This window comes from Xiphophorus couchianus, chromosome 4 (assembly GCF_001444195.1).
Source record: "Xiphophorus couchianus chromosome 4, X_couchianus-1.0, whole genome shotgun sequence".
NCBI lineage: Eukaryota > Metazoa > Chordata > Actinopteri > Cyprinodontiformes > Poeciliidae > Xiphophorus > Xiphophorus couchianus.
In genome coordinates this window covers 18583025-18826817 of record NC_040231.1, presented here as the reverse complement: position 1 = coordinate 18826817, position 243793 = coordinate 18583025, and the positions used below count along the sequence as shown (strand labels likewise).

General features: G+C 37.7%; 7 protein-coding genes across 9 annotated transcripts; 4 read left to right on the top strand and 3 right to left on the bottom strand.

Annotated features, from left to right (window-relative positions):
• The first annotated feature begins 973 nt into the window (after positions 1-973).
• cyp2r1 (cytochrome P450, family 2, subfamily R, polypeptide 1) lies at positions 974-6487 on the top strand. Of its 2 annotated transcripts, none has more exons than XM_028015842.1 (5): positions 974-1113; positions 3303-3444; positions 3550-4182; positions 4274-4603; positions 5508-6487. In XM_028015842.1, the coding sequence occupies exons 2-5, from the start codon at positions 3330-3332 to the stop codon at positions 5723-5725; spliced, it is 1296 nt and encodes a 431-aa protein (XP_027871643.1). In that variant the 5' UTR covers positions 974-1113; positions 3303-3329; the 3' UTR covers positions 5726-6487. The 2 variants fall into 2 exon arrangements, with proteins under 2 accessions (XP_027871643.1, XP_027871641.1); XM_028015840.1 differs by lacking the exon at positions 974-1113 and adding an exon at positions 2369-2874.
• A 5162-nt stretch (positions 6488-11649) lies between these two features.
• On the bottom strand, positions 11650-60816 carry pde3b (phosphodiesterase 3B). Its single transcript, XM_028015351.1, has 16 exons — positions 57536-60816; positions 25551-25601; positions 23943-24188; positions 23447-23598; positions 21685-21785; positions 21360-21582; positions 21156-21247; positions 20714-20868; positions 20323-20457; positions 20007-20118; positions 19332-19445; positions 18881-19080; positions 15334-15537; positions 15064-15225; positions 13032-13284; positions 11650-12532 (listed from the first exon to the last, which is right to left on the bottom strand). Exons 1-16 carry the CDS (start codon positions 58421-58423, stop codon positions 12330-12332), a joined length of 3291 nt encoding a protein of 1096 aa, XP_027871152.1. The 5' UTR covers positions 58424-60816; the 3' UTR covers positions 11650-12329.
• Positions 60817-61166: 350 nt separating this feature from the next.
• On the top strand, positions 61167-71736 carry copb1 (COPI coat complex subunit beta 1). The gene is made up of 22 exons (XM_028014716.1): positions 61167-61296; positions 63858-64011; positions 64274-64503; positions 64827-64996; positions 65085-65199; positions 65283-65375; positions 65482-65619; positions 65714-65833; positions 66159-66266; positions 66381-66527; positions 66649-66794; positions 67736-67832; positions 67935-68095; positions 68202-68322; positions 68422-68649; positions 69600-69779; positions 70093-70237; positions 70335-70454; positions 70529-70674; positions 70798-70887; positions 71100-71255; positions 71497-71736. Exons 2-22 carry the CDS (start codon positions 63921-63923, stop codon positions 71554-71556), a joined length of 2862 nt encoding a protein of 953 aa, XP_027870517.1. The 5' UTR covers positions 61167-61296; positions 63858-63920; the 3' UTR covers positions 71557-71736.
• A 1532-nt stretch (positions 71737-73268) lies between these two features.
• rras2 (RAS related 2) lies at positions 73269-117067 on the top strand. The gene is made up of 6 exons (XM_028014723.1): positions 73269-73760; positions 108784-108871; positions 109037-109139; positions 111055-111163; positions 111830-111948; positions 113954-117067. Exons 1-6 carry the CDS (start codon positions 73659-73661, stop codon positions 114039-114041), a joined length of 609 nt encoding a protein of 202 aa, XP_027870524.1. The 5' UTR covers positions 73269-73658; the 3' UTR covers positions 114042-117067.
• Positions 117068-119380: 2313 nt separating this feature from the next.
• On the top strand, positions 119381-163090 carry tub (TUB bipartite transcription factor). Of its 2 annotated transcripts, none has more exons than XM_028014717.1 (12): positions 119381-119568; positions 146630-146681; positions 149004-149166; positions 150607-150744; positions 151314-151466; positions 153357-153478; positions 155983-156174; positions 156371-156483; positions 158473-158587; positions 159125-159223; positions 159339-159510; positions 161073-163090. In XM_028014717.1, the coding sequence occupies exons 1-12, from the start codon at positions 119513-119515 to the stop codon at positions 161204-161206; spliced, it is 1509 nt and encodes a 502-aa protein (XP_027870518.1). In that variant the 5' UTR covers positions 119381-119512; the 3' UTR covers positions 161207-163090. The 2 variants fall into 2 exon arrangements, with proteins under 2 accessions (XP_027870518.1, XP_027870519.1); XM_028014718.1 differs by lacking the exon at positions 119381-119568 and adding an exon at positions 139116-139706.
• A 2527-nt stretch (positions 163091-165617) lies between these two features.
• Positions 165618-170698, bottom strand: ric3a (RIC3 acetylcholine receptor chaperone a). Its single transcript, XM_028014725.1, has 6 exons — positions 170553-170698; positions 168410-168627; positions 167948-168023; positions 167542-167638; positions 166915-167072; positions 165618-166777 (listed from the first exon to the last, which is right to left on the bottom strand). Exons 1-6 carry the CDS (start codon positions 170668-170670, stop codon positions 166002-166004), a joined length of 1443 nt encoding a protein of 480 aa, XP_027870526.1. The 5' UTR covers positions 170671-170698; the 3' UTR covers positions 165618-166001.
• Positions 170699-206649: 35951 nt separating this feature from the next.
• Positions 206650-236279, bottom strand: lmo1 (LIM domain only 1). Its single transcript, XM_028014724.1, has 4 exons — positions 235477-236279; positions 219995-220208; positions 208544-208669; positions 206650-207195 (listed from the first exon to the last, which is right to left on the bottom strand). Exons 1-4 carry the CDS (start codon positions 235496-235498, stop codon positions 207090-207092), a joined length of 468 nt encoding a protein of 155 aa, XP_027870525.1. The 5' UTR covers positions 235499-236279; the 3' UTR covers positions 206650-207089.
• Between the last annotated feature and the right edge of the window lie 7514 nt (positions 236280-243793).

Here is a 243793-nt window from a genome sequence, read left to right as displayed (position 1 = left end):
ATCCCCTTCAGTAAAGATAGAAGTGAACGAACAAGATGGCTGTTAATGTTAATTAAATATTTGGCCAATGCGGATTGAACGTCTTTGTTTACCTACTCCACTGCTGTTGCTCAAACCATTCTAAACCATACAGATTACCCTTCTAAAATGGCGCAGAAAATCAGCGTTACAACATTACAACTTCTCCTTCTGTTTGGTGGACAGAAGAATTAGAAATGGGAGAAAACCCAGACTGTCTGTGAAGTGCGATTTTAATTGAGTGGAATTGCACAGAAAGGTGATTTATACTTCCCGGTTAATTCCTTCAAGAACTCCTGTCTCTTCAATTGCAACCTATAGATTCACCAACATAAATCTGTGAACTGGAGCTTTTGCTTTTCTGGTAAAAGTGAGCATTCTCACTTGCCTCTCAGACGTTTCACCAAATACCTTCTCCACCATAATAATCGCTGACTCTTCTCTTTCCTCCACAATGAGATCTCCACTCGTAGCTTGAAGAGAGTTAGACTCTGTTCTGTCATATCCTTGTCTCAGAGTCTTGTTTCAGCATTTGGCTCTGGTTATTGGCTCCACATTATGACAACCAGATGTTATTCCAGAGAGCTGGCAGAAACCTAAGTCATCTGAGAGAATATGCTAAATAAGTATCCTTACAAATCCGAATGACTGAGAGGTCTTCAGAAGCCTTTGGGTTATCTGAAAAGATGGAAAAAGAGAAATGTACCACCTGCCTGAGCACAGAAAGATGCAACTTCGACTAATAAGAAATTAATCATAATGAACCACAGTGCATGGCAGATGTTTGGTGTGAGACCTTTCAAGCACTTTCAGTTTAAATCGTCTGCTTAAAAAAAATGCAATTTTCAAATATCACCATGTTTTTGTTTGATTTTTTGCTAAGGCAGCACCAACCTGTCCTCACATTTCTGCAGAGTTGCTGGCCTTAAGCATACTCATGTAAGTCTGGAATGCAGCACATGCCTTCACCTTTCACCTCTGCATGTATAGCTTGATCTTACCTAACCTCTATTGTGTTGGGGTGAAACAACCTGCAGCAGAATACTGGGCTAATCTTTGCAAAAATCCTGGCAACATTTAACCAGACTTACTCAGGTAGAGTTACATACCATTTTTATTCTTTTTTCTCAGTTATAGATTAAATATTTTCCGAAATGCTGTTAACTTTCAAAATGATTTCAAATAATGAATCTAATTTACATAAAGACTCACCTAAGAAAGAAAACATATCTGTACTATCATTTAATTTAAGTGATTAGTTAAAATCTTGCAAAAATATTTATGTGTTACCAGACTGTGATGAGCACAACATGAGTACATGATGTTCAAAAAATTATTTTAGGACAAATGTGTGTCACTTGTCTTTGGTTTTATTGTAGTCACTGACATCAAAGCTTTTTTGCAACTTTTTTTTCCAACAAAAATCATGTCGACTTTAAAATGTTGACTTCTCTCCTAAAGTCCAGTCACAATTGTGATGTTTATTTTTGCTTTTCCAAAGAACTCTTGCTAAATCTCTTCTTTCGTCAATACCTTGTTGTGTTTTGCCAAGGGATGTTTAGTTTAGCCAAAACACGTCTACCTCTACTTCCTAGAAATAGCAGTTCAGCTAGATATTTGGTCACTAAAGAAAAGTGTTGCTCATATTTTTATTTTTTAGCAATTATTGGTAATTTAATTTGTTCAACTTCAATGTAATGATAAACAACAACTGCTTTTGAAGTTCAGATTAAATTCATATTAGGAAACTGGAGTTTACACAATTGCTTTCCTGTAAGCAACCTAAAACCTGCATTTTTCTCTGTTCATTACCAGTTAATTTAAGTTTTATGCACTGACAAGTACAAAACATTTAAACAATTCAGTCATGAAAAGTTTACAAAGTTATTTATTGCTTTTGAGGTTTTTTTGTTTTGTTTTGCTGTATTTATTGTGATTTTAGGAAGGTAGCAAACATATCAATAATGTGGGTGTAAAACCAGTCTATTGCTTACTTTAAAACAACTTTAAAGCAGCAAGAACCTTTTAAATTCACTTTTATGTCACCTTTTCTTCTGACACAGGCATTTTTCGCTCAAGCAAGCTGCGCCCAAAGTCCTTGCAAAATCCTTTGCTCTTATTGTATCCCAAAAACAGGGATTGCTTAACATGCACATGAGGTTAATTCTTTTTTCTTTCTCAGTAATAGATTTAAATGTGCAATTAATTGTCTGATGTGTATTATGTCATGTGCCATTGATAATCTTTGAACATGCACTGTTGCCTGCATGTTTATCTAAGTCATACTAATTTATAGATATATGACAGCTTTTGAGATCTAAAATATTTTTATTATCAATAACAGTTTGCATAGGGGGGTGGCTGTATAGACTGCAAGAGTTGTTAGTAATTTTAAATGACCTTTAAAAAGTACACTTCATAACCATCTAACTGAGGGAGATTATTGATCAAGAGCAGAACAAAGTTCATCAACAGTTGACTCTAACTTTCTGGCCAATCTTGGGCTTAGAGGCGGGGGATAGAATAAATGCAAGATGATACATATGCGCTTCAGTTCCTCGGAGGAGAAACCGAGGTCGGTTCGGAGTGTTTTAGCAGGCAGGAGAGCATTTCGCAAAAATGGTTTCCCTAAAATCTCCGTCCCTGATGCCGGTGACCCGCGCGGAGGCGCTGCTCGCTCTGAGCTGCCTGGCTGTCGTTCTCCTCGCATTCCTGCTGGTGCGCCAGCTCGTCAAGCAGAGGAGACCCCCTGGGTTTCCTCCCGGTCCATCTCCCATTCCAATCATAGGAAACATTTTTTCTCTCGCCACTGAGCCGCACGTCTTTCTCAAGAGGCAAAGCGAAGTTCACGGGCAGGTAAGACTCAAACTCCCTGGAGCGCATTGCGCGGCGCGGCGCGCCGCTTGTAAACCGTGCAGGGCATGACCCTCCTCCGCACTTTCGAGCGTGCACAGTCTTGGGATTAGCTATGAAACGAACAAAGGAGACTCGCCCTAACATTTGGCAGACTGGAGAATTTGATTGGAGCAGGACAGCTGACAAATCAGAGAGTTCCGAGAAATGAAAATCTCCTCCCAAGAAGCCACATAGACATCCTTTTAGCCATGCAGGTTTTTTATATTATTTGAAATATATAATATATACATATATAGTTATATGTATGAATAACAACTTACAAAAAACAAAAGAAAACAAACTTGCATTTAGTTAATTTAGCCCTATTTTTAAATATGTGTGACTGAATGAAAAAAAAAACTGACTTCATGTTCCTGTTTCTTTTTCAGATTTTCAGTCTTGACCTGGGAGGCATAATGACCGTGGTATTAAATGGTTATGATTGTGTAAAAGAATGCCTTTATCACCAGAGTGAGGTTTTTGCTGATCGCCCTTCTCTGCCACTATTTCATAAAATGACCAAAATGGGTGGTAAGCTGCTGATTTATGTTTCTCATACACAAGTTCATAGAATGAGACAGTGGTTGGATTTTGGCTAATTCAACTTCTTTTGTTTTTATTTCTCACTTTACAAAGGTCTTCTAAACTGTAAGTACGGGAAAGGCTGGATTGATCATCGCAAGCTGGCCTGCAACTCTTTCCGTTACTATGGCAGCAGCCAGAAACTGTTTGAGCGAAGAATCACAGAAGAGTGCATGTTCTTAGTTGATTCTATTGACAAATACAAGGGAAAACCCTTCAACCCAAAACACCTTGTAACCAACGCCGTGTCAAACATCACCAATCTGATCATCTTTGGCCAGCGTTTCACCTACGATGACAGCAACTTCCAGCATATGATTGAGATCTTCAGTGAGAACGTGGAGCTGGCTGTCAGCGGCTGGGCTCTCCTCTACAACGCCTTTCCTTGGATTGAATATCTGCCCTTTGGAAAACACCAGAAGCTGTTCCACAATGCTGCTGAAGTGTACGACTTCCTGCAAAAGGTTATAATAGGATTTTCCCAAGGCAGGGTGCCCCATGCACCACGGCACTATGTTGATGCCTATTTGGACGAGTTGGAGCAGAACGCAGGAGATCCCAGGAGTTCTTTTACTTATGAGAACCTCATCTATTCCGTGGGGGAGCTCATTATAGCCGGCACAGAGACCACAACCAACACCCTGCGTTGGGCTATGCTGTACATGGCCCTCTACCCCAACATACAAGGTAAGTGTAAGATGTACCATCATTAAAACAAGAAGTTTTGATCAAAATGTTTTGAACAAATGAGTAATTTTTCCTGTTTTGTCATGCAAAGAGAGGGTGCACAGAGAGATCGACAGTGTGCTGACCAATGGGAGGCCACCTTCTCTCGAGGACAAGCACAGGATGCCCTACGTGGAGGCTGTTCTGCATGAGATCCTTCGCTTCTGCAACATTGTGCCTCTTGGTATCTTCCGAGCCACCTCCCAAGATGCAAAAGTCAATGGGTACACGATTCCTAAAGGAACCATGGTGATCACAAACCTCTACTCAGTGCACTTTGATGAGAAGTACTGGAGCGAACCAGGAGTCTTCTTACCAGAAAGGTTTCTGGACAACAGTGGCAATTTCATAAGGCGTGAGGCCTTCCTTCCGTTCTCGTTAGGTCAGTATTCTTGTGCTCCTCCTATGAAATAAAAACTGAGATTTTGTTCAAGAAACATTCACTTTCTATAGAAAATGTGCCTTTTTCTCTAGGCATTTTATAAATTCTGCTATAAAATATTTTACTAACTACCTGAAACTATTAAACAGTAAATTACACCTAAAACATTGTCACTATTTACAATGTGGGGAAAATACTTAAGTGCCTTTTGTGAAATTTCCTCTGCTTATTAGCTTAACACCAGGTAAAGCAAAAATGACTGAATGGAATGCAGCTTTTAGGTTAGTTCTTACCTTCAATTTACTGTAGTTGCCAGGTGCATGTTATACCTGGCAACCTACAATTTTTAGATTTATATCACACTTTTTACTTAAGTTTCTCTTTTCTCCCCTGTTTCTCTAAAACAACTCTTTATTTCACTTGAAAGTCAGAATACTATTTTTATAAAACAATCATTCTGATTTTTTTTTTTTACTTTTATACTATTTTGATTAGGCTTTAAAATTTGTCTAAATCACAGTATTTCTTTGTAATTTGGGGTTCAGTGGGGTTATAATTTAACAATTGTTGGCTCAACAAAATTAAAAATTTATCTTCCACTACAAATCTGCAGTATTCTGCTCATCCTTCAGTCTTGTTAGTGAATACTGCAATAGTAAATGCTGCCTACTTCACGTGAACTTGTGCAGCCAGCATGTATTATCATATAAGTTTATGTCCACATGTGGAGAACTTTTCTTTTTACACATGTTGCACTCATTCATTCTCTCTGAAAACCCACATGATTCCCTTCTGTAATGTTTTTATGAACTTTCACTTGTTTGGACTTAAGGACATAGTAGCCACATGTTCCAGTTATTTCTACATGAGCATGAGTTTAAATGAGCACATTTTGTATTTTCAGGGAGGCGTCACTGTGTGGGTGAGCAGCTGGCCCGAATGGAAATGTTCCTATTTTTCACCACATTGCTGCAGAGGTTTCATCTTCAGTTCCCTCCACGAACCGTTCCAACTGTAACTCCCAAACTTGGAATGACCCTACAGCCCAAACCTTACTCCATTTGTGCTATCCGCAGGCAGCAGAGGTTTCAATGCTCTGAAGGCACTCCTTACCACAAGTAGGTTCGTCAGCTGCAGTGCACAGAATCACCTGTGCATACTCATCTTCTAAAAGGACTTTTGGTGATCCATATGCCCACTGACATCTTAACACAACAATCGGTTTATTCAAGTGATATATATATATTTTTATAAGCATATATGCATGTTTGCACAGTACTTTTGACCAGCCGGGGAGGCACTACGAGTTGAATGGACATCCTGGGAGCACGGATGGGCTATTGATTTAATTCCCTGAGCTCCTGCAACCAGAAACGAAATGCCTGTGAACCTTGGCGCAGCGGCGATGGTTTAGGTCAATGATTTATATTATGTACACCAATGATGGGTCATATCACTGATGTTGTAGGACAGCTTTGGAGAAATTAATGACACCAGCTATTCATACAGCATTTGTCTGGCCAAATGGGACTAACGGACTTTCCAAGAAAGTTCTGAACTGTGTATTGGAATTGGCTTTAGACCAAGATTTACGTCATCTGGACTGACTCTGAACCTTTCTCCAGGGATAGTGCTATGTGGAAAATCTTTCTCTTAGAAAGCAAATGCAACCCTGATGGATTTCTAGAAACTGACTTTGCAATACTGGTTTTTGATAAATGGTGCTTATCAGTACTAATAATGTACTGTGTTTATATGTAACATGTTTGTTGTATTTTTGGAATCCTGGTAGTATACATGTTTATTTTTTTGTGTGTATTCATAAACTTGCCCTTCCTTTTCTTTCAAAAATGTTATTCTTAAATGCTATTTTTTCCCAAATGAGCCTTTGTGTTATTCATAATTCTATGTTATTATTAATTTAACAACTCCAACTATTCTGATGTGTCACTAGCAGAAATATTTCACAGAATGTAACCTGAAGAAAACTCAATAATCTTCGGGCTCACGTTGTCTGAGAAAAAAAAAAAAATCTTCTTTTAACTTGAAGTGAGAAAGTCACTGTTCAGTGCAAACTGTTTCTAGAATCTAATACTTAATAGATGTGTTGCTTGAAATATATACTGGGACACCTAAATACAGTTTGACTAGGAATGTTAATAACTTAATAGAATGAAAAGACATAAAAGACTACAACTGGAATTCATAAGCATCAAAAGGCCAACTTCAAATTGCTTCTTAGATTTTTCTCCAATCAGAGGTAGACAGGCAAGATGCAAAGCATTGTATAATTACCTGAATCACAGATGCAAATTACAGATGTTTGCAGACAGTATGTTATGATCCTTGTTACCAAACTACCGTAAGTATGCCTGACACACAAGTCAGGGTTCATACATCAGACAACACAGGCTCAGGTTTGACTACGGTAGTCATCCGCTGTACTAATATGAAGCTAAGGAAACATGACCTCTGTTGAACTTTTCAATTTTACCTAAAAGCTAATGTTTGGCTGTGACATGTAATGCAGCAGTCAACAAAATGAAGCTTACCAGAAATTGCCTAAAAAATAAATAAAATTTTCTATGATTTGTCTTAAGGATCAGAATAATAATTTTCCTGTGATTAGCATTGTTTATCTTAGCTTTGCAGCACAGTTAGGTACTGCAGGATGTTAGAAAAGCAGACTTTTAAAATTCTGGTTACTGCTTGCAAAGCTGTGGAGTAGCCTGTGATCTGTTTGTACATTGCCATGTGAATACCAGTTAGAAAAATATTGTTGAGAGAGTGAGCTGTAGTTGTCAATATTAGCGTTTTTAAGGACGTTGGTTAACATTGGTGGTTCTTAGCCACCATAATAACAGTATTATATGCTGGCAGTGTTCACTGTATAAAGAATCAGCACAACACAACTGATGACCTATAAATATGAAGTATTTTAAAGTAGTACTTAATGAAATATTTCCAAACAGACTTCCTGGAGCTGGTTCTGATATCCTTTGATTCATGTTCCACCTTTTATAACCACATTATGCACCAAAGTGGTGATAAAGAATATTTAACACATCTTTTTCAAACATCTTATTTTGGATGCCTTTTTTTTTTTTTTACTACAAAAATGAAGTCATTCCACAAAACAACTCCAAAAGTCAATTTTTTTAGCTGCCTTAAGAACTGACTCTGTCATTTCATTAATGCTCAGTTGAAAAAAATCAAGTTAACATGAATGTGTTTTTCTCAATTTACATAAAACACAATTACAAATGTCAAGTACTAAAGAAATGTATCATCAGGAAATTGAAAGAAAGCAGCAAACCACAGAACATGTTTGGCAGAGTGTGGAGGTGAAAGAGCCTGTAATGAAAATTAGTGACAGATGTGTCTAAAGACCCTACAACATCTGCCAAGACAGAAATGAATGACTTAACCTCAATGAAAACTATTACTAAAGCTTTGCACAGAAATGAACTGCAGTCCAGGAAGAATTCCACCTTTGTAGGAAAAACACCTTCAAATCAAACTGCATCTTCCTAAGAACAAAGAGAAAGATTATCCATTCCTGAAAAAAGTCCTTAAGGATATGACAAAACCAGAGCTCTTTGGCTACAGAGACACTGCTTGTTCGGAGAAAGAAGGAAGAGCTCTACACACCAAAAAGCACTGGCCCAAATGTAAAATCTGGTTGTTGCAACTGGGAATCATGTCGAGTTAAAATCAATCAAAGAAAGATATTTGAAAATTTTACAAGAAAAGGTATTATCAAAACTGAGTCTAGTCTTTGCTAGACCCAGTTTTGGGTCTAGCAACATGACATTAACTCAAAATATTATCTGCTGCTGGTGATAGAAATACATCATGAAGACCAAAGTTAATGCTATTAACAGACCTGGTCAAAACCCTGACTTAACGTGACTGTGGGGGTGACCTGAAGATAAAGGTCAAACGTAAGAGAGTTATTAAATATGAAGGAGCTTGGAACATTTTCCCAAAGAGGAGTGGGCTGGGATTCTTTAAGAGGCGTGTCAGAAACCTGTTGAAAACTACAAACAACAATCCTCTTTCTACTTCTGTATCCAGCAATAGGATCCACAAAAGACCAATAGCATGAGGAGTGTCAGAATTTCAACCCCGGCAGCTTTGAGTGCAAAACAAAACTAATAAAATTATCGAAAACAAACTTGAAATAATTTTAAAACAATGCATTTCTTGAACTCTTTTATCCTTTTTTTCTTCCTTTCTTTTTCTTTATAATAGAAAGAAAATTGGTTGTGAACACACTTGCGTATACTGTTCCTTTTATCGTTTATTTTATTACCTTTAAACTTTGTAAATTTGTGTATAATTTCTATATGCTTTAAGGACAAGAAACTGGAATCAGATTCCTTATTTTTGTGCACACAATCTTTGCCATTAACGTTGATTCTGAATTTTAATGCTGGCTACACGTTTGTAGTCTCTGTTACTTTTTAGGTCAGACCCTAAAAAGTTTGAATGTCTCTTTCATGTGCAGTCTTCTTCCAGAAACTGGAAATTTTACATTCAGTGTTTTGCTTACTTTGCAGCAGCGGCAGCTCCTAATTGTCTGACATTCTGCATAACTACTGAATGGGAAAACATGGAATGGAAGTAAGAGACGAAAAAGGACAATTTGGGTCTTGTTCAGTCTGATAAACTGAAGGTAAGATTCGCACAACTTCTTGAAACAAATGATGCTATGTGAAACCCCATATGTGGCTGTGGTTTTTGATTGCTTATTAGCTTCTTCTTTTTTTTGAGGTGGTGTGGAATAAAAATAACAAAACAATGTATAGTTTGGACCCACAGACACACAAATACCCATAAGACCCCAAATAAAATAATACAATAAAATCAATGAGGACAGCTGATACTTTAGGGATGGTTGTTTTATGGCATCTATAAATAACAAAAATCGGCTGTCCCACATTAAAGATACGGGTGAATGGTTACATTAGACAAACGCACGTATACGGATGCTACATAAGGGTAACAACTGTTCATAGATGTATTTATGGCACAATCACAGATGACTCTGTGGCTTGGGAATCTGCACAGTGAGAAGTCAACAACCATTTACAACGCAATGAGCTAGAATGTCAGGTCAGGAGCTACCACGGCTTTCTGATCCGGCTCGGTTCCAAGTGAGAGAACTGGGCTCGTCAGAACTCTCGCCTCCGTCACTATGTGTTGCTCTTGCACAAACAACAATGGAGCCGAGAGAAACGTCTAAGATCAGCACGTCACAGCCAACACATGACAAGATGCGGGGAAAGTTTGGCACTAGTTGGATCAAGCGATACAACAGTGTGAGAGTGAATAGAGGAGACAAGAGTGGTTATGGTACAAAAAAATTGGAGGGAGGCGTGAGGCTGGAGCAGAGAAGAAAAGAAAACCTTGCTCCCTACACAAGTTTCACATTTGGAAAAAGATGAACACTCTGAAAACACAAAAAGGTCATAATTACAGGATGTACACGATGTCAGCTGCGTGTAGAAAACAGATGCATTCATTTGATTATTTCAAAAATATATATTTATATGCACATACTCTTTTTGTACAGTGGCTAAACACTTGTTTGGTATTAAAATGTGCACAAAGGTATTTATTTTCCGTCATTAAATATTACTCAGCTTGCTTAACATTTTCTGCAGGGATTATGAGTTAATAAGGTGATAAAAGACCTAAGTAACAATTCTGCCTTCCCTTTGATAAAATATCATATTAAGTGGAATGCCAAGAGTTTAGACAGAAATTGAAAAACAGATTGAGAATTACTATGTTTTTAACCTGCCTTGTGACACTACATGTTCTATATATATATATTTGTGTATATAAACAAAACCAAAGAGACATTAAAACAGGGCATCTTTTTTTTACACACTGGCTAAATTGTGGGTTTGGATACAAGTCTTTAAAAAAAGGATAATTTATGTGAAGTAGTTGAAAAAAAAACTGCTAGCCTGTGTGATGTCGAAACAAAAACCTACTATATTATTCAAGAACTGCAAGACTGATTGTTATGTTGCTGCAGAAAAGACATTTGTAGTCTGGTGACAATCATGATTATTTTCTTCTCCAGTGAGGTTGTAAAACAATTTTGCAAACAGTGTATGAATTAAACCAAGAGACAGCACATTCTGCCTGCAACTCTACCACAGAGGACTTCATCATCTTGAATCTGTTTGTAGTAAAGTTCATTAAGAGATTACAAACTACTTCAATCACCCCCATTTTTTAAAATTTCTTTAGTTTTTAAAGTGTATTTCATATGAATGACATAAATTCTTGCAAAATAATTAATCAACTTTGCATGAATCCTGAGTAACCTTTAAAAAAATACTTGTAATCAAAAAACCAAAAGGAACATAAAGAATCCGTTCATTGAATCAGCACTCCTGATCTGAATGCAACACGTCAAACGCCAGAGGACATTTTACTGATTTGAAATCAAACAATGCTAAAATGACACACAAAGACACGCAAAATACACACTAACATGTTTAAAGATGTGCTCTCGTTCTCCCTGCTCATTCTCTCTGTCACATTCCGGTCAGAAATAGTCACACTCAAACTCAACAAAGAACAGAGAGTTAAGGTGGGTTTGGGGGAAGTATGGTGGTACACATGAATAAAAGCATCAAAAACGATGCAGATATAATGCTATTAATCAGTCAACATTTCAATAAAGTCTCTGTGACTGAGTCTGATACAGTGTTTCGTGTCACCAGCAAGGAGAGGAAACTTCTCAAGCCAAAACTCTGGGCCAAAATGGACTTAGTAAAGTTTCAGACAGGCACATCAGCTTATGTATATACTCAAAAAATAAATATATTTTTTGATTCTTCTTTATTTATATATATATATATATATGTCTATATAGACATATATCTATATAGATATAGATCTATATAGACATATATCTATATAGATATACAGTATATCTATATATATATATATCTATATATCTAGATATATCTATATCTATCTATATCTATATATATATATATATATATATATATATATATATATATATATATATATATATATCTATATCTATATATATATATAGATATATATACTAGATAGATAGATATAGATATAGATATATTTCTTGACACTGAGGCTGAAGCAGTTTCAGTCTCTTGTCTTCCGGACTGTTCACTTTGGTAAGGGCTAAGGATACCACCTGCTTCAGTACTTTTCCTCTACCTTTCGTTTAATTATTTTAAATAAACAGGAACTACTTTGTACCTAAAGGAGGTGTTAAGTGTTAAGCGCTTTGCATTCAAGGCAGCATCACAGCCAATTCACCATGGAGGAAAAGTTAATGCTGGACCCCCTTCCACAGTCCTCTTCTGCACCTTTACCCTTGGTTCTGGTGCTTTTATGTCTGTTTGCACTTGACTCTCCATGGGATGAAAGTGCATAGGGGTTGGGCCCCTACCGTTGCAGTAAGGATCCGCTCACAGTAGTAAGGCCTTTTTGTTTCTCTGAAAAACGACGTGACTGTTTTAACATTTGAGTGTCTGCACAGTGAATCATTTAATGTGTGTGTTCAGGATAGAGCGGGAACAAAGTATGTTTTATGTGCATCTATTGACTCTCTGTCTCTGTGTCAGTAAAAGGCAGATGGTTGAAGAACTTCAGTACTTCCACAACTTCTCCTTTGCTTTTTCGTGCAGCTTTGCACATTCACTTTGTCCTCCTGCTACTGACGCTCCTCCCCCTCCTCCTCCTCCTGGATGACCTGGATGTCATCTGACGGGGAGGTGGGCAAGCTGTCCGGCTGCTGCTGTTTGCCAAGTTCTTTGTTCTTGTCCTCCTCCTCAATGATCTTCTTCCAAACCTTGTGGTTCTCTGTCAGGTGCTGCATGATGCAGCTGAACAACCTGCGACGACCTTTCGTCCTTCCTACAAGTGAGTAACGGAAACAAACATCTTAAAGGAAATACATGCTGGTGTGAAGAACTGAAAAAAATCTCCCAATGCAAAAATGAACAAACATAAAACAAAATGGATTAAATGTCAGACTCTTGTCAGTGTCATGACATTAGATTCATATGGAATGACTAGGACTGAACACCAGGTGGCGCTTTTAAAATACATGGTAACAACAATCACGAAAAGTCCTCCTATTTTTCTCGCCAATCAGAAAAAAGCATGTAGGCCTTTAAGTTCCTGGATATCATAGACTAAAGATTTTGCATTCCTTTGGCGTGGAGCGCTTTAGATGGAATCTTCATTTACTCCGTTTTAGCGGTGTTACCAAAAAACAAGAGAAGTAGCCATACATATTAAAATATTCTTTAAAAGCATGAATGAAGCAAAAGCCACATCGCTGCTTTTAAAATTAAGTTGCCCCTCAAATCAAATGAGAATCAATAAAAGAGCTGTGACTGTTAAATCTAACCTGTTCCAAGATCAACTTCTAACTCATCTTCCTCATCTTCTTCTTCATCTGTGTCCTCCTGTGCTTCATCATCTTCTTCATCTGATTCCGATTCATTTACCCAGTGACCAGGAAGGAGACCGGCAGCATCGTAGGAGTTACAGAGAGGTCCCACAATATGGGTGATGAAGGACTCCTGTAGCTTGGCCAGCTGCGGTGCAGAGCGGTCCATGAAGGGGCTGATGGGTAATCCTAACCTTGCTTCTTCATCGCCCTGCAGATAACAAAAGCTTACGTTAGAAGCTGCTTTAATGAGACACATGATGAGAAATTCAAACTGGTGTTCAAGATCTGCTCAATCTGACTCGAGGTTTCTCTTAAGGTGTTATTTAACTAATAGTCAGGGTAGGGATGGGCTTTTATACGTCCATCCATTATTGATCATAAGGGAGTGTCCTGGGAAACTATCAAAACATAGTACTTAACTATTGTGAATTAGAGTAGATTATTTTGTTTTTTTTAATTGAAATAAAACAAATACGTGTTCTACAGGTTCTTGTGCTTTCATTATGGAGTACAGAGAAACCTGATTAAAAGGTAGCTCAGTCCATCAAGACTGAAATCAAACAGAGGGGAACAAACATGGCAGATTTAAAATGACTTCTATCTGTGAGAGGAATTAAGAGATGTCAATTAACTTTCTCCATTAAGTTTTTCTTTTTTGAATTGTGTGCTTGCTCCAGTTCGTTGTAGTAACATTGACGTTTAGATAATGACGAGGTTTCTCAAAGGGTTGATTCAGAAAAAATGTTAGTTGTAATGGGATGGGGGTGGGTGTACGCTCATGGATCAAAACAATAAATATTACCGCAATTCACCAAAACTTCAAATGGTAAGCACAGTGCAAAGGTAAAAGATAAAAAAGAAGCAATTTTCCGCTACTTTTTCTCTATTGCAGAGAACGGTGAGATCCAAGTATATCATGTCTATTAATATGCATTCATTCCTATAATTCAGGAATGAAATATAGAAAAAAAAGGTCTAAAATTAAAGAAAAACTAATTCAGTCCAACAGTTCTTCATAAACAATTCCTAAAGTTTCATTGTGCAGAACAGAAACTATTTTGGAAAAGGTCAAACATTCCCAAAGTTATAGGCAAACGCATCATTATCTTCATAGTATTGTCATTACAAAGTTTAACGGAAGCATATATGAAACAGAGATAACCGCAACATAATGTAGAAAATCGATTTTATAATTCTTCTGCATGATCCAGTCCATTCTGAGGGCCTTCTGAGCCTTTAATTTTTTCACATCCATCCATCCACTTTGAAAATGGCACAAAACTAATGGGTTGGTCTGCTGATCGATCTCCTTGGTTTATAGAAAAAACCCAATAAAAACCCACAACAAGCTGAATCTTGAAACAGATTATCTAAAGGAGCAGGAGACCACAATGGGTGCCACTCCCATCAGCTAATAAGAGGAAACTGATTTTAGAATTAGCAAATCCTCCAAAATTGGACCGTGACAGATTGCAAATTTGTTGCCTTGTCTTAGGAGTTTCGAATTCAGCTGCAACATTAATACAGAAGGGTCTGAATTTGGAGAAAATAACATGAAAGCATGAAACAATCCCGCCTTGCATCAACGGTTCAGGTTTCTGCTGGTGGTGTTCTAATGCTGTGAGAGATATGTTCTAGCTACATCTACCTAAACAGTTTACAAAAGTCTACTTATTGTTGCAGACCACTGTGTAACCGATGGTGACTTTGACTCAAAACATCTCAAACCGATTTTCTTGAACATGAGTTCAAGAAATGAGTTCATTGTAATCCTACAGTCAGCTTTGGGATGTGGTGGAACAAGAGATTCCAATATTGGATCTACAGTCAATGAAAGAGTGATGTCATTATGTTGATATGTAAAAGAAAACCTCTGAGGAATGTTTCTGTTACTTTGTTGAATGACAAAGTAACATTCAACAAAGTAACACATGAATAATAAAATGGCCAGTGAGTAAACTTTGCTCTATTATTGTACAGACTGTACCTGCTCATAAAACTCATTAACAATGCCTTCTGTCCACTTGAGGTGCAGGTCTCGGACTTTGGCCGGTCCATTGATGTCTGCCAGCTTGATACAAACTTGGCACACCAGAAGTCTGTCGTTCTCATTGGTCCAATCAATTCCTGGACTGTTTACATCGTTTACCTTTTAACAAACAAACACACATGGATGCCTTTTTTTCTTTTACCACAACAGATTCCAGAAATGAGGAGATCAATGATGATGTGATTTATGACTGGTGTGACAGTGCACCTTGGCATTGAACTCAGCCAGAAAGTCAAAGTGCTTCTTGAGGTCTGTGGCCAGTATTGCCTCGATGACAAGGAAGCGGAAACGCTTGAATTCAACATGATCTAAGTTGGCCAGGAAGTTGTACTCGGGCTGGGACAGGTAGAGGCTCCAGGCAGATGCAGCATGATGGTTCTCTAGGACTGAGCGATCATTGTACAGCACTGCCTATAATTGACAGGAGAAACAAAACAAACAAGTGACGAACTGCAGAGTAAGGTGGTTCCTAATGCTTAGTTAAGAAGCTTCACTAATGCATTTTTTAGATAATGTATCTGCAAAGACATAGCCATTTGTGAAGGATTTAAAAATAGCAACAAAAAAATCCATAAAAGAGATAAAAACGCACAAAGATAAATGGTTATGAAAGACATATTAGGCATATTTTAGTGTAATGACTGTAATGATTAAAGGCAAACACAATGACAAATGTAGCAGTCTTTTGATGCAGACGGTAGTTCACCACACCGTCAGCAATTAACCAGTTCAAGGTCCATCTCCTTTCTTTTGACCCTTTTTTTTTTTTTTGACTAAACGGAGACAGTGAGAGTCCTATCACTGGTTGTGAAAACACATCAAAACTGGAAGAAGTGGTTACTTTTTCCTGCTCTCGTGTGCATTATAGAGAACAATGGGATGAACCTTTTACGTGAGCAGTAGCTAGTCTTGCATGTGATCTACATTTGTATTACATTTGCTTGATGACATAAAAGCAGTTGAACAGAAAGTAACTAAGGAAAAGGGGTGCAAGGAAAAACACTCAAGTTAAATATTAACCTGTAAAACTAAAGGAAAAATACACCCTAAAGAAAATAAGACACAGTTGAACAAACACTGCTGTCTTTTACAGACATCTGCATACATTATTTATCAAATTATAAGAATAAGTACATAGAGAAAAATGGATTATTGACAATATGAGGCCTTGTGAAATGTTAAACCTTGTGTTTTACACATTAAATTCAGAAAAATGTGGCATTTGTGAGCATTCAGACTCAATAAAAGCAGTTCTTGAAGAACAAGAATGCAATTAGAGGTGTAGAGTCTGATGTTTTTCCCAATTTATCATTGTTAAACACAATTTCAATCAGATTGGATGAAGAGAATTTATAAATGGAAGCTTGTAAATATGTTAGTGTTAAATGGATACAGATCTGAATACATTGTTATTGCACATGGTGCTGCTCACATCCTCCTTTCCCACTGCTAGGCTACAGCTAGTTCCCCACAACGGAGCCTGCCACGAATGCTCAGGCTAGTTAGTATGGCCACCGATGATGGATAAAAAGTTTCCCTGTAGTGGTAATTTGATTCTCCACCAGTAGCACATTTTGAAGTGCATACAGAAGCGATTGACAGCGCTAAGACCTTCCTCCTGGCTCTGATTGGTTGTTTCTGACCAGGAGCAAGTATGTAAAAACCATTTTTAATGCAAAAGTTACATGCGGCAACTTTAATGTTGTAAGTACAGATATGTACTTAAACATGTTCAAAGACTATCAGCTATGTAAAGTATACAAAATACCACAAAAGCAAAATGAAAAGAAAGAAACTTTTATTTCTCTCCATATAATCTTTTCTTTTTTCCACAGCATTACTAAGGAATAATTTTGTAACTGTAACTGCCAGCTTGACACAAACACACCAGAAGTCTGTCGTTCTCATTGGTCCAATCAATTCATGAAATATGTTTTAAAAGCTAACCATTCCTGTTTATGGCTGTAAAACCAGGATTCTTTTTTCTCCTTACTGGGCTCTGTTTGTTTCCAGGTGCCTCTTCAAGCTTGTAGTTAAGTTTATTGCATCTGAAGCAGACATTTCAACATCCGGGCATTTTACATTTTAGTGTGACATTGTGCTGATCTTCAGCCACCACATATTCAAATTAATTTGAATTTGTTTTACACCTAACATAACTATAGGATCTGTGTGCAAGGAGAGACAGAGAAACTGGGGAAGCTAAAGAGAAACGTTTTGCTAATTTTATAATAATAGTATAAGTGAACATTTTGTACAATCTTGGCAGTGACACATTGGCACACTTTAAAGAGCATTCGTTCAAATTAAGAGTAATTGATGAACCCATCCACTGATTTTGGTTAAGAACACAGCAGAGAGCCAGACATGTGATTATCTCACTCACAGGGTTTGCCTCGAGCCCAGACGCCAAAGTTGATATTTGCTTTACGATTGATGGTTTTCAGAAAAGAAAAATCCTTTTAAAGGTCAGGTTGAAAGCTTAGCAAACAATGACCCTCTGTGCTCAGTGGATGGCAGACAGAGATAATGGATGAGGTTGCATTATGTGCTTCATGCAGGACAGAAACATTGGAAAACTGTTGTTGCAAGTCAGGTGACTTGAGTTAAATAAAAGAGGAAGGTGGGAGTAAAACCTCCAGGATATATTTCTACCTATTTAAAAAGACAAAAATTACAGATTTTAGGACTATATCACCCTCTGCATTTATTAACATTGCTGCTGAATATGTCAAGAAAGCCTAGAAAATATACATTTTATTGCAACAAAATCTTACACTGAAATATAAAAAAAATCCAACATTTAATTTGAATGCATTTATTTGTGAAATATATGTGGGGGGGGGGAAAAAAACTTATTCATGTATTTATTTTTTGGTGACACCATTAGTGGTGACACTAACAATTTCTACAAAATGGTCTCACTTGATTGGTGTCATATAAATTTTCATTTGTAATGCATAACTTTCTGCTTCACTGGGGTATTACACATGACCAAGAGGCCAAGTTATTCTAACCACCCCTCAAAACAGGAAGGATTACCGATTACCTGTCCTTAAAAAGTCTGACCTGCCAATTCCATTTTTGGCTGGTAAATGGTAAATGGACAGAACTTCTATAGCGCTTTTCCAATCATTACGACCACTCAAGGCGCTTTATACTCACAAATGCACACGCATTTATACACTGATATGTAGATCAGTAGGCAGTTTGGGGTTAAGTGCCTTGCCAGGGGCACATCAACATGTGGCAGGAGAAAGCTGGAATCGAACCTACAACTACTCTGCCCATAGAGCCACAGTCGCCCAAAGTAACTTGGTATCAAATTGATGACATGGTATCAAATTGGAAATGTTGATAAATATATCAAGTAAGTCGCTGAGTTGGCAACAGAGGGATGACTATTGTTAACTACAAATGTGCAGACATGACCCATGGCCTGGTCTGTCAGTTAAACCTGTTTCTCTCTGCACAGCAGAAGAGGACACTTGTTTGTTTTTTTTAAGACCTTTTCTGAAGTAGATAAGATCGGCTTCACCTGTAAGTATCGGCCAATCACCAATCTCTCAAAATATACTACTGCAATAAAAGAACTTATTTGAAAAGTATACATTTTCACAAGAGAGCCAAGTAAATGCTTACACTATATTGTCAAGAACCTCTGGGGTGTGCAAAACTTTAAAAGGAAAATGTTCGTCAGTAAATGCATTCATTATTTATAGTAACATTTAAATATACTAGACCAACAGGTTACCTGAGGTGCATTAGTGGCTATTAGAAAGGCGTTTGTACGACCAGGATGGTCGTAGTCGTGCATTGCAGCTGCTACATAAAGGGCCATGAGCTCCAGGGCAGGTATGTTCCAGGCCAGGCAGCCGTAGCTGTCATCTGAAATGGAGGAGCTCTTGGAGGTGGCGTATGATATCCTGCCTGGGGAAATTCCACTATCTGAATCTGGGAAAAAATAAAACAGTTTGACATCTTATTAAGGACAGACACAAAAAAGTACAAACTAAAAAAATATATATTATCAAAGATAAGGAAGAAAACTTATAATGTAAAATAAACATTGTGCTACATGACAGAAATCTTACATCAGAAGGTGAGAGGAGATAGTGCTCAATGGATTTTTATTCAAACGTGATGCATATAACCATGCTGGATAATTATGATGTTTCTTTTTTTGATGACTCGGTAGTATTTACCTGTGTCACTTCCTGTCACATGCTCACTGTGGATCTGTTGAAACCCAGGGATTGGTCGAGTGGTTAAGTACCAAACAGCATGGAGGACATCTGTAGCATGGACCCGGTTATGATCTGTTTTAATGCAGAACAGTGCAAATGAAATTTATCCCTGTGGAACAATATAATAAATACTTGAGTGCAGGTTTTATCAGCACAAACATCGTTATCGACCAGTTTCTTTAAATTATGTATCAGTCCGATATTAATCACCAATAGTCATTTTCATCTTGTTGCCTTTTTTTTATGTGTTTCAGGAAGTGGAGGGGAGGAGGGTGGTCATGTGATAATAGCTTGGGTTTATTTTTAGTGACAGTAAAGATATGTACTGACAGTAATGCAGCGCAGGATTATAGGCTTTTACTTGAAGCAAGTAAGCAAAGACAGTGACATGGTAATTTTTTCATGGTTTCAACAAGGGTATGGAAATGAATTATGAATATATGACAGGTAAATATCTGTTATTGGTCATAACGGCAATATTAATCCCAATCAATCAATCAAAATGGTCAGATCGGTGCATCCCTAAAAGGTCTATCCCACTGAAATCAATCAAAAGGTACACATAGAGATCAGTTTGACAAAAAAAAAAAAAGTATGTCAAATGTTTTGGTCTCAGCACAGTTTGACACTTACAGGGAATGTCTCTATAGCCACTTTCAAGAGCACAGAAGTAGGACATGAACTCCTTCACAGGGATCTTGAAGATCTCAAATAGACACATATCCTGGAAAAGCGTGTATGTCACCTGGGAAGACATGAACTTGAGCTTAAATAAAAACGGGAAACTGTATTACAGCATGCATCTTTGGTATAATTTAAGTTGCTCTCTTTGGTTACGAACAACCTCTTTCCTTTGCAAGTCCATACATGTATATTCATAAGGTCATTAACTTTAAATAATCAAAGGAAATAGAACTGTAAATGTTGAGTTTATCGCTTTGGTACTAACGTAGCTGAGGATCCTTCCTGTCTTCCCTCCTGTTGTGTCCACCAGTTCAAAGATCTGGAAGTTCCAGGTGTCCATCTTCTCCATGAGACCCTCATGGTCCTCCAGCATGGAATCAAGTCTGAACTCCTGTTCCCCCTGAAGACAACCACAAAGCAAACACATAAAAAGAAGGAATAACTACAATAATAATTTTAAGACAAAATAAGAAGAAGAAATAACAAAATATGTCATGCATGTCCACCATAAGTTAAGAAGCTGTAGGTTGATGAAAGTCAACATACAAGTCTTTAAAACACATTAGGTCAGAGGGGCAAATATTAAAAGTACCCACTCCTCTGATCTTAATACCCAGGTGACTCATGTCGAGCAGAAGCAGTCTGATCAAGCTCACCTCTGCTTTCTGAGTCTGCAGCTCAGTGATGGGCCTCTTCTCCTTCTCCTCCTCTACTACACCCAGGTCTCCTTTAGCGTCTGGCTTCCCATCTCCCGTCACGTCTTGCTCTTCCTTTATAAAATCCCCCCCAGCATACTCCAGCCCTTCAACCACTGTGAACACAAATAAAACACAAGGAGAATGTAATGTTAACACTAGTCTGAAAGAATAAAAGAGTGCAGTTGCTGGTTATTATATTACGTCGTTATATAGCTTTTGTCTAAAATGTAAGTCTATTCTCAACAATTGCAGTATTTTTAATGAGTCCAGCAGAGGGCAGCATTAGTATATGAAACTACTCAAAGAGGAGTTTCTCTTTAACTATACTGGGTCACCAAACGAGATTGTCTGCATAACTGGATTCCACTCTGTGGCGTGCAGTAGGCATGACAGTTTGTACCTGAGCGCCTGCGTTGAGCCTCGCTGTTCAACAGCTGATGAGAGTCCCCCGACTCACTGCTGGAAATTCCCTTGAGCATCTGACGACCACAGCTTTAGTAGACAACGACAGATCATATTGGCATGTGTACTGCAAATTTATTGATACAAGACTGGGATAAAGTGAGACAAAGGTCACATGGGACTTCCGCAGTACATGTCTCACCTGGTGCACAGAGAGAAGGTAGAGCTACGAAAGGCCTGCTGGAAATCAGTGGAGCTGACTAAAGGCTTGTGGAGGTTCAGATTAACGCTCGGCTTTGTCAGGAAGTCCGCAGTGTCGGGGAACTCCACGGGCAGCCGAGGGGTGAGGGATGATGAGGAGCCTGTATTTAGTGTGGGGGGGCTATAGCTTGGTGAGGTGACTGGGCTGAGGCTGGGAGACGTGCCTAGAAAGGAGCATAAGAATATGGGGATAGATAAAGGGGTAACACTGAAGCAGAGCCATAGCAGTTTAATAACATATGCAAGTTTGGGTAGTTAAGCCTCACCTGTTCTTCTGGGGACTGCGTGGTATGTTAGGGTGACAGAGGAAGACCTCTGTTTGGGAATGGTGAGCAGGTTTGCATTGGGACCGTTGGTCAGGCTTGAGCTGTTACAAAAAGTCACAAACTCAGATGTTTTTGCTCATCAGGACAGCAAAGCTCATCTATCCTTCAACACTGAAGTGCTCTCCTGCCATCTAGTGGAATCATTCTATAGAGACCCACGGCAGTTTCTGTGAGAACTCTCAAAGTTTTGTAAAAGTAAGAAGCCAAAGTTTTATTTCTACATGCTTCTGAACAGCAAGAAGCTCTATGCTGTAGTAAAAGTCGTACATCAATTTTTCTTTTCTAAGGTGTGATTTGTGAAACATTTCAGGTTAAAGAAAAAAAGAAATTACAGCACCAATTGATCCCTGTTTCTCAATTTCAAAATGTCAGACTGCTAAATAAAACCAGACCTAGAAAGTAATTAGTTTTTTATATGTAATCACCGAAGTTTGGCAGGGAATAGAACAGAGCTTTGTGGATAATTTTGTAGCTCCTATTGTCTCAATCTTTTTTTTTCTCTTTTTTTTTCTCCGAAGAGTTTTTGCGGCGCTAGTGGCTCGTATTTTTGCGACAGTAGGCAGACAGGAAGGAGGGCGAGGAGAGAGGGGAAGACATGCGGCAAAGGTCGTCGGGACCAGGAGTCGAACCCGTGTCGAGGACTAAGGCCTCTAAACGTGGGACGTGCTAACCCCCTGCGCAACCACAGCACGCCCCGTCTCAATCTTTGACTTACACAAAATGTTTTAGTTTATAATAAAGAAGACTGAAAGTGCAAGTCATTTTTAGTTATCAAAAAGTTCAAACAATCTCATCTCCTATGACATTTGATGAAGCATTATGCATATCACAGCAACTCACATCAGCCATGTTTTCTTTTTTTTTTACTCCAACTCAATTAAAACAAAACGTGAAAACCAGAGACGACTATGCCTATAGTTGAGGTAGCCATTGTCTAGCTATCTATGTCTTGCTATTCAGACATAAGATAGTCAATAGAAATTGATCGCTATACGTTCACCTTCAGGATTTTCTACAACAAAGAGCAGCAGACCATCACACTGCCACCACCATGCTTTACTGTAGTTTTTTTAATGTTGTTAGTTTATACCAGGCATAATGGAATATGCATATTTTGGAAAGTTCCACTTTTTCTGTCTTTTTGTGAAATATTTTGAATCTTTCACAAGATTCAAAATCTTGTAAAAGATTTTCAAAGAGAAAGAGACTTTTGTCTCAAACATATCAGGTCTTAGAACTGAATCATGAAAAGAGAGCTAAACTGGGGATTGCGTGACCTGAAGTTATTTAGATGGTGTTATGGGTTCTTTTTATATGACCTTGTTGAGTTGTCAGGGGACATTTTTGTAAGATATTCATTTCTGGGAAGGTTCACCACAGTTCCATGTTTTCCATTTGTGCATAATGGGTCCCACTGTGGTTTGCTGGCGTCATAAAGCTTTAGAAATCGATTTGTAACCCCTTCCAGACAGATAAATTTCAATTACTTTGTTTCTGTTTTTTAATTCAATTTCTTAAGATCAGGGGATTTTATATATAAATATACTGTATATATATATATATATATATATATATATATATATATATATTTAGATGAAGCTAAAAACAACTAACTACAAACATCCTTTTAGGGAGGAAATAACTGATATAACTGGATTTTATCAACATTATGTAAGCCTGCTATAAATCTGCGTCGTGCTACCTGGTCAGACTGAGGTCACAGAGAGGTCTCTTTCCATTGTTACGCTCCCAGCGAGAAGAGGCAGAGTCTAGCGGAGGGAGTGCAGACGGTGTGGAGGAGGTTGAACTCCGCCTGGGCTGAGGGGTAGGGAGGCTGTTTCTGCTACTCAAACCCTGGCAGGCACAGGAAGGTTGCATTAGAGATAAGTATCTGGCAAACAATGTCTGATGAGGCAAAATAAACATAGACACAACAGAAGGTTTCAGACATGGGAGAGATTCTTACTGAATACATTGCAGAATTGCAAAGTGCCTCGTAAGAGAAAGTCTTCCCCCAAACTATCAAACACATGATTGGAGTTCCAGTTGTACTTTGTTCCACAATTTCCTTAATATCATTATCAGTGCTATGCATCATAATAATGCCTGAAAGCCAAAACTAAATAAATAAATCATCAATATGGACAGTTTAAAGAGATAGGAGGTAGGTTTATAGCTGTGGCGAAACCTTTGCTCACCTTCATGCCTTTCCTGTCGCTCCTCTCTGCAGAGTCCTCTGCCTCTACAGAGTAGAAACCTGGGAAGGGCGTAAAGGGGTTGACCCTGGGGCGACAAGAGCCTGAAAACGTCCCCATCAGGCTGGAGATGCTTCGCAGAGTCGCGGCGGTGTTTGGTGACAGTGACGAGTCCATCAGCAGCTCTGACACAAGGTTCCTGGCCTCGTTGATGACTGAGAGATCCACGCCATTTCCACTCACTGCACCCTGCCACACGAACCCAAACAAAACCCCCAGTTAGGAACGAGAGGCCCAGTTAAGACGGGGGGCATCTTTAATGATGTGCATTATTTGTTGCCATATGTGGTCCTATTGTTGAGAGAAAGGCTTTGCTTCCCCTAACCCAGTCAGAGGTTGATGGTGACAATTTGACTTCTGTTCACTAGTGCAGAAGGGAAAAAATGGCCTTCATACCTACTCACTGAACCAGACTCCACTGCTGAAGAAAATTCATGTTCAAGCCCATTTAAAAATTGCTAGAGATCATTTGGTTAAGCCAATGCAGTGCTAGAATTATATAGACTGGGATAAAAGTTTAACTCTTTGAAACTCAGTGTTAAAACATAGTTCAGTAAAGTTCGCACATAAAAACATCATGGTGTAGAGCTATTTCTCAGCAAATACAACTCCATATAACTGGGAGGATAAATGTAAAGTATGCACTGTGAAGTCAGTAACGAAATGAGAAATGTTTAATAAGAATCTGGAGCTAAAACAATTCTTTTCAGCAAGATAATGTTACCAAGAAATCTCTACATATGTTAAAAAACGATCCTAGAATGGCCCAGTCAATTACCAGACTTAAAGCCAAATCAAAGTCAACCCCTCTCCACATAGGAAAGTTTGGGATGTATTTCATACATTTCATTTATAATAAATATTCCCTTTGCTGTTCAAATTTATTGCATACATTTCTGCTCCACTTGGTTTCTTTGTATGTGTGACTAACTTACGTTGTTAGCAACATGTGGTGAGAATTTTAGGGCAAAAGCCATAGGAAAATATTTACTGAGAAAAATACTGAAGAGTTCATTATTTATTATCATTGTTAACTTCCTCTCTAAGTTCATTCCCCTCATTCCTTCTCTTCCTCTGGCCTCTTACAAAATAAGACAAAAGTGATAAAAAAAAAAGATGTGGGGGGAAAAAAACATCTATATTCCATTTTGAAAGTAGGGAGCTTTGCATAAATCAAAAGTCAACTCTCATAAATTGTAAGAGAAATCCACCACAGTGTAATCCTTCATTTTTAGACAGCTCTCATAACAGAAAATGTTCCTACTGGATCAACTTTGTCAAGAACACAAGCAAACAATGACTTTTGGCCTCTGGCAGCTGAATTCTTTGACAGATTACACAAATAGTTTAAACGGTACACAGAAATGTCTGAGTGAGATAAAAAAAAAAAAAAAGTGCCATGATTCAAGGGTCATTGTATGGAAGGTTTTATACAATGTGGAGTAAAAATGTGAGGAAGTGCTAAAGGTGAGTTCAGCTCTTTGAAAAGAAGAATATTTCCTGATTGACCTTTAAACTCAAAAACTGAGCAGAAGGAAATGCAGTACTGACCTGATACTGTGGCTTGTACCAGTGTTTAAGATCCCAGTCCCACAAGATCATCTGAAAAACACAAGTACAGCTGTCAGTCAAACATCAACATATACATGCTTATAAGTTACAGAAAATATGACAAATATCCACAGGCCTCGACCTGTGCTCCACTTTGAGCCTCCTCCAAAGGGGGCATAGGCAGGTCAGGAGCAGAGCTGCACAGCCTCTGCTAGTTTATTCTGCCTGTTATCTAAACACACAGTGTAGTAAAAGTTCACATTAAGGATTTCCTGCACCACTTCATGCACTCTCTCCTCTCCAGGTACGGTGTGGCTGCGCACTGCACACAGAGGCCTTTCACTGAGAGCAGAAAGCAGAAAAGCAAACCACTAAAACCACCATGGTGCGTCTACAATGGAGTTATGAGATCTTATCAAGCACCAACTACGTCAATCGGCAGCATTTCCATGCTATCTGTTGGTACCCATGCAAGAGCTCTCACACTTTACAGCACAGCACGGTCAAAGCTGGCACAGGTTGTGTAACACTACACTGGTGATCCTGAAATAACCTGATCTCCAGTGTCAAGTATGATTGTGATATAAATCAAGCAGATATTAATTGCTCAAGATAGCATTTAAGCAGGGTTTGTACATGTTTTTATTATTTTCTTTGCCATACATACAATGGAAAAGGGGGGAAAAGGCTTTAAATTTAGCTCCTTTTTACTTTCTCTTTGATTAAAGGGGAAACGTTGTGATGCATTGGCTGTTATTATGGTTCACCACCCTGGGCACAAGGACATCATAGGGTGGAAAAATAAGACAAAAAAGAGTTAATTGCGTCTCAAAAGAGCTTTTTCATTGCCTGTATGCATATCTAATAATGAGAAGTATGTTGTTAAAGCTTAAGCACTATACAGAAGCATAGCTGTTCAAAGCGGCTGGCTAATAATGCCAGATTGGTTCCATATTTAGAATTTAAATATCAGAAGTAATCCATTGCTATCAGGTACCAAAGCTTAGTTTCACTTTTTCTAAGCAAATATCATTTAGTCTTTTCTAATTTAAAATATCCTGCTTAGACCTGAACTTAATTATTCTGCTATGTTCAATCTTTTTCACAGCTTTAGTTTTGCCTTAGATTGATACAAGCATGAAAGGGACAAACAAATGGACAAAGAAACCAGACTGGTCCTAATTTGACATTGTTGACATTGTTCTAAAAAAAATACATATTTAATTTGTGAATCTATAAATACAAAGGTGTAAGATACAGATACAGTTTGCTCATTTGTTCAAAGTATGCAAGAACTTCCAATACTGCAACAGTGGATTAAGCCATCACGTAATCTCCATTTCTGCCACAAGGGGGACAGGACAGATTTTTTTAAAATAAAAAGCTCTTTCACACAGCACCAGCCTAATTCCAAAATGTAAACATACAGTCATGGGTAAACAAGGCAGACAGTGTCATGTTAAAAGTATATATATATATATATATAAATATAAATCACATCTCTTATAGGTAGAACTTAAACATCTCACAAAGAGGGCAAGTCAAATCTATGACTACATTTGTTAAATAGATCAGTGGGTCCACTCCTTCTAATCAGTACCTGCTTCATTGATCAAAGTGGGATGTTGGGTGTTTGTCATCAGCATCTGTACAATGCTGCCAAACATTTAATATGGCAAATAAGCCCTGCCATGGCAACCCGACATAGAGGCCAACAAACAATGGTCCGCACACCATGGCAACCAGATGGCGGGAGAAGGCCGTAGGACAGAGTTGCTGGCCTTCTGCTTGTTTACAGAGAGAGACGGAAGAGCTGAAACAGAGGCGGACGCTAAAGAAGGCACAAGAATAGAAGACATAGAGAAGAAGAAAGTGAGATACAGGTAGATATTAGATTCCACATAAGATCTTGAGGCAGCTAGACACTCTCAAATGTCGCTGTCGCACAATAGAGCGCACCAACTGCACAATCTGCACAGCCATCCTAGCATGCATTTCATTTAACCTCAATCGCTACACAAGACACACACACGCACGCACACATACCAAACAGAAAACTTTTATAACTTGCCCTGACACAGGAAGAGGTGGCTGAAACAGTGGAACAGCCACAAGTGTCCCCACAATTGTAGTCGAGACTCAAATTTTAGGTTTGATGCTTTTGCAAACGGTGACATAAAAACTTATAATTAACAGATGTTTTTTTTTAGAGATCGCATAAAAACTCAACAAAGAAATATGTGACTCAGGAGACTCGGACACCTGTGCTCATGAATCTTCATAAACACAACATCATGCGGTTTCCTTTATAATGTAAAGCAGCCGTGAAACAGACAGCAGGTTTAACATCAACACTTTGACATCTTTTTATTCACGTAGTTCCATAATTTTCCCAATTTAATGTTAAACAAAACAACCAGTTGAGTGTTGAATCTCTTTTCTCATTTTAAAACATAAAAGTGTGTTTGATGGCTCCCTTTCATCCTACAAAATATCTACATGGCTCCGAAGGAAATAAAGTTGTTTTTATATTAATTTTTCTATTTTAAAATATTTACAACCAGTCATATCTCATGCCTCTGTGACTCTGTGTGACACTATGGGCAAACTTGCTTGAGGATGTACATAAAGGTAATTTATAGATCATATCTTTTCAGACAGAAAAAATCCCCACCATTTATTTATGCACACTTTTCTAATATGTAGCAGACAAACTCAGAAGGTGCATGCATAAAAAAATATAAGGCAAATATTTAAGAACCAAATTAAAAAAATTTAAAATACACACACATGCATATAAACAAACACAGGTATGCATTATAAAACTCGCACAATATTTCAATCTGAAATGGATCGTAAATATTTCCTAACTGGAGTCAATAAACCTGTGCAAGCTATTAGACGGCCAGTTAGTTACACCCCTGTGTCATATTAGCCTGCGCCTGCAGTGTGAGAGGTGCGAGAACTGATAAAAACATGCTAATAAGACAGTGTCGGGGGTGGGGGATGGTGGGGAGACCTATCAATGCTACGTAGGCAGGCAGCTCATTTGTATGGAGAGAAGCACAGCAATGCTGACGTCAATCTGCAGCGACATACAGCGTCAGCAGCAGCCCACCACACATGCACACGCTGATGATGAGGTCTAGGCTCCTGGCTGTCAAGACACCCAGTGAAAATAAGATGATGTACTGTACTGTACAGACAGAGAGAGACGGAGGGAAAGGACATCTTTACACACGTGATATTCACGAAGAAGAGCAAAGCAGAGGAGACGTCTGGAGACTATGTTTAGTTATGAAAGCAGTATAGCTCTGTGGCTGCCAAGGTTTTCAAGAGAAAAAAAAACAAGCACACTCTTTAAATGTGTCAGTTTAAAGATGCAAACACACAAAACAATTAATATATACCCTTCTGGAAGTTGAAATATTTTTCTAAAAATTTTACTTTCTGTGTCTGCAGGGGAAGGGCAATATAGACCCAAACACAGATGATGTTTTTATTGCAATCATAATATAAGTGACAATAAAACCCATTACATAACTGAACACAGTGTTCTATTCTTTACAGCACCAATTTGGTAGAGCACTTGTTATTAATGATTGCACTTAATTATATTTTAAGACAGAAATGCAGTATTGATGCTTTCATTGTGGAAAAATAGATAGTTTTAACACCAAAGGTAGCAATTCTATTGTACCATCAATTTCTTGGATTTTCAAACACGTCAGGTGTAAGTTGTCATCATGGCAGGATGAACATTCGCTGCCATGGTAATTATTTCCTCGTTATAATGCCCAATAAAGTTTCCCCTAAGAGTTTTTTTTTTTTTTTTACTAAAAGGCAAATGGGATACATTTAAAAATCTGCTTGTTTGCAGTACATTTGTTAGCTGATATAACTAGAGGACCAGGGTTGCCGTTTTACATGTTGAAGAAAACCACTCTTCCTCGGTGAAATCAGGCAGACAATCAAGAGGTCCCAAGTCTTGTAAAAATATTTTTGCAACAGCGCTACTTGGCACAGCAGCCATTCACAGATTAACAGGCCCAGTTGGGTAATTACAAGAGAATAGGGCCCTTGAAGCTATCCGAGTGTCTTCAGGGCAAACTGACAAGAATATGGAAATATTCTTTAACAAAACAGTCTGCCCAAAAGTCTGTCCAACCACTGACTGGCTGTACCCCAAAGAGAGGAGATAAGAAAGACTGTAAATGTTAGCTTCTATGACAGGTAGACCGCTACAGCTTCCACTGTGTGTGTTCATGCATAATATGGTGTATATGGCATTTGAACAATTAAAATAGGCAGTTATTGACGTTTAGAGAAGTTCTTAAGTATTCAAGGAGTTTATCTATTCACGAGTGGTGCTGGTCCCTAGCTCTTGTAAGTACCTGAGGTAAATACCTGCAGTATATGTATATAGATATAAAGCTGCACAATGTCACAGTTTGTAGCACTGTTGCCTTTTCAAGCAAGAAAGCCCTTGGTTCAAATTTCATGTTTTCCCAATGCACACCTGAATCAAATGACTGAAATACCTTCTAAGTATTGTCTCACGTTCTCCAGAGTACAGCTAATGACCTGATCATTTGACTTGTGTGCTGAAGCAGAGACACATCTAAATGAAGCAGGGCACTGTCTCTTGAGGACTGGAGTTGCATACCCCAAGGTATGAGTGTGTGTATGGTTCTATGTCCTGTGTATCTCTTGTGTTGCCCTGTGATAGATTGTTGACCTGTCCAGGGTGTACCTTCCAGGTTACCCAATGACCACTGGAGACAGGCACCAGGACTCCTGCGGCCCCGCAAAGATAAGTGGGTATAGGCAATGGATGAATATGTGGATATAGATGTAAGAAAAGGAATATTTTTCACATCCAAAGACTCTAAAAGCAGCTGGTGAACAATGGTAGACCAGCAGTTTAATGGGGAGATCACTATGCCCCAAAAGACCTCACCATGACCCTGCAAGGACCATTCACGCTCTGACAAGAGTTGTAACAATTTTCTGAAGCAGTAAGTCTTCTCCGGTGCAAATGGGAACTTAAGAAGTCATTTAAAGATAGTAGGTTAACTGTTAGTCAAGAAAATAACTCTTACTTTGCATTTCAATGTTTTTTAGAACAGCAGGTCTACAGCACTTCTAAATCTCTTCAACACTGCAACAATTCACCCCAGTCTATTGTTAATATATAGCAACAGACTGTTTAAAGACAATGGACAAGTTTTTCAAGAGAAAATGTCCAATTTCAGCTCTAAAGAAGTACTTAGTGACTGCAGCCAACTCGGGTTTGCAAGCATGTCTGAAAATGTACACTATTCAGAATGTTTTGAGACTTATTGCTGTCCATCCTTGACAGACAACAAGAAAAAATATGAGCACAAGTGATTAGATGGAGCAGTTCATTTGAGTTGATGAGTATGAGTAATTACGTTATGGTCTTTATGTTTTTATTTTTAGTACTAAAAAACGGAGAAAACCCATTTCGGCCGCTTGTATCCGCGATCTCGTTCTTTCGGTCATGACCCAAAGCTCATGACCATAGATGAGGGTGGGAACGTAGATCGACCGGTAAATCGAGAGCTTCGCTTTTTGGCTCAGCTCTCTCTTCACCACGACGGACCGGTACAGCGCCCGCTTGACAGCAGACGCTGCGCCAATCCGCCTGTCGATCTCCCGCTCCCTTCTTCCCCCATTCGTGAACAAGATCCCGAGATACTTAAACTCCTCCACTTGGGGCAGGACACCCCCCCTGACCCGGAGAAGGCACTCTACCCTTTTCCGGCTCAAGACCATGGCCTCGGATTTGGAGGCACTGATCCCCATCCCGGCCGCTTCACACTCGGCTGCGAACCGATCCAGCGAGAGCTGCAGATCACGATCTGATGAAGCCAAAAGGACCACATCGTCTGCGAAAAGCAGAGATGAGATCCTGAGGCCACCAAATCGGATCCCCTCAACACCTTGGCTGCGCCTAGAAATTCTGTCCATGAAAGTGATGAACAGAATCGGTGACAAAGGGCAGCCCTGGCGGAGTCCAACTCTCACCGGAAACGAGCCCGACTTACTGCCGGCAATGCGGACCAGACTCTGACACCGGTCATACAGGGACCTGACAGCCCGTATCAAAGGGCCCGGTACCCCATACTCCCGGAGAACCCCCCACAGGGCTCCCCGAGGGACACGGTCGAACGCCTTCTCCAAGTCCACAAAACACATGTAGACTGGTTGGGCGAACTCCCATGCACCCTCCAGGACCCTGCTGAGGGTGTAGAGCTGGTCCAGTGTTCCACGACCAGGACGAAAACCACACTGCTCTTCCTGAATCCGAGGTTCGACTATCCGACGGACCCTCCTCTCCAGGACCCCTGAATAGACCTTGCCAGGGAGGCTTAAGAGTGTGACCCCTCTATAATTGGAGCACACCCTCCGGTCCCCCTTTTTGAACAGGGTTTTCTCCGTAGGGTGGCTGGGCTCTCCCTTAGAGATAGGGTGAGAAGCTCAGTCATCCGGGAGGGACTCAGAGTAGAGCCGCTGCTCCTTCACATCGAGAGGAGCCAGTTGAGGTGGCTTGGGCATCTGGTCAGGATGCCTCCTGGACGCCTCCCTGGTGAGGTGTTCCGGGCACGTCCCACCGGGAGGAGGCCCCGGGGAAGACCCAGGACACGCTGGAGGGACTATGTCTCTCGGCTGGCCTGGGAACGCCTCGGGATTCCCCCGGAGGAGCTGGAAGAAGTGGCTGGGGAGAGGGAAGTCTGGGCCTCCCTTCTGAAGCTGCTACCCCCGCGACCCGACCTCGGATAAGCGGAAGAAGATGGATGGATGGATGGATACTAAAAAACAATCCTCCTAAATATAAGCCTACAGTATTTTAACCTAGAGGCACAGATATTCCACATTAAATGTGAACCTGAAAAAACATGTTACAATGTGAACAGAGGAGCCTTTCTGTAGCGCAGAAACGCATTGTGCTTTTCACTTCATCAAGCTATCCAGGTGTTGCATGTCTAAATGTCTTATTCAACTTGTTGCTGAGTTTTTGTCATTTGACACGCCTGCAGTGACTCACTGTTACACCGTGTGAAAGCAGTTTCCAAGAAAAATCACTTGCTTCCTCTACACAGCTTCGCATCTAAACTATAATGCATGAGGGCAGTATGCTTACCAACATGTAGGCTGGACCAATAATCGAAGACTGCTAAATTATAACACATTAAACTTTGAATGCTGACTTGACCCTTGTCACAATGTAGAGTTTGTATCTCCAATAAACAGATTCTCAATATATTTTAATTCCAATAAGCTTCATAGCATTGAACTGATGTATTGAAAATGTCATGGATAAACATTAGCAATAGGGTAAATTTTAAAACTTAACAGGGTCCACACCTCCAGCAAGCAATTGTTCCTCAGGGTCCAGACACAAGCAATGCATAAAACAAGGGACTGGTTTTTACCAGACTAGTGCAGTTATCCTAGAAGTCGTCTAAGAAGAACCCTGTCCTCAATAAAAACAAAACAAAGCCCCAGTCACCTATTTAACAACAACTAACAAGAAAATAGGTTGCATCTTAATTTGTTTGCCAATTTTGTTTGAGAGTTGTAATGAGGTTAATGGACCAAAGCCTCTGAATTTCTGAACTGTCATGTATGTTCATAATGATAGCTCAGTTTCTTCATGTCGTTTTTATTTTCCTGGATTAAATATGAAGCCACTTGTGACTCATCAGGAACTCTGGTTCGCGTCTGGTCTCAGCCATGTTAAGATTTACATAACTTCATTTGCAAATGAGGCCCACTCTGTTAGGGGAAAAGTTCCGCTTCTCAGCGTGGACTTTGTTAGCAACATTATGTTGGCATATTACATTAAAAATCCCACCAAGTGAATTTATTGTGGAGCATTTTAAAGTAAACTTTGGAACTCTTTGTCCTCTGTGTTGTCCAAGAATGTGAATTTTTATGAAGTTAACTAAATCTAACTGAAACCTCATCTAAAAATAGCACCAGAAATAACAGGAAGCTAAAGGAATTTGGATAGGACTAAATGACTGATCAGCTGCCGGAGTGATCCAACATCCAACCCTGTCTGGCCTATATCAACAATGCTTTCTTTCCACAAAGAAGAAGTGTAAACTTGTAGTCAGTTAAAGTTTACTGCTACAAAAACAGCAGTGCTTGCAGCTCTCTCATCTTCTGTCTCACAGGCACAGCATGTGGTTTTACTAGGGCACTTTGTTTACATGATTTAGTAGAAGAACTGCACGCAGCCTTTAGACACACACCTGCATGATACTGGTTGCTATCGGTACAATCAGAAAGCGCTGCTTTTGTCTGATAAATTATGGTATGTCCCTTAAAAGTCCTGCTCTGCTTTTACAGTGATAGGGGAGCAAAATCCTTGCTGGCAAAAAGACCAATTTGCAGGACCGTGTCTTTCTCCATTGTCTCTGCTTTGAGAAACAATGGAGAAAGACACTTAAAGACTCAAGCAGGCTTTCCTCTATGTTGGGTTTATTAGGTCTCCAACCAAAACTACAACTATTTGTGCTTCCTGTAGCGATAACTCTGAGCTCCTGCTGCCTTTACTGTCTCTAACGTAAAGACATATAAGATCAAAATTATTTGTGGCCCTTGCAGGTTCAGATCTAAATAATTTTCATTGAACTGAGAAATTTGTTTTGGTTAAGAAATGACAAGTATTTTCTTTTTTTATTATTTTAAGGTTTTTCTTTTGGCTCTAGTGGCCTTTATTTGAAAGTGCTATGGCAGGAAAATAGGGTAATGAGAGAGAGAGAAGACATGCGGCAAAGGTAACCAGGCAGAGAATCAAACCTGTGACGGCCACGTCAAGGACTAAGGCCTCCTTATGTGGGCTGCGCTTAACCCCTGCACCACCACAGCACCCATGACACAAGTATTTTCTAAAGAAAATATGTTTTTTTTTATTTTTTTTATTTCTTGAAAAATGGTCTGAAGAAAATGCATACCCTTCTCAATAATCATGGTATTAAAGCCATCAAATCTTTTGTAATGTTTACTGTTATATAAATATACTTTTGTATAAAATTTAGCCAAAGAAAAATTTTAAAATTTAAATTCAGATTTATATCTTTTCTTTATTTTTCAAAGAATATTTTGACTATTCCAATAAAAAGTATCAAAGTGGGGCACATATCAATAAACAGCCATGCACCTGACCTGCTGTAGTTACTTTCAGTTTTACCAATGCTGTATGGTAGCTGTTTTACTGCAGGAATGTAGTTCTGCACTAAATATTTCAAAGAGCAACATTTAGATCAACTGAATCTAAATTAAAGAAAACGAGCTGGTGTAGAACAGGAGTCCCTGCTCTGTTACAGCTGTAAAAGAGTCAGTCAGAAGGTTAAAAGGAAGGACAATGTCGACAAGTCAATAAATCCAGGTAAACATTTCATGAGTAGAAAGATGGTTATCAGGGAAGCTGCTTGAAAAAATTTTTGAGATCATGCTGCACTGATCTGAGATCTGTCAGCAACACATTTTTATTGTCAATGATGAGTCTCTAGAGAAAAAATGCATCACCAGTGAATTTAGTTAAAAAAAAAAAATTCTGCATAAAGTAATTCACATGTACCGATGAGGAAACAGCCACAAAATACAGCCAAAATTTATACCTTATTTAAGTGTGATATTTAGAAAATTCTGAGTTTGCTTTAAGGTTTATCTTATTATATCAAACTGTATTATTTTAACTTTGATTATTTCACAATTCAACAAAATGAATGAATTTGTAATATTGCATGTATGATTTTCAGCTTGAGGAAACATGAACACAAATAAGACTAAAATCCATCACCATTAAACTTCAAAATCAAGGTTAAGAGGTTTTAGAGGGTGTTTTTTACTTGTGTGATTGTCCTACATTATGTCCAAATTACAATGTGGAAGTAAAAAACAAATAAAAAAAACTAGCCTCCTAATGCTGGGGATACCAAATAGACAGCATCGGAGGATAATGGGTCATGGTACAAGAACATGTTCTTGACCTATGATGTACTACATAATACAAACAACACCATCAACTGGATATTCAAATAAATTGTTTCTCACATTTTTCTTAAAAATAAATTACATCAAACAACATGAAATAGTTTTCGAAACTGAAGAGTTAGAGATAGAGGACAGAATTATATGTAAAAATTTAAACCTAAAGAATAAGACAAACTGTGAAGTGTTATCTTATTAATGAAAATATCTGTGCATGACTATTAGCTTTGGCTCATATGGTGCATTTCTGTAGGCTTGCTGCTGCTGCTGATCACACAAAGTGGAGATTTCACAACGAGAAAAAACAACATGCAGGAACAACAAAAATGCCACAATATGAGTAAGGTCAACCCCAGTGCGTCACTGATGAACTTTTTCCCACAATGGTATGTTTCATGCTCAAACAGGCTGAAACTTTTTTTTTTACTGTTCGAGACACCCAAACTCAGCAGGAAGCTACCAAATGCTGGCAAAATACAGTCTGCATACCACATAAGAAGAAAAACAAATGAAGTTCTATTTGAATGTGAGTGACAACGTGGCTGTTTCTGCTTCCCTTTCCTTTTTGTTATAAAGACTGTGCTAAAATAAAAGTCAAAAAATGTTAACCACATGTATAAACTGTTAAAAGATAGGAAACAGTTGCTGAAGATTTGTTTGGACGTACTGTTTAAAAGGGTGCCTGTTAAAGTCGCAGTCGCTTGTCAGGTAGACTCTGGTGTCTTGGCTGTGTCACCATTTCTATTCTAAACCTCTGTGTTTTGAAGAAAAGGATTTTAAAAATAACCGCAAAGAGGGCTTTGCAGATGGGAGCCAGATTTACTTTAAGATGTTTTAAAAACTTTTAAGCAAGAAAAAAAAATATGCCACTTCATATAACACACATAAAGGGTTTTCATCCAGGCATGACTTTGGCCCCATATTTACTAGAAACCACTGAGCAGTGTCGGCCATGAAGGCAGGTTACATTTTATCTGGGTCCACATTTTCTGATGACCTGAAATGCAGCAATTCATCACTATCGCACAAGATAGGGTGACCTTTGGAGATCAGTGGCTTCCAGCAGCATACTACGAATGCTACTACGAAGTAGCATACTACGAATGCTGCTTCTCAAAAGTTCTTTCTGCTGACGCTAATTTGCAAGGTCATAAAAAAAATATTACATTTTTACCAAGTACTAAAACTACAAATTTAATAAAATGGGTGCTCACTTTGTGACCCAATCTTAGTGTTGTTTCAAGATATGAAAAGAGGAAAACAAAATGAGTTTTATTTTATTGGTACAGCATGTACCTGGAGCCTGTTTTTCTTTTCTTAAAGCTGTACTTCCTGCTGTTGATGTCAATCCAAGGTTTTGTTTACACTAAAGCACTGAAGGTTAGCAATATTAAAGTCTGAGTATGTGCCAAGGGACAAAGGTCATCTCAATCCAAGAGTTTTCTTTTAAACCGTCTCCAAGCTGTCATGTTCCAAGTAAAAATCATAAACCCAGTTAAGCTTTATACCGAGATGTTTGTTCACATTAATTATTTAAGTCTATTTGACACAGACGCCTACAACAGACATGGTGATTCCATCAGAAGTTAAGGTTGTCTGTTCATTAAGCTGTACAGTTTTGCTCTCCTTTCTCTTTGAAACCTTCTAAAATACTAATGTTGTTAAGTTTTACAATCAAGTCGTACAATGACACAATAAACTTTGCCAACCAAACCTGAGCCAGCTAAAATAAAACGATAAGATCCGATTACATTCATACCATGGATTTGCTGCATCACACTTTACTATAGCGTGTTGATTGAAAATGTCCGACTGCAACTTCTTTTATGGAGAGGTTTGGGTTACCGGGGGTACACATAACTGATTGACATAACTCATTCATTTATAAATATTTATGAACTTAAACATTTTTATCTTAACACATAAAATTACACTATTTATATTAATAAATAAGAAAAATGCTAGAACTGGTGTCTTTATGTCAATCACAGAAGGTTTGAATTACCGGCATAGAGCACCCTATATATCTCCTTGAGCAAAAATATGCAAAACAAAAAATAGCACAACAATTCTGAAGCAACACTTACTTACAGTTAAGCCCAAATTCTTTAAGACCCCTGACAAATTTAGATTATTAATTATTTAAATTTGTTCCTGGCAGAAAATGAAATGGGTATTTATAAAAAGATAAACAAATGGAGAAAAATTTGGGGGTGGGGAGGGAAATAATGATTGGTATCTTTTCATTTTTATTTTTTAAATGGCATGTTCGAAATCTTCTATAGCCTTAGTCTATAACCTTTGGAAGGCCTCCCCACCACTACCCTATTCTTTAGTTCCCCACTTAGATTCTTTAGCAGATTTGGGACTCTGGCCAGGCCATTTCAATACTAATATTATTCCAGTCAAGAGGAAACAAACATGCTATTAATTTTAAAAGATTACTAGTTTAAGTCTCAATCTGTGAGAAAATGAATAATTTTGGGCTTTATATGCTGATTCAGAGTGTTTTTGAAATTTTTATTATTAATTAATGGCTTTTTTTATTATTATTTTGAGGTATTATTTTTATTATTTTGGGCCTCTGTGTAATAAAACACGAAGGCCCATTTCTCTTAGCTCCTCTCCAAAATGAGAAACACAAAAGAGCATTCCATTCAGTTACACAGGACATGTGTTGACGTTCATAGAACAACAAACAGCCAAAAGAAAATAGCCACTAGTTTAAACGTGCCTATGGTAACAGTCGTAAAAGCAATTACAGATTGCAAAAGAACTGGATCGGTGACGAACAAGGCTGGACAAGGACCCAATGTTATCTTCTCATTACACATACTGAAGAGGATGTGAAAGGAGAAAAAATAAGCTCAATATCACTCTATGCAACTGCAATAAAAGATGACTTTTTGTACTGGGTCAGCACACTTGACATGCTTCATGCCCTCTGCACAAACTTTTTTTGACCACTAAGGAGTTTCAGAGTAACATATACTTCAGCAGCTGGTAGATCTGAGAACAACAGGAAGGTTATACCTGATATGGACATGAGAGCTCGACGAGGAAAGGCTCGAAGCCTTGTAAGGGAACATCTGGTTTTATCATGGAATCAGTGCAGGCTCCTCTCATAAACACAACCTAACGCCTGAGCCCTGGAGCTCTGGCCAATAACAAGCATGTGAACACAAACCCCATCCATCAGGGCCGAGCACCAGCAGGAGGAGTTCACGGGGAAGTGGAGAGAGAAAGAGAGAGGGAGAGAGGGAAACGGAGGGGAACAGCGAGAGAAGAGACCACAACAGAGGTGAGGTAAATCATTTACAAGCCAGTGAGCGACACAGGCTGCAGACAGCTTCTTGTTCTGCCTTCTCAGATGTCGCAATCCTCAAAGTTGCTACAAAAGTAGTATTAGGGAGCCTCACATTAGACACTTGCAGCATTAAAGGTTAAACTCAATAGAGAATGGGACGCTCTAATTCATCTCAAAGTCAATCAGCCGGATAATTCAAGTTAAATCAAAACAAATAATCCGACAAGGAGAAAATATGATAATCGTTTCACCAAATTCGGCGCATTAGTCTGGATAAGTTTTCAGTGAGAAGCTGGTTGGCTGTTCTATAGTAACTGCAGACATGTTTCCGCTTGTTCTTCTTTGCTCTGTTGATCTTTATGCGAAGGTCTGGGTAGGATCACAGAAATAAAGGTCAGGATCACGGATGTCCTTCTCAAAGACGTCTCACAGGAAACAATTTATTGTCGCGGGGTACATGTCTACATAGAGTCGGTAGGAATTTTAGACGTAGTGCAAAAAATTTACTACCACAAATAAAAAGCAATGAGATTAGATAATCAAGATAGATTGTTTTGGCAAATCCATTTGTTTTACAGTATTTTAACTCTCGGGTTCACTTTTTTTTAGTATGTCTGCCGATATGCAAATGTGAAATTCCTGAAGACAGACCACATGAAACCCTATGTAATAATATGCTTACATATATCAGTTTGCAAGAACAATGGCTAATCACCCAAAAAAAAGCATCCACATATCTAGTTTTCCAGCATAACCAAACAACCAAATCCTTTTCCTTCTCCATGAAGACAACACTCTACATCTGTTTTGTTCAGACATCCAAAAAGATAAAAACTGTCTCCTCCGGCCTGGAATATGGGTGGGGTATTTTGGCATTTCACATTATGGAGCCCATGTGTTTTGGTGCACACAACATGAAGCGGGACTATCATCATGCCATGAGGACAGTATGCTCACAGAACAACCATAAAGAACATGCTGCTTTACTGACATAAAATAAAAAAAGAGTCCAAACTATTAACTTACAAGTCTTATGACAAAAAATGAGGAGGAAAAGTCCAAATTAAACATGGCCAAAGAGAAATAAATCTCTTATACACTTGGCGATATTCAGGATTTTACCAGTTTGATCAAAACTGATAAAAGTAGCAAGTATTAATGTCTTGCAAAGGTTATAAGTTGAGCTTCAAATTGAAAAAAAGAGAACAAACAGGAGTGAGAGACAAAACAAAGTTTATAATTTATTTCAAACTATGTTTTGACTCAGACAGGCTGTTTGTTAGCTCTTTAAAGGTTTACCATAATTAGGTATCAAAAAACCCAAAACAGAACTACAAGAGTCTAAAACAGGATTAAGTAGCGAGCAGCTGCACTGCTTTTGTTGATTACTTAGAAAATTTGTTCAGGCACAGTTGATGCGAGTGTTTCTATGAGGCTGGTGGGAATGTTGCTCTAAAATGATTTCATAAAATACTTTAGTTTGGAACAGACCACTGTTTTTGTAAACTTCCATTGCCATCATCCCCAAATGTTTTTAGTGGGACTTAGATCAGGGGTATATGCAAGATGGTCCAGAAGAGGGACATTATTCTCCTAGATCTAGACTGTTAGAAGAGTCATGATGAATTGCAGTATTGTGCTGTTGAAAGACCCAGTCTGGCCTACAAAGTAGAGGGCCCTCAAACAAGACCGACATCTTCAAAAAGCCACTGGCAGTTAGATGTCTCTTCAGCCATCAGGACTGTCCACACCATTTTTCTCTCAGAAAAAACTTCTTTCCCATTACAATGTCCCATCTTTGATGCTAACTTGCAAAGTCCAAACAGGAAGGTTTGTGGTGGTGTTGTGGTGATGAGGTTTCCGATGGAACCTTTTGCCCATTAAGTCCTTTTCTCACACATACCATCTTAAGGTTGTTGGACAGTAGTTGGTATCACATTAAGACCTTAATTTTGGTCAAGGATCAACCTTTGTCTTCATGGACACTTTATTGGATCATCTAATTCAACACAGGTACAATTATTTTTGTTCTACCACTAGAGATTTTCTGTCCCATAACTACGGAGGTCTTCAAAGAATCTGTAGTAATGGACTACTTTATGAAGCCTTACCTGTGCAGTTCAGTAATCCAGTCTCTTTTACAAAAAACTTATTGCCCTTGCAGTCAGGGGTTCAAGACTGTTTAAGAGCCAGACAAAAAAAAATTACAAGGAAGCCATTTTTGCAAATTTTGACTTTTTGAGGTTATTAAATGTAAATATATGATTAGCTGATGAGCAGGCTCTTTGAGTTTAACTGCAGTTTTCAATAACACCTGCCTACTCTTGTTTCTCCTTGTTTGCTCCTCTTTCATCTTTCTGATTTTTAAGCTCGTATGACATAGTTATGGTATGAAACAAACTACAACCCTAGATCACAGCAAGTGAAAACACACTTTCCTTTTGGGCATTCAAATTATTTAATCTACAATGACATATTTTAAACTAGGTTATATAATTGTTATTCAAAACATTTAAGCTAAAATAAAATCCATATTTCAGACTTTTGGCACAAGAGGTATTCGAAGGCTATTCTAGGACAACCTTCATCACCAGACGCATCACTCACATGATTCCTCTTGCAACAACTGAGCACAGGATATTTCATTTATTTGCAGATATTAATCTTCGGCTATTGTTGCGTTCAACAAACACAAATCCCCACCCAGCCTCGTCCATTTGATTAAATGAGCATAGTGCATTTCAAATGACTGCTATAAACTGTTACATGACAGGAAATGGAGGAAAATCCTCCATCAAAGTTAAATCAAGATATTGTACTGCACTTGTCTTCATTTTAGTAAACAAAGCTACTCTTCCTGACGTACAGATGGCAAGTTTAAACACAGAGTCACCTGCCACTAACAGCAGCTTTAATTGCTATTCCCTCAATATCCCATCTTAGGAAGGAACAGCATCAGCGAGTTGTCCTGACACCATTTGGGTCAGTTCCTCGGAACCACCAGGGATCAGCATTTTAAACCTGAAAGGAGACGCTCAGCGGGTGCTGCCCTACATCACCTGAAATGCATAAATACTGGAAGTGACTGTCCAGTGAGTGACACAAACAAATTTTAAGTGGGTTTACTAAACAGACTTAAAGAGAAAAAAAAAGTTACCTGTCCACATTTGCCTTGGATTTCTAGGCAAATGTTTCTGCAAGAAATGTTTTTGTTTTTTTCTTTATCATAACAACTTTCTAGGTATTTTAGTGTTATGGCTATATAGTTGTACATTAGTACCATGATAGCTTTGCATATATCAAACATGTTTATTGAAGAAAAAACTATTGAGGATTCACTGCAGTTCCCATTGTTCACTTTCATGTATGTAAAATGTCATAGTGCTTACATCAGTGACATTTTAATCTCTAGAGATGAAAGCATTTTATATGACGTACTTAATTAGATTACCATTTTGAGGACAATAACAAATAAAACAGAAATGAGCTGCAGGCTTTTTGATAGAGGAGGTCATTTTAAACCCAATAGAAAATTAAGGAATTACTAACATGTCCGTAAGTTTAAGCAACCGAGCATTTTTACTTTATCAGATTGTTTTTATTAAACTCAATAAAAGTTGCAAAGTACATTGGTTGATAAATTAATAAACTAGAGGTAGTCATTTGTTTACAAACATTTAATGAATAAGAGGAAACAATTCTTATCTAATCTTATCTTCCCTTTGTCAATCAGAGGTGATAAAGGGAAAACCGTCTGATTCCACTTTCTGATCGGGGCATAAAGCAAAGTATGGTGTAAAAATGATTCTGGAAGATCAAATACGCTACAAAACATGTCATAATGACAACTGGCACTGAGCTCTAGCTATATGCAAAACGTTTATTTGCAGCAGCAACACTTTACCTGCAAAAACACTTCGAATATGTCTGCAAATGCAGAAAATAGCACATTAAGTAACTGTCAAAAGTCAGCTTGAATGATCCACTTTATGCATTTTGTGCCAAAATAAGTAGGATAACTGAAATAACTTCGAATTCCCTCAAGCTTTGTGTTCTTTTTTTTACTTGCAAGCATTTGACAAATAAAGGGCTGTCTCTCAGCAATCGCAACACAAAACTTTCTGTATGATCATTTTGTGCGTTGACCATATGACACACATACTGCATCTTTAATCCGTGTTAACAAAACCCCAATCCCAGTAAACGAAAGCCCAATGCCTATGGTGCCATGCCAGCATGCCTGCTGTCAGTATGTGGCAGCAAAGCCACTGTTGACTCAGCTGATCCTTGGATGCAGGGTTGCGATAGGTGAGGACAAAGAGGGTCAAACTGCAGCTGGCAACAGAGTTTCAGGATTAACTGCTGAAATAAGAATATTGTTTGAGCATTTCTGATGCCTTAATTAAATGTCTCAATCCTATTTCGTTTACTTTTATATTTAACCAAACAACAATTATTGTATGTTTATATTTACAAATAAATTGTAACTGAGGAGGTGCTTATAGGTTAATAAACGTCCCCTGATATGTGTGATACTTGAAAACCTTAGCTAAGGAGAAAATATGTACCTTTAGGTTCATTTTTCTGATATATAAGATAAAAACAGATTCTATAAAAAAAAATACAGTATTTTACACTTCAATGTAGTAAGTTCAATAACTTATACTTACTCCATTGCAGTGTATAATTTATGTATATTTTTTTAAAAGCAAACTTAAATAAAAATGTATTATTCTAAATCTCTTAAAACATAATTAAGTGCACGTTGACTTTGTTTTGTTTTATATAAAGAATACTAAGGCTGTTTTCTAATAGACAACATCGTATTTAAATTAGCATAAACCCTGAAAGTGAAATCAGCGTACTACTGTACATAATAAAAACTTCAAACAACAATAAGTAAAAATTAGCATAATCTTTACCCTTTTTTCAGTGATATTATATATAGTGTTGGGACTAGTGATGCAGAAACTAGTACAAAGGGATTCAGAAATCCTTCAGTGGTGGCATCTGTGATAATATGCTAATTAGCCATGTGCTTTGTTGAACTTATCCACTGTAACTGACGTAATGCAACACAGACAGTTCACAGCTTAATCTCAAGTAAACCATCTTCACGTTCGTAGTATAAACATATAAAATCTAAATAAGCATATTTATTTCCATCTGTAATGCTGACATTCCTTTTCTAAGAATCCCCAATATTTGTATTCTTACAACGTTATAACTATCCTGGATAAAACTGCTGCTTTTTATTTTGCTTTTTTTTATTTTGTGTATTTAATATAATTGATGTAAGTGCTTACCAAGAAAACATACTACTTTTAAATTTTGCAATAACAATTTTGTTAACATTTAATCCAAATTTTTCATAGTTTTTCCTTTCTTTTCCACCATCACAATAACTCCATCGACTAAGATCAATGTTAAGGTTTGAACATAAAACACAATAAAAAGCCCATCCAATACACAATTTGCAAAAAGAATTTAAATACATGATGCCATAAAAATATTAGTTTACCAAACATTGAATCCAAGATGTGCAATATCGTGGCTGGTATTCAATATGCTGTGCAGGTATAGATTTTACTTTTCTTATTTTCATCTGTTAATCTATTCCATAACTTCTCTCCTGAAAATAGAACACACAAGTTATGAAAAGTGCGAGCCTTGTTCCCCTTCAATGCAGCATCTTTTGTGACCGGAAATATTTCCAAACAACTGCATTTGGTCTTTCTTGAAAGCAACAGAAAAGTGTAGCAGCTATCTTTTAGTCAGCCGACTTGCTTTACTGAACAACAGGTGATGGAGGGGCAGGACTCCGGCCACTTCAACAGTTTTCTGGCATATCATTAAGGACTTTAAGGTGTGAAAAAGGTATGACTTAAAATTCAGGGTATACCAAGGTTGTAGGGAGATTGGAAGCATCATAATGACAGCAAAGAAATGCAGAATTAGGAAAACGCTAATTTATCACAACTGGTCAGGGCAGTGCATTACACTGCATTAGAAAAAAAAGACATATAGGAGGCATGCAAAGCTCCTCATCAATGCATGCATTTCTAATACAGCAATTACATAGTTCACTGTCATCATGCAGCTCCTGTATGGAGTGACTATACATAGACTTCAACTTCCTGCTTGTTTTTACTAAGTCACCATTACTGAAAACATGCAGATATCTTAAACTCTATGTGAATCACATTACTGTTTCTTTTTCATTTCCAACAGCTATACTTCTAATGCGTATAGCACTGAGTAAGTCATGCAACCTGACTTACTCAATGCAGCAGCTCTCATGCTGACTGTACTTTAGAAGTGCTGAAAAAAAGAGCTGAAGTTTTATTTTAATCTATTTAGTATACTTTAACAGGCCAAATGTAAGCAGCACAGTCACAAAAGAGAAGAAGAGGAGCGGCGGCATACAAGGCATATTTCCTGGTAAGTGATTATCTCAAACAATGTCAATCATGCCGAGAACAACCTGCTATGCAGATATCTCACTGACAGGCAAAGTTAGACACCTCTGTCAGACAAAAGAAATCACCAGCATAGGAAATGTGTGTGTGCGTGTGTGTGTATGTGTATGGGGGGGTATCTCAGTGCATGTGTGTTGGGGGAGGGGTTAAGAAGAGAAAAAAGGGAGACAGACTAAAGAAAAAGTGAAGAAAAAGGGGTGGGAATTGGCAGAGAGCAGTTTCTCCAATAATTAAAAAAAAAAAAAAAAAAAACTTTCCCCTTTAAAAGATTTACATTAGCCATAAGTCCAACCAAACAAATTGTGCACAGTTATTGGAAATGGCGATCCTGTTCGGCCAGGTTTGGGTCTTCATTGCAGTGACTAATAGTGCTTCACAGTTTTGCCCTTTTCAGTGGGATCTGCCCTCAGCTGCTAAACACACACAAACCCTCCTCTGTAGCTGCGGCTGACGTCAACCGTCACTTAGCAACAGCCTTTTGGTGTAAAAGCAGCAGCGCTGACACCGTTTTCAAAAGAGGCGCACAGAGAAAGACAGAAACTCAGAAGGAGATAGACACAGAGACTCAAATGACCAAAGGGGAAAGAAACTAAAGAGTGAAAGAGTAAAATTTTCAGAGATCTACAGTAACTCAGTCATGATTTGGTGAGAAACCCGGGAAAGGATTATGTCATTTCCATAAAGTTTTCTGGAAACAATTAACAGTCTGTAAACGCTATGGTATGTCGTAATTTAAATACAAGTTAAATTTACTACATCCTCCGTTGCTATCTACTTAAATTCCCACAGAGGCTATTTAACCAAGGTTCTCCCACCTATGTCATAGCAGTCGGATTTAGCCACTTATTCCACTGGTCTAAGAAAACAGTCCGCACATCCTAAGTCTGGAAGTTATCCTGTCTGAAATGTTGGTGGCCTTTAGTGGAAAAAAAAAATCTCCACTACTAGGTGGAAAGAGACAGAATACAAGCAGCTTTGGGACCATTGCGACTACTTATTTAACTTTAATTCACCTGGTTTAATGTGTCAAAAAAAATATGTGTGTCTAATTGGTTCAAACTTAGCTGACGGCGAAGGGTCAGCGTCTCTGACCTAGATTACAGAGAGGAAAAAAATCCAGAAAAAATTTAAATAGTCATATAAGCAAAGACAATGTCAGGGCAGTGCATTACACCGCATCAGAAAAAAAAAATAACATACAGGAGGCATGCAAAACTATTTTGTTTTCAATTTTAAAATTATCATAGCTCTAAATGTGTGACCAAATATGATTAACTTTTTAGCTATATTGCAAACAAAAGGTAAAAAAAAAAAAAAAAAAAAAAAAAAGGAAAGATAAGAGGAAGCAAAGTCCTCCGCTGATATTCCATGAGGCCATTTCTTAAAGATGTCCCTTCTGACACCGGAGTCATTAGGCTAAGCTCTGCTAGACCTATCATGAAAACTAAAGAGCTGCAAGCTAATTGCTGGTGATCGTGACGCAAAACGTTTCCAGGGCAACCCGAGTTTTGGAGTACCCGCTCCAGCATTTCCTCATCTGTTTGCACTCACACCAGCAGGCTGACAATGCAGTCGCTGCATCCTGTTTCACTCTGCAGTCAGCCAAACGCAGAGTCTCGCTCGCTCAGCTTAACCCTTTCTCCTGGCCCCGCCGCGGCAATGAAACATTTAAAGCACCTATGCAAAAGTACTCCTGGCATTAAAAGGCCAACAGAAACTGCCACCAACTGGGCGAAGTAACAGGAGCCAAGTTTTAACCAGCATAAGTCGCCACAAGATGAAAACATAAACATTTTAAATATTTGGGTTTTTTTTTAAATTAGATATTGATCTAAAATTTAGAAGATATTCACAGCTACTATGCAAGCAGCCTGAGGTTTCGAGGAGGTGTTGCTAAGCAATAAATTGGGACATCTTCGTCTCAACATCGCGACTGTTACACAAGCTTACAAAACACGGAGGTTAACTTCAGGGAATATCAGTTAAACAGCTCAGCTCAAGCCACATTTCATCAGTCGTAAAAAGAAAAAAAACTCTCAAATCCTTGTTTAGAAGAACACACTAACCACTTTATTTTATTAATTTTATTTATTAATTTATCCCTAAGTATTTGAGATAAAAATAACAATGAAATTGTGACTAACACCGAATTAATGCTGAGCAGAACAGAAATTTAAAATTCCAGTTTTATGGTTTCTGCAATAAAAAAAAAAAATCTACAGAAATGAACAAACAATAATGTTAGTTTTTTCCTTCACTCAGAATAATTTCTATTTTGTGAAAATGACTGTTTTAAGAAAATACAATTCAAATATAAATTAAAGCAAATAAAAATATGAGTCAGTATTTTAGGTTCCTTAGTTATTCAAAAATAAACACAAACATACACCCACACAAATGCCACATTTACAAAAGGTTCGTAAGACGCAACCTCCATGTGTCAGAAACATAGTTATAATTTAAAAATGGGGGAATGTTTGTAATACACTTCAGAAACATAATTACTGAAATTAAGCTAGTTTCACTTTAAGTTGAAGACATACACTAACCAGAATGAGGAGAACTGCCTGCACTGGAAAATAAAACTGCTCAATGCAAACACACACACACACCCCTCTTGAAATTTATACACACTGTTCACACGGTGTTTCAGCTCTGATTAAAAGGCAAAAAAACCCATCAAATTAAAACATGTGGAAAACAAATATAAATACCATAGACACACCTTACATGTCATGCTAAGATTTTATCTCATATAAAATGTCAAATTACTGTCACTGTTAGAAGTTGGGTTACAGATGATTAGTTACTGATGCTGCAACACCCACACCCCAACTCAGCTAAAAGTTTCACTAAAATCCTCATGAGATAAGAGTTGTTACAGGTTACATAAGCGGTTTGCTATACTTACGCATCTGTGCTCATATAACGACAATCAGAAAATGGAGGAGACCTCCAGCAAAATATAAGCAATTTATAAAACAGTCAAATGCAGGATTCTGGCACACAAACTAAGAAAAGCCTGTCCGTTACGTTCTATTTATTATTTTCAGGATGCATAAACCGACCTGAAGTCCAATTATCTGTTCTCCCTATTCCATCTCAACATTTCCTTTTGTACACCATCTTTTCAGCCCGTCTCATCATCGCTCAAGGCAGGCACTATTTTCTGCTGGGCAATTAATAAGACTCCTAATTTTTTTTTCCCTCCTCTTTGCAATCACCCCGTAGTACGTCACTCGGTTGTGACGTCAATGTTATATCATTCCACATGGCTTAACAGCGAGCTAACGTGACAGCTGAGAGCTGCCCTGTGCTTTCACCGCTCTCCCTGCAGCCTCCCCCTCCACAGTCTGCTCCTCGGTTCTTGTCTGCATTTTGGAGGGAGGGAAAAGATGGGGGGGGGATTAAGTGTTTTATTTACCCCTGCCTGCCCCCGTAGAGTGGAGCCACACAAAAACAGTGTACGATCTTTGAATTTGCGTAGCGCTAACAGCATGGCCTCTGAGGTCTTCCGTGTGAATCCAATAGAACATTTCTACCCTGGAAGTGTGAACACAAAATGTTCTTAAAAAAATAAATATATATATTTAGCTGACTCTTTCTAATTATACACAATTTGGAGAGTGTATTTCAGGTGTGAAAGTCTTTATTCTGGTATTTTACATAAATAATTTGTCTCATTTATCAACATCTTAGAGAAGCATAATGTTTTAATTGCAACAATTTAGCAGTATATTTAAGTTGATATATTTTATAAATGCACACTTAATTCATCCCTTCATGTTGATGCTAGGAATTCACTAATCAACAAGAGACTGAAATTGGCCAATTGTCTCTTTATCAGCTCTTTTGGTAATCATCAGGTGAAATAAAACATTTTATCTGATGATTGTTTAATGAATACATATTCATTAAATGCACCAGAACACAGAGCTCCCTCCATTTTCACTTTGTAATTTAAATAAGCAGTAGAGAATGTACTTTGATGCATTTTGCTGGTGCATTCAGTAGAAATCGGATAAGGACAAATATGTTGATGTATAAACTTGAAATTTCATCATATTTAATTGGATTATAAAACAATTTTTGCAGGTGAAACGTCAAGGAGAACCGGTATATAAATAGAAAAGACTGATTGGTGCAACCCTAGTGAATATTCTTGACAATGTTAAAAAATAAAAATAAAGGAAACCTGATTGAAACATATTCTGATATCACACTATTAACTGTGATACCATAATGGAAAAAGAAAGGAAAAGAACAGAAACAACTATGGGTGTTGTTTCCCAGGCAGTTTAAACTTTACACACACTGTACATATAAATATACAAGCTTATGAGCTCAGACTGGTGCAGCGACTTTTTGTTTATCTAGAATTAAAACAATAAAATCTTCTGACAAAAAAAAACAAAAAACGAGTGACTGGTACAAGCTGAGCTTCTTTCCTTTTCTGTGACATATCATCATTTGCATACAGGGTTGTTTTTGTTAAAGATTTATATAATACATGCAACAGACAGAAAATTAACTATTGATATATTTTTGATTAGTCTTTTTACACAGTACATAATTAACCTTTTTTTCATCATCTGCATGTAAAAAATATATACTTGCTTGCTTGATTTTAATATTATACTCATGTAAAGCTCAGTTTTAAAAATAAATATTTGAAAAAACAAAATCAACAAAATTAAATAAAGACATTAAATTAAAAAGAAGACTATGAAACTGATTTTTTTTTCTCTAAAATATATGCTGATCAGGGCTTGTCAAGGTGAGTTTTAGTGAAATTCTCTGTGAGGTTCAGAAAAAAAATCTATTTTCAAATTTCCATTTAATTCCTATTGATATTTGCATGTGCTTTGCAAGCTTGTTTACATAGTTTTTTCTACTGAAATGTGCTGGGCAAAAAAAATGAAAGTATTATTTTCATTAGAGGTTGATGGGTTTCATGCAGGAAAATAAAAACAAAAACAAACATCTCTTGCTGAAGCATAGGTATTCCACGGTAGTCTGACGGATAACAATTCCCCTGATAGAGTTTATCACTTTGTGCATATTAGGCAACGAGTAGCGGCACACGAAGTATAGAAATTATTTTCAGATGACTATACCAAATTATACCTGTTGGTGACACAGGTTTCTGTGAGCTGTAACCCATGGTGGGTGAAAGTTATGTCTGTATGACCACTCTCAAACAGTTTTTCTTTTTTCACAACCAAGCCAGTAAGACAATCCTGTCATCGGACCCTGTAACATGCACGCATTGCTGGGGGCACAAGTCTGAACTACTGCAGCCACATTAATCAATCGGCACACAAGGTATCCATTAATCTGAAATGTAACAAAAAGTTAGCCGCTTTGTTGAAGAGTCAGATTTATATTTAAATAAATTAACAAAATTGTCTTTCACATTCTTCTACTTTATGGTTTTCTCCCAAATAATTAGCTGCAGCAATAAACAAACTAGAAGAAGCTAAGTTTAAAGTTTAAACAGCACCTGGATACTACAGTGTGATAAATCCCAGACAGAATTATTTTAGGGCATAAGCTTAAATGTAAGGGGAAGGATACACACAGCTGATCCTAGCTGCCGCCTGTTTGCTCCACACACACACAGCATGCTTGAAACATTAAGTGAACAGTGAAGGTATGTGGTATGAACTGTAAAATGACTTCAGTATTGCATTTTGTTTAATGTACTGGCTAGAGTGAACCTATTTCTGTCAGTCCAAATAAAACTAGAAACATTCATGTAATCTCCATTTTCACAGAAGACTGTTAAGCTTGTCGACGTTAGGTTAGTTGAGGCTGCTGGCTTTATCAACCCATCTCATGAGCTGGAGTTAGTTAAAGTATGGAGGAAGAAATTTGGGATTTTCCATCAGGCATCAAAAATGGCACATTCCTATGCTTTTCCAGGTCGTGTAGTTGTTTGGAAATTGATTGGACAGACTTCACTGAAATAAAAGCACCAAACTCAACAAGAGTCTTGTGTGTGTGCAACCAAACACAACACAATAATGGCATTTAAACTAAATTTTAAATATACTGATATATGAAACCAACAGTTAGGGTTTATTTTGATGAAGATACATTACAATCATATGATAAGAGTTTACCAATAATGATGTGATAACTGCTCATCCCTAAGAAGAACCTAATTTAAGCGAATACTGGTTTATCTTATTTTCAATTGTAGCCGTTTTAAATTGATAAAATAAGCTAAAATTGTTTTATGTTAGCCTCCCACTGCTCTGAGGATTCTTTTAGTTTCCACACAATTTAATTTAATCTGAACTTTCTCTCTCATATTCTGTGCATCTTCAGTTTGACCATTTATCAGTCTCAGGGCACAACAGCATGGTCTTAATGTCAAATCGCACAGTTAAGGGATGTTCTCATCCAGTTCCAGGTACCAACTCAGGGCCCCAATTCAGACATTTTTAAACGATTTAAACAAAACTGAACTCTTGGTAACCATTTTAGGTTACCAAAAACCAAAATGCTTATGATGATAAAAACATACGCAGCTGCACAGCCAATTTTCAACTATAAAGGCTGGGTTATATGTGATAAAAGAAATGTATTTTATTTCGATGGTATTGCTGAAAATTTTGATGACAATATAAATACAATCAAACAGCATTTTTCAAACTTTTTTTACACATTACGACACAGTGTTTCTCCACTACTGTCTGTGAGCTCCAGCCATAAAAAATATATCCCCTGTGTGAGAAGAAAAGGAAGTTTAAAGTCCCTCCACCTGTCCAAATATTTTAGAGATATGCACAGTGTTTTGCATATTATATTTTACTAAATGCTATGTCCAAGAAGTCCTTTATGACTTAAGTTTTGCATATACCTTATTTTCCGGACTATAAGTCGCAGGTTTTTTTCATAGTTTAGCAGGGGGTGCGTCTTATACTGTGGAGCGACTTATGCGTGAAATTATTATCACATGTTATTTTCACACTAAACCGCAAGAGGGCACTCTAGGCCTGTGCTGATAATTTCAACATTGGCGATAACTTATAAAAACAACTGAGAAGGACTTAATAAAAATGGCACCAAAAAGAAAATCATATTCTGCAGATTACAAGCTGCAAGTAGTAAAATATGCAGCCGAAAACGGTAATCGAGCAGCAGAAAGAAAGTTTGGAGTTAGCGAGAAACTTGTAAGGGACTGGCGAAAAGCGGAGGTTACTCTTACTGAAATGAAGAAAACAAAAAAAGCCAATCGCGGGCTAAAAGCTAGGTGGCCACAGCTAGAGGAACGAGTTCGCACATGGGTGCTTCAACAACGTGCTGCCGGGAGAGGCTGGTCAACAGTGCAGTTGGGTCTCTACGCCCATGTATTTGCCAAGGAGATGAATATAAATGACTTTGCAGAAGGAACCTTCTTGGTGTTATCGCTTCATGCAACGCAATCGCCTCTCTATCAGAGCAAGGACAACGATGTCCCAAAAACTGCCAGCAGACTTCCAAGTCAAGGTCGACAGTTTCCTTGAGTTTAAACCAAAAATGCGACTTATACTCCAGTGCGACTTATATATGTCTTTTCCTTCTTTGTGATGCATTTTATGGCTCGTGTGACTTGTACTCCGGAGCGACTTATAATCCAGAAAATACGGTACTAATACAGTAATGGCAATTGCTATTGAAAATAATGTGCAGTTCTAACTTTGAATAGCTTGTATACTCTATGTACATTATTTTGTTTATTCAATTTGTGTTTTCCAAGTAGCTATCGCATATCAACAACAAACAATAGAAAGAAACCATATTCATAATGTTTTGCATCATTCAAAGCAAAGCACTAAGTTTAGGAAGCAGGAGAATCATTTCTAATTTGTGTCAACACGCAATTTCCTACAAGTGCAGTGAAATATGCTATGAGTCAAATCATCAGCAATTCCTAATAAAGCCCAACATGACAGACCACTAAAATAATCTATGACATCTGCAAGCAGTACGTCACCAAGAGAAGCACATTAATTTATTGAATCTGTATGTGTTGCATGAACACGTACAGATTCAATCTTTCAGAAAAATTAATGAATGGAAAAAGTTGGACACAGTTTATGTGATGTATTGTCAGCAGCTGTCTTGAATAAAGTAATCCATGTTGGAGAACATATTAACACTAAGTGAGATCTACTATTGATAAAATGTTATTTTCAAGCAAGTGCATGGCACTAAATATAATAAACATTATAAATCATCAGAAAGTGACTCTCTTGCCTATTTATAACAAATTCAGATCTGTCTCAGAAGGGAAACTTCCTGATTGGGACATCCCTACGTCAGAAACTTCTGAAATGATCCAGAAATGTTCTTATACTGATGTCAGGTCTATGAATCATGAGGTCTATTTGTGTTTGTAGAAGAAGTCCATTATAACCTTTTGCGTCACATCGGTGAGGTTCCCCACCAGGACAATGTCGGCCTCCACGTACATTCATTACACATGTCCTCCATTGTTTATTATAACCATAATACTCGTCTGTAACAAGTGTCTGGGAACCATCATTTGGCAGTTCTAGAGAACTCTACGCCTTCTCTGAAGTTTGCTTTCACTATAGACAAGACGTGCAGGTGATCACTCTTTAAAAAAAAAAAGCCAATCTACGTGCTAGACATGGTCAATCCCTTCCTTTTGTGGGAACACATTGTTTATGCTTCTGGCACAGAGGTTCTCCGAGGAGAGCGTGTTGTCCACAGAGGTTAGAAGGTTCACAATGGTGTCAATGTGCTAAGAACAGGAGTGGCTGTTTCCATCTACCACACTGAAACTGAGAGAAGGGGACATTATCAATCATGTCACAGACTATGAGTGATAAAACTTTGCAGACAACTCATTGAACATCATTTAATATATTTAAATTGTGACAATATATCTCAAAATTAAACAGTTTAGCAAGTTATCTTCACAACCAAGGGTCAAGACAAGATTTTTCAAAAAAGACGGTTAGGATTCTAAAATTATGAGTGCTTTCCAATATGGTCCATATTTACGTGCTATCCTGAACAAATATTTTACTCTTGTATGAATATGATGCTAAAACAATGCCTACCACACTGATGAACTCAGTGCCTGAAAAACCACGTGCTGCTGTTAATGGACGAACAATTCTCCTGTATTTGTGAGCGAAAGACAGAAACCAGTGACCCTGTCAAACAAGAGGGGGGCAGAGGGTGCACGGACTGCTTTGTGTGCAGAACGTGTGTGAAGATGAAGAACATGTACAACATTACCAGTGAACCCAGAGTGACTCCTTTCAAAATGATTCTTTGTACTTGCTTTTTGCCTGCCTCTGACGCAAAGGCTGTCCATTTTTGTGCAATATCGCAATTGAATCACACAATATAACAAAGAGTTGTTATTCTACTGAAGATACTTTCTTGTGCAAAGTTTGCAATCTTTCCCAGTGGAGTAATTCTGTGTCCAACAGAGGAGACAAACAGATACAAAAGAGCGGTAGATAAAAAAAAAAAAAACAACTATGACGAACATCTACAAGTGTTCTGCAGGATTATATATAAGCAATCAATATGCAGGATCAGAAAGCTAGCATTTACATATCTTTTTCTTTTTTTTTTACTGATGTACATATAAGAATTCAGTTCAAGTGGAAACCATTGGAGGAGATTCATACAAACCCATTTTTTGAAAAGCTCTTCTATTGGTTTCTAAGAAAAACTTTAACTAAAATACAGAAAAGCCAGGAAAATGTCAAAGCACAGCTGATGATAACTTCCCACAAGTTTAGATTATTTTGATTACCAGCTAATACGTGTTGTTACGACTGGCTCAAATAATTTGTCAAATCTGATGTCCGGTCTCAGCTTTGAGGAGATAAACAAAACAAAAAGGACTTTCTGGCCATTGACTGTTTTAAATGTATACCTGGTAAATTAGAGGCTAATTACTATGAGGTGAAGAATTAAAAAGCAGCATCACAAAAGCTAATGATAAAACATAACAGCAACTGCCTCTGTGTATTTAGTTTATGCCTCTAGTTTATGTTAGTTTCTTTTTCTTTGCTTAGTAATATGCTTAAATTTGTCTGATCTGAGGTTTTTTTTGCTTTGCATAAAGTTCCCTTTTGCAAAGCAAAAGGGAACTTTTGCTTTGGATCTAAAATGTTTGCATTTGGTTGGATAAAACTTTTTCTATAGAATTTTAGGGACTATTATAGTATGCCATGCTATTCTACAAATAGAATGAAACACAATGTGGTAAACGGAGAAAAAAATATGCTGAAACGGGAAACAGAACAACCGAGACAATCTGGACATGCAATTTTAGTTCTCTTATCATTCCTCCCAAAGCTCGAAGGACACAAAAACAATGTGCGTGACCTGATGGCCTGGCATCTACTTCAGAATAGCCTGCTTTGTTTTTAAAATACGTTGTTGACAGTTATATCTATGTGGTTTACGTATAGATGAAGGCAACAGTTGTGTACAGAAAGCTTTTAAGTCGACGCATGATGCATGTAATATGAAACTCCCGACATCACAATGGAAAGTGTCCCCATTATCTTATGAATGTACACAACTTGGCTTTTCACAGATTGTACAAGTTTATGTTCGCCAGCAGGACGGGCAGGGACTGATTAAGCTGCTCCCCATCAATATGTGTTGTCGACAGTCATGTGAAACTACAGCCCACATCACTGGCTCTACTGTTGACTGTGTTGCTATTCTGCCGACAAGCTTTAGATTTCTTCATTTTTAACTGATACAAACCTTACGAAATGTAAGAAGATGGAAAAAGACTGTGTGAAGCAGACCTTATAGACTTAGATAACGCAATATAGCTTCTGCCAAGCTAAAAATGGGCAATGCATCTTTTCTATTCAGACAAAGTGATATTCTTCTCATACACGGAGCTGACTGCAATTGTAACACAAAAACTATGAAAAGTTACTACGGAAGCAAGCATAGGGATTTTTAAGGTATACCAAAGTTTTAAAATGTTAGTTTCAAAAATGCTAGCTTTGAAACATGCAGTTTTTATGGTTTTAAGTGCTTTTAATGAGATGTCAGAGAAAGAAGAGCATGGTACACAGTGCTGCATACTGCCAGTCAGCTGGCTGAAACAAAGTTCTGACCCTTCTCGCTGTCTTTACGCAAGAAAGGAAAACTTTCTGTTTGCAAATATTTTGAAAACCACAATCACTGATGAAATGTGTAGTAGAACTATAATGTATGTAGTTATTAGTCACGTCTTTCAAGCAGTAATCAAACCAGATAACACTGATTAACCAGTGAATATCTGCTTATTGTAACCGTGTTAAGGCCTCAAGAATATTAGAAAGTTATCCTAAGGTGATATTATTGGTAAATGTTGACACAATGACTTCGGATCTAATAAATTCACACACTGTCCTCCCTCCTGTCTTTCTCATGTGTGTTTCCAAAACATTCTGTGATCTAGCATCTCTGGCACTATGACTTCAAGTCAAATCATTTATGTGCATCTTCTGAAAGCAAGACTTCATTTATCAGGCTAAGCATCTCACTGACATGCAAAGTTTTAATATTGCTGGACAATTTCTAATACTTGGAGTATATTAGCTAACAATCACTGCATTCCAAGCAGCTCTTTTCAACATTAATATTGCATACAGTAATACAGTGATGACAGTTACCATAATATATTATTGAGCTGCTGTGCTCAATAATATAAAAGTTATATTATTGAAACCTATAAGAAAAAATATAGATTTAATTTTCTACACGTAAAGCACTTGCAAACTTTTTTATGGTACATGTTTTGCATAAATGAATGGTCTAATAAAAATCTAAATTAATGTAAATAAAGTTACATAGAAACAGAGATAGCCCTCCTACGTCACTCTTTAGAAATTGCAATGCTGTTTTCAGTCATTTTAGACAACAAATTCAGTGACGCTGATATCAATCGGTAACATGACACTGACTCATGACTGAAGTTGTCTAACAATTTGCTTATCGTAGTGGCAAACTGATCATTTTCTTCTGTTGAGCCCGAACTGCTTTCTGTCATGACATGGGTGCTTTCCACTCGCGTGCACGGTGAGCAGTTGTGGATTATCTGTGGGCCTATTTTTGCAACTACAACAACAGACCATGGTCCTGCAGAGGGCGGGAGGTGGAGGGGGGGTGAGGTGACCTACCTGCTCTCTAGATATGCAGGGCAACGAGGGTCTGCGGGGCATTTTACAGCTGCCATAATAGCTGGTCGACGTTTCCCCGAGTGAAACACAACTGGACCGTCTCCTCGGTTTGATCACCGGGACCTTTTCTTCCGCGCTGGAAATCCCACACGGCGCTTCCCTCGTCTGGTAAAAGCGGTCGAAACAGATTCCCAACAGGGAGCCAGAAACCCCCGCAAAGCAGGCCAGCAGCGGTCTGAGCAGTGCGGGCAGACCGCTCAAACTTGTGAGGGAGAGCAGCCACACCACGCTGGCGAACACCAGGACGAGGACGCTGTGCTTGAGTTTGAGCGTCGGGATCAGCGTGAGCAGACCCACGCATCCCAACACGAACAACAACCTGCCCACCATTTGCATCTGGTGCTGGTCCTCTCCCCATTGCAAGAAGCGCAGAACCAGAAAATCCCCGAGGTAGCACGAAGCTGGCAGTGACAGGAGCCACGATCTGCTGCTCTGCTTCTTCTTCCTCCTCAGGTAAAAGGTGAGGAAGAAGAACGCACATCCTATGCTGAACAGAGGACTGACGGACTGGGAGAAGCCCAGCAAAAAAGTCCGCAAATCCCACACCGAGTCACTTTGCAAGCTCCTGGAAATGAGGAAAGAGACGGCGAAAACAACAAAGGCGCCCACGTACAGGGCAGACACCTTTAACAGTTTGGAGTTGAGGACGTCTTCGTTACAAAACCTGCACACGCTGAACAAAAATCCTCTCTGATGGTCCTGTTTAAGGGGGGTGACGCAGCTCTTCACATAGCCGTTCCTGAAGCCCTCTGAGCTGTTTACACTTCCAGTCCCGTCGTGGTGCCTTAGTTTGCCGTGCAAAACCTCTCCTTCCTCCCGTGCGGCCATAGCTTCGAGTCCTGCTCCTCGTATCCTCTCAAAGGTCCCCTGTTTCCAACTATTCACGGCGTATTAACGCTGAACTACTTGACAGCAAACGCGCTCCATGGTCACTCAAACGTGTTCCAGCACTTGGACTAAAGAAAGAAGGTGAGATGTTGTTTTTACAGAAATTGGGCTCTCCGTCGCCCCCTACAGCCCACAACTGAGAACTTCATGACTTGAGTGTGTGAAGTGTGATCTGTATGGGAATCTGAGACAGCAATGTCACCAACGTGCTCTCCAGGCTGGGAAAACTTGGAAAACTGCTAGCCTTGGTTTGGATCAAAAGCACAATCAGTTTCTTTAAACAAGATTTAGGGACTAAGGCAGAAAATACCTCTGAATGATAACTAAAAACATATCAAGTGAGTTTACTTTTAAAGCAAAAAAAAAAAAAAAAAACTTGGTTCAGCAAACTATAAAACTGATCAAATGATAAAATCTTAATCTTCAAATATCGCAGGAAATTTTCAGTGCAGATACAGACCAATTTTGTGTATAAAACTGCATGTACAAAACATCACCAACAAATGAGGAAATAATAATAATACCGCAATGCTGCATCAATGAACAGATGGATTTTGCATATCTTTGCATATTCATAAAGCTATCTTGATGGCAGATAGCTTTCCAAATTTACTTTATGGCTGTTTTGGGGGCTTATCGATTTGTCAAAGTTTGAAATATTGCTTCAACCTTTTATCTCCACATTCTCATTCTATGTTTTTATTTTGGGGATGGTGTAACTGTTCAGAACACCAGGCCACACTCACTGCAGACCATAGAACTGTTTCACAAAGACAGAGTTACATAATCTAGCATAAGGAAATAAATATGAGCATGGCCAAAACTTCTGGAACCATCCTGGCTTTACTTTCAAATATCCGAGCTTAAACTCTAAACTCTACCTCTAAGAATTATGTCACGCTAAAAGTAGCTCACAGAAAACTTGTTTTTAAAGTTAGTACTTTCGGTTTTTGACAAGGCTACTGGAGGACAATAATCAGTAGCGAATTTGGTGTTTTGCATATATTTCAAGATGTTTTAAAAATCACACAACATTTTGCAGTAAAGACATAATTTACTCAGCAAAACATTTGGCACTATACCCTTGCTAATACATCAGCTTAGAACAACATAAGTTGTGGGTCCTTCTCACTAATTAAAAAGAGCTACCTCTGATGTCATTAGTTGCACATGCTCTTACAACAAATGTCGGCTAAAAGGTAAGTGAAATAGAAAAGTAAAGCATTGTGTTGAGTATAGGCTATATTGCTCTCCACTGTAACCCCAGAGGGTTTTTACATGTGCCGGTTCATTGGATGAAACTGTGAATCTAAAACAAATCAATACAAGACACACTAACAACCTTTACCATGAATACAAAGAAATTTGGTAAGGGTTTATGGGGTTGTGGGTGTGATTGCTTATTTGGAAATTACCACAACTGGTTGATGCTTTGAAGCAAGTAAGAAACTCGCAGCTTGTTTGTGTGTATTTTAATCATGCATTAATAATGTGTTCTATTTTCTGACATTTTCTATAACAGAGTTTTAATGCCAAGTCTGAGAATCACTGGAATATTACAGACACTGTGATCTTGTGAGGAAATGGCAAACATTTTGAAGTAGTTCATGTAGGATTTTTAACTGTTATTTTTTTAATAACCTTTATTTAAGCAGTTACAGTGCAATAACTTTAAGCAATAACGTACAATTAAAATTTGGTTAAAATACTGTTTTTCACTGTAACATCTGACCCTGGTCCTGTTTTGTGGAAGCCTTTTATATAACAAAAAACTTAAACTTTTGAATGAGACAATTTCAGACATTTTCAGTTCGGAGTACAATCTTAGCAGCTAGAGCACAGCAACTAATAGTATGCTTTCTACCTCTGTCCACACGGGAGAAACATGCAGGTAGATATATTCACATATTTTTGCATCTACTGTGGCACTAAGGTTAGTTTCCACTAGAGGATGCTACAAACTACTTTAATCTGTTGTAATAAAAATAAAACAATTCTGGAAATTGAAATTACAAGGTTATAGCAATTTATGTTTTTGCCTTATGGTGAAAAACTATTCTGTTTATCCCATTGGTCCAATTAAAGTGTCATATTTCAGCTTTGTGCATCCTGTGAGCTGTTTCAATAAGATAATATTTTCCGAGTAAATAAAAAGGAAGATTAAAACAGCATAAGCAATCTTGTACAGTTGACCAGTGTTTGTTAACACCAGTGTTCTAAAAACAGGCAATTCTTGTAACATACAAAAACTGTGATATTTATTTCTACATTGATTCATGAGTTCGGATTTTTGTTCAGTGTGTTGCAACTTAACATTTATTTTTACTTTTCTGTATCTCTGTAAAATTTTATTTTTATTCTAAGTGTTGTATTTCTATTACTTTTGTATTCTTTTATGCATTTGAATAAAATGAATTGATTTTGGCTGAACTAAGCATAGTAAAAATTTAACTGGTTCTACTTCGATCTTTAAGTGTCTTAAGATTACTTTTGTTGTGACTTCTGTCACAACAAAAGCATTGAATGAAATAGTAAAATTTTTCTTCCTTTGTTCTGTCTATTTATTTCCCTTTTAGATGTTGCAATATTCATTCAGAGAATAGAAGAACGGAAAAATTAAAAATGAAGTGCAACCTTCTGATATATTTTTAAAATTCAGCTATTTAAAATTTTAGTTAGATTTTCCTTGCGCATTTGAGCCTTCCAGGGCACGGTAGCAGTGATGTGGCTCAGGAAGCTGTCTTCCACGTCAGAAGGAAGAAGCAGAGCCTATAGACAGCTCACCACTGGGGGCTCTTCGGGCTATTACACAGGTAAATAACTAAAGTTAGATATTGATAGCCACCTTTAATAACTAGATATATGTTATAGCTGTTACACAGCTTATATTTCATAAACATGCGTGATATTGTTTGTTTTGCATATCTTAACATATAAGACAGCAAGCTAATGTCACCGTCCTCCATTTCATTACAAACCTGGACGACAGCTAAGCTACTGCTAGCTAACAGTGGTTACGGATTCGTGTATTTCGTATAATACCAAAGCTCTGTTAGCTGTGTAACTAGCTAACTATATAGTTTACGGTTGTTTGTCAGCATTTCCCCTCACCCAGCTGTTTGTGTTTGACGCAAACAACTCTTATTTGTCGCAAAGACGGCAAATCGCACTTGTGTAACTTTAGCTGCTTTAGCTAGCAGCTGCTTAGCTGGTTTGCACCGCCTTATATTGTTATCAGAGCAACCGTAAAATTATTGTTTATGAAAAATTAAAGACAATTTAATGAAATTGTGCCAGAATTCGTGGTGCTATCGATCTTTAATGCACAACTCCCGGCCAACTGGACATGTGTAAGACGGTAGCAAAACGTATTGGTACAGATGCATATAAAAAAAGTAAAGGAATTAAAACATTAGTATATACACTGAGATTAGTTGAGATATTCCATCTAGTACTGTTTTAATTTCAGCCTTAGTGTAATATATAGACACATCCTAAATCAATGGAAATTTTAATTAACTGACCACATAGTTTGTCTATGTGGCACCTGAGTCACCTTACAGTGGTCCTGGTACCAGTGCCACGTCCAGTTATTCCGCAGGTACTTAAAGGAGAAGTTTATGTTAAATATTATAATTGTACCGTAAAAAATAAAGTTTCAAGAATTTATAGACCTTTTTGCAAAATATGTGTCATATGTTGGTGACCTAAGTTTGGTCAACTAAAGCTATAAGCTGTAATGCACACAGCTATGTATCCATCCCATTGTCATGCAAATTTTAAGAAACGTTTGTATTAAAAGATGAAAACAAAAAGGAATATCTGAATTAGGCGTGTTTCCATCTGATGATTTGGAGCAAATCAACCATCTTCCCTTTTGTGCATTAACCTTTTTTGGAAATACCTAAACCTCCTCAAACAAGCATAAAACACTTTCCCCCCCCTTTTAATTATTATTCTGCTGTCTCCATCAACTGCTTCTAATGCAATACTTCAAAACTCACATCTAAAAACTCTGGTAACACAGTTACTGGCTCTGTTTTTTTTTTCATCACTTTAAAAACCCTTAGCTGCATGTCACAAAAGGCAGTTTATGATTTTATATGTGTGTGGTTCTCCAGAGTTACTACTAGAAGTTGCCTTGGATAAACTAGACGAGTATCCATTCATCTTTAACTTTCACTGATCCGTTTTCAACACAGAAGCATCATATGAAGCAACAGTTACCAAAGCTTAAGTAAAAGTAATGCACTTCAAACTTGTATTTTAGATTACATTTTTAAACCGAGGGCCTTATTTTAAGCAGCTTACAGGTTAGTAGTAGATTGTAGTTTGATGCTTGGTGCAGCATCTGGGCCAAGGTCAAGTTGACCTGTCAGATAGGAACGTTTGGGATCACATAAGCAATCTCAGATAAAGAGAACTCTCATTGTCCTAAGTACAAAAACTCAAACAAATCCTTCTTTAGAAGGATATCCAAGTTTGACCTCAGATGTCTTGTAGGCTTGTGAATGTTTTGGTATTACAAACCAAAAATCGGATTAAATTCAGATTCTTAATTATGCTGTTCAATTTCATATTGGTTGTTGTTTAAAAGTTATTAGATTAAAAATTTTTCTAATACATTTTTTCTGCTCTATAGTGAATAAATCACTGATTATAAGAGTTAAGTTAGCCTTAGCAGCAACCCAGTGCCTCCTAAACAACCTAACAGCATAATCAGGACCAGACCTTAAATAGATGCACAACAAAGTAACACTACTAAGCTTAAAAAGGAAACTTAATAAAAATATATATTTATTGTTAAATTTAGATCTAATGCTTTTCATACTTTTAGATGTACGTGTATATGCAAATATATTTCTATACCCAACCCGGGAATAGAGCTGTGCTGTTGGTTTGATTTTTATTTTTTCAGTTTGACAGCCCTTTTCACTGGAATGTTTTTATTTTCGTTTCTTGAAATTTAACACAAACTCTTAAAGAGAATACAAATATCTAGAAAAAGGGTTACTATTTAACTATAAATGATTCTTTGAAATGTTAGCTGTATAATATGTAATCTTTCACAGGAACCATGTATAATTCCAAGAATGTGGTTGTGGGAATGTATTTTGTGTTAATTCCATTGCCACTGAATTAATAGTTCTTCACATTATTGATTTTTCCATTCCTTACATTTCCAAGCTGCTGCTGCGTAAGACTACACAGTGCTTCACTCTGTTTAATTATCAACCTTTTGTATTTGTTTTATTTCCTTGTTCAGACTTTGATCGGTTAATGTTGATGCTTTCTTTTGCAATATTTAGATCATTGGCACTGGCATTTTCTCTGCCCTTTGCTGACCTTTTTAATTTTTTTCTGGTTCATATAGGTATCTACCAGACAGCTTTTTCCACTGGGTTTCTTCTAAAAACTCTACAAACCCAGCAGCAAAATGACAGCTGCAGAAAATGTTTGTTACACTCTGATAAATGTTGCCTCTGACTCAGAGCCCCCTTCTGAAGTCAGCTTAAAAACAGATCTAGGTAAGATCTTAATATGACCTCCAGTTCCCTAACTTTTGCTGTGGTTCATAGATGAAATGAAATGAAACTTTGTTTCAAACATGATAGTAGTATAAAATCATGCACAAGAACAAGGAATGCAAAAGACATATTTTTGTACCACAGTAATCTTAACATTCCTTACATTCTAATTTACTTGTAGTAAAAATACAGACATATAAACCTGTGTATTTATTTCTCTTTTAGTAGTTGATAGTTTAATATGAACACAATTTCTCTTCAGAAAAGGGTGAGATCAAAGCAAAAACTGAAGCCCTGAAGAAGGTCATCATCATGATCCTAAATGGCGAGAAATTGCCAGGACTTCTGATGACCATTATTCGCTTCGTGCTGCCACTTCAAGACCACACCATAAAAAAGCTTCTGCTGGTTTTCTGGGAGATTGTTCCCAAAACAACTCCAGATGGCAAACTGCTGCAGGAGATGATCCTGGTCTGTGATGCCTACAGGAAGGTGAGCTAACTGGGACCTCAATACTTCAAACAAACAGAAAAATATGTAAAGATTCAGTCAGATAATATCCAGATTTTAGTAGTTTGTCATTTTTGTGACTTATAAAATTCATAAACTGTTCTTTGTTTAAATTTGTCTTTAAAAAAACCAAGAATTTTAAGATACTGCATCAATTGTAGCTTTGGGAAATATGTTTATATTTTATTTGTTAAAATTAACATTTGAGTTGAAAAAATTCTTATATTTTTTTTACAATGTTCTAAGAACAGTTTGCTTTTGTTCTCTGCACATTTAGTTATTGCACATGTTTCTATTAATTTCAGGACCTGCAGCATCCCAACGAGTTCATCCGTGGCTCTACTCTCCGTTTCCTGTGCAAGCTGAAGGAATCTGAGCTACTTGAGCCTCTGATGCCGGCTATCCGGGCTTGCCTGGAGCACCGCCACAGCTACGTCCGCCGAAATGCTGTCCTGGCCATTTATACCATCTATAGGTACCAACAGGGGAATATCTTCTTACCCATCCACATTATGCAGTTTGTCATTTTTTTGTGAGTAATGAGCTACTTTATATATTTTTAGGAACTTTGAACATCTCATCCCAGATGCTCCAGAGTTGATCCATGATTTTCTTGTCAATGAAAAAGATGCCAGCTGTAAGAGAAATGCCTTCATGATGCTGATTCATGCAGATCAGGTTTGTTGCATTCCAGCATATAGTCTGTTTGTAGCAGGCTGTGATGTTTATGCAGACATAAGCAACATCATCTGTTCCTGCAGGATCGAGCTCTGGATTACCTCAGCACATGTATCGATCAGGTTCATACTTTCGGTGACATCCTGCAGCTGGTCATTGTGGAGCTGATATACAAGGTAGGAAATAGGCCGATTTATATAATTCAGGTTCTGAGTTAAACAAGCATGCAATAAAAAAACCCAATGATTTTTTTTTATTTTTTATTGCTGTTCTCTGTGTTAGGTTTGCCATGCAAATCCATCGGAGCGCGCCCGCTTTATCCGTTGCATCTACAATCTGCTGCAGTCTTCCAGTCCAGCGGTTAAGTATGAAGCTGCTGGGACTCTTGTTACTCTCTCCAGTGCTCCCACAGCCATCAAGGTACGTATTTTACCCTATTGTTGTTTTACACCAGATACGTTGTTGAATTAGACTGGTATGTTTTCTGACTATCATGTAATTTTCTGGACCCCAGGCTGCTGCGCAGTGCTACATTGATTTGATCATCAAGGAGAGCGACAACAACGTCAAGCTGATCGTTCTCGATCGTCTGATTGAACTGAAGGACCATCCAACTCATGAGCGCGTACTTCAAGTAGGTTGATTCATGGCTGCTTTATCTTTTATGTTTTTAACATTCAATTTATTCTTAGTTATGCGAGACTGTTGGGATGTAATCAGTTTAATGAACTATTTATTTATTTATTTATTTATTTATTTATTTATGTATGTATGTATGTATGTATGTATGTATGTATGTATGTATGTATGTATGTATGTATGTATGTATGTATGTATGTATGTATGTATGTATTTATTTATTTATTTATTTATTTATTTATTTTTATATATATATTTATATATATATATATATATATATATATATATATATATATATATATATATATATATATATCCAGGACCTAGTGATGGACATCCTGCGCGTCCTCAGCACCCCAGACCTGGAAGTCAGAAAGAAGACCTTGCAGCTGGCCCTGGACCTCGTCTCCTCTCGTAACGTGGAGGAGGTCGGTTTTAAATGAAGTGTTATTGTTTTTCAGGTGTTTTTATTTTTTGGGTGTTTTTTCTCTGACAGAAGCTGGACCGCTTTGCAAATATTGTGACTTCTGTCTGCTTTCTAGTTGGTGATTGTTCTGAAGAAGGAGGTGATTAAAACAAACAATGTAACAGAGCATGAAGACACTGATAAGTACAGACAGCTGCTGGTTCGCACTCTCCACTCATGCAGCGTGCGCTTCCCTGACATGGCAGCTAATGTCATACCTGTGGTGAGTTTTTTTTATGTTAACATCATGAGAAAATCTTCTCTAAACTGTTTTCCATTTGTATAATTAGCTTAACAGAGGCTCAAATGAATATATATGTTTTTTTGACGGTTTTCAATCCCAGCTGATGGAATTCCTGAGTGACACTAATGAGGCAGCTGCTGCTGATGTGCTGGAGTTTGTGAGGGAGGCCATCCAGAGGTTTGACAACTTAAGACCTTTGATCATCGAGAAGATGCTGGAGGTTTTTCATGCCATTAAAACAGTCAAGTAAGCTTTCAGAAACACTTTTATTTATTACTCTCTGGAACCTTAAATATTTTTTTAAATAATGGGATTGTTATAAAGGATGTGTCAGATATTGTTTGTATAGAAATTCCTTACAGAATATTTCAAGCATTTTACTTGTTAATTTTGATCATTATATCTTGCATCTAATGAAATTTCCAAGTTTATCAGCTCTTTGAATATTAAAGGACCAATAAAAAATGTATACAGAAATGTTGGCATGACTTACACAATCTTGAGAAAGACTGCTCAAGTGGAGTGTCATTGATACCCTCCACTTGGAGCGTAAACCCAGAAAAGGCTGAGTGTTGAAAGTGCTTTATCAAAGCTTAATAATGGAAAGTTGAAAATGGAATAAATGTGATGTGGAAAAAAGGCTCACATGCCATAGAGATAACAGAAGCCCTGAGATGATTGTGTGAATCTGTGGCCTTTCGGTAGTTTAAGGGAGATTGACTGTTGCTCAGTGGTTCAAAGCACTCTTCAGAAGAAAGTGAATTTTGCATTTTATTTAAACATCAAAGTCTGAGTCTGGTGCAAGAGTGGAGAACCACAGAATCCAGGCTGCTTTAGGACCACTGTGAAGTTTCCACAGCCACTGATGGTTTAGAAAGTCATGTACCTGCTGGTGTTGGTCCACTGTGTTTTAATCAAGTGCAGCAGTCAATCAGAAAATTTTACAGCATTTTATTCTTTGAATTCTGTTGAAATGCTGTGTGAATATGCTGATTTCATTTTCTTTTGTGATGTTCCACCTATATGTGTATGTTAAGCACAGTTGCACTGCTTGTGCAATGCATTTGAGTTTTTACCTTTGAGTTGTTAGTACACACTTGTTGTCTAACAAGTGTTAGACTAAGTACAGCTTCGTTCACAACATCTAAGCTTCACTGTACATGTTTGTCACAATTGCTTTATCCCAGGATCTACAGGGGAGCACTTTGGATTTTAGGAGAATACTGCAGCACTAAGGAGGACATCCAGAGTGTGATGACTGAAGTACGCAGGTCTCTAGGAGAGGTGTGTGTGCTTAGTAATGTCTCTTAAGTTGTTACTGATAGGCTATGGTAAATTGTAGTCTTATTAAAATGGGCTTAAATCTCTTACCTGTGTACTGGACAGATCCCAATAGTGGAGAATGAGATTAAAAAAGAGACGGGTGAGTTGAAACCAGAGGATGAAGTAAGTGCAGCTCCAGCTCAGAAGCTGGTAACGGAGATGGGGACCTATGTGACACAGAGTGCCCTGAGCTCCTCCAGGCCTTCAAAAAAAGAAGAGGACAGGTAAAATTTGCACATTGGAGTTGGATTACAAGTCCACAATTTTGAACTGATTGTTTTTCTTGAGTTTCCTTATGTCTCAGTCTATATATATATATATTTTTTCCAGACCACCACTCCGAGGATTCCTAATGGATGGAGACTTCTTTGTGGCGGCTTCCTTGGCCACAACACTCACCAAATTGGCCCTGCGTTACGTTTCAATTGTTCAAGACAAAAGGAAACAAAATGTAAGTTATTCTGCATATAAAGTCACTTATACAACCCTTCATTTGTTTAAGGCCATCTGCTTATTTCTCTAATCCCTCCCCCTCTCTGTGAATCTTCAGTCATTTGTAGCTGAAGCCATGCTGATTATGGTCACAGTGCTTCACCTGGGCAAGTCCTCTCTGCCTAAGAAACCAATTACAGATGATGATGTGGAGCGCATCTCGTTGTGCCTGAAGGTTCTGTCAGAGTGCTCACCACTTATGAATGACATTTTCAACAAGGAGTGCCGCAGATCCCTGTCGCATATGCTCACCGTCAGGCTGGAGGAGGAGAAGCTGTCACAGAAGGTAATGGCGGTTGAGTCACTGGGCTGAACTCTGTATTTAACCTCCTCAGAATCATAGGCTCAGGAAGAAATCACATTTTCCTGTTCTTGTTTTTTTTTTCTTTTTTATGTGAAGTCAACTTAATTTGTCATGCACTTTTAATAAAAGCAAGTACAGACCAAAGTGCTGAACTTTAAAGAGTTGCAATAATAAAAACATGTGTTAGAAAAATAAATGTCTAAAACTAGATTTAGAAGAGGAGCTTGGTCTTAGTTGTAGATTTAAAGGGAAATTTATGTTGAACATTTTTGCTTTTTCAGGGATGTGCTTTATTTTTGCTGAATAATCTCTTTTGAAATAATGTATTTCTAGATAGTTTTATGAGAATAATAAAAAAAGATGGGTATTAACATACAAATTTGATCAACATTTTGATAAGACTGCCAAAATCTGGTTGAACATTCAACTTTTTCAACTGTGTGTCCTATTTTATTACATTAATAAAGATGCCACTAGAGCCCTTTAACAGTTCTGGTCACAATATGAGAATTTACAATCATTTTGGGACATGTTTTAATTGTAAATCATTTGTATTCATTTCTCAGTGATATGACAGGAAGATGATCACTGGAAATTCTTCTGTTTTTAACAAAAGCAATATTTGTAGCCAGTTTGTTTTGACACCACTATTCTTGCTCTTAGATCATGTTGTTAACTACAACATAGAATTATAGTCACAGATGGTAGTATTGATTTCTAGAAAGTGATAACAGCAATATTTCACCTAGAATCACCCAAGTATCTTCTGCATCATTCTAAAGTTTGAACACATACTTTGTCATTTACCTAAAATGAGCAAGTGTCTGCAGATATTTTTGAATTATGCTCTAGTAGTACACAACACATTTCAAAGCTATGATCATGAAACAGATAAAGGCTGATCCTTAATGCGTTTCCAATCCTGATCACAGAAAGAATCTGAGAAACGAAACGTGACTGTGCAAGCAGACGACCCGATCTCCTTCATGCAACTCACAGCCAAAAATGAGACGACCTCTAAGGAGGACCAGTTTCAGCTGAGCTTGCTGGCTGCTATGGGTAACACTCAGAGGAAGGAGGCTGCTGACCCACTTGCATCAAAACTCAATAAGGTAAGCCACAAAGCCCTGCTGAGCAGCATGCAGAGGACAACACTTTGGCAATAGAGATTGAGTTGTTTGAAAAGCTCACCTATCTATTCATTAACCACAGAGGGCGCTGTAGTTTTTGGACATTAGGAAAAATTACACAACTATTGAGACATGGTTATATTTTTCAAGTTATAGGTTACGCTATGAAATATATAATGAATTGCTCCTGTATATGTTGTTGTGCTGTTAGTAAAATCTGCTCAAAATGAATGTTAGAAGGATATTTCAGTAATTGCATCAAACATGATGATTAAATCCATTTTTGTCTAACTAGGTGACCCAGCTGACTGGCTTCTCAGACCCAGTGTACGCTGAAGCCTATGTCCATGTTAACCAGTATGACATTGTGCTGGATGTGCTGGTGGTCAACCAAACAAGTGACACTCTTCAGAACTGCACTCTTGAGTTGGCCACTTTAGGTTTGTTTTATTAACTCCCTTCTCACCTGGAGAAACTGGTTTTGTTTCCTTTTTCTGTATTCTTCTTCTAAATTGAGCGTTTTATTTTACTCCTCAGGGGATCTCAAGTTGGTTGAAAAACCTTCCCCTCTAACTCTGGCCCCTCATGATTTTGCAAACATAAAGGCTAATGTCAAGGTAGCTTCTACCGAGAATGGGATTATATTTGGCAACATTGGTAAGAGAGGAATGTCAGGAAGTTAGATTATATTTTTGCTGGTGTGTGTTTTTAATTAGATTCTTTTTCCGCAGTCTATGATGTGTCTGGAGCTGCTAGCGACAGAAACTGTGTTGTCCTCAGCGACATTCATATTGACATCATGGATTACATCCAGCCAGCCTCCTGCACAGATGCAGAGTTCAGACAGATGTGGGCAGAGTTTGAATGGGAAAACAAGGTAAACTTTGCCTTTCTAATAGATCAACAGCATCTGGGAATTTCAGGTGTTCCCCCCCCCTTATTTAAAGAAATTCTGTTTCCATTTAACAACAAGTAATTTCAAAACCTGTCTTGATTGTAGGTGACAGTAAACACCAACATCACTGATCTGAATGAATATCTTCAGCATATCCTTAAGTCCACTAACATGAAGTGTTTGACTCCTGAAAAGGTGAGTTACTATAAACAAAAAATTAAACTTTTTTTCGTCTGCTTGATTTTAAAAAAACATAATACTTTTTGGGATGTTTGTGTATTTGCTTGCTTGTAATTTCTTGTATTTGTCATCCCTGAGCTATTCATTTTAGGTAGTTCTATCAATTCATTGTTGCCGAAGAGTTTTTCTTCACATTCTCTTTTCTTTTGTTTTCTGAAATAAATCAGGCACTCTCTGGTTTTTGTGGCTTCATGGCCGCCAACCTGTATGCTCGCTCCATCTTTGGGGAAGATGCCCTGGCTAATGTCAGCATCGAGAAGCCCATTCACCTGGGGCCTGACGCACCGGTCACCGGACACATACGCATTAGGGCCAAAAGTCAGGTGGGTCACAGCTGCTGTGCACTGACTTGGTATTAATCTGGGAACTAAAAGCTTGACTGAATTTATTGACTCTGAATTCAAGTCATATGGATGCATTGTATTATAGCTTAATATTAAAGTAATAATTCATTGTAGAAATGGGTACAAATAAGGAATGTGAGAATGTCTTACCTATTTTTACATTATTTTTCATGCTTCTGTTTTTTATCTGTGTGTTGTAATAAATCTTTTCTTTCCACAGGGAATGGCACTGAGCCTCGGCGATAAGATCAACCTCTCTCAAAAAAAGGCTAATATCTGATATGTCTACTTTTCTGTTGACATCTGTCTTGCCACCCTTGCATCTCCCTAAGAAGTCAGTACTGTTAATACTTAGCTGCTTTTGTCCCCCCATTTTCCTTTTTTACATTTCTCTAAATGCTACATCTGTTTTCTTTTTTTCCTGTCCTTGTTAATTTTCAATAAATATATATTGAAGTTACAATTGCCTCTAATTAAATAAATGTTTATAACGGATTCCAGAGAATGGTTTCAGTTGCGTAAAGGTGGTTGTGCCCTTGAAGAAAGAGGACTCTGTGTCCAGCTTCATATCTCCAGGTACTAATTAGAATTCCTCACATTCCTCTCATGATATCTTGCACAGTGTGAAACCAGTTGGTATTTGTCCTGTCAGTACCCCCATAGGGACTAAAACACCAATCCAAGGCATACATGTGGTTCACGTAGAATATGATTCAGTTGTTTAGAATATAATCAGCAATTTGCAAGTTTTGATACTGTTGTGTTAATGAGATGGCGACGGCTTTTGCGCAGATGTCAATGTTCCATTTGCCCTCCTGTTTATAATTCATGAGTAAAGGTATATTTCTGGGAATTGGCCACAGGGTCACAGCCCTGCTCATACAGTTAAGGTATCTGGAGAATCTGTCCCTCCAGGGGGTTAGATAAAGGCAGCAAGGTTGCTTTGAGGTCAGAACTTCAGCTGTGAAAATAAACAGTGGGCCGTTTGGCAGCTCTGCAGCTTTCCAGCTACTGTGTTCAAAGTGGGGCCTCTATTTTTATTTATTTAGTATGCATATCAATCTTAGGGTGAGTGTCGCTACCAAAATGGAAGAGCAAACTAATTTGGTCTGTTTGAACAAAAACTTCTGTTTTTCAGAAATATTTTACACTTTAAACCAGATAATTAACATCCTACACAAGAAATACTGCATTTTATTGCAAAAGCAATAAAATGCATTAATAAAATGCAATAACAGCATTGGCTCACATTGGCTTCTGTGGCCCAGAATTGAAGCTAAAATGTAAGTTAATTTATACCTACATTGGTAATGCTTATATAAATCACATGAATTTACTAAAAAATTAACCAAATTCCTAAACTTGCCACTAAGCGTCTGTACAGCAGAGTTTCTCCCTTCCTTCTTGACACTGGGTGGCGCTACAGCAGACACGAGTTAGGACCTGCCACATGATTTGTCATAACTTAGCACATGATTCTTTTTATGACATACAAACTGCTTTTGCACACTGTAAAGTTAGTCTTGCATAAGAATTTCAATCTAATTTTCGAGTTCAATATAAATCGCTGAAAATGAAATGAAACGCTTGTTTTGCAGTGATACCAGATACCTAGAATAAACTAAGAGGTATGGTTTTTAATTATTTGGATGAACGCAAGAGATGTCTGAAAATATACTTTTTTTATTACATAACATTTAGAGAAAAGCAACTTATAAAACCTTAGTTATTTTTTTTAGCTTTAACATTTCGGGAGGATTAATGATTATCTGTTGACTGCACTGTTAGGCATTTCCTCCATTGTGACGCAGAGTTAAACTATTCTGCCTTAAATTTGTTCATCCTAGTTTTTTAAACGTCGACCCCACCCGGACGCTTGTCTCACTTCACACTCTGCTCAAACGTTGACTAGTCTGCTTTAGATTTAAATTATGAATGCAGAGTATATGAGTAAGAAAACATGTCTTTGGGGACAAGAATGTGATGGATGGGTGCATGATATTTGGGAGGGCTGTAGTGAGCGTGAAAGTGTGCCTGGGGGAGTCTCCATTGCCCCTAGCGGTAGACGGTAGTATTGGCCTGTTTGATTACTCCTAGTATCGGACCCACATCTTGAGCAGCGCAGTGTTGTCGAGCCTGGAAAGCGGTCAGGCGTATGGACAGGCGGCCGTCGCTCCTTCATCCTTCTCCGACCACCACCCGAACAGTGGACGGACTACACTGACGAGTCATTCCAGCGCATACACGGGCCTGCCCCCTCTTCTGCGCTCTGGTGCCTCCACTGCAGGGCCTCGTCTCCTTCAGCTTACTAAGGGGAAAGTGGGTGTTTGCTGCTCACTGGTGTTTCGGCAGCAGCGGCGGCGGCGGCGCGAAGTGTCCTCGATGGCTGGCTGGAAGGACGGCTCGGTGCAGGAGAAGTACCGTCTGGTCGTGGTCGGAGGCGGTGGCGTCGGGAAATCAGCCTTGACTATCCAGTTTATTCAGGTGAGTGGCGTCAAAAGCTTAAACAATAACAGCATTGGCTCACATTTTGATGGGGTTTTTTTACCCGGAAAAAAAAACAAAAAAAACCCCCACGGTGAAATAACGGGGACGGAGAGTGGAGGAGGCCAGGCACGGGAAAGCAGTGCAAAGATCCCGGGTCTGTTCTCCTCAATACTTTACCGAGGCCTGATGCGGGTCAACGCGAAGATATTAAGACCAGTGGGTAAGACTAAAACAGGGGGAGACGGCTGTCATTTGTGATTTCCGAGAGCACTACTTCCAGTTTGCAGTTCACACAGGCTTCAGTGGGAACAGAAAGAAAACGGGTCTGCATGGCTCGGTAGATGTCCTATTTCTTTTCATTTTTTATGTAGTTTACACAAAGAAGCAGATTCTGAGTTCATCCCGAACTGTTCAAACTAGCCGATAGCTTACAGTATGAAAGGACATAAAAATAAGCAAGAACCATTAAAGTTTCTAAAATGCTTTTTTTTTTTTTTTTTTTACAAATTAAGTAGGATAAAACAGTATTATACCGGCGCTGTTCTTTCTGGTAATTTTTTGATTCAAGAAATTACAGTAAATTCGTCCAGCTGACGCCAAGTGCCGGCATGCTTGGCTGCGGTCTGGCTTAACTTCACTGCTGATATCCCAGGTTTGCTCTGATTCAGCGGGTTTAGCCAGATTTGGTCAATATGTTTTGGGTGTATTTTTATGGAGGACAGATTGAGCTGAGAAACGGAGCAGAAATCCACGTTGGGACCGAGAACAGAACAGCGTGTGGTAGATCTGAAGATAAGCAGTTCGTGTCCAGCTTCATCACCTGAGCCTGGACATGGATCACTGTATCTTCGCTGTTGTTCATGCCATTCGTGGACAGAGTTGTCCTCCCTCCTCTGTGGTCTGTTGGATTTGGGCCAGTGAGAGGCCCAAGCTATGCTGCCAACCAGGAACGACACTGATTTGGGTTGAATGAGTAAAAGAGTCAGTACAAAGTGCCTACTTAAGGATGATTAACTTTTATTATAGTTAAAAGTTTTATCAGCTACTGACTGACTTGTTTTCAAGCACCTCCAGTAAGCAAAAATAGTAAAGCATGGACAAATTAAAGCTTACCTTGCCTCCTAAAAATAGGTATTGATCAATTACAAAAATTTGCATAGTCAAATCTGCTTAAATCATTCATCATACATTTCCTGCAGTTTAAAGTTCTTTTAACGAGCCGCCAGAATAAGTGCCGAGTTTTCTCTGGCTTTATAGAGGAGAGTCTGTCTATTCCTCACAAACCTGTTGCTGTGCACTTCCAACCAGCTGGCTGAATGAAGGTTTTTCGTTCCATACAAGACAGGCAAATTCAGCTATTTGGAAGTACTTCCAAAAAACGAGAGAAAACAAAACATGAACCGTCATGGTTTGGAAACTAGAGGAGCCCCAACCATCACTCATATTAAGGTAACACATTTCTAAAACTAGAACTGTCAAAGCCATGGGTGGCATCTCTGCTATGCCGTGAAGTCCAGAACCTCCTTAAGCAGACAAGCCTGACAGAGATCATAATCAATCAATCAATGTCGTCTGAATTGGCCATTGCCCATGCCTACCTGAACCACAATAACTTCATCAATTATAACCCAGATTAGAACTTATAGATGCCAAACAGAGGAGGGATGTAAACTCTTCACCTCCCTCTACCTCTGGTTAAATCCCAGCACACTCCAAACACAGCCTGACTCACTTTGACTTTCCAGGTCTCCATAACACTTAGGAGTGGACTTCTTTATGACTGGTCCATGCCTTTGACTTGTTTGTCTCCATCACCCCCATGCACCACTAACCCCTGTTTCGTGTGTCAGTGTGTCACTGATTCTCTTTCTGGCTTTCAGGAGACTAGACAGCAGGCAGCTGCATGTCTCCACATTGTCAGACAATAGTGGGCTGGCACACGTTTCAGAGTTGGAGAAGGGGGGCGAAAAGCTCATGAAAGTGTGTGAGTTTAGGGGTGGGAGTAGGTAGGGTGTGGATTCTAATGAGTGTTCAAAAAGCTCATTAAGTGCATACCAAGTCAAAAGCAATAACTGTGGTACTGATTTATTTCTGTGTTTACTGTACTGAACTGAACTAGGGGGTCACGTAAAGCTACACACAAGAAATTTCCGTTGATGTAACATTCTACAGTGGTAACACCAGGATAACATATTTTAATTTGTGTAAAATCACACACTTCATGTCTATTATAAATGTCGCATAACAAGCAATTCTGTGGTGAAATTCTCTGTCAACTCAAATTTCACATAAAAGCTCAGGAATCCTTTCAGGTTGACAGCCACAGACATCAAGTTAAAATCTCATTCTCGAATGGTGTACGCCTGCTGAGTGAACGAGTTCAACATGACCTGTCCCATTTTCCTTGATGATATTATAAAATGTTTAAAATGTCACTATTGTGATGAATTTAAGTGGGGAAGTAATGCTAAACAACCAATTTCATTTTAGTTCAGTATATATACCCCTCGTATTAGTTTTGCTCTTTCTTTGCACATCTTTTGAATCTAAAAGAAAAATTCACATATCCCTGGCAGAAACGGAGTCAGCGTCTGATGTTTCTAGAAGTCTCCTGGCAGTTACACAGACCTAGCACATGGTTGTGAAGTCAAGACTTTCACTCTATGCAGAGTGCATTGTTGTTGTGAAGCGAAGGGGATGTGGGGGGTCTGAGTCACCCTGGGTGGGTTAATGGTCATGGACCATGTGGAATTTGGCCCTTTGGCAAAGGAAGTCCCTGCTCTCAGGACCTCCTAGGCTTGTATGGAAAAACATGACCTGCTTCCTGAATCACCCAAATGAGTGTGTGTATAATTTAGTGGCAGTTTTGACAAAATTGACTGTTATGTGCCATTACATCCTTTGTCATTTGTACATAAAGACACTTCATAAAATTTCATTAAATGAATTTTTGTTGCATGACTATTGATCATTTCAGAATTGATCATTTGGTGTTTACCTAATCAATACAGTCTTGGTACTGGTGACTAAGACCATTTGCTACAACTGCTTTCTTTCACCTGAAACAGCTATATTAAAATGGCACAAAAGTTTTTCTTTATTTTAGTCAAAACATTTTTTTTGTAATTCCATCATTTTACATTTTATCCCATGTTGGCATTTTGTGTTAGAGGACAGATAATATATATTTGCAAATTAATAAATAAATTCAATGTAGTTAAAACATTGTCCAGAAATACCTGTAAATTACCTCCATATCAAAGTACTAATGATTCAAAAATCAGCTGGTCAACATTTCTCTGGGACCCTTGCTCTTCCAAAACAGTAACAGCAGAACACAAACTGCAAAAGTTACATGGTATACAAAAAGTAATCAAAAATGGAATGTTCTGCATGAAATTCTCTATGGCTATTGTATATGATTTATTAATTATATTTATGCTAATAACTAACATTTATTCATAATAATCATGATGCAGAATTTACATACTGTTATATCTTAACGTAACAGGAGTGTTGCCATCACTTACCTGGAGCTATAATGCTGTTTTTAAGTTGGGCAAAAGAAATTAACACAGGGTGTAATTCGAGTCCTTACAGAATGTCAGCAATTCTTGTCATAATTTGTCAAACTTCCGCAAAGTTTGACAAAAAAGTGAACATTTCAAATATCTTAATTTCTGGCCAATTGAGTGCACCTAAATGTAAGCTGCACACACTAACTTTGAAACAGAAAAAAAGTGTACATAGGCTGCACTTGTCTGTAAGCTGCAGGTGTTCATGTTGTAGCATGAGATATTTACACAGAAATATGTTTTTCTTTACTTTTAATGAAATATGTATTGATGACTGTACCTTAAATACTTTTTCTCAACAATGCCTGTAACATGGCTGCTTAAGAAAATACAGTGGCCTACCAGAAAAAGTCATTGATCGCTGTCTTCATCCTCCTCTTGCACACTTAAACCACTAAAGTATTTGTCTGCAGTGTTGGAATAAAGTAGCCTCACACTTCCTCTGTCTCTCTTTCGCTGTCACTCTCAATGTCACTTTTGAGTCTTTAGGCAATTCCACTCTTGAGTATGTGCTGTACTTTTCAATAAGTAAAAAGTCTAGTGAAAAAAGCAGTGACTTATAGTCAAGAAGTTACAGTATGTTTTTTCTACTGTAAGACATTTTTCTCTAAGACATTTTAGTTTACTTTGGAAAATTGTAACAGGATTGAGATTGTGATGTCATTTAATTTGAGTTGAGTAGAGAAAAACATATGGTGAACGATAGCTTTGGTAGAGTTATTGGTAAAGTCTATTGATTAGCTAGATAAACATGAGTTAATAACTCATAGGCATAGTTCATAGGCACTTTATGCTTGATCATAAATTGTCAAAGTAGCTGGTGAAATTGCTGCATCATCAGCTGATTTATCTGATGCCAACTCTCAGTATTTTTTGTTTCTTAGGTCACATTTTAGTCACTTGAGTGTCCTGAGGCGTACAATGCCCTACTGATTTTAAGGCTTCTGAGTAGAGTTTGAGACAGCCAAAAATGGACTGTTTTCTTGGAGTCAGAGGGTAAAAGATGCTAGCAATAACAGAGTGGCAGGTCCATCAAACCTCTGTTGCCAGGCGGTTGACTCAAGATGAAAAGCATCTAGATGACATGGCATTGAGTCATATGACAAAGTTGCCGAAAGCAGTGGCTAACTTGTATGATTTGACTTCTGTGAGGGAGGAAGCATCCCAAGTGGGGGGAAAACATGACTCATGGTGACCATGTGAAGACATGTGGGGTGTACTTTTTTAATATATATATATATATATATATATATATATATATATATACCGGCAAAGATGGCAAATCAAATAAGTGTCTCAGTCCACTCAGAGTAACCAGAGAAGCTGCTGACATGAGACGGCTCTATTATGAGACATCTCTTATGATCCCACTGCTGAGTAACAGCAGGATGTTTGTGTGCTCACAGGCTTGCCGCTATTTGTGCAGTGTCAGCCTTCGGCAGTGAGGATTAGAGCGAAACATCCTGGCTGATCAAGTCTAGACAGATTAGAGTATTTTTTTTGAAAAATGTAGGCTGGAGTTGGAGCAAAAGCATAAAGTGGATTTCTCTCTTCTCAGCGATTTTACACACATCTCTTTTATTTGGTGAACAAAGTTTCAATTAATAAAAAATAGGTTACGATGACGGCTCTTCTGGCTACATGTGGAGGTAGTGACATTAACTTCTGGACAAAATTGTAAAAGATGTCTGGGGTGTTGCAATGTGTTAGTAGCATTCTTTTGTTAACCCGCTTTGATTCTGACTAGTGTAGCTCATCCTCTGATGTCTTTCTTTTCTTTTAAACACCGGAGCGACGCTTGTGATGTCTAAACTTTACAGTGTGCGTGGGTGTGTTTGTGTGAGAGTAGGTGATGAGAGGCCACTGTTTGTCTAGCTCTGTAGGAGGCTCACCTGTTGATTTCTCACAGAGCAGAGGCAGAGTTTGAACAAATAAGCCCTTGAGTTGTTTTCACAACAAGCTTTAGAACCGCAAAGTGAACTGTATGTGTTAATATATTAAGATGTTTGAGTAGATTGAGACTTATAAAATGGGCTTGCAGCTGGCTACCGACAGCGCTATATCCAAACATAACGATCAAAAGTTGAGTGGAAGGAAAATGTGCAGTAGAAAAAAGGTGAACATGCAACATGAGTAACAGCAGCCCTGACAAGTCTTTCTGTTGAGCTGTTCCTTAACTAAGTAGTAGTAGTACTGGACTGTTGCTAAGCTGTCCAATATTCTCTTTTCAGATCCTGTTTCATTTCATCCCAAAATCCAGGATCTGGATTATATTTGTTGTTACTTTTGACATATAGCCTGAGTTATTAACCTACAGTGTCTGTTAGTCACTTTGCAGTAAGGGAGAGTCAAACAGTGATCACAACATAAGGAACACCTGTAGCCTTCCTACAGGGAAGATGGAGTTTACAAAGCTAGGTCTTTAGTGGCTTATTGTTCCATTGGCTATTAAACACATTGCTGGCAATGCAAAAGGTGTTTCTGCAGGCTGCGACTTATACAGAATGCAAAATACTAAAACGGGGTCATAAACTCTTGTACCTCACATAAACATATTCACATGGGTCAGATAACTGCATGAACTGCTTTCAGTTTTACGACTGTTTAAACAAAATATAAGCTATACGAGTATGGCATCTTCCCCATGCGGGTGTCTAAAGTCATACCTGTTTTTTGCATTGTATTTAAATGTGAGAAACTGTAAAATGTTTGATAATAGAGAAGATTTATTCTTCTTGTATAGCTTGTGTTTTTTTTTTTTCTAAAGTTATAGTAAGAAGTGGCTCTTGGTCAGTTTTCCTCTGCCAATTCCTACCCCGGTATTTTATACTCATATACTCTCATGGCATTATATGTAAAATGTTTCTTTTGTAGTTTCATTGTGGTTAACAGATGCTTTACTTTTCTTTTGCCATGACTTTACTCTGAGTGGGTTCAGGTCTTGTTTGCTGGGTCCATCCCTCCCCCCTCTTCACTGCAATTCTAGTCTGCTTACAGATAAGTGCTGTCCTATTACTGAAGCAGATCAATTGAATCTGGCAAACTGTCCCGCAGCCCGCCATAGGAATGTCCATGCAAAAGGGAGTTTCAGGTCCACAAAGAGAATTCTGCCTGTGTTGGATAATTCATTACATTATAGCAGGTCATTCCTTCTGCTCGAGGCCGATGAGTAACAAATAACTTTCCTGGGAGGAAGACTACTTCTTATCAGCGAGAGCAAATCATCAAGGATGGTTCACGGAGTAAGGATCATAACATCCATCCCAACATTCTCTTGTATTTAAGTGATTTGTTGTGCCAGGCCTTCATTGTGAAGTGGTCAAATTAAAAACATTTGGAGTCAGTGTTGTAGTACTCGAGACTGGTCTTGGTCTAGAGATCATTATTTGATTGTCTCAGTCTCGGGCGCTGAGGACTCTGGATTTTATTTCAAGACCAATCAAGACCGCACCTGTGGAAATATCACTAAACTTACAGCATACTGTCCAGTTTATTTGTTAGCATGTTTGTTTTCACTGGATGCAAAATGCACCGATTAAACTCCAAGCAATAACGTGACTTACCAATTCCGTGTTTCTGTTACTCTCCCCAGTGCTGCACAGTCTTGCAGTTGGTAGCACTGTTGCCTTGCAGCAGGAGGCAGAGCCTCACCTGTCATCATGAAAAAATAATATAATGATAAGTTATATTGCCATTTTCACCCTGTGTTTTGTACTATAAAGTATTTATTTTTTATTTAGCTTATCCAATTTTGATAATTTTCTCTTCAAAATAGCTGAATTTTCGCATTTTCCCATTCAAATGCTCGGAAGCTCAGCTGGTGAGGCAGCAGCGAACTGAGCCTCACCTGGGATTGATCAACCTCTCGCTAACTGCACTGGCTGCCATTCTGAGAGCATGTTCCTCCTGTCTGTACGTCGCCAATAAAATGGTTAAAAAACACTTAATATATAAACTGATTTTCCATATTTTAGGTTATGTATATAATGTACAGTGTTTTTTTTGTCACCATCTGTGTGTGTAACCTGTTTCGTGTGCTGAGGAGCGATCAGAAACGGCAGAGAACAGATTCGAGGTGAGGCAGGCAGTTCTCTTGCCACATGGCAGGGGGCGCTCATGATCCCAGACATTGTGACTCCACAACTGCAGAGTAAGAGACAGTAACAGAGAACTAGCCTTACAGTAAAGTCAAGTGCAGCGATATATTTATAGTTTTCTCCTCTTACCACATCAATCACGTATTAATAATCGCAAAATAAACATTAAGCCTAAAACCATACTACTGCAACAGACTGAATGTTCTGCTCTTTGCGTTTTTTTTGTGTGGCATTGTCAGTTGCTATGGCAACGAGTCTGCGCATAGCTGCTCTGATACAGAGAGTGAGAAGTGAGTGGTTTTGAGTTGTACTTTAGCAGATTTCCCCTTTGCTGCGGAGCACAGCACGAAATTAATAATATCTACATGTCCAAGTTTGATTAAGTTAACGGAATTATTCTATGGCGGCAGCGTGACTATGGATGACATTTAAAAGAATAGTCTTTTTGCCCTCCAGCGTTGCGCGCATTGGGGGAATTTCCTCAGGTAAACAACATGCAGGGGGTCTATATCTCTAAATCTGATTATGATTAAGTCAGCGCCTCACCAGCTATGAACCTCACCGCACGTCACGCCAAGAAGATAGGACTGGAGCCTCACTGAGAGCCGTTCTTTGTTCTTGTAATGCTCTGCGTGCACTGCAGTAGCTATCATTATTTTTATTTAATTATATACATTGATATTTATTTAATTAGGAAATACATAAAACACAAGAACGAAAGAGCATGCGCGTTGCTCTTTGATTGTTTTCGTTCAAAGTGGCAGCTGTAATGTCTGCCATGATGCTCTTGTTGCTCTTTAGTCAATGTTCATAGTTGAGTGTTGTTTACCATATTTCAAATTTTTTTGTGCCATGCAGCACGGGGCGCTGGTCTTGGTCTCGACTCGGTCTCGACTTCCCTTGGTCTTGGTCTTGACTTGGTCTCGGACCCTAAAAGTCTTGCTCTTGTCTTGGTCTTGACTTGGTCTCGGACCCTAAAAGTATTGGTCTTGTCTCGGTCTCGATACACTCTGGTCTTGGTGTTGTCTTGGTCTTGGTCTTGACTACAACACTGTTTGGTGTCTATGAACATGAAGTGAATAATGGAGAGGTCCTGTCCATTAGGTGCTGGGGCTCTTCTGACATTACTTCTGGAATCAGTACAGTTCAGGTGGAAGGGAGATTCTTATGGTATCACAAATATGTAAATTTAACAATGTAGTTAAAGTTTTAGAACAAAAATAATTTAATTCCCTTTCTCAGGCTCTTTTTGGGTATCCTGTGTTTTCACAGTGATTTTTATCCTTCATCTTCAAATTGAACTTATTTGTCAGTCTGGATTTCTGCCATCTTTACATCTTCAGTTTATGAAACCACTAAAGTTTTCAAGATGTTTGGTACATCAAGATTATCATCTTTGATTGTGGTAAAATTGTGTCAATTTTTTCCTTCGATCAGTTCTGAAGAAACTGAGAAACTGTCTTTATTTAAGATATATATATGTTTCCTGGAATAGATGGGGGAGGAACCTCTGTTAGATTACTTTTGAATTACAGAATCAATAATAGAAAATGAATAGACAGTTCTTGTTCCTCTGTAACATCTGGTTGTTGTGATATTTTGTGGCCCTTACTTGATGACTGACATCGGCTTGCCTAACAATGGGCACTGCGTGGTTCCTCATCCAGCGGTCTTCTTCTGTATTCTTGCAGTTAAAAACTAGTTCTTTATTTGTTTTTCTGTAATAACTCCATCAGTTTCACCACAGCATAAAGATGAGTATTGGATCAGACCCCTTTTTGCACACTTGTATCGATAATGATGAAATCTCAGGGGTAACGTAAGGCAGTTTAAACCTGCAAATCAAGAGGAAAGGTTTAAAGAACGCATTTAAAACCACTTTGACTCATTTGCAGCCTTCAAGAGAACAGACATGACTCATATCAGAACTGTCAATGCCAGATGTTTGTAAAGTTAATCAAACTTATTTTAGATACAGTTTTCCAATTTCAGAGCATATCATGGTTAGTTTTCCTATTTGTTTTGTTTTAAATATTTTTATTTGAATCAATTCTACCTGCAGGATTCTCCGCAAACATGCCTTACTAACTTCCCATAAGTTATAAAACAAATTATCAGTTATTTTTCATATACTGTTAAAAGTCTGTTGTCTTTTTAAAACACAAATACACGTGCACAATATGAGCAATTTGTTTAAAAAGTGATTCTACGCAGTTGGACATTGCTTGGATCGGAGTACGCCGTTTTTCATAACTGCTGAATTTCCCCCACTGTGGGACAATAAGGATATTTCTATTCTTCTATCTTCAAAAAAAGAAGAAGAAAAAAGAAAACTTGTATTCTGCACAAGCGTTGCTAAACATTTGAGCTGTATGTGAGAGCTTTGCATGTCATTAAGAAAAATTTGGTACCATTAAAAAACACAGCGCCAGTTTGTGAAGGATATCAGTACAGTATAAAATGGTCAGATATTTTTATTAAAGATGCTTAGTGATCATAGAAGTGGCGAATATGTGGAAAAACTAATCGATAAAAAAAAATTCACAAATTTTTTGTTTCCCTGGCAACGTAAACACAATTCCGTGGCAACCGTCATGTCTTGGCTCTCATCAGTCAATATCTGCCAAAAACATGTGAATTTGATCATCTTGCAACTGAAATACAGTAGGGCTTCAGAGTTTATGTTGAAATCCATCAAACAGCGATGGCCAGGCTTTATCGCACAGTTTTCAAATATTTCAGCGGACATATTTTTCATCTAGTTCTTGGACATTTTTTGACTATTCACAGCATCAAGACTTAGATATGGGTCATTCTTTGCTTTTGCTATATTTGGCACAGTTCAGTGAAAAGATGTGCCCATTTTTATTTATTTATTTTTTATTAGCCGCATGGAATTGTTACTATAAATTCAGAATGAAAGCAAAAAAAAAAAACAAAACAAAACTGTGGCCTAGGTTCTGACATTGCCAGTGAAATGTTTTTCATAATATTTACTATGGCATATTTATTTACATAATATGCCAGCTGAACAATCCTGTTCTAGAGCCTTTTGTGATGTCATCAAATCAACCCAAACACACATAGTAGGATCTTTTTTTTTTTCTTTTTTTTTGAAGTCTGCCTTGAAAAATAATTATATTTCTGAAATCCTGCAGTGGAAATCCACACTTAATTTCCTAACTGTATTGTTTGTGCAGATTTATTAGTGGACAGAAAATATACTTTTACAGAGCACCTTTAACATTTTCTAAAATATACAATGCTTTCCAGAGAATTCTCACCTTTAAAATACATGCACAAAAACCTAATAATTGACCTAGAAGATAAAATAAGCGGGCTGCACAGTGGCGCAGTTGGTAGCACTGTTGCCTTGCAGCAAGAAGGTCCTGGGTTCGATTCCCGGCCGGGGTCTTTCTGCATGGAGTTTGCATGTTCTCCCTGTGTATGCGTGGGTTCTCTCCGGGTACTCCGGCTTCCTCCCACAGTCCAAAAACATGACTGTTAGGTTAATTGGTCTATCTAAATTCTCCCTAGGTGTGTGTGTGTGTGTGAATGGTTGTTTGCCCTGTATGTCTTTGTGTTGCCCTGCGACAGACTGGCGACCTGTCCAGGGTGTACCCCGCCTCCCGCCTGGAACGTAGCTGGAGATGGGCACCAGCAACCCTCCCGACCCCATTAGGGACAAGGGTGAACAGACAATGGATGGATGGATGGATGGATAAAATAAGCACTGTTTACTTTATTGTTCCTCCTTTTCTCTTTTATCAGCTGAGTAACATGTTGCTTTTGTTGCATAACTGTCCCAGCTACAGTTAACCTAAACCTTCACTGTAAATGACTTTTCTAATATTTTGTGTCTCCTCATGTCATGTATTTGTTGACATGATAGTCGATGCTTTTATTTTGAAAGGGCTTGGAACGGTAAGGTGACTGACGCAAAACGGTAGAAGTAGCGCGGCCGTTGGGGCAGAGAAAGTTGACATGAACGAGTCGGAGTGAAGGGGAGATAGTTGGGGTGTGATTCAGGGTGACAATCGGTTGGTTGGCGCTTGGTTGATGAGGGAACAAGCTCTTACGGTGAGTTCACAATAAAAGGACTGTGAACCATCAGTTTAAGAGACCATCTTATTCAACCGGGACGCTACACTAAGAGCTTGACCCAAGCTGAGAAGAGCTTCACCCCGAGCTAAGAAGAAGTTCAATCATTCTCAGCACCAAGGTCCCAGTGAAAGCCACATTAAGGTTCCAGCTTCACGGCTCCAAGCAAGGTCTTCTGGGATTTGATGGTCAACGGTATAGCCCTGTCCTCAGCATGAAAGCATCTGAAAAGGAAACAGAGTACACAGAGGACCTACCTGTCAACGAGGAAGAGGAGCCTCCATGCTCTGTTCGCCAAAAGAAGCCCACAGAAAAAATGCGAGCATATCAGGAGGAGGAGGCCCACAAAAAGGAAAAACGTCTAATCAAAGTTTATGATCAATGGAAAAGGCAAGTACGTATGGCACGAGAGCAATTAAAAGGAGACATAACAAACAGTCAAATTGCTTCACTCATGGACATCTTAGAAAAAGAAAGAGATGGCGTCATAAACTTATATACAGAAATAAGGGAAATCATTACTCCCTGTAGTGACACAAGGCGACTTATAGATGCATGCGAAGCAGTCACCAATGACATTATCAGAGTTGCATATGAAAGACTCTCGGGCATAGATGACTATGACAGTGGGAAAGTGAAGGCTCGTCTACGTGAACTTCTTAATCCAGACTATGCTCAATCCATTTACAGTTCTTCTATCACATACTCAAGTAAACGCTCAGACGCCAGTAATTCAAACTCTGCAAGGTCAGTAGTAGCTTTAAAGAGAGCAGAGGCTGCAGCTGAGTTGGCAGCCAAGGAGGCAGAGTATGAAGTGTTATTAGAAGAAGGAAAACAAAGAGAAAGGATTCAACTTTTGGAGGAAAGACAGAGAAAGGAGCTAGAATCTCAAAAACGTGAGTTAGAGAGATTAAAAGCTGAAAAAGAGTTAAAGGCTGCTCGAGCTAGATTAATAACTTATGACCATGAGATAAAGAGTGAGAGCAGTGTTCATGTTGACAGTACCAGAGCAGCTCAGAAGGCTTCCATAGTTTCTGCTCCCATTCAAGTCCCTAAAAGCAACATTGTGTCCACCTCACCTCCACAAGCAGATGTTCTTTATTTAGCCCAAGCATTACAGGACAGTGTTACCATGAACAGACTGCCAATGCCCGAGCCTTCCACTTTCACAGGTGACCCAATAGAGTTCATCGAGTGGAAAGCTTCATTTGCTGCACTCATTGATAAAAGGAACATATCACCTGCAGACAAGCTGTACTACTTAAAGAAATATGTAGGGGGTTCAGCTCGACAAACACTTGATGGCATCTTCTACAGAAATGACAGTGATGCTTACCAGGATGCATGGGAACGCCTCAACCAAAGGTATGGACATCCATTTATTGTACAAAAAGCGTACAGAGAAAGACTGGCAAAATGGCCAAAGATACAAACGAATGACTCTGCAGGATTCAGAGCATTTGCTGACTTCATTCAAACATGTCATGAAGCTATGCCACACATAGAAGGTTTAAGCATTCTCAATGATTGTGAGGAGAACCAAAAACTTGTTCAAAAATTACCTAACTGGGCAGCTGCAAGGTGGAATCGTCAGGCCACTCAGTACATGAAAGAAAATGGGAAGTTTCCAAGTTTAAGGCACTTTACTGAGTTCATGTCTTCTGAAGCTGAGATTGTGTGCAATCCCATCACGTCATTTCAGGCTCTCCACTCAACAGACGTCACCAAAACCACCAGTAAAGTTTACCAGAAAGAAAAAAGGCCCACCTCCAGTGTTCTCCATACGCAGGTGGTAACAGAAACGGAAAGCACAAAACAAAGGTCAAATATTAAACCACCATGCATGCTCTGTCAAGACAACGGACACAAGCTTCACAGTTGTCCTCAGTTCAAAGGCAAATCACTTGAGGAACGAAGAAAATACATAAAAGATAAAAGACTTTGTTACGGTTGTCTCAAACCCGGACACAGCGCAAAGGACTGTCGTTACCGACTTGCATGTGAAATGTGCAAGAAAAAACACCCTACCTGTCTGCACGATTTTAACTATGACAGCAACAAATCACAGACAAACCAAATTCAAACGAATACAGAACAGGCTGCAACAACCCTGTCTCTCAATGCAGAAACCAATGAACAATGTGTAAGCACTTCTATGATTGTACCAGTATGGGTTTCTTCAGAGCAACAACCAGATGAAGAAAGGCTTGTTTATGCACTCTTGGACACCCAAAGTGATACAGTATTCATTAACCAAGACGTATCTAACAATCTCAAAGCTAAGTCAACCCCAATAAGATTAAGACTCACCACAATGCTTGGTAAAAATGCAGTTGTGCCAAGCGAGCGTGTCTCAGGTCTCAAAGTGAGAGGCTACAACTCCTCAGAAATAATTGAACTCCCTCCTGCTTACACTAAAGACTGTATACCAGTCAACCGCTCTCACATTCCTTCCTGTGAAACGGCAAGGCAATGGGATCATCTAAAGGTAATAGTGAATGAGATTCCACCACAGCTAGAATGTGAAGTTGGGCTTTTAATTGGCTACAACTGTTCCAAGGCATTAGCACCAAGGCAGGTCATCTTAGGAGGAGAAGGTGAACCCTATGCTGTCTGCACAGCATTGGGCTGGAGTATTGTAGGCCCCACATCATCTCACAATGACTCTTTCAGCATATCTACTGTGTGCCACAGAGTTACAGTCAAAGAACTCCCTTTAATGACTCCCACTGATGCACTCAAGATTCTCGAGTCTGACTTTAAGGATGATAGCAAGGATAACAAATCAGTGTCTCAAGATGATATTCTCTTTCTGAATACACTTAAGGAAGGAATTTATAAAAACAATGAAGGACATTATGAAATGCCACTTCCATTTAAGGAGAGACCTCTGTTACCAGACAATAAGCAAATGGCCACTGTGCGACTTCAAAGCCTCAAAAACAAACTGTCAAAAGACCAAAGGTACAAGGAGCAATATGTAAAGTTTATGGGCGAAGTCATAGAGAAGGGTGATGCAGAGGAAGTTCAAAACGAAGCAAAAGAAGGAGAAAGGTGGTATATTCCCCACCACGGAATATATCATCCCCAAAAACCAGACAAACTCAGAGTAGTCTTTGACGCCTCAGCAAAATATAAAGGTAACAGTCTCAATGATCACTTGCTGTCAGGCCCAGATTTGCTGAACAATCTAAATGGTGTTCTAATCAGATTCAGACGGCATCAAGTTGCATTATTATGTGACATTGAAAAAATGTTCCATCAATTTCATGTGTATGAAGGAGATAGAGACTATTTAAGATTTTTGTGGTGGAAAAATGGCAACCTGAATACTGAGCCTCAAGAGTTTCGAATGAAAGTCCATCTTTTCGGTGCCACATCCTCACCAGGATGTGCCAATTATGGATTAAAACATCTTGCAAAAGAAAACGAGACACAGTTTCCCCTTGCATCTCAGTTCATAATGAAAGATTTCTATGTCGACGATGGTGTAACAAGTACTGCAAGCGTCAAGGAAGCTATTCAGCTCGCCCAGGAGGCTCAAACACTTTGTGCTTCAGGTGGCCTCAGACTACACAAGTTTGTAAGTAATGACAAAACAGTGTTAGAAAGCATTCCATCATCTGAACGTGCCTCTCCACTGCAAGCATGTGACCTAGCATTTAATGACTCCAAACTTGAAAGAGCGCTAGGCATTCACTGGCACATTGACTCAGACACACTGAGGTTTCGCTTTCAATCCAATGACCAACCTGCTACAAGGCGTGGCATTCTATCTATGGTTGCATCTTTGTACGACCCATTGGGATTCATCTCCCCCTTTGTACTCACAGGCAAAAGAGTGCTTCAAGAGACATGCAAACAAGGCACAGGCTGGGATGATCCCCTTCCCAGTGAACTAAAGCCAGTATGGGATAACTGGAAAGATGACTTGAAGAACTTGGAGAAAATTACAATGTCACGCTGTTATGTTCCTAAAGACTTTGGCCAAATAGTAAAAACCGAGCTTCATCATTTTTCTGATGCAAGTTCATATGGTTATGGTCAGTGTTCGTATTTAAGATATGTAAACAAAGATGATAAGGTGTATTGTGCTTTAGTTACAGCAAAGACCAGAGTTGCTCCTATTAAGGTAACAACAATACCAAGACTTGAACTAACAGCCGCTGTTGTTTCCATTACTGTAAGCAACATGTTAAAGGATGAGCTTGGGTTGACACAGATTGATGAGTATTTCTGGACGGACTCTAAGGTAGTTTTAGGCTACATTAATAATGAAGCGCGCCGTTTTCACACATTTGTCTCCAATCGAGTTCAAAAAATAAGGCTCAACAGCACCCCTCAGCAGTGGAGATACATTTCCTCTGAGCAAAATCCAGCAGATATTGCCTCCAGAGGTTCAAGCGCAGGTGAACTCATCTCATCAGACTGGTTCAAAGGGCCACAGTTTCTGTGGGACAAAGAAATCCCTCCAGCTGCAAAGATCAACATGGACTTACCACTTGGAGATCCAGAAGTTAAAAGGGCACATGCGCTGAACACTTTCAAAACAGAGAAGAAAGGTTTGGCAGACAAGTCAACAAAGTTTTCTTCTTGGTACAAATCCACTCAAGCTGTTGCTCGACTGATTCGCTGTGCCAAGAGAGATAAAACAACAGGTCACAGCACAGCACAAGAAAGACAAAACGCTGAATGTGTTATTCTAAAAGATGTTCAAGCAAATGAATATCCAGAGGAGATAAAGATGCTTAAACATGGAAAGGCACTTCCTCACAAAAGCATGCTGTTTCAGATGGACACTTTTCTTGATAGTGATGGACTCCTTAAGGTGGGAGGAAGGCTAAAGGATGCTTCTTTCTCTTCCTCACTGAAACATCCAGTATTAGTTCCAAAGGGTCACCATGTCACTCAGCTATTAATTGCTCATTTCCACAGTAAGGTGCAACACCAAGGGAAAGGAATGACAATCAATGAGATCAGGTCAAATGGAATTTGGATTCCTGGCATCAACAGAGCTGTAACAAAATTTATACACCAATGTGTAAAGTGTTGCAGACTCAGAAGAGGAACAGAGGAACAAAGAATGTCTGATCTACCAAAGGTGCGCTTAGAGCCATTGCCACCATTCACATTTTGTGGAATGGACTGTTTTGGTCCCTTTCTAACCAAACAAGCTCGAAAGGTGCACAAGCGTTATGGACTTCTTTTCACTTGTCTTTGTTGCAGAGCAGTGCACATAGAAATGTTAGATGATATGATGATATTATCAATGCGCTCCATTGTTTTATAGCCATAAGAGGAGCAGTCAGCGAGATAAAGTGTGATCAAGGAAGCAACTTTGTCGGAGCTAAAAATGAGCTGCAGGAAGCTTTACAACAAGTGGACACTAACCACATTATCACATTTCTGGCTGAGAAGCAGTGTGACTTCAACATGCACACGCCTCATTCAAGCCATACAGGAGGTGTGTGGGAAAGGCAAATCAGGACGGTTCGAAACATCCTGCGCTCGACGGCTTCACTTTCGTCAGGCAGGATGGATGACTCATCTTTAAGGACATTCTTTTATGAGGCAATGTCGATCGTGAACAGCAGACCTCTTACAGTGGATAACCTCAGTGATCCAAACAGCCCAGAGCCATTGACCCCAAATCATCTGCTCACCATGAAATCAAAAGCAGCCCTGCCCCCTCCAGGTAACTTCATCAAGGAAGACATTTATGCACGGAAAAGATGGCGGCAAGTGCAGTACCTATCAGAGCAGTTTTGGTCACGTTGGAAAAGGGAGTATCTATCTAACATCGCAACAAGGCAGAAATGGCATACTCCGAAGAGAAATCTGAAGGTTGGAGATGTTGTCATGGAGAAGATGGATGATTTACCTCGCAATGAATGGAGATTAGCACGCGTAATGGACGTAGTAACAGATAAAGATGGACTTGTAAGAAAAGTAAAGATTCGTTTTGGAGAACGGAAGATGGAGAATGGACAGAGTTTCTGTAAACTTTCTATAGTGGAACGCCCAGTGCAGAAACTGATTCTATTATTAGAAACTGTTTAACTATAGTCTTAAGTTTAAGTTGCATTCTTTCTTATGTCTCGTGTTTTCATAGAGGTTAAAGGTTACAGGTCATTTTTTCTGAAGGAAATCATTATCGCTCTATTTGTTTAGTTAAGCTCTAATGATTTGGTGGGAGTGTAAATGACTTTTCTAATATTTTGTGTCTCCTCATGTCATGTATTTGTTGACATGATAGTCGATGCTTTTATTTTGAAAGGGCTTGGAACGGTAAGGTGACTGACGCAAAACGGTAGAAGTAGCGCGGCCGTTGGGGCAGAGAAAGTTGACATGAACGAGTCGGAGTGAAGGGGAGATAGTTGGGGTGTGATTCAGGGTGACAATCGGTTGGTTGGCGCTTGGTTGATGAGGGAACAAGCTCTTACGGTGAGTTCACAATAAAAGGCTGTTCAATAAAGGACTGTGAACCATCAGTTTAAGAGACCATCTTATTCAACCGGGACGCTACATTCACCACTACGTTTTAATAAAGATCTAACTTTTTCCATGTCTAGACCAAGTGTTTGGGTTTCAGATTTGACTCTCTGCTCTTATAAAAGAAAGCGCTATGAGGAAGAACTTGTCCTAATTTTCAGAGAGAAAGTTACTAATTAGTTCTTAAACAAATACCAGGAAGAACACTGTGAGTCTTCACACAGTGATTATGAACTAGCAGCTTATCTGTTTAGTGAAACATTCTTAAATCTCCTCAGTTATCAGCAAGATAATAGGAATTCTTAACATTGATTGAATACACGACAAAACTGAAGACAGATGTGTCTGTCTTAAGCTTTTTAATTATTCTTTTATCAATGATTTAAAGAAAATCAGTGTTTTATAGTTTTTCGTGTTTTTCTTTATAAATAAATCATTCTTATTTCTTCTATTAAAATTTTTAATGATTTTGTTTAAAAGATGAATAAATGTGGATGCCTGTCAGCAGTTCCTAAATGAGACTTGGCTTATCAGTGACCGTCTAAACTTGTTCACATTGGAGTCAAAAGAAAATGGCTCTTGTAATTTTCTAAAGCAGATGTAAACTTTTTTGCATTTTTATGGAGCAGACATGCACACTGCTTTTCCCTCTTAGTTTCTGCTTTAACACAAAATCTCTGATTGCTTCTTCTAAATGTAATGTTTTAGCCACATTTGCATGACGACGCTGCTGGTATTATTTTTTTCTGACTGTGCAAATTATGTCTCTACCTAAGCCAGAAAAGGAACAGTTAACCAAATTAACAGTAGTTACTTAGCCTGCAATTTTAACTGTTTTCATCAACAATGCAGCGGGAAGAAAATATTTTCTAAGAATCTTTTGTCAAGAAGTTTGAAAGTTGCACTCGGTGCTAGTTGGTGGAATTCATTTGTATCAAACTATGGCAAAAATGTTCACTTCAGTGTTTCTGTAATCAAAATGTGATGCACATGCATGCATGCAGTTGATCAATGTGCAGAGCTGAACCATGCACAAACAGCCATTCACACCTCTTCACTGTTAGCGACAAGAGCGAAAGATGGTAGTTTGACTAGCGTTGGCATCCATGGACTTAATTTCTTTATGACTTGTCACAGCTTTCTGCTTTGCCTCAGGGTTTCACCTCCAAGCCACATTTCCTCTTCGTACTATTATGCTGTTTACATAAAAAAAACACAGGGGAATCCATACAGTGCCTGCTGGGTGCCTTGTAACAGGTTTGTATTGATGACAAAAAGCTGTGTGGGTGCCGAGTTTTTTTTCTTGTGACAAAATTTTTGTTTAATTTTCATGTAACACCTTCTGTGTTTCGTATTTATGGCATAAACTCTTTGTCTTTATACTAATTTCGGTATATTTTTTTTAATAAGCTATCTTGCCATTTTGAAAAGAATATTCTCTCTGTTTGTGATGTCAGATGAATTTGGTTGTGAGTTTTATAAAAATTGGGGGTATGTGTTTTGACACATAATTGCCAATGACTTTGTAATTCCCATTCAGTTGGATTCCAAAATGTAGTTTGTGGCAAACATCCTAATGGGTAAAATGAAAAATATGTGGCTCTGAGTATAAAGAAAACTTGAAGTCAGAATCTATCAAAAAAGTTGTGCAAGAATGTGAAAGGCTTAAGAAGCTGAACTTCACCCTGAATTAAGGCTGCAAGTGCATATGGCATGTTTGGCACAAAAATAAAAAGAACTGCTTACTCACATGTTGGTGGCAGCACTATGCTGAAGGGTTTTCTTTAGTGGTCAAAACCTTCAGTTTTGCAACAGATCCAAATCAACTAAAAATCACCTTGTGATGGGAAAACTAAAGTTCTGGAATCTGATAGATTTGGGGAATTTTTTGCACAAATTTTTGTCAAGATAGACAAAAAATTAATGGTACAGTTGAGTCAAAATTATCTTCAAAAAGTATTATTTTAAGGTTGAGTGACCAGATAATTCCAACTTTTAGTTTTTTATGTTTTTCATTGAAAAAAATTGAAGTTTTCTTGCACATTACAGGTGAAAAGTGTTTGAAATAACTTTCCTAGGTCACATTTTTTATTCCATTAAAACTCTTACGCTATAAAGGGTGTTGACACTTTTGAGAACCACTGTATGCTTCCTCATACATCTCCAATGCCCTGCGCCGCTCCAGACTCACATCACAGTCAGCTCAGACTGTAGACGGCGAGTTCCTCCATGTTGTTTTTGGCTATTGTTCTGTGTTCATACATCGGTCTGTCGCAGAATTACTGGTGACAGCATCGGGTCTCACATCTAAGTCACTTAACAACACCAACAACTCTACCTCTGGGAAACTGAAATACTGGCGGCTTGTTTTAGCAACACATGCCCACCTACTGCTCACACTTGGTATTAGTAAAGCGGCAGTCATCCAGTTTAGATCACCTCTCAGAGCTCTTTCCATATATCTGTTCCTGCTGCTGATGCTGAGGGCTGCCGGGCAGCTGGTGGGCATTTGGCTCGGCTCATGCAGACATCGTCCAGAAGCCTGCAGGGCACCTGCTGTCTGTCGGGGGAGGAGATGAGGCTTGAAACGAGACGGTTCCCCCTTCAACAGGTGACGGCAGATCTTTGCTTTGCTGGCCAAATGTGAGCATGAAAGTGGGCCCAACAGCCATGCTTTTGACACTCTCTCCCTGTGTTGATCACATCAAGAGAAGCCGTTCAGCCAACATAGAGCACGTGTTTACATACACGGCGCAGTGATATTCGGTTGAGTCAGTGGCCCAGCTGCTGTGCGACTGTTGCAGCAGCGATTCAAAACCAACTGCACGCGACCCCGTCCGCAGCACCAGCTGGTGTCCCTTAGCCTAAACTCTAAGGCGGCACACGAGTTGACGATCAGCAGCTGACCTAAAGAGTGTTTATGTTTCTTCCAAACCAAAACATCGTCCTCTCACAGACACGCCTCTCTGGATGTTAGGAAATACATGCAGAGCTCAGTCCTCCATGCAAAGGCGGAACTCACTTTAACGACTACAAGGCAAAGAATTTGTCCTGAAGTTAAAATTTAATTTAAATACTAGTGCTAAGTATGCAGCAGTTTCTCTCCATAGCCTAGAAAGCAAGTTTAACCACGTAGACCTAGAAGCTTTTTATTTTTCTCTTTTAATGTGACTGTAGATTGAATAGGGCTGCGATATTGTCATTTTATTGGTATATATTGCTATGATGCTGTCAGTTGCAATAAAATCCAGATTTCTCCCACCTGTCTTCCTCTCTTAACCATGTTTACAACAATTGGCAACCTTTAGTCTTTTGGCCACCGTCTTCTGTGTCAGATGTCGGCATCTGCTAATGTGTGACTAAAATCCAACTGGCTGAATATTAAGTTTGCATGCAATGTGAAACGTTCTGGAATATTTTAATCAATGATTATTGCATTCCAAGCTTATTACTATTACACTTGCTGATATAATTGCAATGACCATATATTCAGCCATATTAGGGTTAGAAAGATGTAAGCCGTTTATGAATCTGTGAGGCATTTAAGAATCAAATCTGAGAAAACAGAAAAGTCAAGGTATATCTACTGTGCTGCTTGTTATTATGTCACATATAAATCCAAACAATTCTATATGCATAAAGTTAAAATAAAATGAATAATTATTCAGATTTAACAGACTTGGGAGTTAATGGCAATTTCTACCCAGTTGCAATTTTATTTTATATCGAGAGCTTGTCGAAAATGTTTGTTCTTTGGTCTGACAGTTTTAAAACTTGAGATGTGGTGACAAAATTAATAACATTTTATTAATCTCAGCAATTTTACATCACATGTGCAGTAAGTTGCAAACTTCTAGGTCAAATTGCAGAAATTTTAAAAGGATAAAGGATCTGCAGCAATTTGTTTGACTTGCGGGTAGCGTTAGGGTAGGGCTTTTGTTTTTTTTTTTTGCAGAGGTTTAAGAGGGGTTTAAAAAAAGAAAGCAGAAAATACCAAACAAGGACAGACAAAATGGTAAACAAAAAATGGTGCCAGCCTTTATCACTTGTGCAAATATTTGTTTATGTAACTAGAATAGTTGAATTTTAGATTTACTCGTAGTCGTTCAAAGTAAAATTTTCATTAGAAATGATTTTCTTTGTTCAAAATGGTGCCTTTAGAAATTGAATCTAAAACAGCCAAAATCTCCAAATAACCAGTTCCAGCTCTAATTGTACAACAAGAAAGTGACAGGCACAGCCTGTTAGTGTTAATTATATGTTGGTCGACGGTTACCAGACAGATCTGAAAGGAGTGAAGATGGTGTCCATTAGGTCTGTTTACAAGGAACTGCCTGCTAAACTAATAAAATTTTTGCTGCCTGTATTGTACAGACGCTGACTTGTAAAGCGCTTGCCAGTAATGCTGTCCTGTCTGATATGTTGTCACTGAGTGGCCATATTTCCTCAAAAACATATCACGCCATATTAAAGTTTTGTTCTGCAGCAAAAAAAAAGGGTTCAACAGTTTCACCAGAGGAGACCTGAAGGGGAAAAACATGGATTAATCATTATAACTGCTGTATGGTTAATTTTATTTTAGAAATTGATCTTTGTGATGAGCTCTGCGAAAGAAACTTGTTGGTTTTTGCTTCATTCGTATTGTTTGGTTTTAAATATAACACATTTAACCAAGAAACAACTTCTGCATTCACTGACTGCTTTGTTGTTCAGAGCCGATCAGCATCCCATTATGCGGTCAGTCATACGGTCTTCCTGAAAACCAGAGGCTGCCAGTCACACTTCTCTGAATGACTTTATATGGGTTTTAAAAGTCACACAGTAGTTTCTCTGTCCACTCGGCCACTGCAGTAGTTTGTGTCCTCCCAGTCGGCTGTCATCACAGTGCCGCTTTGTTATTGAGAGCGTGTGCAACGGCACTTCTGCACAAAGATGAGCAGAGGAAGGAGAACTGAATAAAGCTCCAAATGGACCAAAAACACAACAAAGCACAATACTGTCTAACACCACAGTTTTGTTTGCGAGTGTTAGCATAATGAGGGGCTTTCTCTGTTCGCTGTTTCTTGTACTGCATCTAGTCTGAAGGATCATGACGTGGCTATTCTAGCATAACAACTTGTTTGTATTCATTTGTAGATTTTATAATCATGCGACTTTGGTCTTGGTTTGGATTTGATTTTTAACAAGCAGTTACTAAAGAGCAAAACATCGGGAAATTCCCACTGTTGGTTAGGGAGTAACTGTTCATTCTCTTGTGGTTGTAATATAGATTTCACATCTGCTCCACAAAAACTAATACAGATATTATATACAACGAGAACAAGATGTCTGAAATAGCCGACAGAGTATGAATACTTTAACTGTTAAATAGGACTTCAACTTAATAATCTGTTACAAATCTGGTCATTCTAACTGCATAGTAACAATAACCTGAGTGTATTTTTTTTCTTTAATTTGAATGTAAATTGCCCTGTTGATGGAACAATTAACATGACAGAAATAACAGAATCCAAGGCTGTCTAAACAATTGCTCAGTGAACACAATGAATTTGGTCTAAGTACAAACTTTCTAAAGGAATAAAGACTCACTGGCAGCAATTACACCCCTGATTAAGTTGTCTATCAGCCACAATATTTGTGCCAACAACAGAGAGACTGGTTGTGCTTATTTTCAAACCTGGTAGGAAAACTGATATGAGTACAGAAAAATCCATATTCTACCAGTCATTTCTAAATAAATAGAAATGGGGATAGCTAAGCATATTTAAGATTATCCAAACAAAGATCAGTCACATTTCCATCCACTTTGGCTGCAGTATTCCTGGAAAAAACAGAAAGCTATGTGGATAAGGAGTATGTAGAAATTGCATTCATCAATTTTGGGAAAAAAAGGGGTGTTACTCTTGGCCACAAGATTTTAACAACCATTTTTTTGAGCCATTTTCATTTTTCAGTGCAAGGAAGAAATTGGATGGATTAATATCTGTCAAATAGAAAATGCTGTGTAAAAGTCAATAGAGCTTTAGAAAATACAGTGAGGTTCCCTTGAGGTTTTGTACTTGGACCCACATTGTTCTCCTTATATAGCTGTAGATTCAATCTGGCCAGTTGAAAATGTAAACCATGCAGTGATATTTGTACTAGCCAAAAATGTCAGAAGCTGCTCAACCATGACAATGAGTCAAATCCTGATCTAGCATACAAAATCCTTTCTTCTTTTGAACACAATACATTTCTATTCAGAATATTGATACTTTGCCTGTGAATAAATAAAATTGATAGCCAATCAGAGTTTGAGCCTTTAGAGAAGGAATTATCTGTGAAGTAACATCAGCAACTTTCAGGTTTTATGTTTTTGTCAATGTAGCCTTTTTGATACCCTGTGAGAGAAGCATTTCCTTTATCCTCTACCCGTAATTTAACAAAACCTGCTCATGAAAATGAGATAAAGATACTGTTTGTTGTGTGACTCGTATGGTGCAAGTAGACCGCTTTAAGCCCAGTGATCTGTTGGAAGAAAGGCCTTTAAATGGCACTTCTTTGATTCTGAGCCTTTGAGCGGGTTCAGAAGTGTTCAGAGTCCAGCATGCATTGATATTTAGCAGCGTGATTGAAGTTTTAATGCCAAAGAAGTTAGAAGAGAGCAGGGGGTTGATGGTGCCAAGAGCTGGCCTGGTTGCTGGGACATTTAGCCCATGCTTTATTCTCCACATGAGTGCTATCACCAGTTTTACTGGTGTCTGTGCTTACTGGGCCATCCGGCAGCATACTGATTTACTATAATGCAACAGTATTTTGCTTATGGTTCTACCACAGCGAAATGCTGCTCCCTTGTGCATGACTGGAAGGACGTTGTTCATATTTGTAATTCAATAAACAACGTTGTTTTCTATAATCAAATAACAAACATATATTATTTTTAATAACAAATAATTTAAAAAGCCTCTTACCTATTTTTGTTTCTTTGAACCTCATGCTACAATACATTGTCAGTGCTTTGGAAGTGAGAAGTCCAGATAGAAGTAAGCATTGTTGTTTTGAAAAATTTCTAATCCTAAGAATTTAGATTAATCATAAAAACATATAAATGCCAAGGAATGATGTTAGAAAACCCAGAGAACTGAACTGATTAAATTTTATTGCTATGTCTAGATAGATGTTGACCATTTGTGTTGCTGCTTGCTAATTTAGGTCTGGACATTGATTTTTCAGGTCTTCTAACTTGTTGATTTGGCACAGAAATTTAAATAATTCATGAAATATATCTCTTGCAATGCACTGGTCCTATTGAAAAGGGACAACCCTGAGCTTTCAGTTCTTCTGTTTGAAAGAAGAAGACGCTGAAGAATAACAAAGCGGCCACATTGTATGTGCCTTGAACTCAAAATGAATTATTTACATTCCAGGGGAAATCTAATGGGTTTGTAGAATCAGTTGTGACTGCTTTACTGCTAATGCAGCTGGAATACCATGTGTACAGATAGCTACTGTCAGAAATTCAGTATTTAAGGTCGACGCACACTTAATATAAGCACTCGTCGCCCTTTTTTTTTTTCTGTTGCAACTGAATGTGTGTTCTTGCCAACTCCTAAAAAACATGTAACAGGCTTGTTCCTCATTGATATCCAAGACAAAATACATTTGCAATCTGTTTAACACATTTTAAAAATATTTTTACAGAAAAATTAAACTGTCCCCTTACTTGACAGTGCCAGGATTTAAATGTGTAGTAAGGTAATTGGTGCTGGATGGATGTGAGCTTTATGCCAAGGGTCTGTCTGCAGGGGCAGTTTCACTAGGCTGCTGGCATCTAAGGACACGGCCGTGATTAAAGGAAAAGCCTATTGATCTGTTGCACATTAGGAGGAAGCAATCTTATAGGAGTTATGGCCTCATTTAATTCGGCATCAGGCCAAATTATGGTGCTATACACAAACTGCATTGTAGCTGTAGCCATTCTGTGAGAATGTTATTACCGCTGATGCATAGCTCAGCTTTACAGTAATGGTTTGAGGGATTTGAAAATGATTTTTTTTGATGATTTTGTGTTAAGTCTTAAATCTTTCACAGCTACAACTAAATGCTCCCCGGTGGCTCTTCAAGGCGGCGGACACATTTTGCTCTCCCTTTCTTTCCATGTGTATTAGGTATTGAATATGTGACCTTTCTAGTTTCTATGAGCTCATGGGAAAAGTGGGTGTTTCCACAGGAAGTTAATGCTTTTCCCTCCCCCTCTTTTTTCTTTTGCTCTCCTTCTCCATGGAGCCTACAGTCTCACTCCCCCTCAAACCTTTCATTCTGCCTTATTTTTTCCCCCCTATTTCTCACTTCAAGTACTCCTCGGTACTCAGCGAAACAATGCTCCTTGCGCCTGTTCCTGCATCACCCGTGTGAAACTTCATGAAGCAATAGGAGGAGAACTGTAAAGAATACAAAGGGATTGGTCATTATTTTCATCTGTTTAGCATTAGACCCTGATGGTGACTGTTTGATTACAGACAGCTGCTCCAAAAAGCCCCCAAAAAGTTAAAGCTAATCACATTTAGAAACAGGAAGTGATACACGGCTGATTCTGGCCAGATTTCTCTTTTCATAACCTCCTACTTTACCAGTTGATGTATAGTGCACTGCTAAAACAGCAGATATTTCTGCTGTTTTGCACTGATAAAGCTTGATCAAGAATGTGGACTTGCTTGGCCCACGATGTGCTATCAGCGCAGTCTTCCACTCCTTTTCAGTCTGGCCCATAGAGCGACTTGGAAGGCTCCAGTCTGTCTGGCATGCACTTTGGGTCCTTAATTGAAATTGCCGCACTTGGCTCTGGCCCCCTGAACTTGTCTTACATATGGCACGTTTCACCTGTCAGTATGGGGGCAGCCCCACCAGCCCCAGCCTTGTGTAGCTGCCCCCACCACTCTGCCTTTTGGTGCTGATGCCTTAGTATGTAGCACTTTGTAATTGCTCTGTCAGCAGAACCAACACCAAGGGCCCCGTTTGGTGACAGAAGCAGAGCAATCAGTGTTACAGAATATTACTTCTAACCACATTGTAACATTTTTGGGTACTGCGGCATAAAGAACTCACTAAAATCAAAAATTGGAGCAACACTTACTTCTAGGACTGGCGCATAAATCAGTAGAAATCGCGAGAGTGTGCATGAGACTTGACGCTCATCTTTAATTCATTTATTTGATTCATTTATTTAATGCACTTCTCCACATTAGATCTACACAGGATATTGATTATTTTAAGAAACCTTTAAAGACCTAGTTTTATTCACTGGCATTTGAGTCTGTTTAAAATGCATTTAGTGATGCTGTTGTTGAGTTGGGCTTATGGTTTGATGTTCTTATAGTTCCGTATTTCGTATTTACACTTCCATCCTGTGTACTTGCTCTTCAGTAGGAAAGCTGATAGATGGAAATGCACCATATGTACAAGCTGGTTATGTTGGAGAAATTAGATGTGTATGACTGAAACAAGTGAGGAGTATGATACAACTTTCCTTTAAATGTTGTCAGAGGTGATTATAAGAAGTACCTGACTGAAATTATTTTAGCCAGAATACATAAGGCATGCTGTTAGGGAACAAGGTATGCCAACTAAGAGAATATTTCTTAAATAATTAAATATTACTAGTTTTCTTAGAGTTTTAAAAAGTTGCCCCTGCACCTAATTCTAATACCCAACATTAATTTTGGTATTAAGAGTTTCAACTTCCTCAACTTGATTGGTCAGCTTCTCACATCAGGACCATTAAGAATAAAACTAAAAGATGTCTTACTTAAGTCAGACAGACTTGTTAATTACCTCAGAATCAGCTACATTATTGCTGCATCATTCTGCGACTTGCATGTTTCAGTTAGTGGAAAGGACAGTCTGGTTTTCTGCTCCAACAATGTTTCAGTCTGTTACAAGGCAGCATCAAATGGCATCCTCTTGGACTCTCCTAATTGGATGTGGAACCAGTTACTACTAAATTACTACTGACAGTGAGCATGTCCAAGGCCTGGAGGAAAATAATGTTTAAAAGAATCGAATACAGACATTTTATAAAATTAGCAAACAAAATATTTACTGCCTCATTTAACACAACTGAATCTCAACAAATCTCAAAACCTATTGCTAGTTCTCTTTTATTTTTCTTGTGGTGTCTAATGACTGTCTGAAGGAATCACAGTGAGATGCTGATCGACCAATCACTCGTGTCCATGTGCAGACCGCTCTAAATTATACTTTAGTGATTCTTGGAAAAAAATTCTTCTTTTTTTCTGTTTGGTATGTTGTTTTTGTTATTTAATTAACCAATAATGGCTTGTGTTGAAGAATTTAGTAATTAGCAACATAAGATTATTTATATTATAGAAACTAGTTAGGCTATCTACATACATTCAGACAAGATTTGTGAGAATAATATTTTGAGGTCATTGAAACAATATTTTGAAGATTCAGGACAGTATGAGTATAAGATAGAAAGTTGTTGGCTACATCTTAGAGGTGCATTAATTGTATATCTAAGAGCATTGAGGAAAACTGTTAAAGTCGACAAGCTGCTATGTTCACCAGTAAAAAAAAACAACTAAAATATGTAAATTAGTAAGCAGAAAGAAAGCTGTAAGGAAGTCGGGAAGTGTTTAGATTTATTTTAATCTGCAGATACTCGTAGATACACTTTGCTCTATAACTGATGCATTTTAATACATCCTTCTTATTTAGCCTTTAAATATCAATTAAATATGATTATTTATAAGTGAAGTTTTCTGAGTTTTCATGCAGCATTTGAACATGTGTAACTCGCAACTGTGTCCACGGCCACTTATTTTAGCTGAGTATTCCTGCTAATTACGAAGGCCTCGTAGGCAGACTCCACTGTCTACCATAGGGGTGTGTTTCAGTTGTGTCTGTGATAAATCTGAGATTTAGACTTCTTTGAAGGTAAGGTTGTTATTGGGTTAAAGTCAAAGCGCTGGTTTTAACTAAGTGGGATAACTGACAGGGATGGAAAACGATCTATATTTTGTGCTAGTGAAGCTGTTTGTGCAGGGAGGAAGTGGGTGCACACGAGTGCAAGCGTGATGTTGATTACACGCCTACATATGTCACTCATTCTTGCTTTCCTCATGGCTGGCAAGCAGAAGTTTTATTTAGTTACAATAACTAGTTTTGTGAAACCTGATCTCCCAATCCTGATATTTGATTTGAGTTTAATCAACCTATACACAAACACAATGGTTTGATGCCAATTTTGGTTGTTAAGCTGCTAAAGCATTCTCTAAATCTTGCTAATCTTTAAATGAGTTATTGTTTAGAAAATCTTTTATTTGAACCATTGTTAAATAAATGTGCTAATGACATCTTGCATTTAGTTTTTACGTTTTGTTTATATAAATGAAAGAAAACTACCATAAACTGTAATACAACTTTGTAATCCCCCTTCATTCAATTGACATTTAATAAATCCAGCATAAAAGAGTAACAACCTTTTTATAAAAAAGAAAATGGACTTGTAGAAATATATGTGTGCTCTTCTATTGGTATTTTATGAACAGTAGAAGATGAGAAATATATTTAAAATAACAAAGTATCTAGTGTAATGATTACAAAAAAGACTAACAACTAAGTGATCCATAGGCTATGTATTTAGGAAAAAATTGGGAGTATGTGATATAAAAGTACCATGTTCTGATTTCCGTTGGTGGGTGGGGTCGGAGAACATGTCATCTGTGACATCATGTGCTACCCGAGGGCTCAGCCGGACCAGCAGTCGGCTCCAGAGGTGGAGTTTCCTTCCTGCAAAGCAGACCGGGACCCAAGTGTAGCCTGACCCACCTTCCCACTGACATCTAAACTGTAACATGGTTTGCTGCAACTATTTTTTCCCCCCCAACTCTTATTTTTTGTGTGCCCTTGTTGCTTTTTTGTTCTTGCTCATACATTTGTGATTGTACTAAGGTGATTGATTGTACTTTACCTTGATTTTGCTGCTGCTACCAAGAGGAGAAATCTCAAAGATAATAATTATAGATTTACAAAAGCACATACAATCCTGTTCATCCTTGCTCTGGGCTGGTTCGAGCCTAATTATTCAGTTACAGTGAAACAAACAATGGTTTGTTTCACTGTTGGCAGTGTTTCAAGTAGATGTGTTTAACTGTGATTGCTTCCTCAGTTTGAATGACAGTTAAATGTATCTATGTATTTATTGTTGGTTGATTGTTCCTTTTTCCTCAACAAGAGGGAATTTGGTTCTGTGAATTTTTAATCTCATCACACTGTCCAGTGTATTCCTGAAAATGTGTTGATAAATATGTCTGCTTCACTGGTATGTGCATGTGATACATTCTTACAGATTACTAAGAGAACTCTAATGTCATCTGGTTCAGTTGCAAGTACTGTATGTGAAACAGAAAAAAAAAAACTTTTTCAATTGTGTTTTTATTAGATCTAGATGCTCCACCAGAAGAATGAACTTAAGTAGGCGTTGGTCTTTATCAGATTTTCATTGATAACATCAAGTAAAAGCGTCATGATGACACAGTATTATGGTATTACCACAAAAAAAAAGCAATTTAACTGCTGTTATTTAAAGCCAACAAAGCAAAAGCTATTTCAACTGCTGCAACAGCAAATAATTACAACTTTAAAATAGTTCTAGAACATCCTCCTTATTTATTTCATTTTGTCATACGTTTTGTCAACTAAGTTGGCTGGGACTGAAATGGAAACACAAATTTAGTTATTTGCACATCACTTCATTCAGTATCAACATTTTGTTTTCTTTCTGTTTGAACATGTCGATGTCTAAAACTTGCTTCTTTTTTTATACCAGGTTAGATTTGTAGCCAAATGAGACTTTATAGGTCAAATTACTGGATTTGATTCAAACTGGCATTTCTCACTCAGTTATTGGTAGTCTTCTCGAGTCATGTTTGCCTCTCCAAGCCCATCGCTGCCCAGCTGAAACCCAGCCAGGCTGGACTCCGGCCCTCGATATCGCTAGCGCCAATGCAGGCAGCGATGCAGAAACGGTGTCATCTATTAGGAGAAAAGAAACAATCGCTTTGGTTAGAGCAGGAAGCTGCAGCTAAGCTACCCAAACACAAAGAGGTGTGGGGAAGGGAGGACTGAGGAGGCCAGAGAAATGTTCAGCTCCACCCAGGGAGAAAAATATGATCAAGAGGTTAACAGAAGACCATAAGAGGTCAGACACTAATATTACAGGTAGCAGAGTTGTATAGATAATGATATACTGTATGTGAATGTGTGGGGAAAAAAATTTCATGGATTTTTTTTTTTCTTTTTGTCTCTGACCTGTCAGCTCCGAAGGCACGGTAGCAGTGCAGTACAGTGCATTTAAGGATGCAAAGTAATACTGCTGAATTATTGAACAGCAATGAATGGATGTGAGGCAGGCAAGCGTATTTACAGGCAGCAGAGATGCCAGGAGAATGTGATGAAGAGAATCTCTGCACCTCATGCAACAACAGAGTAGCAAATAGTGGGGGAGAAGGAAACAATATGTAGTTGTTGCTAGCAACTACAAATAAATAAAAACAACCCAGTAATTAAATTATAATTTAACTAAGATATTAATACACCTGTAATTATTGTGAAACTTCCTCAATTTAGTTAATTCCTCAATTTAGCTAAAGAGTTGTGATTTAAAACGTTGCAATAATAGCTTTTATTTCTCTGACTTTATTTCAAATTTGCAATCAACATTGAGGTCAACACAAACTCTTCTTGAAGCAAATAACAGTGTTAGAAGAGTTCGCAAATATTAGAGCTCACTGGTTCTCTTATGTCACTTAGAATATTTAAAGTCTTTCGTGTTTAATGTTAGCTCAGTGAACCATTATGTGCCGTTAGGCTTCAAGAAAGAAACCACCACTTTCTTAATTTGCTGCTTGCTGAAGACCACAAACTAATACACTGATGGCTAAAAATATTTAGTCAACAAAGTATTCAAAATCAATCTATTTCTATAAATGAACAGCGTGAGGTTAGAAGAATCCTAAAAATGCATTTGATATTAAATATCTGTGATATATGGAGCACAGTAGTGGTAGTATTATGCTTTGGCTGTCCTTCGCTGCGAGGTCTGCATCAGAACATCTGGTCATTTATTGCCTCAACAAATTCAAATGGGCAGGTATGCAGGGACATCTGTCTGAGAACGAAATCTCCACAGAAAGTAGGTCATACAGTGAGACAACCACAACGTTCGCTACTGTATAATGGGGGTTTAAAATGGAGTCATTGTACAAGACGTCTCAGGCGAGGAGAATTGTTTTGGAAGGACTCGTAATTACCAGTGTAAACTTGCCAACAGCTTAGAGCTGAAGTTGTTCTGCACCAGCTCTTTCAAGTTCAATTGCATTTGATATCTAATATTATAACTTATGCCTTTTCCTCTTGCCACACCAAAAATTCACCTAAATGGAATCTCTGACAACATGAAGTAGACTAAACGATCTCAAAAAGTAGATGCATCGAACTCTGACGTAAAGAAATTCAAGAACACATCAGAAACAAATTCATTCTCAAGTCTTTGGACTTAAGTTAAGCACAACTGGAGCAAATTATCGACAAATGGGGAGAAAACAGGTGAACCTTCTGATGAAGTTGACCTAGTAACTCACTCCTCATTAGCATGTACAGCTCTGAATTAAAAAGAAAAACTGAAGGTCCTATTCAAAGTGACTTAAATCTGATTGGTTTAAGTGGCACGACCTTAAGCAGGTTGTTCAGGGTTGAAAACTCTCCAACAGTACTGCAGAGAGGAGTGGGCCACAATTCAGACTCGCTGCTAGTTACTGCAAAATCACTTATTTGGTTTGGGAGCGATTACGTTTTCGCATAATGCCATGTTGGTGTGGATAGTCATTTAAATAAGCATTTAAGAACTATATTTTATATTAGCTCATCTTATCTTTGTCTCCAGTTAAAATGAGTTTGTTCTGAAACATTTGTCTGGGAAAATTCTAATAGCAGATATATTCAAGGAGGTAAACTTTGACACTATATTTTCTATGAAAATATAAAGTTGATTTACTGCTAAATTTAGGCATGTTGCTTTTTTCCCCCTGTTTCAATCTGCCTCACCCATTTTCAGGATCATCAAAGATTTGTTGCCCTGCAAACACAGGGCAGGCTGTTTCTTGTCTCCTCGGCTTCTGAATAACACCAAATAAGCATCCTGCTGCCTCTGTTGTAAAACATCACACAGTTTCTATACACAGACAACTGGAGTGTGACTGGGGAAAGTTTAATTTGACTCCTCTTTGGACCCAAGTGTGAATTGTGTCTGGATTTCTTTTTACGTTGCACTGATTGCTCCCCGTGTCTTCGGGTGTTGGTTTGACATTCCCTGAGCACTCCCTTCAGCTGTCACCACTTAACAAGTCCCCGAGGGGAGCGAGAACAACAAAACATGGGAAAAATGTAAAAAATGCATGACTCCTCCTTCTTCTTCATGTCCTCGTCCCTGCTGTCCGGCCCCACCCTTTCAGCTGAGGTTACTACAAGACCAGATACTGGCCCCAAATTGGAAGAATCAGGCAGGCTGTGTGGCTCTTGAAGCTCGGCAAACCATTTTGTAAATGTGTTATTTGCTTAAAACCAGCCTGGGGGGGAAGCAGAGCATGTGGTTGTTGTGTAGCAGAATATTTAGTTCGCATTTTTTTTTCTGCAGGTGGCTGCAGACAGTATGTTTGCCTTCTGCCTGGAGAGATCCAGGAAAGGTAGAGGTCAGTGAGGCTGTCTGTGCTGTTTTAACCCAAAACACAAGCATAGAGTGGCTGTTTATTCCCACGTCTGCCCATTCTGAAGCCATCCATGCAGACATCCATGTGGATAGTCATTCTAAGCTGCATTAGTTGAAATAACAAAATTATGTCTGCTTGGAGCAGAAGAATAAAAGCTCAGAACAAAGATCTACTGATCTGATAACTATAACTGTATGCTGGTGGGAACAAACCCAGTGGACTCCTCAGAAATCAGACGTTTAGGTTCCAAAAGTATATAACTATAGAGAAGGTCAGTTGAAACATGGTGAAATTACATCAGAATATGATCAGAAAATGTATTTAGTTAAGTGATCCAGTTCTCAAAAAGCAAATCTCTGATGCTATACAGATTCATTTCGCACAGATTAAATTAGGTAATAAAGCCCTACAGCTAATGACAACCCATGATTCAGTTTCTCCATATCTTTATTACATTTGAGTATCATTCAGATCGCTGACTTGACTATTGTAAAGCAGTGATTGATATCATCTGCGATATCGGCCAGTTTCTCATCAATGCTTCAGAAGCTGGTTGTTCAGTGTGCTGTATGGGAGCATGTTATTGGAATGTTGATTGGAAGAAAAAAGTGAGGTAGAGATAAAGGTGCACAATCAACATGGATAACTGGAGGCTTAGGAGGATTGTAAATATTTAAGGATTTTGGGGGAGAGTCACCAGTGTGGGCTGTGACTCACAAATTACTGATGCAGTAATTTCTGCAAAAAGAGTTCTGTATTGAATATTTGTTTTTATTGGACCTATGCAAAATTTTTGAGAAAATTATATTTTTTTATTAGCTGTAAGCAAAAGCCATAAAAAATGAACTGGAATAAATCAAAATCAATAATATCGATTTGCTGAAAAAACTAAACATTCTGATGTTGTAATTTGAGAATCGTCTGCGATGTAAACTGCATTTAAATAATCATGTGTTCTGTTTTGTCCTCTCTTCTCTCTCTCACGCAGTCATACTTTGTCACTGACTATGATCCTACGATCGAAGACTCTTACACCAAGCAGTGCGTGATTGATGAAAGGCCGGCCAGGCTGGACAGTAAGTGCAGAACAAACACAGCCAGAGTAAATGCAAAGACGCACATTCGACCATTTGCTTGTTTCTGTTTTGTTTTACCTCTTCTAATGAGGCGCTGGTTCTGAGCGGTTTGTTTCTGCTGCAAGTTATTCTGCTAATGTGTGTGCACGTGTTGCTGCTGTGCAGTCCTCGACACGGCTGGACAGGAAGAGTTCGGAGCCATGAGAGAACAATACATGAGGACAGGGGAGGGCTTCCTGCTCGTCTTCTCAGTCACTGACAGAGGAAGGTAGGTGACAGTTTTCACTTTGAGCAAGCACACGCACACTCTTATTGGTGTTTTTTTTTTTTCTTCTTCTTTTTGTAAAGCTCTGTGAGCTTTTCACAGCTGCACACTCTTTCCACTACAAGAACCATAAATTTGACATTGACACCAACTTTTGCTGCTCGTGCTTCCGGACCTCGCTGTTGTTCTTGTTGTCATTTGCTTTTGTTCTCAACACTTCCTGCCCTCGTCCTGCTCTCGTTTAATTCTCCTACACACTTACCTTAGATTTCTATTAAAAGCCTGCCTACTGCTTAAACAATAGCATGTGTGCACATGTATGGAAACAAATTCAGGTACAGGGAAAGACTCAGGAGTCAGTTTGCACATTCATGAAGTTGTGAAAAAAACCTTAGAATCAATTATTTTAAAAATGTAAAAATTTTACTTGAATATATTTACTTGAAGGGAGAGTCGCATCAGAATTTCTTATTTTATTTTTACCAAATCAAATGAAGTCAAATTTTATCTTTATTAAATATACCCCAGAAAAACAGGAAGTCAGAGAATCCTTATTAAGTTGTAGAAATGCTTAATTTACATGGATTAAGATGTTTTTAGGGGTACCAATAAATGTACCATGTGTGATTTTGTCAAAAATAAATATTTCTTAATGTTGGGATTTTCTGTCCCTGTAAATAATTATATTCAAATTAAATCTTGTAGTTCTCCAGATAGGTCTATTGGATCTGACTCCACTTCAATAAAAGTATAAACATACAATTTGGGTTTTTACATGTCTATTGTACCAGGGGTCCTAATAAATTTGGCCGGCACTGTATGTACTCAAAACATGTATGGATGTATATACTGACAACACTGTCAGGCACAAACAGTCCCCTTAAAAGCCTCATGCGGTTGTTGCTAAACTTTGTTTCAGGCGCCTTCATTTTAAGCTGCTTTGAAATCAGGTCGCCGAAGATACAAAACGCATCATGTTGAAACTGTCATTCTCACCCCTTGCCTGGTTTGGCAACAGCAGGTGGGTTTGAAACGAAAGCACAACTTATTCCACCTGCTGCTTTGTTGCACATGTGACAGCTGTGACACCGATGTGTATGTTTACGCTGCCACCGCACGAGCTCGGGCAGCATTAATGAGGCGAAAGGAGGAAGCAGGCTGCCGTCAGCTGCAAAACCTACATGGCCAAACTGTTTTCAGGTGAATCCTTCATGCACGACATGCTCTGTTTGAGGGCTTTAATTACTGTCGAGACTAGATCAGGTAAAAAAATAAAATAAAAAGTTTCTACTTGTTCAGGATTTGGGTTTAAATATTTTTTTTATTTATTTCTTTTATTTTCTTGCTCCCCATCCCTTGTGTCATGTCTCTGCACAGCAGCACAGTAAAGCTGCATTCCCTTGTTCCCACCCTAAACCCCCTGCCAATGTTTATGTTGTAAACAGTCTTTCCTTCCTCCATTTATATTAGTCAAGTCTTACCAGATTTACTATGTGCTCAACACGACTGGAATGCCGTCTCAGCTTTGTGGTTACATTCTGCCTCTTTGCTCTTCTTTTTTTCCCCTCCCAGACTGACATTTTTATTTGCTGTAAAGTTGAAAGCCCGCCATCACATGCCATCTGTATTATAGTGGGGCAACAGTCAGGTCAGGCAGAGGGAGGCAGAGCCTTGGATAAAAATAGTTTACGCTGCTGTAATAGTCAGGCAGACTTCTTTTCCCCTCTAGACTGGCATGTTTAACCCTGCACAGACAACCTCACACTCATGTTCGACTGTTTTGTTCGAGCGTGTACATATGTGTACACGCTCGAACGCTCGGGATGCTTCTTCTTTTCTTTTTTTACTGTTGCATTGTTAGGAGATGAATGTATGCCTTTACACACATATGTAACAGACCTTGTCATCTGATTTACAGCTTTGAAGAAATCTACAAATTCCAAAGACAGATTCTGCGAGTCAAAGACAGAGATGAATTCCCCATGATCCTCGTAGGCAACAAGGCAGATCTGGAGCTGCAGAGACAAGTAAGTCCAACAGGTTGGAGAGATCTGAACCCACCTACGGACGAAACTTGCACGTGCTTTTATCATCCGAGGAGATGTGGCTTGAGGGATTCGGATTTGCAGGCTTTCAAGCACAAGTGTTGCAGCTGCAAGCTTGTTTTAGAGATGCAACAGGATGTTGAGAGATTTTGTTGACACGCTGGTGTCAGGAAGGGAGGACTGATGAAGAAGGGAGTGTGATGAAATGATGAATCTTCTCCCTGTTGGTATTCAGTCAATCATAATTTCTTCTGGTGAATCCACACCACCCCCTATTGGTTAAAAAGAGCATTGCTGCCAGACTTTCATCCATTTCTAAATACTGGAACTGCACCAATTACTGCTGCCATCTAATAACCTGGGTCCCATTTATATACATATATAATACACATCTGTAATAAAAACCTTACATAAATATCTGTTTTTTGGACATTAAAATATAAAGGTGGCTCTAAAGAATGCTCACGTACATGTTAGTCAGGTTAATAGTTTAACAATTGGCAAAACTAACTAAAATCTGCTTTTTATTAACATTTGTAGATGTTTTGTTGAACTATTTACTTGTCTGAGGAGTCTGTAATATTTATTTTGAGGATTTTTGGACTGTTTTCTTGTAGATTCAATTTTCTGTTCTACCTCTCACCCCAGGTAACCCAGGAAGAGGGCCAGCAGCTGGCCAGACAGTTAAAAGTCACATATATGGAGGCTTCAGCTAAAATTCGTATGAACGTAGACCAGGCTTTTCACGAGCTGGTTAGGGTAATCAGGTAAGTTGACCCTTCTTCTTCCAGTACTATTGATGCAGAGGTCTGTGAAGGTTTAGTTCACTGTCCTCTAGTGGTCAGTCAAATTTACAGGGCTCTCCAAGCTTATTTATACCCTTTGTAAAGGCCTACATAAAGGACGAAAATTCATCTTCGACTGTAAAATCTAAGAAAAATCCTATTTTTCATTTATACTTCATCTCAGGCACCTTATGACCTCCATGGTGGAGAGTCTTTGAAGCTTTTTGAGGAACCAGGAAATATTTAATAAAAACCAGCAGATCTGTTTTTTTTATCAGCTCTTTCAGCTGAATAATTGTGTAAAACAAGTGACCAAAACTTGGTCACAACATCAACCAAATCCTGATATTTATCCAACTAGACGGCCTCTGGGTGCCCACACCTGATGCATATTTTAAATGCTGAGTCTTCTAGGCATTGGTGGGTACATTGTGAGAGATAAAAGTGGGGCAAATTATGATGATGATGATGATAAATTACAACGAATATTATCATTCATTACAGTTTTCAGCAACAGTATTGCAATCAAGTCATTTCCTGGTATTGTGCAGCTCTAGTTAATTGCATAACTTTGTGCCTTTTTATGTTATTACCCTGATTACAGCCGACAGAAAACTGGCTGATTTAAGCTGGCTGTAATTAGTAGCTGTATTTTTAGCAAATTTTCCAACACCACTGATTACATGTCAGCAGTGAAGGTGTTACAGCCAGACTCCTCGTGACAAACGCATTCTTCTTGTGGATTTTTTATTTTTTTATTTTTTTGATGCTACTTGCCCAGTGGAAAGTATTGAGCTCTTTTACAATAGGGCTGTATCTTGCTTCTATGAGAGCACACAGGGTCCTCTGGGGTCTTCATGACTTTAACAGAGGGTGTGTAGGAGGCTCTCTGTGGATCACTGCGTACCGAATCATCTGACATGTTTTGTCCAGTGATTAGATTCATTTTACGTGTGCATGAAATATGTCTTTCTGGTGACATCTGGAACACAGTCTTCTAACATGAGACAAGATCTGATAGTAGAAAAACTTACAGTGGCTGTAATGCCCAACATAGCTTTAATATGAGAGGCAGCTAAGCTTAAATTTGGGTCAGATGACTGATTACAGTTTCAGAACTGGATTGTAAGCATTGTTTTTCAGCTGGTCTGACCTCCTTAGAGGTCACTCTGAAGCTGGGAGTGCAAAGGCAAATCAAATGTTAGGAATATTGAAGTAAACAAAAACACAGCCCAATTTTAAAATCAATTAGACCAACTTTGATGATGATGATGATGATGATGATTCAGTTGGGCTTCTTGGTTCAGGATCTGGGTTTCTCTGAATCGGTCTTCTCTCTTGTCGTCTTCTGTCTTGCATACAATGATGTCATTGGGTATGAGCCACAGAGAAGTGTTTGCAGTGTTTCAGGAGCTGCTTGGAAATATATTCTAGTAATTTTAGTTTGATGAGATTTCAATAACGATGAAGCTGTCTGGGAGTAGTGTTTAACTTGAGGTCCTAGAAGGGAAACGAGCACATTCAGCTCAAAACTCACTGAGGTTTACCTCAAACAGCATTATGTGACTGGTATGGATGTATATACTGCTTAATGTAAGATTTTGATGAAGGCCTCTTGCACAGTCTTGGTCAGAGTGTGATTATAGTTGCATCAAGTTCAGATTTCTTCAACATTTGTGATGCTACAAGTGTAAGGAAGTTTCACGTTCTGTAACCTCTGCGTAAAAGCAATAGCCTTCTTGCATGACACAATCAAAAAGCATTAACTTAGATTGACCCAGTTATAACTTATTTGCTTGAGTTAAGTTAAATACTAATGTTAAGTTTAGTCACCATGTTATTTTTTGTTATTTATGCTTAGTTGGTTACACATTTTTAAGACGATCTCAAACATTCTTCAGTGAGTGAAGCATCAATGCCATTTCATCTTCTAAATGAAACAATCCAAAAGTTCTCAGTCCAGTTTTCACCTTTTTTTTCCTAACAGGAAATTCCAAGAACAAGAATGTCCACCGTCGCCGGAGCCTACGAGAAAAGAGAAAGACAAAACCGGCTGTCATTGTGTGATCGTCTGAGTCTGCCTTATCACTGTTAACTCATGCAGCTAATCAACCTCCCCCCGCCCCCCACTCTGCCTGACATTACATCCTAAGTGGATGAGTGACCTCTGCCTTCTCCATGTGCATGACTTCAGACAGCCTTTTCTGGGTTAACTTGGACCAGGAACTGCTGTTTCCAGGACATCGCTATGGGATAACTGACAATGCCAAATTTTTAACACCACTCTACCTTCAGCTGCGATCTAATCCACACGAGAGAGTACCAACACTAAACATTGCCTTCTTAAATCAGCCTGACAAATTAAATGTTTTGTACTCTGAAGGACTCCTCTTGCCTTGTAGTGACATTTGTACTTGCTACCGAGTTTGAATGAAATCTATATCCAGAATGTTAATGACAATTCTTTAGTTTCCAGGGTCTGAACAGAGCAGAGAGATTCTCTTACGAAGCTTTGTGTATGTTGTGCCATATCCACCTTTACTCCCCATGTGCTAATCTGCTACTGTACATATGTGACATTTGTTGTGGTTTTCAAAGTGTATTTCTAATGATCTATTAAATCACCACAGTGCAGTGTGTGAGGTTGAGTTTGGTTTTACATATAAGAAACTGAATATGTATGTATATAAATGTAATTCCTAGACATCCTTTAATGATATATTGAGACATATTTCTGGCATTCTGCAGTGGATAACTTTCCCCTTTTTATGCTTTCAGTTCAATTGCCAAATATGGATTGTCTGCTGTATTAGAATCCCCCCCCCCCCCCCCCCCCCAAGTCTTATAGATTGAATGATTGTAATCATATTCTTGACATACACAACGCGTCATGTTCGCCTCAGTTTCCTCCCAAAAGGTGTAACCTCACTCGGTAAACTTGAAAATCTCCGAAGGTGATTATGAACATCTGGCTTCAACTCTGTTAAAACCAGACATTTCCACACCTGCATAAAAAGATACATAACAATTTTGTCTCAGTGTCTGACATTATAGAAATTAAGTCTATTTTAGATTTAGGATTACCAAAGTTATTTCTGTTTGCTAAATATCATAATTATGGAACTTCAAAAAATTCTTCTGTCTTTAAATTGAGAAGTTTGCACAGTTTAGTGTTAGTGTTTAGATGGAATTGCCTTTTAAACTTGATGATTTGGGTGAGAATCTTTGACATTTTTGCATTTTACATTTTACACAACTGGAGTAACTGTGTCAGGTTTATAGACCACGTTAGTTGCACCAACCTTTTCAACTTTGCACACAACCTTTCTACTAAGAACTTTGCAGTGGGTACTCTGGTTATCGAGTTTGTTTGGCCTTTTCTCAGAAATGTAATGATGATCTTTATAGAGAAAAACCTAAATTTTTGTCTAATCGGACTACACAGTCTCAAAAAACTAAGGTCTTTGTCACCCTGTTCTTGCATATTCAAATTATTTATTTTTTTTGATAATAGCTTCTTCCTTGAGGGCAGCCTTTCAACTCATTTTTGGTACAGTTTTCTTTCAACCAGCATCTTTTGTCAGATCATTTTTCTGTTTGATACACATTTTCTTCATCAAAGCTAATTTATCTAAGGAAAACGGAAAATGTCTCCTTCCTGAGCAAGATAGTGGTTGAACAATCCCTTGGTGTTTATACTTGCATAGGATTTTTTTTAACCATATAATGAGACCTTCAGGCATCTGAATATTGTATTCACGGATGAACCAAATTTTGTGGAGCTCTACAATTTCATCCTAATGTTGTGGATAATTTCTTTAAAAATTTATAAGGTGTCACAAGGAGAGAACTTGCCTCTTTTTAATCAAAATGTTGTGCATTGATGTGTTAGAAGCTTACAAAGCTATGACGTCAAGCTGGACCTTCTCATTCAAAAGGTAATATGTGCATATCAAAGCTTCTGAATTTAAAGAAAGTAATACATTATTTAATTATTCTGTCATTTAGGAGGCAGAATGATAAAATAAAATGACAAGATTTTGACTATAATACCAGACACTGAGAGGAAAAAATGGTAAGTCTTTTTGTACACTGTATGTCTGGTTTCAACTATCAGCGGCAAACTGTGTAGCCTCAAACTGGGATGGTTTCAGACAAAAGTGAAACTATGTGCTCTGTACTTAACTTTTCGCTGGTAAATCAATGTAAAAATCAGCATGTTGTAAACCAAGAAAGGCTTTCAGAGCTCTGCTCAGCTCATCATTCCAATCATTCTCATCAGTTCTGATTGCGCTCACATTGCTGTTGCACCTCTAACACCATGGCGATGTATTTGCTTGTGCCCTCGAGTCAGTTTGTTGCTTTGATTTTTGTCCCAATTTGGTTTGCTGGTTGTAAAACCAGGACAAGCAGAGGTTTCGAGGTGCATTTCGTAGGACCGGCCGTCTGCAGCAGGATCTGGAATCACTGAAGACACGCAACAGCGATCCGCCTTCTCCTTTCCGCTGCTGTTCGGGCGCTCAGACGAAGTGCTGCTGTTTGTTTCACATACCTTCATCTTGTATTATAACAAGAAAATCAGATGGTGGGATTAATGAACTTGATTAAATATTTCTACTCTACTTTTATACATTATTTTCTTATCAAACCGGTTGATGAGTATTTTTATATGTTTATAAGTAAATACATGTTCACAGCTCAGGCTGTGTCTATATGTAAAGAAGAATATCTAACTCCCTTGGTTATTTTTAACGTGAAAATGATTGCTGGCCCAAATCTGAACAATTGGATGTTTCACCTAAATGTAACCAAGGTTGGGGGTTTTTTTGCATTTTGGGTCACAAAATAAGTATATATTTATCTTGAGGTGTTCACCACCACTTCTGATTGTGAAATGTCAGGTTAAATTTGGAGGTCATAGAAATGATTGTTTAGATCATGCAACCTAATGGCATTAAGATTTAAATGCCCACATCTCATCTTGTCGCTATTCTTAAGTGTGCATTTGCATCATTCTGTTTGATTTCACTTTCACATTGGTGTCTTTTGCCCTGTGTCTAGCTTCTGTTGCAAAAATAAAATCTGTTATTGAGCCAGAAAAGGTAGAAAATTGTTTCTAGAGCCGATTGTGATTCCGTAAACCATATACGAGCTCTTACTGTTCAGAAAACATTAAGCTTGAATCTGGAAGCAATCTCATTTTATATGTATGTTTTTGCAATTGCTCTATTTGCAACACATCTACTTTATCTTTGCTTTTTTTTTTTTTTTTTTTTTTTACCCCAAAACAGTCCGTTTTATTTCATATCTTGTGAGGTACAATAACACGTTTATGAGGTTTTGCACAAATACCAGTTTATTTTTTAAAAAATGTATTTAATACGGTAGTGCAATAGATTAGTTTACTGCACACAAAGATTGCAAGCCACAAAACGTAGTTGCTGATGTAGCTTCCTCTTCATAGAATGCATTATCCAAACATAATCATGGAAAGTTGAGTGAAAGAAAAAAAGTATAGTAGGGAAAGGCCCAAGAAATACAGCCTTGAGAAGATTTTGAAGCAAAGTCTATTGAACAGTTTGATGGAGGTTTATGCAGTGTGGACTGTGGCTGCAGTCAGTCCTTAAAAAGCCTTTTCACATAGATGTATCCAGAACATGGGCTACTGCTACGCATTAAGCTACTCTTTAACCAGACACAATGTCAGTAGCAACTTTCCTAGGCTTAAGATAAAAAAAAGACCTATTTGTAGATGAATGTGTGTTTTGTATTTCATTTTTGAATCATGTGTCTGAGTCTGGAGAAAGATTGCAGAGACCAAACATAAGTTCACTAAGTTAATTTTCCACAGTGAAGTAGGATTTTAGGAACTGTGTCTTCTGCTGGTTTAGGTTCAATGTATTTATATAACTCTAATCTAAAATTCTGATTTTCCAAGAAATGCAATAGAAGACTTTAAGTACCTACTACAGTCATCAAAATAAACAGAAATAGAAACGTCAAATATATTACTCTGTACCTAATGCATCCATGTAGCATATTAGTTACACTGTTAAGTTTAATTACTGAATACATTTTCTTTGTTATTTTTTATTGAGACACACCTTGTCTACAACCTTTTCAAAATGTCTGCCTTTTCAGGTTGTTCCATCAAAAAAACTAGAATATATGGCGATATTGAAAGCATCATTAAGGATTCTCCAAAGTAATAATCCACATAGCCAAACACACTTCTAAAGCTATGGTAACCCGTTTAAAGTAAAACAAATAACCTACAAAAGGACATTTAATGTCTCCATTTGGAGGGTTTATAGAGAAGCAGACGGCTGTCAGACCACACGCAGAGATGAAAACAACTATTAGGCAATATTGTGCCTAATAGTTGGCATAATATGCCAACTACAGTATATTATAATAATATTATTATATTATATAATATATTATATAATATGCTAACATCCAACTGGTCTACTGGATGTTTATTGGCATAGTTTATGTTCAAAAGTTTAGATTAAAGGAATGCACTCCTTTTTTAATTCATTATTATAGCCTATTTTATGATTTTATGCTTTGATTATTTTAGAGTGTAAATGATTGTTTTAATGAGAACAAACCTAAACGTTTCCAATGTTCATATATATATATGTATAAATTGAATTTGTTGAGGCAAGTATTTATTCTATTTACAAAGATAGGTTTATTGTACATAAAATTCATTTATTTCAAGTTATTAAAATCCTCAAACTTTTGCTTGTTAGTCACATAACTTTTGTTAATTTGATACAGAGGGCTCCAGCATCACTCAAAGAGGCTTCTCTGACAGATTTCCTTTTGTTGTAAATAAGAAAAAATCTTTCTCACTTGAAGATAAAGGAGTACGACCTGTTCTTACAAATGTAAATATTTTCACCACAGTTTTGCTGGCTTAATATTACAATTAGCTGCTTTTGAAGTATTCACTTCTATTGCATCTAATATTTTAATTGTTAAGTAGTTTACCAATTACAAATTTAGCTTTGTATTTCCCAATTAGGACTGCACAGTGGCGCAGTAGGTAGCACTGTTGCCTCACAGCAAAAAGGTCCTGGGTTTGATTCAAGCCTGGGGTCTTTCTGCATGGAGTTATATCGATTAAATATCAATAATAAAACAATTAAGTATTTTTATTTCACTTAATGTGATTTCATTTTAACCGTGCAGTTAATTTTTTGGAAAAGTAAATATCTGAAACAGCCTTTTAACTTGCCTTTAAAGTGACCCCCACTTGGTATAGGACGACCCACTGTGGGGTCCCGACCCCAACATTAGGAACCACCTGTTTATTCAGCTCCATCAGTCTGTCTGTTTCAGGTTTCCGACACGTTCAGCTGCGCTCCCCTCTCTGTGGTGGTATAGTCCACAGAAGAAGGTCTAGCTGCGCTCAGCCTCCCTGCCATTCACTTACAGGCGCTTCCAGATATACACCGACCCTCCACGGCTTGAAGGCTTTGATTTTATTTACCGTCTCATCGTCGGCTCCGACCGCTCCACGTCCCCGCGGGCTGTAATGGAGGGAGTCAGCAGCAACAGGAGCATGTCTTACAGTAGATGGAGTTATGACAGGTAAGCGGCATCTTTTATTATTGGTTTGGGCTGTCTACGCTTTTAAAGCCGTTGTCAGGTCTGGTGCGTTTCGCTTTCATGGTCCAGGAAGGCCGACTCTTCTTCTTCTTCTTCTTTTTTTTTTTTTTTTTTTTAAAGATGAAGCTACATTTCTTAGTGGGAATTCCTCCCCCCAGTATTTACTAGTGGGCTGGGAAATGGGAGGTTTCAGCATCACATCGTATCGCTGGTAAATGAAAGGCTCAGGGTCTGCATGTGTGTTATTTGAGAACTGACAGATCTCCATTCCCAACCTACAATATATATATATCTATCTATCTATCTATCTATCTATCTATCTATCTATCTATCTATCTATCTATCTATCTATCTATCTATCTATCTATCTATCTATCTATCTATCTATCTATCTATCTATTAGAAAGTTCTCAGAACATCTACAGACGTTAATAATACTTGATTTGTCAATAATATAAAATGCAACTGCTTATGATAAATTAAATGCGAATTTAAAAGCAATGTTCATTTTGTATGCATAGTGTCAGCCAAACCTTGGCAGTCAGCCAGTTGATTGTGTCTGTGACTTCAGCTTCTCGACTAGGGAAGGCTACACATTCAAGTGAAGGTTGATTGCTCTGAGTTCACTCAGCGGCTAATGGCACATTTCTTTAAACATTTTTTTAAAGAAGGGAACGCTCCTCGCCTTTCATTGACTTAGGCAGGAGTCCCGATTGATGGATGCTGTAAAATGTAGCTGCAGTTCCATTGATTATTAGAGCAGAAGATTTTACCTTGGCAATGTTAAATATACTTTGGCTTAGTCAGTCTAATTGATATTCTGACTATATTCTTGGGCATCACAAAGAGTTTTGCCTGAGCCACTGTCTTTCAGATATTTGTTGATCAATTTCCACATTATTGATGTTTAATGTTTTGTTTTACTCACATCCAGGAAACTGATTTTACAATATCACCTTTTTTATTCAGTAAACTAAAACTATCAAGATAAAATCCAAATGTCTGCCCCTCTGCCTGAGATAACTTGAGTGGGCTGTTTCTTCTGACAATTTATCAGTCTGTGACACTGGTCACAAGTTTGCCCTACTCTTTCTTCAGTGTAACAGCAACTCAATGAGGTCAGGATTTGGGGATTGACTCAATATCAGGACTTTTCATGTCTTAATTCTTGGCTTGTCCTTTGTGGATTTTCTGGTAAAAAAAATCATTGCAATGTTGCACGGTCCAGGTCTGCTTTCGCTGTACTTTATTTTTAAAAAAAAAATATATATATATATATTTTAAAATTAAAAATAAAGTACAACTTTATTTTTTATAAAGTTGTACCTGCCCAGAACCTGCTCAGCGGAAAATCATCATGCACAAGATCCGGCCTCACATTGCCACTTTGCACAAGTACACATACGGGAAGCACATTGTGGCTAAACTAGAAAAGTACTAGAAAAGTATTTTATTAAAATAGAGTACAGCTTTATTTTAGAAAGCAGGCAGATTGTCTAATTTTCTCAACCGCTCTCTGACAAAATAAAAATAATTGTAAAATTCATAGTATTTGGAGTTATGACAGGTAAGCGGCATCTTTTATTATTGGTTTGGGCTTATAAACCAATAATGAATTGGGCCCAACTGGCCAGGATCCGCTGTAGCAAAGCATCCCCAAACCATGACACTTCCAGATCTAAGCTTCACAGTTGGTATGAGGTTCTTCTTATGGAATGTTTTTTTTATCATTTATTTTCAATTATTTTTATTATTTTTAAAATTAAGTTAAGATTCATCTTTTCAAAGGACTGTATTCCAAAAGTCTTCATCTTTGAGAGAAAATATTTCCATGGAAAAGTAAACTTTGTTTTGCAGTGGTTTTTTTTTTTTTTTTGATTGAGAAGTACTTTTATATTAACAGCAGCAGAAGTCAGCTGTAGGTCTGATGATTTTAGGCTTTTTACAGACTTATTTTGATATTTTCCTGCCTGCTTTCTGTGTGAACTTGCTTGGACTGCTTTACATGAGCATGCTCACAGTTGATTTAAATGTCCTCCACTTAAAGACTTTCTTAGGTTGATTTCAAATTCATCTTTAAGCCCTACTGTGACTATTACTGTGCCTTGCTGCTGGATTTTGTAGTCTTTGTGTTTCATGTTGAAGCCTTTTCTTCTGCCAGCAGCATGTACAAATACACTGTGTCCTGGCACCTACTCAGCAAACACTGTATCCCAGAGATGAAGGTCAAGGTGGCCTGACAAAATGCAGTTCAGAGCCTTCAGATCTTTACATTTTAATTCTTTTAAACAAAAATAGAGATTAGCTCGAAATTATTGTCTAGGCTTTGTTTTCAACTTTAAACACATGTTAATTACGTTAGGAAAGACAAGAATTGGAGGTTAGGCCTTTTATACCTTTATTTTGGTATTTAAGAAACAGATGGATGAACATGGTGTAGCCCTAAATCTGCAGTGTGTAATTTGTATAAAAAATAGTTTTTTACGTATTTGTTGAAACTGTCACTGTCATGATAGTACTGTATGAGATGGATTAGCTATAAAAAAATCAAGCTCCTCTGCCTTCCTCCACTAGAGACAACCAAAAAGAGTCAGGAGGAGGCCTTAGTTCTCATCACCCCCCAACACCCAGGCTAGTTAGCATGGCCTACGATGATGGCAGAACGGTAAATTGTTTCTCCGCCATTAGCGCACTGAGCAACGCTAGGACGCTCCCTCTGGCTCTGATTGGTTGTTTTTGACTGGGAGTGGTTCATTTCTTCAGACAACAATAGTAGCACACGGAGAAGATGGAGAAGCTTGATCTTTTCACTGGTTATCTGTTTCATCCATCCATCCGTCCGTCCGTCCGTCCTTCCATCCATCCATCCATCCATCCATCCATCCATCCATTCAGAATCAAAAACAGACAATTTTTTTCCAGTGTCCTAATATTTTTGTGTAAATAGCCATTGGACATTGTGTGGGAGGGCCATTAGTCAGTGTTTGGTTTTCTTTCAATTTATTTATTTATTTATTTATTTTCTCACTGTTAGACCCGTGTTTTCTTTGTAACATTTTCTTTATTTGTGCGTCTTCCAGATAAATATTTTGTTGTTCTGCAGGTGCTTGAATTTGATTTTGATCCGATGCAGAACTTTGAATTAGTTTAAAGATCAATAAAATGCTTATCAAACATGAACCCACTGTCCATCTGGGCCACTGTGGAGGCTGTTTCTGAATATGAGTCACAGAAAAATGATGGTGTAATAAAACTTTGTAGAGCTGTTTGAAACAAAGTGGTTCACCAAGAAGTACACTCAAACTGAAAAACAGAAAAAAATCCCCAAAAAGCGCAATGTTTAAGTCTTCACTTGTTCACTCCATTGTGGACTCTAAGGCAGTGGTTTCCGAACCTGGTCCTTAAGTAGTCCTGTTCTGCTGGTTTTGAGGTATCTCCTTGCTTTAAAGCACCTGGCTTAAACGAATGAGTGATTAACAGGCTTCTGTAGCATTTGGTGGCTGCAGAGGAGGTCATGCAGTCATTTGAATCAGGTGTGCTGGAACAGAGTCATATCTAAACCATAGCTTTATGACCATCTATGATCTTCTGCTTATTTTATGCTAGGATATTTGCTGGGATATTTTGTGGGATGTTGTATTTCAGCATAAACAAATACAGCATAAATCAGGCATACACACTCTGCATCTCTTTAATAGACTTGGCTGGACTCTTACTTTCCCTGATGCCCATGCCTGCCAAAGGAACTATTTTATGGTGGCACATAGGTTATAGTTGCCAAAAGTAGTCCTTCAGCAACACTAAAGAATATGTTGTTGAATGATTATCTGCCTAGGTAAAAATATATCAACATGAAACAATAAAATATGTTTTTTCTTACGTTTGGAGCAATACAAAATTTTAATTGGCACTTCAAGAAGTTCCCGTGGAAACTAGTTGTGCTAGAGTGCTACTGTCAACTTGTACATAAACTAAAATTGGACTATCATTTTGATTGATCACTATGATTGCTTCTCTGTTAAATGTTTACTTTCAAGGCTGGTAGGATAATATAGACTTTTTCTGCTGTATTTTTAAACTGTTGATTTAAGGCACCATATGATTAGTGTAAGTGGAGAACATGTAGCACTGGATCCCACCACTTCCGTCACCCTCAAGCATATGCTAACTTTTTTTTATAACCACCCAAAGCAAACATTTTACTGTGTGGAAATCTTCAGAGAGTAATTTAGACTAAAAATGTGAGTAAAATATTAATTGGTCATATTTATTCCATACAACTTTAATAAATAAACACTGATAAATTCCCTGTCATTCGTAGCCTGGTAAAAACCAGCCCCTTATTCTACACTTTGCTTTTGTACAGGGGGTATGGGCTCTCAATTATTGAGAAACGATTGCTTTCAGGAGACATGGACTGTGTTGAGGTTTGAAATTCTACCCAGTTGTTAACATTTGTCCTTGTCGTAATGCGCCAGTTTGACGCTATGAATCTTATCTGGACGTTGCCTGCACTGTAAGCAACCATCCTCCACTAACGAGAGAAATACTGAGCCGAATGAGGCGGCTGTTAATTTTAATTTGATATTTGGAAGCGTGGTCAACACAGACTGAATGACTTCATTGACTTTGTTCACTTCATCTGTTGCCATTGCTAAAACTACAGGCAATTATGAAACAGCACAGAAAATTAATGTAAATATTTACAACTTCACCTTGTGTTCACTGATTGACCTGGTTGGAACTCTACCAGAGGTATTCAAGTCAGCGGGATAAAGCCCAGGTTGAACTGTGAAGCAAGATTAGAATTGAGCGAAATTGCGTAGAAAGGCAATGGCTGGGCTATGTCATTCTCATATGAAAAGAAATATTTGGTCAAAGCTTTGTATTTTACCTTAGACTCTTTCTAATATATTTTATCCTCAGACTTGTTTGTTTACTACATTTGATGAAAACTGCTTTGCTTTAGTGCAGTGCGTATGCTAGCGGGTTTGTACTGTGGTTGCTACAGCCTGGCCCAGAAAAGTAGTTAAAGTAACAGCTATGTCCAGACGGGGTGAGTGTGAGAGTGTTCACTCTGCCTGCAGTGGAATCTGTTCCATGAGTCTGTTAGATATTGGACAATTTGACTCCATGAGATGGTGGACAAACATACCCTTGCATAGTTTTTGCTACTGGATATATAGATTTGACTCACAAGCAACAGAACGCTCAGTCAACACAACAGAAATAAATATTTTCATCCTGTTTCTGAGCATGTAGAGATATTTTGTTCACCTTCTTACATGAGTCTAGTGAATATGTCTGTTGGTATTAACAGTATAGTTGCTATGGTATGTTAATGTAATGTTTCACTGGTGCTAACAGCTTATCTTTATTAAAAGAGGTTAAAATTAATTGCCTTTCTTTCCTGATAAAGGAATCTTTGCAGCATCGTTCTTCAATCCTTTAATTCTGCGGATCAACAAGTCCCCAGTGAAACTGCATTTATTGTTCAGTCCATTGCTTAGTCACCCTCAACTTCTAATAATCAGACAGTGCCAAAAGATTTTATTTTTCTCCCTTCTGCAGTACACTGAAATATTTTAGATGCGAATATCAACCAGGCCATTAGAAAGCTCTCAAGCATCCCTAAGTAACACTGTTTTTTTTTCTGGTTCTTAAGAGTCAGAGATGATGATTTCTGCACTGTAAGAGTGTGCTGTTGAAGGATGTGGAGGTGTTTGATTTGTGGGCTTTTGGGATTTATTCCTACCTTCTACTGCATAAAACAGATACCAGTGTTTTTTTTTTTTCCTAATTTCAATTCATTGCTTTAATTTCTAGCTGTTTATGCAAGAATACAAATTTCTAAACATTTACTAGAAATAGTCCTGTGCTAGTGAGATTCAGCAGGTTTATCTTTTTACCTCAAATGTAAAAAATGTGCTTTTAAACTAGGTGTAATGGAAAACCTCAAATACGTATATATACGTAAATTTCCTTCTAAAACTAATCATTGTCAAGTTAACTTTTTTAACAATTGTTCTATATTTAAACTTGAAAAGGCAGTGTCAACAAAAAAAAAAAGGATTGCCTCCGTTCATAAATCACAATCACTGTTAAGTGGTATTACTGCATTTTCAGCCCTGCCACTTTGATGCTGTTAGTTTCCAACAGAAAAGGTTGTTGGTTCTCTTTCACATCAAAGTGGATTAGTTCTGAGTTGCCCTTTGAGCAGCAGGTGTGCTTTTAGAGCAGGAATCTGGGGAGACATGGTAATCCAGCTGTGTTCGGAAACATGGCTGATCTGAGAAAGAAACAACACAAACACAGAAAACAATAGAAATAATAAAAAATTGTAATATTGGTTTAAGTTTGAAGTACAAATTCTTGGATCAGCAGGACATCTTTACCTAAACAAGTGATAAATTTTAAATTTGATGGATATACAGTACAGTGGAATGATGTTTAACCAGTAGTTATATTTGTTTTCCAGACAAGTGTTTTCAGTTATTCTCAGTATTTTTTTTATTTGCTTAATTATATGTCTTTCTCATTGTCTAAATTATAGGTTTACAATTATTGGTTTGTCCCTTTTTCCTTAACGTGGAATCAGAAATAGACAATAAAGGCAGGTTTTCTTGCTAAGCTGCTCCCATCAGCAGGATTAGGCGAGTGTTCAGGCATATCCATGTCCATATACCACATTTTTTCCTGTGCAGGATGTAGCCTACACCTGGCTACAGGCCGAACGACCGCTGGAGATAGACAGCATATCAAGTGACCCTCCACATTTACCCTCCGACATTCTGCAAACTGCAGGATGTACCGTAATCTAAAAGCAAATTAATTTAAACAGATCTTTATTCACTTAGTTTGGATCTGTTGATTGTTGCACAGTGGTAGGGACTGTGATTGACAGAGGCAGGCAGTTTAAGTAACTGCAGCATTTATCCCATTATAGGTGAACACAAAATTCTTATGCAATATTCTTTCACAGTCATCTTTAAAACACTTAGTGTATACCGATAGTATCCATCCATCCATAATTTATATCCACTTATCCTTGCAGGTAACGGGGGGGGGGTCTTTATCTACTGGTTATTCTGGACAGGTCGACAAAACAGAGAAGTACATGCAATATGAAATGTTTACACCCGCCAACATAGTTTTATCCTCTCTTAGGGGAGACCTTTAATTAATTTTCAGGGTCAACCATTATATTCCTCTTTGATAAAATCTTTACTCTGTTTAGGAATATTTGCTGATAAAATCTTTAATTAAGTAAATTAAATATACATCTGCTCTTTTCTTCAGTTAATTATCCACAGGATAGGCAGACTGAGCAGTTCTCTGCATGTCTTATTTCCATCTCCCAGCATTAAACAGACATATTATTAAGTGTTTTCTAGACAAATAGTGGTGTTTTTATAGCACAATCAAGAAACTGTTGCCTTCAGTTATTATAAAAATGCTGCATATATCCAAAATGACTTAAAAGAAATTTGACTTTGCAATTTGATGACTTGAAATTGGCCTCTGTCTCTTTAAGAAGCTCCAACTCTTTCAATTAAATCGCTCCTCCTTTTACAAATAGTTCTTAGGAGTGTCGGACTGTGAAGTCATTTGAATGATGAGCTTAGCAGACTCGCATGGCATTATGGAGCAGGAGGTTCAAAGTGGTTCTTTGGGTAAACAAACATTGAACTATTTATTTACTTGTTTATTCATTTCCTTTATTTAACCAGGTAAAACACCATTGAGATCCAGATCTCATTTTCAAGAGGGACCTGGGCAGAACTCTGCAACACAGCAACAACCTGGTACACAAAAGTAAAACAAATTAAAACATATGCACAAGTTTAAAACAAATTACAAAATAGCTTAAAAGCAATGGCACTGATTAATAGGATCAAGTTGCATGTTTTTAGTAATAATTTAGGCACCCCCTAACGACTGCCACAAGAGATTTAAGGATTCCTCAAACATTCTTGAAAGAATCAAAGTAACATTCCAGCTATGTCATTATGAGGAAATGACATGATGATTAAAATCTCAAAGTTGATTTTACATAAGTTTTAGAGCAGGAGCCTTAGATTAATGTCCGAAGTCAGCATGGTGAACAAACTGAGAGGGGAAGCTTAGGCTTATATAGAACCTCACACAGCTGAACTGTGCCTCTGTTGCTTGCACACACACACACAGACTTATCAAAGAATATCTCAGTGAACTCTCCAAAGCTCAACCCCTAAAAATCCATTATATCCATTAAAAATGTCTTCTTTAATCACTGGGTCAGAATAAAAACGATTGTGCTGTGGATTTCTGAGGAAATGTGCATGTTTTTTTTTGTTTTCGTTTTTTTTTTTTTTTTTTTTAGAAAAGGCTTAGATATAAAAAATACATTATTTCCACTCCCTTTCACTGTTCTTTTATGAAGCTCCTTCCCTGCATAAACCTTTGTACTTCTGGTGGACATGTGTGTGATCTGCCTCTATAGCTGTTGCTATGGTGAGGCAATGTGGCATAAATTGTGAAGTGATACTACATTTTTGCAAAAAGCCTGTAGAAAAACAATAGCAAACTTTGCTTTTCCCCCTCTACCAGTCATGATGGTGTGAATCTGATAAAACATTAAGACCATGATGGACTGATATCTGTGACGTGTTTGTGAGGTGATCCTTCAAGCATTTATGTCTTACATGATCTTACAGTGTGATACTTGTTACTTTGAAGGTTTTTTGATATTTAACAAGTATCAGTTCTTTATGATTTCTCAAAAAGCAGTGTGTCACATCTGCCATCCATTGCACCATTTCTTTTGGCTGGATTTATGTAACATTTTGAAGTATTCGGGATGAACTTCTTCCCTACTGCATAGAGCTAAAAAATGCATACAAATTGTCTTCTATTTGAACTAGAAAACAATATTTTGATCTCCTGTATAAGTCTAGGATTCACTCAGAGGAAGGTTTTAAGCCTTATCATTAATGGGATGCCCACATGCATGATTGTTTGTACATCAATGGACACCTCCAGGACACATGTTACTCTGATGGCACACACACACACACACACACACACACACACACACACACACACACACACACACACACACACACACACACACATTTAAAAAGCAAATAATGAATATGATGAAAGCCTGTTAATAGGATTTTCAGTGCCACAATTGAACAAAGCAGTGGAGCTTTAACTTCTTGTGTTATTAGAACCACAGTACTCCTATTATACTGTCCTATTATGCTGTTCTCTCTAAAATTAAAGAGATCTTTGGAAATGAGCGCAATATTAAAAAACAAAATCTGACTCATGACAGCACTTTGCAGATGCTAATCTCCTACATCTTTTTTTCCCTCAGTTCCAGGCAAATGTTTGCTGTGAAATGCTCCCATTTCAAACTGCTGCTGTGAGTTATTTGGCAGGGAATATAAATGCTATGCTGTCTTACAGCGCAGCCATGTGTCCATGATCAGTCACTACAATTGTTTCTATTAGAGCTCAATAGCACCTCCATCAGGTTAAGAAAATTGTTATTTTGTTGCTCCTCATTGCTGCATGATAGTGATGCGCCCTGCAGGCAAAGCAAAATGTTAATTAATCATACTTGTGGCAACTGACAGTGCAGTAATGCATGTTTGTTTGCGTGTTTTTATCTTCCCCACCGGCAAATGTTATGGATAAATGGCCGACTGGTGAGCTTTTAAATGATGTTCAATGTCAGCTGTTGCCATGAGAGCGAACCTGCAGATGAGGCAGTGTGACTTACAGGGAGAAACGTCAGCCTCCTCACAGAGAGGCTGAGTTCAGAAGTGACGTGAACAACACTCACTCACGCTCCAACCACATCTATCTCACACGCTCTATCTATTTGCTTATCCATTTGGATCTAACACATTCATCAGCTCTGCTTGCTCACAAAAATGTCAAAAATGATATTAATAGTGTTTTTTTTTTTTTTTTTTTTTAAGGATAGGGTCTTCCCAAGGAATCTGATTGTTGTTTTGATTGGTGTTTTAATGGCCCCTGGCATTTATAAGAGGTTGTGAGAGTCACAAGCATGACATCTCTACCACGACAATCCGTTTTTTAGTCATTGCTTTCTGCTGATTGCCAAATGTAAATTTGGCAATATATTTATTATTTATAATAACATATATTTATTATTTGCCAGCAGGTGTATATACAACAAACATTATAGAAAGGTTTATGTAGTTATAAGGAGGTTTCCAGTTTAATGATGATGTTTGTGTGTGGGACTGCCAGTAATAATATAAGATGAAAAACGACCAAGAAAAATATGAGCAGAAAGAGTGAGTCACATGTATATACTCCTCTAAAGATAGATGCAAGACTCACTGTACAGCATCAGCCAAGGCGACGCTGTCATTTAACGTCTTTCTCTGCTGTCTTTTTGTGAGTGAGGTGCTAGGGATGTTCGTCGTGCGTCAGTCTGTGTGGGATATAGTTGTATCCTTTGAACCAGTAAAATCAGATAATGCATTCTTTGTGCTGAAGAAAAATCCGACTGAGGGTTGTTCTCCTTGTTGAACAAAAAGACATATAATTAGTCCCAGCAATTGAGAGAGTTTAAAACCTTTATTACAAGTTTTAAGCAATAATTTGTCTGTCTAGATCAGGACCAATCTGTATAAACAAAGAGATACTTTTAAAGATGATTCATCGTTCCACAGAGGATTTTGTGCCTCTGGTTAGACTAAGATGTTTGGTATGTCGCCTCGGTCTGTTGCCCCTGGATACGAGTGGTTTCTAAATGTGAACAGCGTTTTAACAACGCCCAAGATATATAGTTGTTCTGGCTGTCGCACAGAGGTATTGATTTCAGTGTCTGAGTCTTCTTAATGCAGTGTTACGTAATGTTTAGCAAATATCATGTTACGTTTGCTGAGGAGATTATATGGTTGGGTTTGTTTGTCTGTTTATTAGCTGGATTACTGAAAGGACAGATGAAGATAAAAATAAAACCATAGTTAGAGTTTAAGTTTAAAGTTATTCCCTTTTATTTTAGATTTGGATTTAGAAGATTTTATAGTTGGTCTTGAACATCTTTCAAACATCTTTAGTGCGATTGCTTTTTATTATGCTACAATAATTTTCTATTCAAGAATTTCAAAATATAAAGAATATCATAACTTTCTGCTGTTCTACGCTTCACAGAGCAACATCAGAGGAATATCAAACTAACAGATGTTAGCAAATTAATCAGTTGTAGATATCCTGTTCATAACTTGCAACTGTTTAAATCAAAATCTACATGTTTGCTACAAAGCAGAAATTTTGAGTAAGATATATTACATAGATATTCATTGCATATTCAGTTTTTCTAGTAATAATAAATATTTTGCCAGTGATCACAATTTTTGAAGGTGTGTGACAAGGTTTTACAGAGTTCAGTCATTTTTGGTGCTCCTAACACTACAGTGTTTTTTTTTTTCTTTTATTACACTATTTAGACAAAACCTATCAACAACATGCTGTCTTCAGTGATAGGCTTCTTACTTACTTTTCGGCTTGTTTTGCATTAGACATAATTGGGACATCCATAGCTCACATTTGTCTTGTATTTCATTTATCTTACTTTTAGTTCTTCCTTTGCAAAAGGTAACACCTGCAGAAGTCTTTTTAGAAAGATTCAAGCATGTGCTTGTTCTGTGCTATTTAATAAGAAAGCTATATACTGAATGTAGCTTCATGTAGACATAAAGCTGCATTATTGAATGGGGAAATAGAGAGGAACTTTGGTGTGTTGAAGCAGTCCATCTGGTTGCCTCAGCGGGATTCTGGGAAACACTTTTATCCAGCGTGACATTTTCTAACCCAAATCATGTTTTATGCATACCCTCAGATGGCCACTGTGCAGTGTCATGCAGGGATTTATGTTGATACAAGAACCATGAGAGTGTATTTGTATTTGCATGCGTTTGTAGATGTGAGGCAGCAAGTCAGTCACTTTCTGAAGTTTGTTTTCCAGCAATGCATTCAAACATAATTACATTTAAAGTGCGCAATTGTCTGCAAAATGTCTAATTAGAATAACGAAAGAGAAAATGTGATTTAACATTTAATTAAAATACAGAATTGTGAGGTAATTCTTTCCCTTTTCTTTTCAAGAACAAATCCACACCCTTTTCTATCACTGAAGCTGTAAGATTTAATTTTCACTTCTAACCCTGAACACTGTGTTTCTATTTGCCTCTGGAATTTACAGCTCTGTTTAAAATAAAGATGCCCCCGCATTCTTCAAACTGTACCGGGGATTTAGTTTTTACATCATACAGTTGAAATCAAACATTTACATATACTGCATTAAAAAGACACTTGACCTTTTCTATGTCAGGCAGTGAGGAAAGAAGGCAGTGCATCTTTTTTATACAATGTATATGGACATCAGGCCAACTTAATTTGATGTAGACTAATTGTGACTAAACTTTCTCGAGTAGACTGACAAAGCTTGGTTGCACTGTCTTATCACAGTTTTCCAGGTTTCTGTTAATTTTCCAAGGATAGGAGGGAACAAAAGCTTCTTTTCCTTTTGCAGTTCTTTTTTTATCCGTTTTCTTCAGTGAGCGCTCCAATGACATATGTTTGCGCATTGTATTTTTCATCTGCCAATCATGTACTCAAGTGAAAATCCTTGAAGGCTTTTGTACAGGAAATTCTTTAAAGTCAAATATGTTTTCTTCAGTTAGCTTGTGGGGAATATTTTAGTCTATATAATTTGTTGTAATTCAATAAACTTGATAAAACCATTTTTGCTTGCAATTTACATAGTTATTTCTTGTAAACTGTTATATATAACAATTTCTGGAACTGGGTATTTGGTGAAAAGAAGAGGGCACACAGAAACCTCTTACTTCTGTGCAACATTAAGTTGCACTTATTCACAAGATGTTGCACCATCTGATTTCCACTGTGGGCAACTCCCCCTTCTGTTGCTCAGCTGTTTTATGTCTGTGCATAATTTAACAGGTGAGCCTTATTAAATGCCATCCATCTTCTAAGTCCTGATGCATGCAGGCTTCTCTTTACTTCCACTAACCTGATCCCTTGGCTTTCCTCCAGGCTGAAGGGTAGCAGCTCTTGTGAGTGATGTGACGTAATGAGGATCCAGTCTGTGACTCACTCTTTCAGTCCTAATAGGCTCACCCAAAACCTTGTTGTTTAGACCTAAACATATATTCTTTTTTTTCCACATATACTTATTATTTCCCAGCAGTTGTATATACGACAAACATTATAGAATGACAAAAAGCACAAAAGGGCATTGATCTACAAAATAATTAACCAGATAATAGAATGAGTAACAGCGATAGAAATCAAACAAAAAGGACAAACAAACAATTAGGAATACATTAAAAGCGATATGTTCAAAACAAAACACAGTCAATTGGTGTCACAACAAAGATTTAATTGAATAATATGTAAATTAGGATATACTTTTTTTCTTTTATTCTTGGGAGTTATTTTCTAATTTTAATTCTTTTTCTGTTCTCTAGTTAATTAATCTAGCATTACAGATATTTTAGGAAAAAGTGGGGAAGGCAGGGAAAAAAAGAAACATATATTCAATAATCCAGATAAACTGGAGAAAGGCATATTTCCTCTGACTAGGTTTGAAATGGCAAATATATAAATAATCCTGTAAACTATTCCACAATTACCTATGGATAAATATAAGTAATTGCGTTCTATCGTGTGAAACAGAAATATATTAGCAAAGAAAATATATCAGACGTTTATGCAATACTTTCTTTATATTAGACTATGTAAATTAATCTGTGAAAGCAGTAGCGATCAGTAGTTCCAGGCTTTGTGAAGGTTTAGAAACATTCGTTTCTCCTTGTTACAATGTCATTTTAGTACATAACCATTTTCAGAGAGAGTTTTTTTTTCGTCTTTTTCTTAACCCATTAATGTCTGAGATGTGACTCAGTAGTGAATCTTATCCTGAAAAAGTCTGCTAAACTTAAGAGCTAAACCAGGATTCTCTACACATAAGAGGCAATATTGAAAAAAGTATTTTCAGAAAGAAAAAAATTTGTTCATGCCAACTTGGCCTTATGTGAAAAAGAAATAGCTCTTAAAACTAACAAATGCTTGGGTTACATTGGCAGCAACAACTGCCATCAAACAACTGTATTAACTACAGTTTATTTTATATGAGTCGGGAATTTTACTGTACCATTTCCAATCCCTTACTTATTTTTCTTCAGACATTCTGATCTTGTGGATGTACTTTGGATCTTCATAATGGTAGATGCCATTTTGAGTTCTTTTGTGACCTCCTTGCTTAGTTGTTGAATAACATTTGGAGTAATTGTGATATGTCTGACATTCTTGGGAAGGATCTCCAAGGTTCCATGTTCTCTTCATTTGTAAATAATTACCGTACTCATACTATGGTTCACTGGAATCCCAAAGCCTTAAAAATTGCTTAGTAACCATTTCCAAAACAATAGTTGTGTATTCCTCATTTTTAAATTTATGTATGTCAATGCATAGGTCGTTGCTTTTTTAGATCTTTTACTACTACTCTATGTATGTCATCTCAACACTCTTGAGTGGGTTAAGCTTCAGGTGGTTCTGACCTCTGTAGCCGACCAGCTCATCACCCTCCAGCCTGTACGCAGGCTCATCACTGTCTCGGACCAGACCAACAACAGTGGTGTCATCTGCAGGATTTAGAAATTTTACAAATGCGTCCCCCCAGGTTCAATGATTTGTGAGAGAATAGCAGCTGGGAGATAACACACCCCAAGGGGGTGATGGCGCTGATGGTCCTTGTGGAGGACCAGATGCTCAACAGCTGGACCTGCTGTTGCTTTTCAGTCAGAAGGCTGGTGATCCACTGACAGATGATGGTGAACACAGTTTGCTATGTTAGCTTTTGTTGGAGGATGCCTGAGTTGATGGTGTTTAAAGCCATAGACTGGATCCTTGCAAAGTATAACTTGTAAACTAAAAAGTACAGAGAACAACTACCATCCATATTTTACTAGGAATACAAAATGTTCTGAATGCTGGAAACAGGCTTTCTGTTTTTAACAGCTTGTGAATATGTAGCCATAGCAGAGGTTTTTTTCCCCATTGATTTTAGTGGATAAAATTTACTTATTAGCACTAAAAGAGTCCCTCATCAGCTGGTACATCTGCTGTTTCACTCATGAGGTTGTTGTATTATTAACGCTGTGTGCTTTGCAGCTGTGTTTCAATCATTCTGTCTGAGACAGGCAGACATAAGCCAGATATCCATTTTGACATCAGTGTGTCTTTTATGCCGGGTCCATTATTATAATTAATGGTCCTGCTGGCCTCTTGTTACCAAACAGTAAAATGCCTCTGGGAAAACAGGGGACAAATTGTGGGCCTGGAAAAATTTAATTTGTCAAGAGGATCTTATCGTTTTGTTGTTTCATGCTGGTTGCTAGCCCAGGGACAGAAGGGAAAGAAGAAAGAAAAGACGGGAGTCACTAAGTAAGTTAGCTGGTCTTCCACCCACTTACAATTCTCTCACGACTCCAGCCAAACTTCAAAGACTTTTCATCGGCAATAAATGGGGAGCTGAGCGTATACTGGTTCTCCAAACAAAGGGCTCAAGTTTTTATCTTCTTCTGTTTTTACATCAAAAGCTACTACAGACAAATGTAACACGAGCATACATGTTATTGGCAGCATATACAGTGGTATGAAAAAGCGTTTCCTCTTAATTTTATATTTATTTTTATGTTTACCACACTTCAGTGATTCAGAATATCAAACCAACTTAAATATTTGTCAAAGACAACACAAGTAAACATAAAATGCAGTTTTTAAATGAAGGTATGTATTATAAAGGGAGAAAAAAAATCCAAACCTACCTGGCACTGTGTGAAAAAGTGATTGCTGCCGGGCCTGTTAAAACATAACAGTGGTTTATCACACTTGAATTCACTGTCTCTAGTCACTCAGAGATAGTGATGTGATAATGGTCACACCTGTTCTGAAGATCCAATTTATAGTCACCAGTCTGAAGTATAGTTCAATACAAAATCTTAGATACCCCCCTAAGATGTAGCTCTAAAGTAATCTTTCAGTTTTACCAACCTTCTGACTGGAAGTAATATTACAATTTTGAAGTGACTTGGTCATTGTTTTGACTTGAATTTTTAAGATCAGTGTGAGGATGGACACCCTCAAAAACATTTAGCAAAGAAATATAATCAAAATATCAAGAGAAATAAGTCATGGAAAGATTTTTTCATGGTTAATTGTGAAGGGTAGGTCTGTGTAATTTTATCAATTCTACAATATTTATCGATTTTTTTTCCCTCAGAAAGTATCAATTTTTCATCCACGAGTATCGATACATTAAATCCTACTTTGAGTTTGATGTCAAATCCAAATGAATTAAATGACAGCTATCATACATGACATTTTTACCCAGTTGCACATGTGCATTAAAAATGACATGCAATGAAACAACCAGCTACAATTAATTAAATAATGAAATGAAATAGATAAATTACATTATTTAATGATAAGTGAGTGAGACAAAAAAGGTTCCTTTCCTGCATAATCAAATACACAAATCCACACAATTAACATTTAAACAAAGCAAATGTGTAACATATTTATAACAAAAACAGCATTTATTACACCAGTAATTCAATTAATTCAATCCAAGTCTATGGAACATTGGCAAAATGTCACCAAAATCACTCTGTCCCTCTAAAATCTTTCAGAAAATCTAAAAAATTCACAGAATTGTATTGTTTGCTGAATACTGTGATATACTGTATGTCATATCATGAGTAGAATATTGCATATCGTATTGTATCTTGAGATTAGTGTATTGCTTCAGCCTTAGTGACGAGTGTAAATGTTTTTTAACTTGCTATGCATGTTTTATATTTTTTAATCTCCCAAACAGCGGTCTGTGGATTAAAGGTATGAAACATAAGCAAATAGCTGGAGGATAAACTGGTTTAAATTTTTTGAAGAGCCACAAGATATTTCTTGAAAGCATGAGGAATTGAACATTGACTTTGACCGGAAATACACTGTTTGAGAATTTTAAAGGGTTGCAAGCAAACAAAAAAGAAGTTAAATTTCTAGTCTCATGTTGCCGCTACTTTCTGTGGTGGAGACCTGAGGATGCTTAACAGGATGAAGTGTATAAAAAATGGTTGAATTCTGAATACTCACTGGAGTGAATGAGACCTTTCACAATTAGTCTGTGAGCTCATTTCTCTTTACGCTGCCCTGCTTCTTGAACAGTTGGTTTTAAAAAAAATCTAATTTGAAATAGCCTCTTTTAAGGCCACACAATTTGAAAGTGCTTAATGTCCTTGTGCTGAACAAATTTATTGTTTTAATGCTTCTGCTTCACCTCCTCTATTTTAACCAAAAAGCCAGTCAAAAACTGTAACTTAAGTAAAAGAATGGAAAGCAAAAAACATGGAAAAATGACACCTTTCTGCAAGAAAGGGAGTCGACCATAGATATATAAACTTGACTGGATTAGTGACCATGTTACACCACCTCTGCTTGGTTTCCCTAACATTACCAGCTGTGGTTTTGATCTAAAAACATGCACAGTCATTGACCTTAAAATCTGCATCTCCCAAAGCTAAATTTTTTAGAGCTTTCTTGTAGAACATGCATAAAAAGCCAATGTTGTACCAAAATGTAATCCCCTTCAATATCTAATCCCCTTTTTCAGCCCTTGTATTAATGAAAACCTATTGCAATACATCAAAAATCATTCAGCTGTCTGCTTATGTTTTTGAGAAGACCACAGCTTTATCCAGTGTTGGTGATTGGCAGCCTTTTAGGTAAGACCCAATCAAACAGGCACAAGCTCTTTTGCCAGGAAAAAAATGAAATACAATAATAAAAAAAGGCCCCAAAACATTTATGTCACCGCTTACCAAAAAAACTTAACAAAAGAAATCTTATGACAATCTATATGAGTGAATAAGTGAATTTCAGCAGTAGTTTTTAAGAAAACTAAAAGCGAGGTTTTTCATCTTAATAGTTTACAAATCATAATTCACAGTATGTCTAATCATGCTGTGAATTGTGTTGGCTCTAATGTCAAGAAGGGATTTTAGTGTTTATGTTTTTTTATAATTTGAATAAAAGTAAATCTGTGTTCAGTGTATTATTATTAATTTGATGCTGCCCAGGCTCCTTGAACAACAGAGAAATAGCTCTTTAATATTGCATTGATTCATAAGTTTCAAGACACACATGAACTTTGGCATTATCAGTCATTTTCTTACATTGCACTGACTGCGCAAAGGAACATATACAAATAAGAAACAGAAAAAATTATAAGAGCACAACTGGCAGTAAGCTAACCTAACATAAAAACTGGTACTGGCTTTTCATCATTATGGTATAATATCAAAGGTTTTGTTATGTTGCCAAGGTTTCTTAGTTCTTTTTTCTTTCTTTTTTGGCAAATAAATGCACAATTTATGTCTTTTACCAGTTTCCAACATCACCAAGGATTTGTAAGTCTCATAAAGAGACATGTGGTAAATTATCTCTTATTTTACAGAAGAGAGTCTTCTGTGATAATCCCAGCAGCCTGGTTAAGGATTTGTGGGGCAAATTTGTGTAGTTTTAACACATTAGGATTTGGCTCTGGTTTAGGGCTCACCAGGCTTTCACAGCTATTTTATTTTCTTGCTGGTTTCATTTGGCACTCAACCTCTAGACTCAACAAGCGATGTTTGTTTTAAAGCATTGATAAATGACTGAAGAACAACTAAGGTTGCATTCCACATTAAGCATCATAGAGTGAACTTATCTTGATCTGCACTGTTCTGACCTTGGAAAAATTAATTTTGCAGTATAAAAAATAGCTCCGCTCTGTTAGGTGATTTGTGTTTGCTTCAGAAATATTTAATTGAACTCAGTAATCAGTGGAGTCATATGCTTATTTATGTAAGAGAGATCTTGCTGCTGGGTTTTTTAAGGATTTTTTTTTGACTAGAGAGAGATCAATACATGCAGCGAACACAGTCACAATGAGCTTGCTTACTTTACAGATCTGACATGAATTGACTCCTTGTAATCCAGCGTCGTTGCAGGGAAGCTGCTCTGTTTAACTGCCTATGGATGGACTCCTGAATAACCCAGAGAACACAGTAAGGAGTGTGTGTTTGTGTAGAGACAGTGAGGGGTGGCAGAGGGAGGGCGGAAGCAGATGTGTGCGGAGTGAGGTTCTGAGCTGTGGCACTATCACAGAGTGCCTTTGTCTGGCTGTGGAAAGTGCTGAATTAAAGGCTGTTGGCACTGGTCAGCACACTCATATGCTAATGTCTCTTTGCTGCGAATAAATAAATTATGGCCCAGAAAACACATCCCAGTCCCTGCTTCGCATGCCTTATGCAGCACAGATCGGAGGCAAGTAAGATGCAGACTGTAGAAAGAAAGGGTGGAGGGTAGCACGAGAATAAGTGGGTGGCACGGTACAGAAATAGCGTGGTGGGATTATCAAAGAAGCAAAGCAGAGGACAGTCTCTGCTCCCCGCGCCCCCTAAAGTCTTCACTTTCATTGCTGCTGCTGCAGGTGATGCTGTAAGACAGATAACGGGAGTCTGATCGGGGCAAACAGGCAGAGAGCTGGATTTGGATTGGGAATAAAGGAGGGGAGGAGGGGAGATTTAAAGGGAAAGGAGCAGAGGGAGATTCAGACTACAGAGTGAGAGTGAGGAAAGAGAGCCAGTGCAGAGAAAGAGAAGAGGCAGCGAATGGAAGAAGAGAAGAAGAGAGGCATTGACTGGAGGCATACGCATGGACGAGAAGAATTTATTTCAAGTGCTCGGCGTGCAGCCCTGAAGGGAAGCGTGTGGCCGTCAGAGTGGATTTTTTTTTAAATCATCCACTGCTCCACAGTTGCAGGAGAAGCAGAGATACAGAGACAGACAGGGAGCAGAGAGCTGAGCACAGAGGATGAACAGGAGATGCGGGCTCTGTGGCTGTGATCGCCGTGCTCAGACCTCGTAGCCACTCTCGCTGGTTGTTGCAGGCCGTCAGCCTTGCAGAGACGGCAGCAGCAGTTGACACAGAATGAGCTCCAAGCACTCCTCTGACTGGATTCCCTACAGGTACCGTAGCGCGTTCTCGAGAGCATGCAAAAGGAACATTGCATTTGTCTGCTAAAGGAAAATCTTTGTGTATCTGTGTGATCATCCAGATGAAAAAAATAGGAATGATGAGAGGAATATCAAAGTGATAAATCCATAGAGTGGTGGACATTTTATTATTATTTTTTTTTTTTACTGTTTAGTGAAAAATCAATCAGAAAGAAGTAAGTTAGAGTAGATTGGCAAGAAAAATGTTAGTCTTGGTTTTCTGTTAACATGTCTAATTAAACCGGAGTATTTCAGTTGAGGTGTCATGGATTTCAGCTGCAGTGATACATTCGTAAATCTCCATGATTTTTGGTTTATTTTATCCTTTAAATCACCTGGTAACTTCCTTCCATTTTGCAGAAAAGTGAGATGTGTGTGCGTGGGTGTGCATGTGTGTGTTGTATATACCACCTGGAGTTTTACTACTGCAGATGTTGCACTCTTGCCATTTGTACTCGATAACAAAATGATTTTTTGGAAATGACAAACAAATTGGAGCCCTAATGAGCTTACAGACTCCTGCTGTCAAATCCGTAACTGTTCTAATCATTTCAAGTGCAGTCTGCTGACTCTTTGCTCTGATGGAGAACCTATTGCCATGGTTTCCTCTGCTTGCTATGATGCCATTGGCTTGTGGTTGCTATAAGATACGAATAGTATCTGTGTGTGACTTTATTATGAATTTAAGGTTGTGTACAAACCTGTCTTTAGGCAATCACCATACGAAACAGGAAAAAAAAAAAAACGCTATAACTCCTCTTTTGGGAACTTCTTTTTTTAAACTGTTTTCTGCAAAGCTGATATTAACAATAATGTGAGTTATTTTTATACCGAGATATTTGTTAGCCTTTACTGGGCTTCATTTGGAACTGCCTCTAAAAATGCAGGGAAGGAAAGAGCAGCACTCTGTTGCAAACACAGAACATGCATTCACAGCACTGACCAAAACAATGGATGCATATCTGACAAAGGCACACAAAGAAGTGTCCTCTTTTGACAGTCACTGCAAATTCACAAGATGAACATTTTTAGCTTTGAAGAGCTAAATCTCTTATTCTGTGTTTTGAAAGATGTACTCCCAGCTTTCAAGGACAGGAGTGGAGAGACTGTTTTTTTTTTTGTTTGTTTTGTGGAAAAACATGCCTCAAGTCCTATTTTATTCAAAATAATTATGATCTAATATGGCTTTCTGAAAGAAATCCCATTTATTTATGCCTTCTCTCCTTCAAGGCCAATTTACATCTACGCAATCCCCATCTGATTCATTTCTCCTTTACACCATCAAATTTCATGGTTGGCACCTTGCAAATGAAAAATTAAGACCACTTTCGAGTCATGCAGTGACACATAATGTGTGAAAAGTGGTGATGTAGGTAGGGCTGTTAGGAAGGTGCCTGTGAAGTCAGACTTCCACTATTTCAATTAAATTTTTAATGGATCCAGAATCATTTCTTAAGTCCAAATCAACCAAATTGTCTTTAATTTAGTTCAGATTCAAGAAACCTTCCCCTTGCAGCAGAACTCTCAGCGTTTACGCGGTTTCATTCGGTCACATAAGAAGGTTTGGATCTGAACGCAGTCAACCAGTCTAAATGTTTTGAATACTCGATTGGAAAGTTTCAGGTTGTTCCACAGGCTCAGTCAGAACAAATAAATCTTCATCTGTCAGTGCCATATCACATCAGTATATTCAGCGTGTCCAGTTGGTGTTAGATCTCATGCACAGCTTCCGTTACCAGATTACAGTATTTAAATCAACCTGAAAACCAGTGACCAGAGACTCTTTTCACAGTGAGAAGTGGTTTGATCTGTACCAGTGAAGCCACGTTTGTGTCATTATCTTCCCGTCTGATGCCCATTTTCACTCTCGATTGCTCTAATTGCAGAAACGGAGTCCTTTGTTTGTCAGCATGTGTGACAGAAAGTGGGCAGTAAATACATTTTTATTGCGACTGCGTGGGCTTTTGTCATCTGCAGCACGCTGAATATTTACTGACCAATGCTTCACCTGAGAGACTCTTTCATGCTTTGGCCATTCTTAAGAAGTACAATAAATAAACCTTTTTTCTAAAGGGGTTTTTCAGATGCTTCTGACATTTATTTGAAATGGACAGAATGAGGAGAAACTCATGATTCTTATGCAACCAGTTTAGCAGCCTGGCAAACCACAAAAGCTAAGAAAATCAAGATTGCTTTCACACCAAAGACACAGTAAGATCGGGGACTCAGTTCGAATGGGGTTGTTATATCCTGCCAGTTTGACCTTTCTTTCATAATACAGTTAATCAAAGGAACTAGACCTTTAGAATGACATATTACCCTCTTTGCCTGTAGTGGTGCGGAGAATGCCAAGAAGTGCATCTAGTTCTTCATAAAAAGACAAACTGTCCTTTTCTCCTCCTGAACTGCTGCTTCATCTGAACACCTGAACAATAACATACACATATTTGTGTATGTTATTGGCAACAATACATTTACCTAGGCTATTTAACAACACAATCATTTCTTTTAGTTGCATTTACTCACAATTCCCTGTGTTATAGTTTGTTTTCTGCATTTGGTTTACTTGGAGTCGTCAGATTTTTTTGACAAACCAGTTTGCCTCTGAGTTTCAATACACCTCTGCACCTGTCCAAGTGAACCAAACTTTCTGAGCCAATGCACTGGGGTTTGATTCAGCAGGACTGGTGTGAAACTCCTCTGCTTTCAGTGCAGCATTTCATACTTTTTCATACTTTTCCAGATTTTCTCTGTCTGCTAGAGCTTTGCAAACACAGAAGCTTGCTTGCTGTTATTACAGCCCTTTTCAATTCATTTTAAATTACAAAATCCCAGGCTAACAAAAAGAGGGATTTTATTCTTCAAAACATTTAATTAAAAACAGTTCACAATCGCTTTAAAGGAAAAACAGAACATATTGTGTTATACAGACATGGATTGGTTTTTTTTACAGATATATGTGGATGTATTCTTCCACTGCAGGCTGACATCTGCAAAATATATTTGTTTAAAACCAAGGGTCATGATTAAATACCAAGATAGTTTAAGAAATAGCAACATATACAGCTTCATTGCCAGACTGCATAGCAAATAAAGCAACATAACCAGTAAAAGTTAACTAAAGAAAATTATGAATTCTATGATAACATGTAAACCTGATGTAAAAAGTTTGTTTTTAACCTGAATGTATGTTAAGAACAAGCCAATTCTGATGGAGCTGATGATGGAAAAAAAAAAACCCTAACATAATTTCCCCCATTCATCACACATCAAGGGACACCTCCACCTCACAGTCTTTCATCTTTTCTCCCCTGCTCTGGTTCCTTCCCTCTGAATCTTCTGCATAAATCTTTTTAATTAAAGCCACTGAGGTTTTTTCTCCGAGGCCTCTGCATGAACAACGACTGAGTTTGTCGCTGGTGAGTGAAAAGCTCTGAGGGAAAACTGGATGCAAGGAGGCAAAAAAAAAAAGTCTAATCACTAGTGCTCCATAAATATCCTGTTGTTTCATTAATGAGGGCAACTGTTTTATTTACCTAATGCAGACTTTGACAGAATACTAGAAATAAAAATTTTCTGCAGGATTTTGTTGTACATTTTCATGTAAATTTTAGACATGTAAAGTCTAAAATTTCTCATATGCAGGAGCTGAACAGACTTTGTCATGGAAATAAAAAACAATTGTAAACATTTAATTACTACAAAGATAAAGCACAACGTTTTATAAATTAAACACTGTTATTGTCTGCAGGGAGAATCTTTAACAACATTATAGTGGCTTCAGTCAAAGTCTAACTGCTTTGGCGGAAAACACATAGTCACAAATACGTTCATAATTAGATTTCATTGTCATTGTGTTGAGCTTGATCTGTGTTTTTTTCAGGCTGATGCCTCTCACGGAGTCCTCCATGTGCCAGCAGCACAGAGAGGCATGTGGACAAACTAACATTAAAGACACATTAGTGGATAGTTTAAATTAAAAGCTGCTCAAACAGGGGACACTTTAACAGGCAGAGACAAAATGTCAAAGTATCAGAGCTCCTCACATTTTGCCATCTTTATGAAGGAACTTCAGTGTACTTTTCTCAAATATTCTGCCTTCAAGCTGTGCTCACAGATGAAGAAACATAATTTTTTTAAGAAATCCTTATCTTCTTAATTCCCTAGGCATGTCACAGTGTTCTGTGTTGAAGCTCCGAATGTGAGGAATCGGGGCTGAGTGCAAACAATAAAGAGGATGGCAGAAAGAATCTTGTGAAAATCACTATTTATGCGGAATATATTTAACAACTCTTTCATCTGATGTCACATGAAGCAACTGTAGATGGTTAAGTGAGGAAAATTAAACCTAAACAGTAAGAAATCTGTAAGAAAAAGATTCTCATGATCATTTTGATACAACATTTTTCTTCATTTTTGGTATTGTACAAGGATTTTATGGCTTTGTTTTCAGCTATGAATTGTCATCATTTTGTCTTTGAAGGTAGCTGGTTTGTAAATGTCATTATTTAGTTGACAACATTATGTGTTAGTGTGTGAAGTGTGGGATATAGAAAAATGTTGAGCAAAGAGGAAATAATGGTCATAGTGTGTTGCTTCATGGGAAAGTTTTGAACAAAATTAACAAATCAAAAGCATTTAAATACAATTCATTGGCGTTTCTGATATCCTGCAAATGTAAAATTTTGCATTTGAGATTATTTTTTTCTAGTAAATCACAAGGTGTTCTTTTCTCAAATTTAACAGCCACTTCCAAACTGTCTACTTAGTGTTAGAAAGTCAAAAAGGCAAAGAGCTGCAGCATTTAGCACAAATGAATCAACTCTGCATTTAAAAACTTTCTATTTTGCATAATTATGTGTGATTATAAGTCCTTTAGAAGGTTGTTATGCTTGGCTGACAATAGCATAACAGTATAGCAGAAAGACCAACACTGGTGGTCACTTTTCATTTCACAATTCACTTTTCATCTATTCAAAAACTTTTAAATCATATTTGATTTCCATCACCCTGTCCAGAGACCGGGCAGAAATTAAGCTTTTTTTGGTGCTAATTTCTTCATGTTTTTAATATGTTAATAAAAGTTGTCTCTGTGTAAAATAAATAAAAAGTCAGTCAAGTACAAATGAAGAAAGAACCTTTTTTTTATATACAGAGCTCAGATTGGATATGTGAAACATATTCCATATGCGTTTAATTTTCTTGACAAATCTGTGAGACCTTCCAATGCATCCAATATTAAATAATGCCAATGACAATGGACCTTACCACAAGGGCCGCGTTTCATTGGCTGATGCCCATTCTACGTGGTCACGTGTGTGGCCGTCTCACAAACACACTTAGCTTCCCGTTAGCTAAGTACAGCATAAAGGCAGAACTGATACAACTTCTACACCTTGAGGCCTGTCTGCTACACAGTCTTACGTTAGCTAAACAGATCAATATGCAATGTGTCTGTATCTGACATACACTAAAGATTTTATTTTAGCAGAAAAGGCTTTGGACTAAACTGTTACTCGTGTTAGCCACGTTAGCACCAAGTACAGCTAGTCAATTGTTACGGTTGCCACGGTAACAGGTGTGCTTAAGCTACAGAGAGAGAGAGAGAGAGTAAAAAGGTAGGAGTGGTTTTGAGTTGATCACCTGTTCGGGTTATTTTACCTTTGTTTCCCTTTGCTGTGGCGCATTAAAGCCGCTGTAGTTTCTAAACGTTGGACTAATTACCTCGTTCCTTTGTGAGTTTACTTCATTCACAACAAACATCAAATAGAACAAATATATTTCATAAAATTTTAACAAACAAATGGCTTCTACCGCGGTAATTATGTGAAATTAAATTAATTATATCCCAACTTCAGAAAATTTGCCTTTACCTTTACAGAGCTCTTTGGTTCCTCCTATCAGTCTGTAGCTTCTCATATTGATGTCATCAAACCAAATTTCAGATCTACCATAACTGACTGACACCTGCTGGCCTCAGGTTTGCAACCAGCTTGTGACTGAGAAACCAGTAACCTCCTCCCAGATGATGACATGAACTTGTTCGTTCCTCTGTCCATTTAGTAGCTGATATATTGTGAAAATCTGGTAGAATTGATGCACTAATGGAGTCATGTTTACATAGAAACAACGCACTGTGAGGTTTTGTTTGTGAGACTTGCGGTCACGTGGGTCGGTTGTGGGCGGAGCTTGGTAAGGTCCATGAGTGGTTTATTGGAAAACTATAATTTTTTGAGAGGACTGCTGGGAAGAGTTACACTCCACTCAGGTCATCACAGTGTGACTGATGTCATACTTCCTGAAAACTTTTTTTTTTTTGAGTCAGCAAATTGTATTTGTCATAGATCCAGTGCATCGTAGAATTACATTTATGAGCGATAGCAGATACAAAATACAACTCAGATGAGGGATTATGTTGAGTCATGGTTGGACTGAAGCCTGCGTTCTCTCCTTTAGTCTGAAGTTTGTCTATTCCTTCTGTTCTTGAAAAGATATTTTTGGAGCATTCATACATTAGTAATGTATTTAGTGAATATAAATAGATTTTTTTAACTTGTATTTGCATTGTTCACGGTAATATATTCACTCACATGCACCACTCTGTATTTACACTTTTTAATATTTTACTTACTTTATCCACTTTCTTACATTGTTTTATTTGTACCAGGATTTATCATTTTTATACTTGAAAACATTTTCCAAAATTAGCTTCTGGAAGATTTTTAAGTTGCTTGATGATCAGAAACCTTTCCATGTGACAGAAAACTATAAGCATAGAAAGTTATTAAAATGCTTTTTTAAAATTATTTTACATCACTGTTCCTGAAGGTATCTTTGTTTTTTAGTAAGTGCTTATTCTAGCCTGTTTATTTTTTCTTCTGTTCATTTCTCTGCAGCACTTTAGACGATGAGGGGACAAACCTCCGACAACAGAAACTGGACAGACAGGTGAGCCTCTGATGTTCTCACAGCTCTGATAAAAGAGGAAAAACAAATCAATCACAGGAGGACAGATTTATCATCAAAAGCTGCTATTGCTCCATCAGTCAACTTCGAGTCAAAACCCACTGTGGATTCTGTTATCTTCCTAAAGGGCTTTCAACAAAACAACACACTAGGTGGTCTTGAGCCACTGCCCACATTAAGCCTTTCATTCTCATTAAATGTTTTCTCAACAGGCATTTTTTCTAACACAACAGATTATAACAGGACCATGAGACAGAATTGGAGAATCCAGGAATCCTCAGTCAAACTGATGTTTGGCAGTCAGAAAACTGACACTGATGTTGTTGTTTCCTGTAAGCAACACTGTAACCTAACACGCTCTCAGGCAGGTTGATAAACAAAGTAAGGAGCTTTTTTTATCAAAGCTTCCTTAGCAAGGAAGAGAAAATTACTGAATAAATACATTTTGAGTTCTTTAAATTTTCTTTTGGTTTTGTCATATTTAATTGATGGGTTTGCATGTGTCTTCTTCACTTGGCATTCATGCAAGCTGACTTTGTTTTTTGAATAACAGAGATGAAGTTGTATCACTTCAACATTCCTTTGCATTCTGACATGGTTCCGTCTATTAACTTTCTAACTGAGTCATAGAAAGCTTGCCACCTACTGTGTCTTTTGCTTGTTTCACGCTAACGTTCTTTAAATTGTACCAATGTGAATTTAATTGTAAAGAGCTTTGCAGGACGATGTAGAACAGCTAGTTCTCACACATGATGGATTAAAGGAACAGAAATTTTCAGAACATATAACCATCCATCCATTTTCTACATACGCTTATCCACTCAGGGCCCTGCTGTGCATATTCAGCCATCAAGAGGCGGGGTACACCCTGGACAGGTCACCAGGCCATCACAGGCCAACCCAGAACCAAATAAATACACGTGTGTCCCTCCCTTTAACTCAAATATATGAGAAGAGGAAACTTACAAAGCTGTGACATCATAACTTTGGCTTTTATCAGTAGCTTAATGACAAAATAATCTTTATGTATGCAAACTTTTGATATAAAGAAAGCAATAACAAATCTTTTTCATTATTCTGGCATTTAGAAATAAATTTAGTTAGCCTTATTTGGTCAATTTTAATCTAATTTCATGGGAGAGAGGGAGAAATGGTAATGTGCCTTTTTATAGATACATTTATGAAAGCTAAATGTCATGAAACTGTGGTGTTGAGGGGTGGTGAGGCAGATGCTGTAGACCCAGGTAGGATGAATAAATGTTTTAATAACGAATGTCCCAAACAAAGTCCACACAACCAGGCAGCACGACTGAGCAGAAGCCAGGGCTCAACGCCGGTAGCAACTGGTAAATACAATGGACAAGACAAAGGACTAAACGCACATTCGACACTGACTAAGTCAAACGAGACGAGGACCCGACAGAGACGCAGACACACAGGTGGCATTAAATACACGGGAGGGTAATCACAGAAACGAGACACACCTGGGAACAATCAAGGGGAGAACAGGACAACGAAGAGACTCAGAGATACCGAAAACTTGAAATTAACACACAGAAGAACAAGACACTAAATGGTCATACAAAGCTATTTCAGGTTTAGTTTGTGACGTGATTTAGTGTTTTTTTTTTCATAGTCTTACAGTACAATCTAATTTTTTCTCTAATGGAAACCTTTAATAATTAAATAGTTCTAGTTGGGTATAATTAGTCCTGATAAAAGCCACAGAATCCATTTAGAATCAGATAATTTGGTTTGACAGCACATTTCCAGTCATCTAACATTGTTTCTACATCTTAATAGATTTGTTCCAACTTGCATGTAAGCAACTAAAACAGCTCACCAGAAAACACTGATCAGCAGCACTAAATCCTCTTGCATAGAACTAGGAAGATCTTTTATGTGGCTCTCATAAAGCTCTGATGCACGAAAGTATTTACTTGACAATACTGCTGAAGGTGTTTTTAAGACACATCAAGGTGCTTCCTCCAAGGATTGCTTTTTTTTTCACAAAGATGCTTGAAAAGACTGATTGAATTTTAGATGTGCAGATAGCTGCTTAAAATAACTTGAACAAAATCCTCCGGCATATTTATTTTTTATGTTTTTTTTTTTTTGTAGAAAGTTAGGGTGTGGTAACCTTTTGAAACCTTCTGTTTTGCATGCCATACAATTCACCGTTGTTTATAAAGCTTTTGATTTACATTTGCAGGTTAACATTCGTAAAATGTGGGCTATTTGCCTAAATTGTTCCTTTGTAATCTGACTTCCGGTCTGATGATGCTTTTGTGTTCAAAACCTCAGCGAGCCCTCCTTGAACAGAAGCAGAAGAAGAAAAGACAGGAGCCTCTGATGGTCCAGTCCAATGTGGATGGGAGGTCCCGCGCTCGTCGGACCAAACAGAGTGAAGAACAGGCCCCGCTGGTCGAATCGTACCTCAGCAGCAACAGCAGCACCATCTACCATGGTGAGAAAACCCATAATGTTCAGAAACTCTCCTGCTTAGAATTAAGCCAGAAAAGATGTAATCTTCTGACATGATTATCAATTCCAGTTTCATAGATAGAATTAGAAAACAGAACAGATCATAAATTTGGTCTTACAGAATACAGATTGGCATAAAACAGTTTACTTTCATTACCATTCTGTGAAATAAAAATGTGGAAAACTTGAACAGTTAAATTAAAATGGAAGGACAGAGAGCGCAAAATCAGTAGATTTGTGCTCTGATTATTTTTGAAAAAGGTCTCACATCTTAAGTAGCTTGTTAGAACATTTGGCTGATTAACTACTATTTCAAACAGTTGAAATAGTAGTTACTATTATTATCTTCCATAATAAGTTATTATTATCTTCCATAATAATAACTGGCAAACCTCATTACAGAGTCTATTAAGCAGCATTATATAGCTCTGAACAGAAATACATTTCCTGGAAAATTAATTTTCTAATTTCTAAAAGATTTGCTTGTAGGATCAGAGAAATGATCTCCAAATGTTTGCGGCAGCTGACTGTAACAGCAGGATGGTCACGCGAACCTGGTTGAAATGTCGTCAGTAGAAAAATGTTCCAGGCTCCTGACTGTGAAATTTAGCATCAATAATGTGAAAGGAAACTTTGAAAGAGGCCAAGGATGTTGTATGCTGTGATCTTACAAAACTATTTTAACATGCCATGCCTGGAAAAGAAAAATATTTGGGGTGGGGAGAAAAAAACTAAAACTTTGTGATGAAAGCAGAGGAAAGTCTGGAACAATCAGACCTTGTCCTTGTGAAACAGCAGTGGGAATGTTTCACTGACCCGAATAAAAATGAATTCATTACCATACAGGGAAATTGGGAAACTAAAAATCACAACATATTAAAATTAAAAATCCATTACAGACTACCTCAAGATGTAAAGGTGCAGATTTTCTAATAATCAAGCAATTGTAAGAATTTTACAAAATGAACGTAATCCAAAACAAAATTAGGCTCTCATCAAATTTAAGGCTGATTTTAGAGCTGTGAAACATTTGCAGTGTATTTTCGACAATATGTGAGGTGCCCAAAACATTGTGCTAAAGTACAACAAAATAATATGATTTTTATTTTATGCACAATAAAAGCCAGCTTGTATTTTTATTCCTTTTGCATGGAGGTAGCAATAGATTGACTTCAGCTTACATTTACAGAATCTTCCCAGGCCAAAGATCTAGTTTCTTTGACTTAGAGCTATGAAGTCTCTCAGTTTTCACTAAGAGAGAAAGAAACAAAGAAGAAAAGAAAGAGCTTTGCTGATATATGAGAAACTAAAAAAAATATTATTTGTATAGAAATATTAGACATAAACTAATCTTTGTTTGTTTGAAATATCAATTTCCTGAATTTTGCTGTCCATTTCTGTTCTCCACCTGAATGTTTTCTAGTGCAAGATCCTGAACGGGAGGAGGTGAAGGTGATTTCGGACGCTCAGTTGCCTCGCTCAGCCAAAAAGGGCAAAGCATCGGCCAGCTCCACTCCGCAGACAGGCAGTGAAAAGAAGGAGAGGAAGGGCAAACACAAAGGTTAGCCTACCACAAATCAAATTAACAGGCCATGAAATATATAACATTATGACTAACACTTAAAACATTTCCTTACTACAACTTACTGCAGTGTACAACAGAAGAGACAAAGTAATTTCCATCCTGTTGCTTCAACTGTAATTGTTATCCTTGGATCCTTGGATAACAGTCACAGTTGAAGAGCTGAAGGTTCAAACTACTCCTGGCAGCAAACATAATCAGTGTAGCTTTTCTGTTTTTTGTTTGTCTGTGTCTAAGCTCTGCAATGACATGTGACAGGAAGACTCATTAGAGGCTGAAATATTATGCAGATCAAAGATCACGAGTTTGCAAATGTCAGTTATTGATTTGATGTACATCCTAGATCACTTACCTGCAATTTCTTGTTATTTCTATCTATCATTTGCAGCAGGTATTATAATATTGACATGCTTCTGCAGATTTCCTGGTTGAACAGAAAATCTGTATTTCAGTTGCAAAGATGTTTTGATATGTGAAGCAGAAATGAAATGGATACTATTGAGAAGCATTTTAACAAAGTTTGTTCTTGGTGAATGATGACCTGGCAGCGATCAACAGCCCGGCTGCCCAGCAGGACGACAGTCAGATCCAGATCCTGACGGTGGGCCATTCTGCTGCAGAGGAGGGCGAGGCAGAGCCGGTTATGAGCTGCACTCAGTCACAGAGTAAGCAGGACCTTCGTGTCACCATGCTGAAGAAAGGTAAAATCTCTGTTGTTTTGAAAAGTCTTTAATGACATCCACAGCATTCTGGTTCACTGAAATACTGGACAAGTTATCGTCCTCACAGCACACTCTGAGTGACATTAAATCTCTCAACAGCAGGGAGATGCTGCTTATTGAAATCCAGCAAAACGTAGATTATTCTAATTATTTGTCATTTTGTAATTCCTAGCACACTCAAATGACCACTGGAAATAAACACCAGTCCCCCACATGACCCAGCAAGGATAAATGGTTATAGACAATGGATTAAAATCTTCAAAAACATTGACTGTGCAGGTGAAATTAAAGTGGGGCTCTTAGACATCATGTTGAGTTATTCATTTTCTCCTTGACTGACCTCTAATATTAGTTGTAACAATCAGCAAAGACTCAGATTTTTATATAAATAAAATAGACAGTTGTAAAATCAATAAAAATTTTAACATGAGGAACAAATGTGCAGAGTTCCTTAAGTGTTATGTCTCTGTAATTGTCACGTGTCCAAATGAGGACCTGATAAAAACCCATCTTCTTCAGACCCTGAGTACAATATCAGCATGGTCGTTAGGATTGAAGGGAAGCCTAACATTTTTTTCAGCTGAACATACACCCTACGCATAAAGTCGAAATAAATGGGAGCAATTACCAACTCAGGGTTTCCACTCTTGATGTGTGACGAACTGCATTAACTCGGCCTCAAACGTCTGTCTGATGATAATTGCTGCTCTTCTTTTCTCTCATCTGTCAGTCACACTCCTCATCTCCACTCTCCAGCTCTCATTAGGGAAGTGGTGCAGTAGCAAGTCAACCAAAACCAAATGTAATATTTTTATTTTTTATGTGATAATTAGGTCACAGGAAAAAAAAGTATTTTATAGGCACATTGGAGCAACTGGTAACAATGCTGTTTGGTAAATAACGCTCCATCTCTTTTGGTCTTCTGAGAAAACATAAGTCTGTGTTTATCCTGAGGCTGCTTCGCTTATTTTTACAAAATTAAGCACATGCCCACATTAACTTGGATAGAAATACTGAAATAATGTTAACATTGGAAATGAAGCACATTTTAAAGTGGAGGTTATTTGTTGTTTACATTTAAACTTAGCTAACTGAGGTGTTGAGAAACACTTACTGATTTTTACTAGTTTCTTAAATGTTGTAAACAATCCCAAGAAAAAGACACAATTTCACATGCCATTACACCAGTTCTAAAGTCTTTACACTGGCTTTGTGTAGCTCAGAGAATAAACTTTAAAATACTGTTGTTAGTTTATAAGTCACTGCTTAGCACCGCAATACACTAAAGATCTACAATTGTTGTACCAACCTTCCAGACCGCTCAGGTCTTCTGGTTCAGGTCTTCTGGTTCAGGTCTTCTGGTTCAGGTCTTCTCTGCATCCCCAGAATCAGAACCAAACAAGGAGAAGCAGCATTCAGCTTCTATGCGCCACAAAGCTGCAACAAACTTCCAGAGAACTGCAAAAGAGCTGAAACACTGACTTCCTTTAAATCTCAACTAAAAACTCATCAGTTTATTGTTGCTATTGAACCATAGATTAATGAAATAAAACGTTGACCAACATATTTGATGTGTGTGGTTGATTTTGATAACGTCACTCATAAAAATATAATGTTTGTTACAGGTTTTCTCAATTATTGACTACAGTATGTGATGTCGTTTATGACTTTTTATATTGTGTTTTTATGACACATTCTGAACTGTCTTGTTTCTGAAATGTGCTATCTAAATAAATGTGATTGATTAAATTACCACATTTAAATTAAAGCAGATAGAATTTTTTTATGGTGTTTAGATAAGTCTAGAGTGTGCAATCCTGCTGGTGACTTTTCTTTCATTTTTCAGTTTTTCTTTTGTGTGTTCCAAAGGTATTTCCAGCAGTATGAATTTTGATGAAGAAGAGTATGATGACGATGAAATTAGCTCAAGCTCTTCACAGCTCAATAGCAGCACAAGACCAGGCTCTGCCACCAGCAAAAAGTCATGCAAGGTAAAATGAATTTCCCTCTTCACATCCTCCCTATCTTCTGATTGCCTGTCATCTATGGCACATTTGCCATAGACCTGTGAATAATGAGCAGAGAGAACGCAAGTTTATTACGTTGCTCAGTTTCACTCCTAGCAGTTTTATGCTTGAAGTTCAATAAATTGAAAATTAAAGTTTAATGTAATTAAAGTCATTTGTAATTTTGGGACCCATCATTTGTGTTTATTTGCTCTACTGATGTTTTCTCAAATCAATTGGCAAGATCTTTCAGCTACTAATAACCCCATAATTGTGTGACTCCAGGAAATAAAGTAGTCTTTAGGCACAGGAAGCACACTTGAAATACTGAGCCCTTCAAAGAATACCCCTTTGAGATTACTGTAATCTGGGAACATACTCCTGAAAATAGCTCTCCCCAGCACAATTTACATCAACACTCCCTGTGTTTCATAACCTTAAATTGGCAAGTTGTTCAGCGACTAGACCATGGGAGTCCAGCCTGTATCCTGCCTGTTTTAGATTTTGAGCGATTCAAGAAATATAGTAATGATTCCCTGCAGAACCTATAGACACAATAAGGAGGTAAAATAAGCCATTAATTCAACTGTGTTGGAGCATGGACACATCTAAAAGATGCAGGACTGCACTGGGAAACCTCAAGAGCAAATTCATAATAGAGACTTAAAATGGTTAACCCACACAGCGTGCATGTTGTAATTACAAAAGTAGATGTAAAGGGAGATCTGGCATGCCCACATTTAAGTGAGTCTTTGTGTATGTATGAAGGGGAATGTCATCTCAAATTTATGACTTATTTCTGTAAAAAAAAAAATGGATTTCTCTCCTTTTGTAAAAAAAATATTGCCAAATGAAATAGTTTTGGATTTACAAAGAACAGAGCTGTTTCAGTTTTACAGAAAGCACAGGAACAATATTTACTGAAGACATGTCACAAAGGTGGAATCCATCCCTTGTTCAACTGAAACCTGTCTGCATTAAATTGTATAAATTGCACTTAATTAGAGTCTTCACTTTCGGAGCTTAATAAATAGAAGTCAAACAAACACACTCTGAAGAAGATCTGTCCTTACTGTGCTAATTAAGTAAGGTGCACTGAGGATCTCTGTCCCACTTACCTGTTGTCCTGAGACGGAGAGAACACAGAGGTGTTAAGTGAGCACCCAGTAATGGAAACCAAATATAAGAAAAAGCAGATCATTTCTTTATTTCTTATGTTAAAGTAGGACAATGACATCACTTACAGCTGTTTATTTTATTCTCATGTAATGGGAACTAGTGGAAACATGTAACTAGTGCAATATTTTTCTAAAGGATAGGTGTAATAATTTTATAACCTGCTAAATTTTTACCTCAAGCATTTTTTATGGACGCATCACACTGTAGTAGGAAAACGTTTTCTTCATCTCTTTCATCATTACCCTGCATCTCGTCAGTTTCTTGCTGAAAGGAGGTCGTCCACATGCTGACATATAAACAAGAGCAAATTGCTCCCATCTGCTGGACCTGTGGAGCATGTGTTTAGTGCAACCTGCTTTGTGAATCCAAGGCAGAAATACAGCAAACACCAGGAGGAAGTCAGTTGCAAAAAATGGAGATTACGTCGCTTTCTGAATTTCCCGCCTTCAGAAATGTTTGACTCAAAACATTTATTTGGATAAAAATTTGTCAAGATCAGATAAAATGCGGTGCACATTTGAGATCTTATAATTTAATTGTATTTACCTTGTAATGTGTCTATAATTTAATTCAGTTTCTTTAGTCTTCCTTATCATGTAAAAATAGAAGATGATTACTGTAGTAAAATTCTTAGACAAATTCTCAGTCATTCAAAGTAAAACTCTAATTAAGAAAAACATTTACAGAAATAGGTAAATAATTAAATTATTTTCACTTAAATGGCCAACTAAAACGCAACTTACATTAGAAGAGAAGAAGATGACATGACGTGAGTAAAAGTGATTAGCATTAGCATTGATAATCCATCCATCCATCAATTTACACCCTTGACCCCAGTGGGGTCGGGAGGTATGCTGGTGCCTATCTCCAGCGAACGTTTCGGGCGAGAGGCAGGGTTCACCCTGGACAGGTCGCCAGTCTGTCGCAGAGCATTTATAATGTTTATCTAAAATCATGTAGTCAGATAATCTGTGAGCGCTACAGGCCCTAAGGATATTTACTTCCTTTGGAACAATAAATTGCATGTTTCAACATTTGTAAATGAAAATGATTAATGTCTGGACATTGTGTTTACAGCTTTCACTTCCTGTATTTTCTCTCTGCTAGTCTAATCTTCGTCTTCAGTCAACTCAATCTTCTTTCCTTCACTGGATCTTTATTTTAGGCACACTGTGCTCATTTTCTGTCCCTGTGGACAGTTTGAACTTCAGACTCATTATGCCACCTTACCCCGTTTTAACAAAACTCTCTAATGACATATCACTCACCCGACCACCATTTCACCCTCAGTGGGCTGCTGTCTTCCACAGGAAGTGGCCTCAGCACCCACTCCACCAACAAATGAACCTGCCATTGATGTTGAGGATCTGGAGGAGTTTTCTCTGCGACCCGCACCACAGGGTGTCAGAGTAAAATGCAGAATCACCAGGGACAAGAAAGGCATGGACAGAGGAATGTATCCTACCTACTATCTTCACCTGGAGAGGGAGGATGGCAAAAAGGTGAGAAAGCTGTGAGACGAGCATTTCCTGGTAGATTGTGTCAGTTTTTTTTTTTTTTTTGCTGAAAAGTGTGGAAAATGTCTATTTCACAACATTCATGTAAATCTACTTCCTGGATTTAAATGATGAGTTGATGCAACTGTACTTTTTACAAGTTTTTTTCTTTTTTGTTGGTTTCTGGCTCCATTTTTCCCAGGTATTCCTTTTAGCTGGAAGGAAAAGAAAAAAGAGTAAAACTTCAAATTACCTCATCTCCATTGATCCCACTGATCTGTCTCGTGGAGGGGAGAGCTTCATTGGAAAACTGAGGTGAGTTCTTTAAAAACATGTTAGGATGTTTTGCAGCATCACACAAAATTACCAACACACTGACATTACATAAACTGACAGCACTCCAGCCTGCATTTAATGGTGCAATTTTAAAACCAGGGTTTCTGGGCGGTGTTGGAAAAACTGGAGATGTATAGCATTTGTTTTCTATCTTTCCGCATTTGATAGATGCGGAAAGATAGAAAACAAGAAAATGGTTTTCTTGTTTTCTATAACAAGAAAATAGAATCTGACAGGGTATTTTTATTTTCAGACTTTATTTCTTGTCAATATCACTGTCAACATATTGTTAAAAATACAATATTGTATTTATATCTGTCCATTCATCTGTTTGACTTTACAGCAGTCATACAAACAATTCCTCCAACCATTCATCCCTTCATTAATCTTTTTATTCATCCATCTGTCCATCCATCCGTCTGTTCATCCATTCTTCTGTTTATCATTCATTTGTGTGCCTTCCTTACAGGATTTTTTGTTGTTGTTGTAGTTTCCATATTTATAGACTGAGAATGCCTGAAGTTTGAGTCTGAAAAAGTAGGGAATGTTGAACACTGGAAAACTAATGTCTGGTTGATTTCAGATCTCTTAGTGCTGATATAAATTAGCTTTTGATCATGGCAATTGAACATAGCATTTTTAAGAACCCTTCATTAGTGGAGATTAATGTGGCTCATTCACCTGGTTTTATCAAAGAAGCTGCATAACTCTGAAAAATGTGACTGATTGCAAGTCATTGTTCTTTGTTAAAATGTTCAATGATCTGTTGATTAAAAATAATTATTACAGCCTTGGATTGATGGGGTGTTGTACTGTGAACCTCAGAGAGAACATCAAACCAGCAGCTCCATGGAAACTCAATCATAGCTTTACGCATTTTCATCTTCAGAGGCGGCCTGACCACTGCTCAAACCTCTAGACTAGAACTACAATCCTTCTTAAATGATTGCGATATATACTTTTATGAACTATTGCATCTAATTTCTCAGGAGTTCTTCTGAGAACCTAAGTGAGGTGTGCCTTCTAAAGGAGACATAGACTCAGCTTTTAGAACTGTGGATATAAAAGCAAATTTTTAGACGTTGATTATAACGCTTCAGAAATTTGATTTAGTTCAGGTTTTGTGTGGGCATTCAGATCAGATTCCAGTAAAATACATTGAAGTTTGTTGCAATGTTACAACAAACCTGTAATGTCCTAATTACAAGTTACAACATTTGAGAACACTTACAGTGAAATTAGAAATGAACACTTTTTCAATTCTCTCTAAGCTGATGTTAATATAATTGTTAACATGAGGGCACCTTTTCACATTTTTACAGCTTTTGTAATGATCCGACAGAGCATTTTTAGCTTTGAATAAATACATACACCAATATACTCCAGCCCTTTCATACATAGTGGTCACTACAGCAGACAGCTACATAAAAGTCATTTTCTTGTGTTTCTTGTGGATTTTTATGTTATAAATGCACAGAGACCTCTGAAGTGTACACTGGTGCATCATAAAATACACTATCAGCTACTTCTGCAGAATTGCAGAATTATAGTTAAATCCAATCCAGACGAAAAGCATGCTGACCAACCCAGTCCCTCCTTCTATTGTAGAGGACCCTTGCAGATACAAAAAGATATTGTGACCTCAAGTAACCATTGCAGGTCAATACTACTGATGTATTTTCCAAATAACAGCTTTGTATTTGGAGAAAATTACAATTGATCACCTAGAAGAAAAATTGTTTTTACAATTATTTTCCCCACCTTTTTTATGCCTTAAGAAAAACAAAAACCGTTTGGAAAAAAATCCTGACATAAAGAATCATAAATCATGCATGAAAGGGCTAGTTACAAACAGCCTCTAGGAAATGCCACCTCAATTTCCTCCTGAATTGCTCTTTATATGTTAGTTCACATCAATCACACACTAAATCTTGAATTAGACTTGAATGCATAGTGCTGTTTTTGCAGGTCAAACCTCATGGGAACTAAGTTTACTGTGTATGACAATGGTCTGAACCCCATGAAGAGCACCACCAGCCTCGAAGCCAGCAATCTTCGCCAAGAACTAGCTGCCATTTGCTATGTGAGTATAAATATTCAGAGAATGAAATGCAATGGTTACCCGATTTGCAATTATGCAACATTTAATATTATGCAGAAAAAGAAGGATGTGAGATTGCAGTAATTAAAGAAATACTAAAATTTTAATGATTTTACTGTTATGCAACTAAACGAGACTCTTATTATGGTCAACTTAAATATATCCTTAGTATAGGTATATGTCTATACTGAGGGTAAGGAATAGGAATATATGGTGAAAAAGATTGCAGTATGTGAAGTTCATCCAAAATAGCTTTATCTAAGCAAAAATAGCATTTTTATATAATATCATGAACATATTTAAATGTATCTTTATTTAGGTTTCTTGTTGTTGGTTTTTCACCCCAAGTTTTAATGTAGCAGATATTTGCAGAATGGATAATAAATCTAAATCTGTCGTTTTAAACATTTTATTTTAGTATTTTGATATTAAGTAGGATTCTACATAATAAACATAGCACATTTTTGTTTAAGCATGCTTCTGTTGTATCTTTACCAGTTTATCATCTGTTCAATACAGGAAACCAATGTTTTAGGATTCAAAGGGCCTCGCAAAATGAGCGTCATCATTCCGGGAATGAACATGGACCATGAGAGGGTGTCCATTCGGCCGCGTAACGTAGGTCTCGCTGCCGCATATGTGCTAACCTATCCAACTCCCTGTAATAGTTTTAGAATTGATCATAAAACTGAAATGGCTGTTTATGAAGGTGTTTGCTTGCTGTTCATTTCAGGAGCATGAGTCATTGTTGGCCAGGTGGCAGAACAAGAACACCGAGAGTGTGATTGAGCTTCACAACAAAACACCTGTGTGGAATGATGACACTCAGTCCTACGTTCTGAACTTCCACGGCAGAGTCACGCAGGCTTCTGTTAAAAACTTTCAAATCATTCATGACAATGACCGTAAGAGCCAAATGTTTACTTCACTTTACATTTGGGAGATGATACAAATTCTCAGTAATGCATTGAGAGCATAGTGTTCAGAGTCTGATTTTCTTTTCGTTGGCTCACTTTACAGAGCGGGTATTACCACAGGGCAAATAATTTTAATTGAGTAAATTTAGCAATGAGGGCAATAAATGTAACAAATTAAAAATATGTTGTGACGTCAGCAAAGCTATTCCTGTAAAAAGCAACATTGTTGAACAGATAAAGAAATAGACATTAACAGAACATTTTATTAGCTGTGAAAGGTTTTATCAATTAGTTATTCAGGGCTTTTGTGAGACAGCCGAGGAGAACAATGTGTAGATAACAACAAGATAAAAAACATAAATGAGCAAAATAACTTTCAGGTGAAATACTGTCATGAGAAAAACAAAGCACAGCATCACTTCTTTCATCAGATTCAAGAGGGAAAGAAGCAGGCCTTTTCTCTCTGAAAAGCATATGGCAGCACAGCTTAGGTTTGCATTTAAAACAGATTTTGTGCTAAAATCAAATGCAGTTTAAGCATAAACATTTTGTGACAACTGTTGAGCATGATGGAAGAGGAGTCATGATTGGGGTTAACCAGGAAAATCACTGTATTTTTTTTTTTTTACATTCAGATTGGAGTCAGTCTATCTGTTGGCTAAACCTTGGACCAAACTGGGTCACCAACAGGACAGTGGTCCAAAACACAACCAATGCAGTGCAATAGTAAATTGGACCAGAAGCAAATAGTCCAATGTGCTACAATAGTCCAATCAAGGTCATGACCTCAGATAAAATTAAAATGAAATTCTTTGGAGTGACATCAAAAGAGCTGCAATTTACAAACATCATGTGTTGTAAAAAATCTTAGAAACTGATCCAGAAATACAAATGGCAAGTGTTTACTACTAAGAGTTAGTTTATCAAGCTCTTTGGGAATTGGGTATACCTAGTCTTTTTACCTAAATTATAAGTTTAGATTTTTTGGAAGATCCTTTCATGGATAGAAAGCACATAAAGGTAATACTTGGTTGCCACGTCACTTCAACAATGTGACACATGCAGTTGCAGGAGCAACAGTCAATTAGGCAGAAAGGAAAGATCACCAGACACAAAGCGTAACTCTTAGAAAAACTAAAATAAAGCATAGCATTTTGCAGAGTTTGATAGTGATTGAATATACACATGACTGGTTGTCTTGCTTTGCCGTTGTTCACCACATGGAGCTCAATCTTTACAACATAGTGTGCGATGACACAAGGTGTGTGGGTGTCTTTATTTACCCACTGGTTCCAACATGGGGCGTCTGGGACATCTGCATACCATATGCCAAGTAACTGAACAACACAATCACCCATCCTCATTCAAGCCCAACATAGATCTCTTATTAAACCCAAGTATTGGTAATTGTGTCAATTGATTCTGCAAAGCATCCTCTGTCTCCTCACTTTCACTCACTGTTGTTACTGACAGTTTGAAACTCCTAGGACATAAAATAATTTTTTTGTGTGTCAGTGTCGATTGAGTAAAACATACGTTTTCTTTTACAGCTGACTACATTGTGATGCAGTTCGGCCGTGTGGCAGAGGACGTCTTCACAATGGACTATAACTACCCAATGTGTGCGCTGCAAGCCTTTGCCATTGCCCTCTCCAGCTTTGACAGTAAACTTGCCTGTGAATAAACTCAAATCTGAGGTTCAAAGAAGAGATGATCTATCTGTCCTTATGGGCTGCTTGTGTATCCCTCGGGTTGGTTTGAGATCTTTAAGTCACCCAATGCCCTGGAACTCCTGCATACTGCGAAATACATTGTGGGCTTCAAGTCCTCGGTGTCTATGTGTGCCTGCAGTCGAAAAGGGGTAAATGGTCATGATCTGTGGAAGAAAACAAGCACAAAAAGTAATCCACTGGTAAAATCAAAGGAATTGGTCTCGACTTATATTGTAATTTTGTATACTGCAACTGCATTATAAAAACCTGCACTGTTTCTTTATGTAGTAGCTTTAGAAGTTTAACGTTTCCTTACTTGTACATTTTAACTAACAGGGACACAAGAGTTTTGTTTGAGCAACTCCGTGTATTTTCTTTCTGTAGTCTACAGCACAGTCTTTCCATATTTCATGCATGGTAATTTTATTTTCTGCAATCATTTGTAACAACTTCATCGGTATTGGCTGTTTGGTGCTGCAAGCATTAATCGTCATTGCAAAAAAATAAAATAAATAATCACTTATTTCCAAAAGAATCAATTAGAGACTCCAACTTGAAAAGGATAAAGGCATGTTATACAGTGCTGTCTACCACATATTGTGTCACACTGTTCAATGTGAATGTACAGGATGATGGTGCACTTTACTTTGAATTATGTGATGGAAAGATATATTGCTGTACATACTTTATTGTGCCTTTGAAGATGAACTCCAGTTTTAAAGTTTGGTCACAAAATAACTTGAACTTGAATTAATCTATGTGTTTCTTGCCATCCTCGCGTTCACTGAAGATATTTCTCTAAATTTTAGCGTGCCTCAGACATGTTCAGAATAGATGAACACATTTGGCTACAGAAGATTCAAGATAGTTTATTTCAACGTTTCAGACCGTCTATAGGTAAATCATAATTAGCTTCACAACTTCACTGCTCATTTCCTTCAAAGTTTATTAACACAGCATGACCTACTGCCAGCAAACAAAGAGGGTGAATCCACCTTTTGTTTTAACACATGTCTTTTATTTGACATTTTCATGAACTTTGTATTCCATTAAGGAGCTTAATACATTCCTCATCTCACTGGCAGTAAATCAATATATCACCCACTGCTCACATTTTTACTCAAAATATTTGCCCTCTTGCTTCTTCTAGGGCAGAATCTCTTTTTGTCAAATGTAAAGTAGTAGATTTTCTATTTTACAACCATTGAAAAAATATGCCGAATGACAGCAAATAACAATCGCTGATACCGCTATTGTTACTGTGGGTTCTGAGAAGATCTTTAACAAATGTGCTATTCTTGTATTCAGTTGTGTTATATTAGAAATTTCTATTTCCAAATGGTTGATACTCTTGCTGTAAAGTCTGCTTTTCTCATATGTGTCCAGGACTCGGGAGGTTCTGTCATTTTCCGGTTTCAGTGCTCTCATCATTATGTACAGTAAATGGTGTACAATTTTACTCTGGTGGTATAAACAAAGTCCTTTGATCATGAGAAAAATAAACTTACAGTCTGTCAAATGAAATATTCTGGATGTTGTTGATAATGCTTTTAAGAAGTTAAAGTATGAGAGCAACATCTCTTCATACCAGTAAAATCACAAAAATCTGTCATATCCCTGTTTTCAGCTACTATGTTTTTTTTGGTAAAAACCAGAGCATTCTCACTATGTCACAGATTGTAGAAATGTCTGAGATAACAATGCTTGACTTAAACCAAGCATATAAAATCACATTCTCACTGTTGTACCCTGATTTCAAACCTCTCATCTGTGCCACTTTCTTGGTGTTTATGTTTCTATTTGTATTTTAGAGTCATCAGAGGGACAAAAACATAAAGGCCGTTACAATAACCTAATTTTGTTCTTTTGTTCTGGTCCTTGACTATTCAAATGTGGCTGCAACAAGGAACGATGTTTGAATTTGTATTTATTTCAACTTGACATATAGGGCATTATGAATAAAATGTATAATGCCCTATATTATAAATTAGGGCATTTATATTATTACAATAATATAATGATTATTATATTATTATATATAATAATAATAACAATTATTATTATTGTATCTCTCTATACAGATATTATCAAATAGCATCAAATAGGCTATCAAAAAGGCTTAGTGCAAAAGCAGTGATGTGCAAGATTTTTACATTTACATTCTTACTTTCATGTTTATGAAGACTGAAACATCGCCCTGTGTTGATGCAACATGATCAGTAAAAATAACATTGGCGCTAAAACAACAGCTAGCTGAAATCATCTGTGAAGACAGAAACATTTTTGTGACAATGTAATTAAAATGCCCAGCTGTAGTTGAAGACTGTCGTTATTACTGTTAATGACCAACTAGAAATGGAAAACCAACCACAATATGTGTGTCTAGAAATAAAGAGGTAATAGCAGCTGTCTTTTTGAAACCATATCCACCTTATTCCTGAGAGGCTTAGTGTGGAAACGATTATGGGTCTTACTTCCGGCGCACACCGGAAGTAGTAGTATTTCATTGTTATTTGTAGGGTTTTTCTATGATGATAGAAGTTACATCTCTCTTTTCGGCTACTGTACAATATTTAGTAAAACTTGTTTACGGACATGCCTCTCTGCTATCAGAGAGCTGCTCCGTACAGGGGGTCGTAATTGTGAATTTAATCGCGGGGAGCGACAGGAGCACAGCGGTAAGTTTTGTAACGGACTGACAGTGAATTAGCAGCTGCTAGCAGCTCGTTTCTCTGAAGAGCTGACAGTAATGAACGAGAGAAAAGCAGCGAAGCTGGTCAGAGGTCTGCGCTGCAGTTTTTTTTTTTTTTGCTGACAGTATAAAACAGCAGAACTACATAATATTAGCTTGGTGTGATGTGAATTTTCATTTGAATTTAAAAAATAATAAAGTTCAGGAAGTGGCTGCAGCAAGTGGGACCACTTCATGAACATTATTGTTTGGGCCATTACTATAAGACAAAATAAAATATCTGGGTTTACTTTGTCCATCAGAACCAGAACCTCGAGGTTCTCCGTTGCTGAGTGTCACTGCAGATCAGCAGAGAAATGACAGGAGCTGCTGTGCTTCAGACCAATAGGATAATCACCCCAAACATGACTGGAACCGAACTGAATCACACATCAACCTGTTACAGAGAGCAACTTGCCACTGGAAAGTGTTGTAAGATGCCCTTGTGCGCTTCGTGGCTGCACTCTAATAATCAGTCCAAGTTTAATTTGTGGCTGCAGCAAATCCGCATCTGCATCCGAAGCAACTGAGTCAGTGAAGTGGCTAAATATGCTAGTGCGGGTTATTTGCGGCCATTTCTTCAAGTCGCCATCCCTCCCCGCAAAAGTTGTATGTAGCGGTATAACAATATTGCCACATTTAAGCTGTGATAGCTGGTGTTCCCACATATTTTATGGCCTAAAAGCTCTGACGAAAGCCAGTTAGCGAGTTGCTAATGTGTAAACAAATGGCAGTTCCGGTTTGCAGCGGAAGTCACCCTCATAAATCCCGCAAAGCCTCATGGGGGCTAGGAGTAAGCTGGATAACAAACAGTTTATTATCCAGCTAAACACTAGAACACTTTGGTTTGCTGACTTCTGACAAATGTAAAACAAACGACATAAGTTCTTCAGCTCCAAGTTTGGAGTCAATTGCTGAGTGGACTATAAGTGAATTGCCTCAGTATGAAGAACACAGGTGAGAATATGATGATTTTAAGGTGCACAATGGGAATCGATGGTGGACACTTACAGATTTAATTGTAAATGTCAGTAGACATACCTAAATACTTGCAAACAAGCTATGACACAAAACTAAAACAAACAAAACAAGTCTTTCTTAACGAACAAATAAACAAAATAGTAATTTATATAGTATGTATTTATAAAAATATTACCCTCCACGCTGAGAATTAGGTCATTACTTGGAAAAAAAAAATCATGCGTGTTTCTCACTAAGTCGTGGCCATTGTCTTTGGTGTTTTTGCTGCTTAGCAGCAAAGACAAATGATAGTTTTTCCCTGCAGGTGCATCATTTCAGTGAGGAGTTGGGATAATCTGTAGTGCTCAGTTAAACCAAACCATAAGGGGGAGCCAAATATTCATCTTATGTTCCCAAAAAAGCAGGAACATCAGTCAAGATGCCAGCAATCTGTGGTGAATTGGATTTTGTGTTATGACGATGTTGACTACAAATCCTATGCAATGTGGTGTCTTTTACTCTTTTATTAAGTTTGTTTCTGAAATGTGTTGCATGTACTTGTCAGCAGAGTGTTGCATTTTTACAAGAGTTTTGTTTCTCAGACTCCCTGTTAGTGATGATACTTGCCTGATAAGTGTCATTTACAGCAACACTTCTGCTCTCTGTTATTACTGTTGATGAGAAATATGTGAAAGAAGGAATTAACAATGTTTCAAATAAGTGATAAGTGACAAAAACAAGCTGAGGTGAAAGTATTTCAAAACAGAAATTAGGTATGTAACATGTTCCTTCTTCCTTTTAGTGATGGATTATGAAGAATTTAATGGATAGTAATCACACTTAGTTTCTTTAACATTTAACATTACATTTAACTAGAAAAATAACAAAATACATTTTTCTATATGACAGGTCTTTAAGCTCAGTCATCATAAATCAATAAATTTGATCACACTTTTCTACAGTGAACAAAAGAAAACCATTTACAATATTTTTTATCATTGGATGATGTTTCTCAAATAAGTTTGATTTTTGGTGGCTTAAACATGTGAGGGATAATGATTACTTCATGGGCAGAATTAGGTTGCTGTAAAACTTTCTCTTTCTCTTCTGTTTCTCATCCTCAGGACATTCGGTCCGACCTCTTTTGGGACGTCTGCATGAATCAGATGTTCATCTTCCATTGTTGCCAAAGTTAACAAATACTCCTCTTCGTCTTCCTCTGCTTGTTCCTCTGGATTTGAAGAGCCTTCACAACTAAACTGCAGGCTTTCTGCCTCCATCAGAGGATCATCATCATCTGCTTCTTCCTCCTCTTCTACTCCTATATCCTCCTCTGTCTCATCCTCCGTTTCCTCCTCCTCTTCTTCTTCCTCTTCCTCGTAGGTATCCTCTTTGGGGTAGTGGAACACGTGTTTCTTCTCACTGAAGGTTATTTGCTTCTTCCCTCCGCTGTGTTGTTGCAACTCTTTGCTCACCTCCAAACCAACTCTTTCCTGCTTTCTGCCAATACCAGGAGAAGCAGGGATGAGCAACTGTTTCTTCTCCTCTTCCTCCTCCACATATTCAAGCTCTTTGTCCTCTTCTGCTTCCTCTTCTACTTCCCCAACTTCTTCTAATTCATCCTCTTCTTCTTCCTCATCTAAATCTTCTTCTTCCCCTTTTTCCTTTTCCTCTTCATCTTCCTCTTCCACAATGGAGAGTTTCCTGGCCATGATCTCTTCCTCTTCCTGCTCCATCCTCTCTGCAAGGGCCTCAGCAGTGGGTTGGCTGGGATTCTCCTCCAGCTTAATAGTCTCGTACTTATGTCTATCACAGGATTCATCATACTCTGGATAAGTCTCCTCTGGATAGCCTGTGTTAAAGGAGCATGGAAATAGTCAGCTTTACATAAATAAAATGCTCGCGGTTTCACTGGAGGTAAGCCCTGCTCCTCAAACATATTTTCTGACATTATTAGAGGAACTTGAAGATTTATACTTGAGCACATACCTTCCCAATCTGCACCGTAGGGGACCTGCTCAGCCTCCATCTCGGGAGAGGCTCCCTCCAAACGGCCCTCCTGCATCAGCAGTGTGATCTGTCGGAGTTGCCTCAGGAGTTTTTCTTCCTTCTTTGATGTTGAAGTTTTACTCTTTCGCTTTCTGCCACTATAAAGCAGCACAAGTTAACTCGAGAATCTCAGGCAACATGACTATTTATAAAGAGCTAGCTGTCAGGTTTTTACAAAACTGCAGTACAAGGTACACAAGCCGCATTTTGGCTCATAAATTCTTCAACAGTTTGGATTTCCCAAAAGTGAGTTGTTTTAGAAATATCAATTTTATCTTCTGAGGCTCATAAGTGAATGATTACCCACTTATTGTTTTTGTTTTTTAACTGAATATCGCCATAGAAAGTGCATTGCTTACTGGCGCAGCAGCTCTGCTACTTTACAAGGAATTTATTCTTGTAAAGTAGCAGAGATACTGAAGTAGTAATATTTGAAGTTATTTTCATTCTCAATTTTTGCTTTTTCTTTTTAGCCTAGTCTACCATCAAATAATATGTTTCAATCATTTTCAATATGCTGATTGTAATTGTGACTAATGGATGTTCTGGGGGAAAGAAGCTCCTTACCTTGAGGAACAATGACTCCTCCCTGAGACAATCCTGTCTAGCATCATTTCTGTTTGCAAAAGTTTCTCCTGAAGCCTGGCGAGCTCATAATCAGTAGCTAAACATTTCATAAGAATACAGGGATTAATATAAATAAACAGTGTGATAATAAAAAACACAAAATTTACAAATCATTTCAAAAGATTAAAAACAAAATCAAGATCACTTTCATGTGCTTTCAAAATTAATTCTGGCAGTTTTCTTGTGCTCTTGGTTTTTCCTAATATTTCTCTTAAAAGAACAAAATAATAATAATAAAAAACACACCAAACTCTCCCATGTGAAATTTACACCATCAAACTACCAAACAAAAAGTCTGAGCCACACTCAAAGCTAACAAACACTTCCTGTGTCTGAAAGAACTTACCACTTGTGTTCGATGTGGTTTTTGTCTTGTCTGTTGAATAGATCCCTGATTTATTCACCTTTCCCTTACATGTTAGCTGTGAACAAACATACAGTTATGATTACTAGGGCTGTGCAAAGCATCTTTTTATTGTTACACTTTATAGTTTAAATAAAACTCATAATCGCCTTGACAGCAAAGAGTACATTTGCGGTCAAGAGTACATTTAACTGAGTATATTTACTCAGTTAATTAGTTATTTATAATAACTATATTTAGTTATTATATTTATAATAACAAAATGATAGTTTAGTTATTAACTATTAGTTATTATATCTATAATACTTATAACTAAATAATAACTAAATATTTAGCTATTATAAGTTATTATACTTATAATAACAAAATATAAGAATCATTATAAGGCGTATTCATCCCACACTAAATAATCTACCAATTAGAGAGGTTTGTTGCAGTGATTACCTTATACATAATATAAAGGATGTAAAGCAGAATCCCAAAGCCATATGTGGGTATGACTTGAGCCATCAGGTTGTATTTCTTGCCCCGCCCAATACTTTGAACTTTAACCCTGGCTTCAACAGTGTGTGTGAGGGAGCGAGAAGAATCCACTTCCCACTGCTCTGGGTCGTCTGACACTGACAGCTGATGCATCCCAGGAGGGTAAAACCCAGGTCCAACTGCAGGAGGTAAAAAAACAATCACTCAAACACTGCTTGAATTTATTTAACATATATTACTCTTAACTTTCTTTTTAAACTTGTGTTTAATGATTTTTGTTTACACAACCAGCTAATTTGAAAATTGGGCAGATTTGTTAATTGTCAGCATATATTTATATTATCATTCTCTTTTTCAGGCATGTTTGAAATGACATTTTGCAGTAAACCTTCAATAAAATATATGTAGGAGTAATTACTCCTACATGTATTTTCATAAAAACCAAGCTACATTTTTCTAGTTTTATTTTTTTCAATAAGAGCTGCTTATTTAAAATACAAAATGTTAAAATGAAAGATGTGGTGCTGGAATATTTTAAACAAGTGCTTCATAATTTCAAATGAAAATGGCAAAAGTAATCCCACTATATAAATCTGGGAATAGACATCATTTCACAAATTACAGGCCTGTTTCATTACTTCCACAATTCTCCAAAATTTTGGAATAAATATTTGTTGCTAGATTGTATAGATTTGTTAGTAAACAGCAACTACTCGCTGAGAATCAGTATGGATTTAGGTCACAAAGATCCACATGTGTGTGTATGTGTGTGTAAATATATACGGGTGTGTAAATAGGTATATATTTTTTATGTATATATGCTGGTAGATGCATATGTACAGTATATAAGTGTATGTATTACTTTCATCTGGTTCAGGAAATATTATTATAGTTATTATTGGTTTTTTTTAAAGGATACTGGAAACAGGAAGACTATTTATGCAATGATTTAATGAATGGAAAAGGGGTATGATTATATAACTTAAACTTCATCATACTCCTTTTCAGACTCACAGTTACCGAATAAGTGGAGTATTTACATGTATATGAGTATGTACATTTGATAGTAAGGTATTGTATTTTCACTTGAAAACATGAAAGTCTTTATTATTATTATGTTTTGATGGTGAAATATCTGTCTGAGATAAATGATCATCAATCCAAAAAAAATTCAGAAATATCAATAACGAAACTACCTTTCACCCTTTAACAACAGAGGTAATTGGATGTGCACCTTGCAAAAAATAAAAATAAAAAAACATCTATTTTTAGAAATTCATTCCCAAAACTTTTGGGCATCATCAAAGACTCATAGCTTTTTTGCTCCATCTCTTTCTTTTTGTTTTATCATGAACTCTGAACTAACCTGAAGCAAATTAGGTCTGATGTGTGTTAAATATTGATTTGAGTTATATCGTGAGGTCCTATATGAGTTGCTATCTTGGTCCGGGAGTAATTTTAAAAGTTGGACTCTCTTTTTCAGGTTTACCCTGCTTTATGTTTTCTCCAGGATCAGAGAATGGCTCTCATTCATTTGCTAGAGTCCTATTGTAATGCTTTAGAAAAGGCTTTATAATCTTCTCCAGGGTGACTGACTTTGATTTTTTTTATATCTTCTTTATACATCAGAACATGATCTGTTGCTTTTTGGGATCTTTTTTGTCCTCATCATGTCAGAAAAGTTCTATTATAGAGAATACTCATCAAGCAATAATCAATCCCAGTTGTAACAGGTATAATCAAACTAAAACATTATTCACACTCGTTGGTGGTGGGTGTCCATAGCAGCAATTTTGTTTGGATAATCTTTTAAATAAAATTGTCATTTGGAAGCTGCTTTTTTGTGTTGACTCAAGTTAATGTTGCCAGATATTAAAATTTGTTGGATATTAAACATGAGATATCTCTAGGCGGCACATTTTTCTTTATTTTTCCAGCGCTGCACATAAACGTCTCTTACCACATGAACATATATTAAAAACCATTACAGTAAACTCATTTACAGTAGGGAAAATTCTCTGTAGAGTACTAGCTGACAACAACAACAACAACACAGGGACTCAAGATGGAGTAGGTTGGATGATGACCTGATAAACTGCCTTACCCTCTGACTGGCCCCTCTCATTTTTTCCTCTGGGTAAAAGCATCTTGGGCAGGAAGAGAGACACACAAAGAACAGAACATGATATAAGGGTAACCTTCTGGCAAGTTGTAATGGTCATTCTGCCTCAGAAAATGACTGCCGTCCAGTATTTTGTCTTTACTAGAAAAGCGAGAATCTGTCCCCAGATGTCAGCTCTCATGTGACAATGTTCCATCCAGATTAGTGAGGATTAGAGAAGCTGCATTCAAGCGCTGTCTGAAATATGGGCTATAAATCTATAAACAGAAACCAGCTGCTTGTTGTATAGTTTTATAGACTTTTAACTACCACAGATGGATAATAAAGCAATCAATCCCTTGATTTAATGCTTCAAGTTGAATTTATTAAATCAGTCATAAATTTAGCAAAGTCAAGGACCACTGAAAGGTGCTATAAATCTATTAGTAAATAATGTTCTGAACTTATTGGAAGAAACTTATAATCAAATTAGGTCATACAATTTCTTTTTGCAAAAAACAAGTGAGTAGCTGCACTCAGTGGTAAGTCTTGGATATATTTGCAGCACATCTGAGTCAATATAGATATGGGGAGAATTATCAGTTAAAGTTATAAAGAAATCACAACAGATTTTTCTTCAGCTATGATTCAAAGCTTGATTCAAGCCAAACTTGGATAATGAAAATGTTACTTCAGCTGTTTTCAGACTGAGCTGAATTATATTCTCAAACTTTCATAAATCAGATGTGAGCACACTTTCAAAAATGATCTTCAGACTATGTTCAGGTTCAAGGGTCTTCTCCCTCTTAAAAAACTCTGTTCTGTGAGATTCAGATGATTTTCTGGGGGATTAGCTTGTATTTTCACCTTGCAAATAGACACTCATTTGAATCAGGTGTGTTGGAAACATTAATCGCATGCTATGTTGGGGGTCTGATGTCTAGAACCAAGTGACACTGATTAAGAAGCACTTAAATTAAAATTAGTTTTAATGAATCATATATGAGCACACTTTCAAAATTTTTATTTAAGTGGTAAATGCTCTGTTTTGACTTAAAAGCAAGTAAAGAAGCAAATAAATCACATTAACAATATAAAATCAATGCAAAACAGTGATGACTCTGAGTGTTTAACTGTCTGTGATGAAAACAGAGTAATGTGACAGTCAACAATGGTTTAAATATTTATTATGTTATCATAAAATGTTACTGAACTTATAGCTTTGAGTACAAATATTAAATGAGGCAATGTGAACATAACACTTCCTAACACTTCCCTCTCTGGAGTGCATTTCATATCAAAGACCAGCAGATGGCACCACAGATTCAGTTACAAAAATACCACAAATTCAAGTCAAGCGCTCATCAACTTGACAGTGAAGTAACAATGTAATTTTTACTATATTTTTTAATGTAGTTGCTAAATATAGACGTGTCTGGAAATGGTCTAAGTAATAATTACATATGTCAGAAATTTTTAACAACATCACATGGAAAGCTGGTGTAAGACACAAGATAAATTTTGTTCAGATTACATTGTTTGATTTGCGTTTGACAACGCAAGTTTTTTTTTATTTCCATACATTCATCCATTGTTTCTAGTAACTTGTCTTTGCAGGGTCATAAAGGTGCAGGTGCCGGTGTCCTGTGGTCATCGGGTGAGAAGCAGGTTTTGTCCTGGAAAGGTTGCCAGTCCCTCACAGCAGTGCAGAACTTATAATGTCAAAGAGGAAAACATGAAGGTCATACTAATCAGCTAATTAACAAAAAACTTCCAAAGGTGTTTTGAGCCTCTAAATGAGCGGTGTCAAACTCATTTAGGGACACATCAAGATTAGGATTGTCCTCATTGGGTTGTTGTTGCAGAATGTATTGATAAACTATCTAAAAAAAAACAACCTGTTTTAATATTACGGCATCCTCTACATTCGATGAGTACTACTAAAACTTAAATATTTAACATTGAAGTAATTTTCCACTGTGCACATAAAAAGTTATTTAATTTGAGTAAAAAAATAAATTATATTTAAGCACACAACTGTTGTCTTGATTTTGTCCTTCTGTTGCCCTGTAGAATTGGTATCCTGCATGTTTTAGTTCTCTCTCTGGTTCAACACACCTGGATCAAATGATGACTCGTTAGCAGACCTCTGCAGAACATTAACATGCTGAGGGGGTATTTACCACCACCAGGGAGAGAACTAGGACTGCAGGATATTGAGTCTAGAGGGCCACAAAACTAGCTGTGGTAGATTTAATTTAGCAATAAAGGGGAGGACACTTTCCAGATGTCCAGAAGACGATCACTGACACCCTCCATGAGATATAAAGCCCAACTGTTCACTGCTAAAGAAGTCGGTTGTTCACAGAGTCCTGTATCCAAGTATATTCTTAGAAAGTTGACTGAAAGAAAAAAGTAGGAAAAGGAGCACCAAAAACAGCGATAACCGCAGTCTTGAACGAAATGTCAAACAAAATCCATTCAAACATTTGGGGTATCTTAACAAGGAGTTGCTGAATCTAGAGTCAGTGCATCAAGAGCCACTATACACAGATGAATCCAACCCATGGGCTGCAAATCTCCCATTCCTCATGTCAAGACGCTCATGAACCAAAGTCAACATCAGAAGTGCCTCATTCCTGGGCTAAGAAGAAAAGGAACTGGACTGTTGATCTGTGGTTCAAAATGGAAGTAAAGTTTGCTTTTCAGTTGGAAATCAAGGTCCCAGGATTTGGAGGAAAAGCGGAGAAGCACAGAATCCTTGTTGCTTCTAGTGAGAAGTTTCCACAATCTGTGATGGTTTTTGGTGCTGTGTCATCTGGTGTTGGTCCACTGTGTTTTTTGAAGTCCACAGTCTACCAGGCAATTCTACAGCATTTCATGCTTCCCCCTTCTGAAAAGCTCTATGGAAATGCTGATTTTTTTTTTATTATTATTATTTTCCATTTGGACTTGGCACCTACCCACACTGCCAAATGTAAAAGCTGTTTCAATGACCACAGTGTTCCTGCTTTTGACTGGCCAGCAAACTATCTATGGAGTACTGTCAAGAAGGAGATGAGAGACGCCAGAACCAAGAATGCAGATGACCTGAAGGCCGCTATCAAAACAGGCTCCATTACACGTCAGCAGTGCCACAGGCTGATCACCTTTGTGCTAACCCACACTGATTCAAGCGAAAGGAGGCCAAGTGAGTATTGGATATGTAGAAATGAACATACTTTTTAGAATCCTAATCTTTAGATTTAAAATACTCCTTCTTATTGAGGCACCGAATTTTGGGTTTTTATTATTTGTAAGCTGCAATCATAAAAACTGTAGGAAATGCATTTCTGAAATGAGTTACAAAAAATGTTGAACCTTTTCATGAAGTTTTTTTTAGATGTGCTGCATATTCTAAGTTGAAAGTGATGTGCAGAGGCATACTGCTTTTACAAATGGTAGCATGTTATCACTGCTGATTTCATATGGTAAGCTTGCTTTTTAAACCACACTACTCTGCTTTAGACTCCTCTGTCTGAATGCCAGATAGAAACGTTGGTTATCTGGAACTTCTTTTATTTTTACACCAAAATGACAAAAGTTTCAAAAAGTTATTTATTTAAAAGTATTTGAATTGCTACACAAACTCAAACGCATCCCATTCCAGATCTTTGCTGCAGCACCGTAAAGAACTTCCTTAAGTTCCTATTGCTCTTGTCTGCTTTCCAGAAAATTGAGAAGATGGCTATTTTGAAAAATAGCATGTGACTTAGCTAAGGTTTTTCCGTTAAAATTTTTATTGTTGGGACTTTCCTTGTTGCAAATCTCCCCAGCAGCTGAATTTAACTTTTTTTCTGGTATTTTTTTCAGATATCAGCGCATGTGCTAAAACTTAAAGGTTCTAGTAAAAATTAAACTACCACACTTGATGTTTTGCAGATATACTGCATATTTTATTCACCAGTAAATGAACAGAAGTACTTTTAGCAATTGAAAACTTGTTGGATAACTAATGTTAAGTGATATTTAATTTCAGGACTTTTCATCTATTTCCAACTGAATATTGGAGCATTCTTTGCTGTAATGTTTTGATTTAATTTCCAGTAAGAGAAAGGGAGAGAGGCTTGTGGAGAACCAAGACGTAGTCCATTGAAATTGTAGTTTTGGGTCCACATCGACAGGATCAGACAGTTGCAGCAGACTAGTTGGATGAGCATGAAGGTATATTTGGGCATATATAATTTTGAACTAAATATACCTCCATAGTTTGAACATAGCAAGTAAATCTAATTACATCTAAGTATGCAATGCCAAAAGTTCCTCCATGTCATTAGATAAGAAAATTAACAAATGTACTTAATAAATTGGTTGGTGACTGTAAAGTCATAATAAACCTATTTTATTTCAACATGGAAAACATGCATTTTTTATGTCAATAGTTTCAGAATTTTGTGATATTTATATGGTTGGGAAAAAAACTGCCATGAGTCTCATTATAGTCTCTATTCCTTAGCTGTTCAGAAAAAGCCTTCTACCTGTAAATATCCATCAGATGGGGCAGAATGTGAATATACAACACAAACAAAACTGTTTCCCATTTAAATTAGTTGAAGCAGTCATTTATAATAATGAAGCTGAGAACATTGATATTGTGATTCCGATTATTGTTACTGTGCCTTGTAGATACAGGCAGTCCTAGAAGAAAACAAAAGGGAAGACAGTGCAAAAGGCTCCAGACTGAGTTGCAGGCTTACCTTACAGCAGCACATGTCAAATAGTGGGAGGTGTGAGAGGCAGGGCAACTTTCCTGGAGTGGTGTTTTTATTCATACTTGAATAATAAACAAGCCTCCAGTCACTAGGTGGCAGCAGTGCTCAAACGTATCAACAGGCTGCCTGTTCAACCCAGTAGGCAAAATAGCCTTGAGAGTCACACAGGTGTACAGTAGAGGTGTGCCATACAGCATATGTTGGTACTAATCCAATACCAAGTAAACACGTTATCACCAATGAAGATATCAATACTTTTTACTATCCAAGTTTTATACAAAATCACACTTGTGTTAGGTGTTTTGTGATTTTTTTTTTCCCGCTTCGAATTAGGCAATTGAAACCTAGGACAGAATTTGTTTCTAATTTATAGGTGTCTTCAAAATATTAACATGATAAACAGAAACAATTAACAGAAAAACAAAGGACACTTGTGTGCATTTTACTTAAAGTGCAAATAAATTATAAATAGAAAGCAAATCAAAACAATGTTTTAGATAAATGGATAATATAGACCTGAGAAACTACAATGGAAAACATTTCCAAAATGAAACTGAAGGATTGTTCCTACCCTGCTAGGATTGATGCGATATTAATATCGACTTGGTATCGATATGACCAATATTTTGGATCAATCTGCCCATCTGTGCAGAACTGATGGAGGATGGAAAGTTGAAAAGCTTGTGATGGTGAAAAGAGAATTGTGGCAGAGGCAATTACAGCAAGTGATGGCAGAAAAAGACAAGGAAATACAACAAAACCTATGTAGCTATTGGGTTTACCGTGAAAGCAAAATGTTATGCATATTTAAGCTCTTCTGATAAGCTAAATAAAATTGTGAAGAAAAAAAGCTTATGAACCTAACAAGCAGCGTTTACAGTTTAAAAAAAGCTTTGAATGTTACTGTTTAGTCTAAAAATGTACATCTCAGTGAGTCAATTGCACTTTTTCTCTTTTAAGATTCGCACAGACAGAAGTTTTGATTAAATGTTACAAACTGAGTTAATCAACTGAACTTGGAAATTGTTTAAAGACCTAAAACAATAAAATGAGCTTAAAATTTAAATTGTTGCAGCTCATGTTATAAATCAATTTTGATAATCAGATGATTGGATGCAGAACGCTGGTGAAAGTGGATTGAACAAATAATTGCAGCTCAGTTAAACATTACCTACTACTAGAAGGCTAAGGTTTTATAGTAATCTTTTAAGTGTACCAATATTTTTCTTCTGATTGGAAGTAATAGTAACATTGGACAACAGCCAGAGACTCAACTTGAATTTTACAGAGAATCTGTGAAGGGAGCTAAATATTATGGTGATGGCAAGGAGGCCTTCCAACCTCCAAAACTTGGAGCTTGTTACTAAAGAGAAATTGTCAAAAAATATTAAGATAAACATCTAACAAACTGACTAGCAATTATAAGACTTAATGGCTGTAATGCCAACAAAGATTTTTTCCAGTAATCTTTGAGGAAGAAATGACATTTTTATGAGCTTGAATATTTTTGACTTCACTGTAGGTTAGAATGGCCCAAAGTCGAGACCTAAATCCAATTAGGAATTTGTAGTAAGACTTGAAGTTTACCGTTCAGATTCACTTCATTGGTGCTTTGATGTGTAAAACATGTGACAAAAAGTGTCCTCAAAGTACTTGGGGGTGGGGAGAATGGCTAAAGAAAATGTACATCAGAAATCTTTTTAAAATTATGCACTACTTTGTGTTGATCTATCACAGAAAGTTGCAGGAAAATACTTTGAAGTTTGACTGTAATGTGACATAATGTAAAATTCAAGGGGTATAACGGTTTTATAAATTAATGTACTTCATGGCTTATAAAGAAATACAAATTAATTTGTGCCATTCTGACATCCATCACATTAAGTTGTCTTTCACACAATTACATAAATATACTATGTGGACATGCTAGTTGCTCTGAAAACATTTAGTCTGGGAATAGATATTGTAGGACACTTTGCATAGTTCCCCCCAGGTCACATTCATTTCTATTTGCCTTTTATGCCATCTTTAAACCATTGCATAATTTCTTTATTATGCAGATAATGAAATGCAACTCCACTTATTATGCAATTCCCAGAACCCACAGGGATTCACTGTCATAACACTCAGTCAGAGGTAGACAGCTTAATATTTTTGAGCAGCGACATGCAAGTTATTCGTAGCTTTTTATTTAATGTTTTTGTTTTTAAGATGAGAAGATCCAATAGCTTTCAGTTAAAACCAAAATTCTTGGTTTTAATTTTTAAATAACGTTAAAGTTTTTTTTTTTTTTTAAATATCACCCTTTATTTATACAAAAAAACTTTAAAAGAAGATTAGAAATCTAGTGATTGTGAAGCTGAGACTGCAGTGTGACTGTTCAAGATTGTACCTCTTGGTCAGATGTCATTGTTTTAACTTGACCTGTTTCAGATTAGCTTTACTATATATGGCGACAACAAATTAACAGCTGGTGGCAGTTTTCAGGTAGGAATGGTCATTTTTACGGTGTGAAGTGAAATTCTGCAAAAATGAGGTAAATAACTCTAGACCACAAGTGCTGTCATTTGTGCAGCATCACATGGGTCCTAATTTTATCTCGCTGAAGTACATCAGAAATTGTTTTCTTAGTAAAGCTTTTATACATATATGGTGAAATACAAAATGTTGCGACAGCATAAACAGTTTCGTGGAAATGTTTGTATGTCATGTCATTTGGCCTATTTTTTTTTTTCTTCAAAAATATCTTTATTAGAATTGTTGTGGTTTAAACAAACAACTTGAACAGTATGCAAATTGTGGCAACAACAATAGTAGTATAGTAGTATAGTTCAAGTCAAAATAAAATACAAACAAAAAAGTACAACAAAATGTCTCTCACAATCCTAGTTCCAATACAACCCATCACATATTTTACATATCGTCTTTAAATTGAGATTTTAACAGTATACGTCCTCAAATAGAATTGTCTTTGGGAACTGCAGTTATCATGTTCTTCAGTCACTTGTACCGTCTTCCGAGATGTTCAAATCCTTGACATACCTAATGAAGGGATTCCAGATGAACTCAAACAAATCTTGTTTGCCCTTTAATATATACGTAATTTTTTCCAGATAACATCTGCTGCAACCATTGGTTTATGGTCGGTCCATGAGTCTTTTTCCAAAACATTGATATACATCTTTTTGCATTAAGCAAACTTAAGTTTATAAACATTTGGCCTATTTAATAGGAATACAGTATGTATAGGCACAACTGCTGTTTGTGAACATAAACCTTGTTGGGTATGAAAGCAATTCCCTTTAAAGCTGTTCATAGTTTTAATGTGTTCTTTGTTATAAAATTTCTGCTTAGTCATTTGCATTCATTGGCAAAGGGATATTTTTTGCATGGTAGGGAAAATTGCAGCTGTGTTGTTGCACATCAGGATTTTAACTTCCATCCCACCAGCTGCATGTGTAGCTTTAGCTTGAAATGTATTTTTAGGACTAAACAACATATTGTGAAAAAAAAACTAACTGCAGATAGATTTACAGAACTTTGGTGGAGTGATTTTGTGCTTAAAATGACATTTGAAAACATTGATTGGTTATGTAGTAAAAAGTGACCCTTTCACAACCACAGCATGACTCCGTAACATAAAGTTGTTAAATGGAACATGCCAATGCACCCCTGTGGACATCAGCGTAAAATCGCAGGTCAGAACAGGTGCAAAAATCACAGTGCCTCTATGAATGCTGCCAGAACTTCAGAGCTGGTTTCAGACTCTAGTTTTTGTGTTTAGATCTTCTTTGTCACTATGGTGAAATACTGGCAAACTGAGCTCTCGGCAGAGCGCTTTTATATGGTACGTTAGATATCCACTGCTCAGATACCACTTTCTGACTCTGTCTCCTCCTGAATAAATCACTTTGTAAATCTTTAATATATTAACTTAAATTTGAGTTGGAGACTTTTCCATTGTTACTTGTCTCTTGGGTGTACATAGCACCGTGTTAATGCAACAACATAAAAGTACACTGGGAACAAATCGCTAATCCATCACAGGCCAACATAAAGACATATAGTACAAACAACCAAGCATACACACAGTCACTAAGGGGAGTTAAAAGTGACCAGTTAATCCAGCAGTCATGTTTTTAGACAGTGGGGGAAAACCCACACATGCATGGGTAGAACATGCCTATGAACTCTAGAAACGTCCTATGCTGGGATTTGAACCCAGGACTTTCTTGCTGCTATGCAGCAGTGCTACTAACTGTGCCACTATGCACATTGGCATTGTTGTTAGTCACTATATCCAATAGAAGGTTGTCTGTCAGCTTCCAAGTTCAGTGTATAATGTCAAATATGGGGAAATCTTGATAATGCATTCTCAGAAAAAAGAAAACTAAAAGAGACTCTAGTAAGTGAAGGTTGTTTTGTGACTGTTAAATAGAGATGTTTCACCATTTCTGTCATCGTCTTCTTTGTTTCTTTCACTGTTCTCATGTTAGCTATACTGCACCACACTGCCGCCCTCCCACCTCCCGATTACCAGTGGCATTGTTCTGTCATGCTTCCTGCTGACTGACAAGAATACTCCTGAAATGAATGAAAGCGACTGACAGAAGGCTCCATGCGTATGCATCTACAGATTTAATGCTGAGAATAATTGGCTTTATGTTTGAATTGGATTGCAATGAGCCTGGGGTTTGTAACCCTTTTTCCTGACCACAGGCACAAATTTTAACTGACCATTTTAAATGTGTACAACTTTTGCAGATGTGGAACTCCTAAATCTTAAAAAGAGATGTGTATTTGTAGCTTCTCTGTATTAATTTTTTTTTTAATTCAGATATTGTTGGATACTGCTCTGTGACTTAAGAGCAAATCCTTTATCCACAATACAGCTGAAAATGCTGTCATAGCTGGCATGGATGAACATTATTGGCCATGCCATACACCCTCCATAAGCTTTTAATCCCAGGAAACAAATATGTATTTGTGTACCCTCTCTGGATGAATGGATTATAGATTATCACTGCCAACCAGCATATGATGCCAACAGAGATTATGGCTGCTGTATATTGAATAAAATAGATACCACTGTTTGGAAAATTGTGGTACCATGGACTATTTCAAGGTAAGATGAATTGTGCAGCAGTATTTGACACATCCAGGGTATTAGGGATTCTGAATGTAAGGATTACTTTTCATTATGGACTGCTATTTTAAAGACAGTTGAGTTTCAAATTGCCATTTTCACTCCTGCTCCCTGTTTCTGTTTTCTGCTCCTATTATTCCAGCCAACTCAACTGTGAACTGGCTCAAAATGTATTTCCATATTTCCCCCCATAATTGCAGCATTGTTGAAATAAGACTTTCATCGTTCTCATGGAAACCCCTGAGTACACATCAAGCTGTGCACTTACTCAAAAAATAAAACCCACTAATGTCAGAGTGAAGAAAATATCAGAGTGCACTCCCATTCCCAAAATCCAGCTGGGAAGTCTTAAATTTTGAGTCCGACCATGAGCATTTTCACTACATTCAGCCACAAGCTTTTTAAAAACGAGGGAAACTCAGGCTGCTGGCCCTTTTCGGACGCTGCCTTTGATCCTTTGTCTTCTCATGGTGACGCCATACCGGAGGTATGTCCAATTCACTCTGCAGTGTACAAGCACTTATCTTTTATCTGTTTATTATGCCTCTCTCTTATCAACACTGTAATTGCTTAATTATTCTTCATTGGGCTCAATTAAAACACAATGGACTTTGCAGCTGTAAAAGTCAACTCTTTCTGCTCCCGCACAGCAAGATATGCAAAGAATGGGAGAGATAGGCTGTTGCAGTTGGCCTTCTATTATGTACTTGGAATAAATGAGATTCTGTTATTCTTTGGATGAAAGTCTGGCCTTTCTGATTATTATGCTAACAGCAAAATATAACATTGACTTGTGTAAAATGTTCAGGCTCCTCGAGCCGAGTAAGGAATAGATTCACACACATGGCAATCAACGCACCTTCCCCAAACAAAATTACTTTTTAGAAATAGAAATCGTTTTCTTTCTCTATTCATGCAAGTGATTTGTTGCGCAATGTCACCTTACTCAATAGTAGCGAACCAGGTTTACATCAGTTTTTTTTTCTCTTTTTTTTTCCCTCTCCTCCCCGTGCCTCTATCTAAATCAGTCAATTTATTTCCAAATTGCATGTCGAGTGTAGGAGCAAGGGCTTATGGCAGTATATTAAATCACTGCACTTCTACAGTATATGTTTTGAGATGGTTTAATTTTTTTCCTCTTTTTGCTGATATTGATGGGATGCACCTGGCTTTGAGTGTCATGAAGGACACACTGTCACATTTTTTTTCTAGTTTAGCGTATTCAAAGAAGAAAGCCAGCTGTGAGAAGTGAATGAAGTGGATTAATGGAGTTGAAATGTGTTTCACAATATGGGCCAGACCTTGACTGTCTTTTTAGCTGTGCGTTTGCCAGTTTGCACGCCTTTTAATTTATATCTATGAGGATGACGGACTATCACCAAGGGATGCAATTTAAATTTGTGTTGCTTTTGTGGGCTGACATGAACAAAACATTCTCACCTCTCTGTAAGGAGAATCTGAACGTGTGCTCCACCTTGTGATTGCAATTTTTTCCCTATGTATGCACGGAAATTAAGACATTGGGCTTGGAGCAGGGAATAGCAACAAATATATTACAATTTATGAGTCATTTGTTCTGCAAACATAATTAAACAGTGTAGAAAGTGCATTTACTAGCAGACTGACCAGCTGTCAGTCACCAGAATGTTAATTTTCCGATGTTAATTTGCAGGACGAGATTATTCCAGACAGCGAATTAACTACAGCAATTCTTCATTACACTATACATATTTTCCTCTGGAAGTCTAAAGCTAATATCTTGAAACTGCAAGCATTTTATTTTCCGCTGAATTTTACAAACTTCATTGTAGGACATGCGTGCACTTCATTTTAAGTATTAAATAGCAGCATGTCTCCCTTGAGCCTTTGAGGCACCTTGAATGCCCTTAACCAGCTCTAATAGGAGATAATGATTGGTGCTCAACAAAAAGAGAGATTCATTTTGAATTATTAACAAGTTAACTTTGTAGTGGAGGCGCTTTATCCCCGAGGACAAACAGCCCGAATGTTTGCAAAATATAATTAAGCCAAGGCATCTTTAAATGTCATTGCTGCCTGTGCCATGTTTCAAATTGTTCTGCATCAACAGAATTTAACGAGATGGCTAAGGAATCCATTTCCTGCAAGCATGTGATAAGCCACACATACAGTGGAGCACTTTCATTGATTGCCAAAATAAAGCATTTTGTATGCAAATGGGGGAATGGAGTGGCTAAGCTGATTCAGCCTCATGGACACCAAATAATGGTCTTTACAATTAATACTTTTACATGCTATCCATTGAAAATTTCATCTTCCATTTAATGGCTCTAAAACATTAACACATGCCCAGAAAAGAGGGGGAAATTCACTCTGTTCCAATGGATTAATAAGAAAGCCAACAAACAAATAAAGCCACGCATCCTTCCCTCCCTCCGTCTCCCAACCCGCTTCCCCCAGAGTTTTGGTCCCTTTCCTGTCGTCTCATGCTCCTGCACATTTTGGATTAACAGATAATCTTTGAACATGAAGGAAGGTCTGCTAACCCCGGGGGTATGTAATGTTGTAAGTGAAAGAGAGCAGCGGATTGGAGGCAGTGCCGCATTGTTAGGACGTAACATGCTTGTCTTGTCTTTGTAAACATGTGGCTGTTTTTGTAGAGCTGATATGCTTAAACACCCCTCTTTGCAGGTCGTGTTCCTGGAGACTTGCATGTTTCAATAGATAAAAAGGAGCTTGGGCAGCACGGTATCAGCAATAAAGAAAAACTCTTTCAATTGTAGGTTGCGGCGTGTTTGCGAGGGTCGTCAAACCACTTGTGGTCAGAGAATCCAGGCAGCCTGCTGTTGACCTTCCCTCGTGTAGCTGTTTGATGCTAATATTAAATACAACCTTCAAGAGCCTGGAGGACGGCACAAGTAGATCCATTTTCTCTATTATAGTTAAAAATGTGGAATATTTCATCTGGTTCAAGAATCAGACTCTACTTTCATGTATTGTCTTTGAGATTTTCTTCTTTTTTAAAAACTTTTTCTAATATTATGTGTCAAAGTTATAATGTACGAGAAACAAATTATATTTCAGAGCTTTCTCTTAAAGGTCACATTATCCTAATGAAAAAGACATATTTATCACCTTTGAGTTGTGAGTCATTTTGTGTCTATATTTTTTATTTAGTTTCATGAATCTTGCGTTCCCTTTGTGCGTTAATTTTGTTCAGTCATTCCCTTCCATTCATTTCCTGAACATTCATGATCTTAGTCTCCTTCCCTCTAAGCAGTTTCCACTCAGTTTCACCTTGTGTCCATCACTCTACCCAGAACATGTATCTCCCAGTTTTATTTGATATTTGTCAGATCCTCCTTTTGTCCTTCTGCTGTTTCTGTGTCTGGTACTTGTGTTGCATATCAGAGCAGTTGCTGACAATTTTTTCTGCAGCAAGAAGGAGCTAGGTTTAAATCCCTGTGAGGGCATTTTGGCACACAATTTGCATGTTTTCCTTGTGCATCCACAAGTTCACTGAGGGTACTGCACCTTCCTTCCACAGCTCAAAGCCATGCATTTTTTTGGACTGTGGGGTGATTCTGTGTAGGAGTGGTTGTCTGTCCTGGGACACATTGGTGACCTGTCTAAGATGCTTTAGTTGGTAGCCTGGTTAAAAACCAGCCCCTTGTCCCACGCTATTTGCTTTGGGCAGGATCTGGGCTTTTGGCAATCAAGAAACGATTGCTTCCTGGAGGCATGGACTGTGTTGAGGTTTTTAATTTTACCCAATTGCCAACGTTTGCCCCTGATGCATGTAATGTGCCAGTTCAGTTATAAAGTTTACCAGAAATTTCCTGCCCTGTAAAGAACCATCCTCCACTAAAAAGAGAGAAGTACCAATCCAAACGAGGTGACTTAATGTTAATTCAATATTTGGAAGCGTGGCCAACACAGACCAATCGGCTTCATTCATTTTCTCTTCTGTCATTGCTAAATCTACAGGCTGCAATTCTAAAACGGCTCAGAAAATCAATGCTATTGTTCACAAATTCTTCTGCTTACTGACTAGTCCTGAGACAATCCAAGTGAAAGAGACAAAGCCCAGACTGTGCTGGAAGCTATCATTTTGCTAGGCTACTTAGTCTGCAACATGTGTGGACCATGTGCAGAGGTTGGTGTGGCTGTTCTGGCTTCGAATCCCCGTCTTCGGCCATTTACTACATGATTTCTTCTTCTCTATCCATATTCACTAAAGGCCACTAGTGCCAAAACAATCATTTAAAGAAAAGAGAATAGATGGCACTCAGCCTGTCAGCTTTGTTGCAAAAAAAAAAAAAAGTAGAAAACACATGCACTGGCAAACAAGCAACAAAGTATTTTCCTTGGTCTCTTGATAGTTGAAAAAATGAAAACATGATGGCTGTAGGACAGCTTTTTAAGGATCTATTTGAGCTGTTATTTTCCAGGACAATGATCCAAAACACACATCTAAACTGGTTTTGGAATTGTGAAAGCAGGCTGACATCAAGCTTTTGGAAAGGCCTTCTAAAATTCCTGACCCTAATCCATTTGAAAATTTATGGACCATACAATTTACAAAAAACTGTGTCCAGCCCAGAAAATCATCCAATTAAAATGAACTCTACTGACCAATAGGAATTTATATATTATTGTCTTTTGCAATATTTTATCTTTTTAAGATAACAGGAAGGATCTAACAGAACTATCATATCTCTGTCACTGCTTTTTTTGCATTTGGACTGGTGCTCTTATAATTAGATTATCTCATTTTGTGGTCTGTCTCTCCCACAGTTTAATGGAACCAGAGAGGAGAGTTAGCGCAAACCTGTCGTTTTTCTGAGTGAGTCCATTCCCACAAGCATCTATTAACACTGATGTCATCAATTTAACGGCAAAGCATTCATCATAGCCCTGCTGCGGGTGCGTTTTTAGTTTTACACCTAATGAAAAAAGAAGGGCCTGATAACTTGTAAGAGGGGATTTGTTAAATTTGCATCAAAAATGAACAAAGGTGCTCATACCTTTAATCTAAAAATATGGAGGAAGCCATTCCACTAATAACTTTCTCTCAAAATGTGTTTTGTTGAACAGATATTTAGTTTAACTGAAAACTGTGTTCATTTTTCCTTACCTTCTGTAAAAGAACCAGAGAGCAGTAGCATTTCTGGATTTGAATGCATTTCACTTTCTTATTTTATCCTTACATTTTACTAATCTCTCCATTTTTTGTATTTGAAGTATGTTTTGGAAATTGTTTATCTGAAGCACTTTGAAGTATTTGTACATTTGTAATTAATGCACTTTGCTTTGGTTTGGATATCTATTAAGTGGAAGACTTGCCAATGAAAACAGTCACTGATGGAGCTGAAGTAAATGCACAGGTGCATGGGGATGATTTTGTTTATTCATTTTCAGTTAGTCTAATGGATCAGAGTACAAAGGAGTTCTGGTAGTACTGTGTAGCTCAGTCTAGTTTTTCTTGAATTCTTTGGAAAATACAATTCCCACAACAATCAGAGTGTTTCTTTACCACAGCAAAATGTGTTTCATTACTTGTGAATGTCTGGTGTTTGTACATTTGACCCACAAAGCTGTTGTGGCCACCATTATAAATTAAGCATTGTATCTAAATGGGATAACGGTAAAACGAGCTTTAGTGTGTTCCATCAATCATTTGTTTATTTACTAAGTCAGTTTTTATCCTTCACAACTTTTGTATGCCTGATAAATTTATTTATTTATTTAATTATTTAAAGATTTAAATATGAATTTGTTCATATATTTTCGGCCTTATTGAATTACTTACATCACTCTTTTATATATTTTTATATATATATATGTAGGGATAATATTTGTTTATATTTGTATTATTAATATTTAGGACCTTAGATTGGAAAAGCTTGTCAAGTAAGGAGCAATTTCCGTTTGGGGATCAATAAAGTCTATTCTATTCACAAACTGGTGACCTACTGCTAACTTAGGTAGGTACAATTGAAATTGAAATTTGTACATTGGTACAATTAAGTCAGCTACTAAAGTAACCATCACTTTGTACCTTCTGTACAAATATCTGACCACTGACATCAGTGTGCTGAATGCTGCAGAAGCCTCTGGTCATAAGGTTCTCTTTCTTGTCATGAATTTTGACGAATCATACCTGCCACTTTTGATGCACGGTGTGGGTACTGAGATGAATAAAATTTAGTGATCTGCTGTGTCACATCAGGGTACATTACTTTTGTTGTGATGTCAACATCTCTCCTTGTTTAAGCTCACTGATCTAGAGAATAAAGTTTAATGCCAAATAGTGCATTAGAGCCCCCGGTGGGAAGACAGTGAAAATAATCAAAAAGTGGATCAGAATGTCTAGTGGTCATTGATGCCAAATGACCACTAGAAGTTGAGGCTGCACACCTGCCTTTAAGGACATGGTAAATGCACAAATGTGTGGCAGGAGAATCAAATATTACATACTACAGGTGCTCATTAGAGCTGTCACAATCTACACATTCAAGCTTGGGTTTTGCCTAGTTTAATTGTCCTCAAAAATTTGGTTCACTTGAAACTTTGTGCTTTTCTTTCATATCTGAATCTACTTCTACTCAGTCATTATTAGGTGACTACAGTCCCTGTTTACACATGATAAATTGTTTTGTCTTTATTGTTGGTGCTTTTGTTACTTTTCCTCTTGGGTTGTACAGCTCTTAAAATGTGAACCGCCTATGATTTAAGAGCCTCAGCCAGCATCAAAAACTGTCGACAGCACTGTTGGAAGTAAATGAGAGAGATTTCAGAGTTACTAACAAGTAGTGAGAGTGCAAAATGGGCAAGAAGTACGATGATGGGACTGACCTGAATGGTCTAGGACAGAATCCCCTGTCTGCTGCCCATGCTGGAATTTTGTGCTTGAGAAGTGTTTAACTTTCTTAAATCCCAATTGCACTCAGCGGGAAGTGCCGCCCTCCCTTCTACCCATAAGTTTATTGTCTGCCCTTGTACCTGGGTCTGAGGATGGGGGTGGCATTTGGTAGCTGTTTGGAGGGAGGGGGATCAATGGGATGGCAGCTTGTCTCTTAAACAGAGGTGAAGTAAGCCAGAAGAAGAGGAGTGGGGTGAGATAGCAAAGGCTCTGGATATCTAAGTGGGAATTATCCATGACACCTGGGCTCTCAAGCTGCAACCCTAAAGCCAATGATTTAGAATCACCTCTATTTGTGGGATAGCCTGAACACATTCAGCACATTTACTCTAAGTCGGGTATTTCTCACTGTGTTCAAGTATTTTCTAACACTTAGTTAAGCCTTCTTTATATACTGTCAGAGTATGACCTGAAAATTTTGTTTTTCATTTTGCATTTTATTTAAGTATAAATGAGAAAATTCAATGTTGAGATCACAGTCTTGTCTTTTACTTGAATAATCTCTAATGTCAAGGAAAAAAAAATGTCAGCAAAGTGACCTGCTAAGAACTGTTGCTGAAGGCATTATCCAAACAAAATCCACAACCTTTGCTTCAAACAGTCACAATTTAACTCTTCAGCTTTCATATGTGTGCTTTATTCTTTTTAAAAAGCTACCCAGAATTGGATTTGGATTTCAAAAAGGTTGACATTTAAATGTTGTAAATATAATGATTGATACACAAGATGGAACACATAAATAGGAAATAAGTGTCGTGGTTCATCCTCTGAATTCAGGGACATTAATCCAACAGTGTCATGGAAAATGCTGATAAAAAATAAATGCACTCACAATTTGTTACAAGTGGTATCAATTCCTTTTTTTTTTCTCTGAGCAAATAAGGATTTCCCAGCAGACTTCCTTTGCTCACAAACTGTTAAATCCAAGCATTTTTCACTCATTTTGGTAAAAAATCCCAACAAAGGAAAAAAAACTTAGCATTTACACTTAGCTTTAATTCTACCAACATTAATTAAACTATGCTTTCTTGTTCACTCTGACAGTGCTTTTTTTTCTAAATATTTTTTGTTCCTTTGTTTGCTCTCTGGTGATGGTTTTAGTTGGAATTTTTCTAAAAGACGGCTTCAGGTAAACTGAACGACTGACGAGTCAAAAGATAGAGAACTGATGCATGCTAGCCTTAAGGTTTTGAGTAAGGAGCACACTATTTACCCAAAGCAAATCTACTTGCCAAACATATTTCATTTTTTTAATTTATTTTTTTTACTCAGAAGTAGAACATCTGACCTGCTTTACGAAACCAGACATTTACATACACCAAATAAAAAGACACATTTTTCACTGTCTGAAGTTAAATCAGGCTAAACTGTTTTAGGTCACTTACAACTATCAAAACTATTACTATTTACTAAATGCCAGAAAACTTAGTGATAACTTTTATTTTCTTTTTTGTAGATTTCTTACAGTTTACATACATTTGGTCAGAATCAGGGATAATTTTCTTTTAAGCTGTATAAATTGAGTCAAATCTTCTGGGTTTCTTTCCACAAACCTCTAAGTTAACTGATACACTGGAGTTAAATGGAGATGCAGCTGTGGATGTATTTTAAAGCCACACCTGGAACGCGACTCTTTCATGTTTGACACTGTGGGGAAGTCAAAAAAAATCAGTCAAGACTACAGGACGAGAATTGTGGAGTTGCACACGTCTGGTTCAACGGGACAACTGCCAGATTCTTGAAAGTGCCACATTCATCTGTTCAAACAATGATATGCAAGTACTGACATATTGGGAATGTCCAGTCATTATACTACCCAGGATGATCTGTGAACATATTTTGATCCATTATGTGCAGATTGACCCCGTAACAAAAGCCAAAGACCTCGTGAAGATTCTGGCTACAGCTGACAAGACATTATCCTTATCCACCGTGAAACATGTCTTGTACCAACATGGACAGAAAAGCCTTTCAGCGATCAAGAAGCTTTTTCTTCGAAGGAAACACAAAAAGCCACATTGCCCTTTGCAAATACACATGGGGACAAGGATTTGCTTGTACCATCCTAAATATTTGTTGTATGTTGGTGGCAGCGTCATGTTGTGGGACTGCTTTGCTGCAGGAGGAACTGGCACACTTCATAGGATAGACGCCATCAGAAGGAAAGAAAATCTATCTAGAAATATTAAAGCAACATCTCAAGACACGAAGTTCAACCTTGGTCCCATTTTGGCCTTCCAAATGGACAATAACTCTAACCTTAGTTAAACAAAGAAAAAATGTGGATGTCTTTTTATTTAGTGTATGTAAACTTCCAGTTTCAACTGTATGTTTAGAGATGAGCTCAAGACTCCAAATGTAGCGGTTTACACTCACCGTTGACATCTGTTGCCACAGTTTGGAAACTGCAGTTCTTTTCTATAACACAGTATGGCAATTGTTGTCTAGTCATTTTTCTAAAGAATGACTAAAAATGTTTCACACCTTTAAATGTAGAAATGTATTACATCAATCTCTCCAGGTTTATACTAATTCAGTAATATTGAGTTATTTTTGTTTTTTAAATGACGGCATGTGATTAGCCATGTGCTAACAATGGCACATGGCTATTGTGCCATTGTGCAAAGACAGTTGCTGATGCAGCAGCTAATTTACAACAGAGATTGGAGTTTGAGGGTATCTTCAGTGACCCCCACCCCAATCAAGAACTGCCTTGATCATCCGATACTTGAAATCCAATTTGGACTTTCCGTATAAAGCATCTTTGGGTGAAAGGTGTTAGTTGAAATAAAATTGTATATTTTCAATATTATAGTGTACAAATAAAACAGTGGTTTTATCATTGTCCAAATTTCAGAAACTCAATTTTTTTGTAGTAGAACAGGAACCAAATTACTGAGCTTCCAGTCCATTTTTTAAGGCTAAAATATTCATCTTTAAATTAATTTGTTTTTATCAAAAACAGACAAGCATTTCACATGGAAACCTTACGGAGCAAAAAAGGTTTCAGGACATATTGCCATACTGTTTACTTGTTGAATAAAACATCTGTCTCATGCACGAGGTAACGACAATGAAGAGGGCTTGTGTTTGCAGAGATGAAACTCCCTATCCTGCACAATGCCCCAGAGACTTTAGCCTTGATGCATTTTACACCAGCCCCAAAAAACTGCGTTGACAAGTTATCTGTGACCTGTGCTGAGAGCGGGAGTGGCTGCGGTGAAAATCAATCTTTGCCTCTCCTCTCGCCTTGAATACCGGCGGAGCAAACAAACAGGCCTAAACAATACGATATATACCACATATCAATTACACTAAATGCCTCAGTATCTATACTTCACTGTCCCAGGCACACACCGGTTACAAGGCACACATGCTGCTGTAAGACGATAATGGCGCTGCATTGTTCCTTGCCATCTGGAGGGCTGATAAGGCCCGCCTGTGTATAGTTGATAATGAGAACAGGCACAGGAAAAACTGAGTGTTAAACATTTCCTTGGCCCATGAAAAAGGTTCCATTAAGTCCACTGACCCCAATTGAATATTAATGAGCTAATTAATGGATTTATTGTTATGCTCAATTTCTGGAGGGGCATTTTTTTCAAGTGCTATTATTTTTCTAATTATTTTCTGTACTTTTTATAATTGAATCTTTGTAGCTGCCAGCATCCTGTTTGTGCCTTGGCAACAAGAAAAAAAAGCTGCTGGCATCTGTTTCTCTGTCGTTTTTTAATTTTTTTTTATTTTTAGCTAGATTTAACCACAACAGGAAAACACAATGTCCTCTTCGACACCAGTGTGTTCATCGCCAGCACTACAACGCCAGCTTCTATCAGTTCAAGCACAGCGGCCGATTTCTGCTTTTCTTATGTGCAACAGACTTACTTCTGTATTTTTACCAAAGGGAAAAAAAAAAAATCAAGGTATGATGTTCAGGTGGTAGAATACAAAAGTTCAATTATGTGATTTGCTATGAGCCATGCTGAATGCATGACTTGACAAAGGTTTAAATGGGCAGTGGCAGCTGGGCTTGATAGATAACATAATCAGCTGATGTAGAGGATGCATTGAAGCAGCCCTCTGTGGACAGCTGCAGAGCACACCCAGCCACCGAGAGAGACTGTAACCTTGGGATGAATGAGTAGTGTTAATTTGTTTAATCAATACATGAGCGACAGCTTCAGAATCAACAATGAGCGAATTGGGTGTTTAACTGTGTAAAATACAAGGTTTATATTTTTTATTTTTTACAGTCCATCATACAGTGATGTGAAAAAAAACAAAACAAGGACACCAAATTGAATACCGAGTTCATAAAAAAAAGATCACATATCCACGTTTAATCTAATTCTTTATCTCTGGAAATGGAGACAAATCAACCCTGTTATACTTACTAAACAAAAAATATAAACAAGAAGAATGTTAAAACACCAAAAACCCTAATAGCTAGTGTCTTCCAGTTTTACTGAAATAATTTCATTGAGATTGTTTTAGAAGCCATCTACCAGTCTTTGACATGGGCAGACATTGATTTAAAAAAACATTCAAATCCATACCCTACCCACACCCTTCTTCTTTCAGCTGTAAAGAGTTTGACTTGTGTCTTCCATGTATGCCCCTTTTCAAGTAACCCCACAATATGTCAATGCAATACAACAGTAGAAGCTTCTTTCAGCATAGTGGCCTCTTTTCAGAGAAAACCTCTTTGCAATTCTATGTCCAAAACGTGTAGATCATTTTCTATGCAGTAAAACAGCAGATTTCAAACTGCATCATGGTCTAGTACTGTTATGATGTGCAGTGTCAGATAGAGCAGGAGCTTCTTAAAGAGACAGAGGCCAATTTCAGAGGCGTAAAATTGCAAAGTCAATTTTCTTTTAAGTTATGTGTATAACAAGTAAAAGTAAGTTTCTTCACTGTGTTTTAAAAAGGCACTGATACCCTGGAAAACACATAATATGGTTCCTTTAAATAGAACAGATTGTCGTGAGACATCCTCATTTTTCCACATGCCTGTTATTGATTTAAAAAACATTCAAATCCATAGCTGCACAGACAGACCCTCAATATTAACACATTCAGCTTGGACCAACAGAAACCCCTTGCCAGAGTTTATCTGAAAAGGAAGCCAATATATTCGTTCTCTTCAGTTATTTTCATAGATAATGTGTAAAACAAAAGCCCAGCATTAATAAGCTAATATGTTTCAAAAAATTTGATTTTTACTTGCAGTTTTGCAGTCTTTTTTTTCTATGATAGTCAGATGTGCAGAATTCATAGAGCTTTTTAATGTCAGAAAACTAAAAGCTTCCAAGAGTTGAAGTCCTCCTCATGAGTATGAATCAGTGCTGGCTATTCTGATAACCTTTTCCAAAAGCACCTGATGTAATTATTACTACATTGTGCAGCCTGCATGGTTGCTTAATTCTGTTTAAGGCTGAAACTCAATTCCTGCTTAATAAAACCATCAATATCTTTTGGTTACTCCACCAATATAATTTAGAGTAATGAACTCATTTTGCTGTTGTATGGAAATTTGGTCTCATTACAATAATTTTGCCTAATCCACTCGGCAGCCAATATTAAGAGTAAGGCCCTAAAGTCATAGCCAGGGTTATTATGCTATACATCACAAAGTGCATTAGACTCATAAAAACTGTCAACAGTAAGGTAGGAAAGTTTGTGTGGAGCCCAGCAGGTTGATATATTTTCTTCAAAGACGAACCTGTATTACTGGTTCATAGAGATGCTTTTAGGCTTCTTCTAAAATCCAAACGTAGATGTTGGTTATTCTGATATTTCTTTACTAATACAGAAAGGTAAGGTTAAAATTAAGTAAAATCCATAAAGAGGAAAATTGTTTCTTCACCCATGGACAGCCATATGTGTTGCACAATGGAAGAATCCCACACAAGTTTGATCTATAAGTCTGGACACTGAGAAACGTTCTCACATCTACAGCTATGGAATTACAGCTTGGTAAAAACCAGCCGTTTGTTCTACTTTTTGCTTTGTACTGAGGGTCTTAAGTTCAGCTGTTGAGAAACAATTGCTTGCTGGAGGTATGGACTCTGAAGTTTAAATTTTACTCAGTTGCTAAGTTTGATGCTGGTGCATTACAACCATACTGTAGTGAAATTGCCTACAGTGCCTGCACTGTTAACAAACATACCCTACTGTGAAGAGAGAAGTGTTGAGCAGAACAAGATGGCTGTTGCTAATTCAATATTTAGACATGCACTGAGTGGCTTTGACTTCCTCCGCTACCATTACTAAAACTAGCAATAGCATTTTTAGCCATGTACTCTGCTATAGGCAGAGTACAATTCTAAAACGGAAATCTGCGTCATCATTCAGAACTTCTCCTTCTGTTTGCTGATTGGCTCAGTTGAAATTCTACTGTAGAAATCCAGCTGAATGTGAGAAAGCCCAGATGGAGCAGTGAAGGGAGATGAGAATTGCAGTGGTGATGGTCAAGCTCATGGAGTTCTGACTTTTGGAAGAATTTTATACAGCAGGACAATAAAAATTTGATTTTTTAAATTTTTTTACTTCATATTATGTATACTTGATCAGAATGCTCATTAAAAATTAATGAGTAAACTACAACTTCATGGTTATGTGGATGACATGAGAAATGGCTACCATCATAATGGGAAAGACAAAAGAAATTATTTAACTATTGTTGCGCTGTACAAGAAAATCACTTAATAACATTAAGTGATTTTAAGTGGTAAATCTTTTTTCTCAGATCATGGAAAGGAAAAAAAAATAGAACTGTTAGTATTATTTGCAGCACTGGGAACTAGCAAGAGAAGTACCTAATGTGTATCATGGATTATAAACAAAATTAACATTTATATAGACACTTACTGTATATGATGGTTAATTGCAGAAAGTGTGATTGAAAGACTGCTTATTCAGCAACTTCACAACAAAGTGTTTTTCTTATTTTGAATACAAAAATGTACTTAACAGAGTTAAACCTTTCCTAAGGTTTTGAACCAGGTATTTACACAATGAGAGAAAAATGTTTTGAAGAAAATTTGGATTTTGAAATAAGCCCATCCTGTTTCTGTATCACTTAATTTATTGTTGTTGTAAAGAATAGAAATGTATTTATAACTTTTACTTTTGGACAAAGAAGATTTTAAACATGTTCATTCACCAGTTGAACAAAGCAGGTTTCCTCTGAGGCATACTTTTTATGCACTAGACACTAATTTGTGCTGTCCTTAAGGCCATGAATGTCCTTTGTTCAGTTCTTTAACAGCCTAGTCACTATTTTACGTTTGCTTCGTTCTCTTTACTCTCTCTGAAATGCGCATGATTAACACATCTTCAATTCGAAGGTTCATGAGATTTATTTCCTACCACCTCACAAGCTAAAGTTGTACACCTACACCACTTTTACAGCTACAAGTGAGTGAGTCATTTGGTGATGGGGAGCATCCAATAAGCTGATAAAATGTATGCAAACACAGCCAGCTAGTGCATTGTCATTGTGCAAATGTATAGTAATGACACAACATGCTTTAAGTTTTTACTCTGATGTAAATGCAAAGATCTCCTGTGATAAATCTGTCATTTAAATGCAGATATTGAGCCAGTTTTTTGTATGCGTCATTGAATGAATTGGTTTTCACAGTAATGTATTTTAGTATTACTAAAATGACATTTTTTATGGTTATTCTACAATTAAGAATTTACTTTGTCAAGTTGCAAACATTCAAATTCCAATGCTGCGGCAACAACTTTAGGACAAAAAGGCCCACACAGATAAAACCTGTAAAGGCAATTCATTATTATTTCAGGAATATCATTTTGGTGTTAAAAGCGACTCCTTCATGCAGTTTTTAAACTTGTGTTGGAAATACGTATTCCATTTTCTGACAGCTGACATCCCTTGATGGAAGCCATTATTGCACGCATGGTTGGCAAGTGAGTTGTACTCACACTTATAAAGAACCAAAGTGGGGACAAAGATCAAACAAGAGCGGATGGTAATTGTTTTGCAAACTGCATGTCAGCGTGAATGTGTAGTGCAGAAAGAGCCTCCTTTGCACAGCACTTTAAGGCATCAAATGCGCTTCTAAAATAGCTTAATGTTTTTTTTTTTCCTGAGGAGGGCAATCTTTTGTAACAATCAATTACGATACATTTCCCCCTTTGTCTAGGCACTAATAGCTCCTGTCTGTGCACATGGTGGGGCTTGTCTTGTAAATATACAGTGTTTTCCTTTTAAATGTCTTATAATATGCATGGGGAACACAGAAACACACTATGACATAGGGATTGAGCATTAAAGCTGGAGAAGCAATTCAGCCGAGCTTCTGAGTCGGAGAACTGAGTAGTTTGTGGCTTTCCTCCCATTAGCCAGATTGAATTACTTTGTTTTACTTTTAAGGCCCATCTGTTCTGGTTTAATTCATTTTTCTAAATCTGTCATGTCGTGCATGTGTGGCTGTGGATGTGGGGAGAATGCTTTTTTGATGGGAGGCAACAGCTTTTGCAGAGTATAAAATTATGTGTAAAGACTATTGTGACATCTGTAAGTTGTATGAATGGCTGTTACCGTTTCCAGACTTTCTGGTGTAATTCTCTCATTGCCATTAGCTGCTTGGTAAAATACAACAACGTGTCGTAATCAAATTATCCCCCTAAAGTGTTTTAATTTCAAGACAGCTGTCACAACTGCAAGGTTTGTCCCATTTCCTTTCAGAAAAATGTCTTATAGGAGAGAAAACCTCAGCGGTGGAGAAAGATGACGCTTGTGATTTCACTCAAGGGTTGTAGCAGAGGAGGCATCATATAAATTAGCAATGGAGAAAGCTCCATCAAATTCCTCTTTAGAAAGAGAAGAATCAGGAATTAGTACTTCTGTAAGTTGGGAGAGAAATACTGTATGAATGAAATCTCAATAATATGAGTTAGCTATCAGAGCGTAATAAATATATTTATATAAACAAGCATAGACATTAGATTTTGCCTTCCTTTACTACTGTTCAGTGTATTGCACAGTTTACCAAGACCTCTGGGATCACAATGAAGCTACTATCCTGCTACTTCATGTCCATTCCAAAACAAATCTTTCCTAGTCCTTGTTATATTTCTTCTTCAGCTTGCGGTTCGACTTGATGTTCTTGTTTCTGTTTGGCAACGTACAAATGGAAGTTCTGTCCTAGCACATTCATTCTTTGTCTGCAGGTTGCAAAGGTCTCGGACAAAGAAGACCCTCAGGGTGATGCAGATGACAGCATTCGTGTCAAATTGATTTTTGATTGGATTTGGAACTGTAAATTTGTTCTGTAAGGAGGAATCTCCATCTATAGACCCATGGCAAGACTTTCTGATTGTGTTTTTGTTTGTTTGTTTGTTTTTCATAACACATAAGCACTATGAGGGGCAAATCTCAGACAGAAAAATGTATCTCAAGCTTATTCTATGTTATAAGTTAAAAAGAAAATACAAAAAAATGTAACTAGTGGTAAAAAAGGATAATCTCAGTGTCACTTCTCTTTTTTCACACTATATTCCTATTCTCTGCATGAGCTTTAACATCATGGCCACCAAAATTTGACCTTAGGTGTGGGCATAAAGGGCAGTTGGCATCCATTTTAAATGACCAAATATATTATCAATGCGCAGAATGTCTGATATTTGGCATACAACAAAATACTTAATCTAAGCAGTATTCTAAGCACTTATTGTGCAAATTTGTGTATATTTTTCTATAAATGTAAACAAGTTCTTGCATATAATTGTGGAGAAACTGCACCAGAGAAGAAAGACATTATTTGACTGAACAAACAGGCGAAATAACAAATGTTACTTTATAGGGTCATTTGTAAATTAAACAAAGGCTTAACTTATTTAATCGTCATATTAGGGCAAAGCTATGTTTTAAGTGAAGTGGATTTGAACAAACATTTTAAGTTGCTTATATTCCACAGGAATGAAAGCTTGATGGTATATAGCTTGAGTTTCTGATGTAGATTACCAATGGCAGAGATTTCTTTTCTTTTTTTTTCACATTGTTTCCTTAAATGACCCCCATATATAAAAAAACATTCATTAAACTTACCCTGTAGTTCTTTTGGTCTTCATTAGATTTTGTGGACATGCATTCATTAAATTTAACTGGGGAGCTTTGGATTTAATTAAAGCCCTTAGACATTTTTTTTCTCTCATGTTTTGTACTTTTTTTGCTTTTGGTGGAAATCATGACATGAGTTTGAGCTTGGAGGACCCCTGTGCTGTTACAAAGATGGTGGTGGATGGCTTTAGGGGACAAACTATTTCCCTGCCAACAGAAAGACTCCACAGAACAACCTCTTCACAGCCCAGCAGGCCTTGCACTGTCACTGAGTCCCACGATTGAATTGAATGGTCCACAGATTACTCAATTATTTCTATATACCAGCCTTCCATGGCAGACTAAAGGCCTATTATTGGAGGGACTGAGACCATAGGAACTTATTACATGTGTGACCTTTTAAAGCCTTTCACTGTGATGGATCTCAGGTGAGAATTTACTGGAATCAATTTTTATCTCAAAGCTCGATGCATGCTCACCAGCACAACACTGTGAAACGTTCACTTTGTTAAAAAAGGAAAAAAAATAATGTGGACAGGGCCTCGACTACTAGAAATGGGCAACATTTTAAAGTACCCCAAATGTCTCTGTGTCCTTTCCTTCCATATTAAAGAGACTTTGAAAAAGAGGGCCAGGGGAAGTGCAGGAGTATTGTGCTTAATCAAGGTGGAAGCACAAAGACAGAACTAGCTCCCCAAAGGTTCACATCAAAAGGTGCATCCCACTTTGTGAGCTATTTAATCAGTTAAAACACAGATGGCAGGCTGCCGCAATTAATTAATCATATATGAGGCGTCCTGTACTTGCTGCTAGAAAGTATGTCAGTGCTACAGAGATCTAATTTGGATTTCATTGTAACTGTTTGCCACCACAGTAATGGCTAAATAGGAGTACGAAGTTATTCTGAACTTCATATACAGAAACTGAGCCACTATTCCCTGTGATTATACTGTCAGTGAAGCAGAGTGAAATTTTTAGGAATCAAAGTCTTTTTTTTTTGCTTGTGATGCTGCTTTCATTTGCTTTTAAAGAGTGTGAGTGAGTGGGGAGCAAATTTCTGAGGCTATTAAGCTTTGTGATATCATGAAAAGAATAAACACGGAGACGTACCACATCAGAGCGCGTCCACATAGTTTATTTTATTTTATTTTTTATTAGAGATGAATAATGAGGTTATTTTAGCATGCAATTTCAACAAATTTAAATTCATTTTGAACACAAAGAATGACGCAGCAATTGGAAAATTCAGAGAGATCTTTGTAGGCATGCAACATGACTGAAAACCATCTCCGAATGGCTGTGATCTTCAGAGCCCACACCCAGGGCTGGATTATTAACACTCACAGATCTGTTGTGGAAATAATTTTATTGGTGCACGCACTTTTGAGAAGTGATGTCAGTAAACGCGGTTCAACACCAATAAATTAGAGTTTAAGCTGAACCACACAAAGAGTAATAAACAAGCGAGGCCTTGGCTCATTTAAACTGAACTGATGACGTAGAAAACTTATATGGCTGTCTAACGAATTTTTCAATTCTGTCTTTTTGGGAATCATTGATGACACACATTGAGAAGAAAGAAGGCACATCCCGCTTGTAATGAATAGCTTGTATAAGCATACATTGACAATTTAAGCCACCTTATTTCATTTACTTACAATTCTCATCGAGTTTTATCTTGAGGCAACACGGGAGGGAGAAAGGTTCGGTTTATTTCTATTGTATTTAATCTAACTAAAATCCAATTCAGTTAAGTCTGATGTAATGAATTAAAAACGGTTAAAATCCAACTGGTGCTTCATTAACCAATAATCCAAAGGGGCCAATAAGTTAATTTAACATTAACTTGGAATTTTTCAATCAGAAACTTTTGTCCCAGATACTTCTAGTCTGATTCTTTATTGAAGTTAATAAAGTCAAAACTATTGATATGCCTTTCACTTGAGTTAGCTAAACTTTAAACTATTTATAGATTACAAAATTTTGGAAGTACAAAAGTTCTTTTGCTGGTGAGCTAATGTTGGTCTGAAAATTTGCTGGGTATTTTTTATTGTGTATATAATTGGTGTAAAGACTTAATAAAGAACTGTATTCCAAACCTTACCCTGCAAAACCCAGTTTTAGTGTACTTATAGAACACATTTCACTAGTTCATTTTGCACTTCTGATACAAACCATTTAATTTGTATGAAATGTATTGTTGCATACAATTCTCACAATCCAACCAACATGCCATTTATACTATAATTCTATCACTCTTTTGCACAGACATTCAACTCTTTTGCTGTTGTTACATTTTACCCATGAAATGTTTCAGTCCAATCCCATTGATCTGAGCATAGAAAGACAGCATCAAAACCAAGATAACAATACTGTATGTCTTTATGGGTCATCCACACTCAATGTGGTGATGCACGCTCTGCTGATTCTTTACGAGAGAAGAAAACTGCACATGTAATAAAATCCAATTTTATATTTTATTCTGAGAACTACAATAAACACAAAACAAGCAGTAAATAAGCTTTTCAGAAAGCTGATTACAAAAACAATTTATTGCCAACTCTAGGACTATTTTAAAGCAGAGCAGCTCTGGAAAGTGAAGGGGCCCTCATTCCAAATCTTCTCTCCCTCTCTGCTTGCCACATTATTAAGCTGGGCTGCTTGGTGAGAAGCCAATCTGATCAACTTATTTTACTGTACAATACTTCAGCTCCCAATAAAAGTAGTAAAAAAGGCTTGTGATTGGGGTCACCCTTGCATCCATTGCAATAGTAAATACGACTATTACAATAACAAGGTGATTTCTTGTGTGGGCTTTGTTTTCCCTCATGAAGGGAAACTCTCAGTAGTCTCTAGCTGTGTACTTGTAATTTCCATACCTTTAATACTCATAATTACTTAATTTGTCTTAAAATGTTTCTCCATAAAGAGATCCGTGGAATCCTGAAGATAATTGCCACATTAAAGACCTTATATTTAACCTTTGGATGCAAATAAATACACAGAAAATTTAGTTTCTGAGGTTCACCAAAAGTTCAGCACCCTGTAATAATAGATTTCTTTCATTGCCTTGAAGTATTATTTTTTCTTGTTGTAAAATACTAATTCTAAAGTGTTAGTAATAATCATTTCATAACATATATTTTAAATTGGCTCCAACTTTAGGAAGATTAGAATAAGTAAAAAAAAAAAGAAAAGAAAAAAAAGCAGAATATTTCCAAATATAAATTGAGGCCATGATGGCACAGGAGAAAATGCCATGTGGGGATTATTCACAGTTATATAATGTTGGGAAGAAAACCAGCCGCTTCTCATTTTGGTCACTTATCCCTCATTGTAAAGGTCTGTATATTTCATTGCTGGTGCAGCAGCTTAGGGGATACATTTCAAAGCAGCAAATAAAAATTGGCTAAACTTCCAAAATTAGCACTTCAAAGTCAAACATGATTTGCAGCGAGGGAAAGGGTGGAAGCAGTGTGACTGTGAAAGTGTGTGTGTGAAAAGCTAACTGTGGGCGTGGGTGTGTGTGTGTGTGTGTTGTGTAGCTGATGTGCAGAGTTCAACATTAGGCCTTAGAACCAATTTCTAGGCAAATTGGTTTCATTTAAGAATGAGATCACAGAGTAAGCAAACCTCTTTCAGGCAAGTTCATGCATCTGTAGCCATTTATTTCAGTTTTATATGCACTGCTTGGCGCAAGCTGCTTGTAGGTAGAATATGCATAATCTTAGCCATGGGCGCAGTGCTACAGTTAACATGTTCACATTTACCTGTTATTACCATGAATTTAAATAGTTTCTTCCATTTTATTGCATTCTGTCACAAAGAGCTTCAGCAGTAATTTAGCATTTTGTTTTCTATCCTCCCTCAAGCTCTGCAGCAGAATTGGTGCTAATCAAAGCCACATGTAACTAATTGCTCTCTCCAGTCTCTTGCTCATAGCACAAACAGGTCCATTAACCATCAACAGAACATATGTTGGAGTTCTATGTGAGAGGCGATAAAAATCTGCTTAGTTTCAAGAGGTATAATAGTCACTTGACCATTATGAACACACATTTTCATTTATATCAGGTAACGGTGATTTTCACATTTTAAAACAGATGTGGTTCTTTGAAGGCAAAATATATATATATTAAATACAAATTAAGTGACAAGTTCAAAGTATCATACCACAACACATCCACCAAGTTACTTTCTGCTAATATTTACAATTATAGTATAATTGATAATGTTACCTTATTAGTATTTTCATTCCACCAACCTTCAGCTATAGTGTCAGCCCTTAACATGTGTTCTCTGTTTTTACCTCAATAATTATCAATCATTCAAGTTTATTTGTATAGCACATTACTTTACATCATAAAAACACACACAAATTGTGGCTTTAAATCAAATTTCATCAATTTCAGCTATAAGTCTACAAGTCTTACAAAGTACAAGTGTTAGTAACTTGTAGTTTGGTCATGTTTGTTCTGCTTTCAGATGATGGATTTAACGGTGCTCTTTGAGATACTCAAAGCTCTGACTATGCTTACAAATTAAATGATGGGAGAAAGTTGTGGAGGCAGCTATTTCTGGAAAACGGAGAATGGAGCAACCAAGTCATTGTTTTGAGAAGTTAGTCAAAGTAAATTGCAAGTTAAAGGACTACAATTCACATTACACAAACTCTGTTTACTCAACTACTTGAAGCTGTATAATTGATTGAGCTTACTTGTTTCAGTAATGAATAAAGAAACTTTGACAATCCGAAGATAGAAATGCTTTACATCAAAGGGTTTCTTCTCTACTAAGACAATTTTTGAAGGCAGTCTCCTATATTGAAGTATTCACTCTCTTGTCCTCTGGTTAATAAAAGTTTATATTTCATGGAAATTATTCCTGCTGTCCAATTGTAGCTGATGTTAATAACAACTAGAAAACAGTGATGGATAACACTTTCTGCAGGTCTGCAGATGGAAGCAAAATACGCGATAAAACATTTGTGATTTTATGTATATTTGGTGAGTAACCATAGGTAGTCAAATTATTATAAGATTAATTTATCAGAAAATAGGCCAGGCTGCCATCAGCTGGAGCTGCTCCATTGCAGACAGGGTATTTGCTTGATGTAGCATCCCAGTATTTTTATTTTTTTTGGAAATATCTCTAACCAATACATATACCAGTTGTTCAGCTAAGATTAAGACAATCACAGGCGAAAGATATATGAAGCCTTAATTGTTCATTGGGATGAGACCAAAAACTGCTAGAGACGGGCACTTTCCAAACCTCGCAAGACAAGCAGGTGTTGGACAATGGATGGATTGATAACTAGGATCTTAAAAAATCTGAATTGGGCTTTGGCAAAACCCTGACATTCTGAAGGATATTAAAAATAAGCTTTTAATATTTGCAAGAACAAAAAAGCCATTTACTAGTAGAAAATTGTCCATGTGAGATGTTCAAAGCAAAACTTCAACAAAAAGAACATATATATTTTTAAAGTTTTACACACTTTGAACCACACAGTTTTGTGTGGTAGTAGTAATTTGAAAAAAATGTAAAGTTCTGGTTGGTATTTCTTATTCATCTGGTTTGGGGTCAGTTTTACAGCTTTTATGATTAAAAAGTTGGATATTAAATTTGAAGGTTTACTCTGCCACAGAAATGCTAAAATATTATGTCAAGGAAATTTAAAATCCATATAAAAATGATTTTGGTTGGTATTCAGTTCACTTGAAAGAGTAAATAAGACTGAAATTGTTAATTGTCATTTAAAAAGCATTAGGTTTTCTTTGAATTAAGACCCTTTGACATCTTCGACAGCTAACCTATCATTAAAGAGCAAAATATATGTTTTCGTCTATTGAGACAGAATGTGACAAATATAAAGAATGCCAACTCTCCTTATTGCAATAAGAAACTGATTTGCTGAAAACGGATGGAAAAACTGTGAAGACCTGTTTTGCAGATAATTATCAGCATTTCACATATGGCAATGATCAGACCGATTCCAAGCCAAGACTTGGACACTTTGCCAATTCAGGAAAGAACCCAGCAGGAGGTTACTTTCAATATTACCTGTTGTAATCAAAAATGCATTGCCTGCTATCAGTTTCTTCTCCCAAAGAGCTCTCAACCATAAAATTAAATTTTGTATAATTAGGACTGCAGAAATGCTGATGGATTCAAAACAAAACGCAGAAACACCAGTTTTGTGTAGAATTCTGGCAGCTTTTCCACCTATCTGGTCTATTTGCGGTTTCTACTCCGCATGCACCCTTTATGACCACGCTTCGCTGACAGCTGCCCCTATGTCAATACGAACGCCTGTCAGGAGAGATTATACATCACATGAATCGAGGCAGATAATGAGCAAGAGGGAAGGGCACTTTTTAACACCCCCTCGGGTGCTACACATGACACCAGCCAAGCTAATTAAGCAGATGCCATAATGCAGTAATCAGGAACACAGGAGAGGTTGGAGAATTCGCCAACTTTAGTCATAACAGCGCAACATTTGCTGCTCAGGAACTTCTCAACCAACACTAGCAGATGGGAATGCCAAACTGCAGTGGATGTGTATTTATGTGTGTGAACACACAGGTGTGCTCCATGTTTCCTAATTTCTCATGCACTTTGTGAATTATGTGCACACAGACTTGTTATATTTTATGGAGACAGAGAGACACAGAGTATAAGCAATATAAAAATCAATGCTCTGAGTTCTCATCAACATAAAGCTGAGGACAGTGTTACCTGGTGAGGTTTTTCCTCATTATTTTTCAGCGAAATGAGCAATCAGGCATATTGCATGAAGCCTGATTGTTTCCCTCTGTAAATCAGGAATTGCAATTAAAATGTTCTCTTATGTGGTATAATTGATGTCGGCCTAATCCTTTATTTGCACACCTGCCAGTGAGTCTGAATTTTTAATGAATTTCTAATTAATGCTCTTTGCACACCTCATTTATGTGTTAGTGAATTATATTGCTGTTCTGTGTCCTGCTGGTAGTAGAGCGCCTGCAGGATGTCGCACCTGGTTTGAAACATAAAATTTTTCTGCTTTCTCCAAAAAGAAAAAGCCAATAAAAGTACAGTGTTTAATAACAGATGAATAGATAGGATATTAAACATGTTAAAGGCTGTGTCCATACATTCAAATCCACATTTATTTGTAAATTATGTGAAACTAAGTTCACAAACTAGATGTTTGAGGCTCTCAGGCTATTTGAAAGGCAAATGATTTGTGATTTGATATACATAAATCAATGTATATCAATGTATAAACCCCTTAGATGAAGGTTTATAAGGGACATGAGCTCCGTTCACAGAATTAAAGAAATAAACAAATGTTTGTATGGATAGAGGCATCTTGTAGTGTAAACAACTTTAAGTAGTAAAGGCAGAAAAAAGCAGGATATTTAACAATGCCTGTTTTCATGGGATTGTGCAGATATACTCTGGGTTCTTTTATTAAATTTACATTAACTGAATTAACTGACCATGAGTTTTCAGCACAAGTCTGACCTTACCCCTGAGATCTGCATGACAAAGACTGTCAGACTATCTGAAAGGAATCTTTTAACTGCATTTAGTCCCTTTTTGATCTTCATGTAGAACATTGGATCCTGATTTTAGGGTCTGGACCACCTTGTGGGTGGCTGAATACCAAACCGTGGGGCTGGAGATGATTTCCAGGAGTGAACCCCAATTAATGTGGTAGAGTATAGTAGATGTAAACACTAGTCAACACCAATAAAAAATCTGTATTGGTTGAGGCTGTACATTATATTGTGCTTTAATTGGCTTATTACAATGTTCCCCTTTGTCAGCCAGTGCTCTCTGAGGTCACAAGTCTGTCGGTGGAAAAGTTGAGGATTTTTGGAACCAGTGGTGAAAAACCTGTTTGAACTCTGGAAATTTGTAAAGCTGAGTGAGCTTAATTTCTACCAGTGCCTATCCAGCACATACCCAATATGAACTGCAACATGATTGTTCTTTCTTTTGTCTAAATATTACGGGTTTTCACACTGTAAAAACATTGCAAATATTTTACTCAACGGGTGTATTACTCATGTTAATGGCTTTGTTTTCTATTTGACTGTCACATGTCATGCTTGTTTTTCTATGCAATGTATAATAATGCAATAATGTAAATGCACGACCCAGTAAGAAAACTCATTCGATTGTCAGTGGGAAACCCTGCAACAAAATGTGCACATAGTTATTTAATGTATGACTACGATCAGCTGGTATAACAAAAAACTAAACGCTAACAGCTCATTCAACGCAAGTTCAGTTTGTTTACAAAGTATCTGCCTTGATTAAAATTCCTGTGAATCCCTTGGATGATATTTTATGTTTAACATGTAACTAGATATAGTTTTCCCAAAATGTTAGCTGCCTTCCTACAAATTCATCAAAATGTATTAAAGAAATACAAGTTTAAACTAAAGAAAAAGGTACTGACTACGTCCTGCCTTAAGTTGTAGTAAAGCTGAGTGATCTTAAGTGTTAGGTTCACTTAGCTAATTGTATCATGTTAGCATTAGCTTTGCAAGGTTTTTTTTCAGTCAAGTTTAACTGATACAGCTATATATAATGAGCAAACTTAGTGAAGTGGATTATCTTTTGATGGATCATATGATTATTTGACAGTGCATTGGTTCCTGGTGCGTTTATCAGAAATAACCTCATCAGATAAACAGACGGTGTCATGCATCTCTATTAAGAGGGTCTTCTGGGAAAAGGACTTTTTAAATACAGCTTTGCGCTTCTGCTCATGATGAGTTTGAGTGAGCTCTAACTCAATGAGCGTTTATTTTCCCCCCTCTAATTTATTTGCTGTTGCATTTCATTTCCAGGCCAATTCACCCTGATAATCAGATGGCAATTAGTGAAGCATGAATCACAGAGAAGCTGCTCAGCTTATCTCACTTCCCGACACCTGCATGCTCACAACAACACAGTTTGGAGAATCATTCTTTTATTCCAAATAAAATTGTACTTACTTCATTTTAAACAACATTTCCAATTCCATCAGAAGTTTGCAAAATGTAATAAAACCTTTAATGCATCGTGAGAGATGTCCAAATATATCTATCTCTTGCAAGGCTTTTATAACATTGTCATTCTTTGATATTTGATTATATCAATACACGGGCAACTTCCCTCAACAACTTTGGTTTCAGTAGGAGGAAAAAAAACTCACTATGAACATTTAGGAATCTTTAATTCATACTAGTAATAAAATTGCATTACATTTCATAAAATAAATGTTCCAGTTTATATATACAGAGAAAACAGACTGTACATACCCTCCAGTGAACCATTTCTAAAAGAAAACAGAAAACCTTAAGCAAATTTCACAAAACATACAAGCAATACAGTGCTCAGCTTAGCAGGCACAACTGTACATCAACATTTGTAACTGCTCAGTGTTGGGGTTGGGGGTGGGGGCTTGGTGTGGTGTGGTGTGGAAAGGGCAAAAAGTTGAACATTTACAACGAAGTCCTTGCGGTGGGGGAAGGGGAGGAGCTGATAAAGAGGATTTAAAAAGTATTGCAGGCAAGCAGACAGACGCTTGTCTTTTTCCAAGTGCAGCAGAACATCCATCTTGTGTGTAAAGTGTGGAGCTGATTGTTGCTGCCATGAACTATTGAACCTGCGTCTCAAAGCTGCCGTTCAGCTGGCCCTCCTCATAGTCCATTTGACACAAAATCATGTTGTTTTTTAGGAAAAACTTGTCCCCCACGCAAAACCTGTTGGAAGACAGAAACAGGAGGTAATGAATACAACTGCTGCTGGCGTCATGAGATAAGTGTGGCTTGAAAGGTAGCATTTGAGTTTCATTGGTAATGATGATTTTTGTTTGATTAGATGCATTCAGATGAAGAGGTTTTTCATCAAGCACACCAGGACCTGTAAGGGGCCAGTTTGATGATCATCATAAATGTGGGCCTTCAAATAAAATGAGATTATAGACCAATCCAGTTTGAAAGCAAACAGACAGGAGAACTGCCACCTGATGAAAAGCAGGTCAACTCTCTTTTGGTCGAACGGTAACGTTGCCGCGGGAGTCTGCGAGGAAACCCTGCCACGGGGTGAGCTTTTTCAGAGACAGTTTGGCTGCAGTGTTCAAAATCATTTTTCCTCAAAAGTCAGAGTCAATTGAAGAGGGAAAATAACACACAGCAGCCTGTCCCACTGATGTTCCCTCTCTGCGCTGCTGTTTGTTTGCGTGACACTTTGGAAACAGCTCCATAATGTGACTGAAAGGGAGCGGAGATAAGAACATAGCTGAAAATAGCTTGGCCTCAGTAATATGCCAGGCTGGTAACACGGTAAATAAAGCTGGTAACAGTCACAGCCATGGCAATGCTGTGCCAGATGAGCCCTGGCTTCATATATCTGCCAGCTGAGAAGAGAGACTGGAGTCATAATTCCCTTACAGCAGGTGTTCACTATGGTAACTGAATCTGGCCTGCAGAAGGTTAATGGGCTTGTGCTGTGTGGAGGAACAGGGTCGCGGCACTCGCGACAAGCATGCAAAGGATGCTCCACTCTCATACTGCTGCCATTACTGACAATATATTAATGGGGAAAGGCAATATTAGGGTATGTCATATTCCATGTACATCATACCATAGGCTTTGTGCTCATTCCAATTTTTCATATTGGTCGCTGTCCACCTCGAAATACCGTGTTACACCTGCACTCGAGATGTTCTCCTTATATGCAGCAGTATGTGTCCCTTGTTGTCGCGTCTGAACTTTACCCATAAGAACAAGAGCTAATTTTACATCCCGCTGGCTTTAAAGATTTACATATCGAGCCACAAATGGGGACAGACTGCTGGCAGCATGTTATAGTGAAAATAATTAGCAGGGTATTAGAAATGCACAACATAATGAGACAACCAAAATGTATCTGTTTTCTAGATTTACAAGCTACTTGATGTAACGCAATTGAACAAACAAAAAACATGTACCAGAAAACCTTTGCTTTCTGCACAACACCTCCTAAAATATAAGATATGAGCCTTTTTCCTACTCCATTCATGGTTTGTTTAAAATGCATTGTCGTTGCAGGTATGATTCCCGTTCTTACCTCTGGTTACAAAGCTGACAGGCAAAACAGTCCAAATGGTAAACATTATCTCTGGCTCTCATCACCATTTCAAAGGCTGGGATCAGTTTACTGCAGGCTGCACAGTTCCCTGTTGTACCAAAGAGCCTGAAAGACAGACAGAGAGAAAAGACAGAGAGATTAACATACTTTCCTTTTAAACTTCATGCCGTGAAATGCAAACCAATGTGCAGCATAACTGCAAAGAAAAAGAGAAAATATGATATGATGTAGCATAGAGAATGCACAAAATGCCTGTTTCTTGGCATCCTATCAGTAGTTTTGTTACAATTACAACAAAAGGATGTGTGTATCTGACTAGATCAAATGTTTTAGTTATCTTTAGAGAAAAGCTGAAATTGTTGAAAATCCATTTCAAATAATCTAACTTTTCAGTTTCTAACCTAATGTAGGCTTCAGCGCAAAGGCAAACTGCAGAATGTGGTCATTCATTTCCAGAGGTTTTCTGTTGCTCAACCCATTCTCCTAGTCTCCATATTTCCTTTGCTGTTAGCCGTGAAGAGTTACCTGAATTTTTAAAAGTGAAAATAACAAAATGAAATCTCACATAAGTCTATTTAGGCTTATTAGATTGGAGCCAAATGATAAAGGTCATAAACATGAACAGAAGACATTCTTCTTTCATCAAAGAAAGGAGGAGTAAAAACTCAAATGCTATTCCCAGACAGATTTACATTTTCATTTTCCATGCGCCTGCCTTTATGTTTAATTTGGAGATTTTGGAGCCCAGATAGATTTATATATTCTGCAGCAGGAGAAGGTCCGCTTCACAGCTTTGCAAGAGAGCTTAAGAACAACTGCAGATCGTTGTTCCAGCAGTATGTTAAACACTCCTCCTCAAACTTCTAGGGCTCAGACAGATGAGTCAGTATGTTGATATTCGGCCTAGTTTATGCTTGTCCCATTCAGTTTCTTTCACCTTGTTAGGGAAAATGTATATCCAGCAGCTCTGCTTCTAATTAGGGGCCACTGCCCCAGAGGAGCAACAGAGACCGAAACAGAGGGAGAAAGGTTGTTATGTTCCATGAGAGGGATTCACAGGGTGTTAAACTGAGACATTGTTACATTTGGTTATTCCTTCAGTGAAACCCCCCCCCAACTCTTCAGTGTTCTCATACAGTAGGCATCTGCCACCCACAGGCTGCTCTGAAACACAAAGAATGTGTTTTTCTTCTGTGAGACACAAAGACTTCTGCTTAGTCAGGCGTCTGAGGAAATTCTCAGCATTCAGTATTGATCCAAAAACCCAACATTCTTCCCAAAATTTCAGTGTTACAAAAGTTGACTTATGATGATGTTCCAACAATTTACAAGATGAATGTATCAAAACATTCACAGCCGAAACCAGATTTTGATATAACCTGTATAAAAAAGGCAGCAACATTTATTTTCCTCACTGATGTTAAACCTTTTCCTGTATTTCATCAGGAAAGTTTGCTAAACTTATTTCCAATTTCTTATTGCCAGAATAATGACAGATTATTTTATTATTTTACCTTCCTGAAAGTCAGAAGCCTACATCAATTTTCTCGATCTTTGACAGAATTACCTTTAAACTGTATGACTTGGGTAGTACATGTTGGTGTTTTTCCACAATCATCCCACCACAGTTTGCTGGAATGTTAGCCCATTCCTCCTGACAGAACTACGAGAGTCAGATTTGTTGGAAGTCTTGCTCACACATATTCTTTTGAGGCTGTGCCAAAAAAAAAAAATTCAATAGCACTTTGATAAGGACTTTGTGTTGGGCACTCTAAAATATTAACTTTGTCCTCCAAGCATTTTGTAACTAGCTTTTCAGATTAGGCTTACTATGTATGTGGATGACTCATGAGGTCCCAATCTGTAGCTTGACTCAGATCTTACGTTGTTGTTTCACTCTTTTAGCATTGTGTGGTGCCATGTGTTTTTGCACAGAGCACCAGTTCCTCCTGCAACAACTCTATGAAATCATCTCTGGACTTTTCAAAAATATTTAAGACAGAGGCATGTAAACTTCTGACTTGGGGGGGAAAAAAAGTAATAAAATGTATTGGAAAAAAAATTCTCAATCATTTAACATGTAGCAAGGAGAAATGATTTTGTTCATTGTCATTTGCCTAAAACATGTAGAGGTTAAAGAAAAACAGGACAAAGCGGATGACTTTTAATAAAGTGTACTCACCACACACAGTCACACAAAAGCACAATTGTTTTCTCTGTTTGATGTAAACTTTCCACTCGACAGAGATAAAACTCACAATTACTTTGTTTATTGAAAGTGTTCCAGCAATGTGAACAAGCCGAGTCTCACGAGTCAGCAAACAATTGCACAGTTTGAGGTTGCTGGGGCAGTTATAATAAGAAGTGGACAGCAGTTTGTTGGTGCCGCTGTGTTTTTGAAGTACAAAACTGGACAAAAGACTTGATCTATAAACTTTAATGTACGGAGAAAAAAATAACTCGGTGATCTTCAATGTAAGAATGACGGTTAAAATATCTAACAAATTGCAACGTAATAAATTGTAAAAAGCTCAATTTGTAAAGTCGGTGAAGTTTTTTGTGTTGGAACATCTAAGATCAAGGGAATGAGCAAATCTATAATGGGTATTGCACATCACTGCAATTTCTTAAAACATGAATAAATTCCCCAAAAATCTAAGATCCATCAATAATTCGAAGCACCGCCGTTAAATTATTTCATTATACAGTTTAATTGCATCTTTATTGAATGATGCAGCTGCTAGTTGTATCTAGTTGTATGTCCGATTTACCTCCAGTCTGATGGCTTGACTGTACTGAGCTGGACGACCAGTGGTGATGTATTTTTATTTCCCTCGGGGGGGGAAAAGGGCTCTAGAAGAACCTGGAGAGTTTGGGTCAGTTACACAGACTGCTATGCAGACACCTATTATACCCAGACAGATTATTGTGACCTGTCTCTATCACAACCTGCTGGGTTGCAGACATGGTGTTCACTTGATACATATGACTTGTGAAAACCCCTGATGGGAAAGTCCTGCTTGCTGAAGTTATACCTCCATACATAGCACTATGCCACAGATTTGGGGTAATTGTCACCTTGCAGCTGCTACAATCATTCAGTACAGTGTTTTTTTTTTTTTTTTGGCTTTATTCAACAGAGTTTTGGAGCTCAGTACAGGAGCATAAACACATGAACTGCAAAACTGTGCAGACATCTACATCTTTGTATGTCCACAGTTATTTTGATTCCAACACATTTTTAATAGAAAATATTTGAAGTTTAGATCCTTGACGGTAATCCAGAACTTTGAATGGAGAAAAAAACATCCATTGTTTTATGCAAATTAGTTTGCCTGATGTTTGATTTCAAGTTGCAAGTGAAAAATTTGACTCAGATGGTTCAAAACACAAGAACTTAAGCAGCTCTTTAGTTAACACTGTAGGTGTATGGGTTATCATGTGGCATCAATGTATGTGCCAATTGAGCTCTCTGTGCTAACAGAAGATTACAGCCTGAGGAAACTGTTCAAACAGAACAAGCTCCTCTACTGCTGCTCCTTTGGTAAGAACAATAAACAGCCAGAAAACACAACCAATGCAGTAATCTCATGAGTAACAGCTGAGGGGGCGCTGCATTTGGTCTGCCATGACTGTGACACAACAAATGATATTGATTTAAAGCTAAGAAAACACTACATCTTACCACGCAAATATAAAAAAAGGAAGAAACAAAACAGAAGCTTCATCCAGCCCTTTTAGAGTCACTGTGCTATATCTGTGGACTGATTAGGTATATTTGTATTTTATCTTAAACTCTGAGAACAACTCTGCAAAATTCTTCTTTTGCAATTACAATTCAGAAAATGGCCCAGCTCAGATTCCTTCTCTAGATTGTTTTATTTCTGCTTCCAATGCACCAGTTTTTCACATTGACAGCTAATTTGCTGCCTGATGTATCATAGTCCTTGACAAGTACCACTACAAACCAGAAAATTTATATATATGGTTTTTCTACATTTATTTGACTTTTGCCTACTGCTTTGATCTATTTAATCAAATGTATTAAATGTTCCATTTAATACATTTCTAAATGGAACACACACACAATGCATGCCTTCACAAAAGTTAATAGAAAAAATAAAATGTTAAAGAACTTGGGTGATTTGTCTAGATTTAGATTAAATAAATACGGCATGTCCATAAATCCTTTTAAAACCCCAGTATGTTACATAAAAAGAGCACCTTTCACAGAATTTAGACAGTAAATTGCTTTTGAAAAACAATTCATTTCATTTGAGAAATTAATTTTGAGGCCTGAATAGCCTACTTTGTGAAGAATTTTCACATATTGTCCTGAAATATGCCTTGTATTGTCAGAGTGCAGTGGCTCATGTTCTGTAATTTCTTTGGTCATTTGGATTAAATGAATAACTTTCCTCTAAATGAAAGAAGAAAAATTATCAGTTTTTTCAGCAAGTGTGATTTATGAAATCCTTGAAAATATTCTTCATAGCTACGTGTAAAAACCTACTTCATGTTTGTTTTCTAATTAATGATCGCTCTTTAATGATATATATGTTAGTTATTTTCATTAATATTTTGAATAAATTCTTTCAGTAGTTAATTTCAATTAAAAAATTTTTAGATAGACTTTTTTCTGCAGTTCCCCGCAAGCTGAAACATTCTGAAAAGAATGTCAAAAAGGACAGTAGTTTATTTTCAATGTATTCGTTGTAATAAGAAAATATGACTACAAACATTTTTATTGAAAGTGACAAGTTAAGTTTAATTTAATGACATAGATGACCCTTCTCCATAAGGTAAAGCATAACATAAACATGCTGTGCTGCATCAGATTTGTACTCAGAAGTTGACATTTCAAAGTCAAAATCATCTGTACCTATGAAGTAGTTTGATTTCACCGCCATTTTTAGTTTATTTTATTTTTTGCCAATTTCTGGTAAATCTGAGTATTTTGAGTGTTTTTGAGTGCTAAAATACATGTTTTTCACTGGCTTCTGCTTGGATTTCTTTTGTTAATATATAAATATATGCCCCTCCACCCTTTTTTTTTTAAAAGTTCCTTCTTTTCAAAAATGTTTATTCAGTTAATTAAAACACATGTATGCATCATTTATAGTTAAATTAAACTATAATGAATACAATCAAGGCAACTTAGTAAAGAACGCAATCTTATTATTAAAGGTTTTTGCTATATTTTTATATGCCACACTGTTGGTATTTTGCCCTGGAAAATATGTGATCTTATCTATCAGAGTGTGTACCTGTGATATGTCATTGCATGTAAATATAGTATTCTTACCATGCATTGAATAATCTTTCCTTTAATATTCTATTATATTTATTTAACATGTATGTTATATTTATTTAATATTTCAAATGCCATAGAACCTTGAATTATATTGGCTAATGTTTGACTAAAAAGTTACAAAAGCTATGGTAACCACCTACTTACTTGCCCTTTTTATGGTTTGTATGTAATTAAAGTAACTGCACAAATTCAGTCAAGAACTATACAACTTTTAATGCCGTGTTTGTTTGTATAAAATGCATGGAAACATTGCCATTACCTCATATTACTAACAGCAGCTGGCCTGGTCATTCCTGGCAAATCTTACTGGTTTTCCAACAAAGAACTGGAACGTAATGTTAGTTGTGATGCAACTTTAAGTAAATGGAACACAGTGTTAACCATTCTTAACGTTTCTACTTGAGATACTGTCTGTGGCTGTAAAATTAGTACCAATATCCATGTAGCACATTCTTTATTTTTGTTTAAATGTCTTTACCCTGAATGATTATATTAAACTTTATTCATACTGTTTGATTTGCAAGTGTTTTAATTAAACTTTAACTATAATTTCTTTTGGCTAAATCTTTTTGAGGATTTTGAAACATTAAATCTAAGAAGGTATATATTAGGGCTGCACGATATTAGAAAATCTTGTGACAGCACCAACACTGGTAATTATTGCTACGACTACATCAGTTGTGACATATGCCTGTTTTCTTCTTTCCTCCCTTTCTCATCTGTGCTTTTATATCTCTGTGACCTTTAGAAGTTTGGGCAATGTCGTTTTTGTTTGGCGTGAGCATCTGTTGCCGTGAGGCTGTGTCCAAATGACTGAGCATCACATTAGCATGAAAAATGCAAGTTTATAATTCTAGGAATATTTTAGCCAAAATTAATTACCTTCATATGAATAGATATGAATAACACACACACACGTATATTGCAATGATTATATATTTGTGATATATTGTGCAGCCTCATAACAGGATGTGTTTGGTCCCTATTTATTTATTTTCTGTAACACATAAGAATCCACTATAGTCATTAGAAGAGGTATTGTCAAGTAACTAAATATGTAACCCTGCACTGCTGTAAAATGCTGTGATGTTAGTTGGATGGCAGCACCATAAAGCAACTCTCCTTTGCCGTGTATTGAGTTATTACAACAGGTCTTCAGAGAAAAGTGTGCCTTCTTTGTTTCTTTCAACTTGCTGCTTTGCTAACTTCAAACCCTTAAAGCTCCTGCAGTGTATCCGCTGCCTCTCCACATTGCTTCCTTCAGTTTGGGCTGTGGCTCTTGAAGTTTTCTATGCGTTCTCTGAGGTCTTTGAGACTTCCCAGACTGTGCAGGGCTTGTCAGATTTTATAAGAGGGAGAGCTGTTAATGCATGCATCGCATGCTCTGACCTTCCCCAACAGTTGTATCATTTCTAAAGTGTAAACCTTTGTCTTTTGTTCTGCATCACCTCCAAAGAATAAGAGCTACTGTTTTACTTCCTAAAGTAGTAAGAAGGTTTGTACAACAGCCACACCCATATACTGTTATTATCTTTCTCCTGCTGCTCCATCTATGTGCAGTTAACTTATGATGTTCATTATCTCGAGCACATTTTCCTCTTACAGTTAATTATAACCCACTTTGATAAGTTGATGACTATTATGTCATTTGTAGTAGGTGAAATGAAAGACTAAATTATATCAGTCCTCAAACCCTGATGATCACACAATAACTACATTGCTCTAAGACAAAGACCTAATTAATTTCTTATTCTAGTGTCTGAACAAGAAATTTGCCCAGCTGGATAAAAATACTTGTAGAAACGACAGAGTGAAGAATGTGTAGGTTGGAACTGAACTTTGTAGTTGCTGCAAGCATCAGCAGAGAGATGTGCAGGCATTTCTTTTGTGCATGTTGAAAAGAAAGACTCAGGAGAGAGTGACTGAATTTAAGTTGCTAATGCCACTGAAGGACAATCACAGATGGAGCTCCTATAAAAATTAATGTGAGCATGGCAGGGATCCAACCCCTTAGAAATAACCAGTGTGTTTGATCCACTGCTTGTATTTAATGAAGTGCGGGAGACTAATTCAGAGCACAGATTTAACTTCATTACTGCAGGTGAGGGTAGACTTGGTCTTCTACTCAGAAAAGAGGGAATGAAAAGGAAACTGGCACCAACTGGACTCCGCATCACCTACTTTCAAAATGCCCTGGTCTCTCCAACTGCCTCTTCTCTCTACGCAAGGTAAGGTTTTTAATTTGCTTCATAATGGAATTCATCTGAAGCATCTCGGCCATTAAGTGTTCTGCATTTGTCGCAGGCTGAAGAGCAGGCAAGTTGGATGGATTTCATTAGACAATCTGGGGCAGCAGAGGCACACAGGAAGTTCTCTTTCTCTCCCCTCTTTCAATGTTATTCTTATTTTAGTGTTTCTAACTTTTCATTTCACATGTCACTCTCCTTTTTTTTCATCCCCTGCCTGACCTCTACATCTTACCGGTCTAATGTGCGAGAAAGCTTTTCCTTTTCCCTTCACTATGCCAGTTAGGCACTTACAGCTTCGGGGTTGGGGTTGCTGTCCTTTCAGCTGATGTATTTTACTAAGTGAAACTAAGAGCTTCATCATTTTTGCCTACTCTTGGTCATTTCCCCATTTATTACAACCTCATCTGCGCCATCTGCCCCTTCTGGGGGCAACATCAGGTCTTAGTGGACCTCTCACTGCATCTTAAAAGCATTAACTGTGGGTGGGGACTGATGGATGGTAATGGCCTATCTCAACGTAACGTCCCTGAGCGCCTCTCAAGTGGGCCACAAGCTCCTTCCAGGTCAGAAAAAGAGCTAAGATGAAAGTAAAATGTCACTGAAAACCATGGGTGAGATGGGGAAAAATCTTACTGTCTTTCTTTAATAGCGAACAAGGCATTTATTTAATAAACTACACCAGATATAAGACCTTCAAATGAGGTTGGCTGTTACCTCACATTCATACTGTTTTTAGTTCTATTTGTCATATTCACTGCAAAGTTTTTATTTTTTGTCTAGTGAACACACTCCTGAAATCAGAAGACAATATAAAAGTATGAGCATTTTTTTCTGACAAGCATCTATGAATTGAATTTTTCTTGGGAAAACCTGAAAGGTATGCAAGATTTCTTAGAGCGACCACTGTGTGAATATAAAAAAGAGGCAACAGGCGAACAAACTAGCTAACTGGCTTGACACTGTGGATACATGTGTACTAAAGCCATTCAAACTACCAGACTAAGCTCTTAAGATTTCCTGGAGTCAGAATTTCACTGGATATTATCCCATATTTTTTTAGCAGGGTTGATTTCTTCATTAATGATATGCAAGTTCAATTCCTAATTCAAAAAGTAGTCAGGTTTTGCTGTATTTTGAAATCCAAAACTGTAGTGATTTTGCCCTGGAAACAATACCTGCCAGGATACAACTGGGCAAAAAACATAAATCACTAGCCTGAAATTGTGTATGTACATTAAAACAGAATGTTAAAATGACCACCTTAAGTTATCACTGTAAACTTGAGACTTCTTGGAATTTTAATTAAAACATCAAATGACTATCATTGGCTGGCAGTATATTTCTTTGTAAAATGTTTAGTTTTTTGTGAATTCCTTGTTTTTCTCTCATTATGCGTTAAGATTTTATTGAGCTGACCACAGTTTTATGGGAATATGACTGATAAAGCCTAGAGAGTGTAAGAATGTTTTTTTGTTAGCAAAATTCATATGTGACCAAAGTTTTGAAAAATGCTGCCCTAAAACATCAAAAACCACAGATGATACAAAAGAAAGTTATTCCAAGCTTCACAAGTGATTGCCAAAATGATTGTGGTTTGTTTTCTCGTTACTTTGTCACAGCAATGAGTAACAGCTACAATAAAACCTCTAAGTACAATATCAGAAAACTATGAAAATGTTGTAATATTTCAGGTCAAAGTAAAGCTTCTGGGTCTTGTTTTTAGATTATTTTGTGAGCCCTAAATGAGGACTTTAAGCTCAACACTTTGCCTTTGAGACTTTTTTTTCCTTTGGAGGAAGTAAGGAAGCAGTTCTTCATTTTTTGTTTAGTTGTTTGATGAAGTTGGTTTTAAACACTGCAGAGTGTGCTGGCCAAGCACCACCTTTATAATGGTATTTTGGTTACCCATGTACACTAGCTAACCATTCTCTGCACAGATTCTCATTGCCACTATAGTGTTGTTTTGTAATTTCTGTTCATCTCAAATTTAAAAAATAGTCCTAACTGTACATTCACATTTCCTCTTGTGAATAGCTCAATAGTTGCACCCATGTTATTTGCTATTTTCTTCAGAATCACCAAAGCATGTAAAGTTCAGAGACAAAGGTCCTAGTGCAAGTCCTGCTACAGGCTTTTACAGAACTTAAATAACCTGTAAAAACAACTTAATGGCACCTAGAGTATCATGCATACAAAGGAATTGTTGCCTTGCTTGAAATAGGCTGCTGGGATTTAAACACTTTCTGCTGTCTACAACCATATCCCAAAAAATGGCTTTCAAAATTGTTTTATGGGGATAAGAACCACAAATACAAACACGTAAACAACATTAAAATGGACAAGGCCTCAGGCTGAATTTAGGTTTGAATGTGAAATCATTGAGCTTTTTAATAATCCAGGCTCTCAAATTAGTTGTAGATCCAAAGCCAACCAGGAAACAGCAGCAAGTCAAAGATAACAACCAGATAGCTGAGACACAAATAGACAGAAGGAAAATACAGAGAGGGGGAAGACAATGCTGGCCAGGGATGTTTGGACGAGAGAGAAAAGGGGGGCACAGGGCACCGGCATCCCTAAGTCGGTCCCAGGGGGATTCCCTCTCAGATAAATGGTGGGGAATGTGACCTAACGCCCAGGAAATGGTCATGTTTAATTTAACAAGCAGATGGCAGGGGCATCAGAAGTGTGTATGTGTGTTTGGGGGGGCGGGACGTGAAGCAACAAGCCTGCCTGGAGGATTCTCACAGCCTTCAGCCTCTCTACAACACAGAGAGCTTTCATGACAGAAAGTTCTCGCTTCATGTTCACGTAAACGTCAGACATGAAAACAATACCCACCAACCAAGAGATGCTTTTACAGTGCAGCTGTCAGTGGTGGCAGACAGAAATGAAAAATATGTGATTTATTTTCCATTGCCATGTTTATTTGACCATTATTTTATTTAGAATAATTTCATTACAGTTGTAGAATATGTCAACGTAATTGACATATATATATAAATAGAGATTTAAGGGTTTTTAATAATATTCATGACTTTTTTTGTCTAATTTCTGGTCCCAATATGTTAGGGTAATGGGTTTCCTGAGTTGGATAAACCCATAGAAATCCTATTGATTCTCTAAAATATATATTCATTACTAACAGATATGTAAAAAATAGGTCATGAAACACAATCAATGATATGATGGCCTGTTAACACAGATAACACAGTTAAGGCTATAATTATTAATGCTACTAGCAGATTTGGACTTAAAAAAAAATATTCAACCAAGAGCTTCTTTTATAGAAAGTGAAACTGTTATCTATAGGAAAGAACAATAAAGTAATATTAGTGTAGAAAAAAAGATTTGCTATCATTTGCATATTAGCAAAGTGCAAGTCAAAAAATATGCCTTTCTCAACAATAGATAGGAAAATCTTTATTGGTATTATAGCAGTCAAACCCTTCTTATAAAGGCCGACCAGCTTTTCGCATATTTCTACTGGTACTTTATATTTGTTGGTGAGCTTTAAGGGCTTGGGTTTGGACGGTCTTTTTGCCATCACACCTATTTTTTAATTTATTCTTTATCAAATTCAAGTCAGGACTCTCGCTGGCCCACTCCAAAACTTTAATTTAACTTCAAGTAATACATCTTGAAGGTTAAATTGATAAATCACTTCAAATACAAATCTTCCAGGTGTATGAACAATTTGGGGCTGACCTGCAACAGAACTAAATTAATAAGATTACCAATATCACTTTTTCCTAAATGGAGACCATAGTTCTGAAGCTTTAAAAGATTCAAAAATGTCACAGAGTCTTGTAATGACACAGCCTTTTGTATTTTTGTGAGTGGAGAAAAGTGATTGTGTGTCTTTCTTGCCTCAAGTAGTCCCTGCGACAGAGGATGAGGTTGGCTTTCGTGTACAGGGTGGAGCCCACCTCCCCCAGGCGGCAGTCGCAGCAGGCACATTTGAGACAGTCTTCGTGCCAGTATTTGTCCAAGGCCTTGAGCAGGTAGCGGTCTTTAATCTTGCGATTGCAGCCAGCACACCCCTTCTGCTTCCCTTTGGGCTGGACAGAGAGCATCGGCACACCTGTAGTGATAAGGAGACAAACAGCCACGCGTGATTTACGGCCCGGGAACACGAGTGACTTTTCGTGTTCTCTTCTTTTTTTTGATAAGCCAGCTGCTTCCCGAGGCGTCTAAGCCTGGTGTTCGCACATGGCCACGGCACACTGCCTACCTGCTTCATATGCATTAAAGAAAACACTCTTCCATGTAGATAGGCACCCAGGTCACATTGGACTACAACGCCTTGACTCACTTGTTCGGCTAAGAACACGCTGTAATACAAAAGTTACACGATCACTGGCTGTGGGCCATAGAGGAAGGGGGACGGATTTCTGTGAATAAAATACACAATGCCTGTTTAGCTTACTGTGGTATTTACAACAAGATGTGCAGTATGTTACTTACCTACCATTTCATCAAAACCCATTTCACTCAACTGTCCACGGCTGTAAAAGCTCCTCATGGGCTTTGTTTGGTATAGATTAACATTAACCTTTTAAAAAGCCTCTGACCACAAAAACGCTGCTACCAGACCCCAGTGAGATATGTTATGGCCTAAGTGCCTTTTAGCATACACTCACTCTGTGTTTCATAGAGGGACACACACACACAAACCCCAAACACACAATGCTCTCTCCTCTCTGTGCTCTGAGCATAACAGCCTTTCCTCCTTTTACACTTATCTGTACTCATGTGTCCGCAATGAGCGAGCCTAAGTTACCAAACTCGCAAATTGCCCTGCTGTCACGCAGGTCCCCTTTAAGTGCGCCTTTTAGCCTCCTAAAGGACAAATAAAGTCCATTTAATAACTGCACTAAACACTAATAGTCTATGTGAGGCTGACATTTGTGTTTGGACTAAAAGCCCCCCTCAGGCCACTGCTGGTACGGAGGCAGGGGTGCGTAGCTCCCCTCTGTAGCACTAACAGGTCTGCCACAGCTGAAAGCACAAGACAACAGCTCTTAAGACACTCTCTCACACACTGAGCTATTGATCCGTCTAAAAGAACACACAGTGGACGCCACTTGCAACTCTACTTTCAAAACACATTTGTCTCTCTCTACCAAAAAAACGGAAAAAAGGGCAGGACACCTGCGTGACGGGGGGTTAGGCTAACATTTTGTATGTTTGAGTGGGTACGGAGGCCTGGTTTATACGTCATACAAAGTTTATATAAAATGTTACTGACTTATTAGTCTGTGCAGGGCCAGATAAAAGTTTTTATTTGCATCTCTTTGGCAGGAAAGAAATGGCAACAGTGACGGCGTGTATTGTGCAGATAGATCTGCTATTTGCTTTGTTGAATGATAGAAACAACCTCGTCAGATACGAATGGACTGCCTCTCTCCTTGCTGTTTTTCCTCAGCTACGTTTATTGAGTTTGCTCTCTTTCAAAACGACCTTACACTGCTTTTCACAAAACCCTGTTAGGAATAGGAAAATCCCATTTCTGGCTAGCTTTTCTTACTCCTTCAAACTTACACATACACTTAAATTGACTCAGAAAATGCATTATTGGATCTAGATTTGCAGCTATTCTCTGTTCTTACATCAATTTTACAGGGAAAGCAAATTAATTAGGTACTTCCCTTTTCACGTAAGAAATGAATTACAATGCAGAGCTTGTTAGTCAAATTTATGGCACTGGTTGAAATGTTAGAAAGGAGTAGAGCAGTGTTGAGCTGTTCTATTTCTTTATCAGAAGTAGAAAGGAGAGGCTAATTGGTCCTGAGCTAGTGATGGGAGCCATCAATTAGTGTTCAGCCTGCCCTTCAGCTCCCCACCTGCCACCCCAAAACAGACCCCTTAAAGCTGCTGCGTTAGGATCACAAAACCTGCCATAAATACCAATGTTCAGCGTAAATGAAGCTAAAAAAGCTTCAAATTCAAGCTACACTGGATAAGGGCGGACTCTCCTACCTGTATTTCATGGCTTATTAGGGGAGCTCTCTGCAGGTATGCCAACAGCGCTCGCCTGTCAGGCTTCTACAGAACTAAAAACAGTCTTAATGAGGGAGAGCTTGTGTGTGTGTGTGTTTGATTCAGAGCTTGTGTTCAGCAAGAAGAAAAAAAACGAGTAGCTGCAATTCCCTCAAGGATCACAAAAATCTTTAATTTGCCTTTCATGACACCTAATTAGTTATTCTACTCAAAATCTTTGCTTTAAATAAGAGAACTAATTATATAAAAAGGTCGTTCCTGCACCTCCCGAGGAACAACTCCTAATTGGCTGAGACCACCGCCCCACCACACATTCCTTTAACATATCGTGTGTGTTTTTCATCAAGTTTGAAAAGGACAAAGCTTAACCTATCCTGGAGTTACCGAGTGCCGCTCACAGCCACCGTTAGATGTTTAAAACCCTGCTCAGCATCATTAAAGTGACACTACAGTTTGTGTCTAATATGACCCAGGTTCTGTGTTTGCAGTTAGTCTGACATTTATTTCTACACACATACGTGCTGGGTTCTTTGCTCCGAAGTGTGGCAGAGATTTTTTTTTTTTTTGCACACTGCCTGAAGAGCCATCGCTGGGAACAAACATAAGTTTTATGTCTTCCCTGAAAAACAGCCTCTGGAAAACAGGAGTGTAGCAAGCAGGAGCTAAAACCTACTAAACAAAAAGCAGTGACAGGAAAGAAAGTGATTGTGTAAAGTAAATGTCTTTTCAATTCCCTTAATGCCATGAGACATTTTCTTGCACCTGTCACCACTCTGGGCGCTCTGCGTAATGCTGAAGTAGAACAGAACCTCAAATTCTTGGCAACTCCCAAAAAGCAAAAAAAAAAACAACAAAACCAAGTTGCATTATGAAAGGAAGAAGCAGACGAAGAGGCAGCCTCCACTTAATCCATTCCATTTAACAGATACAAGTGCCACTGACCTTCTGGTGTCATTTGATGTCACCAAAAGCATGCCTCTCCACATCACAATTCGCTCCTCCAACACAGGGATGCATTTTACCCCTCAAAGTGGAGAGACAGCACTTGCTCTGCCAAATATCCTTCCTGAGGGGGGAATTTAATTTGCCATTAGTGCTGTGTGTAAAGCCCTGTCATCTCTCTCTTTCTTTAAGATTACATCTTCAAAGAATATGTACAGTTAGTTTTACTCAGCCCAAGCGGCCTGTCAGAGCATGTATTTTCATTATAGATAGCATCCGATTTCTCTTACCCTATTTACACTTCCATTTTTGCAGTTATCAGAAAAACCAAATCAGTCCAGTAGGCTTTTTGTATATATTGGACGTTTTTAAGAGAAAATACACAGCATAGATCATTCAAGGAAATGTTTGGAAAATGAAAAAGAAATGCAGTTACTGCAGCGATATCGCACGAGTAAAGAGACTCAAAGCCACATTTTTGTGTCACCCTTGTAAGAATACTTGGCTAACAAGAATACTTGTTTAAAACAAGTATGTGTTTACTTACATGTTGCAATCATGTACACACAGGTTTCCCATGTAACCTGAGAGAACAATCAACTACCTGTCGGTTGTTTAAGACTGGTTAGGTTTTCATAGAGCTTCCAGTTTATAGAGGTATTGTAAGATTTCTTTTGTGCAGCACTTATTTCAATTAATAGTTGACACTGATGAAGATAATGATGACAATAATGAGAAGTGCAAGTGCTCCAGATAAATGCAATCATTAAGCGAGGTGGAAGCCAATTTTCCTGCAGATCTAGGTTTTTGTGCTTACCACTATAGTGGCTAACCCTGTCTCATTCAGTGCAGCTGGGGGCTGCAAATTATGAGGGGTCCTTCAGAGAAAGGGCCACCCAGGGCCAACTTCCACCTCCCTCCTAATTTGTCAGGAGGGCTGAACAGTTTTCGTAAGATCCTTTACCTCCCAATGAACCTGCAGAGTGGGCGTCACACCATGAAGTCAGAGCTTTTAACTAATCATAATGAGACACAGAAGCAGATGTAACTCTTTGTTCTGCCTTTAAAGGTCAAGATGACTTGTTGCATTGGCAAAAGGGACATTGGGTTCTGATAAACACCATAAAACCTGCAGTGTATTGAATAAACTGTTGGTGATGAATTGGTTCTGATGTTTCTTTAACTTTTGAAGCACAGCAGCAGAATTTCTCAAGCGATGTGATGATTATTGTCAATGCAGCAGCTGATGTTGAATCAGTAACCAACATTAGTCATTATATTGAGAAACTTTGTACAAGTTTTGAACAATAATTAAAACATTCAAATGTTTTCTAAACAATATCTGTTTAGATACTGTTTAGATGAGTCTTCTCTTAACTGGCTCGAGGCAATAAAATATAACTTAAAAGACCAACACAAGGTGGTGGTAATGGACTAAGTTGCTTGTTATCTGTGTGGTTCTTCTGGCCGTAACGGTCACTTCAAGTGAATGACAAGTAAGATGCATGAAGAGAACAGACACGTGGAAAAATAAGGAATTTGCTCCTAAGTTACACAATGTTGGGTAAATAAAAGTTTTCCTGTACTCCTAAATCATTTAGTAATGGATAACATTAGCTCTGCTTAAGGTCAGAGTAATAATCAATGTTCATAAAGACAATGCTTTTGTAAAATTCTAATACTTTTTGACTCAAAATCACCATGCCTCTGAATTTTGTTATGATTTAATTATAGAAATGCACAGAGCAGACTTATTCATGGCCTATTCCAATTTTCAGTTTCCTTTAAGGTCTGAACTGCCAACTCTGATTTTGATTTTTCATTAGGATTGTAAGGCGTTAAATAGGAAGAAAATGTTCATTCATATTGAGAGTAACTAAATCCAACTGAAAATTAAATAATTACAAGATTAACTTGATTTATTCATCAATGCTCATCCTACACTATCTAATTTTTATGAAATTCTGCAGAAAAAAAATGCATCCAGTTACATGCTTTTGGTTAACACATTAGTATACGAAATAGTAGTAGTTCTTAGTTTTGATTTAGTGAAAATTATTAGAGAAGCAAATGAAAAGTAAAAAAAAACAAAAATCTGAATTTTGATCTACAAATAACCTATGATTAAAAAAAATGTGACAAGCCATTCTATGGTACAACTGATTAAGGGATCCACATATTATTATATTATATAAAATTATAATATAATAATACTCATTGCTCTATAGAATGGTAAAAACATTCTCTGTTTTTGCTCTGCTACTATAACTCTAATCGGCCCTCATGAGATTACAGCCTTCAGGCGCCGATTTACTCGAGTCCTTTGTGTTTCAGCCACCACTGTAAGTGCTGTGGCCATGGCAATCCCAAATAAAATGTTGTCCCGGGGCCAAGGTGTCGGCCACTATGGTTAATAGAGATCTGATGCAGATGTCTCGCTATTGTATGTGGAAATCAGTTTCCAAAATCTCTGCAATTCAACCAAAGACACGTTTTTCAGTCTGCAAGACAAAATACAAGACATCTGGTAATAATATCAGCTGGAATACACATGTCAACTGAAAGCAGCCTGATGAGAATGTTCTCTGTGATAAACAAAGACCACTGATTCGTGTTCCTGTCGTTAGCTGGAGCATATGGAAGGAGTAAAGAAAAAGCTATGCATGAGCACAGAAAGAGACACATGCATACACTCTTCCCTTCAAATTAGGTAGTTTCTTACAAAAGCCCAAGTCAATATTACATTTCAAGCTGACTGTGTTCCCCTTATAATTTGTTGTAAGAGCCTTCTTTATTACTGTACAGCATGCTGCTTTTCCAGATGGTTGTGTATGAATGCTGGGGTCTGTGAGGTGATTTCTGAGACTGTATGCCCGCTATGATTATGACATAATTAACACCCACAGTAAGTGGGAGAGAAAGCAGACAGAAATGGTGCAGGGGGACTGTTCATTAACAAGATGCACTCTCTCAAACTTTGCAGCTTGCTGTGGCTAATAAGCCTCACTGAAACGAAGCCCAGCCGTCCCTTGCATTGACCCTGGCACCGGCCGGGATAAGGGAGGGTTTTGTCTCCTGGAATAATTGCTCTTTTCACATGTTACAAGTGTCCTGACCCCCATGGTCGGCAGCCACTTTCCCTACCATAATTACTCCTGATCCGCTCCAAATGAGTCAGCCGCATTAGGACTGCAATAACACTGGCCCGGCTTCAAGCGCGGCACGGGGAGTCTCAGCAGAGCGGCCCAGAACAGGACTGCCTTTTCTCCCAGCCCATGGTCATTTCCATCACGTCAGAGGTGCATTTCTTACACTTCAAGTCAGCATGAAGGCCCTGGGCTCTGTTTTTTTTCTTTCTGGGGCTTACAGACGGCATTGTTAGCTCCTGGTGCGCACTGCTCTCTGCGGTTTGGCTACAGACTTCATCCCAATTAACGGAAAACTTCATTAGGGTGTTTTTCCACACTTTTCAGCCCCCTATTATTTTTAATTTATTCACTTGGGGTTAATTAAAAGAAATGTATCACAGAGATATGCAACAGCTTTCTAATTAAATTCATTGCTCCTGTTTTTTTAAGACATGAAACTGGCAGAGATTCCAAATTATTACAGAAGGCAACGTGTTCCAGCACTTGGTTGCTCGGTAGTAGGTTACAGTGGGAGCTCTGCAAGGTAAGCTGTCAACAGCGAAGCCTGAGTTAAAAGGAGCGAGATGGGGCAAAGAAAACGAGGTAATAAGATGAATGAGGAGGAGGAGACAGGACACAAAACATTTGTGATTTTTATCATGCAGTTTTACCACGAATAAACCCATGAGAGCTCTTACAGCAAAGAAAGATTGTCAGAGTGCTGGCAGAGCAAAAGGAAGATTTGTTCCAGCCAATCATCAGTGAAGGTGCTTCAGGGCTTTCATTCCTGTTAATGCACGGTATCTACATAAAAAACTGTGATTTTTGCCATTATTTTGGTCAACATCATCATTTACCAAGAAAAAAATGCTAAAATAAATTTTTATCCTTAACTCCCTGTCAGAATTTAAAAAAATAATAATAATTTCATTTATTCTGAAACCACTTATTCTGCTTTGCCTTTGTAAACTTTTCTTGAGGAGAGAGGTAATCACATCTGCCACCCTCTGAATCCCACGAGAAAATAAAAAAATAAATCTAAAACCATTAGACCTGTCACAGCCACTTTCCTGCCGTCCAGAACAAAATGCACCAACACTTTTTACTCCACATTAAAAATGCATTGAGAAAGGAATAAATGCAGCCCCTCTAAAAGTTTGTCACTCATGAGGTCAGGAAGTGATGTACAAAATCCTTCCCACTCCCCAGCAATTACCAGACACTTATTATTTCAAAGGATATGCCAGGAGACAGGTGTGCCATTCAGGGTCCTCAGCATGTTGGAAAATGGAGGGGAAGGAGGAACACCATACTGTGACGCACTGTGTGAGCTTCTTTAATCGTGAATAATGCAAATTCCCCACAGGGGGCAGTTATTTGGCAGCGCGTCATTCAAGCATCCCACTCCCACAGCTGATGGGGTAAATAATAAGGGTGGCTGGGTGGGTGCACAGTTAGACAGAAGGGCCTTTATGAAGAATCTATGTTATGCTCTGTTTCCTGTTGTTCCACTAAGTCAAAGAAATGCCATTCATGGCATTCAAAATGCAATTACGATCATGGTTTTATATCTTTAATTACAAGAAATGATTCTACTTTTTCCCCCTCTTGAAGTAATTCTTGTTATGGGTCAAACTCTAACGGTAATTCAGCCATAAAAATCTGGTGTAATGAATTGGAATAAAATGAAAAGTAGAGAGAACAGGATGGAGGAAGAGCAGCTGAATGTCCATGAAACGAGTTTAAAGTTCACATTAAGTTCACTGGGAATGTGTGCGGATGGCATCACCCACTCAAATTATTAGCAACAAACACCCCACTTAATCGCTGATGAAATCTTCAACTTCAATGATTGCAACCTCATCTATTAGACCTCAGGGACATTGAGAAACCTGGTTTAAACACAGGTTTTAATTAGCTATTTAAGATTTTATTTACTGAAGGTCATGCTAGGAGAGGTTATTCCACTGCAATTTGGATCTTATTTATGAAAAGTGACCCCGGGCTTTTCTATTTACCACCCAGATAACTGATAAGACCTCAAGAATCTCTTCGTCTTGCTTTTAATTCTTGTGGTTGAAAGAGTGAAATAGCTTAAAGGAGATTTTAATTTGCTGTTTATGGTGTACATGAATTAATTAATTAGATTTTTAATTACAAATGATCAAGTGAGGATAAAAATATAACTTATACATCTCTTGCTTATGGCTAAGTGTAATTACACTGACCTACATCTCAAGCTGCTCAGGTAAGGATAAGTAAAGATGACTATATTAAATAGTACGTCAGGATAATTAAATTGGTTTTAAAAGAAAAGTACTTATTTGACCTGCAGGAAAATTGAGCACAGCATTACTCATTTGTCCAGAGTGAGATTGTGACACTTTCAGTCTCACTAGCAACCCCTGGAGGTTGTCAGCTCCTGATGCACACTAAAACAAAGTGCTGCTGCTCAGCTAACACTGTCATACTGTGAGATATTTACCATCACAACAGACATAGAAGCAAACAGAATGCAAGGATGGGAAATTTTGAAAACACAATAGTTGCACAGGGAAGGGTTTCTGAAAGCAGATTCTGAACACGACAGAACAAAATTTATTCTCTGTCAAAGTTTCTAAAGACTCTACAGACATTTAACTTTGTTTATCTGCAGGTGACACTTCATTAGTCCACAGTTACCTATGTCAGTCAAACTAGTGACCACCTGCATGTAATTTACTGGTGCATAAATGTTTATTGAGCTTGTTCTGACTATTCTTTTGTTTGACTGAACATTGAACCAAAGATTAGTTGAACTCAGGGGTGTAATGCGATTTGATGAATGAGATGCTTAAAGGCCAAGATAATTCTCATTAATGTGAAGTTATACCAAGCAATTATTATCAACCCCAGATATGAATATGAGGGATTTAACCCTGACACCCTGTAACTATGTTTGAGACTCTTATTTGAAAGTTAGACAAGAAGTAGTTCTTGAAGCAGTCAACTAATAAAGAGGCAGATTAAACAAGTTGACAAAATTGGATTACCTAAGCACTTAGAAGCACCAACTAATTTTGAATAGCGAGTTCAAAATGGTAACATTTTGAACAGTGAATGATTCGTCAACACAGTTAGAGCATAGCAACTGGCTAACTGTTAGCAGTTCACCACCACAAAGCTGACATCGCCTTCCTCTAGAGCAGCGGTTTCCAAAGTCAGTCCTTAAGGCTTGGTCTCCTGAATGGCTTTGGTCTCTCCCTGGTTCACCAACCCCTGAATCAAATGATAGTTCATTAGCAAGCCTTTGAATAAGTTTAAAATCAGATCTGATGGAGCAGACACACTTCTAAAACTGACAGGACAGCAGCCCTCAAGGACTGGAGCTGCATGCAGGGGCTGATGCTCTGTTTTTATGGTTTCTAGGATGTATTTATTCACCTCTGTTTCAAAATGTTATGTATGTAGTGGCTATGCAACAGAAGTCTACTTTAGCCATGTTCTACTACTATTAATATTGTTTATATTTTGTATAAATTTTAAACATGCATTTACTGCTGCTTGATTCACCTTCGAGTTTGTTGGCCAGCTAGGTAAAGCTAGCTAAAAATCACTTACCAGCCACATCTTCTCTCAGTTCTGAACCCATGCTTGCTAAGAAAATAAACAGTTTTAATTCAAACCTGCACACTGTCAGAAGGTTCAGGAGGTTGACATATTCAGCTGTGAGAAATTTAAAACTAACTTTTTAATAAAGCTTGTGACCAAAATGTATTATGGAAAATCCAACAATGTGTAAAGAGAATTGCATATTGGCAGTGTCGTATTGCAATGCACCTTTTGTTGTGCATCTAATGATGGCCATATTGGATGGGTCACGCTGAAGTGTGCCAAAACAAGACAGATTGCAATTCTCTGAATTTAAGCCAGAATAATTTATTTATGCCAGTGGGTGGCATAGTGTACCTTAAGAAACTTAAATAAATTACAACTGCAAAAAAAATCATACTTTGAAATATTCAGTATGTCAAATCTTAAGAAAAATCTAATTAGTGGCCTGAAAGGCCTTCTTTAAATGATCAATTACTGAATGTATCATCAGAATAGCTAATCTTATTGGAGGAATTGATTGTCAGGAAAAAAAAAAAAATGTGTTATTGATTTTGGGCCGGTCGTATACCTCTGGATATTAGTCAATCCGATATGGGACGCGGTATGAAATGGCATTAAGATTTGTGTTCTTTTCAAGAGAATATTGCTGGTTTGAAAAGTCAGTTTCATAGAAAAACAAATGGGCGATGGCAAATAACTTTAAGGTGAAAAAGTAAGAGTAGCTATGGATAAAATGATAACTGTTTGTTTTTTGATAATTAATACAGTTAGTTTTGTATTGGTTAACTTCCTGTTTTTATTTTGATTTCTTGTTGTTGGCTTTAGCAATCAAGATGTAGGACTACAACACAAACAATTTTTTTGTAACTATAAAATTAATAAGTAGTTTATAAAACGTCATGTCATTGAAACATTTAACAATATCTCAGTGTCATATTTTACAAGCGAGTAGACTGCTATAATTCAGCCATATGTCTAATTCAGCCAAAATACTTCAACAAAAACCTGGATACTAACAGGTTGTCTGGTTCTCTGTTGCTGTTTCACAAATCTTTTCGGCAGCGAAGAGAACGCCTACTCAAACATGCCAGCCTAAATGTTGGCGGTACTTGAATTCTTATACTGTGTCATAAGTCAACACCTAGGCTTTTGTTGGAATAATTATGTTATCAAAGGCTTATAATATGTTTGTCACAACAGGCCTGCTTTTGTAAAAATATCCATTGCTGGATTTCAAAACATATTGTTTTCTGATGATCGACATTCACTTCCTACCATATCCCTCAAAACAGAAATTTATAGGTGCCTTTAAAGGTGTCATACCTGGTATTTGTGAATCTATAACATGTCAGTTCAAGTTTTCGGACTGTATAAACTCCACAATTGTTTTCTTGGCCATTGTTTAAAAAGCAAATCAATACTATACACAAAATCACTAAAGAAGATAGGCTGGTTTTTTTGAGACCCATCAGGGCAAAGAAGATTTAGGATCCAGTTTAGATATGAATTATGCTCTTATAGCACCATTTGAGAAACATGTCTCAGCTACTGATGAATCATTGCTGATTAAAGTGTAGTTTAAGAATCAGCTCAACGTATCACCTCAGTAACTTTGCAACAGGTCATCTCTCTTTCTCATGCTTTCTTTTTCTTCGCCTGTGATGACAGAAAAAAAAAATCTCTCACGGAGTGAAGAGTAACCTTAACAGAGTAGATCATAACTCCCAGTCAGAGCAGAAGGCAGTCAATAAATAACTTAACAGCGTGTAACAAAAAGATGGAGAAATGTTGAAGGAGATGTGTACATGTATATTTGTAGAAGCATCACTCTGTGTATTCTACTTTTTTTTAACACTCTGACAAGAGTGTTGTCAAACATAACTCATGCGTCAGCTTTACAGTGACAGGTAGCTGTCAGACCTTCTTCCAATGGATTCTAGCAGAGCAGTAACTAACTAAATATAAACATTTGTTTACGCCTGTCAGAATGTAATGTGACTAATACTCTTTACTTCTCAAGATTTCTACTACTTACACGTTCTTTCACTCAATACCCAAACTTCCTCTATATTTAAAAATATCCTTCGGAGTGAATAAAAACAGTAGGCCAGATTATAGTAGGATCCAACAGCGATGATCTGCTCCCCGCCACCTGTGTTGCAGCCACACATCTTGTTGCTGGGAATCTGTATATTATAACATGACCAGCATGTGGCTTCTGGCAGTAATAAAAGAGATGCTCTTGCAGCTCAAGAATGCATAATTGAGTTTGTGCAGAGCGCTGATGAGTGCGGCCATTTACATCCAAGGCAGGTGGGTGCGCACACTAAAACGTGTCTCTCAAGTCTCAATTCGGTCCCTTTGAATTCCACTTTAGATCACGGAAATGATACGGATCTGCCGCACTCGTAAAATGTGAAACGATCATGGCTGATAGGGATCTAGAGGTTTAGTAGTGACGAGATGAAATTGTCTCTAGTGAGAATTCTGCAATTGTGAGATATCAGACTCAGATTAGATTAAATTAAACACTCAGGGCTGAAAATGGTATTAATGTGGTTTTGCAGGACATTTTTCTCCTGAGCTTAGCTAGAATGAACAGCCGAAGCAGCTTTAGGGTGACCTGACAAGTGCATTGGTAGTAGTCAATCCATTGCATGTATTGCTATCAAATATGTAGATTTAGCTAAATGTAATGCAATGGATATAAGAGATCTGCACAGATTAAATTTAGAACTATTTAAAAAAAATCTATGTTACTCTAAAATTACAGTAGAGCAAATTGACATTGTTGCCTTTAAAACGAAACCCCCCCCAAAAACAAATAAATAAATATAGCTCCTGACTTTAAAAAAAATCAAACAAAGCTGTGTGTTTTTAATACTGTTCAAGGCCTACAGCAGAAAAATGAGACGTAATTTCACTGTTTGAAATGGGCAAGTTTAATTTTGAAGCCCGAGCGAACCAATAAGCTGAGAAAATGGCAAATAGAAAAGAGCAAATTGCATTCCTCTGTAAGAAAAAAAGTGAAAAAAAGACTTAAGGAACATATAAAAGTAATCTCCAGCTGGAAATTAGAAATCAACCCTCAGAAACTGAATAACAGAAAAGAAATATTACTGTCCACTTTCTAAATCAATATAACATCGCTATGAGACAGTATTGCCATGGCAACACTGGTAAAGAATGAAGCAATTCTTATTATTTCAAAATAAATATCGGAGCCTGAAGCCCGACTTTTATTACAGCGGCCGACAGATTGCCAAGCCTGTATTCAGCTGAAGCATTGCTTTTCAATCACATGTGTTATGAATGTAGAAATTCCAGTGGACAGGATGATAACGGGATCTTAAATTAACCCACAAAGGTGACCAGAAACTTATCAGCAGCTGGAGGATTTTCCTTTTTGCTCCCTTCTCTAAAGGGAAATAAACTGTGGTTCTGTTAATATTCAGCAAAAATACGCCTTCAGCGTGCACACACTTTCTTCTCTCATAGTTAAAAGAGAAAATGGCTGAGTTGCTTTTTTTTTCTCCTTTCAAATTAGAGGCAAATTGGAGCCTGATATCACAGGGTGAAGTAAAATGTTGACACAGAATATTTTGGTACATGTGTTGCTATTCATTATCGACTATGGCCTGCATATTAGGTCATTTCAAAGAACAGTGCCTGTTTTCCTTCTACAGTCATCCGTAGTGCTCTCAGTTCTCTCCAGAATTGTTTAAATTATAAGTTCATACTTTAATTACCCTTTAAAAGAGTAAGTAATTTGCAGTTTGCATGCAATGGCTGTCATAAACGACATTCAAAATGTCAAAAACTTCCCTAGCTTACGAAACGGCACATTGGCTCTATATAAGTTAATGTGGAACTGATGCATGTCTGCAGTTTTCAGTTCTTGTACTGAGATCTATTTTTCTTGGCCAGCAATAAACTATCAACCCAATTTCCTCTAAAAATGTCCCACAAAGTTGAATTTCTTGTAATAGCTTCTGCAGCTCAAATTGTTGCAGATTTTGCTAAGTTTAAAACCAGACAAGCAGCGTTAATACACTGGAGCTGCCTAAAATCGCAGTTTTGAATACACCAGTAGAATACCCAGTGAGCTCTCTCCTGGAAAATACTGAAACCGGAATTGAAAAGTTATTTGTGTAAACACAAACCGGTGTATGAGAAAATCAATCAAGAGGCACGGAGCCATCGCACACCTGTGTGGCCACCCAAAAACACCAACTCACGCCTTCCTCGCTGCACATGTGTATTTGTGCAGGCACTTAGAGGATACATTAGACAAGAAGGTTGAATTGACAACCCTATAACTTTAGAGCCAATAAACGCTAAGAGGGCACCACAGTGAAAGAGACCAGGGCCAACCTGCTGTGTTGACAACCTGGCCAAAAAAAGAAAATATGCTCAAGCCCTGGGTTGCACCCAGCAAATAAAGGGTGAAGCTTTTAGGCAATGAGCAGCAGGTGATCTCAGCTTTTCTGCAAGTCCTAATGCTCCTAAAAGCCTCTCTCCCTGCTTCTGTAATTGGGCATCAGTAGTTAATGTAGTATTGACTGCATTACATGCTCCTGTGCATCCTTTCCCCACTAATGCCATTTGCATCACCTTGTACATTTACCATATTGCTTAGCCAATAACTGCTAAAAGCAATCCGAATCGTGAATCATATGGGGAACTTTTAGCAAGATGGACATCCGAAGAAGGGGCCAATTTACAGTTGAGTTAATTTGAGTACATTAGCACAACATAGCCTGAGCCAGACAGACCAATTTATGTCTGCACCGCAATCCTTTTATTGGTTCTCAGATGTGTAAGTGTAAGGATGAAGCGCTAAGACAAATGAAATATCCATTTTCAATCATAAATAATGTGTTCCAAATGCACCCACTACTTTCATATGAGGCGGATAAACTTCAGTGTGCAGCAGAAATATACTGAGATGTGGTATATGGTCCATGAAGGCTGTCACTGTGTATACCAGCAGGTGGTCCATATTCACTCAATCCCTCTAAAGAGGTGCAGAATAAAGAGAGTCCCCCCCCCCCCCCTTTCAGAACACATAAAAACCTTCAGTGAGGCTGCTGTGGATATCATGCTGAATAAATGAAAGTGCATCTGAGCATTTCATCCAAAATGGGACGTCATTAGAGGCAAGTTTGATTCAAATTAAAATTAATTAGACTGCCTCACCCATTAACCTGAATACATTGAAATAGATAAGTAATGCAAGAAGGCCTATTTCGATGGGAAGTGAGCGAACGTCGCACGGCGCTATCCATAATTTGCAATCAAGTTAAAAGCACTCCGCTGTCATCTCCCATCCCGTGTGATGTCAAAGGCTGCCTCGCCAACTTCACAGACGCAAAAAGCACTTAGAGAGAGGAGCAAAGAGGAGAGGAGAGTGTGTGGAGTGGTGTATACTGCCCTAAAAATACGTAACACAACAAATGTGGTCTGAAATAAACACGCAACTCTTCCAAACTGAGCGGCAGTTTCGAGGTGGCAGTGTATTTGTGGAACTTTCGTGGAGAAATGTTTCCCTGCCAAGCAAATAAAAGACCGGAGCCCGTCGTGATTGAATGAGGTCGAGACCCGGGGAGACTTCAAACGTGTAAAAATGTCAGTAGTTTCCCCGGGTTATTATTATTGCGTCCTGCTGCTGAGGATGTTACTCACCCTCCTCCTTGTCCAACACCATCGTCCTGAGGAACGAGGAGTCCTTCCCCGGGCGATCCGTCCTCGGCTCCAGCAGGCTGCACCGCTCCGTCTGCTCACCGCTTCTTCTGGAAATGGCTTTGAAACGCGCGGCTGACTCTACTAGACTACGCCTCGCTAAACCAAAAAAAGGGGGTAGAAAAAAAGGAGCGAGAAAACCTGGAAAGACGGATCGCTTTCTGCACCTCCTATCAATAATAATTCACACACGGAATGCGGCGATAAACACGACGAGAACCCCCTTTTCGGGCTGAACTGTAATGCAAATAAACGCCGCTTCGGTTGCCCTTGATAAATTCCATGCGAAGGTAAAAAATGGCAAAAAAAAAAAAAAAAAAAAAAAAAAACAACGAAAAGCGAGATAAATTTAGAGTATATCTGCGTAAAAGAGTGCACACACACGGACGTATCACACGCTCGGACTGAGAACCAGCTGAGCTCTCTCCTCTCGGTGTTAATGCTCTCCTTTTCGTCTTCTCATTTGCTCCGAAACAGCAACTATATATTCAAACAAATCCAATTGCGAATCTGACAACTGCTAAAAGCAAACTCGCGCCGCCTCTCTCCCAGTTTGTGTGCCGCGCTCTCGCCTCTCTGCCGCTGAATAAATGCGCGCAGTTTCCAGAGACCCTCGGATTCCCCTGTTAATTAAATCAATTCATTATGCTCAGATCTGATTAGCAGCCCTTCCCCCCCTCTTTGAATCAATTATTCAATACACAAACATAATTGCTTGTGCCAGAGGTGTCTAAGTATTAGCTTATTTAACTCCAAGGACACTAATTACCCCTAGGGCAAGGGAACTTTTCTCATTAATTCTGACAAAACACAAAAGCACAGCTAAGGGAAAGTGAGTGCGTGCACGGGCGCGCGCATGCCTGCCAGTCTGAATGCGCGTGATGGATAAAGAAAGAGCTCGAGAGGGAGAGCACGTGCACGTGGAGGGGTTGTGTTAATGTGTGCGTAAGTGTCGGCAGAGAGGGAGAGTGATGCTGCTCCATCCTGGTAGACTTTGAGTCAACACAAAATGCGCTTATTGTTTTCCTCTCCGACTTCTACTTTCCTCCGCAGATTTGAAACCGTCTAATTGCGGTCTGTTTAGCCGCTAATTAGCGTCCAGACGCACTTATCATACATACATCATACACGCAGCCGTTTCAAAGCAAGGCGAGCACAACAGATGGGCCGCGTTTTTGATTAGTGGCTAGATAGAAGGGCTCAGTTTCGAATCTGGTAATATAATTGTTGCCCGTTATTGCCAAGATGAAAGTGTTGCTGTTTCGTGGCGGAGCCTTAAATAGCACCACTTTCACTTGCCCTGCGGAGACTGTTAACCAATTAAGGGTGAGATCCAACAAAGATTAGCCATTTAGGAGAGTGGAGCGGAGTGGAGCTACAATAACGCTGGTTTGTCAGCGGCCAGCAGGCTGTCTGTGGTGTGAGCCTGCTCAGTCTGTCATTGCCTTCTGTCACGTTTTGCACCAGTTATTCCATTGTTTCAGTGCTAGATCTCTACAAGTGAATGTTTCTGCCATGTGTACAGTGATTTACCTTCTTACCGAGTTCTTGTATCCTCTTCTTTTGTTTCTCAAGTTTATCAGATAATGAAATATCTGGGCAAAGAGCCCTGTGATGGTGAGCTGTCCAGAGTGTACCCGTCTCTTGTCCAATGACCGCTGGAGATACGCACCAGATCCAAACCAACTTATGTTGATGTGAAAAAGTAATTATCCCCTAAGCTTAACAACTGATTGCACCACCCTTGATGGCAACAACTGCCACCAAGCATTTGAAATAACCACAAATGTGTCTACATTTGATGCTTTTTGAGCATGAACTACATATCAGTTAGATTTAAGTTAAAACTTTGAAGTCAATCTTGAAACTTCACTTTGTTTTACTGAGTCAATCATGGATGGAGCTGCAAATGTACTTCACATCACTGGCCTACTTCATAATCAGGTGTGTTTGAGCATCACACTACCACCATGACACTTGACTCTAACTATGATGTTGTTTCTCTTGAAGGTTTTAGTAGAACCTTCAAAATAATTATAGAAATACCCAATTAGTCTACACAATGTTTTTGTTAAGGTTTGGTCAATCATCAAAATGTTTTTTGCAAATCTGAGAAGGGCTTTTGTACTATTGAACAGCACTGTTTTGTTCTTGAAACTCATCCATTAATGCCATTAATGTTTTTTTTTTATATAAACACTCATGTCATCACATTCATGCCAAAACAAATAATTTAATTCCACCAAAAACAATTGTTGCAAGACATTTTCTTTTCTTCTGGAAGCTCTAAAAGTGTTGCGTTAGTTATGGGAAGCTAATGTAAGTTTTCTATTAAAATAACATATCTCTAACCAATATCAATTTCATAAAGCTGGTGCGAATGGTCACATGACCAGACTTCTTTACTTCCTGCCTGCTCTTCTGGAGGTAAATGTCTGTCTCAAACTTGTACAAAAGAAAGTCAGTAAAATATGTAAATATAGCACAAATATGTTGTGACAGTGTTCCTTAAATGACTTTCTACTTATAATGAGATTTTTATCCCTGCATGGATCTTTTAATCATAAGAAGAGTAAATATGGCAACAATTGTTGCTGCTAGCACACTACATAAACAGCGCTATGCTAGGTGTCAAAGGTTTGGCTGATTATTTTGCCTGTCTTGTTTCGTCAACACTGCTTAAAACTACCAGATGTTTTAGATCTCTAAAGAACCTCAAAATGAGATGCTCTACATTTCCCACTGTTGAAAAATATTGTTCTAATCTGTAAATAATGACATGTGCAATTTTTCGCACCAACGTGTTCTCACTCTCAATCTCAAGCAATTGTGTTAAAAGTACGCTATCTTTGTCATTCTTCACCTCCTCCTCTTCTTCTTAGACAAAGTCCTGTGCTTGTTATCAACTGAAACTCTGACCAACCACATCAGAAGAGTTACTGCCTCCAACTGACAAACACACCCACAAAACAGAGCGTGAGCACAATTTTTTTGAGAGAGCATACAGATGGGTGAAAGGAGCATATTTTACCACTCGCTGTGCAACATTCATGGGCCCACAAAGATGTGGAAATGCAGCCTTGATCAAAGCTATGTGATCTCTCAATTAATATAAACACTGTCATTGTGATTGCTTAACATCATGGCAGGAATGTGCCCCCATACAAACTGACCTTAACCAAGGCAAGTTAGGTATTCAGTATTTTAGATGATGACATGGGGTTTTTTGTAACCAGGAAAAGTCACTGATTTGCTCTTGGAGTAAATTTGGTAAACTTGTCACTCCTGAAAGGGTTTACTATTTGTCCATGTTTTCTCCATTGGTGTGTAGAAGCTCTCTCTCTAGATTATTGAAGCCCCAAAGATTTAGAAATAGCTTTGTAATCTTACAGACGAACCAATGTCAAAGACATAGTTTCCTATCAGGTGTTGAATTTACTTAGTTTTGCATGATGAAATTCTTCTTGAGATCTGTTAGTCCTTTTTGTGTTAACAGATCATGCTTAAATTATATTTTTTACATTGTTTCAATAAAATGCTGACGTTCTCTCATAGTGTAGCAATGAGGCTTGCCTTACCCTTTTACACGGGATTAGGTTGGTTTCAATGGTTTTTTCCCTAAAATCTTAGTCTGAAAGTTAGATTTTTAGAGCTAAGATGACCTTTGTTTCATATTAAAATAGTTTAATGTTTGAAAGATTTTGGTCAGACAAATAACGAAAAGTAGAAGAAATCTGTTAGTGGGGGACAGTCTTATTTAAAGTGCTGTATGACGTAGAAAGCTGATGCAACCCTACTTGCACACCTGCCTAAGATATTTCAGTCTAAATTAGGGATGAAAATTCAAAAAAGCAAAAACAAAAAAACAAAATTTTAATTCAAATCCTCCTGCAAATTGGTTTCAACAGTTTGACCTAGTGTATGAAGTGCATATACTTAGTGATTTCATAATAATCCCAAATTAACATTTTGTCTGCCCTATTCTACAAATCTAAGATACAAAGCCTCTTGTACCATGCCCATAGGGATAATTTCAGTTCTCAAGGCAGCAAGCTGTGGTAAGATTGGTTTGGCCCTGAAATCAATGGTCTGATCCCTCTCTGTACCGCTTTCTGGCTGACACGCTTGACTTTTCATCTCCACGGTCGCATAGATTGATGACTTATGACCGAGAATGTATGTCTGCTGACCTATAGCGTTGAGTGAGTGACACATAATTAATCCAATCACACAGAAAACTGGAAAAAGTAAAGGGAACAATGGTTCAGTGTCATCAGGGCTCGGCTTCAAATAACCATTTAACATTTGAAAGTGGAGACCATTCAGTGGACTGCTTCAACAATTATATTAAGAGCACATGAACAGGTTTCACAGGGTCCCTTATTAAAGTAGTTCTCACCAATACAAATTACCCATGTGTTAAGTCACAATAAGTTGTGTTTTTGCGGGTTACCCCTAAGCTCCTTGTCGTGTCTTAGGGTGCTCCCCCTCTCCTACGCTACATCCAACACCTGGGTCAGTGGATACCAGCAACAAGCCCTGAGCGGGCTCCTCTGATGCACAGTTAATTAGAATTCATTTCTGAGCATGCATTAGCCATGCCTGTCTATTTATGGGCTGCTCTCAAATGCAACCACTACAAAACAGTGCACTGTAATTAACCCCAACTAATCAGATAGCGCACTTGTGTTGTGTTCCCATTCGTCCTCAGGCACACAACCATTGGACAGAGGTTCCAGAGAGAGGATGAGCCCATTCTATAGTTCAGAATGGCTAAGCAGATTAAAACCTCATATCAAACATGATATTTACAGGCAAAGCTCAGTGGAGAGTGCTCCTTTTATGTGGAATAGGGAGAGGCTTCAGGGCTGGGCTTTTAAAGCCATGTCCCTTAATTGTATTCTGGCTAAGTGGGATGAATCGTGCTTTTTAATCAGACTACTGACGTGGTTGTGGTTTGTAAAAGTATAGAGATTGTGCCTGACAGTTAAGATGCTGAATGATATGCTTTTAATCCAGGCCTCTGTGTTCAAATGCTTTTTGGCACCTTGCTGACACCTGTAAGCATCTATTTTGTGCTTCTGCTATTGCAAGAAGTCATTTTTTTTACAAAGCATTTATTAAATGTATACCTAAAAATGCATTGGTATAAGAGGGGTACTTAGTTGTTTGTTATTTTAGACTGTAAGCTTAGAGATGCATGAAGAAGTTTCTTGTATGAATGAGACCTGATGCACTTTGTTACACTGAGAGCTTTGCTCCTCCTAGTGGCTGATCTTGACTATATTTTCCCCTCACAGCTGTACATAAATACCTTTGATAGAAGGGATTTACCACATAATATAATAAATTGTAACCGCTTTTCCTTCTCCTCTTCATGGAGCTGCTCACGTGGTGGGTGGAAAATAAGAATCACTGCAATCTTTTTGATGTAACCTGACAGGCTCACCATATAGAAAGTAATAAAACCAGCATAAGCCCCGCTGTTCAATCTAGTCAATTTGAATTTCATGACCAATCAAATGTCGACAAGGTGTCACTCGGTGGGTAGGGAAGAGGGGAGAGTGAATCCCTTTCCCAAACAGCTAATCCAACTTTAATCCTAGTCATTAGGAATTAGACATGCAGAGCTGTCCGGCCGTGCCTCTAAATTACAATCAAACGGTTACCAATTACACAAATTATTGATGGTAGATTCTCTTTTCAACTGCAAATTAAGGCTATTAAGGAAGGCTCCTTTTTAATGCAAAAGTGACTAATTAACCAACGGATAGAAAATCTGCTGCCCAGATATCAAAAAGTTCTTAGCACACATTGCAGAAACACAAGGGAACCAATTAGTTTAATTATCAAAACAGCTAATTAAAATTGCACAGTTCCTAATTAGTTCTTTGCTTTTGCCTCTAATTGACAGCATGGAGATAAATGGGCTGCCGATGAAAATGGGGAGAGGAGAAAAACAGGAGAAACTTCGGCAGAATATTTATGCTGACTTTATCTCCGTCTGTGTGGCAGCCCTTGAAAGTGGAAAATTAATGACCTTAATTCCCAAACTGTTTTTCCTCCTAACGGTGCTCCCCTCTGCGCTCCTGGTGCACGCTCCTTTGTATAGGCCTGCCACCCTGCCAACTGCTGGAATGGGAAATGAGGGGTACTTGGGGGTGGGAAGGAGCCACGATTCTCCTCCTAATGTGACAGCTTCCACCTAACAATGGGGAAAGATGAAAGAATGGAGCAGATGTAACCACTGGGAGCGTTGCATCATGGGACTGCAACCCGGTCGCACTGTTTTTTTTTTTTTTTGTTTTTTTTTAGAAAGGAAACTTCTGTCATCCACAGGGACAAGAATTTGTCCCAAGAAAGAGCTGAAACTCTGCTGGGACAGAGATAAAAGACATTTAATATGGCAGTGTTTGGTTTGAATTGCATATATTGACTGCACTACTTCGCAAGTTAGCTACTTTTGAATTCTTACATGTTTTTGTTGATGGAACAAAAAGGCTCTAAAGGCAGATAATATACCTGAGAACTTGTTGTTTTATCCTGTGGATTTACTGTTATGGCCCAAACTACTTATTGGTGTGATCTTTTTAAAGGTCCTTGAAAATAAAGAAGAAAAACTGCCTCTTTTTGAAGTAAATGCTACACTACTAAACTTGATTGTTGTATGTCCTCCTGGCAGGCATCATTTCTTTGTCCATGTTGCTGCAAGGCCAACCTTGTCATGCGTAATCCCAGCCCTCTCCTAGGATGCAAGTAACAAGCAGGTCCCTTTGGCACATTAGTAGATAGCTATCAACTAATCAGTTTACTTTTAGGACTGTGTTAAAATGTAAATTACATTAATGCACAAATTATGCATCCTACCATGCATATAGGCCGGACCAGAGGCCACACAATGCCAGTGTAATTCATTTAGTGCAGTCTACATGCAGTGTTAATGCACTTTGATTTCGCCTGCTCTGGTCCAGATGAAGGGTGATATGTTAACCAGTTGGTGTCTGGGGAAGCTGGTTGGGCTTTGTGTTAGCTTGGAGAAGAAGTACTGATATTTTCCCCAATTTAAATTTAAACTGCTAAGAGGTTTTCTTTTGTCGTAATCATTGGAAGGGACCTACTACTCCATGCGCATCCAAAAATTTCATTTATCCTTTTGTTGATAATATTTACCTGTAATCCGTCTGAGCCAGACTGCCTGAAGTGCACATTCATAGTATGATTTATCTGAATTCATCCTATCTGTTGCAGAATTACACCCTGAAGAGGCTGGTTTGTTGCAAAGCCTTGGCCTGGAGGATCTTTGCTGCCCGTGACTAACAAACACACGCCTACCACTAATTGATTGTCTTGTGTTTTATTTATGGTGCAGTAGTAATTAGTGGACAGCATAATGTAAGCCATTCATTAGCACCTGGCTACCGCTATGGATTTCAGTGCTTTGTCTCAGATGCACACATCATTAGGGAGAAACAAAGACTGGAATTTATTAGCAAGGCATCTTATAAATATTCTCCAAGTCAGTGTGCCTTTAAGGAAAAACACAGGCCTGTAAAACTTTTGTCAGGGTTTGCTCACTGATTCCATTTTCTGCAGAATATGTTAAGGAAGAGCAGTATAAATTTAATTTTAATTGTTTTGTACACACGCCAGTGAAAAGGAACTGATTGGATACAGTTCAGAGACAGTATATTAATACGTTATTTTCATATGTTAATTGCTTTGCATAATCTCTCCCCTTTGCTTGGTTCGGAAGTACCTGGCATTGAGAAGGGGGCAGAAGAGAACACAAGACTCCAATTTACATAAAACCAACTCCTCTGAACATTAAATAATAATGCATCTGCAAGCTAAAGGTGTGTTCACTTAACAGATAGCACATCTTTATAATTTATGGTCTAGTTGTTTCAGTGCTTTTGAGTCCATTTTCCTCTCTGCCTGGTTTTAAAGAAATCTTGTTACTGGAGAATTGACTGGAATGAATTGAGATTTTAATCCCATTGACTTTCTTGCATGGAAATGCACACTGGTAGGGAAATATAATGGTGGGCCCTGTAATCAAAGACACTTGTATTCAGCTCTGTACAATAATGAATCTCATCAAATGTTAAAGCCCGGGCCGTGTGCGTGGGGCTCAAATTTCAAGCTTTTTGACCATCCCCATTTGAGGAATTCCTGGGGGACTGTATGATTACTCAAGTTTAGCAGTTTATTGCCTCATCTTTCAATAGCCACTGAAGCACAAAATTCTCATCTAGGTTGC

Excerpts from the sequence above, each read along its gene's own strand:
- lmo1 (XM_028014724.1), bottom strand. The coding sequence starts at position 235,498 with ATGGTGTTGGACAAGGAGGAGG. Across the intron at positions 220,209-235,476 it reads GGTGTTGGACAAGGAGGAGG|GTGTGCCGATGCTCTCTGTC; the intron begins GTGAGTAACATC and ends TTATCACTACAG. Across the intron at positions 207,196-208,543 it reads TGTCAGCTTTGTAACCAGAG|GTTTTGCGTGGGGGACAAGT; the intron begins GTAAGAACGGGA and ends GTCTTCCAACAG.
- ric3a (XM_028014725.1), bottom strand. The coding sequence starts at position 170,670 with ATGACCATTACAACTTGCCAGAAGGTTACCCTTATATCATGTTCTGTT. Across the intron at positions 167,639-167,947 it reads AACCACATCGAACACAAGTG|CTACTGATTATGAGCTCGCC; the intron begins GTAAGTTCTTTC and ends TGAAATGTTTAG. Across the intron at positions 167,073-167,541 it reads AGGAGTCATTGTTCCTCAAG|TGGCAGAAAGCGAAAGAGTA; the intron begins GTAAGGAGCTTC and ends GCTGCTTTATAG.
- pde3b (XM_028015351.1), bottom strand. The coding sequence starts at position 58,423 with ATGGCCGCACGGGAGGAAGGAGAGGTTTTGCACGGCAAACTAAGGCAC. Across the intron at positions 25,602-57,535 it reads CCTGCATATCTAGAGAGCAG|ATGATCTTGTGGGACTGGGA; the intron begins GTAGGTCACCTC and ends TGTGTTTTTCAG. Across the intron at positions 12,533-13,031 it reads AGAAGTTGATCTTGGAACAG|GAAGGACGAAAGGTCGTCGC; the intron begins GTTAGATTTAAC and ends ACTCACTTGTAG.
- tub (XM_028014717.1), top strand. The coding sequence starts at position 119,513 with ATGGAGGGAGTCAGCAGCAACAGGAGCATGTCTTACAGTAGATGGAGT. Across the intron at positions 146,682-149,003 it reads AACAGAAACTGGACAGACAG|CGAGCCCTCCTTGAACAGAA; the intron begins GTGAGCCTCTGA and ends TCAAAACCTCAG. Across the intron at positions 150,745-151,313 it reads GAGGAAGGGCAAACACAAAG|CGATCAACAGCCCGGCTGCC; the intron begins GTTAGCCTACCA and ends ATGACCTGGCAG.
- cyp2r1 (XM_028015840.1), top strand. The coding sequence starts at position 2,638 with ATGGTTTCCCTAAAATCTCCGTCCCTGATGCCGGTGACCCGCGCGGAG. Across the intron at positions 2,875-3,302 it reads AAAGCGAAGTTCACGGGCAG|ATTTTCAGTCTTGACCTGGG; the intron begins GTAAGACTCAAA and ends TTTCTTTTTCAG. Across the intron at positions 3,445-3,549 it reads TAAAATGACCAAAATGGGTG|GTCTTCTAAACTGTAAGTAC; the intron begins GTAAGCTGCTGA and ends CACTTTACAAAG.
- copb1 (XM_028014716.1), top strand. The coding sequence starts at position 63,921 with ATGACAGCTGCAGAAAATGTTTGTTACACTCTGATAAATGTTGCCTCT. Across the intron at positions 65,620-65,713 it reads GTGCTCCCACAGCCATCAAG|GCTGCTGCGCAGTGCTACAT; the intron begins GTACGTATTTTA and ends TCTGGACCCCAG. Across the intron at positions 66,528-66,648 it reads CAGCTAATGTCATACCTGTG|CTGATGGAATTCCTGAGTGA; the intron begins GTGAGTTTTTTT and ends TTTCAATCCCAG.
- rras2 (XM_028014723.1), top strand. The coding sequence starts at position 73,659 with ATGGCTGGCTGGAAGGACGGCTCGGTGCAGGAGAAGTACCGTCTGGTC. Across the intron at positions 73,761-108,783 it reads TGACTATCCAGTTTATTCAG|TCATACTTTGTCACTGACTA; the intron begins GTGAGTGGCGTC and ends TCTCTCACGCAG. Across the intron at positions 109,140-111,054 it reads TCAGTCACTGACAGAGGAAG|CTTTGAAGAAATCTACAAAT; the intron begins GTAGGTGACAGT and ends TCTGATTTACAG.